The sequence below is a fragment of the Hetaerina americana genome, unplaced genomic scaffold, assembly GCF_022747635.1.
Source record: "Hetaerina americana unplaced genomic scaffold, ioHetAmer1.1.p SCAF_10, whole genome shotgun sequence".
Classification (NCBI taxonomy): domain Eukaryota; kingdom Metazoa; phylum Arthropoda; class Insecta; order Odonata; family Calopterygidae; genus Hetaerina; species Hetaerina americana.
In genome coordinates this window covers 31,778,523-32,066,880 of record NW_027286070.1, presented here as the reverse complement: position 1 = coordinate 32,066,880, position 288,358 = coordinate 31,778,523, and the positions used below count along the sequence as shown (strand labels likewise).

General features: G+C 42.3%; 1 protein-coding gene across 1 annotated transcript; it reads right to left on the bottom strand.

The window, feature by feature from the left end:
• Window positions 1-140,341: 140,341 nt before the first annotated feature.
• Window positions 140,342-258,044, bottom strand: LOC139700301 (protein dachsous-like). The gene is made up of 2 exons (XM_071598941.1): window positions 256,498-258,044; window positions 140,342-140,581 (listed from the first exon to the last, which is right to left on the bottom strand). The coding sequence occupies exons 1-2, from the start codon at window positions 257,857-257,859 to the stop codon at window positions 140,342-140,344; spliced, it is 1,602 nt and encodes a 533-aa protein (XP_071455042.1). The 5' UTR covers window positions 257,860-258,044.
• Between the last annotated feature and the right edge of the window lie 30,314 nt (window positions 258,045-288,358).

The following is a 288,358-nucleotide window of genomic DNA, read 5'->3' as shown; positions in this document are numbered from 1 at the left end:
TGAGCTACGAGTAAACGCCTCTCCATGCGAAATGCAGGCATCCGAGAAGTAAATGTTTACATCAGGCGCTGTCGAGGGATGTCGAGGTCTCGTTCTCGTAAAAATATAAACCGAAGATTAAAATTATAACTAATGACATTCCACCGTAATGCACTGCATAAAAACCATAATCTTAATTCACCGTCACTAAATGTTGGGTGGATGCTTATGTTCTAGATTCTTATCCGCGATTTTTTCCTCATTATCCCCGGCGCTGGTCTATCCGACATTATTCCTTTTCCATATATTTCTTGAATTTTGAAAAAATTAACTAATCTCGACTTCTTACCGAATTCTTGATTTAGCCACCCTGAAAAGGCTAAGCACACGTACTCGGAACAAAGATACTCAAAACGATCGGCTGATTTCACTTTATAGTTAATCTGTTGTTTATTTATAATTCTTACTCATTTTAATTAGGGTATTGAGGTAAATTTTAAAGTCCAAAACATAAGGCTTATTAAAAATGTTAGCCTAGCTAGCGAAAATGTGAATCAAATAGTCATTATTTCCTGTTCTGTGAAATTCTTGGCGAGGCCAAACTCGATAGTTAAATTGAGGACCAATTCTGTATGAAACCTGCATTGGATCTAACATACAAGTTGAGATATCACCCAATTACATAATGTGAGTCTGGCTATGAGCTGCATGTAGTAACATACCTATTATGTATCACAAGTGTACTTCTATTGATAACAAACAGTTAACGGTGCACCATGAAATGCTGTCTTTTTTACTGTGGGAAGGGCACTTACAACACAAGTACTAAGACATTATAATAAGATGTTTCACGAAATTGAACCTTTGCTGCAATAACCCTACGCACAAAAGTAAATAACCGATTTACCTTATTTCAGAAATTCAGATTGATGAACTGAGGATAAAATAAAAATGGCCACTTAACATTTACTTTAGTTAACATTACAAGTTGTAACATATAGAGTTTAGGTTAACCAATATAAATTATGAGATCTGCATTCAGTCACTGTGTCACATGCAAAATAAAGTTTCCGACACGAGAGTAAACCCCTATATTAGCGATTTCCGTGACTAATTTGAATAATTTTCCATAGATAAACGTTGAAATCAGAATAACTCGTCGATAATTAACAGTTTAAATCTTCAAGTTTTAATCAAAATCTGACGCATACCTCCTCGGCGTAAGGTATAATTGGAACAGGTACAATGCGATCATGCGAATCCGAAACCCTAAAAGTAATTAATTTGTACTGCGCGCTAGTAAGAATAGTGTCCGGTTAAGAAAAAGCAACATGTGTTAAGAATTCTACTCGTTTCGCAGAAGATTTTTCCATTTCCCGCATCAGTTCAAATTTTGTCCCCAAGCCGATAATTTGTATGGAAAAACAAGGGATCATTTACATATAATATTGGCTGTGGGAAAGGAATTCATTTGCGATTAAAATGAATGGCTTCCATCTCCAGCCCTTCCAAGTCTCCACACTCCCCACCCCCCAATCCCTTCACTCCTTCGCCCCTCCCAACCATCCCCTGCCTCACCGCGGTAACCTCACCCCAACACTTCCATCTCCTACTCCCGCCCTTTCCCACTTCTGACACTCCGCCCTCCTCCCACTCCTCTCCTCAACGTGCTCCCCCCGAGCGCCGTCCTTCCCAAAACAACTTCTGACGTGAACTGTCCAGGCGTCGTTAGCTGTCGGCCGAACAGAGCCGGCCACGTTTCGCACAGAGGAAGAAGAAGGCTTTCGGGTGTTTCGGAAGCAAAAATCCTGACGTGCCTCTTTTCCGGAGGCGTACAACATGGACAGGGCAGGAAAAACATTTACATATTTTAATTTGTGTGCTCGGTAGAAAAAAAGTTATATATTATGGTAAGATGTTTCTTAATATTCCATTCCTACAAGCACAAATTTTGAGATTTTTACATACAGCAAGCAAAGGTGAAATGTACAGTTTTGCACATTAAAAGCCAAAATTCAATGACAACATGATTATTCCGTACAAATCGAAAAAAGGGCTAAACATGTATAATGTACAGTAACGCACATTTCGCATTGATTACAAAATCTCCCCATTACAATGGGAATCATTCCTTCCATGACCATTCGTGTATAGCATATTCTTAGTCATCCCGTTGGTTTTTGATACAATTTACCATCGAGACCGTTTCAAATAAAATCAAGGTGCCTCTTCGTGAGTCCCATAAGTTTGGGTTATCGCATTCATCTTCAGAAGATATCTCTTCTAAACAAATTCTTTCAGTATCTATCTTAATAGGTACTTTCTTCTCCTGCTCAACTTTTTCATGCCAGCACTTCCTTCTTTATGATCATCTATCATGTTATTATCTGTATTTTAATATTTTGCTTTATTGCTTTCCAAAATTTTCAGCTTTCGCTAATTCACACGTCACCATATTTCAAACAATTGTTTTAATAAATGTTTCACTTCCGTCTATACCGATGTGATTCTAGACCAGTTAGAGTTACTCTGGAAAGATTATTTTGCCTGACAAATTCTTTCCATTCCCTCCAAACTTAAAACAACCTTGGCGTGGTGGAAAGGCATGTAGATTGCACATAAGGATTGTCCCTAAACCTGTGCTGGCGGGATTATTACTACTCCTGGTAGGATGACCCATTCACAATAGGACGAAGGGTATGAGTCAGAACAAAGTTAGTCAGGGCAGCGCCTGTTCCTCAGGTGGCTGCAAAATATGTATGACCCCAGTATGGAGGCCACTTCAACGACGATGGCACATGAAAAATACTGTTGAGGAGGGCAAAGGAAAACCACCTCGATTATTAATTCCATGATTTTTATGATGAACAGTATATAGAAAATGAGTCCTAGCAACTACGGGACTCGGTCCAATCGGCCGTTTGTCGTGCCTGGCAGCAGGAGAGGCAAGGCATTTCACGTAACCCTTGCAAAGCAAAACTGTCAACAACACCACAGAAGATGCCGAAGAAGAAGACCGATTAAGTTAGAATAAGGACCATGTTGAGGACAGGAAAATAAGAGAATATAAAGCGAGAGATGGAGAGAGATGTAGATGTTTTATATCTGTGCGAGATTGGATAGAAGGATAGCGGTGATCACTGGAGTAATATAGAGCGGAGGGGAAGTGCTCCAGCAGCGGGTGGAAATAGTATATAACAAAAAGGTAGGAAGAAGCGTAGTAAACACCGAGCAAATGACTTGAAGAATAACATTATTAGAGGTAAAAGCTGAACTAACTGACTTGGCCTCTGTTCAGTCCTACATGCCACCAAGCAACCATAGAGAAGAAGAAATCGGCATAAAATATATAAGTATCGATATAATAAGTTAGAGGGAATAATTGAGGGTGTTTCTGTAAGAAAATATATTATAGTGGTGACAGATTGGGACGCGACGTTAGTGAGAGGAGAGATCGTAGTCACGTACGGGACTACGGTTTAGGTACAAGGAATAGCCGCAGGGAAAACTAGACTAGTAGGGTACTAGAGCCCTGAGATATGGTTAGTTTAAAGAGGATAGGTGAAATGGGTGCATTGCACGAGAAGGTGAAAGCACTGTCGGGACGTAAGAAGGGAAAATCCGTGCACGCTCTCAAAAATACGCTATGAAAATTATTAATTTGACCCAGGACAGATTCATAAGGGATGGAAAGAATAAATAGAGGATATATTTGGTAAATATATTATCAACAAGAGGTTCGAGCACAGGGAAAAGGATTACTTAAGATATGATAAGTTTGGGTTCAGGAAGGGGAGAGGCACGCATGATGTCATAGTAATAAAGCCATCAATAGAGAGAAACATAGAATAAGATCTGGATGTATTTGCTTATTTTGTAGATATTAAAGAGGCGTTTAATAGAGTAATTGTGTAGAATAAATGAATGTATTGCGGGAAATAGGAGTAGATGGTAGGGATATGTGGCTTATCCGTAACCTGTACATGCGCCAAACTGCTTAGGTACGAGTGTCGGATGGAGCGTCAGGATGGCCTGAGTTGGGAAGATGGGTAATGCAGGGGTATCTATTACCACGCGTGCTTTTCAACGGATATATGGAGGAAATGGTCTAAAAAAAACTGGCGCTAAGAATGAAAGTCGGGGAGGAATCCATAAAATCAGATAGGTTGGAGGGAAATCAAGCTTTAGTTTAGGCCAGCCAAGGGGTTGCAAGCTTTTCTGAAAACAGGGGATAATGAATGTGATAAGTATTGAATCCTAATTGAAGCAAGGATAACAAAGGCTATGAGATTTTGGAGATGGAGGGAGGCTGAGTAAAAAGTTAAAATATGAGGGCAAAACTTGAGCAAGTACCATAGATTAACTGTCACGGAGGTGTTTTGGATATCGGAAGATTTTCGTTAGGCAAAGAAGCTTTCACTAGGTGGAGGGAATTGATGAAAAAGATGTTGAGTAAGGATATTAAAAAAAAACCTTTCCAAAAATGTTAAATATAGCGTGTTTTTATATGGCGCGGATACATGGTCATTGAAACAAGACGGTAGGCATATAATGAAGGATTTTGAGGAGGTTGGAATAGGTGAAATAGGCAGAAAAGAAAACAATCAATGGATTTTTCCGCCGAAGGAGAGGGAATCGTTGATAGAAAACGTACAAGGAGGTAGGATAGATGGATGCACAGCACTTTGATTGGCGATGGTATATCATGGCTGTGACAGAAGGGAGAACGTAAGTCAAGAGAGAAAGGGTTAGGAAAAAAATAGGCATGTCGGACGCAATGAAGGGAGGAAGTATGCGGATTTGAAGAAGTGTTTATTGTAATATAAGACGTCAGATTATTTTTTGTCGTGAGAGGCAAAGAACATTATCGTCATCCAATCCGTGTCCATTCAAAACGTACATTAAACGTAGAATAGTAATAAAATAATTTACTTTTTAATGAATAGAAAAGAACAGCTTCTGACAGGTTGTATCGACTAGCCACAAATTTTGGTGAATGTCATGACAAAAATAACGTGTTTGTCATTCTCGGAGTTGGCATTTCAAAGCAATTCTCCGTCAACAAATTTTTATCCTAAAAAGGTGATCTAATCGCGGCGGGACATTTGTTGCCGAAGGAACTAAATACCTGCTTCCACAGGAATCACGATAAGCTTTATTATTCCAGATTTTATCAAAATCAAGAGGGAAATAAAGAGGCACTCTAGCGGGGTTCTGTACCATGAAAATTCACTCCATCAAGTTAATTCGACACAGAGACACCACGATATATTTGATTGGGTGTCCATTGGTTGCTGCCAGAAATCATGGTGAGACAGAACCTCTCTTGGGTAATTATATCGCAAATTGAGTTTCACGAAATTGGTTAAATCCGTCTTGTCTTCCAAGGACTTTCGAGGGATGTTTCCTCCATTCTTCTCCATACCAATGAGCAAGCAGTCAACTTTCTCACACTTTTAGGCGCGTTTTCGGCATTCCACACGCCATCAAAGGAAGCTCTGGGGCGTGTTAAAATTGAGTCCACACACACATTTACACGCACACATATAGTGGCCGTTTCCAGCGTTCTATCTCTCCTCAACCGATCCAACCAACCAAAAATATCCAGGTCTTCTCACTTGCTCAGAAAGATTGCTCGAGAGCTGCTCCTGTTCTAACAATTTAGAACGATACTCTATCTAAATTTCTCATCTCCCATTTTTCATCAGCCTTAGTTTGGAAGAGAATAATGGAAATAATAATGCTATTAAGAAATTCATATTTCATTTATTACCTTGACAACTTCACTAATCATTTTATCATGGCCTTCTATACATGCATGACAACGTAAAAGAACAAAATGTAGCTAATTCAGAATTCCACGGGAAAACAACTAAAATCCATCGAACGCAATATCAAAATAAATGTCATAATTCTTGAAAAATCGCGAATCCATAAGGCGTCAGTATCCTTATATACAAAAATAATCCGAAAAGCCGCGCCAAAAGGGGAGCATATATATCTCTGACCGAAAGGTTACATTAAAAAACAATCCCAAGAGCACGGAAAGGAACCGAAAGAGAGAAGAGAAAGTCTTTCAATATTCGTGGTAATGGGAATGGAGATATACATAATAATTAACACTCTCAACCCTAGCACCAAAAACGTCTCGACCCGTCAGAAAGCGCACTGAGGTCATCATTCCCTCACTCCTACTTTCGATTATGTTAAGTGACGACGGAAGAAAAGAAGGGAAGACAGAAATAAAATGCAGCCAAAAGGAGGAGCGGCGAAATTGATCAAAAAAGACGCTCACCTACCCGACCGAGGTGAGGAACAAAAGGAAGGAAAAAAAAGAAATAAACGGGGTAGAAATTGGGAAAGATGATTCAAAGCGTAAAAGGGGAAGGGGTGGGAGCGGGGGAGAGGGGTGAAGAGGAAAGAGAGGAGGACTTGGGGAGGGAGAGAAGCACGGGAAGGTTGGGTGGGTGGATGTGAGGGGGGAGTGGGGGAAGGAGTGCTGGGTAGGAGACAATTAGCCATCGTAATCATGCGCCCTCCATCAAAACCCTCATGCATCTGTAATTAACAGGAGCCCACGGGGCAGGACGAAACGACCTTTTTACAATATATACGGCTCCGACCCGAACCTGCGCGCGAGGGAGTATGGGAAAAGAGGAGGAAGTGGGAGGGCGAGGGGGGAGAAGGGCAGATAAGGGGAGGGTTAGGTGGGAGGGCCGAGTCGTGCCGGGAGAGGGTGAGAAGGTGGGAGAGGGGGGGGGAGAGAAATGGTGTCTCGGGAGGACGATGGGACGAACGGAGGAATGGTGGGATCAAACTATTACCTTGGCTTCTGGAATGAGGAGGGGCTCTCTTTTGATGCCCAGGAAATAACCACCGCCATAAACTCCCGAGTACTTATATCGAATTTACATGGAAGCGCCAAAAGAAATAAACGGCGCGCTAGCCGGGGAGTCAAATTATGTTTGGAGAAATGTGTCCACCTCCTTACTCTCCCAACCGAGAGTCCCTGCTTCGGTAATTACAGTTTCACACTTTTCGATGAAGGCAGCGGTGGAAAGCCATAACCCAGCGGATGGAGATTGGCCAAATTCCATAGGAATCATTTTCCAAAAGGAGAGGAATGATCAGCAGATTTCCACGATTGATTGCTGTGCAGTAAAGTTTTCAACTGCTGCCACAGCTGTCCTTCCGACCGACTGTTTACGAAACGCTTTAGGTGAGAAAGTGATCCACTTCGGTATTTGGAAGATTACTGGGAGGAGGATTCAAATGCAACACTGAGATAATTCTCTGTGAGTCATAACGTCTGGTTGGTCTGTTTCAACAGCATCTAACATTGAGCATAAACCGGTGAATTAATGTAACAACAGAACCTGTAATTGTCTTCGACGTTGAAAGACACTAGGTAGGCCATATACCTACTTGTATAATACTTTGATGGGGATATCCAAAATTCGGATATTCTTCACCCCATTTTCCCGGAGATAATTTTTGCATATCTTAATTAAAATCTAATTTAATGGGAAGGACAGAGCTGTTTATCATACCGCCCACGCTGACTCTAAATATTCCCAGAGTAAATCATTTACGTCCCAGTAATTCATTCGACCAAAAACAATAGTTTACACCGACACGGAAGTAGGAACACTTGAAGAGTATAATCTCAGTTCTAAGCATAGGTCGACGGTTAGAATTTCACATGAAGAATGCTATAAAAACTCCGAAATTGACTAATAGTAATACGAAAAACCCAAGCGTAGACACCATGGCATTAGAAAATCACACGCCAAACCATTTATCACACTCGAAACGATAGGATGGTTTCCAAAGCTTTCACTTTAAGATTTACCTTATTTCCACTGCCTCTGTCACCAGGGAGATGGTAATGAGGCACTCATTCAAACGGGGTTAATGAAAGACCACATCCGTAAGGCCCAGTGCATTATCTCCGAGTTGATAAATATTTACTTTTCGATACGAACGTGCTCCTTCGTACGCTCTAACGCATAAATAGTCATGAGGGCTTCCACCCCGACCCTTGCGATCAGGCTTTCGACTTTCCACTCAAAAGATGGCTTTCACCTGACATGATCGTTAACGCATTGAGAGCATGAGCATCTATCCATTTCTCAATCCAAATTCCTGTTTGGCCAGCAGTTGGGAAAGGTTAAAGGCGTACGAGATTGTATAAACTTTACGTAAAATGATGTCATGATATCGATGGTTGGGTTCGAGGTTTATAATTTTTCTCAACGAAAAGCGACCAAATAATTAATATTCACACTTGCATAAATAAATAAAACAAACCGTACGTATTCCTCAAATCGATGGAAACTGCCCGAATACACCAATAGATTCAACCATAAATCAGGAAATTACGATACAGTTAATTCAAGACAGTTATAGAAAATTGAAAGCGTGCAATGATTTCACATTTTGAATAGTAGTACATAGGTTTCAATAATTGGATAGCTTTAATTTCACTTTAAAAAAACAGGCCTTCTTTAAAGATCTTATTAGGGAAGTCAAGCATTGAAGAACTCCATCCTTGCACGTTTCGAAACTGAACCCTAACTGCCCAACGGTAACTCTAAAAATAGCTCAACTTCAGTCTAAAAATTAGTAATTACATTCATGTCCCATCCAATCCCCCAGCGTTCCCTGATACAACACTTTCAAAGAATCCTGTCATGAACAAGGAAATAATAATAATGGGGAAACAAATGAACATTTTCGAAAAGGTATGAACAATTTCGAATGTAGTAAGGGAAGTTCATGGAAACGTAACCATACAGACAGAACGTCCATAGAGGATGCTGTTATAGAATTTAACAGGGCAACCAAGTTCATTCGCATTACTACTACAAAGATCACTTGAGGCTTGTACTATCATTCACCGGAAATAAAATTTTCCTGATGTCTACCGTGCGATTTTTCCTCTGAAGAACCGTTTCTCTGTGCATCTTCCTCTCCATCCTCACGATTGTTTTCTTCAACCATTGAAAGTCTAATAAGTTGACCGCACTTGAATGGTTGCCCAACGAGCTTACATGGTACTTAGACTTTGATTAGTTACAGATATTAATTCACCCACATCGTTAAAAGGTGAATAAAGAAGAAAGTGAGAGTAATAGAATGGCAGTAACATTTGAGTTTAAGTACAATAAAAGGAATCGTCCGAAAATAGATCCAGCGATTAGATCTTTCGACCACCCACGTATTGACCTTAGTGGCATGCTGTTCACAAATACAATGACTGGCGAGGCAGAGAAGGGTCAACAAAGCGCAAGTGGTGATTATATGAATAGGAGATATAGAAAGATCTGTGGGAACAATGAACAAAGTGGCTGTGGGAGGAATGAACAGAATTTTACGATCGAGCAATAAACTTTTACATCTGTCTCTTCACGCCCCTGTTTTCAATTAGCAGCTCTAACCTCATGAGCTCATGACCATAAGCGAATAACTTAAAGTGTCTTATTCGTCATAAATTAATTAGGAAACCAATTCCAAAAGAAACGAAAAACTATGACTTATTAACGAATTACAGGGCAGGAAAGGTACCTCTTCATACCAAATTTCCTCAGTTTGACTCAAAGTAAAAGCTTGACAGAATTTCAACCAATCCTGATATTTTTATCGGAGATTTTCATAAAAAATTCATTTATAAAGTAAACTTCTACAATCTGAATCAAAATTGTTATTACTAGTACGCGGAATTTCAACGATGTCCTCGGAAATAATTCGTTGACGGGAACGAGAAGGCCAGTTGAAACTGCAATTTGTTCAAGGAAGATATTCTTATATTGAAATAAGCTGCGAGGTGAATTTAAACAGAATAGGGCAGATTCATTGAAAAAGAAGAAAACGCGGTGATACAGGAGTACATCATGCTAATCCAGAGGAAGTGAATCACCATTAGACGAGGTCCGACGAGGATGAAGCGAATACGGAAGATGAAAACTGTAGCTAAACAAACTGAACTGAGGATGATAAGTTCTGTGTGACCGGTCTCGATACTGTCATCACTTTGTTTTGGGAATCAAGTCGGCAAGTGGGCTGAGGGCCTTGCAGCGAAGAGGCCGTGCCCAAGCCCCCAACTCTTCGTGCATTCTTCCCCCTCCCCTAACCCGATTCCGCTCACCTTCTCCCCCCCTTCCTCACACGCCCCCTCCCCCGCCCACCCCTCCTCATCGGCGGCGACATACCTTCGCGTGATGGCCATCGGAGGGGAGGATTAGGGGGGGGCTGCGTTGCGTGACGCGTGGTGTGGGGAGGGAAATAGGACTGACGCGTTGGTGGGAGGGGGAGAAAGGAACGAGAAGAGAGGGGAGCGAGAGGAAAGGGGGTGGGGGGGCGCGATGGAATGCCTCCAAATGTTTAATAATTCTCGGCGGCGTCTAATTGCGTCTGCATCCGCAGAGGGCGCTTTTTTTGTGCGGCGCCGATTCCATTAAGCTTTCACGGGTGCGCGTGTGTTTTTATGCTGCGTTTTTTTCTTCTCCTCGGAAACTTCCCCTCCTCGCCCTCCCAAAAACCTCTCCCCCGCCCCTGGTTCCCCGCTCCTGCCCCCCTCCTCTCTTCTTTACCCTCCCTCTCCTTCCGCCTTCGAAATTTCGGGTCTTTATGAAGCGAGGCCCACAACGAGATATTAAGCCCCTCCCTCGTTCTAAGTCCACCCGCCAGCCCCCTCTATCCACCCCCTCCGTCAAGAAATTTTGATCACGTGAAGGACTTGAAACAATGTCAATGATTAATCACGCAAGGATTAATGATATAGGGCAGGAATTCCTTTAACGCCTTCCCGATATCATTTTTGCGAAGTCGTTGTGTGTGTTCGCTTTTATTCCAATCTGAAACTTTACTCCGGTCTCACATAACAGGCTGAACTATAACTTTTATGGTGGGTGTGGTTTTTACTGCGCAGACAATAGAGACCATACCGTTGTTATATGACGGTGGCCATTCAATTCATCATTGCGCCAATTAATTTACATACGATTTACAAACTCAAGAACAGACAATATACATCATCAGGTATTCTGATCATAAACACTGGATTCATGTGATGCTTCAAAGACTATCAACGAGCACTGAATTAAAGCCCAATCCGAAGGACTTGAAATTGGATTTAAAAGAGTGGTTGAGAAAGCATCTTATTGGCATATTGTATTTCTGGTAAACGTTCCATAATATTAATTTTTATTTGGATTGAAGTACTTACGTTCTTGTGGCTTTATATGTTTGGCACGGAATATGAAATCCTTGATCAATGTCAAAACTTACTTACTTACTGAAATGAATTAGGTCGCTTTTAAATCTTATGTAAAAGTTAAAAATAAATAAAACTTCATTAATCCCAAATTGCAATAAGAGTAAAATTATTTATCATAAGCACTTTAATTGAAATTATAATAATTACTATTTCCCGGAAAAATATTTTTTTTAATTTATATCTGCACAAAAATACTAAAAAGGAATTTTCCTTTCACACCGGAGACATTTTTATTTGAAGAGGTCGTTTTATTAATCGAACCTCGCTGGTGTTTTTAAATGATAAACATACGAATACGGAGAAAGTAACATTCTTATTTTTTCAAAACTTTGATTCCACAGTCATAATTAAAAAATAAGAAAATCAAATTAGGATAAGCAGTCAACCAACAGAACTATTATGGAAAAAACATGCATGAAAATACGCAAACGAAAATAAAAAGTATGTGAATGCCTAGGATTTAGTTTCCTTTCCTAACTTAGAGCAATTTTTTATCACGAAAAACTCTGCTTCCTCGATGTAATTACATTTACTGAATGCTTGATAATCCTCACTTTAATAATTACCATACGTGTTCCGCATATTTAGATAAACATTTCATATTTAATCTATAATAGTTAAAAAAGATTTGAGTAAATTGCGATCCAGGAGTGCATGACAAAGAAGGACAATATAAGTGGCGCATTTACTAGAGCTGTTTGGATTGACCTTGGACACATCCGGATAGACCGTATTCGGTACAAACCAAACTAGTGATTAGTTGGGACAGATGTTCGCCTCCGACAAATGGGACGGGGGAGAATATTCAAATATATTAGCACTTCTAGATGGCATAGGGTTATTAAATACGAGGAAGATATTTTCCGAGGCAGATAGAAAATAAGGAGAAATTAAAATTGGAAAATTAAGACTAATCAACAAAAACAGAATTAATATTCTATTATTCATGATAGTCATTTGTGAGGAGCAACTCTTTTCAAAATAAACCGTTGGAAATATTTTGAATATAGATGATATATATATACTACCTTGATCAAAAGGTTCCCGGAATAACCACCGTGTGGCGCTCCCATCGTTCCGATTTGAGTTCTGTATTTTTTGTTAAATTGGTACATCTGTTGTTGATATTCCCTTTAAATCTTAGTGTCATAACTTGACATTTGCAAAAGTTACGGTCGGTTTTCGGTATGTCCATCAGTGCTTCCTGCGATTTTTCCATTACTTCCTCTCGGCTGCTAAAACGCGATCCCCGTAATGGTTTTTTAACTCGATTGAACAGAAAGAAGTCACAGGGAGCCAAATCAGGTGAATTCGGTGGCTGTTGGATGGTATTTGTTGCATTTTTCGTCAAAAAATTACGAATAATGATAGCACTGTGCGACGGTGCGTTATCATGGTGCAAAATCCACGAGTTTTCTGCCCACATTTCTGGTCTCTTTCGGCGAATTGCTTCACGCAAACGTCTCATAACGCCCAAATAATACTCTTTGTTTACTGTCTGGCAAAAATTCATGATGCACTACACCGTTGTAATCCATGAAAACCGTCAGCATTGCCTTCTTTTTTGACTGAAAACGACGTGGTTTTTTTGGTCTCGGCTCATTTGGTGAACGCCATTCACTTGCCTGATGTCTGGATTGCGTGTCGTACTCATAAACCCACGTCTCGTCTCCAGTAATGATCCTTTTGATGAATGTGGGATCGGATTCAGCCTCGCAAATCATGTCTTTTGCGACGTCAACACGGTCTCTTTTTTGCATGAAATTGAGGTACTTTGCTGCTACACGACGGAAACCCAAATCATTAACCACAATGTCTTGGGCGGATCCATAGGCAATGTTCAAGTCCTCCGCTATTTCTCTGATGGTTAATTTGCGGTTATTGACCAACATTTCTTTTACTTTATCAATTTTTTCACCGACTTTCGATGTCGATGGTCTGCCACTGCGTTCATCATCTTCGATTGACTCACGACCACTTCTGAACCGCTCGTGCCACTGGTAAACGACCGTTTTTTTTAGAGAATCGTTGCCGAAACACTTTTCCAACATTTCCAACGTCCGTGCGCCACTAAATCCGTTTTTTACGCAAAATTTAATACAAGTTCGTTGTTGCAAATTTAAATCCATTTCTGAAATTGTAAAAAATCGCCAACACACACAGAGATAGATGTACTCTTGGCTACGTAACTTTTGCAAATGTCAAGTTATGACACTAAGATTTAAAGGGAATATCAACAACAGATGTACCAATTTAACAAAAAAAACAGAAATCAAATCGGAACGATGGGAGCGCCACACGGTGGTTATTCCGGGAACTTTTTGATCAAGGTAGTATGTACCTCTAATCTGATTATAATACCAACTTTGATCGCAAAATGGTTGAATGAAAGGACTGGCAACTTGGCTGAGTGAAAACGTGCGGAAAATAGCAAGCATATTGTGGGAAGTGAATATTTTTTAAATATTCTTTCCAACGTAAAGACTACATTGGCCAAGCGACTGATACAGAAAACAAGATTTAATATTTTTATTAATTAAACAAGTGAAATTACCATTTCAAATTAATACAATGAAATTTTTATTAACGTTATTTCAAAGATGTTTTCACCATTTTCAATAATTAAGTTTAAGAAAATACCATTCAGTCACAATAGGTCGTCCGACGGTTCATAAATTGTAAGTTAATACTAATCGAGGTTCGGATTGTAAGCGATCGCAGACCTAAAATATTAGAAGAACTTGTCTACCTCTTCAGAGAAGATGACGATGAAAATTATCTTAAATGGGAGCGGAGGATATATCAAATTAGATTATGGAGTATATGCATTTCAGCACCAAATGATTCCTGCTTGCAAATCAAAAACACTGTCAAGTCCTGGAGGTTTTTCTGAAATCCAGCACACAATAGCTACTGTCAGAGTTTTTTGGAATAACGCCCCCAGTAAATTCCGATTTCTGCGATCGGAGTCGTAAGTAAAAACCAAGGCACGCTAAGTAAAACACATCAAGCTGGCAGGTGGAGTTAATAGGGAAAGTGGCGGGAATGTCGGGTTGGGGAGCGTTGAATCCAGGAGTGACCCCGCCCAGCGTCTATTGGCCGGAGAGGGAATTCACCAATTTCCTTCACGGGTTTCCCACCCTCCTGGCGCCCACAGCCTGAGAGCACCGCGACCACCCTCCTCCTCGCCCCTTCCCTGCTTCCTCTCCTCCCCGTCTGGCGACCTTACCCCGCTTCCAGCGCGCGGGCCTCCCGTCCCACCTCAGGCCGGAGCCGCCAAAGTCTCACCGAGTGAGATCTCTGGCGCTTTATGACACGAGGGGGACATACGTACTTGGGCGAAGGAGCCGGGATGGAGGACGAAGACGTGGGGGAGAGGTTTGGAAAGGAAAGGGGAAGTGCAGGACGAGGAAAGTCTACGCCATTGAAGACGCCATCAAGGACGAAGAAGAAGAGCCAAGCGGATGGGAAAGAAGAATAGGGGTTCTTCACTCTGTCACCATCCACGCCATCTACACAATTCTTGCTGCGCCGACACCACCCGTGTCGTCTTATCGACCCCCCTACCTCTCCTCTTGCTCACTCCTCCCTTCACCCCTCCGCCTCTCACAATCCCTTTACCTCCTGAGTGCGTTTACATTTCACCCCGCAGGTCGCCGCTAGGGTGGGCGGCAAAGGGATTTGCATCCGCCACCTCGTTTAGAGTTCTACTCAAAACGCCAAACGGTTTATTATCGATCATTAAAATAACAGACTGCATGGAATAATTTTGGTGCTCCTCCACCGCATATATTGCCCGAGTAGCCTGACTAACCTACTATTGACTGAGATCGTTCAACCCCTCTTTTTCCTGCGGAGAAATCCTATTTTATATTTTTCCACTTTGCTCTTCCTTCTATTTAGTAATGTTTGAGATACACTCTTATTCATTTATGTCCACGAATTATCAACGCCCGATTAAAATCCACAGAAACCGAGAAAAAATACTTATTTTTTCCTTTTTATCTAGCAGTCATGACAACAGCAGACAGAAAGTCAAGGTAGACGGATGAAAAATTCCATTTATTCATAAAAAATGAATAAAATAAAGATTTATTCTATTTATAAATCGCTATCCCTGTCAAGCAATCATATGGCGAGCGACGGTTACGAATTTGACATGAGTTTGTGGGAAGAGAACTTCAATGTGCGTTGAAACACAAACCCCTCATAAATCATTCTATAATCACCATACACATTACACAGTTCGTCTTACAATTAAAATAAAAGAATTATTAAGACGGCTCAAAATAAAATTTTACAAATAATTTGGCCAATGCCTATTCTCTTCGAGAAATTCAAGCGGTAAAATATTGTATGAATAAATGTGTTTATTTTACTTCTTACAGCTCCCTGACAGGCATATCATACCTCAAGGTAACATTAGAGTCATTGAGTTAACAAGCATTCGTTGTTTCGAAGCTAATGGACGGAGTGATTTCACGCGACCAATGTCTTATATCCTTTAAAAAAAATAGGATAAATCCTTGCCTTAAGGTATGAACCACATTTACAATATCGGTTAAGTTATACGAATAAAGAAAAGAAAAAGACCACAACGAACGCAAAACATGGGAGCACAAATATTACTTTAAATGACGACGCACTTTGGGTTAACTACGTTGTAGACGTCTCAATTCCAACTATGTGAAGCTGCATCCGTTTTCCTCACACGTTTAATGTGAATTTCGGTATTTCCATGCATACGTGCAATGACTTGTGGGAGGTAGAGAAGATAATGACTCTGATATTATAAATTCAAAGAAGTTGTCCTTTCGTCTTGATCTGTTAAACCTATCGCGTATGCGTGAGGTCCAAAGGCTGGCAAACAAACTTTGATCGTGGCCTGAAGTGAAAGCTTGAGAGTAATCAACATTACTCCGGGTGAAGCACTCACTCAAAACGATAATACAAGTATGTGTATTCGTATGAACCTTGCATATGTTCATACTTGTAAACTGAGCATGTTGGTATACTCCAGCCGAGAGGAATGTTTTCCAACTGATTTAACGAAATGACGAGAACACGCTCGAAATTTTCCGAAATTAATATTTCATTTCACCTGCTTTCGATCCATTGCATCGTTTCCAGTTAGTATATTTGAGGGAAAATATCGCATTTCGAAACTAGTCGAAATAAGATAAAATAAGCGTAAAATTGCAAACCCTTTTTGATTAAAGTGGAAGAATCCCAGCATATCCAACCAAATACCGTATTTAACACATTGAATAGTTCACTAGAAATTTAAGCTCCTCAAATTTCATTGCAAGACATTAAATGCTGAATTAAGAATGGTTATGGCGGCACATGAAACTTATAATGACTGATAAAGAACTTCTCAAGCAAGTTATACCGCAATATACCACAAAGACTTCAATGTGTATATTTTCCTTAACTGTCCATAAAATAATTTTCGGAGAAGAGAATAATCCAAATTTTGCCGGAAATGACCAGTTTTAAGAGCCCTAATTCTTTATAAAAAAGAAGAAAGTCACGATAACACGGGCAGCCTTATGCAGATAGGCACTTTCCTTTGCAGCTTCACAAACCTCGTGGTGCACCTACGTCCTTACTTTGTTAAGGAAATATAGATACACTGGATGAAATATTCCAGAACAAAATGAGGTGAGAAACATTCTTTTAATCAATCTGATCTCTCGAACTGTGCGCTTGCAACAAATGGATCACGGTTCCATGAAAAGGCCTCATTCCGCTGGCACCCTGAACAATTTATGCTTTGCGTATTCTGTTTTATCAACAATCGCCCCAAGACTTTCTCGCCTGCTTGCCTCATTTCATACCTCCTCCATCTTAAGCTCCGAGTGCACATCCCTCTCCCACAAACCACCGCCCTCTCCACCCCGTCGCAAATAACTCTCTCCTGCCTTACCTCTTTACCCTCCCCCTCCCTACCTCCCCTCACCTTCACACACCCAGACACTCATGTCCTTTTCGACCCTGAAGAGAGAATTCCTTTCTTCCCTTCAATTAGTTCCGACGTAAAGACGGTCATGAAGATGTGAAAGACGAGGGAAATGGTGGAAGGTTAAGAAGTGCTTTTATACACTGGTGAAATGCGCTGTCTAATATAGCCCTACTTTATGAAAGAATCCGATTTAAAGGAATTATTCAGACTTTCTTATTTTCACTCCCTGAACGTCCTTAGAGAGTATTTCCCCATGGGGAGCTTTAAAAAGGAATACATGGAAAATTTATGGGCACGTGGAGGGACTTGGTACTATGAATAAATGAGCAAGCGGCCGAGTTCAATTCTTTTTTTTCCAGTCATACCAGATACATATCGTGAAGTTCCTTTTAAGATCAAGACCTCAGCGATGGAATTCCGAAAGATGAGGGGGCTTTCACGAAATGAATGTTTGACGAAACCCGTAAGACAATAAACTCACTCACTTTATCCATTCTGGATATCTACATACTTACTCATGAATATTACATGCATCAGGCCCCTGAATACCGGGACCAAGCCGGCGATATAATTTTGGAAATACTTTCCAGGAACCGGCAAGCGTAAATTTACGTCGTAAAAAACTGGGTTGATAGACGATTTGCTTGGACTCAAATGCACTTATATTGTCATGCAATGACTCCATTCCACGATTTGTAAACCTATAGTAAATACCCAAATGGGCCGTGCTGTGCAAAGTGTATTTGACAGTAATTCGATGTGCCGAAATCCAAGTCTCGTATTTAATAAATATCGTTTCTTAGGTTCAGAGATTTCTTTCCTATATAATGAAAAAATGTCAACAATATACCGTCAAACGCCATTTCTCATATACCTCATTGTTTTTTTCAAATAGTCTCACTGAATATAAGTAATATCAGAAAGTAAGGAGAAAGGCAAATTTAAAAAAAATCTACCTAATGAGAGACATTGAAAGATCAACAAATCATAAAAAAATGATAAAGCGCATTTATAGGCAATAAAATAGCATATTATATGAATGGATCGCCGTGAACACAGTGTTACCTGATGTTAAATATCAAATTCAAATACCTAAATATTTCCTTGCAAAGTTTGATGCGTAGAGTGACTAGAGTCCGGTTGAAAATTAATTTCACTTCATAGTATAAACTAATAAATATTTAATATGAAAGCAAAAAAATTTGAAGCAATAGAAAAATTCCCAAAAAGCATAATTTCCAATATGGAATTTAACAGGTCAAATTTTAATTGCTAAGTTAGAAACTCCAATTGGACTTTATGAATTGAATTTTTTCACTTACTATAACCCTGAATTACTCACAACGAACTCGGAATAAAAACTGAAAACAGAGTTGCAGTTTCATGTAGGATAACTTTAAAAATCCTATATGTAAAACAAATCCATTTTGACTCCTCGATGAATTTTGGCGTTCCGGCAGAGTTATCAAACGGGAGTCGGTTTGGTGTGGTGGATAATTTAGCGTCTTCTCACCCCGAGGGGCTGGGTTCAAGTCCCGGAGGAGTCAGGATTTTTTTCAGTGGTATCCCTAACCCTACTTGTGGTTCTATGTGGGGGGAATTAGTTAGGACGAAGCGTTGGACGCCGTCCGGCGTAAGGGACGTTAAACTGTTGATCCCTTCGTGCCTATCGTTATGAGTAAGCTCATGCCACCAGGTTTTTCTCCACCGTTCCTTCAATGCATTAATTCCCCACCCCTACCGAATCATCCACCTAGCTCCACAATGTAAAATATGAACTTGACTGTCAGCCCCCCCCCATAACAAATACTACGAGTAATCAGAATCTCGATGCTAGTTGAAAATAACATTACTTTCGTAATACCCATCAACCCAATTATGCTATGTGTATTTAGTATACTCTTTAAATATTCACCAAAGTAAGTATGAGTAGTCAATGGCGTTACGATGGTATAAAACACAAAAAGGAGAGGACGAATTTATTTACTGAATACTTTGGCGGCATTACCTTTTTCAACGAAAGGAAGATGATTGGATAACAAATATAAATAAATATATATATTTTTATTTATTTATTCTATACATCATAGCACATGCATCCAAAAATATTCACCACTTCGAAATGGGAACAATTCCGAAACAAGAAGAGAAATTTCGTCAAGAAGCAGATCAGCGCACGTGATTCAATGATGCCTAAAGGCGGCCTTGGAAGTTGCCCCCACGTTGCTTCGCTCATCAACAGCCTCTTCCACAGAAGAGCACTTTTATACTGCCATTTCCAACCCCCCCTCCAATCCTCCCTCACGGACCCCGGCAGCCACCGACTACAAAACCTCTCGGCAAACCGACTCTCCAGGAGGAAGAGGAGGAAGATAAAAAGCCCCATAAGATACGGAGCTCATACCACTGCCACCGAATAAATGCCCACGTGAGACAGATATTGCCCCATTTCAACCCACCCCGACCCCATCCTCTCGCCGTCCGTCCTAAGACAAAACTCGCTCCCCAATCCTCCCCCGAAGAGTCCGACTGCCACCACCACTCCATCCACGGGATGATAGGCTATTGGCGGGGAGCCATTGCGAGCACATCATTCCGACGACTCCATCTTGCCCATCCCATCGCCCACCCTGCCAACGGGTGCCCTCGACTGCGCTGGCGCAACGGCAGCGGTAGCGGTGGAGGGAGGCGTGGAGAGCGGGTGGGTCGTCCATGCTCCTTCTCGCCCTACCGAACCGCTCCTTGCATCCCCATCCCTCTATCTATCTGACAAACTATCCTCTCTTTCTCCCTTCCAACACTCAAATTTCAAACCCCCATCTTTACCACTAGCATTGCATCTCACGTCACTCCCTCCCCGTTACCCACCGAGCCTCACATCTTTATGCATCAGTGTTTTTTTTATTTTTAACCGCTTCATTAGGACTTCTTCGACTGCTTTACTCGCTAGCATCGGTTTGTATTTTATTTTCCCCGGGCACTAACGATGGGTTCCTACCTCTTCCTTGAACCGTCGCAATTTCCTTCTTAATTTTGCAAACATTTTCCCCTTCTAGAATGAAATAAATGATTCCGCCGTGGTCGTACTCGCTAACATTTCCCTCCCCTAATTCCGCCGCGACTGGAACATTTGCACAGCATGGGTGAACATAGCCGGCGTCCCGGGTCCCGTCATCTCCGGTGCGGCATGGCAAGAGGTCGGAGCCGAGGATTGCGAGTGATGGAGGAGAGAATGGAGACAGAGAGGGGAACTGTCTCGCAAGCTCGAGCAATGAAGGCGCAATTTCGAGAACTCTCGTCGCACAGCGAAAATTCCCGCTCGCGTACAAGCTATCGCCATCAAACTGTCAAACAAAATGGAATCACTGAGATAAAAAACAGGACGGGTCGCACAGCGCTGGCTCCAAGATAGCCATAAATGGTTTGCCTGAGATCTTGATACGATATAACGTCATGTGAACCTTACCTGTTGCTTACGCGCCCTTTCGAAAGTATCCTCCGCAAAAAACTACGGAACAAAGAATATATGAAATATCATGATATAATGCATGATATAATTCATTGGGCAGATCCAATTTTGTGCCTGTATCAACGTTCACTGCGTTGGATGTGAATTTTGGGTATTTCTGCGGTCTTAAGGGTTAGATTCGGTAGGAAAGGTGGTATTGTCGTGTCAATCGTACCAAAGAATACCAAAAAATCGGAAATACTGGGAAGTGATCCCAATCCTCAACCTGAAAAGATACTCGATCTAAAACATTTTGAACACATGTATATTAAGTGGAAATTCAAGGAAGGATATTTTATTTCTAAGACTTTAAAATAGGAACAAATTCGACATCCAGCTGTGAGCTATGGGACCGACTGATTATCGTCGAAGGATAAAAATCTAATTAACTTAACCATAATTTTAAACCAGCTGATCTATAAATTGCAGTAGATAATCTCTGGAACTCGTTCCTCGTATTTTATGTCGCTTTTCCAACATTATCACAACGATTGAACACACGAAATGGAATTCTTCAATTAAGCCTTGAGGAGAACAGACTAGGTAACACTGGAAAAACATAGCAATCTAAAACAAAAACGATTACGTAAAATCTTAGCTTAAGAACAGCCCAACGCGGCACTCGCAAAAGATGAGACTAGGTCCTTCAAATCCTCTCGCCTTCACCCACATCTCCATTATTCCCCCGGTTATTTCTACCTCCAACCCCCCCCTCATGAAAACATTAATACTTCAAGTAGAATTTCCCGCTCCACACCCGACTCTCCACCGGTGCAATTCCTTTCCTCGAATGATATTCTGTCCCGAGACGACACACTTGACGTCCTCTTTAAGCGTGCACTATTTTCCCCCTGGGATTAGCATCCCGGTTCTCCTCATCGAAAAGAGTAAGTGAAAAACCAGGGTTTCTTTCATGCGAGATATAGAAAGAGGAGGGTATGATGGAAGCAGTGCGGGGAGGGACACTTGAGGGAGAGAGCATAAAGAAGAGGGGTGGTGGGTGGGCAGGGCATGGTGAGGCCGTGGGCGGGAGGGCCGCGATGGGACGCGGCGTGGTGGGGCACTTGGGATGCCGGACTGCCCTCAGGAATCCCGGGCCGTGGGGAGAATGGTGGGGGGGGGTGTTAGTGGAAATGGGAGAGGGTGATGGGTGGGCTGGGTCGAAAAGGTGATGAGGAGGAGGGGGGACTTCAGACCGAGAAACGCAAGATTGGATTAAAAGAAAAACACGGGGGGTGGATGAGGGGAGGGTGGGGAGGGCTGGGGGGGTAAGCTGAGCGGGAGCCCCAGTGCAACCAGTCTCACACCACGTGACCTGAAGAAGAGACACTTATTCCGCGCTTATCTCTCGCGGAATTACACCGGCTGTCGCAAGCACGCACACGCAGGTCAGGACACTCGGCAGATTGCATATATATTAGTTTTTGAAAAGGACTGAGGAAAATTTTATCAAGTGGCTACTGAAAGGGATGGCTTTTCTTTTATGCGCCTGCATGTTCGTATTTAAATCGACATGCAAAAGAGTCTTTAAGCTTTTCGCGGGGTGAGCCTTGATATAAATACGACTTTTATGCGTGGACGCTAGAGGTGGGCCGCAAAAAATCGATTTCCACCCGATGGGATTTGGTCTAAGAGCAAAAGTCGCCAAATGCTATCGGTATAGCCCTTACACTCATCCCATATCCTCGTCCATAAATTATATGCATAATTTCGTAATATATACATAATTTCATCCCCTGGGTAAATCATCAAAAACACACCAGCTCACGAAGTTAAATTCAACATTTTAGGGATGGATCCCGAATCTCTCCAATGAGACACATGTCCATCAATTTAATTCACGAGCAAAACACGAAAGAATCTTCATCCATCGGGGTACACTGGCATTAAAATCATTTTCACCGAAAGAAGTGGAACTAATCAAATCTCTTTAACTTCAGTCTTGAAATTGCTTTATTTCAAATGAAAGGTGAATGTCCCCTCGGCGCTTCAGGTTTCTTGCATTGAAGTGTCAAAAAAAATTTAAAAGAGCTGAAAACTGTGTTGATTCCACATAAAAAATGTATGGAACTTTTATGAGGAAGTTTTTAAGCATGAAGCAGTTCCATCAAATTGCGCCTAAAGAATTTTCCTGGGTCAAGAACAGTTCCTTAACAGTTCATTTGTGGATTATATCTGTGAATCACATGACACACCTGATGATACATTTACGTCCACATGAATGAGAAAGAATATCTTGTGTACTCATTGAATTCCATAGTGAATATTTCTCAATAAGAATACCTATATTGCCGGAGTTGACTCAGTACTGAGATGAACAAGTGGATTCGCGTTCACATACTTCCGAGACGTTAACATTTTTTTGAAGCTTTCATTAACAAGATAAGACATCAGAGATGACTGATGAGACGACTGGTTCGTATTCCTCAGTGTCATTTTTGTCTAATTGTGCTTTTGAGGATATATCCAAAGGATATTTATCTTTTACATCTTGATTGAGAGCTTTTGTAAATATTCGGCCAAAAGCGAAATACGGCCTGCCGTTATATATATGCATATATAAATATATGCATATATATATATATATATATATATATACTACCTTGATCAAAAAGTTCCCGGAATAACCACCGTGTGGCGCTTCCATCGTTCCGATTTGAGTTCTGTTTTTTTTGTTAAGTTGGTACATCTGTTGTTGATATTCCCTTTAAATCTTAGTGTCATAACTTGACATTTGCAAAAGTTACGTAGCCAAGAGTACATCTATCTCTGTGTGTGTTGGCGATTTTTTTACAATTTCAGAAATGGATTTAAATTTGCAACAACGAACTTGTATTAAATTTTGCGTAAAAAACGGATTTAGTGGCGCACGGACGTTGGAAATGTTGGAAAAGTGTTTCGGCAACGATTCTCTAAAAAAAACGGTCGTTTACCAGTGGCACGAGCGGTTCAGAAGTGGTCGTGAGTCAATCGAAGATGATGAACGCAGTGGCAGACCATCGACATCGAAAGTCGGTGAAAAAATTGATAAAGTAAAAGAAATGTTGGTCAATAACCGCAAATTAACCATCAGAGAAATAGCGGAGGACTTGAACATTGCCTATGGATCCGCCCAAGACATTGTGGTTAATGATTTGGGTTTCCGTCGTGTAGCAGCAAAGTTGGTGCCAAAAGACCTCAATTTCATGCAAAAAAGAGACCGTGTTGACGTCGCAAAAGACATGATTTGCGAGGCTGAATCCGATCCCACATTCATCAAAAGGATCATTACTGGAGACGAGACGTGGGTTTATGAGTACGACACGCAATCCAGACATCAGGCAAGTGAATGGCGTTCACTAAATGAGCCGAGACCAAAAAAACCACGTCGTTTTCAGTCAAAAAAGAAGGCAATGCTGACGGTTTTCATGGATTACAACGGTGTAGTGCATCATGAATTTTTGCCAGAAGGCCAGACAGTAAACAAAGAGTATTATTTGGGCGTTATGAGACGTTTGCGTGAAGCAATTCGCCGAAAGAGACCAGAAATGTGGGCAGAAAACTCGTGGATTTTGCACCATGATAACGCACCGTCGCACAGTGCTATCATTATTCGTAATTTTTTGACGAAAAATGCAACAAATACCATCCAACAGCCACCGAATTCACCTGATTTGGCTCCCTGTGACTTCTTTCTATTCAATCGAGTTAAAAAACCATTACGGGGAACGCGTTTTAGCAGCCGAGAAGAAGTAATGGAAAAATCGCAGGAAGCACTGATGGACATACCGAAAACCGACCGTAACTTTTGCAAATGTCAAGTTATGACACTAAGATTTAAAGGGAATATCAACAACAGATGTACCAATTTAACAAAAAAACAGAACTCAAATCGGAACGATGGGAGCGCCACACGGTGGTTATTCCGGGAACTTTTTGATCAAGGTAGTATATGCATATATACCTTATATATCAAATATGAATGGATTTTGCACCATAGAAGCGCGATGGGAATTGCATCTCATGACTAATGACTCACAAAGCCACGCATTAGAAGTAAAACTGACAAACTAAATAAATTAATATGAAATAGCCAATAATTATATAAATATTATTTACATGGAGTAATTATATTGTACATTTTCTTATAAATCATTGAACACAGACGTCTGCGTACTTATGAGCACAAGTGCCTACCAAAAGATTAAAAGTGACCGGCGTGGAAAGAACAGTGGCACATCCCAATGCCAATTTGCATCCGTCTAAAATCGAAAAAAAAAGTATCAAAGCGATCCCCTTTGCCGTTAATCTGGTGTTCTCGAGTCAATCATCATCAATTTCGGATTGAACGCGAAAATCCGCATCAAACGGTACAAGAGTACAATCTAAGTGGTCATGCTCAACCGAGGGAGGATAGTTAAAGGCGAAGGGGTGATTGTTTTCGCGTCGCTCGGAAACTATTTACGAGGCGACTCGAGGATCTCCCCGCCTCGTGGAGCAATCGGGAAAACGGCGAAAGAGGGGAAAAGCGAAGGAAAGCAAGAACTGGTCGAGTGATGGAAACCGACGAAGGATGCTCTCATTGGCTACGCCGAGGCCAATGCGTGAGACCAAAAAGAATAAGAACTCGAAAACGACGAAATTGCCTCTTTTTTTAACGCTCTCGCTGGGGGTGGAAGGGAGCGGTCAGGGAAGTTCGGAGGGTTAGGCGGGGGGAAAGAGTAAAAGGGGTGAGGGATGGATGGAGGAGAACACGGGGCGGGAAGTGAGAGAGAGTGAGGGGGACAGGCTCTCTCTGATGCCTACCGTGTTACGCGTAGGTGTCATTCAATACCCTGGCACGCTCGTTTCAAGACTCCCCGGCACACCACCGTCCAAGATCCGCCGGGCAAAGTGCTTTCTTTGGCTGGTTGCTGCCATTCGGCGACAGTAAATGCCTCTTTCGCTCCAACACCTGACTCCTTCACTCCCTCTCCAACTCCCACTGCAATCTCCCGCCTCCCTCCCTCGCCCCTAGCTTTATTTTCTACTCACCGTGAAACAGTTAAAGCTTATCTGTGGGATGCCTTAAAAATGTGACGATAGCACCATCTCGTAGTACTCGCTTACCTGCAAACACAAAGAAAAGGAAAGCATTAGAAATTTATGGTGACCATTGACGAAATGAGGAATCCACCAAATTAAAATTATTACACTTGCTATTTACACCTTTAGGTAAAGTTTCATTGACTACATAGTACAAGTGTGTATATTTACGGAAATCGTCTATGACTCAGCCATTATTAGGAATGTTTGTAAGGATATTATAAGTTAGCCTCTATGCATCTCATTCACATCGTCTAAAATTACGTGAAATTTGTCAAAAATTCACTGTTATATTTTCAAATAATGGCCAAAAGAACGTTCATATGCAGGAGAGTAATAATAAAGTGTCTGATAAAATATAGAGATAACAAATGACGGGTATGAATCAATGCGAGAGAAGCTTCCACTCAATTTTCTCCGTTAGTTTTAATTGAGTACAATGCTAATGAAATTATTTGCATTTTGGCGACGGCTTTCGCATGAAAATGTCTTTCTTCAATTACTTTTAAGAGCCCTAAGAACGTGTTACCGCAATTTACAAGAAGACTTTACCAGTAGGTATTCTTTTGGATATATATTTTTTTAATCCGTAAATATTTCAAAATTTTGATGAAATTTCTAAGATAATTAAATACTTATCTAGTTTTAGGCGGGACAATTCAGCAGGAGAGTATTTCCGAAGAAAAAAAAATCTCCTCACTCAGAGAGAATTGAAACCTTCAGTTATTCGCACCCATATCATTAATTTCTATTAATAACGTTATATTTATTGGAGATATAAATATTATGCTCTATGCAATTGTACTTAGCTAATATTTGGTTCTATAGATATCATAACTGCAAAAAAATGAGTAAAAAACTTTTCACACACTCGAGGAATAATAGGGATAGCGATGTCAGTATATTGCAAGAATTTGCGACCAAATCGATAAAGCTTCAAATACATGATGACGTTTTAACATATTTTAATGATAAACCTAAAACAGGTAAACTACTATTTCGATAGATAATCTAATGATCGTTTGTTATAGACATCCACTCTTCCGAAGCTTCATTTCTTTTTCAACGCGGAAAGAAGAAATATATACATGAGGAATATAAACTTTCCCATCTGAATCGAAACAATACTTTGGTTGCAAATGATTAGGTACTATCAGTTTTGAGAGTAATTATCTTATCCAGAAATTTTGGAAGAAACTAAGATGAGTCACAAAGGTCGCGGATTCTATGAATTACCACTTTTGCGTACCCGCTTGATGTCAAAGTATGACTAGTAATCCCGCATTCTGCCAGCCAACTGGAGTGCATTTGAGTTTGCACCTAAAACCCAGTCTATACTATTTTCTGTGTGCCCGATGTGTAATTATGCCTGCCAAAGATCTTGAGTCGAAAAATATTGAATAAGATTGATAATTAAAGTAAAACACAGAGTTCACTCGAATCTTAACGAGTTAAATTACGAGGAAATGATTTCGATGCCGGTGATCAACTCCCGCAAGCAACATTGAACACCACGTCTACTCGCAATAATACTTGTGGGTGTTGCCTGTTGGTTTAATGCTCTCACCTTTCAAACCAAACTCCAGTTCGAAGACTTGACCGTGAGCCATGTGCGAACCAATAAGAACCCAAATCCACGCGATAGAATCAAAGAGCCCCATAATGGAACGAGGATTGAATGGAAACTATAATTAGCACGTTTGAAAATTTAAACCGACGGCTAGAGCAATTCGAATCCATGGGAAAGTATATATTCCGTCACTGCCCCAAGTCGTGAGAGGCGCTGAAATCCGAGGAGGCAAAAAGGTACCAAGTGCTCACGCATCGTGGGGCCATTTGCGATCGCGGCGAGGGCCATCTATCGGGTGTGGAGGAAAGGGGAGAGGTGAAACAATCACTCGGGGACGTGACTTATCGAAACGGCGACCGAAATAAGAGAGCGCAGTCCGTATCGTCAGAGGAAGAGCCAATGAGATTCGGGAATTACTCAGGATATGCATTCGGACGTTCATTGCATTGCAGCTAAGATAATCTCGCATCGCAATTTGATGCAGCGGTTACGACTCTTGGGGGCGATAAATGTAGACGGAGAAGGATCGGGACGGAGAGGGAAAGTGGAGCGGAGGGACTTGAGAGGGGACGGTGGGGTGAGAGTGAGGAAGGCGAAGGGGCAAGGGTTACGCAAATATCGATGGGGAGAAGAACTCTGACCCTAAGCCAGGAAAAAAAGTCGTCCTCAACGGGGACGCCCTCGAGATAAACATGCGATAAGGATCACACATGTGAAACTTATCCAGTAAAACGTAATTTAAATAGCTAAAATGAATAGTTTCTCATTAAAAAAATATTTTAGTCGAGTATATTGCGATATATATTATTTTAACTGACAGTATAAAATGTCTTTCTCATCCAGAGGAAAATTTTCATGCAAAATTCACAAAAACCGCATTCACAAGGGATGCCGAAGAAAGTAAACGCATTCGAAACTGAAGATGGGATAAGGAGCAGGCGACAGAGTTATTATTTCAAGGAAGCTAAGTACTTGGGGAAGTTTATCACGGACTTCTTTCTGAATAAGCCATCATGCGCAAGGTCATATAAAATAGTATTAATTATTTGATTTATATGCCAATGACCACTTATAAAGCAAATAAATAATTTACTTACACGTATTTATTAGAACTTCTGAAGGATTGTGGGTACACCCTGTTTCACAATTTAATTTTTTTTACATACCAAATTTCCATCATAATGAAGGGCGTAAAATCAATCGCCCCAATACTTTAAAATAATCCCGTTAGTTCATGAAAATTACGACTGCCGAAGGCGTGGTTTGAGCACGCGACAAAATTTCCGAGAGAGAAGCTTCAATTTAAAATTCCGACGACCGGATGAGTAAGGAATGACAGACAGCGAGGGAAGCAAATCGACAGCTACATTATTTCTCGCAAGAGTAGTGCTATACTTCACGAGCCTCTCCTTAAGGGAGGTCAACTACATCTCCTGGTCGCGTCGGCGAGTCTTCCTTCGCGTTTTAAGTCGCTCTCTCGCCACCCACGCGATTGGAAAGGAGGGAGGGGGGAAATCCCGCGCCTAAATTCTCTTCCAAGACAGAAATAATGAACGCGACGTGTCTGACGCATTCTCCTGGATCGCTGCCGCGGGCCCACGAGTCCATACCAGTTCCCAGACACCCGTCCCCTTAAAGCCCGCGCCGGGTGTGGGGGTTGGGAGCTGTCATGACACCTCGCTGAGTGGTTTGCACGGCCCGGGGCCCTTGGCCCCCCGTTAGACTGCGAAACGGGCGAAAGCGCTAATTAACATACCTTTATGGAAAACGACACTATTTTAGTAGTGCCCCAATTATGTTCAGCGGATTAAACAACTGTTCGAAGGAGTTAGAGCACAAATTTGAATTCCCTTAATGGTTCACGTCACTCGGTTTACTCGGTTACCTGGAGAACAGGTAAGAATTTCCGGGAATGAAATCAGAAAATTCTCGACAAGCATTAACAAAAAAATTCTTTGAGTATACGAGAAATAAATAGATATCGCATATGGAAACAAAACCTTACGAGGCATGCGATAGAATAAGAGCGACGCAATGGACAGGCCCCGGCCTCGAGCCATCGCAATGCTATAAAAACAGCAACAGACTTAAAATGCTGACTGAGTGGACGCATGACATCTAACCTACGAGTACCCTTCAGAGCAGGGCCGGCAGCAACCCTTTTGTCTCATCCCAAAAAATCCTTTGGGGGATGGAGGGAAAGGGATGGTGGATGAGTGTTTTTAAAGGGCCACGAAAAGCGGGGCTGACAGCGAAATATTAATTAAGGACGTGGGAGGAATGGAAGGTGACGGCGAAGAGGCAGTTGTTTTTAAATGGAGGGGAGAGAATGGGGAGGGAGTGAGCGAGGGGACGTCGAATGGGAACATATAGTTATGAGGAAGGAGAGTCGCACATGATTTGGCACATTTGTGCGCCTAAACAGAGCGGATGGAGAGAGGGAGAGAGAGAGAGAGGGAGAGAGAGAGAGAGGGAGAGAGAGAGAGAGAGAGGAAATTAATTACTGTGCAGAGACATGGGCGTCGGCATTTGGAAAGCAAGTAGGAAAGAGTGGCCGGGGAGATGGTGATGGCGCGGAGGGGAGTGGGGAGCTAAGGTAGAGGCAGTGAGAGATAAGAAATCGGTGTAGTGACAGTGTGGGGAGGGAAGGGGATATTTTGGTGGAAGCGATTTTTCAAAATATACATATCTGCTCTTAACTTGGCATTTCAGGTGCCTTAACCACCACATGTCACCTCGTCTCCCGTCCTCCATCCTTCGAACACGTCTGCCTCTTGATCTCTTCTTTCAATTTTTCCCGGTCACTTCCAATGTCGGTCCATCTCCCAAATAGCCCATCCATCTAGTTAAGGTGATTCTGAAAGCTTCAATAAAGGACGCATGCCATTGAACGTGGCTTCTTTGGATGCTGCTTAAGTCTTTCACAACCATTTGGGGATGTGTAAAAAAAAAAGACGAAAATAAGTCACGTCACGAATTTGTAATCGTTAATTTAATGCGCCAGTAATTTTAACCATCTGAAAAACCAAATATTTCGCACGAAATTCTGAATTCCATGAAACTTTTCCATTTTTCCTGACGTTTTGGAGCATTATGTAAGTTTAGGTATTATTAGAAGCAGCACAAATATGAAATTATATCAAAATCTGAAAATTACGTTCGAGCAGACGTATTTTTGAGTTTCGTTTACAGTGAGTGTACTAATGGCAGGACAAGTCGGTAGCATGAAAAATAAAGAAAATTATGTCAAAGATTAAAATTAACAGCGCACTTCGAGAACACACAATCCGTGGCACTCCCTGTACACCCACGGGGTAATTCACTCCCTTCGATTCAGCGCCTTGAGTGAATATCCGTGGGCAAGCGAAAGTAAATCCGCCAAGCAAAGAAATCTTTGCACCATTCTTGATCAAAGCACGATTCGTTGATACCACCCGTCCGTTAAATTATGCGCCACTTACGTAGGGACGAAATAGGAAGCCAGTAAATGGTAACAGTATTGACAACGCTGGAAACGAAGTCAAAGTAGAAGCGATACGATGAGGTATGCAAGTTATGCGCTTGTTCATAATTAACTGTTTACAGCGGAGAGAACAAATAGGCAATAAATTAGGGACCAATATGCATGTACATTCACATATTTATGGGATTAAATTGCGCTAATGATGACGAAACGGAACGTTTTTTATAGGACGTGTAGTGATTTCACCTTCTAGTTACAGAAGATATGTGAAAACCGAATGAAACGAAAAAGATATTTTTAGTTGAGTAGATCTTTGCGGCACCTTGAATTAAGTAAATTATTTTTTTTTAATTTGTTGTCTCAGGCGTAACTTTATGGAATTTGCATAACATATTGAAATGTAATGAAATAATTGACTTTGTAATTCCACACACTTTGTGTGGAATTACAAAGTCAATTATTTCATTACATTTCAATAAGTAAATTATTATGAGAAAGAAAATATGAGTGAAGTTTTTCGAAAAGTGCAACATATTTCTATTCACGATACGTCAATCGAGTACAGTAGCAGACGCTAACTCACTCAATTAGAGCCCATTCGTTCACACTAATGAATGAAAAATCCACTTAGTATTTGATGTGACAAGAATATTTATGTTACAACAATGCCGACTGTTATTTCATGACAAGTCGAAATTTTAATCCCGAAGGGTATCCACTCGCATTATGATGTGGTACTCACGCTTATCAACGTGAATAGCTCATTTTAGCCAGATGTCCGCCAGATTCAATAATTAATGAATAAAAACCTGTTTTGGAAGAATTTAATACAAAAGGTCAACACATGAACAGGTTGAAAACTGGACTTTCAAAAATTCACATAAGAACGCAATACATTTGTAAATCCAAAGAAGTATAATCAACTAAATTAAAAAATTCCAGATTCTTGAAACTTCATCCGATCTTAAAATTATCTAAATTCAACCTGAATGGAAAGTGTTCATTTCGAAATTTTTAGACGAACGCCTTTGAGCGAATAAGAAGATTTCCATCACCTCCACTTGAAAAATAATCGGTTTTCTGTTTAAATGCCCACTTGAGTACTCTCGATGGCAAAATTTCCTATTCTCATCGATTATTTTTTTTTACTACCGCAAGGTTACTAATCAGACATTAAGGAGGTATATACGGAAAGTTGACCGTAAGTTGTTGGTGCAAAAAAAATCACGTCATCATTTGGGTAGACGTGGGAGTTCGCAAAAGTCTGTGACATCGGTGTAAGTGGACACGGAGAAGTACAAAACGCTGCTCTGATTGTGAGTTGCAGCCAGATCTGTAATCGCCTATAACGCAATTCGAAAAGTAACGATAGTCCATGACGAGGCTCGAAATATTTCCTCAACTTTAATGACGAGACTGGGAAGGAAAAAAGCAAAAAAATTTCATAAACGAAAAAAACGTAGTATAAGTGCGTCTTTTCCAGTGTGATGTCAAATTCTGGGGACGGGGGGACGTCGAAGGAAGGAGGAGCGTCTGACAATCCGTGAATACTCCCGAGGCCGGAAGGAGTGAAAGGGGGAGCTAAGGGAAAATAGCACCAAAATATAAGTGAGTTACATCACTCACGAGGGATAGGAGATAAGGGAGCGTGCTTGTATTTGAACCCGGCTCCTTTGGGCACACCTCCCGGTAACACTACCGAGAGGGAAAAATTGGGGGGACGGCGAGGAGGAGGTAGGGAGAACGTGGGGCAAAGGGGGAGGAGGAGGTGTGTGGAATGAGGGGCGGGTCGGATAGGGGAGGGGAGACAAATGATGAGGGGGGGAGGAGGAGGTAGGGGGAGGGGCCGAAAGGGGTGGCAAAGGAGAAGACGTGGGATGAGAGAGGAGGGACGTGGAAGTTTTTCCTTACGACATACCCAGGACCACCTTCCTCCGCTAAGTTTAATTAACCTCCTCTCCCTCATTTGTTGCTTCCCCTCATTCCCCCCCCCCTCCTCTCCCCGCCCCTGGCCTCGACTCCTCCCGTCTCCCTTCTCTCTATATGGAAAGAGAAGTCGTTGGGATTGAGCGAGGGGGAGAGGACGAGTGGGGTTGGGAAAATGGAGAGTTGGTTTGGGGAGGGGGGGTAGGGAGGGAGTGCGAGCATCCACGAGAGATGGATCCCTGCCGCCGAAGCGTGTGGACTGGGGCCGGCAGAGAAAGAGCGGCTACGAAGAAGAGAGGGAATTACTACTCTAACCACCTCGAACCGCAAAAAGGCCATTACTGATAATGATACGGGACCCAGCACCCGCCAAGTTATATCGTAATGGACTAACTATTCCTTCTTCTTGCCTTCAACAGTATCCGGTCCGAAAATTAACAGCCATTCGGCCGGACGCTATTCGGGGGGAAATCGAAAAATCGATTTATTTCGTGGGGATCTGATTGCCCTTGGATCGGAGGATTGAAGGATCGCTCGCTCGCAAGCCTTTCAATAGATGCTAGTGGCTTCAAGTTCCCGGAATCAAAATGAAAGATGGGCTTAAGTAACTGGCGCCAACATCAGACTGGACCGCGTGGTTCGCCTCCATGGACTTCACAAATCAATACGAGTATATACGCACTTCGGTTTGAAATTGTACCTTTTCCCTATTTCGTTTATTTGGTAGGTAATCATAAGATTTTGAGCATTGCATACGTCCATTTTCCTAAACTCTTTAGTTAATTTCCCTCTTTTAGTGGGGATATATTACAATTGTTTAATTGATCTTACGATTGGTCTCAACATTCAGAATTGGAATAATGATATTCGGATAGTGGCTGCCTTAACCGAAATAGCACAAGACTGTGGAAAAACGAGGAATGGAAATATTCTTTCAACTCCATAAATTAATCAGTAAGTGGCGGTGGTTTTTTTAACATACTCTCTACAAACAAAGAAAACCCGGAAATACGAGTGACTAAATTAATTATCATTGCAGTTACTTTCAGTTAAAGGTTAAGACAGTTTCCATAAACCTTAGACACATACAGATGCAGTTAGAAGCACACCCCGAAAAAAAGACCAAGAAATAAATTCCTTAAGCAAATGAATGAAATAGAACCTGCCGTCAGAGAGCGGTCGATTAAGAGAAATGTGCAGTTCCTTAAAAGCTCTCTTTCCAAATAAAGGCATGGCAACTTAGTAGGGGAGTATTAAATGTGCCAGTGCCATGCTACACACTCCACGTTTGGTATAGACTAGCGGTGTATACTTCACCTGAGAAAAAAAACTGTATCATGAAATCGTAAATAGAGTCCATTCCTATTTGCCAAGTTGAAAAAATATATTAAAGTCCTGACAGATGAACAGCATCGCATTAATGTGTTAAAAGCATATGATAGGTAGGTCACGACTCCGATATATGCAAAATTTTCCGTATGAGATATATTCTTCATGATATACTTTTGGTATCCTATCGCACACACCGATCAGAATGTCCATTAAACAGGTGAGAGAGGTTAAAGCTCATGACTTCATGCGAAATTCAGGGAAAATGGTTGGATCCTTTCTATTTGCCTCATGTGACCCCAGGTTATATCTGACGCCCAGAATGACCCAAATGATCAGGGTTCCACCAAATGTGGTCGAAAGGAACGGCATGGATTGGAGCAGGAGATATCTAGATTAAGATACGGTCAGGATCCAATAATACCACACGATAGGAACTAATAATTCTAGGGTAAACATGCAAGATGAAATTATTCATTCACACCAGTAAAGTGGTATGCTAGGCATGAAATCCATGAGCTTTCTGCGCAACATCAAATTTCTCAACAAATTTTCCTTCCATTTGCGTACTTTAATTATTATTGTTGCTCCTAATATTTGTTATCTAACATTTCTGATACTCCATCCCATTCTTATTTTCAACTCTCCTTATAAAAATCATTATTGCAGCGTCTTTGAACAATACAGGAGTTCTTGTGACCAAATTGTTAAAGGATCACAGGCCCAAATGGAGACTTCATTTATTGAGTAATGAGGCGAGAGTTTGTGCATGCATTATTGCACTGCGCTAAGAGTAAGAGCCTCGTATGCGGAATGACATCAAACAAACAATGCTAAAATAGTTTCGAAGTGGCGGCGCCGCTTCGAGGGAATGCTCCTTAATCGCGTGACTCTCACAAATACCATACGAATGCGGCAGAGAAGAGACCAAAGGAAGGCATCAAACGCTCATTACCGAGGGAGCATTACGGATTCGGCGGCAATGGGTGCGTTGTGTGGGCGGTCGCGCCCCGGTAGAAGCTAAATCCTTCCACGGGAGTCCACAGCCACCGCGAGTTAATGTCAAGGCCTTTTGGGCCCCACAAACCAAAGACCCTCTCTTTTTATGTCCAACCTCCCTCGTAACCCCAGCCTCACCCCCCCCCCCCCCCGCCTTGGCCCAAAGGGTATTTTTCGTTTTCCTTGAAGGTCAAGTGAAACAAGTCGCTTATGAAAATGTTATTTTGGTTGGTTGGACTCGCAATTTTATTTTCATAATCGTCTCTGACGCTCACGGAGTCTAAATGATCTGCTGACATTCGCAGGGACTGATGAATTTTGATTCAAGCTGTTTGATGAAGGAAAAACAAAGGGAGAAGTTGAAGCCGGCATGATAATCAGCCAAGGAAAATAGTGAACATGAAGGATAAGAAAGTAAGAAAATGGGATAGACAATTCGGCGCCGGTACACTTGCACGTAGGGTTCCATATATTTCCTCTTACTACAAGCAAGCCGTTCCCGCGAATAAAATGGAAGGTTCTTGGAATTAATCAATCATCCAAGAAAATGAACGAGTCAAAATTCATATCCTTTTGCACTTGAACTGGAAACGAAATTTTTATCCGTGATACGAACACGTATTTGTTTGAAAAATCAGCATGCGGTATATTTATGACAAATTTCAACGCATACGAAGTAATCTTTCATTATATCGATTGTCAGATATATTCAAATGTAAATTCTTATCAAAAAATATAGAAAAAGTCTAAAGATAGCCTAGTTTACCTAAAAATCAGATTAACGAATGATAGAAGAATGAATAACAATGCGAATAATCTCGAATACCGTAACCCCAATGGTAGGAAAACCACTTGGTGAGAATTGGACACGCGGCTTTTGAATTAGCATACACGTACACCCCTACCTCAGTTCAAAGGCGAGGCTAGCTCAGAAGAGTTGGATCGGCACATCATATTGTGCTACCATTTAATCCACTATTTGTATATTGATGAAACTTATGCAACGATAAGAAAATGAAAACACGGGCATCGGGACTTCCCTCGATGAGTTAGTTCATGGCTCTCCAAATACAACTGAAGTGCCTCAAGGGCCCTATCTGCACCATTTCATAGTGCATATTAATAAAGATTAGACTTTTTTGACTTTCGAGATTAGATCTTTTATTTGGATGTGCCATTTTAACGATGAAATTATAAAATGGAGAAACAGAAAGACACCTTAAAAAGACAAGTATATCACAGCATTTTCAAAGTCTGAAGCCTTAGGAAAGAAGAGGTTCGAAGAGAAAATTTTCCACGATTCATTTTCTAAAAAAATTTGGTGAAGGATTTTGAAGAAGAAATCTCACTCGGATTTCCATCGTGAAATTCATAGAGGCGACAATGGTGGCGAGACTAATAAAGTGGCGACCAGAAGGTAAAATAAAAACAATCAAGAAAGTTACAGATAGGAATACCTGAGCATTATGATGTGGTAAATATTTGTTCAATTCCGCTCCGATAATTCAATACAGGCCGAGTGCACCGCAGGAACGCAACGCGAGCTACAATCGACAAAGGAAAGGGTAACGCTCTCAGCCGTTTAAACATGACGTGTTCCGCGGTCAGCCATTGACCGAGTGCGTGTGCTCCCGCCCCGGTATACTAAAACAATAGACCGAGAGTGAAACGCATGGGGCCCCGCTCGTGAGTAAGTAATGCCATCGATTTATCGAACAGCATCGACGACCTGCAGATACTCGTCTTACACAGCCCGTGAAGCGTACGGGGAACGGAAATATACATCCCCGTGGTGGACAGGACAAAAGCATTAACACTCCTTTTCCTCTCCAAATGGTTAGGCGGCGGGAAAGGGGCGAGCCGAACAGTTCTTGAGCAAACGGAAAGTGTCTTGACCCGAGGGAGTGGGATCGGATGGATTTAAGGGGAGGAAAGGGTGAGAGGGGGGTGGAGGAGAGAAGAATTACGCCGATGGAAGTGAATCGGAAGAATTTTCACGGACGGGGGGTCTAAATGGATAAGAAACAATGAAGAAGGGAAAAGGAGTCGGGTAATTGGTTCAATCACACTCACGCGTCTACCGTAAAGGGTACAATATGTGGCCATCTCAGGGTGGGTGGAGCAAGTCGGAAGGAGGTTCGCAAGGCGTAAGGGGGAAGTTGTGGGGGATAAACGATGCGCCCAGCGGCAGGATACGCGAAAAACGTGGACGATAGAAGGGAAGAGGGGACGAAAAAATATTCCCGGCTTCCACCTGGGCCAATTCATGACATTAAGACAATTGAGATGCATGTAAGAGAATGACTCTTCCTACTTCAGCTTTCAGGGATATGTTTAACTGCTCCATTCGTTACCAGTTTCGGTATCTTTAGGGTGAACACTCTCGAATCTGTCGTAAGAAAAACCACCAAATCAGAACTACCAAACGAGCTCATTATAAATCACAATAGGTAATGAAAACTGAAACTTTGGACGAGTAGCCATGTTTCCAATTGATCAACTATGCATATACAAATGTCCTCGGATCAAAAAATGAAAAAAGAATTCATGAAATTAATCAATGCTGAAAAAAATGAATAGAAAACGAATTTTATTTCGATATACAAGATTAATATGTCAATATCCCGCACTCCCCCTGGCTGGGTAGAAAATGGTGCTTAATCGCATAGGTAAATTTCTAGGCTTGCCCAGGCCTTCGTCAAACCCATGCTTATTATTTGAAACGAATTTCCACCTTTATGCAGAAAATGTTAGCAAAAGAAATGTCTCCCTCAAACAGAATCGTGAGCCCCAATGCGAGCGAACCAAAACCCACCGTGCTGAGCGGCATATCCCTTGGCGCTTATGCTGATTACTTTCCATGCAAATGAGTAACATGGCCCGAAGGTGAAAAAAAATGTGACCTCTCTAGTTAAATAGAGATTGAATGGAGATCAGACACATTCATTAATCGCGTTCCAAAATATTTCACACGAGAGGCTTCTACTTCGAAACCCTAATACTTAAAAGAAATCCAAACAAATATTCTTCACTATAGCAGCAGTCACCTTCGTTACTGGAGTGCTTCCAATCAATAAATTCCTGCACTAATCGAAAGAGCATTAATTACAGAATGGCTCGAACAGGTTCCGCGAGCTACGATCTCAGTTAATAGGTTCGAGATACGAAATGGACGCGATTACTTTGATATTAGTCAAACCTATCTTAATTACATCATTTTTCCCATGGGAAAATCGTAGAATAAGAAGTCAGTCGAAGAGGTCAGGTCTCTCTCTCGGTTGACCAACAATTATCCCTTCACATGAGGTTTTCACCGATATCTTTTATTAATGAACACTTCGAGATTCATAATCGCTGTAAGTACAGACTGCATGCACGAACAGTCACGCGCGATTGGAAATCTATCACGGACGTACCTATGCTTTGGCGGTGAAAAATATGCTTATGTCACGTTTTTTTTCTTTTCGCAACGAAATGGACGACAATAAAGCATCGCAGGTGGATTCCTCTTAATTAAGTAAGCAGTTTAGGGCAAATACGTGGTTAAAATATGGACTTATCGATGAGTACGAACAAAAATCTATCCCTCAACCACAACGCCCGAGCGAATCGACGCGGAGGCAGGCCGACTGCTGCTGTCCGCCTCGGGAAGTTGAAGGGACGATTCCAGGAATTGGCCAACTGCGTGTCGCACGCGAGTAGACGGGACCCCGAGGCTGTTAATGAAGAACACTCCACACACCTCCCCCCTTACACTCCAACCCTCGGCATATTTCGACAACAAATAAAGGTGAATCTAAATGAGGAGGAGTTGGGGGAGAGAGACGATTGAGCCAGCCGACGCCACACTTGGAATTCTGAGGGGTGAGGATGATGACTGCGTGTGATAAAGGTGAAGATTGCCACCGTCCGTAAGTCTGCCCACCACACCTTGGCCACCCGCGGAACGCGCAGATCTTCTCTCTCCGTACGAAAAGCATTCTGGTTTCCGTTATTATTCTCCCCACATTTTTCAAAGGTAGCCTTAAATTTCATGGCATCAATCGAAGAGAATAAATGGCATAGACCGAGAATAATCATTCCAATTCAAAATATTACATGAACTTGAAATAACTTCACTGAAGATATGCCAATCTAAATATTGTAAATTATACGAATATTCAATTAAAATGGTCTTACGGTCACAATGGGTTTTTGATGGATCTGGATACCAAAGACTGCTATACTTCTGAGCCATACCTTAAACAAAAAAATACTCGAAAGTACTGAATTGCAATAAGTTATTCCTCTACTCCATATACTTCTTTCCTGCTTTTATTCCGTTAAAACTATCTATTCCTTACCTACTTCTACCTCCCATAGTTAACATAGTTCCGTCTGTATCAATCTACAACACTACCACTAAATATTCCCTACAGGCAATGCTCAAGCGTAGTTCCCTCCTTTCCTACCCAGAGTACGATTCTCTGCAGTGGAAAAAAGCCCGTGATATCTTATTTTCCTTTCGTTGGTATCGCTTTTAAACGGCAAAAGAAATGTTACGAAAGAGGCAAGCAGAGCTCACCAATAAGATGATATGTGAAAGGCAGTTGAATATGTTTCAGGTTCGAGGACATCACAAAGAAATAAGGTAGTTTAAGATAAATTATTAACAACATACTTAATACTTCAGATATGATTAGCCAATGGGCAAGATGACGAAAATCTTCTGCAATAGAAAGAAACTGAGAGTAAAACCCTTTGTTCGTGGATTTCGAAGTTTAGTGGTTACAGCTATGATGGCAAAATTTTAATAAAAAATTGTGCCAAAAAAATTTCTGGCAAATAATAGTTCTTCCAATGGAAATAGAAATATATTCCAAAAAAAAGGAAAGGAGAGCAACATTTCAGGTGTCATCCTAGTACCCCAGACCATAAGATGTATGGGAGCAATATTTTTGATTTTTTTCGTCCAGGCCTCACGTATTCAATTTACTTCAAGAGTGAATTTTGGAATCACCTTTACAATCTATATTACAGTAGCTATGTCCCAGAAAAAGATGCCCCAGGTATTCCGAACGTGAAAAAATAAATTAGGACCCGGGAAAAACTCCAAGTTAAATATTTGCAACCGAAATTATATTTTTTACGACTCCTCCAGACTAGTGTATATTTGTCAAATTTTGAACGGAATCAAGACAATCAAGGCGATGACTCTGCCCAAGCAGCATGCGAGAACACTCACGCTTAGTGAATTGCAACACAGTTCTCGGGCAGGCACTGATGAAAATGCGGTTTGAGCAGCCTTATAGCAGGATCAACTACGGGAGCAAAACCACCTGATTACATCCACACGGGCGGAGAGTCAAAGTTCACCCTCCTCCTCCCTGGGACGCTGCCCAAAATTTTGGTGAACCGTCCGAGGCGGAAAAATGAAAAAAAAAGAGAAACATGGGCGAAAGGGGAGAAGTTCTGAGGAATCCGGCCTTTAAAATTGCCGCAATTTCCCAGCAGTCGCCTCATTCCCAGGATTAATTACGGGCAGGTGCCCGAATTATGGCTCGGCGCGGCGAGGGTAATCCTGGGCCCGTCAGTCCGCGTCCCCAGGGCCGTCAACCCCCGGACGGACAGACGGAGGGGCGTGATCCCATCGGCCCGCGTGTGACACACTCGGAGCGGGCCGCCCCGGAGGATATCATGCTTCGCATCACGCGAGCGCGCACGAATGGATCTTCCTCGCCGGGAGATGCGGGCGCGACTCCCGTCGGAAACCTCCCTCTACTTCCCCCACCTTACACCCACTCTCCCCCCACCAACCGGGACCGACATAGCGCGGCGGTGGGCCCTCTTGACACCCCCTCATCATCCCCCCATCCCCCATAGTCTCCTCCCCGCCCCCCTCCGCCGCTTTTTTCTCATTTCCCTCCGATAAAAACCTCCCCACGAAATTAAAGTTGAAAATCTCATCAGCGAAAAGCAGTGGAAGATGGGATGGTTGCAATAAAAAACGCGTTAGTTAGGCCTCTTCCCCCCCCCCCTTCCTCGCCCCTGCTCCCTACTCCAACCCACCTTAATCCCCCCTTCTAACCAATTAATTCTTGCATTTTTCTTCCAGCGCCCTCCTTACACTTCTGCTGCCTCTCCGGTGGCCTTCCAAAACCCCCCTCCACTCCCCCGTCTCCATATTCCGTCCCGGACGACTCCTCCCCATCCATCTAACCCCCGCCCCTCGACCAACACACTCCCCGATTCCTCCCATCCCATAAATAGCGAGGGAGCCACGGAGGCTCCACCCCTCGGACGGTCCCGCGATCCAAGAATCCCCCCACCATCCCTCCCCCAACTCTAAGCCTCCCCCCACTCACGTACTCTCCCACCTCACTTCCCCCCTCCCCCTACGCGGGATCCGTACCCCTCACACCCCCCTCCTAAAAAACCTCCTCCCAATCTGCTGTGATATAATTGTACCACTCATCCAGATCAGTCCGTCAGATAGTGCCCCCCTTGTGTGTGTAGATGGCGCAGCGGAGGGCCAACAAACGAAGAGTCCCCCAGCGTCAGGGCCCGCAGGAGAACCAATCAAACTCCATCAGCAATTTCCTCACGGGACGATCACAACAAAACGATTCATTAATTACACTTCGGCAATGCATGCAATCGACCAACCAACGACCAGGTATAACTAAGGCAGGACGGGGCGGGGAGGTCGCAGGAGAGAAGATGGAGAGGGGGTGAAAGAGGGGGGTGACAGGGAGGGAGAGAGGAAAGGGGGGCGCTAGTTTGTGTGTGTACACGTGTGTGTGAGAGAGAGACAGATAGAGAGAAAGAGAGAGGTGGCTTGTGGAATGGCTGCCAGGGTGGAGAGGTGTGGGCAGGTAAGGGGGGAGAGAAGGGGGTGAAGGGGGTAAGTATCCTTGCTACACACCTCCCCCTCCTGCCCCCAACCACTTCCCTGCCCCTCTTCGGCGCTCGACCCCTCCCATTGTCTCCCAAGGTAGAAAATTCACTCCCCTCTCGGATGAATGTCATAAGCAGAAGCATCCCCCAGCCGAAGAAACATATGACCGCCATATTTCCAAGCTGGACAGCTGAGGAAATGAACTCTCTTGGAATAGCAATCTCGGGAGGTGGGGAGGAGGGGCGAAGAGAGGTGAGAGGGAGCAGCGAGAGGAGGAGAAGGGAAGATAAAGAGGGAGGCAGGCGTGAGAGAATGCAAAGGTATAGAGCCGGAGACGGCGAAATTGCGTGCGAATCTCGGGAAAAAATCGGACAAGGGGCATACCAAGGAAGTGAATTTAAAGATTTTTTTTTGTTTTACCTTGTGCATTAATCTGCCTCGTTCATAGATGGCACTGTGAGAGGAAGGGAAAAAATGCCCGGCGTAAAAGCAATGAGTGAGGCGCATTATGTGTAAAGGTTGTGGGAAAAGTGTCCATTGCTTAACTGCCGAGTCCATTAGCGGTTTAAATGAGGCAAATCAATGACAAACGAGCAGAAGTGGCCAAAAACAAATATGGTTTGAAATTGCCAGAACATGGAAAAAAAATCATTTGTATAGCACTTCATTGATTTTGTACAAGCGTCTTTCAACTGAAATATGGGTACACCCGAAATTGTAAATGTTTCCAAGTATTTTCATAGATCATATCGTTTTAGACCCAGGTCTTGGGCGAAACAGCTTTAATAACAAATATCAATGGTGCTTAATCAATCCAGGCTCCTTGTCCACGGAGTGCTAACTACTCTTGAGTGCTTCAGGGAAACGCTCGGAGAATTTTCACATTCAATAAAAATACGCAGAATAAAAAAACAGCCATTTAGAGTGAAAAAATAAACAACTCTCGGACGGTGAAATCGAATTGCCTAGGTTACTGACGATGGGAAAGATTCTTTGAAACTGGTACATTCTTGTATCTGCGTGTAAATTGTGACAGACGTGTACCTACGCCTGAATTCCTTTCAAAATTTCATAAAATATTTTTCATAGATACGTGGAAAATCTTGAGGCTCACCGTTCCCCTTTTCGCTACGAATAAAACATCCTCAGTCCATTATGTTATCACCAAAGTGATGATTGATGACCCTTGGACACACCACAAAAAGAAGCGGTCAATAAAGTTAAAGGCAATATATTTGAATTTACAAAGTGATCTCACAGCTATCTAATCATGATTTCGGCGTATTATACCTAACCGGAAATCGAGCCACCACCATTACTCTTCGTCACCTTACGCGGAAATTTTAGCAAACATACGCAAAAATAAGACATTAAATTTTCAAAGGATTGGAAGGTAAGCATGATGCTTTGAAATTACTGCGTGCATGAGGCCTACTCTAGGGCTAATGTATAAGAAATAATGTTTGTAACTCCATCAAATCTAACTAGGAGGATGCAAAGGATGAAGCGTACGTAGGTAACACTGACTTTACGTGGCCCTTCCTCAAGCTCCAAATAACGTCAGAAGATTGGGGCCTCCTTAGATTACCAACAATGAATTACTCTTTATTTCACTTAATAGAACGTCCCCAAAAGAGGGGGCATTTTTACATAAAGATTTAATCAACTTTGGTGACGGTAGCACCATTCCAATTGCATAGCGTGCAATGTTTATGTGATCCATTCAATAATGAATAAGAATTACTTAATTTTTCCTCACAAACTTTTATTTTTACTAAAAGTAAAAATAAAAGCTTGTGTGGAAAAATTAAGTAATTCTTATTCATTATGAATCGTTTCCACAAAGTGACGGCGGATACTATACAGTGATCCATTCAAATTTAACTGCCAAGTTTTAATTGACTCACATATTTTTTGCATTAACTTTAGCCATTGACCTGAATTCACTGGAGACAGCGAGAGCAATTATGTCACCACGCAAAAACTTCATATTGATTGTCAATCAGAAGTGACGTCCTTCGCTGCAAATTCATGAAATCACATGCATATAAGCTTATGTGAAGCCCTTACGTTGAAACCAGGACGAGTTAATCCGTGGAGAAGATTGATGCTGCAAACATAGCTACATTAATCTTTGCCTATGACTGCTGGTGCTTGCTAAGCGATTGTAAGCCGTGAGGAATGACGGAATGAGTAAAACTGTAGATGAAAATGCACCCAACATCTCTTCAAATGAGAAATTTCCTAGCAACTTCTTACTATTTGAGTAACACCCTAAGGGCACGCATGCATAACTTAAGGGCAAGGAATAGAGAAATCAAGATTATACATCAACAGACAAGCATAGAGACGTTCATCAGAAAATTCGTGCAATAATTGGCAAATTATTTTTTTATTTCAGTAAATAGTAATTGATTCCCAGTTACTATTTCAATTTTATGTACTTCAATACTATTAATTAATTACGATATTGAGAATAATAATAATGATTTACTTGAGATACTTCGTCAAGATATATATGACGATGATGTATGATTCATTCTGGGTTTAGAATGATATCGACAGGAAATGTTATTACCTTTACCGGTCGACAGAATAGCATTTAGTTTAGAAAAGCCTTGTCGATCTCAACTCCATTTTTAAACACCAACTCCACACATCACAGGACATGAAATATCGTCCTTGCGAGAGGCATAGGAGGGACAAGTGAAAACTTAAAGAGGCATAAATTTAACTTGGCATGAGGAAAAACTACTAGATAGATGTGTCTGAATGAGAAATGCAAATAAAATGTAGAAACCCATTTGGCATAATCGTGTACCTAAACTGTACATAATAAATATCTACTTTATACAGAAATAGCCATGCGATATCACTGATTCATATGAAAGTGTAAACATTTATGAAGCATTTGCAACCATACTAAAAACGGGAAACCCAATAAGAAATCGTACAAGTTTTCCAAAGCTTCGAATTGTGAAACGGTGGATTATGTCATCCTCTAAAATGAGCCGATTGCTGATCATACCCACGAGATTCCGCGCGTAAAAAAGACTAGACAAATTTAGGGTAAGGAGGCCATGTCATCGACGCACGATTTAAAAATACTAGTGTTAAAGGACCAGACCGTGGGCAGAAAAAGTAGCGGTGGTAGGTAGGCGAGGCACAACATGGATGACTATGGGCGCACGTGCGTCATTAATCGACATGTTCACCACGACGTCCCGGCAAAAGGATTTTCACGTGTCGTACTTAAAACGGCGCATATACAAATGGATTGGCGCTTAAAGAAAAGAGACGGTGAGCGGGCGCTGCACGGCAGGACGAGGAATGTGCAGGAGTGATGAAGGAATGGGAGAGGCAGGGAGCGGGGGTCGAGACTTGACGTATTTTATTCGCAGGTTTATATTCGAAGCGGAACGAACTCCACCCCTCCAGACGAGCCTCCATGATTTGCTAGTCTGCGCCCCCTTCTTGACTGCACTGGTATAAATGGCGATTATCACTTTTTAAAAAAACACTTTCAAAGGCATCGAAATATTTTTCATAACCACTCACCGGATTCAGCACTATTGGATGAAACTTAGAAACCTAGAATGAATACGGATGAAAATTTCTTTGTCTTTTCAATTTTCGTGAGCGTTTTGGCTGAGGGGATGGAGTAAGTTGCTAGGTTGTTTTCTGGGGGTTCGAGAGCATTTGAAATTTCCCATAGTCATGCATTGCGGAAATATTTTGAGAACACAAACATTGGTCGGTGTTCCTCTTGAGCTAAGTAAGTAACGCTTTCGTTGTCGAACGACATCTAAAGAAGCTCCGGCAGGAGGAACGCCTCGAAAGCTAGACAATATGCACAAGGGAAAAAGGGAGAATAAGCCTACTCAATTCCTCATTTATCACCAAAGTCTCCTACCCTGACAATGGAAAATGATACTTGTACTGTATTCTTTTTTTAGGTACTTTAACGCCAAGTTTTGTACATTTCAGTAAACCCTGCCAAAATCGGAATTCTGGAAAAATTCTTTACATATTAGAATTGCTGGGTCATGACCAAGCGATTCACAATTTCGTCCTTCTGAAAGAAATCGCCAGAGATTCCGTCCAGCGGAAAGAAATTATTCTTCGCAGAATTTCTTTAATGAATAAGTAGGAAAGTTAGGAGTTGGTTAAAGGAGGAAATTAAATTTCTGGTGGATCTATTTTTTATGTCTAGGGGTAAGCGAGTGGAGATCATACATAACCGGCACCCCTTCACTTCTTTTTCTTCAATTACTTTACTCCTTCATTGTAACTAAATATTTTGAAAAAAACTATTTAAACGGAATAAATTTAGTTCCATAAAGGTATGCTATTATATTTCTCCTAGTACCAGATCGCTTAAACCTATGTATGTTTATAATTTGGCTTCTCAATTAAAAATATCATAATATGTGCATGCAATGCATTTTTATATTAAAACATCATTGATTCTAATGTGCGCTCCGCCACGCAAGCAAACTATCGGGCAGGTACAAGAGAAAGGAATCCGAGACTCACTTTCTTCAGTTCAACACAATATAATTTTTACCACAGTCAATGAAAACTTCATGAGAAGTGAAAGCGTGAACGCTCATGTGTATTAATATCTCAAGCGAAAGAGAATAAAATCACTTCGGTTCTAATCTAGAGCATCAGTTCTAACCACCAGGAAACTTCTTGCTCGACGTATATAACTAAGCTGGATGAACACATACCTTACGTCTCCCAAAATGAATCAATCACAAAAGGTATGCAAAAGAATACAAAAATCCTTGACGCCAAGTAATGTTACTCAATTAAAATCGAGATTAGAATTCCCTAATCAATCAAATTTCTGTTTCACAGAAAATCTCAAGAGGACATATCAATTAAACTTCGATTCGCGTAGAAAGGTGAACACTGATTTATAGGGGATATTGAGGGAGAGCGACTTAAATGTTATTGCTAAATTTATCGATGGTCGTTTCCGCGAGCTATTCAAGGTTCAAGTTAATTGTGGAGGACAAAAGAAAAGCGATAAATCCACATTCCTCGATCGAAACGGAGAAAATAAATGGTAACCATGTCTTTCCAGCAAAGGAGACCTCACACACGGCGAATGCGTAGCACACACGCACACTTACGGAAGGCGAATAATCGAAACGGTGGAGTTTCTAAAATCCCTTGCAGCAAAAATTTCCTCACTCTCCAATATTTTTGGCCTCCACCAGGATCGCGAATTCCGCCACATGCCTTCTCATTCTTTTCCCCCTCTCCTGCCCTTCCGGACGCCCTTCACCTGTTTGGGCCTGCCCGCCCTCCAACGGGGACGAGACACCCGAATTTGCGATCGACAATGGCCGAAATGACCGACTCGATTCGATCGGCGGAAATAACACCTCCGAAGCTCCGCACTCTCCCGGCGGCCACGGGGGAGGGGGCGGCGGCGAAGTTATCGAAGAGAAAGTCCCGTCTCTCTTGCCTCCCTTGCCCGACGCCGCCGCCCCGATGGGGCAACAGAACTGCTCCATCCGGGTACGAAACCCGCCCGCAGATCGGCACAAAAGAAACCAAAATGTCAGAGGCGCTTGGAGGCTCCGTTTCGCTCCCGTTGAGCCACGAAACCGCGCTCACAGAAGCGGGAATACTTTCTTCCTCTCGCCAACTCCTGGGAGAGACTGAACTGCTCAAGTCTGCCTGCTGCCGCTGTCGTTAAGGGGTTGATGCCGCTACATATGCTAATGCCGCATACGGTAACGAAACAAGCACTACGTTCATGTTATTGCCCTTTGTTGGTAGTTTTACCATCTACGATAGCCTCCCATTGTAAATGAGGATATCTAACCAGGCACGAGGCATGCGCCATGAGGAATATCCTGGCTACGCGACGGGCTGAATGCATTTGCCAGCACGAGCACATACGAAATGCACATACCTTAAAGGAGATGAACATTTCCTAGATTAGGTTCGTTTATTTATAAACCATTATGACGAATAATATAACTGAGAAACTGTTTATGATGACCAATGAATGTGTCCATCCATTTCCTAATTGAATATCATATTTCGCTTTTTGCAAGGAAAAATAAAGGACATCGACGTATTGATAGCTCATAGAAAATTGCGAATGCATTGGGAGATGAAAGCTGACGAATGTAAAAAGCCAATGGAAATAGAATCATGTGATTTCCAACAAACTGACTGCGTTACCATTACTCCGCTGTTCACAAGGCTTCCATCCTTGGTGCAGAATTTCACCGCGTCATTACCTTGATCTTATGCCGAACTAACTTACTCATAGGCTGAAAATTAGGATACAGAAATATTTTAAAGGGAATTCTACCCCTTAGGTCCATCCTCCACTAACCATTTCGCGCAAAAGGAGAAAGTCATCAACATGCGTCATTTCAAACCTAATCGGCCATCTCCTTGACATTTATAATTCCCAGTAAGAGCGTCGTAAGTTTCGTACTGAGTTTGCGATTGATATTCCACGTTAAAGGTACGTCCCCGCACCAAACGGCGATGGCATTGGCGCTCGGATTCCCCTGCAGAAGAAAACAATAGCTCGAATAACTGATATCAAGTGGGAATCGAGAAAAACGCAGAAAAATGTGCCGCCGGCAATCGCTCGCCATTTCCACCTCCCGCCGCACGGGGCCCGCTGCAAGCAACGGTTTCCAGTGGAACGGGGAGGGATGGGGGAGGGAGCGGGGGGGTTGGACGGACCCTCGGGAGAATGCACGCGTCCCTCGAAAGACAGGATGATGTACGAGGGTTCAGGAAGTAGAGCACAAGTCAACAAACAAGGAGGAGGGAGGCGTACGTAGTATATATGCGCTAGCGGAGAAAACACACTCACGGAGATGCATAAATTAAACCGCGATCGAAGTCGCCTATACGATTCCATGGCACGCTCGAACCGATATCTCTCCGCCGCTATTGCCCCATTGGAATGAATGATCTGGCCCCATTCTTCAGTTTTCAACTTCTTTCCTCCCCAATCACCCTTCCCTCCCCATCCCCGTCCCTTCCCTCCCGTCCCTCGCTCGCAAAGCCGCGCAAGTAATTGAATCGATTTCCCCAACAGTTATTCGCTGTGTATGTTAAGTAGAAGATATCGAAATGCCTCTATCGTCTTGAGGCTAACAGAAACGGAACCACTTTCTCCGCATTCAAACTGACAACGAACCAACGGCACGAGGGTAGGGGTTGCATTTTTAATGGTGAGGGACCAATTGTGCCGGAAACGTAGGTATGCACTCAACGCGACATTAGTACTCGTTAAGTTTTTCCTGCTCAATTGCTTTCACAGCAGATTTTAATATTTGCATATTATAGCCGATGCCGTTGCATTACGAAAATGTTAAAGGATGTTGCCAAGTAAAAATCACGAAGGTATATGAACGCATGACACACGCTAGAATGTAAGCAGCCTGGAGAATTCCTAGTATATCTTAGTTATTATCCTGATGAAACGTTCCCACTCGTCAACAAATATGACTGCACTTGAAGATGATGTCCTAAAAAAATATCTATAGACACACAATTTGACTCGAAAAGGCAAGCCTTTAAGGCGTTTCACTGTTACCAGGGATTCAAACACATAATCCTTGTAATTGCGTTACTAAGACATCCAGCATTTAACATACTACTGAAATTAAAGTAACACACACAGAATGAAGGAAAATTCAAGAACCTTCCACCAAATTCAAGCCCATTGATCAAGGTTAGGCAAGAGACACAGGACAGCAATGGTAACAATGACTGAACAAACTAATTAGTATTTGAATCGGTTGTGAAGGAATCTACGCTTACGACGCACGAATATCTCACGCTTGAACAAGAACTGTCAATTTTAAATGCGGTCGTATTAAGTCGCCGACCTAAATTACGACTTCTAATGATTTCAATTTATTTCTCTAGTCAACAAAGCTAGCTATGGCATATAGATTTTTCTTTCGCTTAATCAATCCCTCTGACTTGATTTGAGATCTAGACTTGACGCCAGACCAGGTGAAGTATGTGTAGCGACAGATATTATATCAGTTCTAAATGTACATTTACTAACTCAATGGGTATTTCCTGGACTTTCTTTTTCAATGACAAATTATGGAAATAGTCATTAATGTTTTAAACATATTCGATGTTTAGCTATAATGAATTTATCTTCAGCGAAACAGTATTAAGATTTTTAAGGTCTTCATTTTCAGTATTTTTTTAAATCGGACAAGATATAATATCTATTATTTTGAAGTGCAGTTCAATAATGACATTGTTTTGAGTGGCCCATTAAAAAGCCCTCGTAACACATGAGCCTTAGTAAAGAGCTGAAATTTAGTAGTATTGATGTAAACGTCATAAAAAATAACCTAGAGCTTCATAGAAAAATGGCTATGGACGTCGTTTAAATTTCATATTGTGCAATGATCATAGCTTATATAAGGTCATACCTCATTCATTGGATATGGATTCTTGTGAAGCTATGAATATTCATTGTATATAAATTGAAAAATACCCAAATCTGGTGACTGAAGGATCTTAAAAAAATTCCATGCGGCCAAAATTCCTTTATACTCAAAAAAGCGAGCGGAGCAGTGAGTGCACTGGACAAATAAAATATCTGTGACGCGAAGCTCGTAGGAAAGATGGAATCCAATTTCGTGTTCAGGATAGCATACGCTTCGTCCGCCCCGTGTTATGAAGGCAGGCAGCCTTGAGACATTCGCCGGGGAATTTCGAGGATAATTACGCGATGAGTAGACAAGAATGATCAACCGTTACATCCTTCCACTATCGAAGCGAGTTAACACAAATCGCTATTACGGCAGAGGAGATTCTCCCCGTCCATCGCACCGGCCGCCACCCAACTCCCAACACTTTTTTCTTCTACCATCTCTCGCGGGAGTGAAAGAGTTTGGAGGGGCAGAGAATAAGTTTCGGAAGGGAAGGAGAGGAGCAGCACTTTTTCCCGTCATTATTTTAAAGCAGTCACAACAATCATTAGAGGGAAAGAAAGAGAAATTGGGATGAGAATCTCCTCCCTCTCTCTCTCTCTCTCTCGGCGTTTTACTGTCGCGTCACTTCATCAAACGAGGTGAGGACTCCCTCCGGAGAGGCAAGGAAAACACTCCCCTCCACGGAAGCCTTCCCTATGACCACCGCCAAGGGACAGAGGTATCGGTCACATTCCTCCAGACGACCACGGAAGGTAGATCCTGGCCGGGGACCAATCACAACACGGGCACGACAAAACCTTCACTTCGGTTCCATGCTCAAACCCAACGTGTACCCCTCACGAAGACCGGTGTTCAAAAATATAACCGAGGCACCGAATCGTAAGCACATATTCCCGCGGGTGCCGCTCGATATCCTCCATCCCCCCTTCCCAGGCCGTCACTCGACAATAAAACGCACGGGAGAGGGAAGAGCACCCTAAGTCCATAAGGCATTCCATGGAAATACGAGGGAAGAGAATGAGGAGGGAGGTGGATGGTGAATAACATACAGGGGGATACCACTAAGAGGCACGGGATGAGGTTGCTGAACTCCTGAAGAAGATGAGTGAAGAGGGTGAGGGGGCGGAGGGAGAGAAGAATGAGGGAGAGGCGAAAGAGGAGGAGGGCATGAGAAGAGGGACGAGATAAAAGTGGCGCTCGAGTGACAGGTGAGGAAATTTTACTCGGCCGTTGATGCAGGAGCGTGATGCGGCGAGGAAGAGAGAGAAGGTGGTAGCCAAGATGGGTGGGTGATGCGGGATGAAGGAAGAGGAGAGGAGGGAGGGTTTCGGGACTGCGGGGGAGTAATGGATGGGGTTCACGGGACGTAGAGGGTGGGAAATGAGTTAATATGGTGCCCGTGAAGGAGGGGGGAGAGAGAGAAGGGAGGTGTGGAGGTTGTGTAGGAGCCGGGAGTGGGGTCGGGGGTGAAATCCGGGGCGTGGGCCCCGTTGGTCGGTTGTTAGCGCAGCAAGGGCGCGCGCACTATGCTCCCAGCGAGGTTGAGAACTCTTCCCATTCCCTCCGCACCCCTTCCTTTCCTTTCCCTCTCTCTCTCTTCCCTCCGAGACGACCTCCGCAGGGCACTCGTAAATGTCCCGGTCAACAATGAATTTTTTCGGGGCCCCGATTATTCACGCGGGAACTCGACGTAGGGCGTGGGCCACAACTCCGACCTGTCATGGACGTAGAACGGTGGGGGTGTATGGTCGGGAGTGGGGCGGGGGTGGAGAGCATAGGGTACGTTGGAGAGACGTAGGGGTGATGATGCGGGGGAAGGGGGGTGAAGGGAGAGTGGATGGGGGTCGTATCCTCGCTTTTTATTTTCTTTTTCTTTCTTTTCATGCTCCTAGAGGGGAAAAAAGGAAGATGTTCGGAGGGATGAAGGGACAAGAGGAGTCGGAGGCAACAGATGGGGGCGGAATGATGATCTAAAAGAAAGAAAATAGAATCTCTGTGGCTCTCTCTGAATGTGTTTTGAAGTTATTGACATCCTGGTCACAAGTACGTGAATGGGCCTTCTGAGGCTCGGGGCTCCCTCCGTCTTCGGCCAAAGTAAATGACGAATGACTTCGGCCATTTCTTCCATTTAATTTCTGAAAATACTCAAATGCTATATTAAACATGTGTATTCCTCACCACATTCCATGTCGCATTAATATGTACCCCCTACGAATATTAATATATACGAAGCAACATGACGGTGGTTTGCTTGGTGCCATGTAGGTGTATGTAGATGAATATTAAACCACCTTCAAAATATTACGGTCCTAAAACAAATCATTTCAGACTAAGACAGGATATTTTCTATCTTCTTTGTAAGAATAATGATACAAATGAAACCATTATACCCTTTGAGCTGGTTTTCAGCCGAATGCGGTGAAATAATCCTTCGAACGGAGCAAGAACGTTCGGAATTATATTAATTTGAAAGGAGGCATATTCCAATACGGCAAAGAAAACAAATACTTTTCTCTCTACTCGTATTGTCTACTATTTTCTTGCTTCTCTAATGTCAGTTTCCTCTACTAAATAGATCTTGAAGAGATATTCATGAGGAATAGAAAATGAGAAGTCTCCCTACTCCTGCAAACCATTGAAAATTAACGTACATCGGCCCTATAGTTCTTAAAATTTATAATAACATTTGATAAAATTACCTAAAAACAAACATATTATAAGAAACGATTGACCAACGCGTTCCCAACTTAAATGATTTAGTATACAGACAAGTATTTCCAGTTTAATTTTGAAATTCTACTTTGGAATAGTTCCGGGAACATGTCTGTTTACCTCACTCCACCAAGGAGCACCGCCACTGGAGACGTAAGAGTGAGAAAGGAATACGTCGGTTGACGGATCAAGATTTCAACATCTCCCAACACAAACCGACAGTCCTGTCATCCCTTCAGGCTTGAATCGATTCTCGAGTGGCCTACACCCTTTTTATATCAAACAGACCACGTGTCCCTTCCCTTCCTGCTTTCTCCACAACCTCCACTCGCTAGTGTAATCCTTCATTTTTCCCTCGCGACCAATTAGCCTTTGCACTCCCGGCGGCGGCCGGGTAGGAATGCGCACGGGGGTTTGGGATGTTCCGGGTTACCTGCCTCATGCCACAACCCCTCCTCCTCCGACCCACCCTAACAGCCGCGCCCTTTCCACCTCCCCCGCACCTATCCGCTCCACCCATCCGGGTCAAAGGAATATCCAATAACTCCCACAGCTGAGGGTTTCGAGAAGCTGGGATTAGACCCCTTTCAATCTCCGAGGTTATATTTCAGACAAGACTAATTCGTTTCATGAGGGAAGAGAATAATTCAACTTCTGGCGCCTAATAATTAACCCTTCCTCACGTGCCACATTATATCGTCACATCAGACCATCCGGTTAAAAGTAACTAATGCACATTACCATGTCAGACTTTGATGGGTACCAGTTCTACCACGAACTCTGAAATTGAGCTGAGATCATGCTAATCATATTTCATAATCAACTCTTTGTGTTACAACTATTTGTATTCCCAATAAAGATTTCATATAATATATCAACTCTCTACATCTGCGAATTTAACGTCTTGTGTTCTATTACACCTTAGTTGCATGTCAATGTGAAGGACTGCAGGGAGTGGCGTACGAGTGGATCTTTGCTCACTTTAGTAAACCCGATGTCCGGTGCCTTAATTGACGATGCCAACTCCCTCGTCCTGCTTCCCTGTGATTTGACTGTAGAAAATAAAACATGTAGATATGCCACTGAGGCATCCGCTCACTGTGTTCGCACGGCAAAGAAGAAGCAGATGATGGCTGACGTAAACTGGGATGGAAGTTAACATATAGGAGATTGAAGGAATACGTCAAAGGATTGCTAATAACGAAAGTATTAATTTAATCATTAGGAGATAGAGATACATGAAAATAATTACTTAAATTCTAAATAATCACTTGTATTTCATGACGAAAACCAAGGGGATTTAATTATGGCGTGGAAATGCTCTTTTTCTGCTGAAAATAATCAGGGATGAATATGGGAAGATTATGGAGTAGACAAAATGGTAACCATTATTCACGGAATATTTAGAATGACTAGTATCTTTATCCCGTTTTCAAAGAACTGAAGTGGTGTTAGTGGAGAGTGGGAAGTTCTTTTGCATCACTAACAATGAATACTACGCCTATTTGATTGAACCGGTCTATAACCGTGGCAATGTCAAGTTGCCAGGTTGATAATATAAGCCAAAAGCTGCGAGTTCCACTCCAACTAAATGGTCGCATCGAAATTATTCAATTACTCCACTGATATCAAGTTTTGGTACGATATCACTTTAGACCTTTTAATCGCACAAACCTCAAATACAATGACTTAAGACATTTTCCTTAAAGGAAGCACCACACATAATATATACATTCAAATTGCTGTCCTGTGTCACTTAATACGCTTTGCGGTTACGGCCCTAACTTAAAACTGATCGAGTGGTCATTCTGACTTTCCAGAGAGTTCGGGAATCATCCATTAGCTACGATCTTGAACTACTTCCAAGTCTAGGAGGCATACAGCCAATTTGCTAAAGTACAAGACTTACGGAATATAAAGGATGTGTTTATATTCATGATTTTTAGTTTGAATAAATTACGAGCTAAGACAATAGTGAGTGCGCTGCGGCAGTTCAGTGAGTCCCACTAAAATATACCGAGCCAGGCGCAGTCACGTCAAGAGCACCGTCGCTCCATTCCGTGAATAACTTGGGGCGTTCGGCAAAAGAAGATTTAAATGCGGAAGTTCTTCATCTAGATCGAGAAACGAAGGCATAACGTTTGCTTCGCAGCTGTAGGGTCGCCGCTGTCAATCGCCCTCCTCTTTCCGATACCGCTGATGATGTTCTTTTAGGAGTCCCGCTTGTTTCCTCGGTTCATCGGAAAAAAAGAAACTTTTTTTTTAAGGATAGCTCTACACCACTGATGCAGTAAATCAGCTCCCGGAAGGCTCGCGCGAGCTCCTGTCGTGCTCTAGGGCAGTGCACGTTGACGTCAGCGGGGAAGCTGATCTTCCTCTTCCTTCGCAAACACGGTGTAAACATAACGCAACCCTTTCGACCTCTTTACATGTAACCGGATTGCAACTATGTCCCTTAGAGTACGTTTGTTGGATACCCCGGCTCTATACCTATTCAGGAGACGGGAAATGTGAGCCTAGCAGGAATGGTGAAGTGTCTGACCACGGTGAGAAATATTAAATCAAAATGATAACACCCATTAACCAGAGATGGAGAGATTTTTGGAAAGCTGCGATCGTATCCGTAAGCTAAAAGAAAACTATCTCAGAACCCACACGCACACAAACGGGTGTGGTCGTGCACCGTCACAGAACATCCTTCATTATTCTCCCACTCGCACTCCATCTACATTTACTCTTCTCCTTCCCCTTCGCACCGCACCATGCACTACCGTCCCTCTTTATCCTAAATTTTAAGAAAAGGGCATATTCTTCGAGTTCAAAGCTGACACGGAATGATTCCAGCAACAATTTACGAAGGCAGGATAAAACGAACCGACATACCTTAATCAAATCGTTTTTTTCTGACAGAATTTGAGGCCACAACAATAAAAAATATAGTTTACGCCACAGCAATCAGTAATTAAAATCTAATGGATAGTGACCTAGCAGGCTCCGATGCACTTAGGCTCCGTGGAGGTTTCCGGGGTGAGATGTAGACGTAAATGAAGGCTGGGTGATATGATTTATCGATGCTATGTTGATATATTTTTCAAGGCGATCTAGTGAAATTGGATGTAGCCAACGTATCGAAACTATGGAAATAGACGACATGATGATGCTCAAGCTTTTGGTACATCACTCAGCTCAACAATCTCCCTCGGAATCCTGGGATCAGACAGAATTCTGATGGCTGAAGACGGGCGGTAGAACAGGACATAAGATTCGGTATATGACAGAAGTTGCTCATAAGAATTTACACATGAATTGCTGGATACACAGAATATTTACAGGGACCTTTTCAGCAACACCTGTAAACTTATTGTTGATTACGTGACCAGAATGGACGACGGTAAATCTCCCACTCAACTTGACCTTCCGAAAACTCGCCGTTCTTCTAAGGTTTTCGAAGTAGTTCGTTGAAAAAGAGTGCGTGAGAATTTCAAGATTTGCTACGTGGGGGGGCACTTCTTTGCCTCAGGATATGTTCATGAGCGAAAGGCAGTGACAACGTTGGACCGCGAAAAATCGCTCCAATTTCAGTGAATCTCACCGGAAGCATCGCCTCGAAAGTTTGCATATGCCGCTAATAAACGCCCTATTTACTGCAAAATATGATAGACTTACATGTATATTCTTTCCTAATCTCAAAGGTCCATACTAAAGGCATTGGATATTGTACAACCTCGCGTCATCTCAAACATGCGTACCGCAAACTCCGTCCCATAAACAATCTCATTTCCCTAATGTCCACCCCAAAGCTGCAAACTCAAAAAAAACCTCTCTCTCTTCCTTGCAGCACTTGACACCCCCACCAAAAGGAATAATACTCCCTTATCACAGTTTCATCTGCCGTGACGTCATACCACCATCTCCCTTTGGACCGCTGTGTATTCGTTACCACCCCATCCCATCACACCGACTTCGCCCCCAGTATCCCTCACCCCCCTGATATATCCCAAAACCCACCTCCAACCAGCGCATACACACGCCACCAACGCAACACCTGTGGCGCCGCAGGTGGTGACTGCGAGAGTAGCATTGCGGGGCGGATAGCGGGGGTGGGGTGGGAGGTTGAACACGAGAAAGAAGGACCAGGGAGGGGGGTGGAGAGAGAGAGAGAGGGAGAAAGCGAGAAAGAGATGATAGATGCCGGGGAGGGGGTTCGTTGAGAGGGGAAGGAACGTGAAATGAAAGTGTGGAGGGAGGTGACTGAGTATTCACAATGAAAACGGTCCGCGGGAGAAGGGGGTTGAATGGAGGGATGAAGTCGAAGATGGAAAAGATGGAAAAGGGTGGAAGGGTGTTTTTTTTTAAAAAAAAAGGATGAATGTCCTTTTTGTGGAACCGTCGGGTAACATGAAGACCGCCATAGCTGTCCAACCCGACAACAGGATTGAGGCTCACACGCAAATCGATCAACAAAAGGGTATTTCGAACGTTGGCGAAAGGAATGTTGTGCGAAATCTCCGAGTGATTGCCCCTCCCCCCGTTGGAGGATTGGTGAGTGCATCGCCGCGACCCTCTTCCGTTCCCCGCCCAAACGTCTGACCCCCGAATCTTCTTTCGCCAATCGAAAGATTAATACTTACGGCCCTTACCCTTGTTATCACAGGGAACCGGGCCTCTGGTCTCTCGTCACACAATGCTTCTTTGCCAAAAATACATAAAACGTACACATATGGATTCAACTGAGGCGTGATACCTTCCTTGAACACTACGCTAACCTTATGACATCATAATTCAACACTTTCTCTCGGATCAAATTTAAGCATTACTTAATTACACCCCATCCGTGACATCGCCATAGTCTGGTGACGATGACAAGTACTCCTATCCAAAAAGCCACGTGTTTGAATCTCACGAATGGGTGGTATATTTCAATCGGAGAGTATTTCTGGGGGGCGCAAGGAAGGAAGAAGGATCTATATTCCCCCACTTATACAAAAGGGACATTAATGTTGAGTGTTGTTCAGGAGGTGTCCTCCGAAGAGTATGAGATCATTTTCGAACCCAAGGGAAGATTGAAAAAGAACATCTTTCGTGATTTTTAATGCTCATAGATTGAAACCATTGTTGCATAATAGCTACATCTCACCAGGCACGTTAGAAGGTAGTTAATTGAGCAAAACTGTGCGATGAACTATGAATATATTTGAAGCATTACATTATACTTGAGATTTCAGTTTTACTCTCCACTAATGGCTAATTCTCAATTCATTATTTGTCGATGGTTAGACACTTAATAGAACTCTTTAACACTGTTGAGTAAAGTTCAGATTTTCTTAAACAATAGTTATATTTTCCAGAATAAATTAATTCATAAATGCCAGGGAGTTCCCATGAAAAACGTAGTACGAAGGATTGAATTGCCTGAGTTTCAACAGACCAACTTATCGCCTCAATGTCAATGATCAATGAAAGGATAATATCAATTAAACGTTCAAAACGAAGTAAATCTATCGAAAGTTTATTTTAAAGGATATCGCTTCGGTGAATTCGTAAAAGATATGCCATCCTTCAACGCATATATTCACATAGATGTTCAAAATCCAGTCGGGGATATCTATAAACAACAGAGAAATTAATGGTATCGCAATATTATACTGTTAATTTAATGGATATATGTATGATTCAAAATAAGCGAGAGCCATCCCATTTTTACATTATGAATAACTCACCCAAGATTTTCCCTAAGCACTGATTATCTTACTGGATTCCTCATTCACATCCTGAATTCCCATCATACAATACATATATTTTAACTCTCTTCTCTCTTGCAGCGGCCTACTTCGGTTAGAATGATACAATTACTATTCACTTTATTTCATGTTATCATCATCACTTAATAATAACAGCCATGGCTGTTTCTCTAAGTGTATACGAGGGTCATCCGGAAAGTAGTACCCGTTCGTGCCGCATGAAGTGCTGACGACGCGAGTAGCCGCTGGACGAGGTCAGATAGCTTCAGTGGCTTGTCTGCCTTCTCTGAGCCAAGTTGCGTGACGCTAGCATTGCCTGTGTTGTTTCTGTGATTGTTTACAATGTTTAAAAAAATTGAGAACGCCGCCAGTTGTGAAGTGAGGGCAGTGATTAAATCCCTCAATGCAAGAAACGTTCGCCCATGTGATATTCATCGCCAATTAAAGGAGGTGTATGGAGACAATGTAATGGACGAGTCGTCTGTTGGGCGGTGGTGTCGCAACTTCAACATGGGGAGGGGGAACACACACGACGATGAGCGTTCGGAGAGACCGTCTGTCATTACAGACCAACTGGTGAGCTCAGTTGACGAATTCGTGAGGAACGATCGGCGCGTCACAATTGATGACATCTGTGAGCATTTTCCCAATGTTTCTCGAACAATTGTTCATGAAATTGTTAAACACCATCTGCATTATGCAAAAATTTGTGCAAGATGGGTCCCTCGCGTATCTCAATGAGCTGGCGGCGAAGGACTATGCAGCAGGAATACAGAAACTTGTCACACGTTATGACAAATGCCTTAATTTGCTTGGAGATTATGTTGAGAAGTAGTTTAAAGTATCCTCTTTCAAATAAAATTTTTTATGTTTGTTAATATTTACTTTTGTGTCTTTATTTCACGAACGGGTACTACTTTCCGGATGACCCTCGTATATCAACTGCATATTATAAAAAACTGTAGAACAACATCAAACGCCAACCATGAGTCAAAGAAATTCGGTTTTACGATGAATAATTAATAAGCACGACCTAACGACTCAAGTTACAACTTGAACACGGCTAACACTACTTTTGAAGGATGAAATTGAAATTTGTAATTTAAAGGGGAAAGAAAAGTATCTTCGACGCCAGTTTAGGATGGTGCAAGTAGCACTTATTAGGAAAGACGACAGTCAGCTAAAGAAATTTGTGCCATCAAAGATAGGTGGTTAATTCCGTGGAGGTAGGGTTTTCCTGGAATACAAGAAAGGCAGAGAGACATCTGGCATCGCCATTAGACTACTCTACTACAAAAGACGCTTATCGCCCCATCCGACAGAAGGCGTACTTGGCTTGAAGTACTCTCTACTCCAAGAGAAGTTTCCGGGTATTTCAAACCTGGCTCCACCGGGATTCTAACCCTAGAGTGGGAAGCCAGTACAATAGTCAGCGCACTAATTCGCAGTGGTTGCTAGCTAAAACTAGGTACAAGACTTATTTTCCGCCCAAATTGAAGAATATATTCGAAAAGAACTCTGCTTCATGGAGGTAAGTTGAAAGTTAGTACCGGAGTCATCGAGGGGAATGATCACTTTGTCTCCAGCGACAAAGCATACTCCTGCGCAGTTCGGCATTCCTACATTCAATCAGGCATGCAGTGTCTTCGTTGGATGATCAAGTCACCATTAATCCTACAATGGCCGTTGCCTTGACACCCCTAGCCATACGCCCCCGTAGGAAGGATAAATCCATTAAAAGAGGTGTCCACAAAAGCCGCTGGGGTTGCACCAAGAGAATGCGCTTTAACCTAATTGCAAAACGAAAATTAAAAAAAAAACAAAACATCCGCGGCGCAAATTTTCCACCCATTCCTCAAAGGTAATCGTCTTTGTGGATGTCACACCGAGACGCGGCGGAGATTCATTTTCGAGAAACAATAGGATTTCAATCCCAATCGACCAATTTCTCTCCTCCTCTCCCCTCCATCCCCCACCCCACACCGCCCCCTCCAATTCCCTCCTCGCCGCCTTTTTTTTAATGAGGGCTCGTTACAAACACGAGCGTCAAGGAATCCGGGAGGAGAGGGAATAGGAAGACGAGAGAGAGAGAGAGAAGAGGGAGGTGGAAATGAAAAGAGAGAGAAGCAAGGCACTGTCAGCGAGGCGACGGTGACCTTGGGGAGGGGGGCTGTATTCAAAATGGCGGCGGCCGACTGAGGGCGAGCGAAGAGCTGGAGAGCATCCTTCCTTCTATCCAGAGAGAGAGAGAGTAGGGGAGGGCAGGGTGGAGGAGGAAGGCAAGGAGGCGGAGGAGTGAAGGGGCGGTGTAGGGGTGACGTCCACCAGATGAAGGAGGGAAGGTGGTGGTAGTGGTCGCCCTCCTCCCCCCCCCCTTCATCCCGGCTTCTTCCGCTGCCGCCGACGCGTCCATATTAATTGGGCGAGGATGGCGACGACGCCGAGGCTCCCGCCACCCCCCCTTCCCCGTCCCCGCCCGCCCTTCCTCTCGCCGCCACGCCCTCTCCCTCCTATCCTCCAAACCGAAGGGTGCTCTCTCCCTCTCTCTTTCTCGCGCGCCCCGCCGTCCGACCCCTGCCCCCCCCCCACCACCAGCACACGCAATGAGGGAAAAAAATGTTTTATCGAAACTGCTCACCCTATTCTGCTCCGGCGGAATTCGTTCGTTAAATTAGTGACAGCGGAATTGCCGACTTCGGTGGTGAATGGGAGTGGGGGAGGGGGTTTGCCAAGGTTCATGAAGTACTCGAGTTCAGGTTATCAGTCACCGAAAGCCACACTCTCGCGACCGCGCTGGTAGATGCATCTGAGGAATCACTAAGGGACATTTAAGGGCTGCGCTGGGCGAAATATCAAAGTTTACCACTTACCAGCAAAGACAGACACATTTTCAAACAATATGCAACATTGTAGGGGCGAGTCTACCTTTAAATGCAACTAAACGCAAGTGCCATCTGTTCTTCGACGAGGTAACAAGCGCTCAACACCTTTCGTGAAGTCCACTTTTTCAATAAAAATTGTTATTTTATTTTCGGAGACGACCCGCGAGAAAATCATTTTCTAAAATTTTGCTAAGTTTTTGCCTCACATAGGTGTTTGTGTGGGTGAATATATACATACATATTCACCAGAACCTTTTTGAGTGTTTTATCGTTTCCGTGGGCCAGCACCTTCTATGAATAGTAATATTTTAATGGAGTTTTTTCCATGTCCCTCATTCAGGCTTATATGGAACTCGATGGTGGTCGGTATCGATTGATTGAAGAATTATCAAAATAAATTACGCCAAAAAACTAAATGAAGACTAAAAGGCTTCCGCCAGTGTAATTTGTGATTTTCCTTTTTGTGGCAATAGTTAGATGCTTCTTTTGCTTCTGTCGGCAACAGAGTTTTGCTACAGAAACTATCCGTTTTATTTGCTTGCAATCAATTTGGCAGTTGGACAAAAACGAGACGGAATTACCTGTCCGAGGGACGAAAATATTATTTTCTGTGCGCTCACTCGAGTGGAAATAATGCTGCCACTACACGATACCTTTATCTTTTTAAGGCATTATTGTTCGTGGTTCACACAAAATGCATACATTGGTTTCGGTTTGTCAGTTTTGCTGTGGGAACCAAATCTCAGCAACCGGATGAGTGGGGAAATTTGGGATAAATTACGTGTGAAAGGCTAAGAGTTCTAGTTCTTCCTCTGTGGCCATTTCTCTCGAATTTTTAGTATATTTTGGGAATATACGAGAGATTCGTACGTAGACAGTGAAAATGTTTGTTAGTACTCGTAAACTAAGCCACAGAAATATTTGTCCATGTATTTGAACATTATTTTGAATCTAAAGAGTAAAAAACTAATTAAGTATTTCGAAAAATGTTAATGAAATAAATTGTGTTCCGAGACATCTTAAGATGATGTTAACATTGGAGACCATTGTGCCATAAAATTAACGAGCAAGTAAAGATTCTTAGGGGATTAAAGGGAACTAGAGCTTAACGCTGGCACCTTAGGAAGTTTACGTCACAAGGCAGATTGAATTGCCCGGTTAAATTAATATAAATTCAAATAGAGAAAGGATAAATAAAGAGCAGTAGATTCCAGGAAAGATTGATACTAGTAGTGAACTCGTTTTGGGAAAAATATCTTAATAATTGCAGCGAAGGAAACAAGAGACTTATGCGAGAGACTGAGGGACTGAGTACATGCGAAGTTTTGGCAGTCATATGGTGAAATTAGAACACACTAATGAACAAAGAGAAACACATTTCCGCGAGTTAAAAATTCTTATGTTGATGTAGTACATTGACTCTAAGATAGACAATGTGGAGTGATCTTAAAATAGTACTTCCATTGAATCATAAACTCACGGCGAGGAGAAAAAAAATTAACAAACGAACGCTTAAAATAAAATGATGTTAACAACGAGGAAACATGTTGGAGTGATACTGTGACCATAAGGCAAGAGTTCTAGCGGTGATATATTCTGGCAAAGGAAAACAAATTCATCGAAAAGTGTTTTTAGAGCCATTAATTACTTTGCAGGCCATTCCTCAATGGTATACTGCATTAACGATCAAGATATTAATCTAATTCCATTTGCAAAGGCGACACCTTGACGTGTCAACCTAAGGAGAGGGAAAATACGAATAATTTCGAGGACTTGTGGCGGCTCCAAAACTTCAGCGCTTCAGTAACAGGAATTAAATGAGTACTCCGATGACGAAGCAAGCTAAGTCTGAAAGGAGCCAAAGAAATATTCTATGACACAAGACTAAACGACTGGTATACAGATTTGTTTCCCAATCCGCTTTCATTCACGTTCCTTGGAGCTTGGGGTTCCAGTATGGACAAATATCCACGCAGTTAAACGGACAAATAAGAACGTATTTATAACACTCCAACCTACACTTCACGATGCCAAGATTTCAATCCAGGAATTTCACCTCACCTGATTTAAATATTTAACTAATTAAATGTATGACGACATGAATCTATAACGGTGGGCGCGAAGTGGCATAAATTATTCCATCCTCCTACTCCTTACTCTGGCCGTTGACGGGGTAGGAGAAAAAAAACTTCCACTTTTACAAACATTAATCTAATTCAATTCATATGTTTTATTCGCTCAACTTGATTTTTTTCACGCGCGATAGGCCCCGTCGGTGTCAAATGGCCTGTCAAATCCCTCGATCGAACTCAAGACCTCCCCCTCGCTCCGATCCGCGACACACAAGATTTCAACCACCTGTGACTCAGTCGTGGCGAATTTTCCAGTCAAAATACGCGAGAAAAAACGCACGCCAGCTTATGAATTACATCCGAATTCCGCTTTTTATACCATCCCCACCAAGAGACCCGGGCCCGCATTCTTTTCCCTCCTGACGAACAACCAAGAGAGAGAGAGAGAAAGAGAGAAAAAAAAGCACAAAGGATGTGCTGCGTTTGGAATTCACGCCTACTCGGGATTATTTCTTTTATTCCTCTTTTCTCTCTCTCTCTCACTCCCTCTCTATACCTCCCTCCCTCTCGTCGAGGCGATTCCTTCCCGCCACCTGCGATGCCCATGCTTTTTTAATGAACCGATTTGTCAAATGAAAAGAGCGACCAAACAACAAGAGGAAAGAACTCTTTTAGTCCTCTGTCTCGACAGCGATCGACCCCCGTCACGTGGTCCGGCGGCACCCTCGCAGTGGACTCCCGAAGATCCCTCGGCTGCATCACCACCCACCCACCCCACGGCCTGTCCCGTAAGCCCACAGGCCCGCTTGGATTGGCTACAGATAGACGGGTCACAGATAGCGAACATTTCAAGTGCCGAAACACATTATTTTTTATTAATGACATTCTACCGCTGAAGATAGTTTTAGGATGGACAAGCAGACTATCAACCGATACATTTCTAAGTCTCAGCTAACGCAGCACAACAGGACACAGCAACACCACAATAGACCCTTCTTCAATTCCGCATACTTTCTTGCCTCCCTTCATTCCGACCAACATACCTATATTCTTTTCCTTCCCATTCCCCACTTGCCTAACATTCTTCCCTCCATCACTGTCCTCAACATTCCATCGCCAATCAAAATACTCTGCATTCAACTTACTTCCTTTCAATTGATTTCTCTCTCTCTATCCATCTTTACCCTTCCCCACCATGTCTAGTACTTCCTCGTTGGTTTTCCTTTCCGCCCATTTTATTTATTTCATTCTTCTCCTCACCCGTCTCCAATGTGCGAATATATTCTTGTTTCAACAACCAAGTTACCGCGCTACACAAAATCGCGCTCCACATAAATTTTTCTTAATATTCTTATCCTTTGATTCTTACCCCATTCTTACCCATCCTTGATAACGGTGATTCATAAAATGTTATTGAAATTTTCTAAATTTAAACTCCAGCATTTAAACAGAAATAATTCTATTACGGATGATCCCATAGGTATTACAATTATGCCCTTTCGGCATTAGCTGATATGTAATAGGATCCACTTCTGAAAATAAAAAGGAAGGGCCTAAATATTTAGACATGGGCCGTGTGACATATAATAGGTAACCGCAGTGCTAAAACCTCTATGGCAAGCCAAAAATTACATCTTAACTCTAAATTATCTAACCAGTACAAATACATATCGAACTAATTCCACATAAAATTACTTAAGACGTATCAAATGGATGCATAGTGATGGATAAAATTCACATTAATAAATATTTAAGACCCTCTAAATCGAATATTAGCTTGCGATCACAATTGAATTTTAAGGAGCACTCTTGACGTACAAGATAATTAATTTTGAATCGCATTTAACCTTCGTAGTCGAGTCAACTTATACTAATATTACATCTATGTACTGTCTGCGTATTATGAACTATATGCCTACTTTCACTACTTATTCCGCATCAGTCGTCGCCATTTCTAACATCATATCCTTTATCATGGATTGTAGATCCCTGCGATCAAAATATTCCGATGGTGGAATAATCGAACATCGCCTGCCGCCCATGACTGCTTCGATACCATCGACGTCCATCCTTAACTCAAGCACGGAGGAGAAGCAAATCAGAGAGAGAGAAAGAGATGAATGATATTGCCTGTATAGGAACGCCGGAACAGGAGAGTATGGGGCGCTCTTAACAATGGTGACACCTGTTGAACGAGGCGTCTTTGACGAGCCCCGCACTTCACTAATCATAAAGCGTTAGCATCCCCGTCACCATTTAAATGGCCACATGATGAAAGAGCGGGATATTGGATTGATACTGGTGGATAGTGCATTGGTCTTCAACCTACAGGCCCCGGGTTCAATTCAAGAGGGTGACAAGATTTTTCAATCGTACACCCTGTCCTCAAAGAGATTACTGGTCCTCAGATCATCACTCACTCCTTTGCATTCCTTCCCTGCGTCGCGTAGTAGTTCAACAGATGTGGAAGCACGAAGCTTACATTTTTGATCTTTTCTTTCACCCAAGGGACCGACCCCGATGGCAGCGGGGTACTGCCTCCGCCCGTCAACCCAGAGATCGTAGATTCGATTTCCGCCTAGGTGGTTTTCCACAACCTACGGCTTGGATGTCTTATTATTATTTCTTAGTCATTATTTACAAGTTTTAAAATGCTAATGTAAAAGCTGAAAAAATTGTTTCCGGATTTCCTCTAAATAAATAAATAATTAATAATCAAGATGCAACATGGTCCACCTCTCTCTATTCTCAAGTAAGTATACGAAAGAGCTGTCATGTATAGATGTAGACTGTACATTTTGTTTTTCCTGATGAAATTAAAGCGGAGCACGTGATGAAAACAACTTTCACTCAATCTGAATTAATAAACGTATAACTAGTATCTGGTCTCATTGCCTGACTAATTTATTGATATCTACTTTTTGATATAATTGATCATGCATTTATTTTTATGACAAAAACGTGTAATATTTATTATTCGGGCAAGAGAGATCCCTGAATTTATTCCGAATGAGAAAGAATAAATACTAAGAAAATATCATTCATTAAATGACACTCAATTGTTCGCCCTGTATTGAAAACATTTCTTACTTAGGTGTGAATAAACCTGAGAAGATTACCTGATCCGATTACCTCAAGGGACCACACTCACGAAAAACGAGACGAGAGTGACTGCATCGTGGTCTCAGTTTCGACAGATAAAAGAAAACTTTGATTTCCGACCGAGGTCGAAGTGCTGGATGTGAGGTTAAGCGTCGGCCGAACGGCCAGGGCAGTAACTGATGCCATAAAAGAAGATGGCACGATTCGAAAGTATCTCACACCTGAGATATTCACTAAGACATGGGAGGTGGGAATGGCGCGGAGAAAATACAAATGGATACGACCCGTTGAAAGGAGTATTGGTTACCGATGACGAACTCAGAGACGCACTTCTCCTGACCCGGTATTTATACTCGTCAAGGCCGTATCAATCAATGGGATCCCTGTGGTGGGATAAAGGCGCTCTGGAGTGCAGCGCGTGTCACCCTAGAGGCGTGCAGAAGCAAGACATATATCAAGGCTTGGATGGGGGAGGGGTACCGATTGGCTATCCTCACGGTCCGACATTCGTGCAGGTTAATGGAAGGGACGAGCGGAGGCAGATTGTGAGAGTCAACTCGAAAGATCTAAATTCCTCAGTAAAGTCCACCATCCCTTCATTATGGGCTACGCAGGCGATCAAAGAGTCGGCGAATTCATCGAAAGTGTACGACCTAAGTCATTCAGGCTGTGGAACGCTGGGAAAATACTAAATGGCTAAATCAAAAAGTCGAGTGGCGAAAGTAATGCGATAAGAACATAGTGTTTTATGACAGGGATGTTCTCAGAATACATTTAGTTATCCAAGAATTTGTTACGCTTAAATAAGATGGTTGGGGTTACATTTGGATAGGAGATAATGTATTAGGACATAATCAATTATCAGATATCAAATTGGTGATCCGAAAGGCCGGGGTAATGAAAATTCCTCCTTGTTTGTCGGAGCCCGAGGAATGAGTTCCCACTGCTTCTAGAATGTCTCAACTTAGGTGATGTTCGAGTAAAAGAATTTGAATTCCGAAGTGATACTACATAAGTGCAGAAAATTATCCCCCTCCCCCAATTTTCGAACAGGAGGTCAACTAGTAAAGAGGGAAAAATCTAAGGAGAGAGAAGACTGAAGAAGTTTGAGAGCGCCCGAGTCCAAAACGACGATGAAAATCAAAACTTGAGTTTTCTAATGGTTCACTAAATATTCAATCAACGATTTTACATGAAGGATGACTAGAGAATTCCTGAAAGGCGCTTGAATGAGCATTTATTGAAGAAGCAATTTGCAAAGCGATTCCACCATGTCACCTGAATCGAAAATTTGCTGGATTTGACAACGTGGCTGGAAGAAGCTCGAAAAAACGAATTACTGATGATGTTAAACTGTTTTTCTACCCACGCCTGGTAAACTAATATTAGCCACTATTCAATAACGCGACGAACCACTCCTCAACGTCCACACGGTGCGCGAAAATATCAGCGCTATAACGTCAAGTAAGATATTTTCTGAGAATATCAGAAGACTGCAATTATTTAACTCCCAATAGCTCGTGTATGTGAAGCGATGAAGAAACTCTAGTTCGCAAGAGGAAGCATTGTAAGTTCTAACGAAATTGCGCTTGTTTTTATGAAAAAATGCAACAAAGAGTTGTTTGAAAAATAAAACGACTACGCTTTGCTCACTTTGATCAATTTACCAATCGATTAAAATCGCGACATGCGCCGATGGTCGACTGAGTTGGTGAATGATGAAGCAATGTCGATATGAGAGAGCAAAAATGGAAACTTCAAACAAGCCTTCATTCATTTTCAGGAAAAAGGAGCAAAGAAATATGAAAAAAAAATCAACTGACGACACCTTACCGAGTTTAATCAATTTACCAATCGATTAAAATCACACCGCACGTCGATGGTCGACTTTTTTTCCGCAACAAAACAAAACTCCAACGCAACCGCAATAAATAGTCGCTATTTGCATTCCTGAGTCGAGAAATGCAATTCTCGGAATGAAAAGGAAGCGTTTAGACCGCGACCATTAAAAACAAACTCCCTCTCATTAATTTTCGCCATTTTCACGGTCGCATGGTCGACGGCCACGGGAAGAAGGAACAGAAAACGCAGGCGACAATCAAGATCAAAGCGATAGCTGATAAATAACAGCGAACGAACACGGAGACGAAAGACGAGAAAGAGGGAGCGAGCGGGGTGCGAAAGGAGAGGGAAGAGGAGAAGAAGAGGAGGGAGAGAGAGAGAGAGGTAGGGAGTATCAAAGGCAGTAAGTTAAAGTCGCGGCAAACATCGATTATCAACACTTCCAGGGGAGGGACTGCAGGCCGTTTATTCCCACTGGGTCAGGCACTCAGCTCCCCACACACACACAGACAGGCACACACACACACACTCGCAAGCACACCTAAAAGAAAGCATCTTCCTCCATCTTGAGAGGGTCGAGAGGGAGTGAGGGATGCGAAGATATCGACTACGAATGTTTTCCTTTAAAAGGAGACAGAGGTTGGAGGAGGGGGAAGAGGAGGTGGGATGAGGAAGGTTGGGAGGGGAAATGAAGAAGGCGATTCAGAGAATACACAGCAAAGGTGTTGACGGCGGACGAGGAGACAAAACTGAATAAATTCAGACAGAGATGATATGTTTTTATAAGTAAGATATGACAACAATCGTTTTCACAGAAAGATTTTAAGGTCGGCTTTTAGTAATCTGTTTCAATTATTGATTTGCGTACACCTTAGTTACTCAATTGGCCATTCGTGTAGATACAGACGTACGTTCACAATTGTATGAGGGATACAAGACCCTATGAATCTACCAGTTACCCAATGCTTAGGATGATATAAGGCATTTACAGTTATTAACTGGCTAAAAGATTTTCAACCAAGTATTCGTGGTACTGACAATGCAATGCAATTAATGAAATTGCACTTACTTGCACAATAACAACCGTTTAAACCTAAATATTTTCAACGGAAGAGAACCATATTTAGTAACAATCAGTAATGATTTTTGACAGTCAAATTGTTTAAATTTGAACTTTTACGGAACAAGAAAGAAAATACTTTACACGAAACTATCGCCAATGCAAATTTAAACCGTGACAGTGTAATAAAATTGTTATGTTCATGTGACAATTTTATTTAGTAATGAAGGTGTGTGAAAAATAATTTTCCTATAATATTTGTTAGACGTAAATAACTGAAAAAATAATTATTTGATATTTCTTAACTATTTATTATATTAAAGGATCTGACATAATAATTTATTAGTACTATGGCGATTTCCGTCGAATAAGTGGTGAAGAGTCAAAGTTTGACATTTATGAATGAATTAAAATGAAGTTGACGATTTAGAAAAGCCTCCATTCGGAGTATCTCACGATAATTTAGCTTTAAAAATTCTAAACAAAAATGCAATTGACGATATTCAGCACAAAATCAATAGAGATTAGTCCATTACAATTAGGCCATAGCAAAACCTTACCTATAGTTAAATAGAGTCGAATTAATTTGTGAAACTGTATCTTTATAAGTCGTTTCCACAAACGAATGTCAATGTTCCACGGAAAGTGCCGGATAAAAAATTGATGTTCAAGGTTCTGTATTTTAGCTCGCTCGATGCCTTATACGATATAATAGACCCTCGCAAGGAGAAACGGATGGATGAGTAACCAACCAAGAGTTAGAGTCAAAATAATGGACTGATGCATGACCCACCGTCATCTGTCGACACTGCAGATCTTGTGGCGGCAAAGAGCGTAAAAGAAGAGGTTTTGTGTATGCTTGCATATAAATATATACATATACGTATGCATGTATGCGTGTATAAATGGTCGGAGGTGGGACGAAGAAATAGAGAGAGAAAGGACGGAAATAGAGTGTTTGTGTGTGTGTGTGAGAAGGACAGAGGCGGCCGGGTCACGAAGACTTAAAGGGGTGTGCGATCGGATGGCCCCGACACTCTCCACTGCGGCAGGGTGAGTAAGGGATGGGAGGGGGAGAGAGGGTGGTGGGAAGGGGACAAATATAGCGTCCACCCTTTCCCCCATCTGGTGGAGGAAGAGGAGGTCGGGGATGGAGGACGGGAGGTTGTGTGAGAGAGCCGAGTTGGGAGGAGAGGTATTTGGCGAGTTGAATGCGAGGACGGTCAAGCGATATCTTTTTACATACACTACATCTCACGCTTTTGCTGTAAAGTCCCGGCGTGTAACCTCCACCACCGCCGACACAGCCTCTCCAGCCGCCCTCTCCACACCGCACACCACTTCCACACCTTTCCAACCCTTCAACTCCACACCACCACCCCCACCCCACACATCCGACCCTCCCCCACACCCACCCATCCGTCTGCCCTCCCCTCCCCAGAGACCGTGCCCCTTCGCGTCTCTTCCCTCGCTCTCCACACAGCCCTCTCCTCTCGTCCCTCCTTCATTATTCTCCCCTCATTCCTCCCTCGTACTTCCCTTTCGTCTCGCCCATTGCTAGCTGGCATAAAATTCCACCATCGTTCATACTTCCTTACTCATGGCTAAGTTCATATCGTTGAGACATCGCAAGCGGAGGGGAGCGCAATTAGCGCAGAATTAAGACACGTCCAACCCCTTATCTTATTTTTACAATATTAGTTGATTAATTTAATTCACTAAAAATAAATAACTTTGGTCCCTTGGTACTTATCGCAAAATGAATGAGTGAAATTAGAAAAATAAGAAAATAATAAAATAGGTATACAAGAAGATATGTTAGCAACAAAATAATATTTTCCAGAGAAAAATGAAGGAGAGAAAGCATTGTGTATAGTGATTTTCGAAGGTGGTGGGCAAGCGAGAGGAAAAATCTAATTCGAAGTACTATAAGGTATACGTTGGTAAAAACACGTACGCCGTGTTGGGTCTAGTCCATAAACGTACTCAGTTGTACAGTACGATGCAAGCAATATATTAATTCAAAGTTGGCTAATGTAGTCAAATCAAAATCAAGTCAAAAGCAAATCAGTAAGACATGGATTATGCCGTTTAAAACGTACTATCTTCAAAACAATTATTCATTGAGTTCAGTGTCTTCTCAAGAAAATAGAAAGGAATTGATGAAATGATTATTATGTTTTAAGACTCAATTGCTCAAAACTATCTAAATCATTGTATCTTTACTCACCTAATAATACTCATTGGCTCATGATTTTCACATAGTTCATATTTTGAGACCAGATGAAACGTCAGCCGGTCAATGCAAAGGAGGAAAGGAGGATTTTTGGGAAATACCACATTCATTCCCACAATTTTCACCACAAGAATTTTGTTCTGATAAACGACGTCGATAGTTTTCTCACCAAATGAAGAAGCACACCATTTTGGCAAGGGAAGGTAAAATCAACTTGCTGAGATATCCCGTATTCCCGAATTTTATGATGATTGAAATTAAATTGGTACATTTCCATGCAAACATTTTTTCACCATCGCCTATCAAACCGTCCTACTGGTTGATAACTGCGTTTTTGGTTTACGTTTGCATTTCATAACTCCGCTCTCATTTAGGGCTGGGTAGTAGTGAAGTAGCAATGCGAGTCGTATGGAATGCGCCAAGGCGACTCTGCTCCCCGCCCCTCCTCCTTACTCCCATTTGCATTCTTCTCCTTTCCAAACGCTTCGCCTTCATATTTCCTCTCTCCCTCTCTCAATCCCTCTCCCTTCGACACCCCGCCTCCTCGCACTCTTCACTCAACAGGACCCGTCGCCCCAATCCGTTCCTTTGAATGGCCTATGACAATGCGATTAATTAGTTGCGTCCGTCTTATAAATCAGGCCGTCACTTCGACTCTCACGGAGAAATACGACTTGTCGGCCCGCGACGAGTCCCAAACCTCCTCCTCCTCCCCCTTACCTTTCCTCCCTCCCCCAATCCCCCACTCCCACAGACCCCCACCTCGTGGCCAAGTCTCCTACCTACTACCCTATCCCGATACCAACTCCCCCTCTCGCAACTACTCTACGCACACATTTTTACAAATAAGTAAATATTCTTGTCGGCGAAGAATCCCTTGGCATTGGTTCCACCCAATGCCAAGGGATTCTTCGTGGTAGCGTCGGAATGCTTTGCTGAGTTTTATTTTCTTTGCATGTCCCTTAAAGACTCATCCAAGCACAGGGTCCCTCTTCCCAGGCAAAAAAAGTTGGAAATAATGTAGACCTCAGGGAAGTATAATCAACCAAGACCATTCTGCGGTAAAATTAGTTGTAAATTAAGGCAGCTATAAAAATTTTCCTCCTGTGTATTTAATACAGTCCCTACAAGCAAAATAGATTTTTTCTTTGTTTCTGGATTTAAAGTGAGGACCAATTTTATACAACGTGAATGAGTATTACTTTATACTTGTCCACGTCATCAAAATAGTTGAGCTTATAAGCAACGTGCGCCAGCTACCACGATATAAGTAATTAATGGGAATGTGAGATTCACTCCGGCAATCTCGACAATATTTGCGCTTGAAATCATGAGTGAGGTATCCAATTAAATCTGATAAAGTGTTCAATAATGAATTTCTAGGAGAAGAAATCCTTACATCTGCAAATAAGGAGGGGTAGAAACAATATTAGCTTGCCAGGTAGTATACCTGGGGGCCAAACTTTCATCAGGCCTAACGTGGAGAATCCACGTTAGGAATATCAACGAAGCTGCTTTAAGGAAACTGGGGTTCATCTAACAGAGTTGGGAAATATTCGAGTGATAAAATTCAAGAAGCGCTCTCATCTCCTATTTATACAATCTCATTTTGAATGGTCTTCGAGTGTTTGGTACCCGTCGCGGGACTTAATTATGGAATTAAACTGGACACGAATAAAAGCTCCCAGTTTCGTGAAGAATCACCATGAACAAACTGGAACCGTCACATTATTATTGAATACCCTTGGCTGGAAGACACTGTACACAAGACCAAGAATACATGCACTACTTAAACTTATAGAACAGTACAAATCATTTGAGTTTAAAATTGACACGAAAGGAATGGCACTAGTGCCGCATTACAGTGATAGGCGAGAAAACAACAGTCGGAAACATGATTTACAGCTACTTGGCTTCTTCTGAATGCCATTAATAACCGATCAACAATTACCTTAATAGCTGGTGACAACATCTTACGCCATACGCCCTCGTGGCGGCTGGCAGGGTAAGATGTAGATAATTTTCCTTCCGGCGAAACCATGTAACATTTCACTGAAGTGAAATCATATCGCCTATGCCAAACAGAAGTCATATCGAGGTGATGGTTTATTATCTCACAATTAAGTGTGTTTCTTCAAAAAAGACTGCGGCCATGGATTAATTGAAACTACAGAAGAAAAGCTAATTCCTATGAAATGGTTATTCAAGGGATTCGGGAGAGGTAAGCATGGCAAAAATATTTTCCTTTCTTTTTTTTAGTTGTTATTCTCTAGCTTGGCATTAAACGATACAATTTCGAAGGTCATTTTTGTCAAGGGCTTATGTACCTCAGCGTCTAGTATATGAAAAATATTCAGCAAACAATAACAAATTTGATTTTTAACGACGTTAGCAGGGAAATTCGTTTGTCAGCCGCGAAGGGTGTTAAGGAGGAGACGCGAATAATATCCCTCCGCATCTCTTCACCGTTTCCGCATCTTTTCTCACGCACCCTACTCTTCCTCCTCCTCCTTCGGCCCACGTCACATTCCCCGTTCGTTTTCTTACCCGTCAAAGACTCCGTCGCCTTCTCCCACACCACCTCACCTCCCCATCCTACCTAACTAATCTCCTTCCCAAACCTCATCCCCCTTACTCAACGTCCGTCCATACCTTTAGTTCCCTCTTATCAGGTACCCAGAAGAAAAAGAACGAAAGGGAAGGATCGTTTCACTCCTCTCGGGTGAAAAAAGGAGCGTTAGGAAAAAAAAGGTCCCACAAGAGTCCGTCACTTCTTTTTCGGAGGGGAAAAAGGCACATCATTAACAGAGATGATTCATTACAAAAGTCGAGGGGCGAAAATGATGTTGCGAGCACCAAGAGGGTGCTCGGGTCCTCCGAGAACATGTTTATTGGTGCCATCGAGTGATACGGTGGACGTAGAGGAGGTGAGGAATTTCGACTATTCCGTTGTTGCAGTAGTGAGAGAGAGTAGAGTGGTCGGATTTAAAAAAAAGAGAGGGATTGTGCGCGCATCCTTTACGCATAATTTACAGCTGAAAAACGAATCTGAATCTCTTTTCAAAGACTTTTAAGCCTTCCGTTAAAGAGTGGGCGCTGAACGGCAAAATATATTTCCCTGAATCGATTCAATTTCCATTCAATCGGTGTCGGCAAACTGTAATTTAATCCCGATAACCCTGCAGTTTAACCACCGGCGCAACACAGGCGCAGTAAGAGGGCATACGTAGACAAAAACAACACTTGACAGCCTTAGAAGATGAACAAAATGTAGCATTAAATATACTATCAATAAGAAAAGTTTATGGAACGGTTCCACCCGTTGCCGCACTGATAGTCATGCAAATCCCTTCATGTGCTACGAGCCCCTCGTGCCTTCGTCATCCATGTTGCAATCATGGGACGATGATGTATGGAAGTACATTTTGGAGGCAAATACCGAACGATGTCCACCGAACATTTTCTACCCAGGTAGTTGTCATAAAACTAGTTTTAATTCGCACCTTTAATGTGTAAAATGACTACCAAATCGCATCACGAGGACTGCGATTTCTCACTCCACAGTGTCATAATCATTAATGTCCTCAGGCACACTCCAATGAAATCAAAATACTCCCCGCGACCAATTTTATTGCCCTCCTCTTATATCCAACTGATACCACCTTCTTATTGCAGCCGCTGTGTGTGCGACCCACCCATCTCTGGTCCCATCCTTCCCCTAGAGTCCCGCTAGGAAAACTCACAATTCCCGACACCACCACCTCGGATCTCCCCCGCCGCCGAAACCCCGGCTTCCCCTCTCGACCCCACCCCTGCGCCACACAACCTCCCCACTGCCGATTCCAAATCCTTTTCACAACTCCCCTCGTCGACACCCACGCAAGTTCAACGACACCCGAAAAGTGAAGGAGGCAAGGAGGAGATGGCCGTGCTCTCTTCCTGCGAGGACGAGGGGAGGGAGTGGACTCTTTGAGTGGAAGTTCGAAGGGAGACCTAGAGGAGTTTCAAAAGGGAGTGGAGGGGCGGTGGTAGCGGAGGTTGAGGGGGTGGCAATGGAATGGAGAGGGTGCGGCAAAGACGGGAGGGTCAATGGGGTTGCACGAAAAGAATGAGTCCGGAGTGGTGCTGACTAATCTTTCCCTTCGTTTCCCAGCAGAAGATTCTTGCCGTCGCGAGGCGATCACGCAGTTAACTTCGAACGAAAATCGGATGATTTTTTAGGAGTATCATTTTTGCGATAAAATTTGCAACTTGATGCTCAGATCACAAATGCCGTGCTGCCGATATTAGAGTATGAGGTATTTAAAATGGCTCATGGTGAAAAAGTATTCCCTTATCATTTTCAACACACATCTTTGGCATTGAAATAGCGCTGAGAATCGCAACTGATCAAATTACTGATAAATAATATAGGTTTATCTAAGATGTGATAGTTTTTCTTTAGAGTTAGACATATTATCTTTTAGTTGCACAGGAGTTTTAAATAAAATATAAATACATTTTTCAAGGCTTTATAAATACTTTAATCATTGCTATTACAAATATGTTACCACATGTCCATGCATGTTTGCTTTCAGGAATAATCTCTGACCAAGTGAAACCTACCACAAAAGAGTAATTTCAGTTGACAATGACATATTTTCTTTAGCAAAAATATTTCTTTGCATCAAATTAAATCATATATTATTTTAAAGTATTTTCTCAGTAATTTAAAATATAATTCATCAATTATATCATTGAAATCTATTAGAAAACGACCCTTGTGAAAAACAATGGAAGAAACAAACTCGAACAGAAGGCATTAGAAAAATTAGAAAATCAAAATGTAATTACGCTTCGTGTCAAATCTATATATACAATAATGAAGAATTAAAAAAATGCACGAATCCACTGAATCTCACATATACTACATAGTCCCCACCATACCATAATCCTCGTAGCTAGAATAAAGTTTCAAGTAAACTTGATTGGCCACGATGATTCGATAATTCACATAAAAAGGCATTTTTACCAAAAAGTAACGTAGAATATCAAAAAAGTAGAATACATTCTTCTAATGTGGTGAATTTCAAATAAGTACGAGTAGTACCTAGACATTCATCTATCAAGGGGGGAATATAAAACCTTGTATTTTATTGAGCCAGATTACTGAATAACTATTCACACAATTTTAATACAATATTTTTAAGACTTCCCTTAATTTAATGAAAGATTAGACAACACTGCTTAAAGTGTTCGGAAGAAATCTGCTCGCTTCTTAATCTTTAAGTCAGATTGGAAATGAATTCATTTGGGATCTGAGATCGCTTCGTAAACGTTCAGTATGATTGTGAGCTGCAAGAAAGAACGTGTGGTAAAATATATCAGATCACCAGTCCTAGTTAACTTGTATGAGTGGAATATACCAGCCGATCGATACATGATGGAGTTTTAACGGCTCCGCACTCAGTCCCGACTCCAGTTATGTGGCCCAAACTCTGTAGGAACGGAGGATAAGCGTGATTTGGGTACATTATGTTTCAATAATTTCCCCAATACTCTATGACGACTTCGGCGCAAATAAGAGATTTTTCGCGGAACCGAGAAGATCTCCGACGCTAGACACCCACCTTTACCACCCACCCAACCGCCCGTACGGCCGGCGAATACCTAAGAGCCCCACCGCCAACCTACCTCTACCTCTTTCCTTCCCGACGTTCCGGCTTCCCACCTCTCTCTCTCTCATCAAGGGACGCCTCCGCACGCCGTGGCATCTCTCGGCCACATCTCTTTTTCTCCCCCACCCATTCCCACGGCGAGGGGGCCGGGGAGGTAGAGCCAGGCTCTCTCCTAATCCCCCTCCTCCACCCTCCCACCCTTCGAAACGCCTCAACTCACCACTTCACAAACGAAAACGAGACAGATACTCAGCTCCACCCTATTAACTCCCATTCCTCCACCTCCTCCCTACCAACTTCCATCCCATCTCCTCCATTGCATCCTACCTCACTCCCACTCTCTCCTTATCACCACCCCCTTCGAGTCTCCCTCCTCCACCTTCCTAGTTAGAGGGGGAGTAAGGAGAAGGAAAGGGGGAAGGAGAGAGAGCGAGAGAGAGATACCGGACGAAGGGACAGTCTCGGGCAGGACAAGCGGGAGGGTTGTGTGGAAGGAAGGGCTTGGATGGGGTTGGAGATGGCATTTTTTGCCCTTAGGAAGGGGCGAAGGGCCGGGGAGGGCCCCCAGGATGGGCAATGATGAGCCCGTCGTTCCTTCCCCTTCCCGTCCCTCTCATTACCACCGGCTTTACACGCTCACCACTTTGCTTCCCCGACCGCGAGATTGCAAGGGGGCTTGCTTTCCCTCCTCGGCTGGGACGAGGGATTCAACTGAAAAGTAAAACTCAATACGCTAAGTCTATCATGTGCCTTCACGTCCTACTGCCATTCTGAAATTAGCGTGATGAACTAAGTAATAATGCCTTATGGACGTGGGATTCAAACCCCTGTCAGAAGCCCCAGATTAACTTTCATACCTAGGGATGAACGTTTGCTGCGAGGCTAAAAGTTGAACTTGTGTCAGCATCAAGAATTAATATGAGGATGTATATTAGAAGGAGATTTATAGCATTGAAAATAATCTATTTGAATATAAAATTTGTATGTTTAACATTTATTTCACGTTTCTTAAACAGTTGGTACTTAAGGAATAATTGATAAAGATAAGACGCCTGAGTAGGAGAACCGCTTTACAAAAAGCAGGAATTCGCCGCTTGATGACTGGAGATAATGAGCATGGAGGTAAAAAGAAAGACTATCTCAGAGAGAGGAAGTGTTAGAAAGGTTTGCGGGGGTAGGAAGTTTAAGGATGTTTTTAAAGACAGGAAGAGGATGGAGAAATAGGAATCTATTACTATAAGTCTCTGCAAATGTGGCATTGTTGCGCTATCGTAGAAGAGAAGGGTAAGCACATTATTGATGTAATAGGCCGAAGGGGCACATGGATCTTCAGGAGCTGAATAATGTTTTGGTAGCACAGAATGAAAAGTTAACAGTGACTGAAGTGCTTCATGGTTTGTGCTAGTTTAAAGACTTGAACCTGCACACAGTCGTTAGGACACCAGTGAAAGACTTATTTGTCAATTATCTCCGAGCAAAAATGAGTAGGTTTTCAACAGAAGATTTACTGTTCTTCAGCATGTGGATCTTAGAACTTTAAAAGTAGAATATAAGCAAAAAATATGTTGAGTATACATTAAGTGTTTAAATTTATTACGATCCATTGAAAGGAGATATCACGGATGTTTATTAGTGAGCTTCATATCATGAAACGGCGAAGTTGGCGCGAAGGATTAATGACAAATGGCAAGTACTTTTGATCCGCACGCGTTTAAAACAATAATAAACTAGGTACCTGCAGAAGCAGCTGCTTCGACCATTTGGCCCAGCGGGAAGAAATATAATTCCAAAGATGTCATCTTAAGTAAGCGGTAAATTAATTCCACGCAATAAATTGTAAATTACTCATATTATGCATATTTTAGCTACGTAAAGGATAGCAAAACATCCGTCGCTCCCTCAAAGAGAGCATTAATGAGATCTTGGCACTTGTTCTCTCACAGACCGACCAATGACTCGGGCAGTAACGTACAGAAACAAATCCTCATCGCTAGCAACGCTGATGCTCATGTGTCATATCCATTTACTTACCCACTACCGATTTCTCTCCATGGAATAATATACAGCTTTGGAGGATTGAAATGCATACACATTTTTTTTATTCGTCAGAGAAAACAGCATGAGCTAATTTTATGCAGCAACATAATTAATCATCTTACATTATTAGCTAGCACAAAGACACTAATATTATTTTAAGGCTGAAAAGATGAATTTCTATTTTCAGATCCTCTTTCGAATAGAATTAGTTATATCTCTGAATGGCATGATTTTCCTTGTACTCAATAAACTTAAATGTTATCCTTTTTCGATAAAGACAAATTCTTTTAAGAAAATAGAAAAGTAAAATTACACCCACATTGCAAGCCTTGTCTAAAAAAAATCTTCTATTCCCAGAAAACCTAAGAAAACTTTCTTCATGTGTTCAAAGGACAAAAAGGTTACCTTGGGCAAAATGTTTTGTATTTGGTATGAAATTTAATAAACACAAGGAATATAAATGATGCCATCTCATTTTGCCATTTGGTAACTTGAATATGCTAGGTTCATTTTTAAGAAGACATATTTGTGACATAACCTCTAGAATCATGAGCAGATATTTGCGACCGCGTGTACTTGGAACTAGTAGAGCATCCCAAAGCAGGAGAATCGGAGAAGGAACCTGAGAGGGAATCATCTTGGCCAAGAAGAGAGCAATTGAGGAGAACACGTTTAAGGTGGGTGAAGTGGATTTAATCAGAAGTGGTATTGAAGGGAGAGAAGTGCGTGGAAATAGAAGGCCCCGGTCCTGTGCTCTAGGGCGAGCGCGTGTCTACATAAGCGAAAATCAGCACTTACTCTACCGCTTGCGGAGATAACAGAAGTCCTGCTTCCTACCAGCCACGTCGAACACGTTTGCAAGCGGCCCCTAACAATGAGAGCTGGCCGCGGACTATCTCGAAGGTCTTCTTCTCCTTCCTCCCCCGCTCTCACCTCTTTAACAAGCTTCAGTTCAGAGGCCATTCTTTCCTTCCTCTCTCACTCACTCAAGACTTTTTCCCCTCTTCTTTCGCGCACAACAAACAAAAAATACCTCTTCTTCCATTCGTCTTGTAATCTTGCAACCCAAAGCCATTGCGGTCTGAGGATTTTCGCTGAAAGTCGAGTCCAAAGTGCAACACAATTAAGCCAGGTGGACGCTGAGTGGCCAACGATGAGCAAAAAGAAAGGCACGCCGCTTTGAAAATGATGGTCTTCCACCCGCGAATGTTATGTACTGCTAAACTTCAATAGCGAATCTTGAGACGCCAGAAGGGAATGTCATTTGAAACTGTCATTTTACACTTGCTTTCGACCTAGCGATAAGATTTATATCCGAACAGCAAATGCGGAATCACTAGTTACTTCCGAGTGTTTCATGATGACAGGAGATTTCGATGCCTGCTCAAAGCTGTCTCGCATAGACTTCAACGAAATGTCTGCGACATCAAAACCCGTAAGCTACACGTTGTCGGTTGGCGTACGGAAGCCGTACACGAGATCATGTCACACAAAATAGCAAAAACAATGCATGTGTGACATCTCAGTAATTGCGCTCATGTTTTCTCATGGCAGAGATACCTTATCACTGGTCAGATTACTCCACCAACTTCCATTGTTAACATAAACGTGCAAATTGATTCAAAATATAAGAATGGATTAAAATGCATGTAAAGTGAATTAAATAATGTTGCTGGCAAATCATTAAATCGCATTTACATAAAAATAGCAAACCCATTAAATTCGTTCATTATTCTAAACAAAGCCCTGATTCATTGGACCATGGTTGGAATCTAGTGATGCATTTTTACACTTGATGAACTATTGCACAGGTTTGAAATTTTCTTGGCGAAAATATTTAATAAACATACCAAATTTTCAAGATAGCTTTCAAATTTAGTACTTTCACCTGACACATGTCTCACTGCATGTTTCTATAAATAGACAAGTTTACGAGAGGGCAGTATTGGTATATATTATCTTTTGGCTTTTCAATACATAAACTATAAGAAAGTATATATCCTAAAGCAGGTGAGTTCGCATGAGAACAATGTCAACTGTAAATTTTAACGAAAAAATAGAGGGTGAGTAGGCCTGTTTTTCCCCAATTCGTGACAAAAGCCGTCCATCCGATAGGACGTCAACCTGTGGACCCCTATACACCTTTTGCTAGAAATAGGCTTATGCTAGCGCCGGGTCTCTCTCCACCCTTCCTCCATTCTCATCCATCTGTAAAGGTGCAAATGAACTCAGCTATCGGTTGCCTCCCTGAATATTACTACTACGACTACTCATGATTTTAAGAAAGTCGAACATTCAAGTAAATATTTAATATTTTTTTTAATGTTCAAATTACGAGTCTAATTTGCATTCTCAAAAGTCGAGCCTAATTTATGGGAGCTAGGTTATTCCAAATTGTTACGTTATTTATAGTCTGCTGGTGTCTATGCAGCTTACAGTGTGAATGTCCGTGATTAATTAACGAACGGCATGAACTATTCTGAATTTGGAGACTCGGCAAGTACGCCTGAAGGTCAAAGTCTATTCGCGCTAACTAATTGAAGCTCGTATGATAAATCCACTACTATTTCTTACTCGTTATTAAGGACCGGCCGTTTAATTAAACGCGGTTTCCTCAATCTTTTTTTTTATTTGCGGAACGCTTCCAAACCTCCCCCTCATCCCTCTTCTGCATACCGTCTCTTATCCTAAAACTCTCCCACACGCTACTTGGAGGCGTCCACATCCCTTCCCCCTCCCCCGCCCGGTACACTCCGCTAATGGACTCAGCGGGAGCAGGGAGGCGGCGGGTGAACCCACCGAGAGAGGATATCCCCGCAATCCTTCTTCCTTCCTCCCTCCCTCCCTGCCCATCCTCCTCCCCACACTCCCCTTCCACCACAAACCCCCATTCCCCCACCCCTCCCCCAATAGAAAGCAAAGCAGCCCCTCCCCCGCCCCTTTACCTCTAACGGCGGCCACCTTTCCCAACTCAATTCCGCCAAACTCTTCTCATGCCCGTTTTCGGGCCACGTTCCACGTATATGTGATGTTTGCGATGGCCATTCTTCGTGAAGTCCCGGCTCGGGGATTTGCGAGGCTTCGTCAAGTCAAATAACCACTGTGCACGGATTCCTCGTTTATTAGTCGCGTTTTCCTGTTGACGGATCCCAAAAGTAAATAACATCAACGAGCCCGAAATGAAAGCACATTGAAGATTTATGCCTACCGCCTTGAATTTATTATCGTACTTATAAACAACTATTTTCCGCCGCTTGGTCTCGGGAAATGATGATTTCATATGAGTTTATCCTCCACCCTAAAAGACCTTCTGTGATTTACCATACGCCAGAATTGGATCATCAAACAAGCAGAGTAGACACGGACTCTACATCTATTAGTGTCTATATTTTTTTTAATTAATTCATTATTTTGATCCGCCACGACGGACCAGAAATGTTTTAAAATGTTTTGATCTTAAAATAAAATTAAAATGAATATTAATAAATGAATGACGAATTGATTGCATTTCCCACTTCATAAATTTTTATACATCTCGATCCCAGTTTCGATGTTACTACGACGTGGTCAAGTTACGCGTTAATTCGATATGATAACACTAATGATGTTTCATGTTTGTTTTGTGAAACATCATTGGAGGACAAATATTGCTGCTGGTAAAATAAAACCATATTATGGGAATCAACATTTGGGGAGGCCCCTCGGGTATGTCTCGGAGCTTTTAAATCCGGAATTGGTCCAGGGCGAGAAAGTAAGGGATTCCACCTTTTTTTTACATTCGGTACGCAATAGATGCACATTGCGAACATAAATGAATGGTCAGTTTTTGATAGGCCCCCCCTGAGGTGGAAAAGACGAGCAGATAGAGAAAGAAGGAGCACTCATCTGAATTTTAATAACAATAATTTTTAATCAAGCATTAATAAATGATGGTAACTAATGGTAATCATTAGCGGTGATGAATATTGTTTTCTCATAGATAAACTCGAAAAAATAAAATTTCTCCTCTGTGCTCCGGTATCACTCCAAAACAAGGCAATGAGAAACACAAACTCATTTATTTAATAATTTTCCTGTATGATTATCTCACATTTGGAATCTGGACTTAGTGTGTGCCATGCTTTACTATCTGTCGACTCGCTGAGAATCTTCTGCTGGATATGCACGAACCTAGCCTACTTTATCCATCAAAACATATTACAAAATAATTAGTACAATAGGGTAGAAGTTATTTTCTCTTGATTTAATTTGCATATCACATTACTTAAATAACAAGGAAAGGGAATCCCCCCCACCCGCCCTGATGTGTGAGTTTCACACGCCGTTGGGCTCAGGATTGGGTGAACGCCACCATCACCTAGCAAACCACCCTTCGGGTTGATTATCGTGTTCATAGTTTTATTGTTAAATTAGCTAGATATTAAGAGATGAAATGCATACGAGTATGCCTCGAAAGCTTAAGATTTGCAAATAAGAATCGAGATACACCTGTTTGCATTCGGCGTTGTAAAATATCACGAAGTTTATTTGTACATTTCAATTCATTGAATGAAATGAAAGATGATAGCTCATTGTAATATGTTATGTCCTTACTTTTATGCTTCTAGCACTAAAACACCCATTCAACCAAATACAGAGCGGATTAGAGTATCAGTTCATTATTTAACACGATTTCATACATAATAGCCTGATCATGAAATTATATATGACCCATGAAACCAATATAATTCATGAATTATTGAAAAAAATTCTCCGGAAAGAACACACGATCGCTAAACAAAAACAATCTCATTAAGAAAGGTATTCAGCAAACTAGCGGAATAATTTTCACCTTCAGACCCAAGAAAATACTGTCACGACGCACGAGCATCCGTCTACACGTGGGAGATCAAAGAGAGAATGAGCCCTTGAGGAAAATTTCTTTCCTCACCACTGAGAGTCTCACATAATGAATAAAGTAGTTTACCTCCTCTAATATAAATTATGCTTGTTTCCCAATGGCTTCTTCATTAAGTGCATTTTCGCAATTTACCCAGCCCATTATAGGAAAAACCGGATGGAATGAGGCAAAAGAAACAATAAGGGGGGAGTATTTCTGCAAAGGACGTGCCCGCTCAAGGGAGGAGAGGAGTGGCGGTTTCTGGATGAAAGGCTGGGCGAGTGGGGAGATGAGACAAGATCGTGGTGGAGGATGGGAGGACGGGAATTGGATGCCATCTATCGGTAAAGGGTGAAAGATGAACGACGCTGGGGTTACGGGAAACACGGCAGGACCTCGAGGAAAAATCGAGAAACAAAATAAAAGGACATGAACGGCATAAGGGAGAAGGAGAATGAATGTGAACGATAAGGAAGTTACAAGAACATACAATGACTATCGAAAATATCATGAAAATGCATACCGCTTGAGGTATGCACACCCACATAAAATGAAACGAATTGATATTAAGTGATATTCATTTCGTGCCTTTTCACGCGGCTATAAATATCAGCACTGATTAAAAGCATAAACGTTGAAAAATGTCGGCAGTAGATAACCTCTGCAACCTGACTGCGGCCAGAGAAAGAGGATTAATTGAGTGCAATCCCCAAAAGGAAATTTAAGTAGTTTGCTATGTCCTCCAAAATTGAGGCAAGAAGTTGACCACGCAATGCTAAGACTCCTGGGAAGGTAAAACTTTATGTCTTGAAAATTAACGAACAAAAAAAAAGAATCGGGATCCTTCTTCTCGAGGATATCCATTTCTCTCCCCCTACTCTTAATATGTCGCTCATACCGCCAGTGTGTTTGGCACGGGGCGAGAAGATATAGTGAGTGACCTTATACCTGCCCAATAAAGTCATAGTCAATTTTTGGATCCAAATCTACTCCCATATGGAGTTATTACTCCCGGCCACCCACACACTCACTCTTCCTTCAAAAGACCCCGAGTCACCAAAAACAGCCCCCGAGCTTTCAAGCAACTCAGGACGGCAATATTAACGAAAAATGTTAAGCAACCCCGGCTGTCGGTGGATTCGAGAAAGCGCTCAAGTTACGGGAATGATTGTGATGTAATGAAGGACGATATAAAACAGGAGAAAGAGAAGGATAGGGAGAAGGGAGGGCTCATAATAATGAAAGGGGTTTGACCGAAAGAAGCATGAGAGGGGCTGTGGGTTGGAGAAGGGGCTTTTAGGGAGGAAAAGAGAGAGAGGTGGGGGCGGGGAAATCGTATACGTTGCGGAGAGGATGCCGGCCGCCGGAGTGGACCAAGGAGGGGGGTGGAAGAAAGGCGGCGGGGAGGAGGACGGCGACGGGGGAGGAGAAGGGCGGGGGAGTGTGGAGGGCCGGGAGGAGGAAAGCCGGTGGATGAGGAGAAAAAAGGAGTTTCGCGACTGTAGCAAAGATGGTATCGGCATCGTAAATTGCCCACAGACAAGGAGCGATAGTCATCGCGTCACCTTCAAATGTCGTCTGACTGTAGGATGGATGCGGTCGAGGTGGCGAGGAAAGGAAAGAGGAACGAAGAGGCGAAAGAAGAAGGGAAGCGGATAAGAGAACAGGAAGAATGGCGAAAAGGGAGGCGAAAGACGGCGTAGAAAGAGAGATCGCACTGTCTTCATTAGTTGAGTCAGAGGGCACTGAAACACTCCCCCCCCTCCTACCATGAGCCCCCGCCTTCCACAACAAAACTAAACCTACCTCGGCTTCGCTACTACATCGCAGGCAATTACAATGTATTGACGTTATTTTTCACGAGCAAAAGGGTATTCGCGGGCAGCGAGTGGTTTTTTTTGTAAATCCGCATTGGGTTTCAGAGTTAATACCCTTGCAAGTGGCCTCGTTTATGCATTTATTTTTACTCCCCGTAGAAGAGAGCGTATGAAAGGGTCCGAAATTCAACGAAAGAAGCCGAAAACGAAAGAATGGAGGCGGGAAATAAAACGAGGACTGGAAAGATGGACGAAAAAGGAAGGGCAAGGAAGACTTGTCAAAAAAACCGGCGGGAAAGAAAGAGATTCGCTACGATTAACGAGGCGAGAAGGGAATGGAATAATGGCGAATGGAGAGAAAACAAAGGAGGCCGTTTGGTAAGACCCCCACCGGTTTTCCGCAGTCAGCAGCTTTTTCTTCCTGTGTTCTTAGCCCAAACTTAAATTACGCCCAAATTTTGACCATTTACATTCGAGGTTCCCAAACTCTTTCTGCTTCAGGCGGCTCTAACAAAGGCATGCGATGTACGCGGAACTCATTAGACCTCGAAGAAAAAGCTAGCGCTGATGCTGCGGCTTCACATACCAACAACAGCACGTGTTTCACGAAAAGCTATCAAAATACTTTCGATAAGACTGAGCAACAATTAGCTTTCTCCGTCCTCGTGTGCAAGAGGGACTGCTGGAAATGTTGTTAAATTTACAACGATGTAAATGTTAACTCAAACAATTCCTTTAAGAGAATAGGAATAGAAGAAAGTGTGACTGTGTTTCAATATACACTACCTAACCGTTAAAATGCTGAGGATAGCACACACTCGCAACAAAATTTCAATTACAGGCATGAAATCTTTTAATTTTGGACGTACTTAAAAATGTGAGGTAAATGAAGAAAGCTTGGTTGCCTCACAAAGTATATTTTATTTGCGACCGGTTTTAGTACAGTGCACATCTTCTGGTGTTGTACGCTTGATTTTAAATTGACTTATTTTTCTCAATTCCACTTTTAAGCAATTCTTTACAGCCAAATGTCTCATTTAAACTAACTTCATTCTCCCGTGCATCAAATTTTAATCTAACAGATAATGCCAACTATGGTATCTAACATGTATCTCCTGGTCAGCATCTGTCTCTACCATCGTCTTCCAAAGAGATGAATAACCGCTTCCATTTACTTAACCACTTGTCTCCATGCTCCCTTGAATTTTTGAACAATTATCACTTGCACGACTAAACTTTTGCCTCCGATTAGTAAAGTGTAACTGCTTGATCGCTACGTCCACAGTGACACCATTTTTAGGAGGTATTTAGGGCCAACAATTCAAAACTCAACGGCTCAAACTCCAAAACTAATTAGCTAAAACTCGCCCGAGGTTTTGAATGATAATATTTCACGTGCACTTTAGCCATGCCCTCGAGGCTTGCATTCATCTTTCCTCCGTCCTCTCTCCGCTCCCTTGGGCCGACGGCGAACCCTCGCCACACCGAGAAAAGCAATCTTTACCTCCTGCGCCGACTTCGGAAGCCCCTTCGCACAATCGCACAACCGGACAATGTTGTCAAAGAGGCAAAAGGAACGTTCATGCTCCCTCTACCACTTCTCTTTCTCTGAATAAAGAAGGAAAAAGAAAATAATTCCATCACCACAAACACACACACCACCACCACGTCACCCTTTGAAGGAGAGAAAATTCCTCCGTGTCCCGTCCAGAGACAAGAGAACAGGAAGAGGGGAATCAAGGGGGCCAGAGAGGAGCATGGAGCGGGATGGCTGGAGGGAAAGTTTTAAAGGGTGTGGGAGGTGGGATGAGAACTAAGGGAGAAGAAACCAACGGAGCAGAAGCAGCAGCAACCGACCGACCCCCTCGTCCACACACCACGATGCAAAACCTCCACCGGCTTGGGGAGAGACAGACTCTCCCGCCTCATCAGAGATAACCTCTTCATGCACACGGGAGTAACTTCGGTCCTCCAACCTCCTCCTCCACCGCCTCTTCCGACCCCATCCTCCTCCGCTAGCCCCTCGCGTCTACCCCACTTCCCTCCACCCTCCGAAACCGTCGCCCAACCCCCCTCCCCCAACCCTACCCCCTCCCCCCCGGAACCCGCAAGAGAGGTAGGAGAGAGCGAGGACGCAGGGGACCGAAATAATAAAAAAGGGGGAAACAAGATCAAAATGTCAAAGGGTTAAAGGAAGAGTAAATACCCCCGAGAGGCCATAAATATGGACAAATTTCCTCCGCAATCTTTATCTCCGCTTCTCTCTTTAAACATACATATGCACACCGCGCATTCCTTTTTAAGAGCCCTTCAGTCCCTTCCGATCCGACACTTTTCTTTTCCCCACCCACCCACCTCCTCCTTCGAACCATCCCCACTCTCCCTTCCTCCACCCACCACACCAATCCAAGGTCTGTGGGATTTTTTTTCAAACATGCTGGCTAACCTCAAAATAAATAACATATACCGCTTCGTCCACCTAAGTCAGAGACTCCGGTGTGCCACAGTACACGAAGCGTCTGATGGAAATCCATTGGGAGCTGCGAATTCGATGACTTTTATAAGGTACGTATCAAGGAGAAATTACCAATGGGGTTGTCCATAGTGTGGGATGCCGTGATGTGGAAATAATAGGATAATAAATGATGCATTTAAAGTGTTTTTCTTTAATTACGGGCCATGAATTGTCTCCCTATAAATACAGGAGAAGATGAAACACGAATCGACACACTAAATATTCTCAGAAAATCGAAATATATGTACAAATGTATCAGAATACCTACAGGATCAGCTCCCCAAGTGAATTCTAGCTGATTGCTAGGTAAGAACTACAAACACCAACGGAATTTTATTAAAAACCGTCATCCACACATCACAACCACAAGGAATAATTCCAGAGAAACTTGTCGGCAATTAGCGAAAGATCATGGATCGGAAAGACATAAATGAGCTGACCGATAAAAACCTTCACGGCCAAGTGAGTCTTCATTTCAACAATACCGATTGATGCATAAATCTAAGCAGCGGCCCATAAACTCTGGCGTGCCTGAGAAAACATTCTTCTCTCCGAAGAGGAGATTCTCACTCTGGTTACGAGGTCTTAATTTATTTTTTTTTAATGTCGCCCGGGTTACTAAAAAAATCTTGGGCGGTCTCCGTCCAAAACTCCTGAAAACACATCAATCTCGGCCGTATCCCTTCCCTACTCCCCCCTTGCCTCCCTTTATATAAAGTTTTATCGACACAGGCTCCACACCTTAACTCCCACCACCCCACCCTCCATCGTTTTGTTCCCTTTCAACCCGGCCCCGGTTTCTCAACGAAATAAATAAAAGCCCCCACGCAGAGGAACGTTTACTGTCGCCACAATTTTCGCCTCGACCGATTGATTAACTCACTCACTCGCTCCGCCTCTTGTGATGCCGTCGTCCCCGGAGATCTCCCCCAACACCCCTCCCGTTCCGAAGATCCTATTGCTCGGGCACGCAAAGCGAACGCTTCGACGGCCGCAACCGAACTAAGTCTTCCGTTTCGCCCATGATGAGGGCTTCGCAGGAGGCGTGACGGTGTAATGGAGCACTCCCCTTCCGAGTGAGTGCGATTTTCTGAACCCAAAATAGTCTCCCGACGCGAAACATCGTAGTTATGAGGAGACATCAGCTTGAGAATCCAAATTTCAAAGAGAATCGTAGATATTGGAGATCGAGAATCTGTCGCCAACGGAAAGCGCTGTAGGATCCAAGTTCATAGATTTTTTAATAAATAGCTTCAATGTTTTTTCAAAAAGAAGTGGTCGTAATTCGTGATTTTTTTCGATCCAGGAATACCTTAATGCCTTTATTACTCGAAAATATTTACAATACTACCAATACTGCATTCTTAGAACATATCGCGCCTGTGAGTCCTGAGAGCAGACTTCGGAAACTTGCATTGAGAACCAGTGATGATGAATGCGGAGGGCATGACATTATTTCATCTATAAATTCCAAACAACGTTAATGTAGAGTGAAAGGAACTTATTGAAGCGTCTCATAATGCGTTTGAATCAAACAACCACGCAGTGGAGGCTGAGGGAGAGTAAAGAGAAAATGCCGGGCCATTGATCGAGTTGGGAGGCAGGAGAGGAAGTCCATCATCGACGTAGGATGAACAGCAGCCTATCGGATCCGAAATAATGCAGATACCCATTACGGAGGAGGAAGTCTCCTTCTCTCCCTCGGCTTAGATACTTATTCCGCCATGCTGAAAGAGGAAAATGGATGGTGCGTGTCCCAATATATTTCACTGTGTTTATTGCGTCGACACCGCGATTGGAAGCGACAGCCATGGATGGAAGGAGGATCGGGAAGTTTAAGAACCGGGAGACGAACTTCTAGTGGGGAGATTGGTGAGGGCATGGGAGGGGGGAGGGGATGGGATGGGATGGGGGAGGGATGGAGAGGGTGGTGGAAATAGGGAATGCGCGGATACATGTTGTACCCCGAAGCCCTCCCGCCGGAATCCCATTCCGTGCGCTGGGGAAACGCCTAGTTGCGTACACGATCAAAAGGGACCGCTCCATCATGTCGCCTCGCCGAACAACATTCGCCATCGATTCCACTCGATTTTTTTCTTTCCACCACCACTGTCGAGGGCCGGTCAAGTATTTCCCTCCTTCCCTTCCGCAAGCCGGAGTCCAAGGCGTTGCCAAAAAGAAATCCGAATTGCAGCTTGCGATGGATTTCAACGCTAAGTATTCTGTTTACGTTTCTTCATTGCTTATCGCTCACGTTTCGTTTGGCGAGTTCGGTCCCCTCAATGTGCGTCGTCACATTTAATTGCGATGGTACTTGGGAGATTTAGCCAATATCAATCATCTCGATGGGTCTATTCCTAGTCCCAAAAGAACTGCAAATTGCATTAAGCGTGAATACAATCCGGAAAATACGATTTTTATTAAGTTACTTCGTCATACATTGGATTATCATACACCTATTGGATAAGCGAATTTTACTGAAGGTGTCAAAGAGGGAAGTGTTCACTGCAGTATACGTAGCTAGCTATTGCTCGCATGCATCGTATACATTTCCCCTCGGTTAGTCGATCACTTCGAAATTTAATAAAATTCGCAAAGTATAAGTACCTACATATTTGATAAATATTATTACAGGAGGCCCAGGTTTTAAGTTTGAGGAAATTAATCATTTCTTTAATTTTATTTCCAGACAATATAAGAGAATAAAACATTAAAGTACGTATTTGTTACCCTAATATGAGGTAAAAAAATACAATACTGTAAAATTTCATGATTGATTCGACACTCCTAATTTCAATTTTTTTTCTGACATGAATGGATAGTAAATGTTTCTATCCTTCAATTTTCTTTTTTAATACCTCACGTATACATACGACGAAAATACATTCTTAAAAATCAGCAGAATGAGATGCCATACAACAAGGCGGCATCCCCGTAATGAATACATTTTTTAATCGTTTCTCCGGCTCTCCAAAGGTCACCTCAGCTATTAGCAAATTCTTTTCCCTTTATTTATTAACTCCTTGGAGCAGCATTAGTTACATTCCACGGGTCTCTGTACACAAGATGAGGAGGATCGGCCGGGAGGGTTTGAAGGCGAGGCGTGGGGTTGGCAGCGAGCGAAAGGGGACCACGTGATGGGCGACTAGCATGCGATGGGTGCATTTTGCGGCCTGCGAATGGGGGAGTCAAAGTGGAGTGGGATTAGGCGAGGAGGCGGGGTGGGGTCGGAGGAAAGGGAGATCCTCTGCGCCAGTCACGCAAGAGGGCGTTGCAAACGGCCAAGGTTAATTAGATGATAAACGCGTCGCGTCTCGCTTTCCAGTCGAAACACACGGGCGACTGACGCACCGAGATGGGCGATTCTTCTCCGAGATGGATCCTCGCCCAATCACGGCGCTCCCCCCCGCACGTCTCCGCTTCGGGTACAAGCCCGCTAATGGACTAAGGGCGGGCGGACAGGGAAGACGAGCAAAAATAAACCATACCTACTTATACACAACTACATCTTGGAAAATCGACTCCGTATTGAGTACACTACGCAAGAAGCCACAGTGTTTCGAGGTTTAAAGGAATATGCATTAGTGCGAAGGTATCCATGAAAGTGGCCGTTAAATTTTGAGGAAGAAAAGATGCCAGACTATATGATAAGATTATTTAGGATTACAATTGGCCACCAGATGGTAACAGCATTAGTGTCATTCCTGATGACCGGAAAATAGGCTAACTAGACATTAGCGCAGCCCACATATTCCACCTTAAGGGTGAGTTGACGGGTGCGATAATTAATCAATTTGTCTCTCTGAATCTTTATTATCATTCATTAGCAGCCACTCACTTCAGAAGCAGTATAGGGGTGAGATCTGCCATGACACTTTTATACCTATGCGAATATTCAATTATATTCATCCACTACAATCGCAAGGGAGAATCAATGGCCTTCGTCATAAATTGCCAAGTTTGCCACCCTCCGCACCTTCCCTTGTCCAAACTTGGTGCGTCGACGATGCGAGATGTCAACTCGGAACGTTTTCGATGCCCAGTTTGGTTCAGTGTACGATCTCGACGATATGCTAGAGCTAATGGGATGTAGCTGAATGCGTGGTGCGTACAAAGCAAGTTGCGTTGCATGTATGATGTTCTCCACACACTTAACTGAGCTGACACACTGGTACACCTGTCAGGTACAATCAATACTAACAGGCTATGCTCTACACCGAAGGCCAGGTAAGTTATTAAGAGGAAAGTATATTCAAAGAATTCAACCTCACGACACTTTACGAACGTTATTTCGAACTTATAAAATTACACTGTCCATTCCATAATCCCTATACAGACGCTAGCGTTGTTTGCGGCTCAATAGAACGATACGGTGTGTATGGTCTATGCAATAGCGGGAAAACTTGACTGATTTAAATAAGCCTGCTTATTCTTTAACCTACTTGAGAAACAACAATACATTAGTCAATCGGTCTTCGTTGGCGTCAACATTTAGATACAATTCTGGGGAAGAAGTAGGAAACAGGAATATTCTCTTCCTTACTTTTTTGCATCAAGCCTTTTTGAAAAAGGTCACTGACAGAGGTGGAGGAAGCTTCGAGGCGGAGGCCTGTACATCTCCGGGATGACCACCGTCCGTAAGTCACGGAGAGAGAGATGGACGAAAATCGTGGAGGCATGGGAGAGAGAGGAAGAGGGAGGAGTGGAAAGGGGAAGTGGGGGAGGGCGCAGGCGGGGGTTGGATGAGGGGAAAGCGGATCACGATGAGGCTGTATGTACCGTTGGCATCTTCATACGGACCCTTTAAAAGGGCGAGGGCCTCGGGCTTTCCGATCAAGCTCCTTCCGCTATGGAAGTCACCGCGATGCTTGCTCAAGTTAATTGCCGTTTTCCAGCATCTCGCGCTGTGGATCGGCCGGTGGAACGCTAAAGTGTTACGGGAATTTGGCGACCCATGCGATCTATCATCGAGGGAAAAGGGATGGGAAGAATTTCCGACCACGCTCGTGAAATTTCCGCCATAAGGTTCAGAGGCTTATCCTGGCATGTGCCAAGCGCAGGATTTTAAAATAAAAAAGTTAGTATTTATTGGATAGATAACTGCATTAATTATACATAAGCTCACGACTATGCACAAGATAGGTCCACTAATTATGACAGTTAATATTACAAAATATTCCGTAGATGCGATAAATGCTACAGTCATGTTCTCTATCATAGGGAAGGTAAAATGGCTGAATTTACGGTATTGCTCAGACTACGTCTGCGGTGGGTTATAATCGCAGCCGAAGCAATTCTCAAAATTCAAATTCTACATCTACAAAATACCCCGCAAGCACCGGCAAGTGCGTGTGGCGGGGGGTGATAGGTAACCACCTGTAAAAGGGAAAAAAACTACATGCAAAATCAACACAGCATCGCATCGCAACAGCATCGTGCCTAAACGTAATAAACAGGTGAAGCCAATGGAATACCTCTGACTCATCCGACTGCGGAGAAGTACTAAACTATGGCAGAGTAAAAATCAGTAACTAACTATGCAAAACATATGTGAATGCACTTTGAGAGCAGCTCTTCTATGCAAAATCAAACAATTGGCAATTCAGAGATTCGCCGTCTACTCGTACCGTAACGAGAAAATAGGTACATGAGGGTACTTCACAAAACCTAATTTGGAGAAACCTGTATTGCCTTACTTTCTTCGGGTGAAAGTTCTTGACTAATAAAGATAATCTTCTGAATTCCACAAACATTCTAATCGATACTATCTACAATGGACTCCAAACACTAGAAACTAAACGACTAGAATAATGCGAACTAACTCCTTCACTATTCCATAACAAATCCCTAACCCTGAAAGGGAAAATTTCATTTCACTCTAGTACGCTGCACATTTAGCGCTATTGAAACTATTTCATATCCGTCACTACCATGAAAAGAGTGGGTGGCAAACTATATAAACAAACATTTCTCACTTTCCATTTCGCGCTGCCTGCCGGCTGTGAGCCTGACCTTCACTCCCGAGTCATCTCATGACATGGATTAGTCATTCAGTAATACGGGCACACGCTTCGAAGCGATATCACGGACACGTCCTCGGAGGCCTGGGTGGCACGCAGCTGGATAAATTTCACCATGCGGGGAGTCGCTGCCATTAGCGGCTTAAACTGCGTGTCACACGAGAGTGTTTGTAATTCTGACGAACACCGGTGTCGAAATACTATCACTGAAAACGATTTGAAAATGATCGCTGATTCAGAAATGGAAAGCATCTGTACTGCAGGAGATCTCCATCATGGAAACGGCAAACCTGCAAAGTGTTGACCCCCAGATGATCATTATTTGGGACCATCGGATCAGGCATCAGCCGCAGAGGCTTACGCGGCATCATTTAGGTTCGATTTCCCCTTAAAGTTAGCCAAAATGAGCTCCTATAAATGATAGAAATATTCAAATGCTGAAGTGAATTTTATCTATATTTCGATGATAAAATGGAAGCCTCCCGAAATTAATGACTTGAAGGATAGAAGGAGACACACCCGATGACTTCAGCCACCGTTGATCATTTCTTTTTCCGATTCAGTGGACTTCACTCACATGTGACAATAGAATAAGTTTCAGCCAAAAACTCCAAAAATAGTGATACTTTTTTCATTTGCCATAAGCGTGTTGCATGTTTATTCAAATCGCTTTTTTAAAGTCACATGAGTTTGTTATAGCATGACAATTATATAAATAAACACAATCACTCATATTCAGATAAAATTCTTCCTTAAATGCGATAGATGCTTACAAAAGAGAAAACAAATGGTCCAAAGACAGTGATTTCGATTAGTTACATCCTATTTCTATTCCGAATAAACTTACTACTTAGAGATAGGTCTATTGTATCTCACAAGGACAAAAAAACAATGGTCCAGTATTGTGTTCATTACTCCTAAATAATTACGTTTCTTGAAAAACCTTGGATAGTTTAAAATTTATTAGTGAGCCAGTGCTTCCACTGACTATGCTTATAAGTCTAATCAGTGACCAAGTTAAGGGCTTGCCGCCCTCGGTGACCGCTGTAGGAGGGAATGAGGTCCAGTTTCCGCCTAGAAGAACTTTCCAAAACCCGTAGGTTGAATCAGGATACGAACATACGTATAACTTCGCCTTCTTCTAAACTGTTACGACGTTGCTTTCTCATGAAAATTAAGAGTCAAAACCATTGCTTGGGCTAAGTTCCAGGTTACGCGAAAAATAAAAATGTGGAATTCAATTTAACGACGAAGGTAAAAAGAGGAGAGTGACCGTAACTTTTCATAGGTGGTAATACGAGAAATATGATTTAAAAAAATAAAGTTCGGCAAAGAATATCTTAATAATGATAATTTTTCACGGAGGCCGACGAAAATATTTCTGGTGCCCATTTTAATCCAGGGAACTGAACTTTTCCGGGATCGAAATTGGTCTCCCATCGCTTCCTTCAAAAAGTGCGTTTGTATAATGTTTTCACAAGCTTTAAATTGAGATGACCTCGGAGACCTGCAACGATATCGGTCTCTTTCGCCGTATTCCCTAAGGATGTTGAGTGGAGGCTTAAATACCCCCGTAGTTAGCCCGACCACGCGGACGAACACCGCTCGGGGAGAGATCGTGGTGGGATGGGCGGGGTTGATTGAGGTGGAGAAGGGCTGGGACGATCGAACGGTAAAACTGTCCGGTGGCCGCGTGGGGCGAGATTTGAGCGGCGGGTGGGGGGCGGGGAGACGGGAGGGAAGACAATCGGAGCGGGGAGGAAAGAGGATCGGGAGGGGTGGCGGGAGAGAGTTAAAGAAGGGTATTTCACGGAAGGGTCCCGCCATCCACTCTCAACTCGCAACAGATTTGCGTGAGCGAGGAAACCTGAACGGTGTATAAACATGCGCCCAATGACGTGATAACGATGATCAATAGTCTCCAGCTCATTCTTCCCCACCGTTTGCCTCTCCTTGCTCCTTCCTTCACCCACCCCTCCCCTCCCGCCCACCTCCCCCACCTTCCTTACCCCTTCACCGCGTAAGAGGGCGAGAGCCCTCGCTTTGCTCAATGGCTTTGTCAGTGGCCTGCTGCTGCCTCGGAGCGAAGCGAGGGGGCGGGCGGGCCGCGGGGGACTCCTAAACGGAGGTTTTGATGCCAAGGGAGGGAGAGAGAGGATCGGCGAATCATCGCCCTTTGGCCCTCCTCCCTCGAGGGCACCTACTGACTGGCCGACGATTTATTCCCAAAGGTCAAGTTCCGCCGTTTAAATGAATTCAACTTTTCCTCGGTTGGAACAGTGGCGGGCTCTCGAGAGGCTAGGTATTCCCTCTTATTTTTTTTTAACCTCTCTTTCCCGTTTGAATGATGACTCCAATCGTTTCGTGGGGATCTGATCTTAATTTTCGGTGGGTTTATCGATGAGAATCGTGCCTAAAAGGCTTCAAGGGGATGGTGCGATAAGGAGGGAAAGATTTACTATTTCCTCACTAGAGTGGGGCCCCGAATAGGCAGGCCGAACTTGCAAATGTTCATTTCATACCAAGCCATAGGTATATAAAGCGAAATAAATGCAGGTGAGGGGACATAAAATGCTTTATAACTAGGTTTTAACTTGTTATGGGTCCTGCTGTTAATGTTAAGGCGTGCATCGTTGTTACTACGTTCCAAAGGATATCAGTTGCATGGGGGTTACTTGCCCATTCCAACAGCCTTAAATCTTAATTCTGGACTAATTTTTATATTATCTTTTGGATGCCTCGGGTCATAATTTATTGGTGAAGTCACCGCACTACAAATTACTAATGGAATATATAACGTATTAGCTCTGATTCGCCATTTTTTAGCTCTTTCAAAACATAATGGATTGGAATATATTAGAAATTAAAAATTCAGCATAACCTGGCGAAGAATATATTTAAAATCTTAGTCCCTTATGCAGGAACGTGCAGACTAACGACTTCCTACTCATGACTCCGTTTCAAATTATTACTAATTGGGACTTTCCCATGGCACACTTGTATTCAAAAGCGAGCAAGAGTACCCAAGCACCATAATGAGATGTAAATAAGATACAAAGGAAATCTTGAACCGAACACAAAGCAATAGAACATCATATGAGTCAAGCCTTGAAAAAAATTAGGCCCATTCTCCTTACTTTGCCCAACGAACGATTATATTCCTTACGAAAGGGCGGCTGTTTTTTTTGCTTTGCCTAGGACGAAGGATTTACATCTAAATGACGGCCGCTGGGTATAGACAAGTACGCTCATAGTTAAAGTCACCGTCAATAATAACTCAGTGGCGAAACGTAATAAATTCTGATCGTGACCATAACCTCCTTAACCTTAACCCTACCCTAAGGTATTACGTCGTTAGTTAAAGGGAATGAGATTGTAAATTTGAAATGAACGTAAGAATTCAGAGAATAAAGAAGAGGTGAATACGTCTGAAGTAAGCCAATAAAATTGTACACATTATTGAATAAATCCTCTCCAATCCTTACTCACGCACAATTCAGAACACACCACACTCCATAAGAGCATAAGAACAGGAAATGTCCTCGATAGTTTACCTGCAAAGAAAAGAAAAGAAACTTTAGGCCAGGATGTCAAAACAAATTAATTTAATGAATTTTAAACCTTAATTGCAATCAAATAATTAAAAAAAATTACCTTACAAAATACACATTATCGAAGAATGGTATCATTCCAAAGTATATATTATCGCACCAAAATATTTTGGTTTTATGTTTCCAACGATAAATTGATTAATTTAAGACATTAGTAATTCATTCTTAAGTCACTAAGGGTGTAAGCTACCTCTTCAATTAATTTATTATCTAAATGAAAAAAATACTACCATCACCTACCAAACCGACCTTCGGGTTGATTACTGCGTCCATGTTTTTTTTATAACATTTAATAAGTTCATGCATTGAAAACATTTGCATCAGTATTTCATTTGACACATTGAATTACATTTTACTAAAAGTTCTGACTACTGCATAAACTTCAAAAGCGTTTCGCACTCTCCAATATTTACTACCAATTTGAACGACAGGCTACGTACAATTAGCAATCTACTTCATGTTTTTATGTATTCTAATAAATATTTCAATTATGTCTACAGCTGACTGACCCTCACAACAGACCGCGTTGAGTTTAAACCTCCATCCACAGACCTTGGAAATCTGACTACTCTCGTGCCTCGGTCACGACGACGTCTCAATCAATCCCGAATATATTACAAATTATGAAAATAAGCGTCCAATCACGATGAAAATATTTCTTCTGGATCCCTCACAACAGGCACCAATATTATGAGCTCCGCAGCATCGTAAATAAGTTTTCAATAATCCATCGACAATAAGTGCTCTCCTCCTCCTCCTACATCTCAATTTCCCTCGCGGGCAAACGGGATAAAATATGCCCATGATGTCACCGTTCCTGTGGCGCCTTATGCGGTCGGTGCGGGGCTCAATTTTGAAACAACTACACTCTCCTCAACACTCCATACCCACCTCACCCTCCAAGAGTGGAGGAAGGTAACAGCACTCGTCGGATACGCACGCATTGAATGTGCGACAGAAACGAAGGCATGCCGCGCTGAGGAAGGACTCTTTCACTCTGGGCGGAATTGTATGCGGGAAAAGTCGTTTTCTCTCACATCCCGGCGGTAGGCGAGGCATTCTGAAAAGGTCGCTTAATAATGCATGACCCTAAGAACTGGCTCGCCACGGAGCTTGGCAATGTAGTGTGAGGTGGGGGGGGGGGTTTAAGGGAGGACACTGCCGCTCAGGTTGGGCGACAGAGGTAAACGGTGTTGCTTGTTTGGGGGAGGGAGGGTGTAGGGTGGATGTGAAGAAATTTGACGTAAAAAGTTTAAAGACGGGAGTTGGGTAAAAGGAGATGGAGAGAAAGGCAATGGAACGGAGAAATCAGCAGCAGAAATTGGCGAGAGGATTTGTCCCGAATTGGGGGCACGGTGCCCTCGAGGGAGTGAGCAAAAACCGATTCTGATCAATACGCCCACACGTACAAAACGCACTCTACTCCATGATACGACGTCGAGCTCTCTAAGCCATTCCCACATCTACCACCCCATCTTCCCACTTTCCATTTTCTAACCATTAATCCCTACTTTTCCCACCCCACGCCACTCTTCCAGGGTCCCCTTCCCCAAGCAGATGATCACAAAGGAGACTGCAATTTACTTTCACTGCAGAGATTCACAATGAAATCTTATGATAGCTCCTGGCGCACGAAGTTGCAAACTACTACCGGTTCTGACTGAATTTCATTTTGAGCGGCGAGTAAATTAACCGCACGAAACACATTTGACAACGGTGGTAGCTTCGATCGTTTAAATGATGCCCTAATGTTTCCCTAGGAAGACTAAATATCTCAAACACGCGCTTAATAATTAAATTATCGAATAAGGAAATTCTTAATCGATGCAAGAACGCAATTAAGGATGCTAACATGAACAAATCGTATTAGAATCAGCCAGGTCTTGAAATGCTTATACATATTTAAGCCAAATGGAAAGAGAAGATGGATTCATTTTGCAGATAGAAGACACAAGATAACGGCCAGGGAGCTTTCTGGTTTTTTGCGGATTACATTTCCTGAATTTATGCGGGTAATCAGCTGCTTAACAATTATCTGAAAAATTTTCATTTTTCATTCCATTAGAGAGAAAAATATATAAAATAAGAGTACGCCGCAACAGAATAACGCCAATGGACTTTTGTTAGCTTAAGGTCAATATGGTAAGTTTTTGTAACACCCAAGTAATGAACCGTTACGATTGCTTACGTAGATGGTCGTCGCGTTGCTATTCAAACGTTAATATTTCTCTCTATAATCATCCTAACGGAATAACACTCAAGTCATAAATACAACTGCTGGCAAGGCATCGTCATCGGGGGAAATATTTTTAAAACCTGGAAGGAGAACTCGACCTAGAGGAAATAAGCTAGATAGTAATTTAACAAAGAGGCGAAATTGAGGAAAAGAAATTTCTAGAGATCATCCGTAGTTCGAAATCTTATAGGATGGTTACGAAGTTGGTCACAATAACGAATAACTTACTACTTCTGAATTTGCACGAGGGACAGACGTAAGAGAGGAGCGGAGACCTTAATGATGGCTATAGATGCTTCAGATCAATCTCTCTATCTCATGACATTCTTTGCACCTAGCCACAGTCATCCCACAAAACTTTCATTTATGAGTATGCCTAACGAACTTGTCCCTGAGCCTTTGCAGCATTTTCTCGGCATCGGTCCATTCAGGAATGTAATGCGCTTTCGATGCAAAGATCCAGCTTGAACTTCTTTCGCACCTAAGTGCTGCGCATTTTACATTTAACTTTTCTATTTAAGAGAGCGCCTATGCCAAATAAGCGAATTGCACAATATTCAGACAGTTCCAATGAAGATGGAATATTTCAGAAAAAAATTGCTACGAAAATACAAATTAATGATATAAGAGTAATGGCGTATTGTTTCTTTCAGATATGATTTCAAAAGAACAATGTTTTTTGAATTCACTGGACTACTTGTCTATTAGTACTTTCGTAAGTGGAGTACTAACTGGCATTACCTAGTGAGTCTTCAAAATTTTATACAGATAAATAGTACGTATGATAGATGCTAAAAATTGTCAGGTGGCATTTAGTATGCAGCACGATGGAATATATGCGCGTTGATTCAGAGCATTAACGACGGGAACAAAGCCACTATTCTCTTTCTATGCATAATTCACAAGTTGCTAGAAAATGGGCGGTAATGCGCCACGGCACGCGTAGGTATATAAATGTTTCAAGGAGATTCTTCGGTATTTTCACAGATGAAATGCAGGTAATAACTACCCTTACCTCGACTTCGAAAACAAAAGGATTAAGAATAGACCACAAAGCAAACACACTAAAAACTGTAAAAATTACCTTTTGAGAGACATAAACGTCTAATAACAGCTTAACGTATTTTAAATTCTATTTAATATGATCAAGTATGAAATATTGAAGCTAATACAGCACTTAAAATGTTCTCACTAATTTCAGCTAATGAACTGTGTACATGCGATAAGCGTGACCGGCCTAAATGACAGAAATCGAATGACAATAGCATTGAGGACTTTTGTTAAAGATACTCGGAAGAATAATTTGTTGCCACAATGGCTACAACTGCTTGACAATAGATGATCATTACGCGGGCAAATAAGTATCATTTGAATAAAATATTACGCGGGCCTTTATTTGAATTCTCTTCATACCTACGTTTTACTATATAAACTTCGCGATTATAATAAAAATAATCTGACACATCCTTGAAGTAAGACGCTTCGCCATTTCAAGTGGAAAAGTACTGAGATCAGTTATTCGAAATTAGCAATTTCGCAAACAATTGGTCACGGAAAATCCGTAGATTTATGAAAGCAGTGGGAAAAATTCCTTGTCTATTTCCAATTTCGCCTCTTCAAAGATGGTTTGTCTTGAACTAAGCAAAGTTTTCACTGGATATGCGGGCATCTCACCCCGTACAGCACTTGAATAATCTGGCATTCGCCGACCAACGAGACTTCGCCTCGGCATTTTCTCACACTCGCGGACCGTCGCGTGTCTAATCTCTCATTCACCCCCCGTCCGCGACCCAGCGCCTCAATGCCGCGCCTCACCCTCCCATTCACATATCCGCAAACACTCCCCTGGGGCAAAGAGGAATAAAAAAATACATAATGCCAACCTCTGTCCATTTATCTCCCACAGCACGGGGGAGTACTAAACCTTCGAACACGGTTCCAAAGCCGGCGACCGTCCACAAGTCGGAGACCCGTTCGTGAACTTTACTTTTCTCCCTCATCCATAACGCGGAGAGCAAGAATGAGGTTGCCGAAGCCATTTGCCTCGTCTACCATCCCCTCTCCCCATCGAACCCGCCCCCTCCCGAGAGGAAAATGTTTTATTTCTCCGTTTGAGCGCGAAACTGTCGCAACGCCCGTCCCATGAAAACCTCGAGATATTCAATAACGTCATCTTTCCGCACGATAACGCCTCCACTGCACGGAATTCTGTTCCTCTGCTTCCCACGTATGATGTCAACTTCTCCCCGTGACACGGCTCCTCCGTCTAGCGAATGTGGAGTCGGAGAAAACGAAATAATACAGATTTGCGCATGTATCCTTATTACTATTTCTCTGTTGACAGAAGACTGAATGGGTTGAAATTTCAATGACACCTGGTCCAGGAATGAAATGCTAGATGGCAAGATCCAAGATCAGTGAATGGCAAATGTATACTTTCCAACTTGTCTTTATTTTATGAAGAGGGGTTGAACCATGGCCAGAGTATTACCAATTCATTTGCAATATCCCTATGGTCTATGCTAAATTAACGTCCCGGTCCTAGTTTACCGTTATCACTCGTTTTTTTATTTCAGATTACTTACTTGCGATGGATGTAGAGACGTTACGTCTAAGCGTGTTAACTAGAAAGTCGCTGGTTTGATTCCCGTCAAGGAGAGATTTCCTTCTACCCCTAAGTATATGATCTCAGTGATTGTCACTGTTATTATTCCTACCTCAAACATCCAGTGTAAGAGCATACTTACGTTTACGTATTAGTTGTCGAAACGTCAAAATTTACAATTGTTCAATCAATCCATAAGTATTGCCGAATTCTACGGGATGAAGTGCGTAGCCGTGACCAAAGAAGTAAATAGCATTTTAGCATAAAGTGGAGACATTATCGTGCATTACAAATTGGAAGGGAAGGTGGCTGCAGTTGACTTCACTCGTGATCTCCAGTCGTAATCTTTTTACTGACAAATTAACTAACACGAAGTTCAGCATTTTTTTAATTCGATGAGCAATTGGATAAAACCCTCTCACGGTTTCGAAATACGCTCGAAATGGCACGTCGGAAAGTGAAAGGGAATCTTACTGGAGCGAAGAGAAGGGAAGGAGAGGAAGAGCCAGTGGGAATGCAGGGATAACAGGGGGAGGGCGGCGACTGGGATCGTGAGCTGAAGGGTATCCAGCGTCGCCTCCGGCGCTCCGGAGGACCTCCAATGCACGAGCCACCGAGGGAATTGAGACAACGGCCGTGGGGCGAATGGGCTAAGGGGGGGGGGGGGTCGGAGGCAAGAGAGCCGACGATTCTCACGCCGCAGGGAGACAAGATGCAAAAACTGATGCGACCACCACATTACTTCCTCAGCACTAGGGTTGCCTTCATTTTTATATTCTACCCCGTGCAACAATTACCTCGTCGTCATCATTACAAATAAGTCGTTAATGACATCTTATCAATTTACCCGAATAAAGATATTACGCTACGTTGGATGAAGACATGCGTAATGAATCCATTGCATTTTCCCCTCATATGCTTGGCCGGGGAAAGAAATAACACAATCTCTTCCCGCAGACTAATTATCTCCGCAATTCCACCCACAAAGTTTTCTCCCTCCATAATGACGCGCCAGGAAACAAAGGAATACCCGCGCTTGTCATTTCCTTTTATAATGACATCTAGAATATTCTTCCCTTCACTTATGCATGAACGAAGCCCTTAAACCCGCTCGCTGTATTCAACAATCATTTTACCTGCGGATATGTTGAAATCATCATTTGCATGTCTTACTTGTAAACAAGCAAAACTTCTACGGCAAGATAAAATAAAAATCCCGGCATTTTCTCTACATTTCCATTTTGTGGAAATCTGTTGCCATAAAATGTTTAGATAAATATTCTAATTGTTAATTATAAGTTCAATTCTATGACAACCTTTCAAGTTTGAATTGTGAAAACCGATTAAATATTTTATGGGCACAATTAGGTGTCTAGTTTGGTTTTGACCGAAGCCGAATTACTTCTACACTTATCAAAAATATTGTAAATAAATTTTCATGCTGATTAAATCAACAGATTTTTAACGAATGAACCAATAACATCCCATACAAACATGTACATAAAAACCAAGCAGGTGAAAATAATGTGAAAAATGGTCAAAACACGTTCAGCGTACCCAAAAACGAGTATTTCCACAAAATATTAAGTATATGATACTTTCTTTCCCAAATACCATGTTTTGGGAATATAAATATAGAGAGGAAAACAATTATATATTATATGTCTCCCTGGTGTTTTTATTGGATGATTTAACATGCATCCAACAGTTGGTACATCAATACTTCTCTAAAGACATATCAAAATATCAAGAATCTAATGAATGTGCACATTAATTTAAAGAAAAGATTGAAAATTTCTGAGTACGATCAAAATCCTGGACAGACGAAAAAAAACTCCAAAGCGTAGTAATGCTTGAACTTACAAATATATACTGATATTTCAACGAACTGAGTATTAACAATATAAAGTTCAACTTTAAGGATATAGTAAGGAATTTAGCATCGAAGTATGAGGCACTATTCCTTCCAAATTCACGTTCTCCCCTAATACGTCCGTCGCTTGTATTTTCCCTAGATAGGGCAGAGAGGCATGACTCATAGTAATTTTGCAAATGTAATTTAATAGGTAAGACATGAATATACAAACTGAAACGGTTAGCCTAAAATATATTTCCGTACACTCATTTCACTCTTTGTCAATGGGAAGTGATAATGAGTTGATCGCACGAGTGGTCTCGTTTTTCAACGATCCGCGGCGTGTTAAGACGATGATTTTTTTAATGCGAGTGACTCCGAAGAGAGGGGATTGGCAATCGGCTATTGACCTAGCGATGGTCTACATTCTCTTTACGTGGAAACTTACTCGAGGAAAAAAATAGGACGCCCATTCGTCGGATCCGCCGTGTCATCTTGTATGTGCATGCCTCTCCCGGTCCCAATCTCGTACCCAAAGCATGTCCCCACCCACGTAAGTACATTCGACGATCCCTTCTACGCACACAAGAGCTTCTCCCTCTCCATCTCTCAGAGAAACCGAATGACTGCGAAATGCCTGCGCATTCACCCCCCTCCCCTTCAGCTGGAGGCGTTCCTTTCGGACGATCTCATCGTATTTTGGGAGGGGGAGGGAGGGGAGAAGGGAAGGGGTTGCTAACCCTATCCACCTGCCACTCTCTTTCCCTCTCATTTAGAATTCCCCAGCGCCTACCATTTAATTTCACCTGCCGAAAAAAGATAGTGCTCGGAACAGGTACGAAATTGGATTAATATTCGACCCGAATGCAATTCACACACAACCCAGCTTTTGCCAAAACTGAGGATCCTCGATGTGAAGTCGTCTCGGCGAGCTTTAGTGGTAACCTATAATTTACTTCCAACGTCTTCAGAATGTTGAAAAGCAATTATTAACTCGTTGAATATAAGTTGAATCTCATCAATGGCAGAAACTATTTGTTATTAGATTATCATATCCCATTTGGGACTAGGGAAATTGTGAGTTACGGCGAGGGTAACATATTTTTTTCGATAGAGGCTTTACGTACCATTTGGCATCATAAGTCGAAATACCTAAAAACAATACCTACATCATAACGGATCACCCATCTCCATAGATGGATTCAAAACCGCTACGCTCAGATAATTGCTGAGAGACTAGAATTGCCTAACTATACCACGAATGGACGTGTGATTTATTCCGACATCTTATTAAAGAGAATAATTTAAGCTTAAGCGTGACAGTCCAAGTGAGCGGTTAATTCGGAGGAGAAGGAAAATTCTGTCCTAAGAGAGTACTGATGAAGCGAATGATTCGTAAACCAATTAACTGATGTTCATCTGTATCGAAGGTACCGTACAACCCGCCACAAAGCCGTGCGGTAAGGAGAGTCACAACACCATCCATTAGCCGTGCAATTGCGCAAATGCTATAAATTATACCAGGTACGTATATTTTCTAATAATAAAAACCAAATGCGGGAAATACGTTGAATAACATTGAGAAATTACAAACAAGAATGCTGTCCCCCGGAACTAGTCCGCTGTCAACCGTTAATCTTGTTTTAATTACGATTTGAGATGGGAAAAACTTTTTCATATTTAAACATTCCAGATCCGGAGTTGGTGCCTTTTTTTTATCCAGGCGGTCAAAGGCATTCCTAAATAATTCAGGGTTATAATCATTTCTCGTGCGACTTCGCACAACCTCTCCGGCAGTGGACTCGAGAGGAGTCAATGCGCACTTGGTCCTTGAACAAATTGAGACTGAAAACTCTTTGCCTCGTGAACCCAACTCCTGAAAGAGAGAGGGAGGCATTCCGATTCACGTCTCTGTCTCCTCACCGCCAACCCGTCAGTGCAAAACCCCGACCATCCACATAAATTCCCTTCGAGATTTAGCCTTCGGGAATTACTCCACGAGTTACCTCTCCCAACACGTTCCTCCGCCTCCTGAATTATGTCCCGCACAAATGGTACGAACACGCATACATGCGTATTAAGTAGGAAGAAGCAGCAAACGAGTAGTGCGCGAGTGAGCACGGGCTTCGAACTGACTTCTTCCCGATTGGGTTTCCCTCCTTCTCCTCTGTGATTGAGAATGTCACCGTCCCCGACTAAACATCCGAAAAAGTGTAGCCCCTTAAACTCCTTTAAGTTTGGTGCCTTTCGGATTAGTTCGTTTTTCTTGTTTCCTTAGAGATACTGGGGATATTATTGGTACTTTTCTGTACAAATTCGACGTTATGCTGAAATAAATTGCATGCATTTCCGTTAAATCCATTTTCCGTGTACAGGTATCACACGACTTTAACATGGTGAATACGACTTCGTTAGCATTTCAATTGATTTGATAATCACTGAAGTGTTAACATGACGTCCTTAGAGTCTAACGTTCGTGCGCCAATTTCTATATTCCCGAGAATATAGTATACGAGAACTATTATGTCGAGAAAAAATTATGCCAATATTATATCCATTATGTCAATTACGCTTTCAACTTTAAATGCAATTATTTAAGATCGCAATGGTTAACACCTAGAATTGACATCGAAATCCACGAGCACTCTACGCGAATGGCAACGTTTTCTAGAAGCTCCTTAAGAAAAATAAACCAACCTTTGGACAGTGGTGTGAACATAATTCAAGACAATAGTGCTAGAAAATATCCTCTGCTATCACTTCATTATTTGGTCCTTTGGTTGACATTGACTTTGGGTGTCCTTTCTGCATCATTTGAAATATGGATCAAGCGGGATTGCAAACTTCCAAACAGTAACGATGCCCCAAACACGCGAAGTGCTCAATCATTTCGGCGGCAAGAATGGAACCCCATAACGACCGAAAATACCCGGGCGGATCATCACCACACCCTAGTGCCCATTATGACACCCGAGATTGTGGTCTCCCGTGATTATTTGGTAGCGGGAGGAGGGAGCGTCGTGTGGTGGAGAGGGAAGAAAGGCGGATCGCGGAAGGGCAATCAAACGAGTGGGAAATGTTTAGATGGCGACAGTCAGCGTACCCCTTCTCTCACCCCCCCCTTCCTCGAACTAGGGGGAGGGGGCTCTGTGTAGCCCCCCTTCCAATTTTTCAGATTCCTCCACAGACATTGGGTCGCCCACGCAAGCGAGCGGCGAACACGAATCGACACATAAAACTTTCAAATGAGCCTCAATGGAGAGGTGGATGAGGAGGATTATGGGAGTTTGCTTGCGTGAGTGTCCCCTTAATAATAATTCTTAAGGGGACTCGCACCGCGGCAAGCGGGGTAATTGGAATAAAGGGAGGATGGGTCGGCGGACCCCGTAATAATATTGGGGCTGTTCGCCTGCCGATTACGTAGGTAGGTTTTAGGGGTAGTGGAAGAGGGCAAAATTTAGTGGGTTTACGGATGCGGGGGGCTGGGAAAGCCCGAAGGAAGAGCACTTTCCCCTATTGCGTATACGGCGAGGGAGAGAATATTTACCTTACCCATAGGCACTTTTATGCACGTACATACTATTCTTCCCTCTCCCCACCACGCCGGCAACATCTCTTTCCCTCCCTTCCTTCACCAGTCTCTCTCCTTCCCCTCTCGGAATATCCCTCCCCACCCTACGCAGGCATCTCTCATGAAATTTACATACAATGCATCAGTGGCGCTTCCAAGGTGAAGTCAAGGAAGGACCCGTGCGTGCAGCTGGCCGCTAAAATCCTTCCTACCACATCACAGCAACCAGCCTTCCCGCACACGACATCTCTCTTTTTTTAATTTAAATAAATAGATATATATAGGTAGTTAGTCACCCTTTTCTCTTACATACGCATCGGTGTATTTGCCTCCTTCACCCCCTCCACGCCCCTCAAGCGGACGCCTACCACCCTTGAACACGCCTTTCCCAATCCATTACTGCTTCGGACGTAACTTCTCCCAAGAGAAAGAGACGAGAAAGGAACGCATTGGCGGTGGCTGGCGGCAGTCAATTATTCCTTTCCTCAAAAGCTTTTACAAGATATTAAGATTAGCGGAGACCGCCGCTTCCCGTGTTTTTTCCCCCCTTTGTTATCTCCCCCTTCGAAGGGCAAAGGCTTTTGTTCCAATTTATGCCATCGCGGACGCGAGATAAAAGGACAACGCTGCCCTGAGCCGATAAGGGGAAGAGATCATCCCGTCTCGCCCAACGGGATCGGCCGCGCAGTGCCGCGAACTGTCTCCCTTCTCGCGAGGGAGGGCGGAAGTGCCCATGAACAGAAGAAGCGGTTGAATTGTTTGATGCGCAAGGGGGGAGGGGACGGAGGAGTCCCCTCCACGTCGCCTGACCCCAGCGACCCAGGGATACGTGCGGAGAAGCGGGCACGCCCCTTTCCAACCCCCCCCCCCAATACCCCAGAGAATACGGAGGATTTCATTCCGGAGATGTCGCGACGGCCTTCTTCCCTTGACGCGGTTTCGGTCGCAATTTTTTTTAGCACACACAACGTACCCCTTAAACTTAATCTCGACGTGATTATTTAACCTTCTTGACAATTATGAATTATAACAATTTCACTCAAGCTGGTAATTCTAAAGAAAAAAAACACATTAACACTCAATTTTTGCATAAGAAAGCACTATGACATTTAGCGGTCTTCCTAGAGGTGATGGCTTTATTCCTGCATTCGAATCCGAATTTATCATACATTTTCAGCATGAAAATTAATTTTTCTATGCAGTTGCGACAGTGGGTATGTACAGTTATGACACCTGGGGTTTCGATACGCTTCTGACTCGGAAAACATGCAATAATAAATAGCCCTTCATGATCACGGAGGAAAACCGAAAAGGTCTGAACAATATAGGGACAGTGGAGGTTGAATTTCAACGCGTTTTACTCTTGCTTATCTTTGCTCGCATGGTAAATGAATGCACTTCTGTTAATGAAATTTCATAAGCATAAATGATATTCATTTTCCTGGCTTAGTCGGAATCAGACGTGGTACAAGATTTGTTACATCTAACAAGACAGCGAACAAAATGAAAGCTATGATGAGGAAGGACTTAACTAATTGCTTAAGGAAATTACTAGGCTATCTACCGTCGTTAAGGAACGCCATCGTTTCCTAACGAACCTGTCACTTTCCTACTTGCAAAAAAATTTTAACGCCTCTAGTTTTCCTTGATTTAATCAAGAGAACAGCATTTTTTAAACAGCTAACGATAGAAAAGGCTCATATCCCGATTTCTTCGTAGTTCAGGCATAGGTAGGGATGAAGTAAGCTTAAGGGGTTGGTAACGAAGACCATTTCAATAGAGATTAGCTATCTCGGTAGCAAATTCCAAGCTGATTGTCTTCCTTGAATTATCTAACCTAAGGTGTAGTGAAAGTCTTCACGAACAATGCCATTGCGTGCGATGTTGGAATGGCACATATCTCGCTACTACGGTATTTCATTCGATGAGACAAATTTTCATTTAAATCTAACACTGTTCCATTGGCATTAGAGAACGACTTAGTTTAGAGAATCACATCTTACGACTTCTTCAGATGGTGTATCTTGTTTCGCTAATTATATTATGGCGTGTTTAGAACGAATGTACTCGCATTGACTATTGAGTTTAAAGTTTATTGTACGCCTCTCGGTTGAGTTACAGAGACGTCCGATCTTTAAGCGGTCAACGCCCATCCAATGACGAAGATAAATCGGTTAGAATGGAATAATGTCACTTTGCTTAAGCAACGCGGATCGCGGGAAATTAATGCAAATGAGTCGACTTTTCTTCGGCTCTTTGTCGCGGCGCTGACATCTGCAGAGCGAGAGTTGAGTGACTTTATTTTTTCCTTCAACTTTCCTCGGACGCGGAGAGCCGCTGGGGATGCCTGCCAAAGGTTTGAGGGCGATCGGCGTCTCCTGGTGGCCGCTACGTACAGTCGTCGAAGAGCGATCGAGCGCAAGCAGCGAGTGCGGCCTTTCACCGCGCTCCCCACGGCTTCCTCCTCCCACCACGACGTGGGGCCCCGCCTACCCAACCCCCCCCTCTCAAACCCCGACCACCATTACGCGCATTACAAATTGAGCTCATGACTCGAGGTGGTGTAATAATTGGGAAATTCGCTTCCCCCTTGCACGAATGCATGCCCGCTGAACTCAAACATCCATCAATCCTCCCCCCCCCCTCCCTCAATCCAACGGCTCCGATGCCGCGTTTCCGATAATTTAACCACCCCTAAACCAACGCAATTAATTCATTGTTTAAGCGGCGTTTTAAGGTGCTGACATTTAAAACTCGTGGCCCGAGGAGGAATGACGAAGGTTTTTCCCGCTGATTGGAGTCCATATGGGATCTCGAATTACTACGGAAAGAAACAAATGGCGGGGAGGGGTTAGGGGAATACAAGAGAATGCAGTTTTTTTCTAGAATCGACAGGGGAATGGGACGAAACGCTTCCCTCTCGCCCTCTCTTGTGCGCCTGCTTTGTGTCCGCTCTCGAGGTCATAAATTTCAGCTAACCGGGGTTTAACGACACCACCGTTAACGAGCAACTGAGAGACTGCATTTAGCAATAATCTGACGAACTGCCAAGTCAATCCATGGCCTGCATACAATAATTATTTAATAAGTTTATGCGTCGCGTGATTTAATGGCGGAATTTATCAGCCTGAGGTTTTTTTTATGGCTCGCGAAGCTTTATAACAAGTTATCGGGTAGACGGGAATGATAAATTAGTGTTTGTTAGTCGCTGGAATAATGCTTTACCGTGGATAGAAAAAGGATGGAAGGCTCAATGCAAACACTAGAGAAAATTTGCAGTTACGGGGACAAGAATTTATTCTCGATGAAATATTTCCCCTACCAATCATTCCCGGGAATTGACTGGAGAGGAAATTTCTCGCTGGAAAATCATCTATGTTAACGTACCTCGCGGAAAGAACTAACGAAAGAAAAACTAAAACCCCGACGATCGTCGACTAGCTATATATGTAACAAATCGATATGCTTGTGTCTTTATAGAAAGAATGAGAAAGCATACAATGAGTGGCTATGTGTTTTCTCATTCCTCTTAAGGTAGATTTATTCTCCCTTAGCCCTAACATACCTTCGCGGACTGGTGACTCTCGAAATGCAGAACGTCGGCGTCTCTTTGCCACAATTTAATCAACGGGTGAAGCAATAAACTATGGGATGAAACCGTGAAAATAAGCCAGATGAGTCTGTTTTTACCCCCACACGCGTTTTCAGATGACTCATTACGAGCGAGAGAAATTGTAGGCATCCGAATGCCGTTGTGCCAATTCCATTCGAAACAAAAGGGAAACAAGACATGTAAAAAATGCCTTGCGCTTCACATAATAACAATCAGCAGGAATGTGACAGACAATTGCATATCACGAGTTTAGAGTTCTTCATGAACACTGTAGGTACACACAATCATTGAGGTCCATCTGGGATACACGGATATTGGTGGCAGAATTCCCCCTGAGGGTCTGGAATTTTATTTCATATAAAAAATAAATACAATCTCAACCGGCAGAACTTAAAGTAAGCATATGTAAGGTTTCATCACAAGAATGTTCAATTGTCGATAAACATGAAAATGAAAGGCGAAACTTAAAACCAAGCCCTTTGCGGGAGACTGCGGTTGATTGTCCGTGGTGCTTTTCTACAGGTCGGTGGATCGTTGGAAGGCTAAAATAGTCACTAGGCATTGGAAGAATTATCGTTGCTCATCTAGACTCACGTGGAAGTAGACGATTCCGGGTAGGATACCAGTATTAACAGCTCCCTCCGGAACCGAGACTAGTGAAACAGAGACGAAACGCAAGGGCCTGCTTCCCTCCACGAATGTGCTCTGTTGGATCAGCGGGGTCGGGCAATGAACGTGCGGCAGCCTCGGACGCATCCGCTTCGCCTTGCCCACTCGGTGGCAGTCCCCCCCCCCCCCCTAAGGTGCCACCGTCAGGGGAAGCGGGTGCCTCTGCACGCGCACTACGCCCGCGGCGGATTTGAGAGCTCTGATGAATCATTTGCCTGTACGCGGGGATTTAAAGCACCATTGCATCAACGCGAGACAGCCTGCGGAAGTGAGTATGCCCTGCCTCGACTAGTAGATGTGCAGCACCTTATGCCCATTTGTAAATATACAATAGCAAGGCCTACGACGACGCATGTAAATTAAATTCGAAAGACGAGAAATTATTTTATGGGCAAAGCAGGAAATATTTCAATGTCCACTCTATCACTTCCAATTTCCGGATATTATTTTAGTTTTATTTAGTATCCTGCGAGCCACCACTAGAGAGTATGGCAGGGGGTGATTACACACCAGACTACCCTCGACCAGAAAAAAACAGCGTGGTCGGACAAACGTTATTTTATTTCCCACATCGCTAGGGGGGGAAAATGACATCTAAAACCAATCTGTACTGCACTTAATCCTTCGAATTCTTTTTATGCCATTCCGACACTTCTAGCAATTTTAAGTGGTCAAGCGATCAACGAAATAAGCACAGATTCAATGTTTGTATACACTTCGCTGTTAGGGGATATCAAAAGGTTCTCTTTAAAAAAAATAGTTATCGCCCTTGATACAACTTAGAACTATTAACCATAACAAATTGATGAAGCAAATTTAATCAGTTATTTAGAGCCACCATCAAGAAGAAAAATCTTAGGACTAAATGCAACTTCACATAAATATGCGCCAATTGAAAAAACTAAAGATATTTACTTTCCATTTAGGGTAAGAAAGTAGCAGTTCACATAACTTATGTTTCTAGTGCCACAGGCTCGAATCCTATCTGAAGTATGCATTTTATACGGTGATTCTGTTACTCGATATAATAGTAAGAAAGAGCATAACCTGTCACAGAACGGGCATAAAGCCAAGACTCCCGAGAGAAAGCTTAACCCACTACAAAGCACACCAGATATTTGGCACAACATAAGCCTTGTGAAGACCTCAAATGTCTTTTTGTCTGCATATGGAGATTAATGGCGGAATATTAACTACGCGTCTACGCATAAACAAGAAAAAGGATAACATTTGTCCGAAAAATTATCAGATCTTATGTAATGATAATCGTATTTAAGTCTCAATCACAGAGAGTGAAGGATATTGTGAGTTTCATTAGATCCGTTTTGTGTTATATCCACATCATCATGATTACAAAAAACTAAAGAGAAATTTGCATTGAAAGAGTTGTACGTACTAGAAAGTCAACTTTCCTTCCATGAAGAATATTTAATCTATTATTTTTACGGTGCGAACTTAAGTGTATATTTAGGATAATCCAAGAAGGAAAACTCCCTTTGGCATATAGATCAATTCGCGTATGTTAATGATAACCGATTACAGTAGAGAAGAGTTATTAGTCATAGAGAAATCATAACATCACAAAGGAAACAGACTGAAAAAATATTTTGCGAAAAAAAGAAAAAAAGTGAAACATGAGCGAAAAAGAAATTGATTGCGATGAACTAAAAATGAAAGGGTAACCTTATACATTCAGATTAATAAGTCGCACTTTCGAATATTTCATGACTTCCGTGGGCAACATACTTTTTTCATCGTGTACTACTGCTATGCGCAGAGTCACTCTAGGTAAATCCGATCTCGCCTAAACCTACTTTCTTGGGTAACCGAGATGACAGTCGGAGTGACAGATATAGAAACGGGTATCAATTGAATGAAGTTCGCGTTTTTTCCCGCTTAAACCTGGGTAATGACAGCAGGAAATAAAGCCAAGAGAACGTTTTTAAAAAATTTCCTTTAATGCATATAGAGATCACACGACCCTTGCACTCTCTCAATTCGAAGGAACGAGTACGAAAAAAAAGATATATGCTGGAGAGAGAGGGATAGGGTGAGAGAGAGAGAGAAAGGGGGAGAAATGGAAAGGGGGAGTGCAATGCCAAGGGAGCGGCCAAGGTGGCACGCCTGACATTTAGAAAGCAAACTCATTTCGCCGAGGAGTGCTGTTATAGTGCAGCTAAGTCTGTCTCACCGGAGCAGAGAGCAAAGCAGGCAGTCGTCCTGGAGAGAGGGTAGACGAAGGTGAGGAGAGGGCAGTGGGAAGGGGGGGGGAGGGGGGGGGAAGCGTGACTGTGATAAAATATCGACGATTTTAAGACTCACGTTTTGTAGCAGAGGCAAACGAATAAGGAAGTGGCTCATTGAGGGATTACGCAAATGCATGTCGCTAGTCGTCCCGTGGCGTCAGTCGAGGGTCCACGCTTCTCATGCACCTCTCCCTGATTCAATTCTGATATTCAGGGACATCTCTTAAGGAGATTAGAGACGCAACAGGTTAAATGTGGTTCAACAAAGGATATCTAGATGCTGAGTGAACTAAGGTTGTGCAAAATGGGTTTCCGCATTAGAAATTGCATTATGAGGACTTAGGTGTTTCGTATTTGCACCAACAGACCACACACACACACCGTAGCTCTCTAATTATTCGGCATTTTTGCACCTTGGCCAATTGATATGATTGAGAGAAATGATTTCTCATTCTGCTTTCCCATACGTAATCGATGGAAGGGAATCATCTGCCACACATAACAATTGCATTTACCCACCAACGTATAAATACGGAATTATATTAAACAAGCCTGATCCATGAAAGTCCTTCAAATCGCGGGGTCACTTATGTTATATTATGTTGAGAAAACAGAACTGAAAGTTAAAAAAGAAACAACTCGTTCCGAACAGATTTATGATCTGAAGTGAACTGAGTGCGCTATTTATACACCTCAAGAATGACCAATTCTACGTGAAAACTACTGACAGTGGAGGATTACCACCCATCAAAATAGACCATTGATCAACCTTTCTTGGAAATAGGAAAAGACCGAGAGAAATACTCCTCCATCAATTGCAGCTGCTGAAGCGAACCGCGTATCCGTAGAGGTGGAAGAAATAAGGAAAAAGACTCGCTGATAAATGGCCCGCATTTTGCTCGGCATTAAGAGGGGGGTTGGCTGGACGGAAGGGTGCAGATGAATGAAATGCGCAAGGAACGGACCCAACGCATCGCACCGCCGGTTTTGCAATTATGTCGCAATATTCAATCCTCGGACGACAGCAAAACCTGACATGCACACTCCCACCAACGTCCTCCTCCCCCCACCCTCTCGCTCTCTCCCCCCCCTCTCTTCTGACCCTTCCCCTCCCTCCGACCTGACCCCACCACCAAACACACCAGGACACTCCCCCGCCCCCTTCCGCGGCGAGTAATTCATAACCATACATCACAGGCGGGCGGACTCATCGCGGGGATTTAGACGCTAAAGCAGCAGCAGCAGCCTTCATAAAGGGTGGCTTAAAAATCCGCATGAAAACACAAACATTAATAACATCCCCCCCTCCGCCCACCACCGGTCTCTTGGGACGAAGGGAGTTGGAGAGAGGTTGGTGGGGAAAGGGGTCTGAACGTCCAGCCGACGACGTGAAAACGAAGGAGGGGGAGTAGGGAAAGAGGGGCATGAGGAGGAGGAGGAATAGTGGCACGGACAGAAGAGTCGCTGCGATGTCGGTCATGTGGGACCCCCCGCTGCAGCGACAAGATACGCGCCGGCGGCGGCCGCCCTGAGTGGGATAAACTTCCCTCTCCCGGACGAGAGGGATGTTGCGGGGGGGGGGAAGGCGGGAGGGTTCGCGTACGCCGGCCGAGACGCGTTCCATCGCAGCCCTCCCCGCTCTCGTCTGCCGCCTCACCCGGGGGACACCCGAGGAAGGCGGGCGCGAGTGGGTGGGTGGGTGTGTTAAAGAGGAGGAGGGAGAACGAGGCAAAATAAATGCCTGCGACCCACACCCACGGATGCGCAAACCCGAACGCGACGGGCAGTCTCCATCGTCGGTGGCGCATGCTCGGAAGTGCTCGCTCCCTTCCTTTTCTCTCCCGCTCGGACCTACCTCCATTACGGAGGCGTTGAGACGGAGACTGTGTGTGTGTATGTGTGTGAGAGAGAGAGGGATTTAATTCGGAGACCTCTGCTTCCCCCAAAAAACTGTTAATTCTCTTCACCCAACCTCTCCCCGGAGCCGCCGTCGCGCTATGAGTCCGCTTCGCAGGTAGGTAGTTTTGAGGGGAGGCGACCGACAGCTAAGGTCATTTGCGCCATAGGGGAAGGACAGGAAAGGATGAAGGGTGGAGAGAAACCCGGCGTCGGCATTAGCCTACTCTTTACGAAAGGCGCCAAGGGGTCCGCGGCTTAACGTCCCGTCCGACGGACGGCGTACTCACTCAAAGTGCCCTCCACAAAGCACCTCAAGTAGGGATCGAGATACCTCTGAAAAATATTCAACACCGCCGGGATTTGAACCCGCGCCCTCAGGGTGGGAAGCCAGTACGTTAGCCCCCGCACCATCTCGATCCCTCGGAGAAAGCACGGGGACAAACTCAGCATTACCAAAGTTTATTTCTCATTCTGATGCTAAACGAGAACCTCTTATGGCATCAATTCATAAGGATTCAAAAGCCTTTTCTGTCTTTATCGAGAGCTTTCTCCGTGTTCTATTGCGAATAACCTTATTGCAATTAATCATATTGATATTTCCATTTTCGACGAAAATCCCAAAGCGATCTCTATTAGGGACAAGTTCAAGGAAATATACCTTCAGTACATTCGCCAAGAAGAGTGTAATAGCAAAAAATAACGTTCAATTCAGAAAAAGCTAACTTGTTGAATTCGTTCCAAAGTATATGTATTCGTTGTCAGGAGAAACTACCCCGAGAACACCTCGACAATACCAGCAGCCGATGAATGAAATAAATATATCGTATCTTAAATTGGTGCTTGAGTTGGAGACAATCAACCTCAATAAATCTTCAGGTTCAGAAGGAATGCTATTGCGTTTCTATGATATCCTAGCGTCATTAATAGTCCCTTATTCGGAAATAATATCTAAGAAGTCATTAGTAGGCGACAAGCCACAAAAAGGTTGGATAGGAGAGGAAAGGGATATTATATCGATGGCTGCGATATTATAGATGCCAATGAGGTTATAAGCAACAAACAACGGAAGCAAATGGACTTCGTCTGAAAATCGCAGTTTTCAAAAGATCCGCGCCAATTTCCAAATTTTGAGACATGATGACTGTTCTGACGATTATTTACCGTGACGTGCAAAACGGGAAGATAACTTATGGAGGAAAAAATTCTACGCGATCAATAATGAGAGAGGTCCTATAAATCGGCGGCGACGACACGTAGGCATGGCAAAACTACAGTTAAAGAGGCGCTGCGGAGACGCGTTCGGGGACACCTATTCGCGCAAGCAAGATCGCCGTCGAGACATTGGTTTAAAACGCGTCTTTAAAATTTTCTTCCGTGTTAATGGCCGTAACGACCATTAGCGTAAAGCAAGCAAGCAAGAGCTATTTACGAATGCAAGCAACAACAAAATTCCTGGAACGAGCCCTGTTCCACGGGGGGAGCCACCACATACATCAAGGTCAAACATATCTCCTCTTCCGAGGATAGAAGAAGAGATAGAAAAGATGGGATGAGGTGGATAGAGGCGAGCTATGTTCGGAAGGAGGAGTGAGAGGAAGGGGGAAGGTGGCAGAGATGGGAGGAGTTGGCGGGGGGATGAAGGGGGTCGAGGGGGTGGGATGAGAGAGAGAGAGAGAGAGGGGGGGCGTGGGGCGTCGCGGATAAGAGAGGCATCCCACCTTCCAGCCGCGGGTCGGCCCCCGTTAAAACAATGCTAGGCCTCCTCCGAGGCACGCAAGTCGCATCTACATGGACAATCTGCCAGCGGAATTTGCTTTAAAACCAAGTTAACTATCGAGGAAGTTGGGGAATGATGCCGGAAAAGGGATGATTTTGCGTTGATGCGGATTATCGCGAATTCCTAATTTTAGTTCGGACCAAAGTGGAAAATATCATTATACCGAGACATATTTTATACCCAAGATGACATATTTTATCGAATGATCACTAATTAGATATAACATACACTTATTTCGATAAATCTATCCTCACATACTTCGTACTACTTTATAAACACAATTAAAAAGCAAATAAAACAACCTAGTAATCACTAACAGCCGCAAGGAAGATCCTAAATGCATCTTTACCTCCGAGAGAACAATGGCAATAGACGGAGTCGGGATATATTTATTTATTTAGCCTTAGTCCGAAAACAACACTTTGGACCTTTACATCTGACTATAAACAGTGATTAACAATGAACACGATTCAAATATGCAAACCCTAGGTGGAGGAAAACCCATCCAGGCTGGAATCGAACCCGCGACTCGGAATCAGAACCAATAGGTGAATATAATTAGCTCTACTCCACCAGCTTGGGGTTTGGATTTTGATCGACCCTGGGAACAGGGAACACACTACTAATTTATAACTAACATGACACAAAATATCCTTAAACCCCACACTATGCACGTATATCACAATAATTCATTATTTACTTCTGCATAATTTCTACCTCCCTGAATTCCATTCGCGTGCCCATTCCCTTCGCCCTTCGACCTTTTGCTCAGATATCCTGATGCCTATTCTCAATGCCTACGCGATTTTTTATTTTTTAATTCCAAACCGAATTACCTAGTAAGAATTCAGATTTATAATTTCTACCGTTTAAACAAGTACTTATAATTTTTTTCACGCGCCTCGTTCAAACATTCATTAAGATTTTCCTTCAGTAAAAGTTACTTATGTTCCCAAAATGACGATGACTACGGCTGCTTTAAAAAGCAAAAAAGAAAATAAACATTTTTTTTTCAAATTGCAGTCTTTAATGTTCGCATAATCACGTTAAGTTTCCTTTCCCAGTAGATTTTTTCCTTTGCTAATCGATCTGCACTTCGCTGGAATTTCCCACCAAATTATCTCTGAGATTCCACAAATGTTCGGGAAAACAATACTTCATCTACGCACCATGGTGAGGGGACGTGGATGGGAACGTGCGCAAGTTAAGAAGTTGGGTGTGTCTGAAAAATAAAGGAGACCAAGCGGATTTAGCAGCTCGCCACCCACCCCGCTCCTTCTTCTTCACCACGAAGATAAGCGTTCCCTTTTTTTTACTTGTAGTCTACAATCACACCTCGTTCGTTTCATAATGTCACTAATACGACTCCCACTGAGCTCTATCCCACAAAACGGTTCAAATAAACGTATTGCTCGAGTAATGGACAACTAACGGGCGGAGCGGCGTATTTTTCTCGGACACTCCAAGATGAATATGGAAGCAAACTCGCATTCGATTCGAACCTAAGTCAGGGAGGATAATTTTCACACTCTAGAGATTCTAGCTTTTGTGCTGGAAGATAAACTTCTATTCTACATTGAGTAAATTGGATCAATTATAATTGTTATGCTCAAACAAACTGAATGCAGTGTTTACAGTTTCCAAATCACTGGAGACTACTTTGCGTTGAGCATTTCAAAAATTTAGTCCACAGATTTAGTCCTCCCAGTAAATAACCTGACATTGGATAATCATTACTTTTGAAAGGTATTTGAAAAAAAATGAAGTCTTCATACGCACAGATTTGTGTAAACATGATAGGTACAAGGAGTACTTCGAAATAGGTAATATGTAAACCGCATTCGGGATAAACGCAAAAATGTATGTAGTTTGTGTATTTAACTCCGTGGGCGTTGCAAAATTTTAGTTACTATGAGTCTCCGTTCACGGTATGGATTCGCCCGACATTTATCCGGACCTCACGCATGGAATATATTATACGGCAATGGTTAACCTAGACTGGAAATTAAGGTTAAGGAGGAATAGAGAGAAGTCGAAGATACAAGGAAGTCGTCTAAATGGTGGCTCATATTCGAGAAGCATGAAAAAGAGTATTTAGGATCTGAGACAACTCTATTACTACTGATAATTGCGTCTTGATATTTTATTAAAACTACGATCTCACAACTTACCAACAAGCGTAGCACGCTGAAATCAGCCTTTACTGAAATTATTGACGTCTTTCGATAAGAGTGACCTTATTTAAAAGGCAATAGCAGGATAAATAGGAAAAGTGAAGGGAGAAAATAAATCCTCTAATTGGCTAAATAACTATGATACAGCGCAAGCAGAAATGAAGAATCAATACAAATGCTTATCTTGCGTTGTAGAATCTTGATGGATGAATGGACAAAAACACTTACGATTGTTTTTGCATGTCAGTTAGAACTGCGCGTTGAATCGATTCATTTGTTTTTTAGACAAATAGACTCGACTGATTCCAGGACATGATCAGAAAAAAACTTACCAGGCTTGCAAGACGTGAACCGTTTCTTCTACTATTTGCTGGCTTTGCGAGGCTTGCATGAAATTTACTTCCTTGATTTGACTGCATCGAGTGCATTTCGTGATTTAAGGAAAGACTAGAAATGACGACTATTAGATGCTAAGGCGAGAGGAAGTAGCAAAGCGATCCAAAGTGATATAAATACATCGGACTCCCGCTGAATATAGTTCCATATCCAATAAGTCAATAAAAACGTAGGACGAAACGTTTCCCAATGATTATGCATCGAGACTCTGACAAATTAAAAAGGACTCACTAGCAGGAGATGGTCTCTCGGCCATTAATTAAAGTTCTGAGAGCAAGTAAATACTGCTAGATTTGGAGTAGGGAGGAGGCGACGAAGAAAATAATATTTGAGGGAAAGAATCCTGAGATGATACCCCAAAATTTAAACTAAGGGTCCAAAAAAATTAAGCAAATGAACGCAATGAACAAATCCACTCGGCACTCTGCAGAGTCGAGCAGAAGGGAAGCCTGTTCTCTCTGCTCGACGCGGCGTGGAGAGCGAATAAGAAACGGGCGGCGTCGCGGCTTGGATGCTCAACATCACACAATGACTACATCCGAGTGCTTCCAACCGATCTCCGATCCCATCGCCGAAGATTTTAGCGCCACTTACAATGCTTTATCCGCGCTCCGATGAGTCATTATTCCGCGAAAGAAATCCTCCCAGGTATTCAGCAAATGCGAACGAGACTTGGATCTGAAACTGAGGAGATTCCGAAGGGAATAATCCGGGAAAGGAATCACAGGTAAGAGGGATGAACGGTTGGTGAAGTTCGAGGGCGGGGAAAAAATATATATTAAGGTGAGATAGATCTTTCACCAATCGTGATCTTTCCGTATCACATATACTCAAGAGAATGAAAAGAGATGATCGGTTGTCGAGGTTGGAGAGGATGCATCATTTTTTTTTGTCGACGGCATGGCCTACTGAACGGCTGGAATTCGCACAAAATCGAGCCGGGACGAGGTTTACTCGCTTCCACGCGTTGTTAACACGTCATATAACACGGTTCGTGCGAGACAATGAACGAAATGGGAATCCGGAGAGCGGTAAAACTTCCCAGCATATGATACAGAACTCAGGATTGTGGAAATAATAATAATAATTGAATGCCTGGGAGCAATGTGGGGATTATACTTGAGCATATTTTCACTCTTCGGGTCCCCCCCCCCTTCTCCCGCAGGGGGGAGGGGTTGGAAGAAAAATTAAAGGACGGAAAAACAAGGAGCCGTTTACTTTGAAGACGTGAAAAGAGGAACAAAACGACGACTCTTTAAGTAAAACGGGGGAGAGTAAGAGAGAGAGAGATAGGTGAAATTTACGAGAGAAAAGAGGGGTTGGCGAAGGGTGTGGGTTGAAGATGTGATAGAAAAAGATTGCGGGTGAAAAAGAAGGAGAGGGAGGAAGAGGGAAGTCCGCAGAGAGGAGGAGTAAGGCGGGTTCGGTGGGGGAGGGGTGAGGGGAAAGGAGGAAAGCGAGTCCCTTTGAAAGAGTCCCTCTCCTCCCTTTGTCTTCAAAGTAGTTTCTCCGACGCCATTGGCGAAGAGTGGTTGAGACTTTGAATGCGACTACGACGATCGAGGAGGCATCCGAGAGAGGGGAGATGATAATCTCTGGAAGGAACGGGAAATAAAGAGAGTCGGAGAGAGGGAGAATAGGGACGAAGAGAGGGATGGAGGAAGGGCGAGAGAAGAAATGGATATGCACGGAGGAGGAGGATGGAGAATGGGGATGGAGAAGGGGATGGAGTTGAGGGTAAGAGGGGCGGAGGAGACTGGGGAGGGGGAATCTCATATGGATAGGAATGTCGCTGAATGCTAATGTAGGTGAACCAAGCGCTTCCCTGCGCGAGGGGTATGGGGTTGGGGGAGGGGGGTTCAGAGGGGATGAGAAGGAAAGGAAAACAAGGAGTGAGAAGAAGAGGGTAGGTGCGGGGAGGGAGTGGGAGGAATGAAGAGGGTTCGGAAGGAAGAGTGGAAAGCGAGAGATGGGAGAGTGCTCCGGGGTGCGACGTTTGGGGAGACGACGCCCGAGGACACTGGTGACGAGGGATGTCGGAGTGGTCGCGAAGGAATACAGCAGCGCGTTCCACGGAACTGGCAAGGGAGTCGAAAATTTCCCGTCCGCAAAGAGCAGGCCCACCTGCACACGTACAATAGGGCGAAGCTATTAGTTGCTGACACGAAAATAATTAAATACGTGAAATTTTACATTTTGCACTATCCAACAGTTCACCGAGTCAGATTTAATTTAACATCTTAAGCTTTGAAATGGGACAAAATGCGGAGAAAATTTCGTGACACGATTTCGCAAATACTCAAAATATTTCAGTCTTGAATCCACACTTCTCGCATCCGACATTTCTCCACAAAGGTCGGATGTCCTGAGAGTTATGCCCGCGAACAATGTTATAAATGCGACAATCGGGCTGACTGCTAGCAAAAAGGTTGTCGACCCTCGTTCCTTGGGCAATGCATTCTCTGAATCACAAATTGCATTAATATAAATACTATTATTTGAGGACCAATAGACAATAAAATCGTTGCATATCGACGAAAGAGATGAGAATTTCACTATACATCATTTGCTCTTAATTATTAATGAATTCGAACCTCACCTTTTGAAATAGTGGAGGAAGGTCGTCATATCTCAGCTTGCCGGATGAAATGAAATAGCCAGAAATCACTTGGCCGAAGCCGTGAGAGTTTATCTCAAGTTTTGCTTCGGCAATGCCCTCGAGAACCCAAATACCGTTGGCAAGAGGGAGTGGGATGAATGCAGCGTAAACGTGGATTCTAAATGCTATAAAATTCAAAGGAGAGGAAGTGATGGTGAAAATAAAATGTTTGGAGAAAAGAGGGGGTGAGGATGACAAAAAGGAGCCGCGTGTGAGGGGAGGAGGGAGACAAGCGCAATCGGTTAGAGTGGAGGAGCAGGGAGAGGAGAGGAAAGGGATAAATAGCCCTGTAATGAATAACACAATAAAAGAGGGAAAGGGCTGCGGAGGGAGAGTAAGTAGGGAGGGAGGGAGAAGTGAGATTGCCAGAGAGAGAGAGAGTTAAAGAGTAAGCGAGTGGGACGGCAGAGGGCGCGCATGCAAAATGAGGCTCTGGCACATACCTCGTTTGATGCCTTGCAATCAATACCATTCCATTGACTTATCACTTACTCCTCGTCGGAGTCGGGAGGGGGGAGGGTGGTGGGTAGGGGGAGGTGGCGGAAGGATTGGAGGATTGCGCGGAGTTTGTTGAACTGGAAGACTTATCTATAATGACAGATGCGGTTCCCAGATGTGGAAGACGCTAAAGTCGTCTTATTTTGCATTCTTCCCACAATGAAGTCATGTAGATAACCACCATCCTCATCCTCCACCCCCCCTTTCCACGATTGCTAAGCGATATTTCCCGAGTATGCGAGAGGAGAAAACTCACCTTTCACGCGTCAGCGATAATCAAAACAGCGCCGTGTGACAAGAATATTTCTCATCAGTCTCTTTGCGGCAAAAATAATTAAAAGCAATTACGGAGCCCGAAGAGATCTATTCCCACAAACCACCGTGCAGTATGAGATCATGTTGGCATCTCTTTAAGAGGAACGCAAAACTCTGGGATCGTAAACCATACAGATGGGAAAACGAAAAACGATGGTTGTGACAGTAACAAATAAATTATGCCTTTCTTCGAGCTATGGTGATCAAGAAAGATTGTATCGGAGTCTCTTTTGGATGGTAGTCGAAGATTTTTTTTTCTCCTGCAATAACAAGGCAAAAGGATCTTTTGGCTCTCTAATTATCATAACTCCTGATGCTTTCAATGTTTTATTAAATATTTTTTGCGTTTGGAACAATAAATTTTTGATTAAATTAGCTCAGAGTCGCCCATTGTGTCTGCAAGAGTGAGAGATATCCAAGGAAGTGGAGAGCATTATACTTTAGCACAGAGTCAAACCCGAGTACAAACGCTTTCACTTCTGAGGATATTTTAGCATCGTGTAATGGGATAAATTTGCTTGTGTAAGATTCACCAACGTCATACGAAGAGAGAGTAATTACGAGCTAACTATTTATTGGTACAATATTGCGTGAACTCTTGATCAAACTGCCGACTCCTCCAGATATGACGAGTTCCCTTTCGTGGTGGTAGCTCTGGTACAAGGCAACACTAAATATATTTAGAGAACTACACTTGGGGCAGTAGCTATCTATCTACAAGTGAAAGGTGGTTTTGCTTCGTTAGATGGACATCGATAAAGGGAAATTACAGCAAAAGGTTAGCTTTTAACAATTAGCATGTGATTAGCATGCTAATGAGGCGGAAATGATCATGCTCCAGCTGACCTCCAATCGAGCAAGACAGTTTATATGCGGAGGTGATACTTTCGCTGCGTGCACGAGGGGTGTACATCAGTGCGCTGGACACCAAACGCAACGTGAATGTGTCCCCCCACTCTCACACGCAGCCGCCTCCCCTCTTAATAAAAGCTCCAAGGCGAGGCAGCAGCGGGAGAAAGAATTCGAGCGAATAGCAAACGATCCGCGTATGTAACCCCCCTCTCCTCTACCACGCTAGCATTTTTACGAACTCGTGAGTACGTGGAGCGAAACTTCAGAAAAAATTTGAACTACGAGGGCAGCGCGCTCACCGGTTGCCCCGGAGGTATCCAATTCGAATCCCCGAATGGTAAATGCATTGTCATGCATGAATTTTTGCGTAAGGTCCGAAATGAACTGAGGCACGACAGCCAGTCTCCAACCAACTCAAATTATAACACCTTAATTGATTTCCCATCAACTGGGTGTTTTCTCTCCCAAGAAATTATCGCGTGGGCTACATGTTTCTTATTAGGGATGAGGAAAGGACATTCCTTCCATTTTTGTGCCGGACATGGGTTGTAGAGAAGCGTTGTAGAAAGCAATACAACTTCTAAGATAGTTGGTAGTGGTGAAACATTCGCCAAGCATATGAATAGCAATAACGCTCGGTGAACTGCTTGGAGAGTTGAGCGAAGAGTTGGCAGCAGGTGCCTCGAGTCCCAACTATTCGTGTTGTTTTGTAAAAAAAAACATGTGTCAGGAAAAAACCACCGAGTAATTCTAAATTTATGCTACGTGTCTCTGCAAGCCGCCATGACATAGCTATCAAGGAAAATGAGATCATGGGAACAGGAAATTTTAATCAAATTAGTCGCTTAGTTAAACACAGTGTATCACCTAACTAGTCTTAACAGGTTCTCATTAGTAAAAGAGATTCAATCCACCATTTGTGATACTGTTGAATATGTTAATACTATAATTTTATACTTGATGCACACACATTAACCAAAGATTTAACCGAAGGTGTGCTGCCTGTTAATGTAGGCTTCTTTAAACCATAATGTGCCAATGAAATGGAGTCAACGGCATCATCGTGGTCCTTTCTTCATTGATCACAGGGAAAGAAACCGGCGCTCCTACCCTGATGCGTGATTTTCACACGCCGCTGGGCTTAGTAATAGGCGAGCTCTACCCCTACTGTGGTTTGGTTCTCAATTGACGAACTGATTTCATTATTTAATTTTAATATAGTCATACAAGTGATATTTTTGTTTATCACTTGTAATGTTTCTCTTCTGTGACCGCGGATGTGGGTGGGAAAAAATTTCTACAGTTGAATTCGTAGTCCTTTAACTTCCAGTAACCTTAGCGCGGAGAGGGAAAGAGGAGATGGGTGAAAGCAAGTGGTCACAAGTGGCCACCCAGCAAGGATGACTGCTTTCAAGACATCACAGTTGCCACAACGGCGGGTCAATGCGTTATATTCCTTGTCCTGTGGTTGAGTGACCTTCGATGGAACCATGATTTTCATCGAAAAGAGATAACTGGTTTTTTTTCCTCTGTGACGCCCCACAGCCACCGCCTTTCTCGCCCCTCGCGGGAGGAAATGCTATGAGAGGGGAGGTAAAGAGGGTGGTTTACGGCAATCTGAGGGCATGGGGACGGGAACTGTTTTTGAACGCTTTGGACGGGTGGGATTCACCTCTGCCCACCTGCCTCACCTTTTCCCCCACTGACCGGCCATCCATTAGTCTTCCCGATTGGAGTCTGCGCAATAAACTATTTCTTCTCCCAATCTCTTTAGCTCATCCATGGGACGGAGGGAGGAACACGATTGGAATAAGGGAAGCGGGAGAAAAGGAAAGATAAAAAAGTGCAGAAAATTAATACTGACGATACCTACCATTGCCAATTTTTTTTCTTCGCTAATAAATAGCTCATTGCTACATCCCCATTTCCATCTACCTATACTCAACCCGATAAATGCCAACAGTGACGTGTGACAGCGTAATTTCTAATCCCGCTCTTTCCTAACGCGAAAAAACTTAAATGCTATCCCAAAAGTTAATAATGTATGGAGAATAATTAAAAAATAGAACGATGAACAATGTTCACAACATCAACGTTCATTTTACGCTCAATATTGTTGACTACATTTCACCACTTTGAATATTGATTACTAAGCGAAGTTGCAAATAAGTATTCTTCTCCACCTCCACGTTTATGGGAAGTAGCAGAAATAATTCATGCTCGGATAAATGTCAATCCGCTTTGTTCAACATTTACACATTTCGATTACATTATTTAATCCCAATGAGGGTAAATTATTTGAAACTTACGAAAATATTTATGGAGTATCCCAATCAAGCGAGACGATGGTTGCCCGCGGGGCGAGAGTCGAAAAGGCATTTTAAGAATATTCCTGGTACGTTGTAAGCACTGCTAACCACGATATTCCATCTTCAGGAACGCTAATTTATTCGAGTTATTCGATTTCGAGTACTACCTACTGCGATACCAAACGCATGGCTGGATTTCAGGAGGAGAGTACAAATTCCACTTTTTTTAAGGGTTCAGTAGAGAAGGGTTTTCAGAAAACCATAGTAAAAGAAGAAAATTCAGGTCCCATTTCCAATAAATTGTGCGTCGATAGAAAACCCCTGTTCAAATCCAATTTTTTGCAACGAAAATATGCGCTACCGAAATTTGGCAACTTCTGAACAATTCTGATGTATTAATACCATGGAAGAGTTAAACAATAAGTATTTCGAGGGCATATCGTTGAAATTTCCACAAGTTAAACAATACTACAAGGTAAAAATAACCTTACCGATGTCAATTCATATTTCTCTCTGATAATTAATCCCTAGCATTGTAATGGATAACCAAGGCGAAAAATGCAATAATGAGAAAGCTTTATAAGGAGTGCTTGGATTGTGAATTGCCCGATGACGGCGTTTCTTAGCGCGTGTGCGGGCTACGGCATTAGCCGTGTTTACACGCCCGTGAGTTTTAGCCCGAGGTATGGAGAAGGTGAAGCCGAGGGCGTTTCGCCTCCGAGTTGGAAGTTATTGGACAAGGGACGCTCGCCCGTAAATTGATTGCCAAAATGCCCCGAGGATTGAGGAGGAGTGGGTCCCACAGCAATTGACCTCCCGACCTGGCCCATACTCACCTCAGCGAAGGACTCGAATCCTACCAGGGAGGTCCTTCACGATTGAAAATTTCCCAATGGGAATGGAATGAGGCGTGATGGTGGAAGATAGGTACTACCTGAGACTGTGTCGTCGATATCCTTAAATCGGGTTCCAAATCGTTCGAGAACTCCATGTGAAACAGTTGATACCCACCCAATTTTTATCGCTCATGATCTAATTCTGATATCCGTTGTCTGACAGTAATTGTGCCATTAGCATTTGATAACTTGAATTTCTACGGGCACGATTTTTCCCGTCCCCTGCTATCCCATTTATTGCTTTCAACAAGAGGTTAGGTTAAGTAAAGCCTCCATAAAACTTTCAAACAAAAAAGATATAAATTTTAATTAAGGAGCACCTGTATGTAGCAATAGGACACAATACGTGTATTCAATTAAGGTATTCTTCGAGCAATTCCTAAACTGTATTCTTTTCCTGCTCTGGCTGTTCACGCCACTCAGTAGATGATGGTAATCATGTACATGAGTGTACCTGGCTACTCGCAACATCCGAAGGTAGTTACTCGCAACACTGAAAAATAAGTTCCAGCACAATACCATTCAGTTTTTCAACTTGAGATGAAATCCATAAAATTCAGTAATAAATATGAAACACATTGTAAAAACACCAGGTGTGGTAAAAACATTGATGGTACAATAGCCTTGACAGGAGGCTGCCAATGGAATCCTCTCGCCAACTATAGATGGAAACTTTGCGACCATATGTTTTTTTGCGAGACAGAGGAAACGAAATGCAAGTTTTCCAAATGTAAAATGTTTTGCGTGCTCAAATAAGCTAATGTACGCAGCATTATCGGAAAACCCTGAGCAATGGAACATGAGATTCGAGACTACATTGGCGAGAACAAAAGAAGAAATAAGGTGGTGGATCGACGAAGCGAATACTTGAGTCAAATTTGCGAAAAACTGTGAGAAGAAGAGATGCATGCTCGATGAGATTGTCGCCCCGTTTTTCCATGGAGGGAAAAGGGCGAGGGGAGGAATGCACGGGTTTAAGGGTGTACGTGTGTGAACTGGGAGGCGAGGGCAAAGTGGGAGGGGGAGGGACGAGTGAGGCGAATCAAAGAGACAGAGCCGACCACAAGTTCACCGACTTTCATAGAGTCCCTAGCGTGAGAATCGGATAGAAGCCGGGGTAAGGAAATGCATGAGAAAGCTGGAAAATTCCAAGGCGCCAATAGAGAAGACAGCCGCTTCCCCCGTACATCGTCCAGGACGAGACCCAAGAATCTCCATCCCCTCCATTAGAAGAAGAAAAGAGTTACCGTAAGCCCACCTGGTGGTTTTTTTTAACGCGACAGCCAATCCCTTAACCGCTCCTATGAAACGATACGTCACACATGGAATCATCAAAAATGTATTAATTAGCAATTTTCCAGTACTTCCCACGTAAACGAAGGTATTTTGGAAGGAAAAGACGAAAGAGGAATGAAGAAATACAATTTATAAGAGGTTTCTTCGACAAAAGCTATAAGTCAATAGATATATTGGCAGAAAAGAGGATACATTATTCCTGATTCAAATCAATCCAAGCATTGCCTATCCATGATAAAGGCCATGAAATCATGGCGTTAACATTCAATCGGAGTAATGGAAAATGTGGCTCATTGATCAATCCAAAAACCAAAGGTTTTCAATTTGGGTAGGATGCAAAATACGGTGGAATGTTCCAAGTACACAATGGAAGAAGCTATTTAAAGAATGTATCAATTTTCTCAAATAAATTATTATATTACATCGCCGTGGAAGGATGACTTGATGTCATAGCAAACCGGGTAATTTTTGAAGATAATTTATTTCCCAATGAGCTTATTTTTTTAAATTGAGTTTTAAAACTAATTCGTTGAATAAAAATAGCTAAATGACTCAAAACCCCTAATTAGGTGACTACCCAGCGTCCGGTTACCCATCACAAAGAAGTTAAAGCCTTCTCGCCGAAAGCTCTATAGATTACTGGCCAATAATATATACATTTTTAAAGATGAGCAGGTGCTGAACACAAATAATATACTAGAAGGAAATACTGACCTTCATCGGGAAAAGTAGGGAACAGAAGATCAAACACTCGATACTAGTATCATAAATTGTAAATAATACACGCAAACGTATCGCTCAAGTTGACTGTGGGAGCGAAATTGAGAAATCAATCTCTGACGGAGTGCATTAACTGCGGTATGTGATTGCACATAGCTTCCACATAAAGCACTGATCACCACACTTCCTCACACACACACACAAACACGCAAAATCATTTGTCATGGGGACGTGAAGAAATTTTACCATATTCCAGTACGGTGCTGCATTCATAAATATGGTCCCGTAGCATTACAGACTTTGTTATCACTTTACAAAATAACTTATGCTAATTTTATCCCGTAAAAATAAGTTGCAGCTTTCTCCAGGGTGTGCTTTTAAAATTAATCAACTCTTGCCATTTTCATGGCAGCGTTTGTGTCTGCTTTTCAAAAGTACCTCGGTCTGAAAAAAACAGATTCCATTGACCTTCGGTAATGTATTCAAGGGGAATTGCTGGAGATATCAATCTTGGACGAAGCCAAGAAGTGGTAATTGTTAATTGCCATTTTTTTTATTGCTACCATATCGCAATAGACGTGTATCCATCATGTCAGAGGCACGCTCGGGAACAAAACCTCTTCCGTCGCCTTCGTTCTCCCGATCGACTCACGGGGAGACGCATATATCTTTCACTTTATCGTATAGCAGTCAATTTTAAAAGCTTACATGCCACCTCGCACGCAAACAATCCTTTTGCTTAATCACAGATTGCGAATAATGTGAACTGCTGAAAACAGAGCATGCAATTTCACTACCGCAAGATGCATTACGCACAAGTGCTTGTGCGGCCCTCTCAAAAGGACCGACCACTGGCCAATAACTGAAGGTTGTAACGCAAAGTGTGAAGCAACATTGAGTTATAAGTATGAACAGACGAAAGATAGCTGGGCGAAGCAAAAGATGCTTCGATAATTCCTCCGAAAAGTTGAGGCCATGAAAGTAATGCTGAAGAAGAAGGTTATGTTACAGGTAGACAACATTGATAAAACCACAGAGAAGAATCTAAATTTTCCAACCACTGTGTTGATTAACAAGTAATGTTTCAAATTCATAAGGACATCTGGATCCATATTATCGCTTTTTTCGATTTTTTTACCATAAAACGCAAAATGAAAAGAATGGAGGCTCAAAATTTTAACAAACTAAATCCTGACGCAAATATAATAGGTGTATGGAAGTCCCCCGATGAAACTGAAAATGGTGACAATGTTTAGGAAACTCTATAGCTGCTGTCAAGTAAACATTATCTGTTCCCTAAACCATTGCCTAAAGACAGAATGCCATAGAAAAATGATAGAGAACAATACTGTGCGCGGGTTTTCAGGCAAAAAATTTGGCTGAACACTGTAATGTACACTCAGTGCTTTTCCCATTCTAAAATATTTTCGAGACGATGTGCGATTGTGAGTTAAAGTCTCCGACTTCGAACTCTCCTCAGTTCCCCCGCCGTTCAAGCATTCCCCGCGCACGCATTTTGCAGGATTAAAATTTCGACGCAGACACATCCACAAAAGAAGAGTGGAGTGGTGGTTTAAACACACACGGACACGAGGAAATCCTACTGAGAGCTCAGTAGTTATCGGGTGCAATTTACAACCAAGGCCAAGGCACCATGTACACCTTCCCTGGTCCCCCGTCGCCGTCCCGAAAGGCCTCTGAACACCTTCAGACGTGGTGGATTTATAGAGACTCTCACCCTCCTCTCGAAAAACGATCCTTCCTCATTCCATCCCGAAAAGGGGAAGAAAAAACTCGAGCGCAGTCCCTCTCATCGCTTCTCGTCAATCTCCCCTTCCATTTTATTCCCTTCCGTCCGTCCCGCTTACGGATATCCCGGCCGTCCAGCGAGGTGGCGCTGCATTGGCAGATCTAGTGGGTGCTAGGGAGGAGACAGCACGGACGGGGGGGGATGGTCGGCGAAGGAGTGGACGAGGAAAGAATAGAAAGGGGGCGGAGGGCGGCGAGTTCACTCGCGGCGGTGGCGACGGAGGCAGGAGGCTCTTCCCGCCGCGGTCAACTTTGACGCACGGCCCGATTATTCGCCGTCATCGAGAGGACCGACACATGGACCTGGGGCGATTGGGAAGCTGTACGTATTGTGTGCGCATGCACAGAATACATCTTCGGAATGTGTCGAGGCCGGTTCGTACATAGAACAAATTTACGAAGCTAATTCACCGCTAAATCTACCCGATAACTAACAGTTATTCGAAATAAAATTGTGTATCAACGCCACTAACTCACACAATAAAATTGAGTGAGCATAAAGTCATCTTTCTCTTTCACTATCCTATCGGTTCAACTTCTTGAGAAGCATACAAAACCGTTTTAGTAATATAAATACTTTTTACAGTGAAGTGCAAAACTATTAACTATTAGGTACACGTCGCATTAGTTTCACTGTAGTTAATGCCGACTGACTCCTATGCTAACAATCCGTCTATTATTCAACTCGCTTTATAAACTGTAAGAAAAAAGGGAAAGGCGTTTCGCAATTAGCGCTAATGCACTAACGTACAACTAACTTTATGTCCAATGAAAAATTGGTTTAATAAATTTATGAACATGGATTCACACAAATTCAAGCATTTAAACACAAATTTTTGGGAATGAAATCTTAAAAAATAGACGCCCAAGTTATATTAGAAGTTCAAACCACCATCCTAATAGGTTGCGGAAAACAAACTAGGAAAAACCGATAAATAGTAGGGAAATTATATCTCCCTACGAAGAAATTGCGACTGGGGTGACCTTAAACAAAACCCATTCATATGAAATACAATGCACGCTATCAAGCCCCACAAGGCATCATACAAACTACTCAATTTTATTAAATATTATTTCAGTGCACTTCTCAGAAATTACTTTCTCTCCTAGCGATGAAAATTCAATAATACAAACCCTGCTAATACCAAAGAGCTGTTCTGTTGGAGTAATAATCAAGTAACTCGCCAAAAACCCATAACCATGACTTATCACATTTTCACACCAATAAGCATCTTGTACATAAACCGGAGGCTTATTTAATTGACGGAAGAAGTGCAGTCGAGGATTTGTGCTTTTACTTGGCCTAAGACTGAATGAATGAAACGAGGAAAATGAATGAAGACGGGACTATTTCTTACTAATTGGGAGGAAAATAGATGAATAATCAGCCGCCAGCGGTGGATGATTGTCTTCTTTTGACAATCCGTAAACTCGGAATTTGCCCACGACCAAGTATCAAAACTACTAAACTAGTTCTAAGTTTTAGGAAATCCCACCTAAAACACTGCATACCACACATGGAAACTGCGTGAAAACATAATTAGAACGTGAAATCGGTAATAAAATCAACAATCCGCCATTAAATAAACCAATCTCGTTTTAAATTGCAGTAAAAATAATGCATTTCCCCATACATGCAAAGGTATACTTACATCATACCTTTGGCCGGTTAATTCAAGGCACCCATCGCATGTAAAAGCCACCAAAAGAGCTGGGGCTAATGATACTCTTGCAGGGTAACAGAACGCTCGTAACCCAGCGGATCCATTAGGTCAATCGTCCCCTTTCAGAACATTTTTCTCAACAATTCAATCAAATCTGCACCCTCATCTTGTACACCTTCAAATTATGATGTCCAAGGCCTTCCTAAAGATAAGGCATAACACGCATTTAGACAAGTATTTTTGCCCGGAAATAAAAAATGGTTCATCCATTTGGGTAAACGGTCACCCCCATCACCAATAGGTAGTTTAGAGATTCGCCCCTGGTTTAGAATCTGGTAATTTCGGAGAAAAGAACTACCGAAAAGTTCTCTTCCGTCACTCTCAACGGAGCGCATTCCTTAGAATTTCTTCCGCATGCCACTCCGAAAATGAATCGCGGCAAAAATCTCACGCTACCGCTTCTAATTTTCCGTCTTCGCTTTCCGGATAACTTAATAAAGAGGTGAGTTAACATATCCGTCAAAAATAAAGCTGAGAATAAATTCCAGCATCTTCCTCATAAGAGATGCTTTCTATTTTAGGATTATTAACGATGTTTTCTAAGAATAATAAACATAAAATTGTGCATCACAATTCGAGTCTGCTTTGAACTGTTATTTATCTGCTATAATTATTTCCCGTGCGGATGCCTTTTCAGCCATGACGGTGAACAAAGGGCAAACTTGTCGAATTACCTCTGTCGGCGTGTGGTTCTTTCGCAGGAACTTTGTCAGCCAATCGTCGCACACTGAGAAAACTGAAACTTGGAGTAAATGACCACACTGATGACGGCGAAGCGAAATATCAATTATCAACACGTTGACAATAGTCGATGATAGTAATTTCTAAAAACGCATTGCCATGATCTATAGCATGAACAAATTCGTCACAACTGGTATGCACAGTTAAACAAAAGTATTGAGCAGGTGGCTCTGAAAATTTCACAAAGTAATTAGAAGGCAGTTTTAGAAGCTAGTCACATCAATGGCCACGAGTACCTTAAAACATAGAGAATTATTTTGAGAAAAGGTTTATGAGAAATGTTGAGAAAAAAGGGTGGAGAAAGAGGATAGAGAGCTATTCCGTGTTTGCACCAGCCTTCATGCTAGTCTAAGTTCACAGTTCGCAACCAAAAAATTCAAAGTGTGACTGTGTATTGAACATTAAACGAACCCCAATATGGCATGACGTGCCTGGAATATCATTGAAATATCAATAACCTGCGCCATTTATACCTTAACTCCTGATGAAATGAGCTATTCATATCCAACCCGTTTATTCATATGACTGACTAGTATTTGAGAAAGTGGTTTAAATTTATTTTCCGAATGGATGCTATTCCGATTTTTTTTTAATATTTAAGGTTATTGACAGATGGTAAATTCCATTATCTGCATGATTTGTTGATTTTGTATGTGGTTTCGTTCTCTTTTACAAGTGGTGACCTAATACCCCCCCCCCAGCCACACAACCTTGTGGCGGCTTTCGGGGTATTATGTAGATGAAAATGAAACATGTACACCAAGTCCATTTATCCTAGCAAAAGGAATCCAATTAGTATGCAGAAATGGGAGTGATCCCTCCAGTGGATGCGTCAATGGTTATGACGGAAGGAGACTCAAGTGGATATGACGGGTGAACTAAGCCGCCGGGGGTTAATATCCACGAGTGGCCTTTTAAAGCCACAGAGAACACTGACGCTATTGTTTATGCGTGATTAAGGCTCGAAACGAGAGCAGTCTTCTCATAAAAGAAGAAAAATAAGGGCTGAAACTTTAAGGACCTAAAAGAAGGGTTGCAACCACCCATGGTCATCATTCCGGTTCAATAAGTTTGCAATCTCATCCGGTACTGCGCGTGAAATTCACACATTCAGGGTAAGGTGGACAGTTCCTTTTCATGTGACGCTCGTGGTTTCCCTGTAATTTCCGGTTACAAGAAAATCACAAAACTAGAATTTTAGCCGGTGAATCAACTAGATACGAACCCGGCTAATCCTGGTTATTAACCTATCTGAGTGCGCCACCCAACAGACTAGCACGTCGCCTAATATTGTGAAAATTAATTTTCCATATGATTGACACGAGTATTCCCGCGAATTCAACTGCCACACAAGGTAAAGGGGTCAACCTCGTCAGTCCACCTACACCTCAACCCCCCCTCGTTTCCCCTGACCCTCTCTCTTCGCTTCGCACCGCCACCTCACCAGAATCCACAGTAATCTCTCCCAGCAAAGCCTCGGGATCCCCGAGGAACAAGGGCGCGGGGCGGCCGGGCGCTCCCACCTTCCCCCTTGCGGTTCCGTCCTCCCCCAGCAACGAGGGTGGTGGGTGTCAACCGCGGCCAGTGGAATGGCCGACACGCCCTTCCCACGCCGGGAGAGAGAGAGAAAGTGAGGGGCAGTGGGGTGACGGACGGAGATGGCGCTGTAGTGATGCAGCGCTTTCAAGGCTACTGCTGCTGCTGCCTTGTTCCTCGGGAGCCTTGCACTATTATGATTCGAGGATTGAGAGATCAGAGTGTGCAGATTGGTCATAAACTCCCCGTTGGGATTAGGTACCCTCCCTGCTGAACGCTTGGTGACTTCCTTCCTCGTTCCGCGGTCGAGGATCGACAAGGAGGCGTGCACCCGCAATGACTGCCAATGCATCACACGGTGGAATGGACAACGTTCTCTAGACTGACGACACACAGAGGTACGCGTTAGAAATGCCGCATCCACGGAGAAAGAAAAAAAAGATAATTTAGTGAAATTCCTCTTCTGCACTTCATCAATCAATTCCGCGGAGGAATTCAGAGAGGGGTGGAACGTCCAGGCACACAGATTCGACTCCAGCTCTTATATATAAATACATGAATATATACTTAAAGACGCATATACACACACATATATATATATATATATATATATATATATATATATATATATATATATAAAATCTTCGAAATGGAACGCTCTTCGGTGACGCACAAATATATAAAAACACAGATGTAGATTTTTAGAATATAGAGACACAAAGAAAGGACACTCACAATTTGTTATTTGACGTTTCGACAGCACGGCTGTCGTCTTCAGAATTCTGAAGACGACAGCCGTGCTGTCGAAACGTCAAATAACAAATTGTGAGTGTCCTTTCTTTGTGTCTCTATATTCTAAAAATCTACATCTGTGTTTATATATATATATATATATATATATATATATATATATATATATATATATATATATATATATATATATATATATATATATATATATACATATAACACTTTTTAAAAGTCTCATGGACGTGAATAATAATGAATAACACTATAATTTTTTTTCCTTTTTACGGTTGGTGACCTAACACCCCCCGCCACACGCCCTTACGGCGGCTTGCGGGGTGTTATGTAGATGTAGATGTAGAATTTGTACGGGTTTTCCTCCAACCGTAACCAAAATTTGGTACGTAACAAAAGATCCGGGATATTTATGGAAAAATATATTTCTGATTTCCGTCAGATTTTCGTGCTATAACCTAAACTTTCTGTCCAGACGATGCAACGTGGCTCACAGAAAATATAAACCATAGGGAGCGTAGATACGTAGAGCGTCAGATGCGAGGGTAAATAGAAGAAAGGCTCACACTAAGGAACAAATGCATGTATGTAGATTTTGAGGAGTAGGACATAAAAGAGGGAAATGCACTCCGGGAGAAATGGAATGGGAAGTATGGATGTGTGCAGTGGAACAATTTTCAGATTAAAGCATGAATTAATGAATGGAAGATTTTGAATGATTTCAACTGACGTAACAAATCATCCACGTCTGGAAGGCTAAATGGGGACGTTAACCAAATATTTAAAAGGCAATGGCAAATTCATATGAGCACTTTCCATGAAATAATAAGCCCTCAAATTTTCTGCTCACTCCACCTAAGCGAACGCGCAGATGTGTTTCAAGGTTCAAACCTTCTAGAAATCTTCAGTCGAAACAAGGAGAGAGCTTCTCCTCGCTTGCACTCTCATACCGGAAGGCGCCCTACCGGCGTCTCCCCAAAAATCATCCGCCAAACCCCCGCACTTCGCATTCCGAGAACATCGTGGATTACCGAGCGACTCTCCAATTGTTCCATTCCGCGAAAGGACACTAATACGCGCACTTAACAACTCTCCTACCGGCAATAGAAACGGGTTTTTCCCACCGTTCAAAACCTTCTCCCACCCCAACTCGAAAGGAAAAAAAGTCACGAGCCGCAAAACATTCATTGATCTCGTTCTCGAGAAAGGAACCACAAGTCGGAGTGGGGGAGGGACTTTGGGCTCTTTGCTCCCCTCTCTCACGTCCACACACAAGGTGTCCTTTGCCTCGGAAGAAAGGGAAGGGATCCCATAGGAATCTCGGACAAGTGGCCGTGTGTGCTTCCATCCCCGGGAGTGGTCACCTGCGAAGCAGGTCTTCCCCCCACTCAAAACCTCTCCCCTGCCCGCCACAAGGCACAAAGGGACAGAGAAAGATACTGCTCACACAATGCGCACCAGTTCACACAAAACACTTGAGCACAGGGACCTCCGTCGCCCCCCCGTGGTCCACAACACGCGATCTTCTCCTCTTTTTCCCATTCCGCGTACTGAGTGGGATGGGAGGAGTGCCATGCACTGGAATGACTCGTTCGCTCTCTTAGCTCCTTCAGCGATCATACCGTTACACTTCCAAAAGCTACGTACAGTATAGTGTTGACCGCGGAATGAATGCTCTCCATATATAAGTGACCTGATAACTAGGGGTTTACGAACGTACTTCCGGTGACGTGCCAATGGCGTTTTCTTTCATAAATGGATTTTGTAATATAATAGGTATAAGGTAGTATATAGGTATACAATTCAAAGTACACGAAAAATCAAAATTGGAAGAAAATAATTAAAATCCATGACTAGTTGCATTAAATTGAGCAATTCAGCTGCGTGTTCACCTAATATTATTCGACAACTATCTTTTCAGAATGCGGGCACTGGCATCCTGAACGCGTTACATAAATGTAGTAAGCACGAAAGATACAGAACAGTCGCGCTTGCTTGTAACACCGAGATAACTACTCGTATTATGGTCCATCATTACACCAGTAAGTTGGCCCACGAGGCTAAAATAAGAGATATGGACCCTTAAATTTAACTACTCTTTCTTACCTCCCACGATGTCAAAATAGTCACTAAATCACATGTGACTACTCCTCCATTTTTAATTCAGAAAGATTCGCTGGTACACACCTTTTATTGCGTGATGTAGATAGCATGAGTAATGCGCATATCTGCACGCGCGTTTATGTATGCGTGCAACTATATATTTATTTATGTGCTAGAGGATACTTATACAAAAAGCCTGGATCGCTAACACCCCATGTCCTGGCGGCAACTGACGAGTTAGTGAATTCATGCAGAAGAGCAAATAGCACACGTGTAGTCACCGGCATTTCTTGCCATTTCAAGAATATAGAAAAGTGAAGAAGGCGGCATCCTTCGCTTTCCCTGTGGTGTGGAGGACCAGTGGGGTGTGTTCGAAGGGCGGAGGGAGGCTAGTCGCGCGGGATATCCGGAGAGAGCCTTGAGAGCAGAGAAGAGAACACGAAGCTTCTAGTCCCCGAGAGCTCACAGAGAACTCGCCGCCTTTTACGATTCCATTGTATCCCCCACTGCTTGATCTCCACTACTCACTCCCTTAGGGAAAAACTCCGAAGAGAACTGTGGGAGAGGCTGGTGCAATCTCGCCCATACCGGAGGCAAGAGGGGCGAAATGGGCCCCTCATCCAGGGCCCTCTCATCGTTTGCCCCACGAAGTCCTTCAGCCTGACCCAGACCACTCAGATGCGGCCTTCGCCCCAGGCGATTTTTCCTCCCCCAATCACCTTCCTAGCAAGTGCAGGCATGCCAGCAATGGAAGGCAGACAGAGCCTCCCATTTCTGGCATGCCTGCACCCTTCCATGGGTTTTTCTATGAGAAAACCCCAACGGTTCCTCCGTTATATTCGCTACTAACCCCCTCAATAAACACCCTCGAGGTCTCCAATATCCATGCCTTTGGCGGAAGGCGGACAAAATCCTTCGGCAAAACACTAGAAGCCAAGGGTGGATTTACGGTACCCCACCAAGTTCCTCGACGATGTGAACCAGCAAAAATGTGTTTTCTTTCTTTGCGATACCGCCTCAAGTAAGTTGTTGCTAAGGAGAGGAACATGCCGGCCAGTCGACCTAAAAATGAACGAAGCGGCTTGAAAAAACAGGGATGCCTAAAACATTTCCATCACCACTCGTTTAAATTAAACGGGTGGAGATGTGTAACTTGCCGGTGATTCTCGGGAGGACGCATCCAATCTCGGGTGGAACTGAATGGATTTTCATTTTAGGAATTTATCTAAGTCTACGTCATACCGTGTGAGACGGAACATGAACATGTTGTAGCGGTGTGACCGTTAATTGCTCCAACACCGTAGCACCTTCCGTAGCGAAAGAGGAAATGACAAATAGCTATCTAATCCATCTATTATGGATGAAAATTTAGAAATATATGGTATATCATGTTTTGCCTGTCATATGATTGTAAAGGAAATTATATTTAACTATGAAACGTATGGGTGAATGGACACCAACAAAATTAATAGAAAATCATTTCGTATTTTTTTTCGACCGGGACAAAAATCGGATTACCTTTCTAAGATACATAATTTCATAAAAATAATAATTAAAGTTACTTCATGCAGGCATTTCTTCATTAAAGTCGGAAATCAAGCTGCTCTAGATTCCCTCTCACGTATGAGCTAACTGCCTGCAGATAAATTAGGTGCTTCCACGCAAAACTGACAATATCGTAAATTATTTTTAGTTGAGAGCCTCCAATTTAAGTACTGTTTCGAACACCCAAGTAATCAATTTAATTACAAACGCGGAAAGTACAAATTATCGCATATGTCCAGTTCGAACATTTGCGTCGCATACGCTCGCACGAGTAATTTTCTCAAATGTATTTCATCTTGAAATAACTCTAACGAACATTTAACGCTGAGGCCTGATAGTTCCTTCCCAATCTCAATTAGAACGGGTTTCGCATACAGGAATCCAATGGGAGCATTTGGCAAAAAAGACACAGTGCAAAGATGGAAGATGGTTGGAGAAGCTGGTGTGGCGGGAGGCGGTTACGTTTTGACGCCCCAGACAGCGCCGAGGCGAGAGGACAGGTTGAAAAAATATAAATAAAACCCAAGAGGGCGTAATAGGGTGTAGATTGGGTTTGAGGTCAAAGGGAGGGAGATATTATTATATCGGAAAGAGGAGGGAAGGAAGGAATGAGCGCCGTGCACGCGGAAGGATCGAGAGAGACGTCTCCGAAAGAGAGTAACAAAAGAATGGCGAAATGGTGGAAGAGGCGAAATTATTTCGAGCTTCCCTCCCGCCTCTCCGAAAGGTTTTTTGCACCCTTTGCCAACTCTATAATCAGACCTTCGAAGAGAATTTCTTCGGAAGGAAGACGAAAGCCAGCAGGAAAGCGAGGGAGAGAGAGAAGGAATACTTGAGATGGAAAGAAGTCTTTCCCTCCGTCCGTCGCCTCCTTTCCATCCATTTCCCTCAAAAATCCCTTCTTCTAACGCATGGCCCCCAGACCCTCCCGACCTCCATTGGGCCCTTCTCCTCCCCCTACACTTCCCACCCCTCTTCGCCCCGAATTCCTCGCTCGCCCTCGCTTCCCCTTTTGCCTTTTCCTTCTTCCATCTACTCCCTGCCCGCATGGCCCTCACACACCCTCCCCCTCCATTCGCTCCTGCCTACGAGACCCTCACCGCTGCCCACTCCATCCCATTTTCCTCGCTCCTACCTGGTCGAAAGTATGCCAGCCACGACAGGGGTGGGCACGAGAGGCTCTTGGGTCGGATCCATGAAGCCTATGTTTTTGGAGTGGCGCGCGACGGCATTATGGGGTAGCTACTTCCCACACATACTATATACATACTCCCCATGTGCATGTGATTATCCTGCATGCAATACTACATACCAAATACACCGTGGTTGAAGTTGAGACATCAGCTACACGATACCACCCAACCCGATCAAAAGCACCAGGAGTATGCAGCCGGAATATCATGATCTTGGTTTAATAAAAGAGTTAGATCGCGTGCAGCGTAGGGCAGCGAGATTTGTCATGGGGTGTATGACAAAGACAGCAGTGTGACAAATTTGCTGAAAGTTTTGGAGTGAGATCTCCTCAAAAATGAATATTAATTTTTAGATTGACTCTCTTACGTAAATGTGAGACCGATCAGCTTTTCGTGGACTCACAACGCATATAAAAAATCCCAAATTACTATGGCAAACATGATCGCTCATTCAAGATTAGAGAGATAGACAATAGAATATGCATGTTTAAGATATCGCTTTTTCCGAAAACACTTGGCAGTAACAGCCATTCACATCAATTAGGGATTGCAAATTATTATGTATAAAACTCTGACCTCATAGACCTATACATGTCGACCTCATAGACCTACACCCCGCCACACGTCCTTGCGGCGGCTTGCGGGGTATTATGTAGCTGTAGATGTACATATAGGTCTATGTATGTAAGTAGGTATGTATGTGTATATATGAATGTGAGTGCGTAATTTTCGTGTATAAATATGCATGTTTGCATCTGAGTGTAAGTCTATTCATACCCATGTATGCGTACTTATATCAGCAGTCGAGACGAAATGTACAAACAAACATATAACTCTTGTTGCATGATTTTACAAGTAACGGTGGAGGTACCACGTGCATCCCTTATGAGTTCGATGTGGTTACCAGTTCATTGCATATCGAAATTTTGTCTGTAGCTGTGTCTCATGAACGGTGTGGGACTTTATCTCTTCGTGTGCTGTGCATGGCTGGCGTGGATAAACCTCCCGTCACACACTTCCCCGATGGCTTGTAGGGTGTTATGTAGATGTACGATAGAAGAGGGCGTTGCGCGGGGTGGGAGGACACCAGTCATATATGCACAACTGTTAGTTCATACGTGCATTTGGATTTATATTAGTTCACATACAAAACGCTCGTACAACTACACACACACACACAAGCCTATATAACATCATGAAATAATAAACTACATCATCATGAATTTTTGTCTCCAAGTTAATATATTCGGGTTCGATTTTGTTATGGTCTCGCGTCGTACGAGGGAAGAACGAGTACCTAATTGAATCTGTTGGCAACGGTATCTATTTCTCTTATTTTATTTCGGAGGCCGAAGCTACTAATACAATTTTGAGTCATAATAATGTCCTCGTTGTGTTCAGCAAACTAGGGTGCTATGTTACTTTCTAAAAGCCTTATCCTGTCTGATCTCTTCTGGACTCGAGGGTCTCCCAAACCTATTCTTCCAACATACCCGCCCTGTTTACTCTCTTCTCGCAACATTTTTTAAAAACAAATCTAACGGATTTTCTCTAAATTTGGCCGACCGTTAAAAGGCTTGTTGAACGAATGCCAGGCGTATACATAATGCCATGCTAGCCACCGGCAAGAAGTGTGAGGGTTGGACGCGATGAGTATTGGTCAATTAACGTGAGCGAAAGACGGACGACAAATTGTAGAAACCCAAAATTTTCGGAACGATGAGTTCAGTTAGAGGAGATATATAGCTTGTATTCACCGAGTCGAAGTAAAGTTTAGGCTAGATTATATACCGGCCGATTTCCATGTCCTTAAAAGTCAAATATTATTTAAAATGAAAACTAACCGCAAAGGGACCGACTTTGGGATCGTGTGAGATTAGATGACACTACGATTGTTCAATCTAATGGAAACGATACACGAAGATGACTTAGTGATAAATCAACATAAATACCCCGTGGTCCACAAAAAAGAGTGCGTGGCATGGGGTGCATGCACTTAGTGGAAAGAGATGAGGGAGAGGAATAGGGTTCAATGGGTAAGGGCAAAGTAAAAAATATCCAGTTAAATTACCTGAAAAGGAGATGCATGGCGGTGCACATACATACATAAATACAAATGTTTTCACCAAACTTATTTTTAAACAACGGAACGGAAGATTTTCAGTACCACTCATGCAAACACTGAAGTAATTCACAGATGCTCATGTGGTTCAATTCTCATGTGACCCCACCAGTCGCTCCGTATGTGTTCCATTTCAACTTAGCTCGATGAATAGTGTCAACGGCCGCCCCTCTGACACGTGAGTTCTCCACCCGAACGGATCGCGAACGCCTCGCTCATTTTGATGGAAACCTGGCAACAGTGCAAACGCGAAAGGGAGAGTAAAGGGGGGAGGGGTATAGAAATTCGATTCACGCCATCATTGGAGGAATGTTCCTGAAGTTGACGGATTCCGATAGTTTCCTGATACTCTTCATCGACTTCTAAGACCTTAGTGTGGACGGCGATCCCAGGTATTCGAACCGTTTTCCTCACCTCGGCATTCCCCCGCCAACGCCTGGTATCAAAACTTGATTCAAATGGATGGCTAATCTCGTTCCACGAACTCGTTATACGGCGTTTTCCTCAAATAAATGAATACTCAAAATTGATGAATATCACCTATATAATTTAGATTCAAATTCAGCTGGAATAAGTTATCGAAATACATCTACATAAATACACAGCGATGCACCAAAATGGTGTCTGGCAGGGGGTGCAAGCACCAGGAGGGATGGGTAAGGGATAAGGGATGATATTGTAAAGAAAGGGAAAAGGGAAAAAATATTCACTAAACAACATCAAATAGTTTTCAAATGTATATACTAACTGGAGGGATACTAATTTCAATTAAGGTGTTAATTTCCCCGAGTAAAATAATTGATAGGCAAGCTATATGGAATTCCTATCCACAATTTAGTAAATATTTTCACAAATAATTGAGAGAACAATTCTAATTTAAGAAAGACTAAGGATTTGACGAAACGAATATGCAAAAGCCTTTACATTATTTTTAGCATTCAAGATTTCATTCATAAGTCTACAGCTATGTATTGATAGAAATGAGCTCTTACGGCTAGTAATATATAATAAATTTGAAACTCCAATAGCCGTAAACAGTTTACCTTTCTAAACAAAGTGAAAATGAAATTAATTGGCTAGCGCCACAAGTCAAAAAGGGGTAAAGGTAAAAAAGGATAATGAGGTAGGTAAAAGGGGTAAAAGGTAAAAAAGGAGAGGATAAGAAATCCTCTCCTCATTATCCTTTTTTACCTTTACCCCTTTTTGACTTGTGGCGCTAGCCAATTAATTTCATTTTCACTTTGTTTAGAAAGGTAAACTGTTTACGGCTATTGGAGTTTCAAATTTATTATCTACAGCTATGGCCTAAAAGAACCGCGGATTAAAGTCGATCAAACTCATTATTTTTCAAACAGACTGCAATCAATGATTAAAATATCTGAATGCGCTCAAAGCAACAGTTCTTGAGACTTGGTGTACAGTTACTATAAGCCAAAAAATATAAAAGCTAATAACTTGACGTTATTTCTCTTGCCTTATTTATATTTATTTCACTATTACATGACTTAAAATGTAAATATGTCACAATAACTAAACGAATAAATGCATTATATAAGAATTATATTCCATTCCTCACATAGGGAAGGAATCGGGAGGAAAAGAGTTCTTGCGTGGTTTTGAAATGCTTTCTAACTAAAATCACATTGAATAAGTACTGAGATACACTCAAAACTCTGCAGTAATGACATTCATACAATACCCCATAAGACGCCTAAAGAGCACTTTACGCGCATTAGAAGGTCTTAGGGCACCAGCCTTTTAGGTGCAAATATTCATTTATGCGTAGATATAAATACATATGTGCACATGCATAACCTCATGTAAACTTACACACACATGCCATTCTAAGGTAATAATAGTTAAAAATTAATCACATTAAGTAGATGGCTTTATTTGCAAAGAATCGAAGACAATAATTTTAAAGAATTAATATTTAAAATACAGAACCTTGAAGAATTCTGCATGTCCGGGTTTTCACCGCGTTGTTGTTTGAAGCCGACAACAGTTTCGCCGAAGTTTCATCCGGCGTCTTCAGGTCGAAGAGTCCATCTTCGACCTGAAGACGCCGGATGAAACTTCGGCGAAACTGTTGTCGGCTTCAAACAACAACGCGGTGAAAACCCGGACATGCAGAATTCTTCAAGCCACCGCCGCGAAAATCTACGCAGCCAAATACAGAACCTTGTTCGTAGTCATATGAACATCCCTAATACTCAGACTTAAGTAAACGTCTAGTTATGTGAATTTCCCTTAGGGAACCTTTTCCTCATTAATTGCTTAAGTCTGGAAATAAATTTCATGGATACGAAATTTTTGAGTATTAAGTGCTGATTGAGTAATAACTGTAGGCTTACTGTAACAAAGACCGCACTTTCGATCCTGCACCATTTCCTTCAATCTTTCCCAAAATTTCGACCACAAGTCCAGAACTCGGGGGAAGGAGTGAACAGGCGAAGAAGGGCTCGAAAGGGGTGAACGCGGAGAGGGGGGCGAAGTTGGCCGAGGAAGAAGCGAATGAGGAGGACGAGGAACATAGGTGGATGTTGACGAGGGGAAGAAGGCGAGGGAGGGAATGGAATCCTGTTGGAGGCCCCTGATGATTGCAAACAATGGCAGTGTATCCGAGAGTGATAAATCGAGCGAGGAAGAAAGAGAGGGGTTGGTTCGTCGGGTGGATGGCTCGCTCGCTCCAAGCGGGAGGCGAGGCGCGTCGGCCGAAGTGGAAGAAGGAAGGGAGAGAGAGAGGGAGAGAGAGAAAAGGGGTAGGATGGACTCTTCCCAGTCGGCGTCTGCCGAAGTCCCTCCCACCTACTCCCCGTGCAGACACAAAACAAAACGAGGAAAGAATGGGATGACCGATCAACGCGGTTCCTCCATAATATTTTTTTTAAAGTATCGTTCCTCATTTTCGTGTGGAATCCAATAATGTCACGTATTTATATTCAAGAATTAATGCATGTGCTATTTTTTCTTGTGCAATCGTGAGTATTATGAGACCGATTTCAGTCTTAATGCTAATTTCATTCGTCTTAATTATGATTCTCACCGAAGATTCCATTCATAACAAACATGTCCTGCCAGAAAAAAACACCACGAAAGTCAGTGATAAGATAGCGATTTGCTAATTTTACTTAAGCATGGAATGCACCTGCTGTTATGGGTTTACTATAAATTAATAAAAGCTATTTCCATTTGGAAAAATAAAATGTGAATAATAGTGCTATTTGTTCCATTTCAATGGGATTGGCTTACTGGTTAAGAGACTTAATTAGTCCGTCTGTCCAATAACTTTTTCTTGCCTTTAGAAACTACGTTCAACAGAACTATGTGGTATAAAATAATATCCACTGACCCAGATATACTTAATTAAATCTTGTTTCTATCCCCTCTAAACAAGTTTCGATTCATTTGTCGAAATATTCATCTCAAAACTACAGGACAGAGAGAGCTATGATATTTAGCTCCACAAAGACGGTAAGATTAAAGACTTCAAGTCATTACCATTAGCGTGATAACATCAATATGAGTAAGCCAACGAATAAGAGCCATTGGGAAAGCATAGATGCAAAATGAATCCCAACCAGTAGCACAGCCGTAGCAATTGGATGAAAATATGAGTGTGCGCATTTATAATACTTGACAGCAGTAAGCGAGGCAAGATGCAAGAGATACGGTGGTTAAAGGCTACAAGAAATATGTAGTCAATAGGTATCACATTCCGGCATAGATACCCCGATAAAACCAGGAAAAAATTATTATTATACATAACTGCTTTTGCATACTAAAATTCATCGTGGCGAAAGACAACTTACTTCCCTTTACAATCTTGAGAAAACCTTTCAAGCCATTCATCCTCCCCAACACGCCGCCTAGACTTCCTAGAAACTACTATTTATGGACTCGAAAAACAGCAGCTTCTCGAGAGGCTTAGTGGACTGAATTATTAACGGAATACCCGTATTGGAAATTCAACGTATGCTTATAACCGAATGAACACAACTTTTAATATAGATGATTTAATGGCAGTGAAAACTCATCGCCCACGTAAATGCGATTCAGCACTTTCCGCGCAATAAACAAGCGATTTCACGCACTATTTGACATTTTCTTCCATTGAATCGATAGAATTAATCGCAGAAATATAGTCACACTCGCTTCGAGCGTCAGATGAGAGCAGAGATAACGCTCTCATTTTATTATTTATGTGCATAACTTTAGTTTCTATGCTCTACTTCTGAGACTGGCGAAAGAACACCGAAACTTAACGGACGAGACGTGCCAAATCATCAGCGCATTAGCCGGCCACGCTTTGATACTACAACACGCTCCGATCGCTCGCACTGCTTGATATTAGAGGGAGGGCTTGGTGAAAGGGAGGAGGGAAATGGGTGAGAGAGCGGCAGGCCGCTTAGAGTGGGAGAACGCGGCTTTCGAAGAGCCGGCCGTCTGGGAGGCCACTCACCGACCTCCGAAGCCTCCGTTCGCCCCTCCTCATAGCACTTGAGCTTTAAGGTATATTAAGTCAACCACTGCAAGCCAGTCAAAACAAATCTCGGTGATGAGACGACTCTGGTCACGGCAGGAAGTATGAAATAGTTTAGAGGGAATAGAAGAAAGGAAGTTTACAGCTACCCGTGGGTTGAGAACATGAGCTAGCATAGGAACGTTGCATTGTAGTTTTCCAGTGGGAAACGAAGACATATAAATATAAAGACTATGCAATGGTATCAATTGGGTGAGATTTCCGCTGTCTTTTGGGTGCTGATATGTACGAAGATATGCTGACGGAATTTTCCTGAGTGCTCAACAGAGACTGCGAGAGAAGTGACTCTGTGGATCAAAATGTTGAACTCAAAAATACGTGAGGTTAAAAAAATTTAATATATTCCATTATGATTCACATCGCGTTCTCAACTCGGAGATACTTTCCACGAATTTACGTTCCGAGTTAAATGTTATTATATTGTCACATGTGTTACAAAAAGCTCTGAGAAACAAGTTTGACTGGTTTCAGCTTCCATCCCGTTCCTTTATGAGTTCATAATGATGTTCGGATCTCAATGCGAAGATTCAATAACCTGCCCCGTGTACATGAAGATGGCCAATAGACCACGGTTGATTAAACACTGTGCAAAGACTGTGACTAAATGCATTACCTAAGAGTGTTCACGGGGGCCATTGTGGAGATGAATATTTTAGAACGAGAGCGGGGGGGGGGGAGCATTCGCTGACGACTCGACCCAAGTCTTTGGCGAAGCGGAGAGCTACTCTTTGGTGAACTTTCCACCCACAAACTTGCCCCCCCCCCCCGAACGGAACCCGATCGTCGCCGAAGGGGCCACTTCCCCTTCCTTCTCCTCTCCGATCACTGATTAGGCCCACCCTGCTACCTCACTCGTACTCCTCCCCGCACGACCGAATCGAGTGGTCCTGAAAGACGACTAGGTGGCATTTACACAGTCCGATTACCAGCAGACCAACCTTTGACACGGATTTATTAGGTGCACGATGGTAATCTTGTTGTCAAGAAGGGTTAAATAAACGCGCATTGTCCATCAGATCTCCCCATCTCCGAGAGTTCGCCTATTACATTAATGCGAGAGGGGGGTGTCGCCGCCTTTCTATCCCCTTATCCCCGCCACTCGACGCTCTGCCCATTGTGTACGCGCACTCTCCTCCTCGAGGAGAAGCACACTTGCCCCCTTCGCCAACCTTCCCCGCATCCCCATCCTTCCCATCCCTCCCCCACACCCCTCCCATCCGAACCCCAAGTTCCACATTACTCCCAAGCCATCCAACCTGCTCCTTATTACCATTCCTCCCCGCCTCGCCATCTGTTTACCAATCTAGGGAGATATGTCAATGGATTCAGAGAGTTAAAAGCTATGGAACTGCGGAGGAATACGCTCTTTTAATTTATCCTTCGGAACTTCAACCGTGAGTAAGAGCATGTGACTTCCCAACCGTCGTATAATTTCGCGGAGATAAATGATTAATGCGTGACATGGATTTAACGCGTACTACGTTAGAGCGGGCTGGGATTCAGGAAACGAGAGCGTTTGACGAGATTAGAAACAGAAGGCAACAACTCGAACAACTTCGGTGATGGGTCACCATCATCATTTCCTTTCATCCAAAATTTTATGTTTTAAGGTTTTTTTTAATTCTTCGAGGTATGCGTTGACGAGCAGCTTTTTTGGCATATTCCAGATAATATTTTAGGTTGTGGGTCACTTCTCTTATATAAACTGGTATTTGCATGAGAGGCAAGCGACTTTACAATCACCTGATTACTGTTGTTTAAAAATATTAATGATTACCGAATGAAAACACTGGATTATATAATCCCAAATTACGATGGGTCGAACCGAGAAATTATCCCTCAACTCTTTAAAATGATCTCATTAACAAAGACATGTGTAATTTTCTTTTAAACTCAATCTATTATCTTGAATTAGCATGGTTATCATGGGTACAAAACGCTATTTAGAACGCAACACATTGCAGGCCAGTATTCTCGTCAAATCTAAAAATTAACCTCAGTATGATGTTAAGTGGCTCAACTTGGCGAGACCTCATTACGGCAAAGAGGTCGATGAATAAACCACCACTACAGAGATGATCGACCATCAATATTCGACCTCCAATTTTTTATTCACAAGCCGTGAATACGACACAACGGTGCTTATCAAGCATACAAAAATCTTCTTGTTGACGTTTTCAATACAAGGAACGATAAAGATTCAGAATTGTCGGACAATAAAATAACTTGGAAGATCACACGCGTCTATTGTTGACAATCGGTGAGGCATCGCGGTGAATTGAGAGTGAAAGGATTAAAAAGCTTAGCAGTTTTAAAGCGAGCGACTGCTGGCTGAAAGGAAAGATAGCAGGTAAGGTGGGGTTAGGGGGAGAGGAGTGGAAGTGTAGACGGGGAATTGTGGGAAGAAGAGAGAGAGTGAGAGAGATAGAAAGAGAGTGGGGATGGGAAACGGTACCAATAGGTGGGAGGAAAGGGGAAAGAGGGGGAAGGGCAGAAGTGGGGGCAGAGGGTTTCCAGGTAACATCACCCGAGGGCGTTGGAGTGAGACGGTGGAAACACACACAAAGGGAAGCCCTCCTTCCCCTCCTCCCGCCCTGTGTCCCTTCCCTCCACAGTCAATCCTCCGCAGCACTTCAAATTATAGCTCGTCCACCAACCCGTGGGGGGAGTGGGGGAGCAGTGGGAGGAGGAGGGTGGAAAAAGAAATATCAAGCAGGCCTTTTTCAATCAAGGCCCCCACATCTCCCCCATTCCACTTTCCACTCTGGACCTCTTCCTCTCGTCGCCGCCAAGGCACGGAGGGAAGAGAGGAGAAGAAGCGATCTCGGGAGAGCCAGCGGGGCAACGGGCGCCGCCGTGTCATATCGCAGCCGCCAGCTTCGCGGGAGACAATTGCACGAGATAAATGGTCGGGTGAGGAATGGGGGTGTCTTCGCGTCCACGGGCGGCGGCGAGCAGAGACAACGACCGAGGGCATCTCGATGATAAATTAAAGTGGGGCTGGGAGGGGGGACGGGATTCGTGGTGAATCGGTGAAGAGAAGTCGTATGTGAGGGAGGAGATTTCAACAGGCGAGGTGAGCCGAACGCGGGAAGAGACTTCAGTGATATCTCCGCTGGAAGTGATATCAAAGGACAAAATACTGTTTATCAGTACTCTTTTTAGAATGGCTCAAACCATGTTGAATAATAAGATAGGTACTGGGATACCTATGGCAAGAAAACTAAATGCTGATATATTGGTAACAGTATCCTCGCCAGGATACTAAAAAGGTACACCACTTTCATGAAAAATAAATCTAGGAATTTTAAGTATCGAAGCTGTCTGCACCTCTCTAATTGATATTATTGGTGGATACAATTTTTAAAACGATGCCAAGCCTTAGAAACTAATATTACAACTTCAAATAGGGGTCTACAATTACTTGTGGTGAAAATTTATTTGAAAGAATTTGTAGGTATTCGGGCTGACCTACTTAGGCTAGTCAGTAAAATCTGTGACAATTTTCGCATTCAGGAGGGTGTAAATATTGGGTTCCACCTACCATAATAACCTTCATCTTGCAATGATTAATAAAAATACACACTGGTTGACTCCCACACTTTTGCACGATACCGACAATGGTTGTCATACAGGTAGGTCGTCCTTTCCGCTGAGTGAATTTAAACACCCTGAAATTGATGTTAATTGCCAAAACCATGGCTGGTGTAGTAAAATTTTGTAAAAATGAACTATTGTGGGTATTATTAATTAGCGTGAGATAAACATTCGATATGTTTATAAAGCGACACATCCTAAGCTCAACTATATGCTATAGCAACGTTTAACAGAAGTAGAAAGCCTTGAGTAGCCTCAGAGAAGTTTAGATTTTCATCGACGTACGGGGCTAAATTAATTATAAAATACTGCTGGCAAAGTGACCGAAACACCAATTCAATTGTATTATATCTCCTGTGTATCTCATCAACAGTTGCGGTATTTTCCGATTTTGTGAGCTGGTCACTGTCGGAATAGTCGATAACGTAGGAGTCGTTTCAGGAGAGCTGTAACTTGGAGATTCCTTCGACGAGACCAGTCCCAAGGCAGACCAGCTCGCCCCCAAGAGGGGAAGAAGACGGGATATTGGAGGGGAAAGATTATGCATGAGGATGGTGGAAGGGGTAGGAGAGGAGGAGACTCTTGCGGGGAGCCACTACGAATGAAAAAGCGGGGAGTAAACTTTGTGGAAAATGTAAAAATGACTACAGGTGACAAAATTATGTAATATCACCGAGGGGAAATCCGCCGACTACAATGGTAATTATATACGCCTAGCACTGGTCGTACATGTGGTTAAAAAACTATGATAAAATCTCTAAACATTCCAGAGGATAATAGGTTTAGATTCCTCGAAATTAAACTATTTCTAAAAATTTTAAGTTCGGAGCCATCGCAATACATTTAATAAGTCTTTCGATGAAAAAGGTCCAAATTTAATATGCTTCAACGCTTGTCCATATAATTGCAAGCTCGATTCCTTGAATTTGAGCAAATTTGTCCCAGTTGTTTATAGCAGCAATTTATGCGATATTATCTACAACAATTACGTAAAAGTTACATCCAAAATTTATGAATAAAATAAAAGCCCCAGTGTGAATAAAAACCTGATACATTCCATAGCAAATCACTAACCGCCTGGAGGAAGAATTTGTCCTTCAAATGTCCCCCGAAAGCATTCGCTCAATATACTTGAATTGGAACGTGATTCATTTCTCCCCAACCATCGCCATGTATCAAATAATTACGATTAATTAAGTAATTTTGGAATTTTTAATACCGTTTAATGACAGAAAAATGCCTTGACCGCTGAGCGCTCATTGCACTTCACAATTAAAACAACAACCTAGATGAGATTCAAGTAGAGCAAAATGGTGCAATAAATTAATTCCTTTTAAACAAACAACGTGGAAGATACCTCGAAAAATACACGAAGCGAAAGACATTTGAGGAACTAATGACAGAAAATAGTCTCAGAGGCGCAATAAAAAGCGGCAAGGAGGAAGACTGGAATTGACATTAACGGGCAATTTGCGCGAATAAAACGAGTGAGGAAATTGGTTCCATATAAATATTATTAATTTTTTCCAGCGTCCAACCTCGCCCTCCCTCCGCCTTCCTCACTCTCTCTCGCCCATTATACAGTTTTTAATGGACTAAGCGGGATTAGAGTGAGTGGAAAGGAAAGAGGCCGGGGAATGAGAGAGCGGGGAGGGAAGGGGATCCCGGAGATGGGGGAGATGAGGTGGCAGATAAGAGATTGGCGAAAAAGTATCGCATTCATAAGGTCACAACATGCTCAAGATCTACTTTAACTCCGTAATTAAAGCTGAGACAAAATCAGGTAAAGTCTATAGTTTAGTAATGGATAGGTGAACACACAAATTCTCGCGGCAATATTCTAAAATGCTGCCAATATTTGTCTGCCATTTTCCTGGATCCCTGAAAGAGTGATCGTAAAATAAAATGCCCGATATCACATTAAATGAAAAAGACCGCCTGTCTATATTGCGGCAATATCCTTGAATGACAAATTAATGCCCCTTAAACAGGTTATGAAATAAATTAAAATAGTGATAATAATACGATGTTTCTATTCTAAGACTTCACCCTGAAGACGATGGCAGAGTCAGCCTTCGAAAGGTCGGTATACGGCAACCTGACGCGGTGGGAAACCCGAGAGAACTTCTTGAATGGCAGAACTTAATTTCCAACATGGTAGAGAGAGTTTACACGTGGATCAAGTGTCATCTATGCCCATTCTATGATCTAAATTTAGTTTTCTTAGCACAACGCACCTTCAAAACTGGTAACTTTACACCGAGGATGGCTTAACGAGCGCGGTACACAGCTGAAACCGAAAGTCTATGTGGGATATTGTATAATTTTCTCAATTTGGACCAAGAAACCAACAACAAATGGACCAAAATTGGCATTATGCTTTTCGTAACGCTAATAATTTGCAAACAAATGAACCAACAGGGTGAATTGAAACGAATGGAAGAAAAAATGTAAGTTACTGAAAGCGATCGAAAGTTATCGAAAAATAGGTTACCACAATGAGAATTAGAAACGGAAGCCATATAGAGGCTAAAATTAAGAAAGGTGTTAGACAAGGATGCAAACTCTCACCTGCAATGTTCAACATGCACCTGAAGGAGACAACAAGAGAAGCACAAGGCATCGGAACAAAAGGAATTAGGATCAATAAAGAAGAGATATTCATGCTACGCTTTGCCTAGATATTGCAATGATAGCAAAAAACCAGGAGGATCTTCAAAGTTCACTAAAAGTATTGGATCAAGTTCTAAAAAATATCCAACATGAACATTATTAAGACGAAGACTAAAATCCTAGAATGTAGAAGAGAGAAACGTAATACCGTAGTCACACTGAAAGGACAAAAATTAGAGCAAGTGGATTCCTTCACCTGTCTCGGAAGTAACATCTCATGGGACGGAAGAGGTACTACAGACATCAAGCGAAGAAAAGCTCAAGCTAAGAGAGCATTCACGATGTAAATATAACTGCTGCAGTCAAAGAAGGTACACACGAGGCCTAAAGACGAGGAAACAATATGTGAAAACATTCGTATGGAGCGTGTAACTCAATGAGTCAGAGGCAAGGACCATCGGAAAAGTAGACCAGAAAAGACTAGAAGCCTACGAGACCTGGTGCTGGAAGAGGATGCTTAAGATCGAATGGACTGATAAAATAAGAAATGAAGATGTATGTATACAGAAGAAGAGACGAAGAACGGACCTTATAGAAAACCACAGAGAAAAGAAGAACCAGATGGATTGGCCGCACCCTGAGGCACAAGGGATTCCTGAAGAATATAATAGAAGGAAAAATAGAGGGAAAAGTCCCAAGAGGAAGGCCCAAGGAATAAATACACGGGAACAAAGAAGAAAGTACATCGCAAAATACACCACGATGTTGGTCAATTAGCATCAGACAGGGAAGGATGGAGGGCAGCCATCAACCAATGGTGGGATTGAACAACAAAGATGACGCCCAAATGTACTTTTCGACGAGATGACCAAAGTATCGTACACAGTCAAACATTCAACCATGAATTATTTTGGACAAGAGTTGCTCATAACTGACGAGAAACTGCCGATAAAGTGAAATCCATTATTTTTCACGTTCATAGGAATTTTATTTTAAGAGTTCTCAAATAATTTAGGTGCCCGCTGTCTCTGCAGTTCGACAATCACCAAAACTGCCCTTTACCCCGGTGTTCCAAAACGACTTCGGCGCCCTCCAATGAACTCATTTTAGGAAAAATGCCTCCTAAGCCAGTCGGCTGGCCCCTTATAATAAAACGCCACCCCTCTCTTCCCTTAAGGACCACACTTTCACGTCCTTCCTATCAAAGCCATCAAAGAACCTACCACTCCCTCCAGGCGCATTTATTGCCCCTTCGAAGAGAGAAGTTAGGGAGGAAGAGGCCTTCGACACCAGGGCAACCGAAACCCCTCCACTCGTATCGCCCTGCTTCAACCAGTAGCCGGCTGGGAGGATTTGGGTGAATAGGAAGTGGAAGGAAGTTACGGGAGTCCTCCATCTCTCTTTGGTGTCTGGCGAAGACACCTACGAATGAGGGAAGAGAATTCCTGTCTCACGCAGCGGTGGATCAATGGAGTACTGGAGCATCGATCGACCCTCTCCCAAGGGTCTAAATTTGTCAAATTTCTCCCCACTCTCCAATTGAATGGAAGAAGTGGAAAAATAAAGAAAATGAGACGAGACGGTTATCCTTAATGCTTAATCCTAATATCCTTAATTATTCATTCAATTCTTGTTGTTCAGGCCGATATGGGCATGTAATTCTTTATCAGCTTTTATATGGACAGTATAATTAAGCTCTCCTGTAAACCCTTGACAATTTCGTTATTAACTTTAGACGTTATTAACTATAGACGATGTGATAACGTAAGATGGCGTTTGTCTTCAGAGGCAAAATTTCTTAGTTATTTTCTTCTTTAAATACAACAGAGGAAATCAGATTGTCTGGGATGATAGCAGGAATATAAATATATATAAATATATATGAATATATAAAAATATATAAAAATATATATAAATATATATAAATATATATAAATATATATAAATATATATAAATATATATAAATATATATAAATATATATAAATATATATAAATATATATAAATATATATAAATATATATAAATATATATAAATATATATAAATATATATAAATATATATAAATATATATAAATATATATAAATATATATAAATAAATAAAAAATATATTCTCGGGGTAATAAATGGCCTGAAATTATGAAGAATCATGGAGTCGCAACTTAAAATATTTAAGATGCATACGCAAGTCTCCCACGTACATTGTTTAATACCTAGTTTATCTCAAATTTCCATTTAAACCATTACTTCAGACAAATGAGATAGTCACTCTTGGACAAGATAAGAGCAGAAGGGAGCATAAAAATTTGTGAATGCTTCCTGGCCAATACAGTCGGTTACGCTCACTTCCTAAAATTCTCTCAGTCCTTCACCCTGTCAATCAATTAAAACTTTCTCAATAAGGGTTCCTTCCGATTATCGAACAAAATATTTGATACATCATCAATGCACTCTGTGAATGAAAAAATGAGCGAGGCTTAATAAATAAAGAAGGATATTGGAAGATAAAATTATCGGTCAAATGGAAATAGCGAAGTCCGTTACGAAGGAACTTTAGTGTGTTAATGGTGATCATGACTGTTGCATTTTCTGTGTTAGCTTTGAAAAATCTAAAAAAAAAGAATTTTCCTTTACAGGGGTGGCACGGCATCTACTGTAAACAGAAAGCACATATCTTCATTGATATATTCGTCGATCGTGAAATACAACCTTGGTTACAGGAAAACTTTAGTGCTTATCACTGTATTTTCATCATAAAACTTTCATTTTGCTCGCAAAATAATTTCAAATATCACTAAAAAATAACAATGCATCCACAATCAACCCATGAGAACTTACGGAAACGAAGATTGTCAAAAGATTAAACAAAAACAAGATCTTTCGGTTTGATGGAGTTACTGACTGTTCGGAGCTGTCATACGAGTATTTAATAGTGCGTCAAAAACTTTATTTATAAATGACTTATAGGTTCTCGATGGCAGGAAATGTTTCATGCTCTCAGATAATCGATAAATGGATCATGGAGAAGAGCAGAAACATCTTGACTCATCTAAGCATTAACCCACTTAATGGTCCATTTGCTTAAATAAAGAGAAATACCAAATTGAAAAAAAAATGCGAAAATGTATATGTATATATCCATCCTCTTCCACAAGGTATCCACTGTTAAACCAGGGGGAACCAAAAAAATGGCTTAGCCGACGCAAATTTAATATTGTAATCGGTGGCATCTTTCAACTACGCCTAACTTCTCGGATTCATCAAGGTCATTACAGAAATCGATACACGTAATAAACTCTTCCGCGACGAGGGAAAAAGAACGGTCAAGAAAAGGAAAGATTGGAATTCCGACTATCTCACCAGCAAAGATACAAGCATGCTACGCATGGGACCCATGTATGGGAGAAGGAAAACGGGGAGGCGGAGATATTTATGCATACATAGAAATGTCATCGACCTCTCTCTCTCTCTCGGGCAGAGACGATGCAGAGAAGGGCGAATCCCACCGAAACCGCTGAGAATCGACTGCCGCTAAAAAGCTCCTTCTTCTCCCATGGGACCGTTTCAAAACCGCACGAGATTAAGGAAACGCCCAAGGCGACCTGCCCATCAGTTGACTTGGATGAAATCTCCGAGCGGAACTGACGTCTTGTGAGACCGGGTGACACGAAAAAGGAATGAAAGAAACGGGTGGTGGTTGGAGAAGAATTATTCCGTGGACTGACACTAACGGGGAAAAGATTTAATTCAAGTTCTGAGATTGTGAAATATTGGAGTTATATCTCTCGTCTATTTCTTTTGTGGATAAACCAGCGAAGTTCTCAATGCTGGAAAAAGACTATCGCGTCTCAGTAAATAAAAATTTAATTTTTATGAAGATGCGAACAACTGAAGAGGCAGTAAATTGAAACATGGGGATACCAGAAAGGCACCATTAATTCAGGCCTGTTGCAAAAATTGCGATTTAAATTTGGCACTTGAAAGAACTTTCCAAACATATTAGACAAACAATGGCGGAACGTTGCTCAAAACTTCTTTTGAGGAACTAAAGTATAAAGAAAGCAGGGTTATAATGATATTGTGAGACAAGGCTGAGGTGCAAGGCGATGGGAACACTCCTAAATCTTTTTTTCAATTCTTGGCACGTAATTATGCTAGAATTGATGGATTCCTGGTCAAAACTAATGCATCGAGAGGTTGAAATATTGGCTTAAAACAAAATAAATACCAGGATGCCAACGGAGACGAGTTGTTCTTGAAATAGGTGAAGAAACATTTCAAAACATACTCGGATATTAAAATGAATACCAAAAATGTTCCAAACAATTCAAAATTAACTAATTCTTCTCCAAACATAATAATTTCAATCAGTAAAGCGTTTCTATCCTTTGTTCAAAACAATATTGGGGGAGAAGACTGCGGTGATTTTGATGAAAACATTCCTTATAGTCCTCTTTTGAAGACAGCAATATATGAATGGGAGAATTCCGCTAATGATCCGAAGAATGCTTAGAAGAAATGTTATTTTATCTAAGTAAGTACCTCCTCGTTGATACACTGAAAATGAAATGTACTACTTACATTATCATTTCATTGTGTACTACTTACATCCAATAATTATGGCTAATCGTAATAGATTCCGCAAACGTAAATATCAAAAAATCCCAGCGTTACGTCAAAGCCGGTAGCGAAAAATACACAGTATCCAAACGTCTTGTGAATTCGATAGGCACCAAGCAGATTAGAAAAGAATCATCCAGTCTCTCTTAAGACCACCCAGCAGGATGATTATTTCTATACTGATCCTCGGGAGAAAATTCAGAATTAAAAAATTAAATTGCTACCTAGAAAAGGTTTAAGTTTCGCACGTACGCACGTTGTGAGGCATTCCGCGAAATGATTGTTTCAACGTAAGTGCTTAAGTGTGAATTGAAACAGTATATGATATTTGTCTTTGAGGATGTCGATAATCTAAAATAAAGAACGATGGCAGATGACAATAGTGAGGAGACGATTATGACTTCTTTGATAAAATATTTGATTTGGCCCCCCACTGGCAATCTCTAGAAACCCTGCGAAATTCCGCTTGTTTGTGACTGACCTTTAGACACAAGACAATCAAACGTAAAATTGTACTTATTGCGGTTTTCAATCTAGAATATCGATTTTAAAGTATTTATCGGCTTCAATCGCCCCTTTTCAAGATGCGATTTAGAGTGTATACTGATATAAGTAATCGTTTTAGTAATGTAACCATCATCGTGTAAAACGGCCTTCGGAAAGGGAAGAGGACAGGCTGTAAAAAAAAACTCATCACACTCAGACTCGGGGCTTCAGCGTGCACTTCTTCGAACGATCACTGGCTCCTCCCAAGGTCTTTGTTGAAAAAGGAATGGGGAAGTAAACCTCAATAAAAAATCACCAATCTCTTCCACGGCGGGATAAGAGGAGCGCGCTGAGATGTAAGAGTGGAATTTCTCCCTGGCGGAGGACACGAAAGGGCCCGTCGGAAGTGGGCCCACTCACCCAAATTTTCCCTTCCGCTCTCACCCGGGCATCGACGCATCATAAACGGCAGTCATTTCGGGGATTAGGGGGGGTGGGGGCGGAGGAGGAGAGAGGGCGGCTACGGGTTAGTCTCCGTGAGTCTCCTTTCGGGTCGACTGCCCTTCCTCAAGAAGCCGAGAAGGCTTCCGATCACCCGTCCCGACCCAAAACATCCCTCCCCATTCCCCCGATTCCTCTATACCCCAGTACCGAGGGAGTTTAGAAGAGGGAATGCTGGGGGGTGGGGAGGTAGGATTTCAAAAAATAAGACGACACCCTCATAACGTGTGCCCGGCAACCATTTACACCTTGGCGCTAAACTATAGAGTGACTTCTATGTCGGCGTTTTCCGACGCTGAGGATGTGCTCCTAGCAATCCCGTCATCCCCCCCTATCGACCCCCATTCTCTCATCCCAGCTTCCACGTCCCTCCCACGACCATCGTCCGCCGCCCCTCCCGCGCCTCCGGGTGGAGGGTAAGGGAGCCTTGAAGAGCAGCCGCTTCTTCCCCAGCGGAGAATTCAAAATGTGTACCGCCATCATCAAGGTGGCATTGGTGGTTGTTTGCATCTCTCCGTAAACATTAACGCCCGTTGGAATAGGTGATGATGGCCCATACCTGGAAGCGATAAACTACTCCGAGCGTGTCTTTAGTTCGCGGGTGCTTCCCTCCCCGCTTTCCTCCTCTTGCCTCCCCCCCACCCCCGACGATTCACCCTTTGAACAAAAGGAATGGACTTTAAGACAGTTAAAAACGCCACCAGAATTGGTTGAAAGAAAATACTATATGATTACATAGCACCGTCAACTCCCCAGGTAAACACTGGAAGCATTCTTTAACTCCCGGAATGAGAGAACGCGTTAATTTTCCCATTCCGTAAAAATCACGTTCGGGAGTGCGCTCAGATGAACATATGAAACTTGCGCGAGGAAGGGGGGGGGGGGGTTTAACCCAGTGGAAACAAAAGGGACCCTTGAGAAAATAACTCCCGTCAACCCGTTTCTCTTCTCCACAGCTGAAATGTGGATACAGCGGTCTGTACAGAAAACTAAAAATGCTAACACTCCGTATTGATCATGCCTGAAAAATCTCTTAGCATGAAATAGATATCAGTAGGTCATGTAATAAACGAATGCAATACCTACGAATAATACCAAAACAATAGGGAAGTCGGGAGGCAACCAGGATATAGTAATACATTTCATGATTTGATAAATGAGGCTAAATCTACAAAGTACACCGCAAGGGCGTGTGGCGGGGGGTGTTAGGTCACACCTCGTAATTGAGAATAAAACTATTAAGAATAAATGAATGATTGCTCCCTGAACTCCAAAATCTCAGGGTAGTAGGTTTCACATCTATTTCATGGATTTTGTGCGAGCAACTGTAACCACTCCCCACAGAATAAGGAAACAGGAAATACTTGTGACAACTGTTCTCATATATTTGTAAGAAAAACGAAAATTTATCGTTCAGGTACTCGCTTATTCCAAGAAAACGATAAATGCACGAAAACGATAGCCGGTAACATCGACGAGCATTATCGCAATTTCGAAACTATTGCGAGATGTACGAATCAGCATTAGTGTGAGTACTCCCGGCATAATAGAATGTATGTCAAGCCTTCTTAATCCTTCGGAACTCCATTCTGTTAATGAACAACGGGTGTCTTCAATCCAATGAACCGAACCCACTGGAAATCCCATCTCCGTTATCGTTGCGCAAACAATCATTGTTCCCGCTGAGAGAATCCGAACTGAGCCTGGCGAATGGGGATACGTCCGGCTGCTTATGAAAACATGGAGCGTAGGTGCCCCATAAGAAACTCGCGCACACTTCGGAAAATATAAAACCCGCTGCAACAGTGAAGAGGAATTTTATCGCGCGATCTTGTCATAAAAGAGAGAGAATGGAATGGAGGTCAGGTCGGTGAAGGAGATTGAGGGGAGGGCAGGCTTTGGTTAGGGCGAAGCAATCCGGAGGGAGGCGACAGGGGTTACGGAGAAGAAAGGGCGAAGGAAGAAGGAGGTTGGGTGGAGACGGACAGCATGGTGACGAGAGTGTCTCGAGGGCGATGTCCGATGGAGCAGGCGACGGAGGCTGACAGGAGAGAAGAGGGCGAGCATAAATAAACGCGCGCACCAACCCGGCTCCGTGGCACTAGCGATGCCAACGCGAGCGTGGGCCAATCAGTTAACGCACTCTATTCGTGAACTGGACATAAATGAGGGGCGATAGTGAGCCTCTTTTGATGTTTTGGTGCCTACAAAATCGGCGCCGTCACTGGTACAGACGGGGAAGTAGGGCAGATGAAACGGATAGAAATAAGTTTTCATGTAACCGGAATGAAAGGCGCCGACTCGCCGGGGAAGGTTGCCCCATGCTCTTATTTAGACATACAAACTAAGGTCATAGCAAGTCGTCAAAGAGATGCAACTGATCTGCCACCCACCCCCCCCTAATGGTATTTTACGATACCATATGACTGGAATATCTTGAACGTAATGACAATGGGCACACTTTAAATACCGATTTCAATTTCCTACGTACATTTTTGGATCAAGGGAAATAATTTTTCCTTCGTGCAATTCGTGACCAAACCAGTTATAATCATGATTTAGCGATCATGACGAGAAATCAAACTTTCTAAATGCCATTATTCACAATAAATATTTCTCCAATGATTGACGACCTTACTGCACAACACCCTCTGCCGAGTGCCAAACTGAGGGTTTGCAGAGTAAGATGTAGAATAGAAAAATTTGCAACAACGACATGCAGCATCGATCCAACACGGAAGATGCCCACAGATTTGTGATAGAGTGATTCACGAATAGATTAAAAAAATGTTCACGGAAAGTTAAAAAAATTCAACAATAAGGTAAAAGTGAAATTCAGATTCCGAGTGGTAGCATTGGGATGAGAGGATATAATATTAACTTTCAGCTATTTAAAATCAAATAGAGCTCACATGCAAGTGAACTGAGACTCGCCAGTAATCAGTCACTGTATATCCTATTTTCTCTCTTTTTCCCTGTGAGCATTGGAAAGCACTCATACTAACAAGGGAATATTCAATCATTGCATACACACAAATAAGGGAACTTTCAATGGGGGAATAGCAAAATCTTTTTACTTTCCATCGATACTACCTCTATGGTTTAAGGCTCCATCCCCCTTGTGAACTGGAAACACTGAAAACTTGAGCTAACTTTTCTCATTACGATGCTCACCTGGCCAACACCAATGGCTCCCACAAAGGAAAAAAATAACTCTTTAAATTCACAGGACGACCCCCAAAAAACTCCCGACTGGAAGGGTGGCTGGCTCTACCTACATTCATGCACCGCGAGAGAAAAGGAGGGGTAGGGGAGGAAAGAACGTGCATTCGGAAACGGGTTTAAGAGGGGAGAGGGCTTCTGGACTGGGAAAAGAATTTGCGTCTGGGATGAGGGAAAGGAGTGTGGGAGAGGGACTCTGTGAGGGGAGGGAGAGGAGGGTGTGCTGCCGGGAGTGAGAATTAGGGGCCCTCAGATCCACGATGGCGTCATAAAACCTGAGTTTCAAAGAAGTGAGAGGGACAGAGAGAGTGGGTAGGCTCTTGTGTTTGTGTGTGTGTGTGTCTGTGTGTGAAGCTGCGATGCAAATAGGTCCTCCCGCCCTTTGATGCGATATAGAGTAAGGTCAGGGAGGACGGAGAGCACTGCAACCCTCCTCCACCCAATGCTCTCCTTCCCCGCACAAACCCTCGATGTTACGTCACTACCGATTATCATCTGTCAAACGAATAAAGCGCTCTCTTGTCCATTAACCCGAGACAACCTCCCAGAGATGGGAAACGATATCCCACCCATGAGGAATCCGGAATCGAGGGTAACGACAATGCCGTGGCGCCTCCGAGCCTGGGAAGCTTTGAGGCCAACCTTTGGCTTCCAAAGTAAGCTGAGAAATACCGCAGAGCTTGAGCTCTGCGACAGTCGCTGAATATCGCATATCTCAGTCTACCGTACAGTTTTCTAGTATAAAGAAGTCTTTCCATACACTGCCCAACGCTTTCCTTTTTCATCGGCTACACCGTAAAACCGCACGCCAATATTGAACGACTTCTTTATGCGTGAGATAAATAGCATTGAAATACGACGGGAGGGGCACACAACTTTCAGATTCAGGTCAATACTACTTAAAATGCATTCTCCTGGCACTACAACGAATTATTTTACTTGAACTGGTGATTCATGGACGTTCTTTAGTTTGATGCTGTGAGCTACGTGGATAACATTTTGAGATCTCAATAGATAGAATTTTTTTTCTCTTTTTTTGCGTCAAGGGAAGTTAGGTTTTTCATCATGTATACCCCAACTCTTCATGATTATTAAAATTTTTAGAAAAGGCCGAATATAGAGTGATTAAAAATATGGAGTAGTAAATCTTTTTCAAAGTTAATATACCTATTATACTACCTTGATCAAAAAGTTCCCGGAATAACCACCGTGTGGCGCTCCCATCGTTCCGATTTGAGTTCTGTTTTTTTTTTGTTAAATTGGTACATCTGTTGTTGATATTCCCTTTAAATCTTAGTGTCATAACTTGACATTTGCAAAAGTTACGTAGCCAAGAGTACATCTATCTCTGTGTGTGTTGGCGATTTTTTACAATTTCAGAAATGGATTTAAATTTGCAACAACGAACTTGTATTAAATTTTGCGTAAAAAACGGATTTAGTGGCGCACGGACGTTGGAAATGTTGGAAAAGTGTTTCGGCAACGATTCTCTAAAAAAAACGGTCGTTTACCGGTGGCACGAGCGGTTCAGAAGTGGTCGTGAGTCAATCGAAGATGATGAACGCAGTGGCAGACCATCGACATCGAAAGTCGGTGAAAAAATTGATAAAGTGAAAGAAATGTTGGTCAATAACCGCAAATTAACCATCAGAGAAATAGCGGAGGACTTGAACATTGCCTATGGATCCGCCCAAGACATTGTGGTTAATGATTTGGGTTTCCGTCGTGTAGCAGCAAAGTTGGTTCCAAAAGACCTCAATTTCATGCAAAAAAGAGACCGTGTTGACGTCGCAAGAGACATGATTTGCGAGGCTGAATCCGATCCCACATTCATCAAAAGGATCATTACTGGAGACGAGACGTGGGTTTATGAGTACGACACGCAATCCAGACATCAGGCAAGTGAATGGCGTTCACCAAATGAGCCGAGACCAAAAAAACCACGTCGTTTTCAGTCAAAAAAGAAGGCAATGCTGACGGTTTTCATGGATTACAACGGTGTAGTGCATCATGAATTTTTGCCAGAAGGCCAGACAGTAAACAAAGAGTATTATTTGGGCGTTATGAGACGTTTGCGTGAAGCAATTCGCCGAAAGAGACCAGAAATGTGGGCAGAAAACTCGTGGATTTTGCACCATGATAACGCACCGTCGCACAGTGCTATCATTATTCGTAATTTTTTGACGAAAAATGCAACAAATACCATCCAACAGCCACCGAATTCACCTGATTTGGCTCCCTGTGACTTCTTTCTGTTCAATCGAGTTAAAAAACCATTACGGGGAACGCGTTTTAGCAGCCGAGAGGAAGTAATGGAAAAATCGCAGGAAGCACTGATGGACATACCGAAAACCGACCGTAACTTTTGCAAATGTCAAGTTATGACACTAAGATTTAAAGGGAATATCAACAACAGATGTACCAATTTAACAAAAAAAACAGAACTCAAATCGGAACGATGGGAGCGCCACACGGTGGTTATTCCGGGAACTTTTTGATCAAGGTAGTATTAGGGAAGGCTGGCAACGTTTATGACAGTCCTGAATAAGATCTCTCGCCAACACATGTCAAATCAAAATTGCACATTATGCACAGTATGAAATAAGGTATATATTTTAAAATGAATACTTTCTCTTGGGGTGAGGAAAGACGTATTACAAATAAATATAAAACTAATAGGATAATGAATATATTAAAACACAAGGCAAAAAAAATTTTCGATATCATCTGGCCTATAAATTTGGTTGAATGCAGGTAACCATTTTGATATCCAAGGCTAATCCTTTTACACCTCACCGGTTTATTTCACGTCGCTGTATGAATAATTGGCATACTTGTCTCATAATATTTCTAGTGAGACCATCCCTACTAATTTCACCTTCATTAAGCCACTTAATTCTATTGTACTCGACCAAGGTTCGCTCAATCTGGTTTAGTAATTACAACTGTATCTAGTCCAACAGTTGCCTATCGTGTGATAAGCTTATAGATGAGAGATTTTGTCTCATTAATCACCGTTTGTTGATTTAACTGTGAATTGGTTGGTGAGAGGATGCAGTTCAGTAAAACAGAGCTAAATAAAACAATATTTAAGTGCAGCCACAAGAATGTAAGCTCAAGTACATGGCAGGAATAGGTATCGTAATTAGAGAAATGACCACTCTCACAACCAATCCGATGTCCCTCCTACGCCTTGAACTTTAGCAAGATAATTTTCTTGGGTGCTGTATTGAGATAAAAAATTAAATAGCTGAGTGCCTGGCCTACTAGTACATACCTACAGGATTGCAAACAATATATCATTTTCCAGTTTGAATTAACTGACGTGAAGAAAGAGACGATAGAGTATCTACCACATGCCATGGAGAACCAGGGTGGGGAAGGAATTCCATGGGCGAGGAGGTTGATGAAGAGGTCCCCTTCTCGGAGGGTTGGGGAAGGCAGGGGAGGAAGTGGGGTAGAGAGGCCGCGGAGCCCCGCGGGGAAATTCATCCGTCGGGTTTATTATTGCTTGCAGTAGTACCCATCCACGCACGAAGGGACGACGTACTGCGGCGAATGAGGGTGCCCGTGGTGGGTTGTGAGGATGGGGAGGATACGGAAGGGAGAGAGGAGCGGAGGAGTTGGAGAGGGGGGCGGCGAAGGAAAGCGCCCGGAACGTCGGATCGCAGGCTTTTTTTTACGAGCGAAATACACCGCGCGATCGGCGCGCATTTTTACGGCCGCCTCTCCACGGACGGGAATTATAAAATTCTCGGCGGCGAGGCAAGGAAGGGTTCCTTCTTCCTCGGCATCTTCGGAGATAGGTCTTTTTTTTACGCGCTTCGCCCGAGCTGGAGAGAAGACTCCAGGTGACCAAGCTGTCCGTCCATCCTTGCCCTTCACCTGGCTCCAAACGGCTCCCTAGAAGATATGTGCTCACGAAAATGGAAAAAGGGGAAGGGCGAAAAAGTTAGGACAAATCGTGAAATGGTAACTATTTCTTGCATGTCTTTTTGGTGTTGAAACTGAAGAAAATTCTCTCAATTTCAGATCACATTTGAAAATTCTATACCGTAGTCCGATGACCATAATATAAAACGGTGGTTAGAAGTGACCTTTAATGATGGAAAAACCAATAGCATGCCACACATGCACTGATAACTTGAATCGAATCTGGGCAGGGAAGTACAGTCATTTACTCTTATCTAGCAAATAAGCTTTATAAACTCTTTCTGTGGTCTCGCATAGTACGTCCGGGGAGCGTTTACTTAAATCTCTACCCGCCCATAAGCGTGTTCTCTTTATGTTATCCATGTGGTCTAATCTGAAGAGGGGTGTAATTTAATTCCCTTGGTGTCATGAGCAAAATCAAGTGCCTCGCACCTTTCTAAAAGACAGTCTGGCTTACTCTCTTCGTGACTTGAGGTACTCGCATCCTAGTTTCTCCAGTGACCCTGTAACACTTACTTTCCCCTCGAAGCAATTTCTGAAATACCCAGAGAATCTCCTTTGAAGTTTCTCCAATTCCGTAATTAGCATTCTCCCCGATCAATCCCAAATAATTGCCGTGTTTTTTTTGACAAAATTTTGGGTAACAACAAATTAGAATAACTTTTTCATTACCATCAACCAATAGCGAATCACTACGAAATAGCACTTGTCTCATGTCTCATGTTTATATCAGCACTTTATGCAGAAACATCATCAAGAATATTCGTTAAATGAAAGGCATTACGATACAGAATGCCAATAGTGACGCCTTGAAAGGTAATACTTATAGTATATCTTATTTTTTTACCGCTGAAGTCTTCAGAAATACTAGCAGTTCATTAATTTCAAAGTAATATTTAGATGATAAAGGGAGGAGAAGACAAAGTAGAATGTTTAAAATTCAGACAAATTTCATCCTTCGTCTGTCTCTCTCAGTCCATTCGTGAGATTTGCTATTCACAGACATAAGTGAAGGAATACCGATAAACTGAAACCAATAGACACTTTACATTAAGTATGTGCATACATAAATGCTTGAAAAAATATATAAGACCCTCTCTCAGCACATTAACGGGCATGACTCGATGGAAATAATGAAATCAGCTGCGCCGTCTCATAAGGTTTCCCAGAGTCCCGTACGGACCGACCGAGAGATGTGGGGATGTTGGGACTGCAGATCGCGTCGGAACATTTATTTCAACGCCGCCGACAGCCCCGTGGCAAGTCCACGGAATACGACGCTCGCGGTCCGCGTGGGCAGCCGTTGGTGTATTTATGGAATCGAATCGCCTCCTCCGGGTTAACAGATTCAATTGCTCGTCGGTGCGGACGTGGGGCGAACCCTAAAAACTAGTCTCGTGGAGCAACTGCACGGAGGGTGTCGGGGGATGAGGAAGAAAGCATTTCGCTTCTTGCAGCTTGCACCACCACACCGACCGCAGCGTTTTACAGAGGCGTGGCCGCTTTCACTCTGCCCCGTACCCACTCGTCGCTACTTGATCTCCGTTCTCGTGCCACTGAGATTGCAAGTGGAAACGGCAGGTGACGGATTTCTGAGGTTGATAATATAACCACCAACACCCCTCCCCGTTGATGATGACGAGGAGTAACCAGAAGGGTTGTTCAATTTGGCGCGTATGGCCGTCCAAGTTCGCTTTCATTAAATGGCTCTCCCCCAACTCACAATAGGTTACATCCAGCTCGGTTGAGGACGAAAAATTAGACCAAATCCAGAGCATTTATATATTAATAAGTCTTCGCAGGTATTGAAACGTGCGGAGACTAGATGCTCTGCATGATTACCACCCACTTTACGACCAACTTAATTAGATTAATCATGTAAGTGCACTTGCAATGGATAGGTCACAGAGTTGGATTATTTCAGAATCAATATTTTAGAAAGCTTTGTGCTATCAGGAGCTTTCAAAGAAAAAAATCTAGGTAATTTTATTCGAATCCTCCTATGATGCTGTTACAAATTTAATAAAAATGATCACGAACCTTTCTGTGGCCATTTGGAGCGCGTCAGTGCGCAGTGCCTAGATCCAATGAAAACGTACCTTTACTCGGTAGATTACTGCAGATAATAATCAAGAAAGTGTGAGATATTCAGTACAAGTAACCAAATAATCGACATTTCTCCGAGACGCATTCAATATAATGCACTGCTATGTCTTAAATATCGTACATCTACAAGTAAATGCGTCAAGAGAGCGTCAAGCATTCCCCGTCCTTAGAGCTTTCGCGCCTACGGAAATAACTGAGTATAAGAGCTCCACTGGGTTAAACACTGCACAGATGAGAAAATGTGCGAGGGTGAGGACATATCCCAGATGGACCCGTCACACCATCAGGAGATAGCAACATCGGTGGATAGCTGAAAAATGATTCGCTAAGAATGTTTTCAGAGTTTCCCTTTCTCCGCTGGGCGAGGGCACGAAGGGCGGCTGTACGTGTGTGTGTGTGTGTGTGTAGGCCAGCACCGAAGGCAGGGATGAAAACATGGATGATGTCTTGTAACCCGCCCCTCCGCGACAGACAAGCCAGTAAAAACATTTTTATGAAACCGGGTCCTTAAAACGAAAGCTTCCGGCTGGGGAGGTGGGCAGTGGCTCTTTAAAAGACTGCTCGAGAAACATTATAGCCCGACAATGAGAGTGAGGAATTTAGCACAAGACCCTCCTTCCCTTCCTAGTGTATAATACGACCGAGTTCATTTTTGACACCCCCCACCTTACCTCGCTTCCTTCCCATATACATTTCACCAGAAATGTTACGATGTTTTCGTGGAGGGAGTCATTCAGCATGTCGAGAAAAAGAGGTAAACATGCATTTAAGAAAATTTGCAAACTTTCACCCGAGATAAAATATAGCCCGGATTATAAAATACTGCTATGGAAGCGAAAAGGTAGGTATAACAAGAATAAGGGACATCTTTTACCGTAAATGACATATACGACTTTTTATTACAAATGACGGAGATTTACGCGCGACGAGAAACAACGTTCTGACACGAAACGGACTTGATACAAAAGTGACATACTCGCCTTTCAGGGACGGCGGCAGCTGTGTATTTTATATTAAATAGCAGACCTGCGGTACGCCGAGCGACCAAATAAGGAGCATGAACCTTCTTTAACTTACAACTCCACCCAGAATGCTATTGAATCGAATTTCACAACTGAATGACTTTCCTGGAAAGACTTCTAACGTCAAGACACGTCAGTACATTCATCATTCACGTTCCCCGGATGCACGTTCTCCTTGAGATATTCAAATTCTAGGCAAGACAGCATGGAGACTCAAACAATTCATAATGACGCAGAGTCAATGGCAAGTCTTCAAAAACGGCTACAGAAAGTATTCATTGAGTACATTTTTCCTCGTCGAATTCGTCCTTGCCTAAGAACTATCATCACATCAAACCAGCTCAGACGGCCCCGCCTTCTAGTTCTGTCATAGAATTAATAGACAACGTCATAATTCTGGTTCGGCGTAATGCTAATAGTACAAATAAATGATATCAACCTTGAAAATAAACCAGTACTGATTCTAATAATAGAACATGGTAAAGTAAAACGAAATGTATAATAATACAACATGGTAAAGTAATACATTTTTTCTGAGAGAAAAAAGGAAGATAATTCAATTCCTATGAGCATTTCCATGTTAAATCAAAGTTATTATCTATATAGATCCTAAATAAATGTAGGACTACGATCCACACCTTCTTTCGCCGTCTATGTGAAATGATATTAAAAATGTCAAACATGTTCATAGCTGATGTCTTTAAGACTATCATTTCATTTTTATCATTAGGAATCATTTAATTAGTTACGCTATCCATGCAATATACAAGACTGAATATAGATGTTAGTGGTGAGCAGCAAATACGTACATAAAATACTTAATGATTAAATGCAAAATTATACCGGACAGAAAATTTAGAAGAAGATTAATTCGTGCCATTTACTTCGACTCAGTGCACTAAACTAAACAGTTAGGTTGCACTTTCGAATAGAAAAATCTCTTAAGACGCATTAAAAATGAGCAACGAAAAAAAAACGCGCCCCATTAACTACGCCATTTGAATTCGCAAGCGAAGGAAAAGGCGCTCTGGCACGCCGTCATTCGGCCCGAGATGCAGTTTAACGCTCCGGGGAATGGCCTGGGGGAGTGGGGCGGAGAGGGCGTGGCGCGGAGGGGCTGGCGAGGAGGTGGGAGAGGCGGAGGAACTGACTCCTCGCCCCGAGAAAGAAGGGCTCACAAAAGGTGCGTACGTTTGTTTGCGTGCGCGTGTGACCTGATTTCTTTTCAGCCTCGCGGATGTTCGTCCGGTTTCGATAATACGGGTTGAGCAGGAGTTTCAATGCCCCCCTCCCTTTCCATTAAGGGGGAGAAAAAGAGGGATAGAGAGAGAGAGAGATGGAGATGGAAGCAGAAAGAAGCAACAGGAAGGGATGGTTCGACCCCAGTCCAACCACAGAAGAAATCCCGCGACACGGTGGCATCACCGTGTCAACGGGTCAGTGACGGGTGGAAGTGTATGGGGTTCCTTCATGCAAGGCAACCAGTGTCGGCAGAACACGTAAGTATGGTGGGGTCTGATTTTCGGAAGCTTCAGAGTGTTCACTCTATTGGATGCAAGCAGAATTTGCATTCATTTTTTGATAAAATTAATTTTTTCATCCGATTAATTGCACATCATCTAACATTCAGTCGATTATTTGCCTAACTACTCCGCACACATTTTCCCCCTTTAAAGCGCATCTCCATTACCTATCACTATCTCCTACTAATACTCTTCCGGTCCTCTCCCAATTTCTTCGAAGACTTACTTTTATCCCCGACGTAATATAAAATGTCATTTGTTTCCATCTCTGGCCAGCTTATGTTTTCCTTTATTCTCGGCCGCCGCTTTTCAAAAGAATTGAACCTATGATCCCCTTTCATCAAGATCAGGTTTTGAGATCATAACACATTTCGTCCACATAAAAGACTCTCGATTTAACTTTTCCCTATGTCTTTAGTGAATTCCTTTTACTATTCCGTTTCAACCATCTTTTACCTTTATCTAAACCCACTTTATTCTGCGAAATCATGGCGACCTTGACTTGAAAATTTTATACGACTCCATTGACCATGCAAATGAACACCCCGTAACTAATTTTCATCACAAAGAGCGACTCGTTTCGAAAGCAGAACTGGAACAATTGAAGTCGAAAAAAGTGCATGGGAAATTTTGATGAGAATATTATAGCAATAAGAAAGTTACTATTGTTTTCATCGTTAATTGGAGTGCAAATATGAAACTAGCCGTGTTAATGTTCAAGTAAACTAAAGAAATTTCTCCAGATGCTGTGAGTCAATGCGACCTGGTACGTGCAGGTGGGTAGGTAATGTTCGCGTGGGTTTGGTACAGAATGGAAACAGACTTGAAACCCGCTTCGGACATAAATGATAAGTAAGGAGTGATGTGGGGCTATAATCTTCTAATACAACCGCCATCGGAACAACAAAAGAAAGCTTACGCCCGAAAACACCGTTACTTACGTGAGATGAAATTAGAATGAAAACACTTCGAACACGGCAGCAGATCTGTTATAATAATTGATGATTTTTCACTCCAAATTGAAATGAATTTACGATTCGGAACTCATATAAATCATTACGAATTACCCTTGCCGTTCACTCAAAACTATATCCAAAAGGAGATTATGATAACTGTAGGTGATTCATGGAACTTAATATAAAACAAATTACTTCACATTTTCTATTTGTTATTTAGTTACCGTGGGATCAGAGTGGGTGGAGCATTCGCTCAATCACAGGAAGGTTTTGCATCCAAATACGGGAACGGATTCCAGGCACTAAAAAGGGTAAGGTTTTCTGGTATCAAGATTCTCTGATACCTTCTAGGGGTACAGGGAAAGAAATTGGGCTCTTACCGTGTGAATTTCAAACCAAATAACAGCTTGCATTATTCATATGATAAGATGAGTGACAGTTACGCCACGAGGGTGCAAACGTGGACTAGAAGATGAAAGGATCACAAATCAACCTCGGGGATAACAACTGATGTCATGGTGCCGGAATTATAAAAAAATATCACCCAAAATATCAAATTGATGCGGGTTATATTTCGCTACGTAATTATGTTCCGAGTAATATTTTCAAATGCAAAAATGTATCCGCTCCGATTCGACGAACAGAATATCTGCACGAGCCTACGGTGCAGTCGGTATCCTTTTTTCTCGCGGGATACGCGGCCTCTTTGACAGGTGCGCCTGAAAATGAGTCGGGGGTGGGGGGGGGGGACGAAACAGCATTCCCTTGTTTCTCGAAGAGAAACTCGGCCGCTGAAGAGAGAGAGAGAGAGAGAAGAAAAAAACTTATGAGAAGAGAGCTCTCGATCGTCGGAACGATGAATGAACGCGACTCCTGACGTCCGCATGTCAAGTCGCCAGTGAGAGAAAGAGAGAGAGGGAGGGAGGGAGCTGTCGGGGGACGAAGTGTGCGTGGTTGGGGGAAGTAGTGCGAAGGGTAGCGGGTTGGGAATTGGGAGTGGGGCGGGGGAAGGGAAGAGAAAGATAGAGAGAGAGAAAGAGGAAATGAATGCGACGATCGGACTTCTGCACTGGCACACTCGCATGTGTAAAGAGCGTCCGTCGCGATCGGCGGCGGAAAACTGTTCGAATATGGGGTAGGCCATGTGCGGCGGGCGTCCGGGGCTATTTTTTTCTCTCTCTCTTTCTCTCCATTGAACTCGATCCGTTGAACGCGGGGAATGAGAGGAAAGGGTTTCTCTTTCTCCAAAAAAAAATACATCCCCGATCCCCAAGCGGCCAATATAAGGGAAAATGCTATTTCAAGTCAAGACCAGCCCAGGTTGAAGGTAGTGGGGATACTCCCCGACTTTTCTCCTTCACGTTCATTCAAAGGGAAAAAAATCCGCGGGCGTGAGGCGGTCTATAACTAAGTGACAACGCGCTCGGAGCCTAAGCCGGTCTAACCGAAGCTCCTTTCATTCCCTTATTTTCTCTCCATTGGATTTTACCCGGCCGTGCACCCTACTTCTATTTAGCAGTAAGTGCCACTATGTCTCCTGCCACACTTCATTACGGAATTCATAATGAGATAGAAAGGGGATAACCATTTCGGCAATCCATCTCTTTTCTGAAATAAAATTCAAATAAGATTTGAAAAATGGGAAGATTTTGTGTATGTTTAAAACAGGAAATATTACCCACTGCAATTTCTTCGCTCAGGGAAACTACCTACAAATCTTCTCTCCTTTTGAGGATGCTCTACAGGTTATTAAATTAATATTTAACGAATATCACATATTGATTACATGCAGATATCATATTTATACATTATTAGCACATTAGAATGAAAACATTTGTTCATCAATACCAGCATTCCGTTTTAAAGTATTCGAGTGAAAATTTCACATGAAATAAAAGACGCCAAATAAGATGAGTGACTCATGGATATTTTTTCCCTGGCTATCATAATTTTTCTTAAAGAAAATAATTAAATGTTTCTCACAATTGAGACACGCTTCAAACTAATTAAGTGTCATCTCTTCCATTACTGTTTATATTCCCTTTTACTAATTAAAATATACACTTTAAAAAATGGCAACATCTTCATGTTTCATTCATAACTTACTCCCTCCACCCAGAATGAAACCTGAATTCACCTTGAAAAGAGCATGTAGGGGCAAGAGGATACAAAACTTTGTCGAACAATTACATTTCCCATCTCCAAAAGATAGATTAGCTGCTTTTATAACTTGTTCCTTCAAATCAAAAAATTGGAGGAAACACTTTTGTTCAATAAAAATATGCCCAGGCTTCCGTAATTTGGAACATAACTTTCCCGTGATTCTTACTAGGATGCGTGCGATGAAATATTGTAAAAAGGTCGCTGCTTCACTAACCTTCCTACGCACGAATTAATAAGCATAATTCTAAACGCGACCTACATACATTACGCGCTAGATAGATAACCTCTATGCCGCCCGAGCGTCGATCCCTAACCAGCGAGCCCGGAGTCATTCTTCTCCTGCGACCTCAACTGCACTCCAAAGTCCATTTATAATGGTTGAAAATAGACCACCACTAGTCAGCGCAACTCGGGAGTAAATCTTCGTTAGATAGCACTATTTACCTTCCTAATATTACCACTTTCCTCTGTCACGCATTTATTTCATCCGTAGATTATCTTGCGTTGTCTCTGTGAAACACTTTCTGACTCCCGGAATGAAAAATTAGCGCTTCCCACGGAAAGAGGAGGAAGTGGATGACGACTGAGTACACATATGCTGCCGGAAATGATATCTCTGCAGACGTCAACCTTGGACACATCCCGTCGAAATCGATATATCGGAAAGATACCCATATGAATACACTCCGTAAGACGTCGTGTCGTCCTCCCCCCCCCCAAACTTCATCCAGATTTTAATCGGAAGGATGAATTATCGAAATGTTTATTCTAATGCATTTCCTCCACCACTTAATGCAGTTAAACGTACTTTTTTATGAAAAGGGAAATAAAATGAGACCAACTCTGTATTACTTGATCCCCTATTCAATCAACCAGCAAATATTTAAATAACATTTTTTGGTAGCCACTGAGCAAAAAATCACGGTAATAAACTAGTCGTTCCGAGCCTTGCGGCGTGTAAAATTAACACATCAGGTATAGGGACCAGTTTATTTCACAGCGATGCGTTTAGTTTCCCATGAAGATCTGTTACCCAAAAAATCATACACCTTGAGCATAATCGGGTATCTCAAAAGTCGCCGGGAATTGAAACCGGGTCATCCAATCAATGGCCGAACGGCCAACTCACTAGGCCACCACGAATAGAAGAAAAGCCACTTTAGCTGGCATGGCACAGGGAATGGAAAAGGTCACTTTCAAATCACATTCATAATAGAAATTATCCTCGTGACACGCGCTTACAATTCGTATCATTTTGAGAAGGCCAACTTATTGGTGCACTCCCATTCTTAAATATGTGCCAACACACGAGGAAATTATTAAAGAGAAGTACGATTATAAAAAAAACTTTTCACGTCATCATAAAAAGTTAAATTTTTCCTCGAGTTCGACGAAAATAAGGAAAAAAAATCGAGGTGATAATGCTGGGTAAAGGACGGCGTTATTGTACGGTTAGAGAATAACAAACATACATGTCACACTTTCGATCAGTGACATTGTAACAAATTCGAAGAGCTTGTACATATTAAAAAAAAATCACCGCTGAATATTGTATTCGTGGTAGATGTTTAATGATGTGGGTGAACCGAAAAACGCTGAGGGATCCACTATTTTTTCTCCATTTTTAACTTCTGATACAATGTAAAAAGAGTCGCGGCGGAATAAGAAAAAAATAGGGGCGGCTTCGTGGGAGGGATTCAGTTCTTCCCATGTGGCGGCCGGATTCCGATTCATCATTTCGGCCCATCCTCCCCGTGCTTCCCTTCAGCGTGGTCACTACTGTCGACGAAAAGTTTACGAGTGCTGGCGAATGGAAGGAGAGGATGTGCAAAGCGAAATGATGCGGATACTCAAAAGGAAATAATAAATTCTAATCATATTTTATTCAATAATTCGTTTCATTGAAGCTGACTCAGATAGAAAGATTAGAGAATCTGTCGTTATAGATAAAAATAAATCGACCACCATAACACTGAGGCCCAAACTTCCTGCCTCTTTCATTCCATACAACATGTCTAGGAATTGTTCTCCTGCCTCCACCTCCTTTACTCATCGTTTTAGAGGCAGAATGTTCACCCTAAGTAGTTCACCAAACCTCGTTTACCCAAAATCCTCGAAGGGAGAATGCTAGGTAAACAAAGTAAAAGCAGGAAAAGAATAAGCCTGTCGGACGAAATGTAGGGAGATCAGAAGCGTTTGGAGCGAAGGATGCCTCATTTTAATGCAGAATTTAGAGTATCTGGAGTCCTGTTGGGTAGGTGTACCTTCGAAATGTAGCATAAGTTAGGCATTGCATCATTTAAAAAGGAACTATGCTTGAGTTTTTAATCGAAAGAGTTGTATTATCGATCCGGTTTCGACGTACTACTATTTCCTAAATTCTGTAGGTAGTAAATGGCGAGGAGAGAATTAGGGTGTATTGAAGACTTTTGCTATGCTGACATTCATTAACTTTCGGGCGTTTCCGCTCCTCGAAGTGAAGTAAAACTGTCGCGTCTCAAGTTCTCAACAGACACTTAATACTATCTTAGGAGTAACGAACATTTTCCTCTTTCTCAAATTATAGCCATGCGGGTTAACGGCTACAGACTTGGGGAAATTATAGCGGGAGTACCTACTTCCTACATCATTCTCTCACGAGAATGTCTCCACATCAACGTGTCTGAGTCCCTGATGCGGGAATGCAAAAAAATCGATTTTCGCGTGAATCGAATCGGAATAGCCTGTCCACGTATTGTGGTGGGGACAGCTCCCACGCCGAAGACGAAAAGTAAGCGGTGGCGGGGACGGCGCCTCGCTCCACCCGCCTCCTCCTACTCCCCCTCGCCCCCACACGGCTCCTTTCCCTTCCGCGCGAGCTCTCTCCAGGAAGGGCGAGGGGAGGAGTGGGAGCCGCGGAGGAGGGTTGGCGGTGAGAACATTAATAAAATCCTCCCCCAGATTAAGGAGATTAACGCAGTTTGACTTGGCATAAGGTCGGGACTGTCGCGCTGGGGATGAGTGGGAGAGGCGAATAACAATATTAATCTTCCCTCGTGCATCCCCCCCCCCGCCCCAACAGGACTCGGCGAGCGATTACTCAAATCTTTGTGATGCGAATGAAGGGGTATATCAATAACGCCGTTTTCTTTAATTCTCCAACTGTCGGGGAAATAAATGAGTGATTTAGATAGCCGACGCCTGGGCGGTCATGTCCTCTGCTACGCGCCGTCGAAGACGCTGACTGATCTGACACCTCAAAAGACTCTGCAAAACTCAACTGCATCGGGTCACTTTTACCCCATATTAGCTCAAAACACCGGTTGCAAATCGCGCAACCCATTTGTTTCCCACGTGTACACTTACAAAAATTTACTAACCTCGACGTGACGACAAATGTTATTTACCAAGTGTTTAATCGCGGCCCCGGAGCGAGGAATAATTCCATGTCCAACAAGAGCATAAGAAAGCTTTTAGATGTACGATCCAATAAAATGAGTAAATGAGCTATTTCCCAACAACGCATAATCATCGGGAATCGATTAATACGATTTCCTTACGGAAATGGAAAGATATTAAACTGTATGCCAAACGAATTAAGACACGCCTATCAATCGAAAAAGCGGCGAGGGAATTTTGTTCTTGGCACCCATAAAAATTTATGCTCTAGCTGAGGAATCATTATTTGCCGTAAAGTTGAATTTTCTTATTAAATCACTGGCGATCGATTTTTTGCCGTTGATATTACGGTAACAGAAGTAAATAAGTTCTGCGCTTTTATCTCCGTGGAGGAGAAAGAACCCTTCAGCTCCTCTACATACGTCCAGGCTTGAGAGCCATAATTTTATCCATAGTTGCGTTACATGCCGGAGGATGTCGGTCAAGCCGATCGAATTAATTTATAAACCGCCCCGCGAGCGCCAGTCCGGAGTGCCAATAAAGACGTCGATCCGTTTATTTTTCCGCGTACGCGAATCAACCGTGTGTTCGAGGCGACGTGGACATAACCCCGGCTGAGCGAGGATTAAACCGTACAATGGATCGTATTTCAGCGACACGTCAAAGCGACCTCAATCCCCTTTCATCAATTTAGCGAAAAACCCAATGACTCGGGTCGTAACGCACCGTGGCCGTCGCCGATCCGTCGCGATCTCAATAAACCAAAGCAAATGCGAAATCCCTTCGATTCGGGAAAGAGGAAAGGTCTGCAGTCAGCGCGTGGCGCGGCGGGTGAGCCCTTGGAGCGGACGACGGCGAGGAAAAGGGCTTTCGGATGGGAGACTCCGGGGGATGGGATGGAATGAAAAGGGCGAGGGTTCACGCTTGGGTGCAGACGGTGCGAGCAAATGAAGGGAGGATGAGGAGGGAGGGTGGGACGAAGAGAGTCGAGCGATCGTAGATGTGGGGGGGGGAGGCGGGAGGAGGAGGCACGGGGGGCAATGGGGTGGTTGCGCATAGGCATCCCCCTCCCCTTTGCTCTTTCACCGCGCCACACGAAGTCTTCATCTTGACCGAGATCGGAGGCGCGCAGCCTACATTTTCTCGCCCGGGAAAGCGTTATTCACGCGCCCTCTCTCCCCCTCTCCGCCGACTCCATCATCAATTCGAGAATCACCCGAGACTTAGCACTCCCAGCTTCCTAGTTCGGGGCCTTTTGGGGATCCGAGGTGCGATTTGATGAGTCTTGCCTCCGCCCCCATGTCCTCCTCCCACTCACTGAGAGGGGAACGGCACGAGTGAATCGTATATTTCCATTGACATTCTTGAAACCTTCAACGCTCTCACGTTAGAATTTACTCTTTCACCGATGCGGGTAAGTCATTAATAATCTGAAAGTGGTGAGCGATCATTATCAATGACAAAGGTTTCCTGAATTTAAAAATCGCGTATTCTTCTTTTGTTATTGTACATTTTTGAAATCTTACAAAAGTATAATAGCAGTAATTTAAATAATAAAGTAACCCTTCCCATTTTCTATTTGCCGAAACTTAATCTTTACGAATATTAATTTCATAAATTAATGATGTACCATTGTTCTGCTCCAGGAAGACTCCTTTTTAATAGAACAATCGAATGTCGCAAAACATATTCAGAATCGATGCAATGACCTGTCATAAAGAGGGAAAAGGGATCGCGCTCAAGACCACTATCACTAATAGCAAATAACTATAGTTCATGAGGTGCAAAGGTTCAAGGCGTCGGCGTTTCAGGGATGAGAGATTTCTCTCGCCCGAGTGAAAGGAGTACGGTGCGGGGCAAGGGTTGGGTGACGCTGAGTTGATGGAGCCTATCGTGTGGACGGCTGGGGCAGCGAGCGCTTCGGAGGAAAAGGAACATTGAAAACGGGACATTTCGTGGGATTTTAAGAGGACTTCCAAATCACTTCCGACCCAAAAGATAATTAAAAGAAGTATGGGCTCCCTAGGAAATAAGCCCAACAATCACTAAGCTTGACCAGATAAATGTTTTTCAAATGCAGTCGAAAATTCTATGAATTTTGTGGATTTTGTCCTTCTGTTTAATGATAAACGTGACACGAAATACGACCCATGCAAATCACTAACTGATTGATAAACTGGGTACACCTCACCCCAAACTAATCTTTAAGGTACAAGTAATTCGCATTAGGGACGCAAGGTCCTTTCCCACTGCCAATAGTCGGTGCTCATGAAGTCCTAGTGACCGGCAAATCTCACATCTTGGATTTTCCAGTGCTCTACTCGCTAAGTTAGCCCGTTCCGAGCTAATTATGAGCGTAAAATACTATTGAATTCAAACTTATCAAAAGGATAACTACAAAAAGGGCGTCAGCGTAATGTAGCGAGAGAAGTGTGACCATAATGTTCCGTTTCTCGTCCCTTGTTGGAAGATGAATTAAAATTTCATGAGCAAGTGGGGAAAATCGTTGCATAAAGATAGAATTACAAAACGCATTTAGGCAACGGCATGATCTCGTGCTAACTAAGACATCGCATCGATGTTCTCCACGCCAACGAAAGGCGTTTAATGAATTTATCCATGCTAACCGCAAAAATAAGGGTTTTGCGCTGCGCACCATGATTCACGACTTCCTCCTTGACGCGGGCCTGACCTACAAAAACAACCCCGGCACGATTCGCGTGACCTCAGAGATACACTATTAGCCTCGTTCATGGAACGCTTCACTTCCCGAGCTTTGACTAAACTACGAGTACTTCGATTTAAGGTCCCCGCGAAGCATACCACATGGATAATTACAAAGGGTGAAAATACTCTCCCTCTCCTTAAAGTTTAGCAATCGACATCATCATTTATGATGTGAGATGCTAGCGGTGAATATATTTTTACGCTCACAGTTTAAGTAAAGATTATCGTAAGAATGTCCAAGGCAAGAAATCTTTTATTGCGACGACAAAATGATCAAACCTACACCGAATTCACGTTCTAAATAATCTTGAATTAACATAGTTAACTTCCGTTTGGTGCATTATAAAAACTAAACGACTCACCCCATGGCACATTGACCGGCATTCAAATGGAAGATGAAAGGAAACGCCGCTTACCTGCAAGGAGATAAAAATACATTAATTCCTCAATACACAATTAAAACAACAAAACTAAGAGAAGAGTATATTTCAGTCAAGAATTACAAGCAATGTTAGGAGATAATCACTGATTTAAATTTCCGCTATTGGTCACCCAAACAGTTCAAGTAGAAAAGAAATAAAGAATGTACGAGTTTAACCAAGGAGGCTGATAAAAATGTAACGGTGCTTAAGATGACATATTATGCCAGGCACATTAGGCCTAATATTTTCACATTCTATTTGTAATACTGTTGAACAGACCGTGAGTTAAAAATCAAAAATCGTCGTGATAGAAACAAAAGAACTATCTTGTCCCGGGAAAGAATTTTCATTGGGAATAAGAGAGTGAATATAACGGTTCCCATGATCACTTCGAGATGAGTTCGGAAATTTACGGCAGTCGGTAATATTAAGGGAGGGGCAAAAACAAGTAATCAGCAGGTGGATGACATTAACAAATGTTATCCATTAATCGCGCGTTATAAAAAGACCTTGTCATTATCATTTTGTCGTAGTCTTTCTCTACTTCTCATTTTTTTCCCCTACCAATAGGAGAGCGGGACGAGCTAGTTATTCAGAACCGATCCACTGCTCGTGATTTGGTCACACAATAATATCCTGGGAGACCCTCGCTAGGGGAGGATCTAGCCACTTGAAGATGATCTCAGAATTGTGGCAAAAGTACCCTTATTTCAAGGATGCTTACTCCTTCCTCTCTGAATCCCCCTCCCGTATCAGATATGCCATGCATGGTCCCTCCAGCAAAGGCCCCACCGTCAATCTCTCTCTTTCTCTCTTTCCCTATCCATCTCTCCCCAGGCAGCACCTAAAGAGTTCGCGGCCATCACGAGTCGAGGGCCTTTTGGTGGACCATTCACTGAGAAAACCGATCCTCGATGCCGACGGTCGAAGCACCTCTCATATGGATGCACATTCGCGCAGATTTAATGCACGCCATTGGGATTTTGTCGCGTGGACGCGACGCGATAGGATTCAAGGAAATTGAAACAAAAATAAATTCAGAAAAGGGACCTTAGCTGTTATGCAAATCTATTAACTGACCTAAGCGACGTTTGGTATTTTCCCAGTATCGTGGATTAACGTGTCGAACGATGACCACACCCGATTTCTATGTCCTTCACATGAAAAAGATAACTTTGAAACGGATCATTGCGTTGTAGGGCACTTGCTCAATGTGGAAAGACCAAAAGTGTTAATTGGAATTTCTTAGAGATGTTGATGTGGGGAAAATTGAAGAAAATTAATTGGAATTGGAGCTGTCTTATAATTATCAAAGCCTCTAGGAGGAAATACTGGGAAGTGGTATTTCATTACCTTTCCTTAGGAAGGAAGTTGGGACGAATCAAGAGGGAAATGTCAGGTTTGGTATTGTATTAATTCTAGAATATAGGAATCTGGGCTAGGAATTAAATCTGGGAAAGGTATCAAAGGATAACACTAGGCATTGGCACTGAAGTTTTAGCGACGCTACGTAGTCAAGTACTGAATGCATGCTTAGTCATTTATAGTAATGATTTTCACATGTCTCTCATCGAAGAAATCACCAAATAATAGCACCTATCCACTAGAAAATGTTTTTTATCACCGAATAGGATTCCATGCACCACACAAGTATCATCTTCGGGTACAGAAAGAGTGTAAATACCAACCGAAATACGTTTTAACCGGGAAGAAAGGACGTAGGGGGAAGATTGTGGCAGGATGAGGGGAGGGAAGGGTTGGGATCAGATAAAGAAATAGGCGAATTTCTGAGTGAAACAAAAGATTCACGAATATCAAATTTTTTGGCGTCTAAAGATGACGATGTAGTACTTGGAAACCTGATGGTAATACATAATTTTCACGTAGTTGAAAAGTCCTATTATTCGGTCCCATTCCACCTATTAGGAAAAGGGAATAATAACAACATCAGTTGCCCGATGATGTCGACTATTCGACGAAACCGGTCGTTTTTTTTTAAATTAAAATCAGTGGAGCTTACAAATTCGTTATTGTTCACTTCTCATCATGAAATTCCATCAAGTTGAGCTGAAAACCATAGAATCTACCATATCACGTCAGACGCTACGCTATTTGTTTCCGTGATTTGTCGCGATTTTTGAGTATCGTGATTTAAGTACTAAAATGAGCATCGTGTAAAATGTCCTTAAGTGTGTTTAGTTGGTAATGGGGGGGATTAAGAGGTGCAGCAGTGCTAACATAAGACCCCCATAGAACCAGACGCGGGAGACTTACCAGTTTTTCAACTGAGTCAATCAATACCCTAAACACTGAACGTAGAGTACCGATAATAGTCTTAAAATAAAAGACGTAAATAAAAAATAAATAAAATTTTACAACACATCTGTGAAAGAATATTTCAACAAAGTCTTATATGTCAGATTCCACAACCTAGTGAGAGAGGATCCCCTTTGGAGACTCTTTGAGCCCTCCTTTCCTTTCTTCCTCCTTGCCCCTTCCAACATAGCTATACGAATCGTTATAACGGGAGGGAGGAAAAAATAGGGGTTATTTGATGAACTTTGATCCGGGAAGGAGGCTGAGTGGTACTCACGCCCTCCATAGATAGCGGACGCGATACTACGGCGGTGCGAAATTGCAGCCGCGGTCCCGGCCTGCCCGCTCGCTCCCTCTCCCAGCCTTGCCATCCTCCCTTTCTCCGACCCCAACAGCTCTGCTCTCCAAGCTCTCAGCACGATCCAAGGTGAATTAACTCCATCACGAATTAAGCCCGACCGATATGTTCCCTCACAAATTTAGCACCGAAAGCTTCAACCCCCGCCCAGTCATATCGAGGTTAGGCTATCGTAAAATACGTTTTTCAAGATTCTGGAATGAGCAGATGCTGTTCCTCCTCGGACTCTCAGTCCCTTGTGGAAAACACCCTCTCACTCGGGTGAGATGGCGTCTTGGCTTGACGTATTCTACGCTCCATCGTTAACTACGTTTCTGTAGAGGCATTCGCAATCATAGATGATTGCACCAATCCCTGCCAAAACTTGATTAAATTTCTCTATAGCTACATAATATCATAACAGTCGACGGAAGGACGAGTTGAGGGGGTGCTAGGGCTCCGAACATTTATGAATAAATATTCACTTTTCCATTAATATAAAAATATACTTGCACATACTCATGCATAAATACGAAGTCTCCCAAATGAATCTATTCCAAGTCCCCTTATCTAAAATGTATTCACCACCCTTAGGCAAAGCTGCTAAAACTTCGTAGAGAATAAAAGCCTTTACCTAAAAAATAAAACGGATATCTGCTCCATTTTGATTGAATTTAGCAAGGTAATCACTACTACTCTACAACCTTTGTATATCATCAGTTTTCATTTACGTCTTTACTGATATAAGGGTCATGATATCGAAGATTGGTAGGATCAGAATGAAAAAAATTGCAAGAAAATAGGTTAAAACTGGGCTTAAAACACTGAGAAACTGTTTACATGAATTCGTAAAAAAATATCACAATGAATCGTCTACCCTCTGGGTCACATCAACAACGGATTTGAATATGATTCTGAAGCAAAATTAAAGATAAGGGCAGTTTAGGTAGACCTCTTACAGCCTCTTAGCTTGAGTTGACACACACAGCTGAACTATCAAAAGCGTAGAGTGAATCCATAGTAATGTGTTTAGTGGCCCCTTGGAATGGCGAAATCAAACTACGTGAACTGATTCTAGCTATTCCAGAAACATTCACCTTCATCACACATCAGTGAAAGGTACATGGTGTATACTATATATATAAGTAATGCATAAAATCATTTTAATTGAAGAAATGAAGATTGAAGTCTTTTAAAAATCTTAAAATAAAACACGATGGGGCTCCGATAATGAGAGATGGGGTGTCATAATTTGTTCATAAACAAGAATATTTAGCTGGAATCAATCCTAGATACATACAATACAAGAAAATAATTCTAAACGTCCGCCTTCCATTTGCGAGGGTAGGGCAAGCAAATGGCGAGAACTTTGACGACTATCGTCTTTTCGCCACGTAAAAAAATCTATCAAGGAAGCTAATATTGTCAACAAATTACCAATGCATTTAAGTTCAAACTGTGTAATATACTATTATATCTATGGTCGGTCAGCAGGAGCCACGCCGGTTCGAAGGGCATCGTTTTTGAACGCCGAATTCGTCATTTACACTCGTATAGCTGCGTTCAGGGGATCGGACACCTGGAAGCCCCTTGGCGGACCCACGCTCGAGTGCGGGAGGGTGGTCCCCCCCACTCCCCACACACCAGCAGCGGAGAGCCGCTGAATTTCCGCCCAAATTTGCCCCCACCCACATGGGCGCCACGCCGGGCGACTGCGGCGAATCCTCCTCGCCTTCCAACTTCGCAAAATTCCCACGCCTCCTTCACCTTGCGGCCGACGCGACCGGAGGGCGGGAGAGGCAGAGAGGAAGGACCCCGGGGGCGACCGGCGGAGTTTTCGGCGCGGACGACCTGTGGCCAGACGACTCATGACCACCCCCGTAACAACTGTTATTTATTTTTTTAAGCCCCATCACGAATCTCGGTTGTATTCACCGTCATTCCTTGGACGCGTACCGTTCATAACCTCACGAAACTAAATGACTCCAATAATATCTGGGAATGAGGCAGTTCCAAGGGAAGAATACTGGTGTGAGAGAAAAACTGCAAGAGGAATAAAAAAAATGAAAAACTTCCCTCAAGAACACAAATCAGCCTTGCACCAAGCATCTAAAGCATTTCAACATCTTAATTACCCAATGGTGAGGCAACGCAGTGCTTATACTGTTAAATCATTATTTTTGTGGCGGCCCTCATCAAGTGGTCCTTGGACAAAAAACTTTCATGGGAAAATCATATTGTATCCTTGAAATTAAACTCAGACACAACTATTATAACAAGAATAATTATTCTACCATTTCTAAAAACTACGCTTGAAAGAATCATTCTTTAAGCTCTCTCATAATTCTCTCCCGTATTCAACCTAAACACCTAATTCGGGCACGCTGTCATCCTTCTCCTGAGTAGGTACACATGGGGGCACTGAAAATTCCTTCTTTCAGGTGGTAAAAATATTCCCAAGGTAAACTTTTCTAGCAAAAACTCACCTCCAAACCCCTTCCATCCAGCTGAAATGAAAAATAACAGCACATGGGGTTCTATCCTTATGTTGCAGCGATAGAATTCTTGGGACTAATTCATGTCATTTTCTCTTTCATGCAACAAAAAAAACCAAAATCGCTTTTTAAATCCTAAAGTTCTTTGCAAAACATCATAAGATGAGAGGAATCACTTGAGAGGAATTAACAACAGAAAATCAAAGAGCAGCCAACAAGCAAGATTCTCTTCACACGAACGGTGATGAATAACTTCATTACCCTAAGAGCAAAAGTGGTTGGAGTGTTTGGAACAGCTTCACTAATGTTAGAGGACAAGATGTTAGATATTCTTGACGCGTGTCGTTTGACGGCTGACAAAGACAATCACCAAACGACCACGAGCCCGTGGCCGCAAGAGTTGAGGCGACGTGAAAAGACCCCAAAAGATAAATATTTATCCCACAAAAAGTGAATTCCCTGGGTGCAAGGTATCCCATATCCCTCTGTGACGCCTCCGGAGATTGTGGCAACGGCGGCCGAGGCTATTCGGGATCATCCCACGCTCCCTCGTGCGGTGTAGTAAGCAGGGGAGAGTGAGAGGGGGGAGGAGTGGGAAGGGGGGGTAGATGGACGGGGAGGGGGAAAGGCGGGGACCGGTTCGAGTACGAGACGAGAAGGAAGAGTGGATTCGTAGGAAGGAAGCCAGTCATCGCAGTTCAAAATTTAACCGCGCAGCAGCAATTGCGGGTCGTAGGAGCACATGAACGTACTCGTGTTTGCCCGCGTGCAACACGTTATGATCCTCGAAGACTCCTGTGTATAATCGAATCCCCTTTCCCTTTCCGCTAATTCAACGAAGCCGCCCTCCAAACGCTCATCCTCCACGTACGCCATGAGGGGGTACGTTTTTTAAATTTTACCTCCGGAGTGTGAGCCATATTCACCCCGGCATCCGCTGTCGAAAAAAGACTACCGCCAATAACCGAGCGTTGGTCCAGTTTTGGGAATGCGCCGCGGAAACCACATCATTACACTGAACTACAACTCCCATGAGCTCGCCCCAGAGAGTACCTATGAGTTTTTACTGGCATTCAAAACGAATAGAAATGAAACTAAGAAGAAGAAAAGTTAAGACCTTTATCACAGAAGTAGCTAAACGTCCTGTTGGAGCAATTCTCAATCCTGCGATCAAATTTATGAAAAAGGTATTTCTTTCGGCTCAAAAACTCCTTTCCGAGACACCAAGTGGAATTTCGACAATACAACCAATGATACAAACGAAGATGAATCCGAAAAATACATACCCAGCAAGGAGGAAAGATAAAACGCATCCTATAAACGAATGAGAGGACTTAACGCAAGTCACGAAATAACACCAAAATGCCACTGGCACACTGTCGACGAAACTCACTTGTTTCCTACTCGTGAAAAAAAAAGTTCCTTCTCCACCCTCGATCTGTCTCCATCTCACCTCATTTTACACTCTCCCACAAACCGAGGCTTATGGACCACTCCGTGAAGTAATTCACTTCGACTTTCTTACACAGGCGAGTAAAGAAAATAATGAAAAAAAAACACGAAAATCATTCTGTGAGAGGGCGAGTGGGAGGAGAGGGGTTGCGTGGGGCGGGGGGAGGGGGCGAAGGGAAACGAGGGGAAGGTAAGGAGGGAGGGAGTAGAGCAGGTAGCACCTGTGGCTCCCATAGCAGCACCCCATCCCACCCGAGGAGAAAAAAAAATGGGAAAAAATAGAATGGGAGACGGAGGAAAAGCCCCCTCGTTCCGCTGCGGGCGCATAAAAATCGGCCCGGGCAGGCCGAGAGTCATTACGTCGGCGGGCCGCTTGCGTGCCGAGGCGTCGGGATCCCCGTGCGTGAGTGACCGCTCTCGCGTGATAGGGCGACGAGCTGCAGTGCGCTGTCCCCCTCCTCCCCTCTCCTCTTCGGTCCGCCTCCTCCCCCTGCCCCCCCACACACACTCACGCCTTCGTCCATGCGTTGCACCCTCTCCAATCGACGTCTCCTCGCGCGCGGTGAGACAGCGAGCCATCGCACCGAGTATGGAAGCAAGGCCGCACACAAAAGAGGGCTGTGGTGGAGTGAAGGGGGGCTCATCATCCTCTGGACGCCGGTGGATCCGCCATTCTCACTGTCGGCGAGTGACCGAGGGAGTCCTGCCGAGGAATTCCAACGCTCGGGACACACGCCCGAATTGTCGAGCATTGAAGTTTCCCACCTTGTTCCATCACTGGCGATGACTATACTGTTTACATCAATGTGACTCTTCAGCAGATGCGTCCGACAGCGAAAAATAGAAGGCGATCTGTCCCCATAGTTCTCCCCTTCGAGCAATCGAATGAATCAGGAGCTTATGGACTACTCAGATATGAGCATATCCAATATTCTTACTCAAAAGTGTAAAAAACAGCTAAATTCAGTTGCCGCAAGAGAACGGCTGATCAATTTTTAATTAAACTCATCTTTGGAAAAGATTTCTGTAACCGAGTTACATAATTGCCATGGATTACTTCACTAATAGCTAAAATATTAAAGGGTTTTTATATTCTAACAAATGTATACCTTCCAATAATATTGTGACCTTTCCTGGATGAAGCAGAATGGCTCACTTCAATTGACAAACACGTAGCTTAACATTCTAAAATGTCCATCACCTGGTGTGAAGACAACGGACTTGATCAGTCGTTTACAATTCTGAAAATCCTTCGTTTATGGAAGTCCTGAAACTATTCGAGTGTTCCGCTCAGTGATTCATATCACAACATGTATAAAAGAAGAGCAGAGGGGCATGAGATTTAAATTATCATAATTACGCATTTAGTGAATATGAATATATATGTGATACAATCGAGACCAGTATTCATTCATACTTATGATGGATTGTTGTTACCAGAACGCAAGGCTACAGAAAAATACGTACTCCAAGGATTAAGACACATGCGAGCGGTTCCCGACGCATCGACGAACCGGCGAGCGACGGAACGGACGCATCTCATGCATAAAAAGTACACCCATTGATACAGATTTAATGGCACAAATATCACAATGGAACAAGCTAATTCAGTCATGGACATTGCTCCTAGAGAGCAGCATTAAAGAAGCGCCTTTTGTTGGCATCGCAGATTAACCATGCCACTTTGCCTGTATTAGGGTGGGGGGAAAGAAATTCGATTAGTGAGTGAATCGACGTCCGGGTGTGGGGGGGGGGTAAGGGGTGAGAGAGATGGAGTGGGGTAAAGATTAGGCTGGCGTGTCCGGAAGACGAAGAAGTGAAGAAACGCACGCTACACACACACAAGATTTTTTTTTGAAATTGAGATTGAGAGGAAGGAGGGTATTTTTGGGAACAATTTTTGAGGGATCTTGTCAAGACCTGGATTGGGTTAAGAGAAAATGAAAGGGACCTCTTACGAGGAAAAATTAACCCCCGAACGAACGAACCCACTCACACACACGTGATTCCATTTTTTTATACACAGCACTCATCCACCGCTGTCCCATTCTCATTTCTCGCAGGGAAAGGAAAAGAGGCTTAAATTATATGAATTTGTGCGTGGAAGAAGAATGTCTATAACGACCTCGGCGGAAGGAATGAATATATTTTGATTTTTATGATAAATAGGAGGAAATAGTAGGAAGAATTCTAGGTCCTTTGGAAGATTGAACGCTTAATGCGACCGTAACCACATTCGTCTACGGCACATTGGTAGGGGGTAGTAATACAAAATCCTCTCAATTAGTCGCTTCATTTTCCCCAATGGTTGGATATAAAGAGATTTTTTTGGAAAAATGGCTGGCGCGGGTCGCATTCACACTAACGACACACATAATTATGGATAGGTTTTCATTAGATAATTCTGTAAATCATTCGTGAGCACTAGGTAAAGAAGCAGAGATTATTTCCTAAAAAAAATCATAGTTACAGATTTTATTTCCAAACTTCTGTCAAAATAATATAAATTTAAATTTTTAGCGTAAAGCAAATACACAGCTTGATGAGCCCAAAAAAAAATAAATTACTTTATTTAAAACCACCATGCACTAATTAACGCGCCATGGTAACTATTGTGAGTTGTAAGTAAGTACAAAATGGGCTAAATCGAAGTCAAGTGTATTTCCCTACCAGAAAATTCATTTTTTCAAAAGTATTTGTATTTCAGTATTCAATTTTTAAGTATTCTTAAACATCTTGTATTTGTCAACCCCCCCCAACTTATGTTTGTAAATGGTATTAAGGATGTAAACTACAACTGGACTATTTTATTAGAGTAATGAGATAACTACATGTCCTGTGTAAGCCATACTTTCAATGAAAACATCTTAATGAAAAGAAACTATAACCGGGGAATCAATTGCTTCGCCTCTCCACTCAACGGAAGCGATTAAAATCAACATGGGAACTCCAAATGGAGAGACGAAGGCACCTGGGGCGGTGCGTGCTGCATTTGTTTTCGTGTCTTCCTCGGCTCATTCCATCTCACCCGCGTGGAAGCGACCATTAGGCCGACCATTTGCGCTCGTTTGAACAATGAAACCGACGCATTATCACTCACTTTTCCGTCCGAATAAGGCGGACACGTCGCACTTAACCCTCACCGAGAGCGCAAGACTCACGGTACAAAAGAATTCATTTCACTCCACCATTCGTCTAGTTTTCCTCAAACAACGCACGCTAGGGGCCCCAGAGGCGAATGCTGTTTGTTTGAAGCGCTCTCCAGCGTCTCGAGTCGCAAGGACATAAAAGTGATGGCGCCAGACCTGTCGCTCAGGAGAAATAAAGTCTCATTCGTGGAGGGAGGTACAACACGGACTCTCTCCTGTCGAAGACGAATGGACCACGGAACCAAAAAAAAATTAAAGACAGCCCCATATTTACTGAAAGTGAAAATCTGAAGGGAAAAACGGCGAGAGTTGAACGAAAAAATGCAGAACGGCGGCGTAATAGCAGCGATAAACACACGGATATGGGATTCGATCGAGCAGGGACGGGTGCGGTGTGGGCAAGGGATGGCGGGGGGGAGAGGGGGTGTGGCCGGCGAGAAAATCCGGCCCGCGGTCGCATAACCGCCGCGCTACATGCACGTAAACACTCCTGAGGACGTGCTCGTGCAAGGTTGAAGTATGCGGCCACATCCCGTGGGCGTTTCTCTTCCCAGAAACTTTTCCGATCGCCCGGTGGAAACCGAAAAATCCCATTGATGTTACGGAAGAATCTGAGAACTGTCCAGGAAAGCAGCCCATTATGTCAAAATATCCACTCAAAATTACGATGCACTCACATTCGGCTTCGTAAGTGAAATTTGTTCCTCGTGGTATTATTTAGAAGGAAGAATACCAACGGAGAACTCTAGGAACAAAAGAGTTACATATAATAAAAATTGAGCAAAATCCTTGGCGCCTAGTTGTTATAGGTGCACGACAACTGGAAACACCTCTCATAGTGGGACAAGATGTGTAGTTGGTGCAATTGAAGGGAATATGGGAAAGGCGATGGGGTAGGATAAAATACATTCCGAATGAACGGCCCTTTAAAAAAGACAGAAATGGGTTCGCAGTTTATGTTTAATCCGATGAACAGTTTAGTGTCGTTGATAGGAAACTGACATCACGGGGTTGCAAATGAAGATATTGGGAAAAGAATACCAGAATAGCATTGAAAATGATTTTCTTATGGATAGAACAAAACAGAAAAATTTTCCACTTAGACTTGTTTTTTGAACGAACGACCTAGGTTTCGTAACAGCGTAACATCTTCAGGTGTGAAGACATTACGCTGCAACGAAGTTTCATCTGAAGATGTTACGCTGTAACGAAACCTAGGTCGTAATAAAAAAAATTCTATATGGAAAAGCAAAGGGTGTTCTCTCATCATGAAGGATTTCCACGATGTTACGCCTGAAACTGTGTCGCAGAAAATGATCCCAAACCTGATGAATAGAAGAATGAACTCGGGTCTGTTGGAATAGGAATCCAAATTACACCATCCATTTATTCAAACCTCTTGAATCGGATGCTAGTTTAGTTATAAAACCGTCAGAACAGGGCTCACACACGTGCGATAGGAGTGTTCCAACGGAATTGGTTCATTATTTAAGTATCATAGCAATAACTAACATTCGAAGCGGAGACATTGGGCAGGAAGGAGACGAGGAAGAATCGTGGGAAGCCGGAGAGAGAAAGAGAGACAGACTCGGAGAGAGGGTTGTGCCGGGAGACTTATGGGTTCCCGTCTCGAAGAGATCGAAAAACCACAAGCGTGTGAGAAAGAGAGAGGGAGTGGAAGTGGAGGAGAGAGCGGAGGAGGGAGTGGAAGAAGATGACGATCGAGTATATTCTCCTCCTTCACCTTTTCTTCATTTCTCAGCGAATCCCCCGCCGCGCGCCTCTTGGGACAGAAGGGGGGAAGGGGTTGGGGGAACGGGTAGGGAAATGGAGGGGAGTGGGAAAGGAGATGGGGGAGGGAGAAAAACGAGAGTCTGTCTGGAAACCGCATTCGAGTGCTGGGATGAGGTCGCTACCACCGCGCTCGGCGCCCCGGGCTGGGAGCTGCACAAAAACAATTGCCAGACGAAAAAGCAAAAACAATCGCGAGAGAGAGGAGGATGTTTTTCTGACCCTTTGGGAATCTCGAGGAGGAGTGGAATGGGAAGCTAGGTGGAAGAGGGACGGTAGGGCGTAATAACAATAATCTCTCCAAACGCCTCGGGGAGCAAGGGATTGGAGCGGGAGGCAGAGAGGGGAATGCAGAGGGTGTGGATACGGGGAGCCGCCGTCGGCGTTCGGTCGTGCGGATGGACAGAAGGGAGTCCCGAAGACGGTGAACCGGAAAAAGAGACGTATCACACCGAAGGAATCTCATTTGTTTGATTTCCGTTGTGGAGAGCGTCCGGAATAGATCGCGTAAGAAACTACGGAGGCGGCATGGAGTCGTGTGGGTTGGTGTGGGGAATTCGGGGGGAGTCTCCTCTGGACGATGACCGATCGCGTCGAGCAGAGGCAACTCCTCCTTGGCGTCAGTAAACTCGGCCCGAGTCCGCCATGCATTCTTGGTTGTCATATTATCAATATTCTTCTACCAACGTTTGGTATCACACTTCCAGTCACATGGTCCTGTGGTGGACTTCCAAGCTATTACATTTATGAAGACAGAATTGTTTGTTTATTTATGTGCTTTATTTATTGAAACGGATCTATAAATTTACCAGAATTTCTCAATCAGTGAACAAGAAAGACGAAAAGTGAAGGATTTAGTACTCAAATTCTCTGAGGTCAACCGCGATAACTAAGTCACTTCGCCCATTCTATGTTTTTTTTAAATAATGAGCAACAGATATATTAAATTAATTTGGAGAAAATGCTTTTTTCAATAATATTGATAAACTCCTTCCATTTTCTCACTACCTTCTTAGTACACATAATAATGTTCTATAAGATATGCTTTACTAACATTTACATATTCCAGAAACTGATCTAACCGGTAGACCATTCTGGAACTGAAGTTTTTGCACAGTATATTTTTTCCTTTATTTTAGGGTATGAAACAAAGTTTTTCCAATAAAAGCTAAGTAAAATATAAACTTGGTATGGTTTCCATATTAAATCAAGCACTATGAGGACAATTCAATTGAAATCACCGGACCATTAACATTAAAAATTCGCTAATATAAGTTACGGAAAGGGTAAGCATTCAGAAAAGCTGGTATTCCTACAATCCTATTTCTTCATAAAATTTGAAAGTAAAAATTAAAAGGACTTCACAACCCCAACAAAGGATTTTTAACATGAAGTTTACGATATTTTGAAATCGCCTTCGCTTATTATGGCGAAAGTAATCATCACTCTAGTCTAAGGACTTTTGTCTGTTAAATTAAATGGGGTGTGTAAACAGTAGGAATTAATACTCTGGGGTAATTATTCACTCTTTCCACTTGACCAAATCACCTGGATCATGAGTGCCCTCCACCATCAAACAGAATCAAACTACTAGGCATTTGTAGTCGCAATATATATATATAGTTTCATTTCATACCGACTGACAAGAAAGTGAGATCTGGAAATTACTCGACCCAAGTTATCAGCGAGAATAAAATCTCAATATGCTTTTATTCGCCGAAGACGAATAGTATTATCGTATCAGAATCGGACTCAACCACAGAGGGTGGAAAAAAATGCATGCTTCGTCTGACTCGCATTCCAAAGGGATCTTAAAGATAAGAATCGCGGGAAAATCGGAAAAAGCGGTGACAACCACCCGGCCGAAAACGTCGGCCCAAGGGTGTTCCTGTCCGCGAGACTTAAAGGAGACAAGGCAAAAGATCAACAAACAATGGGATCGGTGCTCTCGCGTAGAAATCCTGGCGGATTTGCGATTTTTTTTTAATTTTTCGATTCACGCATATTCTTCTGTTAGCTAAAATCTCACGTCAGCAGACGGGCGGGCGGGCAATTACACCCAGCCGAGCGGATTACTATCTCGCTATAGGAATTTCTCTTGCGTGAATGCCACACGGAATGCATTTTCCGTGAAAACGAGATGTTTCCCTTCACGACATCCAAGAATTCATTTTGTTTTATTACATTTAAATTGACTAATACAACTTCATCATTGTTTCGTGAGAAACTGACTCATTGAAGCATTATTTGTAAAAGGCGAGAAAACATTATTTGAATAGTCAACGGTTCACACATTTCAAATGAACTTATCCATGAGACTGACGAGGAGTTTAGAACGATTTAATTCTGACATAGTATTTCTTCTGAAAAGAAAAGACTCGTTCGTGAAATTATTCAGATTGAAATCGACTTTCCTGTTAGGCAGGGGACATAAATAAAATTTTAAACTCCAGAGGAAACGATTGAAGCTGATAAAATACAATACCATAGTCGAAAGCAATTGCTTGTCGGAATATTTATGCAACAAAAAAAATAAGTGGCCTACCTCCTGTTCCTCCGCCGTTTGCCCTCGAAAATTAATAATTTTCACGCCTTTGCTACAGCGATAGGGCCATTTTATCCTCAGCTTGTTGACGATTACAAATGCGAATCCCACGTAAAGAACTTCATCAAAATCGAGAGGAAATCCATTTCCCCAGCCGTGCCCCATCGTGCGTCTCGATAACCCAATTTGCGACAAGTATGCGTGGCGGATCTGAGATGTGAGCCACACCCCAATCGCTCGATCAATGATGACACTTATTATTTACACCGCGCATTCTTAATTAGGCAAGCGGTGGGCGTGACGGCTAGCCGGCGAATGGCGCACCCGGGAACACCGAATAGAATCGTGCATGCATACGGAACGGGGGTCTCCCGAGCCAATCCGGACGGCCGATTCAGATTTGATTCGTCCGAAATTCGATTATTTGAACGCGTTTCAAGAGAAATGTCCATTTGTATTTATTTTAACACGAGCAGTCCGGGTGATCAATCTCCACTTGGTTTTGATTCGCCACGCTTCCGATTCGATTCGGTCGGTTTCAGTTCCGGTTGGATGTCATACCGATTCACGGCACCGGCTTATACAGCTGTAAGTTTGGGTACCTACGCTTTCGGAAAGGAGTATTGCGACATTTACCCGCCCACACGACCGCGCTCCCTCTTGATAAAAAGATATTAGCCTATTAGCAACCTTCGCACCTTTCAAAAAACCATCTTTCTGAATCCCTTCTCCGATGCGGCCCTGAACAACGACGAAGAAACAGAATTTTTTCAATCCGATTTCCACTGTTGATGGTAAAGATTCGATTCGATTCTAAACCGATGATGAAACAGGTATCGATTCGTTCCTTCGTATCGCTAATCTAACCAATTCTCCTGCTTTCCTTTTTTTCCCCGATAACTACTCTCCTCCTATTTGGAACCAGGTATGAATGGCTTTTCTATTATCGATCCGGATTGCATGTTCTCCCCATAAGAAACGATAAACAGCGCTCAAACTGTTCTCAAGATCGCCGCCCAACGCGTTATATTCCGATGGTGAACCGTCGTTGTAAAATCCCATAAAGAAACGAAATGCGGACGAATTATCCACCGCAGTGGAAGACATTTATGGGGACTGTAAGAGTGAGATAGGAAGAGCGATCCGCCCACTACGAAGATTTCGAACGGACGACGAGGTGTTTTCCATTGGATACCATTTCCATTGCACCGCTTACTCCATAGAGAATATCCACCTGTACTTACGAGATCACGCGAGACGCTATAAGAGGTAGGTCAAAAGAACGTCCATCGCCCATCCATTGCCCTTTTCTGTAAGTTGCTTTCATCATTAACTTTAACTATTATCGTTGAGCATAGGACATTTACAAAACCGGGCCCCAGGTCGGCATAGGCTCGGGTTTCAACAGAAGGTTTAAAAGTCTAATTAGATTAATACAAATAGCTGTTAGGAAAGAATGTATCAAGTAGTAATGGAAAGCTGCCGGCATTTACCAAAATCATGAGCCCACGAGCAAAAATGAACTCAAACGGAGGGAATCTAAATCACAAAAAACGAGCAAATACATTGGACAATAATATGTATAATTCATTTAAAACATTCCTTTAAGTTTTGGTTTCAATGATGATTTTCATTCATTCAAAAATGTAATTACCCTTTTCATTGATAACACAATTTAACTAATATTTCTTTCGTTTTTTGGTTCCAATAAATCTAGTAAAAAATGAAACGGGTCGTAATAAAAAAAAAGTTCGCGCGGTGAAATAATTACTCCTGGAATAAAAGCAGGTGGCAGTGGTTTCTGTCGGATGGCGAATTTTCCAACCGGTGTCCCTATCACACGTAAGAATCGGTAGAGTCGTTCACGCCTTCGCCAAGATCCTTTCCTTTGGCACTTCTCGTCGCCGGCATTGACTTCAATGATGAGACCCGGCCTGGTTGAAAGCCCACCGCAGTCACTCGAGGCAATTCAGGGCAAGGCACAGTCCTCGAAGACAAGCCTCTTCCCGATGTCCGCAAACCACCAAGTCTCCCGATGCTGCTTGATCTTAACCAATGCGTACTTAAACCCGTCCATATGCGGTATGCCGGTTCGATATGAAGTCACCTCTTTGAGCGGCACGGGTAAGACCGGTAGGTGATCCCGGGTAATAGCCGATATATTTTCGCCGCAATTGCATAAACCACTCCGTTACGGAGAGGGAAACACTCTGAAGTGGCGTATATTCACATAAATTACTCCTCTCCGCTCCTCTTACATACCACTTGCTCTCTTACCTTCGCTGTAATACGTTTCGACAATAAAATAAAATGACTACGTTTTCGCAGTAGAAATCCTTGATTACAAACTGCGCTGTTTACTCAAATGTCACCATTAGAGTAATGTCATATAACCCGAGGTCTTTTTAGACGCAAGACCGTTTTCAAAAGTCTCACGGTATTACTAACTCCGGTGGAGTCAGTTAACACGCGGAGAAACTAGGACGCGGTTGGAACACTTTCACTGTCAGATTCATTGAGGGGATGTATGCTTAGTAGATTAAAAACTGAGATATGAACTTAGGAGAAAATTAAAATTTGGTTAGCTGACCTAAGTATCGAGATTATAAATTGGGACAATGCAATATTTAAATTGCGTGGATAGGACGCGGATGCTTTCTTTATGGACTCAACTGAGTCTCGCAAGTTAGTTAAGGGAAGTTAAGCGCAGAAATCAACACTCATTCCATATACTATACACAGAATTTAGTTAATAACAGCTTTTATGAGCAATTCCGAAAGAATAGCGTTAGAAAATACAATTATCATGATGCATGAATTTCTATTTCCTGAAAGTTTTTATCCCCTCGTAGGAAATCAATTTCAATGAAAATTAAAAGTTTCCTTTCGAGTTGTTAAGAATTCCAGCGCGAAAAACGAATGAATAGCAATAGCATTAAGGATAGCAAGATACTTGATTTACATGCAAATATTTTTTCCACCCAGATTCCTCGAGCGATAAGACCCATCATCGCAATCGATGGATATTAAATATTCAATTCAGACAATGCAGCGATGTTGATCTCAACATCGATATGCATCTCACGACTAGCCGCCCGGTGGCCCATTCAAATAGCGCAGAGATGTCACCAATCGCCATCGCGTGGCCAAAGGTCAAAGTCAGCGGCAGACTTCTCGCTACATCGAGTGGTCTAAGAAGGGGATGGAAAGGGGTAACACCCACTCAAAATCCAATGTCTCGTCCTTCGAGGCGAATTTCGAAAAAATGAACAAAATAAAAATAAAGTAAAGGGGGTCTACGTTGTCGACGCCCTCTCGATTCGTTTCGAGACCTCGCCGTCGTGGAGGGAGGAGGCCGTAAAAAAAGAAGCCAAAAAAGGAGATAAATTAAAGATGGTCTCCCAAAAATAGCGGCGAGGGCGGAGAACTGAAGTGCCGTGAGGATGGGAATAGGGACCCACGTCGGAAGATTGTCCACCCGTGCTATAAGGAAACAGCGTGGGGAGATCGGGATGGGGTGAGGGGGTACCTAGCGACGACGACCGTTGGATGCGGCCGAACGGACGAAACCCGATCGAGCCGGCTAAAAGGTAATCCACAGATTTCAGGCGAAATTTTGGGAGGAAAGATGGGAACTGATAGTCTTCCCTTACACCTCGTTCACTCTTCTCGGGCGAATTTTCGTTTTTTTTCCACGAGCAACAAGAGTCCAAATGCCCTCACTTTTCGGAGCACACATTTTCTGTTCCTTGAGAGGCGAATCCGAGAGCAACATTCATAAATCTATCCACGTTAACAAAAAAAATAATTACCTCCATGCCGTTTAAAACTAATGCTTTCGTAAAAACCTCTGGGTCAGATGACGCACATGTTGATACCCGTACGAAGGACTCGCAAAGGAAAAAAAATAAAGGATGCTTTAACCTGCTTCGCATATTTTGTATCTCGGGTTACGAAAATTTGCTGACTTCGTGTCATCGAACGCCAACCGTTCATTCTTGTCTATCTTTCTCGATGCTGAGGGTGAAACGGAGCCTTTACACGTCTCAAAATGCAAATTTCACCCAATTACGATAAATAATTAACGAAAAATAGGGGGCAACAATAATAATACTCGTAATAATAAAAAGTGTGACATATTTCCTCCGATATAAATCAACCTTTTAAAGTTCTAGGTTTCATTCACATAACTTTTTCTTGAAGCTACCGAATGGCTTATCGACACATAGATATAGAGGTTAGCCGCGTCACGATGAGTGGATTCGATGGACGAACGGTCGTAAACAATCGGTAGGTGGATTTAGAGGTAGGTGTATGAGGCCGTCGTTGGTTAAGATAGCCTAAAAATGTTAAGAAAAACCTACCTTGCTGACCACTTTGGTCACGAGGGAGGACTGGAGAACCCAAATTGCAAGCAGCGTTAGGACTGATGACCTTTTGTGATGATGATGAGTATATTACGTCCTTGAAAGAGAGACACCGACGCGAGCGAATGGAAAAATATCCATTTAAATCAAGCTACCGCACCTAATAGATGTGCCGCACAATTCTCGGTACGCATTAGCACTTTAATTCTGTACAACCAGTGATTTATAAAAAGTCATAAAATATTATCATAAAAGTGAGTCCATCCGTAGGTATTTCACTTTGATCCTCTCACGCAAAAAAAATTTTTTTGCAGCTCAAATAAAAGCTTTTGACGTCTGTGCGATTTAGCAATTATCATAGCAAATACAAACATCATGCGGATGTATCGAAATAACAGTTTAGCAACACGCGTGGTTTATGATTATCTTGATGACTAACATGCCTTGTGTCATATTCCATAAATGCAGGACGAATTAATGTTTGCATACAGGAATGAAATGGATTTGAAGTCGGTGGATAAATTTTCAAGGCAGCCAAAGCCATTTATATTGCGATGCACTCTGGAGAGGAATTATTTCTTCGAAGGGAGAAAATTCTTTGAGTATTATTAATGCTCTTCATTGCTTACTCCTCCGACTCTGCAGTAGAAATGACCCTCGTCATACCAAAACAAGAAATGCGTAAATAGCAACCTGTCATGCATCACAGGCCTCGATCAAAGCAGCAATATGAATCAATAATTTTACAGTCACATTAATTTTCTCGAAGACCAATATCCTTAGAGTTTAAACCTCAAGAGAGATTAAAGCGTTATCATTCAAATCTTATCCTTTAAAAATACAAACTGGAGGTAAAAACGGCAGTAAACTTTGGGAGATCAGATCCAATTCGGGATCGCTCTCATGACTTCGACTGCTTGTGAATCCGCAGATATTATACACTTATTATATGCTACACTTTAGAAAAATACATCATTAGACATTTTTATTTAGAAAAATTGCATTGATTTATTTATTAGACAATTAAATTACTTATTATATGTGCACATGTTCATTGTACACTTATGAAACAAATTTATTGTCCATAGCAACAATGTTTTTCATATTTTAGGTATTAGAAAAAAAATTTATTAGAAAAATAAAATTTGCAGGAATACATTATGAAAAAGAATTAGAAAAAAGTACACTTGAGGAAAATACGTTATTAGAAATTACAGTTTAGAAAAATTGATCGGGAAGGAAACGGTTTCGCCACGAAGATTTGTCCATGGATTATCTCGGTAGTTCTCTCCTGAAGAACCGTTTCCTGACCAGTATCTCGAATACTGGTAATAAATTTGCAGGAAATGCGTTCCCATCAGAAAAAAAACTTTGAGCACACAACACTATCAAGTATTGCGAAACAAGAAACTATCTTAGTACTTGAATAGTAATATAATAAAAATTTCGACGACCGTAAAACATCAATTTAAAAATTTCACGTGGAAGAGAAGAGAAGATTTCATTTGGCTAAGTGCCTGAGAGATTGTATAGGGAAAATCAAGTGGCACCGGATTTCTGTCCTATGTTGCAACATTATGAATTACAACGCCATGCTCTTAAATTTCATATTTTATTTCATGGTTGGTTATGGTAATATTTTTATGCCACTATGCGAATATGACGACTCTCTTGAACTCTTTTGAGCCTGCGGAATGCTAAGCGCATGCCCTATCCTTCGCCCTTGGGAGACAAATGTCAACTTTTTAACGATTAGATGGGATAGAATTTTACCACAGAACAATTTAGTGTTTCGGCATTCACAAAGGATACACAATACTCTAATCTCACATTCTTTTTGAGGGAACTGTTAACGGAAAAGCTCATAAATAGAAAGCTATCCTTATTCAGGGTTAAAAACTTAAAAAACGAAAAATATCTAGCGCATGAGAACGGGTCATAAAAAAGAGTTTATAGAATGGAATCTCGGCTTTACTAACAGTTGAGGGCTTTCAAAGGAGTTTCTCAACTTGCAAGATGCCGTCAGGAGTTGATTTACGCCTAAAGCAAATTACAAGGAAATCTGGAGCAATGGAAGAGGAGGGGCTTGAAATTATCAAGAAATTTTAAATAACATGCGGGGATAGCGAACACGTCCATTCTATGATGGATGTACGTATGAAAAAAAGGAAAATGATATACCCCAATTTATGCACTTGATTAGTATTGGAGGTCTCTTGGGGAAACTTAGCCCTTTTCATACATCCCTACTTATAATATTTTTTGCAATATTCGTATGTCCATTTACTTCGTTCTGTATTAGAACTGCTAACTAGAGTTCCATTTACCCACATTTAAAACACTGATCTAAATATTCAAATCAAACAATGCCCACTGAAGAAAGATATGAGTGAAGCAATTATATGCTAAATTCAAGAATATTTACTTCTTAATTGAAATATATTCCTCGTATTTTCTGAATTTGTATATGTTCCCAGAGAATTATATAAACTCTAAAACAGAATTGAATATACCATATTTTAATTCTGTTAACTTTTTTTGATGCTATAATTAAATGATTTCGATGCTTTCTGAAGTCATACCGCAAACGTATCGATTGGTCGAAGTTAAAACCGAAAAGGTCCACACAACCATAGGAAAACTGTGTGATTTTAAGACACTAATTTGATTATGTATATAATGAGAGAGAAAACTTACCGATGAGTTCCTTGAAATGATTTTAAAGAACGGGCTACATAGGGGAAGCGTAAAACAGGATGGTACCAGGGTACAACTCCAACCTTGTTAAGCTCTAGCATATAGGCTGAATTTATCGAGGTTGGTTTAAAAATCAGAAAACAAATTAAAATAATTTTAATCAACGCTGTTGAAAATATCGCCGTAACATCAGTAGTTGATGTACATCAAGAGCACTCAGATTGTTTTAATAATGTTTGAAATATTAAACATTCCAGTGGACACGCCTTCTTCTCCGACCTGAAAAGAGCTATCGTCACGAGGATTTCTAGTAATCTTGATTGAAACTAATAAAAAAATCATAAGAGTGAATTTACACATCAGTACTTCGTAGCTGAAAATTAGAAAAAAATTAGTTTCGAGTGATAACTTGAAAAAAATCGGTTTGACCCATTAATCTTCAACAGCCTATCTTTAAATCAACGTGTTAAACATTAGTTATCACATGGTAATCTAACATACAAATTTAAAAATCATCCATGTACCCTCCCCCATCTTTGTGAAGTCAATGCAGAGTGGTTTCAATTATCTCTTTTCAACATCCTCTCATCTCGAGAATGCAAAAGACTGAAGTGAACGCTAGGAACACATTCTTTCGCGCGTATCGATGTGAATGCTAATCTCAACCTAGAGTGAAAATCAGTTGTCCTAAAGAATGGTTGGGGGAGAAAGCTGTAACTTCAAATCATGAACATTTTTAATTCTCCTGCATCCATTCATCCCCGTAAAAGAGCATGGAGACAACTTCTGAAAATAAAGAGAGATCACAGAAGACCTAGAAGGAAAGTTGACTATGTGGAAATCACCACATGCGATCGATTCCGAGCCTAAATTGACTGAACAATTACGGCATAGATCCGGTCATTCACACCTATTCCGGAACATATTCCCTGGCGAGTCTTATTCCCTGCAGGATCTAAGAATAGGATGATTATGAAGTCTCACGCGACGGCAACGGCTGTAAATAATACGCATTTCGTGCTGGTTCAGCGTAATTCAGGAATTTCGAGAAGACCTGACATAATTCGGATGATCAAGAGGCCGAAACACAGGGGAAGCAAGCCTGTTCCGAGAATGAATCACGAGGGGAACAAATAGCGAGGATCTCCGAGCTACGCGACTAATTGCAACGGAGGAAGGACGACATCCAAACGGAACCCGCAACATGACGAAACGCATTTTACGACGAGAGAGTAGCGGCGCGGGACTGAGAAAGCATTCCCAAGGCGCCCATGGAATGGGGATCGAGAAAACGAGCCGTAGAGCGCGTAATTTTCATTATTATTATTATTATTTGAAGTCGCGGGTTTCACGACTGGTTTCCAATTTTTTTGCGCCAATTGCTCACTGCAACAACTTGATTGCGGGCAATAAAACAATTGGCGAAAAGAATTACCCCTGAGAATTCCAGAATAAAAAACTTAAGGGGAGAGAAGAGATACTGGAGGATGAAAGGGGGATAGGGGAATCGGGGAAAGGTACAGGGCGGGGAGGGTGGAGGAAGGCAAGGCAAGGGGACGAAGACGGTGACAGACTGCGTGACACTCACCCCCCTCCGACCACTCCGCTAGGAAAGTTCGCAAGCTTCATTTGTGCCTATAAGCCTCGCTTTTCTTGCTTGCCGGAAAAGAACGTTATACGCTGAAAAAATATTGGCGAAATAGCGATGAAAGACAATTATAACTTCTTTTTGCCAACTTAATCTTAGGCCACTATTCAGCCCCCGCACTTCAACTAAAGGGCATTTCTTCCTAATACCCTCCCATTTAACGTTCGATTAAATGACTAGTTTCGTTCTGAAAGCAATTTATACCAAACAAATTTAATGTAAACAATCAAAGATTGTGAGAGAGCAAGAGGTGGATCCCAACAACAAGAGAACAGGCGATGATAAAAACGTAAGCTTCCGTAAAAAAATTCCAAACTTTTTTTTAATTTTGATTGAATTTAAAACTGTTCCCCCTTCCAATACCGAATTCATACTACATTATCGAGGAATCGGAAAATTTAGGGAAAATTGTTAATAAATATGACCATCAGAGTTATTCCCTAAACAGAATATTAAACATGAGAGTTATTGGTTTTAAATTCCCTCCTCACGTTCCATCTATTACCCACTTTACTTATCTGAGGTTAATGGCAGAAGAGATTCTTGATTGTCAATTTCACCCGAAAATTAGAAACAATTGACCATCTAATTACCACTTACGCCTTCGCGAGTATAACAACTTTAAAAAACCAGAAAGCATCAAACCTGAAGTAAATCCTTTATCATCCACATTACTCCAGTTAAATTCCTATTACACTAAGGAATGAAAGTTTTGAATATCAAGTAAGAACTAAACTTTCTCTTAGTTATACAAGACCAAGGGCCTGAAAACAAATAATCCAATGGCATTCACTCAGCTGAGAGCTGGAATGTCAGCGTGTTGATTACTATTTCGTTGGAGCAGATGTTCTTTTCTTGAGGCAAAAGTAATTTTTACAACCAGATGAGGTAAACTGAATGTTCCAGCAGTCCATTCGCATGCCAGCAATGCCCGAAGCATCGAGTGACCACAGAGATGGGATCCACGAAACTAGTTTCGTGGAGAGTAAATACAATTGTGAACACACAACGCACATCGGAAATTATTTTCATCTCAAGGTGATATAAAACAAGAACGTAGAGTCATTTCCCGTTTCTGGGGGGGGAGAATCGCCAAGTTTTCCACCCCGCAATGAGCACCACTCGTGCCGAGCCATTTTCTCGTCCTCCCTTAGCACCCCTCCCCCTATCCCCTTCGCCAGTAATTACGAGTCCCGGAGAAGGGACACTATATCTCGAGACGTTATTGCTTCGCTGAAATTTAAAATGCCGGTGGTATCTTCGTACGTACCTCTCGGACGTGAGTAGACCGCAATAAATTCCTATCCCTATTATTTTCTGGGATATTAGCTCCCAAATGAAACAACCACTTGCTCAAAACACCGCCAGTAGTGGACTTTCTGGCATTGGCTCCCTATGCTCGATGAATCTCATTGATTCTAAGACCTTCTCAAAGGTCATAAAGTGAGATGAAACGACTTAATATGGGAGGAAGTGTAATAACGAATAACTTAAACCCAACTGGGAAGCAGATGGTAACTTACTGCCAAAACAGCATTCCTCATTCAATTTCAATGACTAATGGTTTCAGTAAAACCTTATCCACCTGGGTAACCTTCAGTGCCAAATATAATATGAATTATACACTTAATCTTTTCTTGATTCCAGTTTAAGTGACACAAACACGGGATTATAGCGGACCGTTGGGTAAAGCGTTTGATCACTGACCTGAAGGTTCTCGGTTTCAATTTCGAATTATACCCTTAAAAACCCTATCTAAAAATCCAAGAGTTGCGATTTTTTATTTTACTCAGAGTTCATATAAAATTGAATGAGGAACAAAGAAAGGAACTAACTCCATCAAATTGAATTTTTTATTCACGGGCCTTAAAAGGTTATTATACGGTGATCTCTTATGTCACCCTCGAGTTGATTACTAAGGATGATAAATTCACTATTTAAATGAAATGACACGCGAAACGCACATCGTTCAATGAAATGTTGCCAAATGTTACAGTTTTCTTTTCAGGGGGTAGCTTTATAATATTATTGTGCAATTTTTTTGTGATAAAAGGTCTTCAACCGTTCGATGACCTAAGCGCATATATTATTTTTTTCACGGGAGCACTTTGTCACAAGCAGTTTTCCTTAATGCTTAATACTCCCTGATACTTCAGAGATAGCCATAGTTCTACTTCCTTTGAAACAGACCACTCCCGAACCACCCGCCGTCCGAACTACTGCAATTATCTACCTAAAAGAGGTAGGGTGCTGGGTATTCCTCAAACGCCTCCGCTTTCAGAGCTACCAACTACTTCCAACGTCTCGCGATATTCCCACCAGAAAACCCACTGCATCTTCCCTCCAAAAAAATTAAGGAGAGGAGAAGGAAAAAAAAAGATTTCCTTCCAAGAAATGCTCGAGTACACGATACCCTTATTCACTACACCCACTTAAATTCGATCCGGCATTTTTGCCCGTTTCCCACCGAAAAATCAACCCCAACATCTTAAAATAAAAGTGGAGACCACCGCCTAAACCTATCCCCGTATTCATTTTATCCATGCACGCGCATATTTTTTTTGCTCGACCCTACGTACACATCCACCCCCGCAAGATGGGTGACTGATACGCCTATTAAAACGCTCCGGCGAATGCTTTTTAAGCACATCCTGTCCGGGAGGGAGCCAATTAATCTCCCACGGTCCCGAAAATGGCGGACTCCCTCCGCCCGACGCGACTCTCCACCTCCGTGGGGACGACCCAAAGGGACAAAAAACGAGGACATTTATTTTGAAGTGCCAAACTCCCCACTCACACGGAGATCTCCCCACCATCCTGCCTCCGTCCCTCCACCACCACCCTCCTCCTCCATCAAACCACAACCCCTCACCCACACACCTCTCTTACGCCATCATCCTCCTAGGAGGGGCTTCGATCTCCAAACAATGTGGGGACGACAGGAAAAAGTTGAGAGACTCGATCGCCTCCCCTCATCCTCCCAACCTAAACTGCTTTCCCGTCCTCGTCTCCCAAAACACCTCCTCGCCCCCTATCAGCCGGGGAAAAAAACGAAACGCGAGACATCAAATGTAAAATCAAATTCCTCCCATTCGCACCAACTACCTACACATCCAGTTGAAATGAGAATGCCATCACACCCCCCATTGGAGCCCCTCCCAACCTCTACCATCCGCCCCGCGAGAGGAATTGGAGATGCTCGGAAAATGTACCTGTAATTAGTGAGAAGTCTTCACAATCAATAATAGTACAGAGTCTGAGCTAGCACAGAAAACAACTTTTATTCATGCAAATTTCATGATGACATGTTTACGTTTAATACGAATTAGCATCAATACTGAGGCATAATTTTTCGATATTTCCAAAACTCAGTATCCCAATAAGACTACCCTTTATACACTAAGGGTGATAAAAGAATAACGAACCGACATTTTAATTTAAAATACAAGAAAATTCGTGGCTACTACGGTAGAATTATATATGGCATGGCACAACAGATTTAACACAGCCGGTCTCTTAAGTACTTGGACTTTGCCCGGAATACTGAAAATAAGTTATTTAAAAATCGATTGGGCCCCAGTGTGTAGGAAATTCATCAGAGAAGATAGTGTAGTACACAAAAACAAAATTCAGTAGCGAAACGTTTTATTCTTATTCACTCTTTACGTTGTTTGGAAAAAATTATGTCTTGATAAAACTCAGTTGATTCCGGAAATTACCAGGGACTTAAGAGTATGAAGACGATTTTCTTAATTGTCTAGATGATAGATGCACCTGATTCAAATGTTGCTTAAAATTCAAAATAGTGCATTCCAAACTATTTTCTGAGGCCATTGATACAATTGATCTAGTGAGTCACTTTCGTATTGGTGTTTACTGTAAATTGCGGGATGACAGCTCTGCTTAGTCTCCGACGATTTTGCCGGCTGAAAGCTTCAGTAGCACGCGGCAGTATCTTGCGAATTAGAGTATTTTTTCCCATCCAAAAAACCGCACCTTTCCTGCTCTAGCAGCAGCCGCCCTTTGACCTCTGCGGCTCCATCGTCCGTCCGTAAGAGAAACAACTCCCCCAGAACCTTTCCACCATCCCTCCTCCCCAACTCCACCCAACATGGAGGGGCGCTCCTTGCTTCGTGGTTTGTCTCGGTGACCACCGCTGCGTGGGACACGGTCACGTCTGCCGGCCAGGCCCGGCTGTTATAGGTTTCCCTTCCCCCAACACCTCTCTCGCGATCTTGCTCACTTGCCAAACCTCGCGGCTGCCGCCTTCCTAGAGGACGACTACTCTCCCGGCGCAGCCAACTATACATTTTCCTCCCTTAATCGTCCTCCGAAATGCAGGGCATCACCTGTTCACCATACCCAGTGAAATACAATAAATAATGAAAATACTTCGCAAATTCGAAGAAAATCATATTCGCGGAGAGAATTTTCGCGCTAATTGCATTATTTATTCGCATTCCTATTCTCTTTATTAAACTCCAAAAATGAACAACGCCATTACACGGTAGTTGGTTAGTAAACAATTACTACAACCCTCCAACCATATTACTATATTTATTATTAATAACTTATTTTATTGCAATAAAATCTGGGAGATGTTAAAAAGATTTGAACGTTATTAAATTTTAATAGACACATATGAAGGTTGAAGTCATGACTGAAGTTTTAGACATATGCGCATGTACACTCGAACTACCAAAAATTGAACTTAAGCTATTTATCGGCTTTTTGACAGAAATAAATTTGATTTCAGTGGGAGTACTTGACATCTTACTAACCAAATTTATTCTTTCACTCAAGGACACCGTTTTTCCCCACACTTAAAATACTCTTTCCCTCAATAACGAAAAAATTTCCATTACAGAACTACCAATTGAATGTATGTAAGAAACAAAAAATGAACTACAATTTAAGAAGTTTAAAAAAAAACTATCTTCAGTTACAACACACGCAAAAAGTTTTTTTAGTGATTTCCATACCTTTTTTTCGGGCTTAATTTTCCTATTGAAGAGAAGCCAACATACATACGTACAACAAATACTTCCAAGCTTGTATGAATTAACTAGCCCTTTGGATGTACATAGAAAGAAGGACTTGACCCAGTAAAAATATGCCTCGAATTTTGCGTATGACAAGAGGGCGATGAAAAGCGAAGACAAAACGATGGCCCTCGCCGCTCTAGGGACAGGTTTTAGGGCGCAGCAACAATTTACGGCCGTCAATACGTCGGGACAAGATGTACATTCCTGATGTTCTTCGCAGCACGGTGAACAAACGACTGGTACTATAAGGACACATATTATATTTCTCCACATTTTCCTTTGGGAAATTTTTTCTCCAACGCACTTTACGAGGCAAAAAGCACCGCTGGAGCACCTACGATATATATATATATATATATATATATATATATATATATATATATACGCGCATGACGCAGTTCTCAAACACACCCATGTCGAAAAACCTTGGGGAGGCAAAATTTTTTTCTCAAGATGCTCCTTGCAAATACTTTCCTGCAAAACCATTTATCCTCACCTTGCATTGAGGTCGCAATTTACCGGATTAACTTTTCCGAGAAAAATACTCGTGGCTACGGGCACGGGTTTTCAATGAGATTTTGGTAACCAAAGTAAGGCCGCCTCGCCCGCCTTTGAACCAAAGGTGCTCGAGAGAGACCATAAATTCGAATGATGTGAATAACAGGGATGTCGGGAATAATATTACCACAGGCAGAGAAAGAATAACTGCGACGTAATAAATAATTAAGCTAAAATACCAAAGCAAGATGCTGAAAAGCATTGGAAATATGTGTTTTCGAAGAATGTAGAGGGATAAATTATTCTCACCTTTAAGGATCAGGTATACGAGTACTTACCTTCTACCTATTACAACGCGCATGTATTCTTACTTGGGCAAGTGACCTAGTTAACGGATATTGCCTAAAATAAAATAAACCTATAGGAAGATTAAATGAGAGCACATAGCTAAAATGAGCTAAAAACAAATGACCAACCAGATAGGAAAAACATAATGCCGTCGTCACTGACACTACATTAATTTCATTTCAAATGCTATATACCTTATTCTTAACATGCATCAGCTGCTATTCAACTTCATGAATGGAAAAAAGGCACACGATGTGGATTATCCTGACAATTTTATCAAAATCAGTCAAAGGATTCCGATATTGAGATGGTTAATGGAAATAAAAGCAATCGAGATGCTTTTGGATCGTATTCGTTTAATCAAAATGATTTCCACGAAACAAAATAATTATTCACCAGCATATAATTATGCTTTTAAGTCATTCGATTTTAAATTTTATATCCTATTTAATTCATTTTTTCCGGATGGAAATGTCACAAATGGGATTCAAGAGGTAAGTAATATTGATTTAATTACGGAGCGCAGCATTAAAATGAGAAATCATAACCGCGGACATAAAAGCAATGTAGGCTACGCGGGTACCGTAGTAAAAGTCGGGAAAACGCTGAAGGTAACATCACTGTATTCCTTGACCCATTGGGGTCGAATATCACCAGGAATAGTTCATGAGGGTTACCAAAGACAATTTATCCACCTGAATTTTTAATTAACATATATTTTATTACTTGAAAATCAAGCCTTTCAGGCATGTCATTTCGAAGCATGTTGTCCGTGGAAATGACAGGTTATGCAGAAATAAAAATTATCACATAATTGCTGAGCATGGAGTGCGCGAAGAATATAAATGCATTCATTTCGACTCGAGTTATCATGAAATTATATTCATAAGCGTTACGAAATAACGTTTCCATTCGCAAACTTAAGAATACATCGAGATCTACTCTCAAATCCAAGGCATATTAACTCCCGTCACACTATCACTCCGAAACTTTATCCTCCCTACCATCAAAGGCAATTGTGTAATGACGCAATACTTTACCTTAGTCGATTCCGACAGAGAGTTTAAAGGAAATTGAGCCAACGCAAACTGAAGAAATTAATTACCAGAAGGAGCGTAACTGAGGAGCTTCGGAGATAGGCGTTTCCGCTTGCTTTGCAGAGAAAAGGCTGCACCGCGTTATGAAAGGGTAGATGAACACCAATTTGAGTTAAATGACGAGGATATTGCACGAATTAAGGCCTACACACTCAGTCACAGCAAGCTATATGCATTATGATCAGTTGGCTCTCGGTTCGATTACACGGGGAAAACAGAAAGAAACAACTGATCGCTGGAAACCTCGTGACCAAAACGATCCACCGATCAAGCATGTGGTTACAGCAATTCCCTACAGCTGGGGTTTCAAAAAAAAATAAAGAGCAACTATCCAGGCCACCCACAGATTCACGAATCCCCCCTTCTAACGTCACCTTGGAGTCGGATGCACGTGTTCTTACACAACTGCGAGCAACGGCAAGGGAACATTATGCATATGCACATGGGAGTGGACTGCGACTGTCTTTCATCCTCCCTGACCTCCTCACTCCCATTCATATCCGAGGACGCTTGTTGCAGGGAGAACACGCTTGTATGGGTGCCAGGGGAGGGTTGCTTGGTGGGGGGAGTGGGGACAAGGAGGGTGGGCTGCAGAAGGAAGGAAGGTCAGAGATGAAAGAGAGAGGGGGGTGAGACAACGTTGACGAAGACGGGCGTGTGGAGCCTGAAGGTACTGATTCCAACCTCATCCACACTCTCTCTCTCTCACCACTCCAATTCCAATGAAACTATGTACCCAGGTGTTACCGAGGTGGTCACAGCCTATTCTTAACCCACTGAAGGGAGTTGTTTTTTTTTCAAGAGTCGACCATGTCGAAGGCAGGGATAAGTTCTGCTCCGTGAGTGTGGTGACCTGCTGAGATATCATTAAGTTAACAATGCCAGCCGTCTCCGTAGCGTGTCTAGTGGTGCAGGAGTGTGCCTTGAATGATACTGAAATGTGACTGCTCCATTCATTTACTGTATCAAGAGTAAGGCGGCTATGTACGAACCTTACTTAGCTCACTATTAGCTCGTGCAAAGAAAGCAAACCTTTATAAAAATACTCATACAGTCACAAAAACTAAACCCTTTTTCTTTCCAACGATATGATATAGCTGGGCTGAAAAAAGTCTGCGAGTCATTTATTTATTAGCAAACGCCCTGGGATAACCGTTCAATAATATTTTGGGAGTTTATTAATATGATCCAAGTAAGTTGAAAATATAGAATAAATACTATAGTTAAGGGTAAATTGAATTATTAAATTCTCTTAAGAATTATTAAAAGCTAATTACAAATGTAGTCATGGTGGATAATATAAAAGCCACCCATCGATATCTTCCTTGTATGTGCGTTTTATATCCATTAAAATGGGCCAAATAAAATATTATAACGATGAACCAGGTGCGCCATATGTTTTCCGCATTAACTGCATCAAACTAGGTGACATTTTAATGAGAGTGACACAAACGTTTTCTCCTATTGGTCGGCTATTTCAGTCTAACAAAAAACTGGAAAGATATAAAAAAAATCGGTCAGGACGTGTGTTCAATTAAGACCATTCCAACTGTCATTTATGTTTTCAAGTGATATGCAGTCCTATATAGTCCATAGTCCATATGAAATCCTCGTGAGATAGTCCTGGGGTACCATACAAATCACGAGGTAAATGACTACTGTCGACTAACGCCCACGGGTGAGCAAACCATGGTGATGATCAGTAAACACAAAATATCAACTTAAATCTCGTCTGGTATATGATCTATATGGTTCCATTAGCTGATTCCTAGTTTAGCAATGCTCTTAAATAGCAAACGCCTAAGAAAAATGCGAATGACAAACGTCTTGTCCTGAGTGCAAAGACGGAATGCACCCTAGTTTCCGCCGGTGAGTTCTCTGCCAAATTCCGTATGGTTTGTCTGGTTGACGTTCAAATAAAAACTGGGAGAAATTGCGAGGCACATTGCGAGGACTGAAAGCCACCGCTGAGCTGCATAGCCCGCCTTCTTGGTCTCCGTTTGTTGACACCGTGCGTGCCTGCTGCAGTATGTAAGGCAAGTTTTCAACGCTTGAACGTTTGGAAAGGGACCTGAAGGGGATGAGAACGTGTGCCTCTCACTATTTGTTGCTAGATGAGGAGGGAGAGAGAGAGAGAGAGTGGCGGAGAGTGTGGATACGAGGGGGATGGAGAGTGATACGTTTTGTGAAACCAGTCTCGCAGTGTAAGAGATGAATAAGCGCTGAATTAAGTGAACTCGTAAATAATAAGTTGCGGAGGAAGTGGGGAAGACGGAACGCGGGCTGCATTTTTTTTCTCCTTGGCAACGCCGGAGAAAAACTGTGGAATTAGTCCAGCGAACACTTGGTCATTGTAGAATGAAGGAACTCAAGCCGCCAATGCTCACTGCTGCGCAAAGAGAAATTTAATTAATGGGAGATTTTCCTTTCGATGAACGCAACTGGAATTAAAGTCTGCTCCATAAACACGGGAGATATTTTTACATTCCCAACTGAGGATTTATGCCTCGGAGAGAGAAAAAAAAATGCACCATTTAACTGCTTTGAGAAAGTGCGGACGTTAACGCAAGCCTTTTTTTATGAGATATAAAATCTAGCTTTGGCTAAATGACGATAGTGACCGCTAATCCACATTTATCATTATATCTTCATCATGAAATCCAACATTACTACAGAATCACCAAACCAATCAGGATAGGGTGAAAATAGACGGTCGAAGGAAATAGTACACAATGAATGTTGATAAAAACAGAATCGAGAAATACTTGCGTAGTGCACCATAATTATTTCTCATGGACTAATCAAAATTGCATTTAATTTTCCGCAACCTTTCTGATTAGGTGGACATGATCCACCTGAAGACCACCTAAGAATCAAGAATACTTACTAATGCATTGGTATAAACCCCTTATACACATTACGAACGCTTAATTCAATGGTAATTGAAAGAAATAAATGTCATCGTCTCTCATTAAATGACGAGGGTATCCATTTTATATCTCTGTTAAAGGAGACGCCCAGAAAATTCTACAGAATCGAAAATAAGAAACCGAAAAAAAGATGAACGAATACCGAGAATTTAGTTATCGAGTACCCAATTGGCATTTTGAATAGAAGATCTTCCCAGCCATTAATATTATCTCTCCAATTTACACATTGGAATAGCCGCGAATAAGAAAGTGTTTTTGCCAAATGGCACAGCGGATAAGCAGAAGTACCGCGGCGTTGTTAAACATTCACTTGTTGGAGGAACTGGCTGGGGCTTTGCACTAATTAAATCAATTCAATATCTGATTTGAAATAATTATTTCAAACTCTTTCTCGGATGAATAAAGCGAAACTAATTTCCCGGCATCGCTGCCTTTATATCTGTTCCGAGACGTAAAACGATAAGAAAGGGATATTAAAAGGAATCACAAAAAAAGTGTCTTTGGAATATGTGTGCGGAAGAGATAGACTACCTAGATATTCCAAAGGTAAAAAAATGGCTCCGGGTTTATGGGGAAAATTTCCAAGCGGAAATACGGTGCGAACGAAGATAAGGAGAACATATCGAGGAGAGCGCAACAGGACAGTCCTTGACGCAAGCAGCAGCACCTGAGAGATCTATCAAGAGGCGCGGAGGCGTCTTGGGAGGGACAACCAAGAGACAGCGACTGGGTGAGTGCTTGCTCACGGGTGCGGCCCTTAATGGTGTGGGAAGATTTGCGACGCACTAACCTCCAATCTATCGCTAACCTGATTTCATTGCCTCACCCTCTCTCTCTCTCTCGAGTCGCGCGGCCTCACCTTCCGGTTTCCTCATCACGAAATGAGTGCGGCTGGACAGGGAGAGCTCGACGAGTGGGACGATGCCCTCCTCCAACGCCGGCGGTACTTAGTGGCATCGCACCCTCGGATCTCCTCCAGCAATCGTGACGCTTTGCCTTCGATTCCTTTGAAGAGGAAATGCGATCCCTCTGGCGGGGGAGGTCGAGTATTCCCTTCCGACTCTCACGGTGACACTTTTAGAATTCAGGACTAATTTATCTGATTCTACGGAAAAAGATGCCCGTAGAAGATTTCAGACGCAGAGGGGCTAAAACAGGGGTGATAGTAAACTTTCTGATACCCTGGCACCTACGCGCAACAGCAACTCTGAGGAAGTTTACACAACTACCTCGGTCGGCTTACGTGTAAACATGAAAGTGTCGTTTTATTTTTCAGGTAATTTTTCAGTGCCAGAATTGGGCTTTGGTTCTTTAAAAAAAATGATATGACATCATAACAATAGATCATTAAGAAAGCATTAAACATATAAATTATCTGTAACCCTTGACAGCATTCCGTTTTCGAAGGACGAATTTCATTGTCCGCATGTGCATTTCTATAAATTTTGCATTCATGTTTTTTAAACAGATACGCTAAAAGTTTGATGGAATAAAACTTATGATCATTAATTGACTCATATTTTACAGAGCTGGATATCATCAGACATGATTATATCCTCCCTTAGCCCACCCATGGAACCAGCCCTTCGCCTTCGTAAAAGGCTAACCATCAACGCCAGTATTTACAGTAAAACTACAAAAGAATAATTTTCTTTAATAATTTAAATTTAAATTCTTTTTAAAAATTTAATTTAAATTAAATTAAAAATAAATTTAGTTTTCTGCATCTTTCCTAAATTGACTGCTAATCTAAGCTCTTCACTTCAAGAAAATGCGAAGCGCTTCACAAGGTAGATTGCAACACAACTCCAAAAATAGCAAAGTACATTTCACATCTCGGAGCAAAATACCGCCTTCATGATCTCCTGCATCATGGGCTTATGATGCGGGCAATTCGATATAATCATCAATAGTCTACAGTTGAGGATTGGTATAATGTTATATTTTTTTATAACCAATACACATCAACTCTTTTGGATGACAAAGCATTTAACAGAATGGGATAAAACGGTTCACGTCATTAAATGATACAAAAACAAAAACCAAGCCAAACAATTACTAAACCAAACCCATTCCAGGAAATTCCTTATTTTGAAACCACGAGTTATGACTTTAATCGGGCTGTACCGAGAGCATATATTCCTGAAGTACTTTAACGAACAAAGTGATATCAATCAGATAATAAGCTAAAAATGTAGGCAATAAATTAAGTGTTTTTATACTGAACAATTTACTGTGAATAAATAACTTTTATTTCATTAAGTAAACTGACTTGAATGCACAATAAGACCCGGAATTGGAAAGGGAATAGTTCATGCGAATAGCTCAACAGTGTATCTCAAAATGCAAAATTAAAAATGTCCGTAGAGTAATTTAACAGCCTTCATTTTTTCTTCGTAATAAATGTAAACTTTAAAATACCATTAACTGTAAGTGAGTATTTATGAAATAAATATAGACAACGCTTAATGGCAGTCAAAAAGAAGACAATGTTCTGGTGTTTATGCCGAATAAAACTGCCTCGTACGACGGTCGTACGCACTCACGAATTTATAATTTTTCATTGGTAAATAAATAAAATTCATCACGAAAATGCAATTTTATGAAAATGAAACGGAACTCGATACAAATGGATAAAGATAATTTACACCCAGACTTAAACATACATCCTAATTTTTACGACTGAAAACTAAAAACAGCCTTATGAGTATAAACTAATTTTCTGCAGAGCTATCAGAGTAAAATATATTCCATTTTGTAAAATATATCGACGTAGTTTTCGCTTTGACTTGCAATGATAAGCCGAGAGTAATTTTATTTGAATATTGGATTACGTTCTGACAAGATGGACATAGTGTATTTCTGACACAAATTTATAAGTCAGGCACCATAGCCCAGCAGTCTATTTACTATATTTTCTGTTATTATGAGAAGCTAAGGTTTTCTATTCATTTCTTCACCAATTCAAACGTTTCAGTTTCTACATCATACACGCGTGAATCTTTCCACTTTCTAAATCTTTCTAACAACATTCTTAACGAATAGGTAGCTCCCTTTATCTCGGTTTCGTTTCATTCCTAAATCATCTTTTGTTGTGGTAAACTCTGGATGAGCTAAGCATCTGATGCACGCTGCATTGCTTTGACCTAGTGCCCAGCCTTTGTTTCGGAAACGAGCTGATCACAAAGCCTAAACGTTACCAAGATGCTTCACGCAGAAATGGCCCTTTATCTTTTGCTGTGGCTACGAAAAGGGGCCCACTCCGAGATCCGTGGCTCGGTGATTACAGCGGGGCACAACACATTAAAGGCGTTTCCATTGAGGCCGATAGGCCATCCCACATACCGCGGCCGTGTACCTGCGAGAGACGCTTTGCGGAATCCCGTCCTACGCATTATTAAAAGCACCAACGTCACGAAACGCCCGTCAAGGTAGCGTAAAAGAGGTGGATCCGGGGAAAGGTGCAGAGGGCGAAAGAAAACCCGAGAGAGACGTCGGTTACCGGAAAGGATTTCAAGACTTCATTTTGCTCAACGCTGTTGGAGGTAAAAAATGAATGTGTTCAAAAACTTGCACGAGTATCGATCAGGTGGCTGTGGCTAACAATACTTCGACTGCAAATCAAGAATAGACTCATGCTACCAACTTAAAATCCATCATGCATAAGAAACTATGTCTATAATATGCTGACACAAAGAGTTACGGAATAGGCAATCACTTTTAAAAAAATGGAGTTTACATAAAATTATCCCCCCAGTCAGGTAGTTTGCCCACTCGGTAAAGTTTCAAGCTCTTTCCGACATCAACACAAAACCAAAAACAACAGCTAATTCATAATGTGGCGTACTGCCAGCCTTAATTTTTTTCATCGTTTTCTTAGTTACATCCGTTACAACGTAAGCACAATTGGAATCGCATTGATGTCACGACTAGCAAACTGCCTTCTTTCATCTACGGGTAAGATTATGGTTCAACCAGCGTGAATATTACTACCATTCTATTCCCTATTAGTCAATACTTCTTCATCTGTATGAGAAATCGGGGCTTTGGATTTGATCTTCAACCCTGGACAATCCGACTCTAAGATTAGGTCACTTTACCCCTCTGCACCATTTGGCCTCTAAGAACTCCTAACTTCAACACACTCATTTCAACGCATCCCAAGTGATGCAATTCATTTCAGTCGTTATAAACTGCATATAGTGTTTTATTACATAATTGCATCTAGAGCTACCCCGCACTGGTCCATAAAATTAGGACATTGAACAGTTACCTCATTTAAAGAAGCTAATCTTAATTTTTTTCAAAGACAAAAAGCACTGCACATTTACTTGTAACCTCTAACAAAGCAATTTTTTGGGAACAGTAAACTATATAGATCTCAAGGCAAATGTGAAACTGCAATCTGCAACCTAATAACCCGATGCAAAATCAACAGATAATTGCTCTTTATTAATTTAATTTAAGATTGACATCCAATATCTGTAATCTTCTGATAAATGATTTACTTGATGATGTTTTCTCGGGTCTTTCACCGGGTCAGGGCCCGGTAGAAGACCCAAAATAACTGCATCAAGCAAATACGCCAGGAAAGCACCAGGTCTTACTTCAATTGATGAACTGCTGAAATTATTTGCCAAAAAACACAAGTGTGAGCAAAAACATTGAATGGTACAATAGATTAGATCAAAACAAACCTACCGAGTAAATTATTTTTCAGTTACTGTTTTCCCTTATCCAAATTTTACCAGGTTACTGTAAAAAACCCTTTTTTTCCAGCATAATACATTATTTCAAAACTGAAAAAAATGTCTCCAGAAGGGCCCATTATATTACAAAAAAATGAGTACCCCCTAAAGGATTCCGTAAAACGAAGATGATTGGCAGCGCTAACGATGACGATCCATTACATCATGCAATGGGCTAAGGTCCTGGATGAGACGTATAATAATGGCACTGAAACACCTAAAGCATCTCAAACAACTTACGAAGGTCATTGGGGAACGGAGGGAAGAGAATGAAAGTAAAGTCAGGGGCAAATGTGAAAACAGGAGGGATAAGCGTGACCACGGAGAAGGAAGTGGGATTAGGATCCAGACGGAGTCGTGCAATACGCATTCATTAGGCACTAACGGTTTAGGAAACCCTTGAACTAACAGCAATGACGGAAGGAAGGAGAAGAGGACGGGGGAGATTGAAGAGGAGGAGGAGAAGAAGAAGAAGCAGAAAACGCGGTCCTGGCATCCGCGCGCTCTCACGACAAATCACCGTAGTTTTCTCGTGCCTGTCCGCCGTCACAGTCGCCCCCCCCCCCTCCAACTCCTCCATTTCAATTGGCTCGCGAGGTAAAAACCGCGGGACTTGCTTCGCACAAGATTAAAAAAAACTCCATCGGAAGATCGTCGCTTCCGGGGGCAGCTGTGTGGAGAGAGAGAGAGAGCATCGGAAGCTTCGCAACGTTTCACACGGAGGACGAAGAGGTTTCCCAGAGAATGGTTTTCAAATTGCTTACACCCATCCTCATTTACAAGTATGCAAGGTTGGAGTGCAGCCCTAATTGTTATGGGCGAGCTCAGCGAGATATCAATTCGATCAAAAGATTTACCCGATAAATATTAAGCAACTCGAATGGCAGGGATGAGATGTCACCCTACCGAGGTGTGATGATAAAATGACAATAATAATGCTAGTAGGCTCACCACTGGATTTTTGGCACTATCATTTGAATGGGGAATTGCGTTATGAAATGCCATTACATCTGCCGATTGAGAGTGGGTAGTTTACATTCATGTGTGTGCGTATGTGATCATCTACTTCCTTCCACTGACCAAAGTGGTCTTGCCACTGAAAATTCAACTCTCGTGTGAGTTTATCTTTTTTTGTACTCCTATGTTTTTTTGTTCACTGGTATGTGTCAGGCAACGGTTAAATATCGCTTCGCGAGCTCTTCCATACACTCAAACGTACACATAGAGTACACTGATGGAAGCAGCCATTCGGCGATACAAATGAAGACTTTATTACAAGACACGTAGCAGGAACGCACGGAAAAAACAACAACAAGGAAGACATTTTATTTTGTGCTGTTTTTTCTGTTGCTGTTACATCCTCTTCCTCAAGTCATCACTTATATATTTGTAAGATATCCAAGGCTAAAGTAATTCTTAAGTATGTCAAGTGGTTAGGTTAATAGGTAAAATGGTGACATATTTCTCTCACATTCAATTAATCCAGTTACGAGAGGTCACTGTTTATGCAGCCTCGACATATTCGATCGGTACCGAACGGATATTTCCGCGGAGTCCCCCAGGACACGGAATCGACGAGCAAAATGGTGTAAACGAACTACGGATGAAACTCGTCGAGAAAAGGCAGAGGATAGCGAGAGATGAGGAGAGGAGATGGAGGAAGGGAAGAAAGGGGAAGACGGGGAGGTCCATTGGTTAGATAAGAAGACGAGTTTTGTGCTGTCCCATGCTGTCAACACGGGAATTGATTCGCATCGATCAAGGTTATGGTGTTTCCCCCTCCGCCTCCTCCCATCCGCCACCAGCGGTGGGAGCGTATGCGAGGGGTCGGGAATCAATGGGGGTTCGAGTGGGTGGGAGGGGCATATGCTCCGTGGAAGAGGAGGTGGGGGAGTCAGGGGATTAATATGGACGTGGAGATGGGGAGGTTGGAGTGTTCAGGGGAGGGGGGGGAGAGGGAAAGAATAAAACTAATGTGGTGGAATGCGCTATGAAACTCTCGGGAGAAGAGCCAAAGGGTAATGCCCCATGCGTTTTATTCCCTATGACCGCAACACTATATACCGCTTTAAGTCGCTTCAAGGAAAACAGTAATTGGCGGGAAGCTCAGCATGTCATTTTTCGTTTAAATGCTTTCTAATGAAAATAAATCTTATAGAAATAGTACGTCGCGCGACGTCTCAGTGACGGCGTTTTATTTTACCACGAAACCCTTACGCCTTAGCGTGTACTGTCGTGAGATAAAATGGATATAAACTCTGACATTAAAAATTAAATAACTTCACGTTATTTTCTGATGGGTGTGATACGTGAGTTATGAACTAAGCGGCATTAATAACTTTACGAAATCGGCTATTTGGATCGTTATAATCGAGTAAATAATTTTATAGGTCATATTTCTTATAGCAAAAGCAGAATCATTTTCTTGAACCTATCGCCATGATTCTTCCATACAGTAAAAACCTATGCACACATACTTAATATTAGCATTCAAGTGAGTCGTTATAAACTGAATGGAACCAGATAAACACATCTTATTGATGAAGCCAAGCCTAAGCTATTGTCTCTAAGAGGGTGGCATTTTTCCAACTACTTTCATTTTCCAGAGACGAAAAAAACTCCAAGAGCTACTGATACCGTTACCTCTGATGAATAACGTCTTAAATGACCCGAAGCAACGAGAAAATGTTGATTGTGAAACTTGTAAAGTGTGATTACCTTCTGCGTTACTGACTTCTGATTTGCTGCTTTCTTACAGTGATCCTTAATGCGGTATGGGGTAAAGGTATTACAAAGCTCAAAAATGATGAAGTACAAAGACTTTTACTGTCATGAGAAACCTTTAAGTTTCAAAATGAAACTTAGGAATATTTATCCCCGATGCAAAATTTTTAACTAATTTAGCAAAGCAGCAGTTAGACCAACTCAAAGAATGAAAGAACATCCTAAAATGGCTCAAAAAATACATATTCGGCAAAATCAGAGCTCACGGTTTCTCAAGGTTACAAAATATTGTTGGTGATCTTTCTCACCTGTTCGTTCCCCTGCACCGTTTCACATCTCCATTTGCTAATAACCAAAATTAGCGAAGGTAATTTGATCAAAGGTTTTCATTAGAAATATATACATCCACCTACTACAAAATAGCTAACTGCTGACGTTCATTGAGAAGAAGAAAGGACGGGGAATGCTAATGTTAGATATCTAAGCTATTTTTAATTCATGGAGTAATCATTCGAAGAACGGAAAGAGACACAAAGAGGAATCGCCAATGAAATGCAAAAGAGAAGGGACGAAAGGAGGCGTGGGTAATTAATCACAGCGACGAAAGTTCGTAGGGTTGAGTACGTGATCAGATTAGAAGACGAATTTGATATCCTACATGCGAGGAGGAAGAACACAATAAAATCTTGGCGTTCAGCAAAGTTAATAAACGATCAACAATAAAACTCCCTTCACTTTCTGTTATCCTGAAAAATACTAATTCCTGAACCTAGACATTTGACTTTCCGATACATAGATCGACGCAAGCATAAAAATAAGAGTCACACACGATACGCTGGCAATTCATTTGAGGGAGCTTTTCAAATCAATCCCTCACCACATGAATGCAAAAACCATGACGCCACCCTCGACGGTATGTTTGTACTAAATACAGTCTCCTGCTTATTGTGCGCGGCGAAGGCTGTAGTGTCTTTCAATTCCACTCACGGGTTTGGCACGTTAGAAGGCAAGTTTATCGAGACAACTGGAAATTAACTTTGAAAATATACGAATGTTAGCGGACTCAAGGTTAGCGCACGAATCGGAGAATCTAAAATACATAAGATTATATAAATGATAATTACCTAAGTGAATGGCATTAAGAAAATACACGCACATAAAGATCTAAGGTAATAGCCATCCAAAAGGGAGATGTGAACTCAGAACTATGGACCTCTGCAGTGTTTCTTAGGACGAATGAGTGATTCTGCAACCGTGAAGGTCAGAATGGCTTGTGATGAACTTGGGATCGTTTATCAGAGGATTCAGTACCGAGGTGAAAGAATAAACAGGCATACAATAAAGTAAGAAACTAAAGTCGATGCTTGACAGTCGGCACTGAAAGGACTCATGGGGCCTTGCGACTAACATGCATCCTAAGTAATAAACATGCATTACCCGCTTAACCGTGAAGTATAAGAAGTATCAATGAATAATACAACAGAATGGGGTGAAGCTTACCTCTGACCGATTATGGCATGCACTGCTCTTGATAATGAACGCAAGGGAGACCCACAAATTGAATATAAATACATATATAATACATCGCTTTCATTAGAAAATACCGTATTTTCGGTCGGATGTCTCAGATAACGTCACGAATACATAAAACCAAGAAAATGTACGCAGCGCTAGTACGCATGCAAATGATGAATCCGAACCAACCAGGAGGGTCTCAGGAGGAAAGTCAATAAACAAATAATCCAGGCGAGTAAAAAAAGCCATCAAGGCCTCAGTATTAAGTGAGGAAGAATGGATATTTTCAATCAACCAATATTTGGATTATAATGTGGACAATGATCTCCAATCAGGCAAACACTGTTCTGGCCCGCTGCCATTACATTTCCAGGAGAAGAGTAATAAGACAATGACGACGGGTCAAGGTCTGATATACTTTGGTATTTCGGAGTAATCGACTGGAATATTTCTTAGTTCTCACGCCACCCTTGAGTAATAACCCTCAGCTACACGCCGCTCTAAGGCTGCTAAGTAGCTCTTATTTCTACTACCAAGCAGTGAAGTTCTGTTTACATAAGCCCAAAGGAAAGCGCACAGTAGATCACAAGACCCAGCGCCATCAACCTGTCTGACCTTGCAGGTAAAAAACTCCGAAAGCGCAGCTGCATGTCGTTTCCAGGGGACCGCGGGTGCAAGGTGCGACGAAAGAAAAGAACTACGAATGGACGGCGGGAAGACAGGGGGCGGGTGCGGTGGAGGACAGAAGACAGCAGACGTCCTGCCTCACCAAACCACTTGAACCCGTGGCTGAATGAAACAAGCCGGGCGCACAAAACATCCCCGGCAGCAGAGGGCGGCCATCAACAGGCACGTCACGTCGGCGACGACGCGGACGCCACCCAGCGGCGACGACACACGGCAGTCGTCGTCGGCGGCGGAGAGAGAATCGGCGAGGCGCCGGGGGAGGGAGGCGCCGCAAATATCAATTAGAGAGGGGCGCTGCTGCATAGGGGGTCGGAAGGATTTATCCCCTCGCACGCCACCACCCCAACCCTACCCTACACACCACCGTTCCCCATTCCGAAAGGGCGGCACATAATGGCGTCCGTTCACTGTGTGAACGGCGGCGTTGAAATCTCCCGTGGAGAATCGGAGTCCGAGCGTCATCGATTCGCCTCTCCACCCGTCTCCCTACAGCAAGTGGAAGGAAGACAATCTCACATCGCCTTGGCCTACAGGCAACTGAATATTTGCAAAAATCCCCTCTTTTTGCTAAGGCGAGGTCCTTCGTTCTCCCCGTTCCGACTGATAAGAATGCATATGATGCATCTCCATTCTCACGGGGGAATATGTCCTCAAAAATAAAATGAACCTATGAAGAGAACTGAACAGAATTTAATCAGGCGATAATATCATGTTGTGCATAAAAATTAGAGGGAACTTAAAGTATTCAGCGGAATTACTTTTACGTCAGGAACGGCAAGCATTTACAGCAGTATAACTTGGCATTTCCTATGAGCATTTCATTAGAAAAATTAACACTTTCGATTAATACTTGCCGTTAATGAATTAAGAGATCATTTATGGGGAAAATATTTATATGAAGTGAATTAGCCCCTGCTCTCCCTCTATACCTCTCTTTTCTCCATTTTCAAAACTTAAATCAAAACATGAGATGTATATATTAAAATTTAAACTAATGTCAGAAGAAAAATTGGCGCGTCAAAACCAAAAAAACATTGTGTAAAAAGGAAGAAGGAATAACACAACAAAAAATAATTTTCTGTGCCTGTAACCAGGGGTAAAAGGCATTAAATTTGACTTTAAAAGATTTTCAAACTAGGGAAATTTCAAATAGAAACATTTTTCAATTAACTTTTGAAGGTTCCATGTTTTAGCCTTAGGAATACAGCTTGCGTAATTTATTCTAATATTAGAATAAAAATGAAACGCGCTACGTTCATTACAGCTTCCCAGCAAACTAAACCGCTTACCACAGTTCGTCCCTTCAGTTGAAAATGTATACATAAGGCATATAATTGAGATTTCACTTTTAAATTTTCACTTGGATTATTATACTTATGTGTACTATTATGTTTGTTTTTTTACAAATATTAAGACACAAGCATAATAATTTTCAAATGAACGTTGGCTTGAGCCGCGACTAAATACTGGCAAACCCCAAATTCTGCCTATGTTCACGTCGCTACTAAGACTATTTTTCCGACGAATTTTTCAATTCGCCCATACAGCGAAGATCCGCAATAGTTATAAAGTGATAAGAGGTAACATAAATCCAATCCAATTTTGTTCATGAAATTATATCACCCCAAAAATTCCTTGGTGACATTCATTTTGCAGAATTACCGATTTTCTATTCTCCCTTCTTAACCAGCAGCTTTTATTTTTTTGCATGTATTGCGGATTTGTGTATGTTACTCGCAGAACTCGTTATATTATTTGTTTGATTATTCAGTAGGATGTATGCTTATTACTTTATTGAGCGTTAACTATGCTCATTGACCAATTGTACACAAATCAACTTTTAAATCCATTCTCACCTATTGAATTGAGATGGGAAGGGAAACTCTGGAAATGCATTCCATGAAGTGTGAGTTTAAAAAATATATCATGGCATGTGCCACGGCAATGCATGCTCCAGGGACATCATTACAAACAGTATCATTAAATGGGTGGGTTTAGCAGCGGCTCGCTCCCTAACCATGTCGACCGATCCCCACGCCAGTCGCATTCAGATTACACCTCAATCAGCTCGGGCAAACCGGGAAAAAATTACACACTCCACCACCGAGGCATAATCTAAGATATCCTCCGTTGCACTAATTTCTACCTGATGACTTTTTTTACCTTAAAAATTAAGAGATAATAAACAAATATGAAATATATTTTTAAAAACTCTTTCAACTCTGACGGCACGACAAGACTAAGTCCATTCGTCCTCTCACCGATTCCCGCGCATTTTTAGCCTAGACCAAAATCATAGGAACGAATATTGCCCTAGTAGTCGTGATCCGGTGGGAACAGAACGGAAGAGAAATTTGTTCCTGGTTGCGAAAGATCTCGCCTCCCGCGAGACGACATCTCTCAACGCCTCGGCGGGGCGTGCCAACAGATCACCTAGAAGTTAAAACAGCTGACATACGAGCAGATCACGACGAAGGAACGACCCGACAACCTGTTGAAGCATTCTGGTGCGCCGCTGCGGGGGCACCGGGGTGTGAGGGTGGTGGAGGAGGGTGGACAGGGGAGGGCGGACAGGGAAGGGTGGACAGGGGAGGGTAGAGGTTGAGAAGCAAAACAAAAGAAGTGCGCACTGCGGAGCGAGTGGGGAGAGAAGTACAAGGAGCACGAACCGGGAGAGGGTGGTGGCGGAGGAGAACATTTTTCGAGTGTGGAAAGAAAAAGACGAGGCAAGATGGAAAAGAGCGTCTCTTTTTTTTTTGAGTTAAGGGTCGCCGGAGAAGCAGTGGCGGACGCGACCGGCTTCCAACCACGTGCAACGCCGATGCACTCCGTGACGGAGTGCCAAGCATCCCCGTAGTGCACGAGACGCGGTCGGATTCTGTCCCTTTGGCGGGAGGAGGAGTGGGGAAGCGCGACGGTGGTTCACCGGGCAAAGGGACATGGCTTCCCGTTCTTACCTCACGTCTACATTTGCTCTACCCCCGTCATCTTGAGACCCACATTCCCTGCTTTAAAACTCAAGGCTACCCGCGTAACACGCAATCCATCATTCTGGCATCGGAGATCCTCAAATCCAGTAGATAAAAATCAGATAAATTTTTCCACAAAAATAAAAATGCGTCCCTCTTCGTTTATAGTTGTTTCTACCCACGAAGTTGACATGTCATCCATTTAATACCGTCCTTTCAATTAATTACAGGTAAGATACCCCCTTATAATTTCCTACTAATTATTGTTGATTTTTAAAATATCAGGATGAACTTCACGCTTTAAGATATTTACATCAACTAATCAATCAACTCAATAAATCGCAGAATAATCCAGACAAGTGCAAATTCTTTTAATAGCAATTGGAAGACAAGCCAAAACGCAATTAACATAGTACTTATTTTTTGAGATTCTCTTCATTTAGGAATTTCTATGAGAGACGAGCGAAGATTACATCATGAGAAAAAATATATGACACTATTGATTGACAATCTTTGTTAAATCCGTTCAGCCGATATCAAAATTTTTCTACTATTCGTACATTATATGATTCTACCACGCGTAGAGAATACACGAAAACACTGTCCCAGCCCCGTTCCTATCACTATCCATATTGCATTTCTTCTCTTTAATACGACCATCGAGCAATCATAATTCGTTATCGTTCGGCGTCAAAATTCAAAGGGCTCACACTCGTACGTCGTAACTCCCTGATTTCTCAACGGCTACTCCAATACATATAAAACGAAATTTGTTTTTATGTGTGGTTTTAGTATACTATAATACGAGTATGAGTATACTATTTTATAAAGGTAAAATATCAAACATGGGTGAATAAAAGAGCTACGATTAAACTATTTATTCACAAATAGAACTATGTTAACGCCTTTCTTCGAGAAGATAGCAAACGAAAATTGAAAAAGCTAAGAAAGATGAGGGGAGGAAACCACTAAATAAAGGCTCAACTGTGAAGGAAAGAGTTCATACCATTCCCTTAAGAAGACTTTTACTCTCAAATTTTGTTAATAAACTGAAGTTCGTAATGAATAATTCAACGGTGAAATCGCATGCTTTTTCTGCAAGCGAATAGGCAAACTGTTTATTACATGGGACGGTGTGTGAAACTGCGAACAACATCACTCATGTAATAACCTTAAGAATAAATTCTTTCATTGCTAATTTTTTTAAGCTAACTCCGCAAGCACAGCGCGTTTGCACAAAAAGTGTTGATTACCCTTCATGATGCCCTCTGATTCATGCAATTCATGACCGTTATAAATAATTAAATCATCACAATAGTATCATTAGTTCGGAAGTATGTCAAGAGTTTGACCGCGGTTGTTCTATTTAATATAACAAATAAAATTTTCACTAAAACAAGGTAACTGTGACATAATTTTTCACATTATTATTTTATTTATGTCTATGTCTCCTGGTTGCTGCCTACGAACGTGGAAGATAGTCGCGACGGTCTGGCCATAGCGTTTATATCAACAAAATGAAACGAAAAACTTGTAAGCCCTCTCGAAAATGAATAGAATATTGGAGTATTTAATGACAAAGATAACCGGGAAAGGTGAATGACTAGAAAAAATCAAGAATTTCAATGAAAAAGGAGAAAATGAAGGACAAGTAACGTAATCAAAACCGAAAAATCTGAGGGAATCGAGCTGTCGACACGTACACGTATGTGAGATTGGTCAGAACACATAACCCCATACACACCCACCACTCCGTCTTCGAAAAAGAAAACACGAAATTCATCCTCATGAAAGTTTTTTGCTCATATCTCGCAGTAGGGGTCGATTACGTTTGAGACCTTCTAAAGTTTCATAATTCGCAGCCCAAGAGAGTAACAATGGACACGATGAAAACTTAACTTTCGGTGGGGTGGGACTTGAATCTCGATTGCCCTAAACTGATAAGAATGTGCAAATTATAGAAAAATTAATTGATATGACGAAGCATGAATGTGCTCATAAATAAGCCTGTCTTTCTCTCGAAAGTTTCCCTCGTAAAACGGAAATCGCTCCAGTTAATCCCCTTCCTGACCCCTTCCTCAACCCGCACCTGGACGACCACCACAAACCCGCCTCCCTCCTAATGACAGCCTTCTCCCTTGAGAGCTGTCACCTCACGTGCCCGCCAAACCATGGGCCGTCCACGAATGATATACGTATGCTGCATTCATGTTATACAAAGGTATATACATATATGTACCATTTATGTTTTATTTCTCTGTATGATTTAACGGCGATTTTAATATGTACTTTCTATACGAACAAAATATACACCTTTTATATACTATATATATATAGTATATATATATATATATATATATATATATATATATATATATATATATATATATATATATTTTTTTTTTTTTTTTTTCAAGAAACACTCACTTGAAAACTTTGATACTACGGTGGACCCAGCCTAGAAACACCAAACCCGAAGTATAAAAGGTATCAAATTATTGTTCCCTCTTGTATGTATCTATGTTTGATTATGTATTTCATTCACCTATAATACAACAATGGTGTATTTTCTTCGAACACACATACACACACACAAACCAACACCATAAACCACAGTTATCAACCGGATGGTTTGTCTAATAGATTAGGGTAGAGCTCATACTAAACCCAACGGCGTGTGAAATTCATGCTTCAGGGTAGGGGGGCCAGTTCCTGCCCCTGTGCTCCCGAGGGTTTTCCAAAAAGATCTGATACCAGAGAAATCACACAGATTGGATGATTGGGCAAGGGAGCTCTGAGGTGTGCCCTGGAATTAAAACCAAAACTACTTCTTGGACAAAAACTTCCCCATTTTTTTTGTGTGCATATATATGTATATATATGTATAGGTGTGCATATGTATGTATATATATATATGTATATATATGTATATATATATAAATAAATAAATATATATATATACATATATACATATACACACACACACTACAGGCGCTTCCCCGTGGAAGGAAGCGGGAGGGGAATGCGTCGTTGCGGGCGTGAGGAGGAAGCGGTGGAATCGGGGGAGTGGAGAGGAGAAAGGAGAGAGGAAGAGAGAGAGTGGAGCGGTTCATTGTTTGTATTGAGGCATATCCATCCTCCTCCTGGTCTTGGGAAACCGCGGGAACTCGGTCCCACGAGATGGGAATACTTGGATATAGGCGGCGGGGAGGGGAAGTGAAGGAATGCGGAGAGGTTTTCGAGCGTTGAGGGAAGAGGAGGGTGGGTAGGGGAGGATAGGGAACGGGAGGGGAAGAGAGGAAGGGGAATCTGAGAGGGAGGAAGTTATGGAAAATATCCTAAGATGGCGCCCCATTCACGCTCCCATGAATACATAATTCAATTCAAATTGCCGTGTATGAACTTTAAACGGCTATCATCCCGGGAGATCAGGTTTCCAACCGAATGTAGGGGGAGATTCCCCCCCCCACTCCCGAATCCTTCACTAACCCCCCTCGTCCGGCTCCCCCTTCGAAAACCACGGCCGCTACCAAAACACAAAAGTGGTGACGACGAAGGGTGCCTACCGCTTCTGTTTTCGTCTGTGTTCGTGCTGGAGTGTGGGCGGGTGAAAGGGAAGAGAGTCGGCGGGATTCCGCCACCCACAAGATTTAAACGGAAGAGAAGTCTCGTCCGTTTCCTCGGAGAAGGAAGGGGTCGAGGCTCGACAAGAATCAACGCTCGTTGCTCACGAACACGTGAATGACCCGTTTTCACGTGTCAAGAGTCCTGTGGGTCCACCATGGTTTTACACAGAATTAAAAATTAAAATCAATTTTCTCTCGAGCTCACTCCAAGGATGCGCCCCTATAGTGGCATGCGTTGTGAAGGGCATGCTTCTCCGCAGGGAGCCCAAAACGTCAGTCTATGTCAGATGTCAGTGTATCTCACAACGATTATGCAACAGGCCACATATAAGTAATTATGAAAATAGCTTAAAACCACCAAAATCAAGGAATTTCACCTCTATAATCTCGCCAATCCATGCATCTAATTATGCCATGTCTTCAAAATTCAAACGCCGTGGGCAAAAACGACTAATACGGTATATCAATGAATGGCGTAATGATATTATGAATTGAGTTAAAATGTTGAACATGGAAATGAAAAAATTGCGTCAAAGCTGAGAGTGCGAAACACAGCGAAAATGAATTGCTTGATATTTAAATGCAAAACCATATACATAAAACATAGGGGTAATTGTTTTCGATTAGATGGAGATGATATTCTTCCTAGAGAGTTTAGCACATTGACAGTTCCAGGTTTGATACGTTTAGAACTCCAGTATCAAGCCACCTTTAAATGAAATCATATTGCTATGAATATTATTTGTTTCATCAACCAGTGGAAAATATTACTAGCTTAGACGTGTCAGCAAAGATGATATAACATAAACTGAAATAACAATATACTAGTAGGATTACCTCCAAAGAGTACTGAATGTTTTTACGGACAAAAATGAAGATAATTAATCATTAATGCCCTCTATTCAATGCGATGCTCAACAATAACAATCAAGAGATTGAAGGGCATTCTTTTACGAACGAATAATTTTACAATGCGAAACAGTGCGCTTCCTTAATCTGCCGCTGAGTCAAGTTCCTATGATATCAATTAAAACTCATTCCATGAAAATGGGTTTTTACCATTGTATAGTGCTTGTACGCAAGTAAGGGAAGGATATCAACGTATTCACCATTTAAGTTTCGTTTTAAGCATTCCTAAAGATAAAGTGTAACGAATCCTGTGCCATCACTTCTCGTTTTAGCTCTTAATTTTTCTATGAAAGGCACTTAGCTTAATTTTCCTCAGAGATAAAGTCAACTCACCTCGATAACAATGGCCCAAACGAATTAGCACGAAGCACATCACTCTCGCTCGATGACTAAACTAGAGATCGCGAGTTAAAAGCCGACGGCGGGGGAGAACGAAGATGAATTAAATTTTTAATTTCGTTACTTTCTGCTCGCCTACGCAAAAAGAACAGAGGCTCTACGACTCTATGAGGCAAGTAAAAAGCTCAAGCGTTTTCAATTAGACGTAACAAATTCGTAATCCCGTACGTGGTTGTACGTTAAAATACCTCCCCCTCCCCTTGCACCTCCTTTCAGAAATAGAATGGTTACCAAACAAATAAGACGAATAATGAATTTCCTGGGTGCCTCCTTTTTGACAAAATGACATCCGGGGAATAAAAAATTCGCGATATAAATCACTCGAGTTTGCGAGATGACACGGGGACAATGAAGCCTCAGTCCGGTGGCTCAATTGCGAGGGGTTTTCCGAGAAAAATGTACTGAGTTGGGTGCTGGACGGACGGAGGAGGCGTGAGACGGGAAGGCACCGGTGGGGTGGTGCGGGTGAGGGAACTCTACCCCACGGGTGGGAATGGGTGGGAATAAGCGGGAGGGAAGGAAAAGGGAATAGGCAACAAAGATGCATATTATATTAGCTTTACTTGCGAAGCTGCTACGTAATGCCCGTGATGAATGGGTGGCCATCAGGAAGCAGGGGAGAGTCATGGGCCGAAATGGTGAAGCATTTGTCTTGATCCGACAATGAGCGCCGTATTAAACGGATCGCATTCGACGTTTTTGCGGGTCTCCTCTTGAATTTCAATGGGCTTAGAAGATGTGTCTCTTATTTAACGGGGGTTATGGGCCTCATTAGGTATCCTCGCCGTACGTGGCACCAAACGACGTGTCAATTACTAGGCAAACCTTTGATCGAATGGATGTATTACCGCAGTAGTCGACTTGTGGGTGTATTTCAATCCAGTAAGCAAGTTTTCGGTAGCTACCCTCTCAACATTTTACCGAGAAAAAAGTAATAAATCAATACGCAATAATGGCACCCTTACCAAGATTGGGATAAAAACATTTTCAATGAAAAAAGAAGGGCACACATCAAATCTGAACGTAATAAAATCTGTGAAAGATCTTTTTCGATTATATTCCCTCTGTAAGATTTTCAGAGAACGCGTATTGTGAAAATTCCTAGCAATATGTTATGCGGATGATGGAAACATTTCCCACCCCCAATTGTCGCGAACGAGGCAGCATAATCACCTTTCCGGAGTTTGTTAACTTTTCCTCAATTCCGCATTATCCATAGTCAGGTAGCAGTTATGCCACCGAGGAAAAGTCAAGTGCGGGGCGCAAAAAAAAAAGACGGCAGCAATATCTTGAGAGAAGCTATCGCTGAATTAAATCTTGGCGCCCGACAAGGAAGCATAAACTTCATTTTGAGTGCGACATCACAATAGCCCATGGGCGCGTAGCGATGGGATAAGGGACTGGAGAGAATGGAAGAGAGAGAAGGGAAGAAAAAACGTATTTAATAAATAAATACTCCCGTCTCTTTTTTTTAAGCAACTCCCACCTTTCGCGCTTGTGAGCACTCCGGACGACAAATTAAAAAAAAAGCCAAAGCCGCGCTTCCCTTGCGCGCGGCGCACGAAGAGTTTTTGCCTCCCATTCCATCCCCCGCACCTCGGCGGCTCAACACGCCGCCGCGAGAATTGGACGCGTGGGAGGAATGGTGGAGTGTGGGGGAAGGGGTTTGAATGGAGAAGCGGATGGTTTAAAACCTTCTCGCTCTCTCGCAAACACAAGTCCGCACAAAGTCATCGCTGCTCTGTATGAGAAAATACCGACGCTAAAACCTTATAAACACACACACTACGAAACGGAAAGAGCGGAGGGCATCCGCGCAAACCACGCCGACCAACTAAAGGTGCCATTTATCGTCGACTCCTCACTCAGATATGCATTAAAAACTCTACCTGGAGAATGGGGTGGTGGTGGTATGCATGTGTGTTTGTGTGTGGTGTGGATAGGGGATGAAGGGTGAGTTTCCCCCTCGGTGCGACCTCTCTTGGGGGCTGATCGCTACAGGTCCCCCACTAACACCTCCTACGATCCCCTAAGCGCCCTCCGTGGACAACGTGCGAGGGGGTGAGAAGGAAGCGGGAGGGAGGGAGGGAAAGGCGGAGTGCATACGCGAGCCGGGGTTGGGGGGAGGAGAACGTTGAAATGCACATGCACCTTCCTACCCACCTCCCCAGCTTTTTGTTGCATTCCACCGAGGGGGGAATGCACAGCAACACCACTTGCTTGCACTCAATCAACCCCATTCTATTCGCTATGATGGGCGACGGAGAGGGTTGGAGAAGAGAGAGGGTGAGGCGACGTGCGAAAAAAAATGCGCGCGGAGAATACAGACACCCACAAACGCGTTACAAAAAAAGGAGAGCCTCGCACTATTTTACGAGTTCCCGCGGGAGAGAGGGTAATTAAGTGTCAAGGGGAGGCGACTGGGAGGGAATGAGGAGTGCGTGTGAAAGTTGGAAGGATGGGAGTACGAAAGGGCCAAGCATCAGAGAGGGCAGAGGGATGGAGATTCCCTGGCACCCTCGTCGTTTCGATCCGTGAACAGAATATCACTGAAATTTGATAAATGCACGTGTGCACTCCGATGCCTGCAAAAACGTTTGTATGCTTCTAAAATACCATCTACCTCATGGATCTCGCTTGGCATATCAATGATCTTTCCTCCCTGCCACGGAAATCGGTAAGAAGCTTTCAAAAATTCAATGCAAAAAAATTACAAACTTTAATTGAGCCAAAATTTCAATTACGTAATTATAAACATTCAGCTGTGTTTATATGATCTTTATATCCGTTCTTCCTTTTCTCGCGGATATGAGGAATCTCTCTCTTCTTTCCAAATATCATATCGTAAAGGATACAGAAAACATTAGGTTGATCTTCAGAGTGATAAAAAAAGAGGCGGCGATTGCTCACGGGATCAGGAAGTGTGATCGAGGCGCGCATATGAGAGCAATATTTAAAGAGCCTTGAAGAATCTATTCACTACCGCCGCAACGCACACAAGGGAGGTTTGCAGAACTATCGCAGTCGTAGAGAGGTAGAATATGACTCAATATGACTGACTTAGTAAGAAAGAAACAATCCAAACGAAATACGAGACATAATTGCATTCAAGCAAGAATTTATTTATCGCACCGCCGTACACAAACTAGGGTGTACAAATAATTCGCAGAAACTTGAGCATAACATACTACAGACTACCTGTATGCCAGATGAAAATTCAGTCATTCGTAAATACTTATAGACATTGCCATTTATATTAATTTAAAATGCTTAGTTTTCCAATTATTATGCATCTGTGGAGTTCCGAGATTCACGTGCCGCATGGGTGAAATAAAATAAGTATCTGCCCAGAAAAACATTAGAATAAGATATTTTATTGAAGGAAAGGGATGAACAAAAGGACTTAAGAGATGTATTGTGCCTACAATTACGTAAGATGCCCAAGAAAACTATGGAACCAATAACTTGAACGCAAATGAAGACATCGTTTCCGCATTTCTTGATGCTTGAATTATTTCCTAATCTCTATTCCAAAATTATCAAAAAAGGAAATGCACAACCTAACAGGTACGCAGATACGGAAGAATTTATTCATTTACGGCTTTTTTGTTATTCTTTTATTTTACTTTGCGCTCACACATTCTCATAATTTCAAACGAAGATCTAATTCTCTCCAAACAACAGCAAATCATCAGAAATGAGATGCGGATACTGGGAGGTGAGGGAATATTATACAGACAATCCTTTTCTCTCTTTTATTTCATTGCTTTTTGATCCTCTTTCCTTAGGCCTTCCTCCCTCTCCCCACCGGCTCTTTTCCTTCTTTCACTCTCCACCGCACCAAACAGCCCGTGACATTCCATTGGACCCTACGTCAACCACCTTGCAGACAGAAGATCCCTCCTCCCTCACTCCCAAGGCCCGTCCGCTACCCCCTCCCGCTTCCCCTCCCCTGCCTCACACCCTTTCGTCTTCCACCCAGCGGTCATTCCCACACCCCCACTACCGCTAAACACTATCAAAATTCCATTTTGACGCCCAGAGTCAATGTATCTAAAGCATGGTAGTCCAACGATAAACTCAAAATGATGCCAGTCACGAAAGTGAACACAGACACGAACAGCCTAAACATGTGGGTATTTTTTATGTGCATATAAGAACAGACATACCCAAAAAGATGCATATAAATGCATGCATATGTATGCATTAAATCACTGGTCTCGAGTAAAAAATAGTAATACGTGAAAGACAATTTTCTTAAAACACAATCGGTGTTCCAAAGACATTCTATAGACACACTTCTCACCTAATATTAAATCGCCAGACAAGTTTCCATCAGAATGGTAGGTGAGAATACATGTATCTATCTTACATGAGCAACTGGCACCGGCAAATGAATGAGGAAAAAGGAACGAAAGAAGTTTTTTTTGTCTTTCACACCGTTCGTCAAAATATGCCATTCTTTTAATGCCCATCTAAGCACAGTGTATGAATCAACTTCCCAAGCGTTTATACTCGTGTTTATTTTGCCATGGGAACGAGGTGCTAAACGAGGCGTCGTTTTTCGGAAAAAAGGAAGGAGGGGAGTCATGCCCATGATGTGGGTCCTAAACGAGGAGATGTGTCGAAGACCGTCGCCCTCCTGCCCTTCGCTGAGGGGCTTTTTAGCAAGTTCCTCCCAATCGGCCGTGGGGTGCGAATGAAGAAAAAACTTACTAAGGACGAGGCGTCCGCTCCAACCTTACGAATAACAAGGAGGATGGATAGTCTCTTGAATTGAAAAGGTTTGAACCCGAATCGCTGAACATCCCATATCAAAATCCGATGCACGCTCTTTAAGAAATATTCCCTAGATTTCACTATCCTTCTATTTTTCATGCATATGGTACTGTACAGCCACATATTACATTTAACATGGAAACTACTTTCAGGTCAGAAGAGACTTAGTAACAGTCAAGGACTCACTGATATAACTCAAGGCAGAATACCAGCTAATCTGAAGATCAAATCGAAGCGTAAACAAACCTGAGACACCAATTTTTTTGTGGTCCACGTCCAAAATAATATTTTTGGTCCATTTGAACAAGGTTTTATCGATGAAAATTTAGCAGAAAAAACTAGATAGAAAAGTCTAAAGAGAGAAGTACATGATTCAGCATAATAAAACAGTGAAGAAAAGGACGCAACCAATTATTTGTATATTTACTGAGAGCTTAAAATAAAATAGAACTCCCTCGACAAATCATTCTTCATATTGTTAATTTCTGATTATAATTAATGAGAAAATATGGCATTCAACGCGGACGTAACCACTGAACACAAGAAAAACATTCATCGACCAAAATAGAATGATTGCGTACTTTTATTTCTGGGTGTGATTCCCTTAAAATATTATCAACACAAAATTGCAATCCAGTTTCTCAATTGCCTAGAAACTGTAGGCTACAATGAATGTTCAAATAGACCAAAATAAAATAAAGTCAATGTCAATTTGCGAAAGGAAAACGGTGCCTGCTGAAATATTGCAGACTATTCCACCAACGGAATGAGCTGGAAACCACACAATTTAACCCATACGTGGAATCACGGACATTTTTTAATATTTGACATTTACTATCATTCAAGGTACGAACATAAGGATTGATTTAGCACCTACTCTAATCTCTTCTCTCGACGAAGCTTAATGTTAAACGGTTTACGAGTCTCCAAGACCCTCGTTTGATTGCTCCTTTAACACCTTGGCGAATGAGAGGGACTAGTTAAATGCACTTATCCAATAATATTAACCCATTAATCTATTGGCGTACGTTTGACTAAACCCGATAGTTAAATCCTGTCGATTAATAGCTTTCCCTGACGACACAAAACGTAATCGTTTCATTTATACTGTCGAGATCTTGCGCCAGAGGAGATCCAAAAACATTGCAAAAGTCTGACTGAAATTAAATTGAACCGAACAGAAAAAATCAAACATCGCCACTTCAACCCTTTTAGCATCATTCAGAAACATTTTGTCGCAAGGTTTTCCGTACCACACCAAATTATTCATTGGATAAATAAGTCACGTTTCACTGTATAGCACTAGAATAAACTGCGCAATCCAAAATCCAAAGGCTACGTATAATATTAAAACTAAAAATATTTTGCTACACAAAGGAAAACCTTTTTGAAGCACAGGAGGAATGACTCCTTTTGCAATTTCACTCTATAACGGGGTTGATAATTCGATTGCTCATGCAGAGCTGGGTTGGTGCGATTTGCTCGCTGCTGGAATCAGCAAATCGATTATCTTCAAGCGTATCTTTTACGCACATCCATCACCCTAGCACAACCCAAGGCAGTGCGACTGATACGACGATGGATAATTGCATCAAAGCAACAAATCTGTTAAAGTGCAATCGTAATAAAGCTTACGCATACTAATTGGAGCGATACGGCAAAAAAAATTACGCACTAGGTATGTCAATGAATTGATTTATTTATTTATTCAGCCCTCCGTGGAAAACTCATTAGGAAAACTTAAATTAAACAACAATGATAAGCAAAATAGGCTCACTATCCGCTAAGCGTTCGTTTATTTAAAACAAATCGCAATTAAATTTTAATTAACTATAAACCCCCTCTGGGGATTCTAAATACGACCAATAACTTCGCTAATGCGAAGTAATTAGGAGAGATTAAACTGCATTTAATGCTCGCTTGAAGCCCATGAGTCCACGAGATCAACACGAATGCGTAATGCTTGCGTTTATGGATGCTATTGTGAGCTCGCCAAAACCTGTGACACGAGATTAGAATGTTTAAGTGCGTATTTAACCGTTAGCCTCGATTTGGCTCAAGAACGTTAGAAATATCCTAGAAGTTGCTGGCACGAAGCTGACGACTGTCAGACGTCTAATTGCATAGCATAGTGACTTCAAAAGACGAAGAAATATGAGAAAAACTTTGATGTAAGACAATAAGAGATAAAGAATAAAATAATTACCATTGTAGGAAAATAGCAAACATCGCCTCAGGAAAGAGGAGTCTTTTCCGAAAGCCAGACAATTTAATTCAAGCGACCCAGGCAAAAAATATCTTATTTTTAAATGACTCTGAAAGCATTCCAGCTTGGACGAAGTGCAATTCAATTTCGTACACTGACGTACTATATGTACTGGTACAATGCATTTATGATGAATCTTGATAAATACATTAACATGGATAAGCTATCAGTCATACTCGAAAAAAATCCATTTTAACCAATTTTTAGCAGCAACCACCAAAATTACACGATAAATGAGGTGAGCCTTTGGGCAACTGCGTACCATTACTGAAGAGTATTACTTAGCTTGGTGCAGTAAATATAGAAACAGTCCTGTTAGTATAGTAGTGTTGAGAAGGGTTCGTTAAGCTTATGACACCTGTGAGAAATGTCTCAAAGAACGAAATTACACTCCACTTTACTCCGATAGAATTAAACATATTCCAATTTACACCCAAGATGAAGAGTAAAAGTAAATGAATGCATTGGAGAAGTCCGGGCATTCCCATTTTCATTCACCACATTCCTCCCCCCTGACCTTCCTGCCTAAAAAAATAAAATCAAATAACGCCCAGCAGATATTCAAGAGAACGCCGCCGGAGATCTTGGTGTTACGCCGAATTTAAGAGAGGGAGAGAGAGGTAGAGCAGAAGAGGTTGAGGATGGCACCGGTGGTCGCAAGAGGCCGCAGCCACAGAGAGGGTCAGAGAAACCCGGGAATGGGGAGGAGGAGAAGCGGGATGACACTGCATTCTCGTTAGCGCGTTACGACGAGCACTTTTGGTGGGGCGGGAGGGGCATGAACTGAACCTCCTCCTCGGCATCGCCGAAATGAGGGAGTGCGGAGGCGAAAAAGCCGAAAGAGCAGCTCCTCCTCACGCACACAAGGGAGCAACACCACGACCGTGAGCACGCACACACACACAACCACGCACACCTAACCTCCCCAGCCACCCAAGCAATTCGGCTCCGTCCGAGAAAAGAAGCGACCATCCCATTTCTGATAACCTTTTTTTTCGATGATTAATGGAGAAAAAAAACTCCCAACTGTAATACACGCCGTTCAGACCAAAACTCAACCACCATTAAGAGAGACTCTCTATCCTCCTCCTCGCCCTCCTACTATCCCACCCCCCTCCTGCCCGACCTCCATCCCCTCCCCCACACTTCCCCCTTCATCACCATCCCTCCCGTAGGCAATTTCCCACCCCTATCTCAGTCCTTCCCCCACCCTTTCACTCTCCCCTCCCGAACCCTTTCCCTCCTCCACTATACGTTCCCTCCACCCCCTCCCTCCGCAGCAGACTCCTCACACCCTCCCCTCTCTGCCCCTCCCCCGGACTCTGACCGCAACCGGTCCACTAGCAATCTGGATTTCGACCGGGGAGGGGTAAAGGGGGAAGGGACGGCGGGAGATGGAAGAGGGAGTTGCGGAGGAGATATAGAGGGAGAGAGAGACGGTAGACTCCTGCGGGAGGAGAGGAGGCGGGTCGGCGACAGGGTGAGGGGAGGGAGGGGAGGGAGGAGAGGGTGGATGAAAGAGGTGAGGCGGGGAGAGGGGCTGAGAGGAGGGGATATTTGCATACGCTGGTTACATACCTCATGGGGACTCTGCTCCCGAAAGTGGAGAGAGGCCGGAAGGAGTGAGGAAGAGGCGAGGATGCCAGAAGAGAGGAAGAAATGCGAGTGGAAGGCAGAAGACCAGCGCACTTTCCCCTTTCCTTCCATTCCAAATGCCATTATCCTCCACGGTACCGTGTAGGAACCCACTCATTGTTCGACTCTAATTCGCACCTGATCTCCCCAATGACCACTAGCCGATTAAACACCCCACTAACTGGTATTATTAAAAGAGTTGACAATATCCAGAGCGTCTCACTTCGGAACACATGCAACATAACACGACGACTTCGCTCACCTCCTTTTGCACTATCTTCCATGGGCACTTCGTCTACCCAACCGACCGTCACGACTTGACTCCGCTTTACACACAGACGAGGATGGGAAGAGCCTGCGAGGTCATCGCATCATCACAGCACGATGATCCAAGCAGCGCTCAAGTTTGGTTCGCGAATACGAGAAGAAAGTGAAAAAGTTGCTGAAGTAAAGGGCACAGAACACATAAAGAGAGTGCAAATGGAAGAACAATATTATCCGTGAGCTGGAGTGCAAATGCTCGCCAATGTTGTCCGTGGATATTATTATCGAACTCAAAATTTTACTCATAAAGTCATCCCTTTAAGGAAGTATCACCGATTGATGAAGGCGTATCATGTGTACCAAGGCTATTGTAGTACTGATTGCGGGTAAAACAGTAATCACTTCGCAAAATTATTAAGGGCTCGTAGATTTATGGGTTGAACTGCATTATGAGCTGTTTCCAGTAGGAAATGATAAAATGCGACGAGTTGGAGTTCATTTTATACTGTCAGGAAAATATAATATACGAAAACTGATGAATCAACCTCTACATAGAGACCTTGTTTTCAAAATAGGATGCTGTGCCTTGAGGGTAGCCGTAGACAGAGCAAACGACCACAGCAAGAGTGCAAGTACTCACTGTTTAATGGGTAAGGGTGGATAATACCTCTAACGATGACAGGGCTGTTTTTCCATCACTTGCACCGAAGTTGCACCTCTGAGGGTAGGTACGAACGATATAATTATTTATGTTGTATAACCCACCTCAGTTTCATTGCAGCGGAATATGATAAAGAGATATGCGTGGGCGTCATTAATTTTCAAAGGAGAACTGTATACATAATAGGCGCTGACTTGGCTACTTTTTAACGCGAGGTACCTGCTCGGTTGAGCAGGTACCGCGAGGGTGTAAAAGGTAAGAATGTGATTGGGCGCGAGAGTGCTAACATGAGAAGATTTGGGCAAGTGGGAGCCCGGCCCAAGATAACAGGCACCCGTGCTTGTATGTGAAGGTAAAACGTTCTGTTGGGAGGGTGGCTGAAAATGAAAGTCAAGTGCATCCGGCGAATGCATATGTCCTATTCGGGCCCGTCAAAAACGAAACATATGCCTTGATGAGAAATATGACTCTGACATTTGAGGTTTCGTCCTTGACGGTGCACTCACACACTCCACCCGAGGAGAAAACGAATGGAATGATTTGGAGACGGATGGGAAATGAAGCCGAAGGAATGCTGAAGAGATGACGGCAGCGGGGTGTAGAGATTGACATTCGGAGAAACTGCGGTCTCCACATCCCTTTCATCGGTCAATCTCTAGCATTCATATCGGCACTACGGTCGAAGGAAATGAGCGGGGAGAATAGTTTGGAGGGAATACACACTGCTACGGAAATATAATGATGAGACAATCAAAATAAAAATATGAACACAAATATATAGTGAACATGCCGCTTGTCTTAGTTATCGACACGTCAACATTCTAAATGTTCTAACGAACGTACAAAAATTAACTCGTGGTGCTTTGTGTTGACAAATGCAATCTCACTTTCACAAATCCATCGCGGGCCGCCAACTGCCCTGTTCATACATTTCCGGGAGGAGCTGATTTCATTAAGGACTAGGGAGCCCCTGAGCCAGACCTAAAATAGTTAGGAGAGAGTTAAAGGCCAAGAAACAAAGCAAAAAATAGGTTGCCTATAAGCTGACGAGGACAACAGTCAACGTGCCCCCAAACGCATTGCAGATGTGGTAAGCGAGTTAGGGTGAAATCAGGATCGTGGGGTGCCCTGTCATTGCACGATAAACCAGCAATAGAGGGCGGCATGGAGGAGTCGATGGAGAGGGAGATGGTAGGATGGCGACGAAGAGAGACTTCGGCGGGGGGGGCGGTGAGAGGCAGGGAGGGAATGTTGGGGGGAGGCGAAGGAAGTCACCTCTCAGGGCCGACGTCCGAAGTACAACGGTCCCCGCGACCGACTCCGTTCCAAACCACCTTCTATTATGCACAAGCGGGTGCAGGGGTCTCCGTCCGGCGTTCGCAACGCTTTATTATGGAATGTTTAAATGGCTCTCAATCTTTTACGATCCTCGTTTAATTTTGGTGATCGGCTAGACAGTCCATCCTCTTTCTCTTCTCTTCAAGTTTCATTGAGATGCGCTCGGTCCATGATTGTGAAAAAATTCGACGTGAGTTTTTCATTTGAGCCCCCATTTTTGTTTCCACTCATTCTTAGTTGGGCACAATCCGACCACTCCGCCTTCGCAAATGGAAAACGTCGCATCTAGGTTTGAGGTGGATTGTAGTCGTTATCCAGCCATAAAAATGTGAAATTGTGTGTCTTGTCAGCGTTATCATACTGTTCATTAAGCATCCCCTCCAATCTTCACACACGCAACATTAGTAGAACCTTGGTACACCACCGCACTAGCGACGCGATGATTGAAATCCGTCGAATACATAAGTGAATGCATAAATATCTAATAACGCAAAACCGAAAAGAGACATCAGGGATAAAAATACTACTGAGCTCCTCTCGTAAAAAAACCTGGGTCCTGTGGGTAACAAGAAGTAATACGTTTTTTCGGGAGAAATATTTTTGGAGAAATTTTCGGGAGACGAGGATCAATTTTCCACAATGCAAGAGGGCCTTACACTGAATCAATATCGTACACAAATCACATTGGACAATAAATAAATAGTAATACGGACAGGAAATGCAAAATTCCCAAAATTGTACACCTTTTTCAAGCGAGAAAAATACATGCACACTGGGACTTACTTCTGTTCAAATATCAATGGACCATGAAAATATAAATTATATTGTCAATCTCACACTTATCCTAGGAAAATCGTCGTGATTAGAAAGAAAATGAACCACGCCGCATAAATATTTCCAACCACACAATACCCATTAATCTACAGAATTGGTGAAATTAAATGTTAGTGTAAATGGGGGTGGTGGTAAATATTTATTTTTTTAAGGCAAGACAATGTATGAGGATTGTGACCTTAGCTTCAGAAAACGCCTCTAAGCCTAACTTAAAAGCTGAAGTTTATCTCCACCCTACACATTATTGTAATTTTTCTAGACATAATACACAATATTGGCATCATGATGACCAATTTCAAATGATTTCAATCTTCCGTACCCCCCAAAAATTGGGTCTTTTATCAATCACAGAATCTTAGCTCCGTAGAAAATACCAGGGCAACACCAAGTATGCTGATTTCGCACACCTCAAAAATTGTCACTAAAAAGATACTGGCAGCCTACTGGAGATTGCTCCTCACTACTTCACACTCTTTAACCTTACAAATGGATTAAATTTTAGTTGGTGATAGTGGCACTATAACCCGGCATGTACACGAATGATATCGCCCTTATGTAACACAGTTTACATGCAACATAAATCACAGGTTTGAACAGTGATTGGAATTTGAATACTCTGATAAGAATTTCATTCTACGCTGTGGAGCAGTAACAAGGTTGAAGGTGATCACTAGCAGACGACTGCTAGCGCAAAAGTAAATTACTGTCAAAACAACACTCAAGGGAATTTAAATAAGCTAATACGAGAAAAAGCAGAGACAGTACTCTCGAGAGAAAGGTTTTGTTTACTGAGCACATGTCCATGTATTCCTGAGAATAAATGTGAGAAACCCTTTGATAATTAAGAAACGGAATTTTTTTTATTAAATGCTAGTCTTGACTTTCGCTCTGAGATGATTTCAGTTCTGTAAGTAAGAAGCTCATGGCACATAAAAAAGCGTTATGACAAACACACGCTAAATAGTGTCCGAGGATCTTGCTCATAATACACTTCGGCGGCATTTTAAGGCAGATGTAGAGAAATACACTGGGAGAGGAATGTGTACAGACGGGTTGGAAGCTGGCGATTTCCGATTGAAAACGTCAAAACTGAAAGTGGATAATACGAGTTTCAATTTTTCTTAATCTGCGAGATATTATTAAAACACAAAACTTAAAGAGAGAGAATAATTCTAGAGACGAGAGAGAAGAACCAAACTGAAATGCACGAAAGAAAAGAAATACAGGGTACATTCAAAGGGAATCATCCTAGCGGTGACCACGGCGGTGTCTTGGAGGGGGCTTGACCACGGTGTCGCATGCACCAAGGACAGCCTAAAATGGAGGAGAAAGGGCTCCAATAATGCTAAATCCTGGTTTCGAGTCGGAACTTGAGGGAAAAGGACGGGAGGGAATGGCGCGGTGGAAGAAGAAAAGGAAAAAAAAGAGGTGGAGGGTACTCTCCGATGGCGCGGAGGTGGCGGGCGCCGTTGACGCTATCTTCGGCAAGCAGGACCTCATGTCCCGACAAATGAGAGAAGGGCAGACCCTTTCCGAAGGGACATTTAAAACGAGGCGACATTACACACATCCCCAATAACATGGTCAATCGGACTTGCAGCCAAATGTTCCGGAAAACCAATACGGATCACTGCCTAAATGGTCATCCCTTGAGATTCAGGAAATAGGGTTCATGTTCAACGTTAGTTGTTACTCAAAGAGCTACTCAAAAGTTTGGAGACTTAAGCACATTTTCCTGAACGACGAGCTCAAGCAATGAAAGTTTGTTTCCTTCTCAGTTAACATAGATTTGGTTTCATCACATTGTCATGTCTATAACATCGTTGTCACTTTTCAGCTACCTGAGTGATTACTCCTGGGGATTTCGTTCGAGAATTGAATAAACACCTCGTCAAAATATTACATTAAAAACTTAATACGGTATCGTATATTCCTTTCGTTTTAATTATATTCTGAGACAATGGTCAATAGCATGGCTCTTGTGCAACAAAAACTCAATGATAAGGAATAACTTTTACATATAATTAGCCGGGACACTCCTTTATTCAAACAGTTGATTTCTCCTATTATCGGAAACGTTGACTGGATTTCAGCCACTATAATTATTACTCACACCAATAGATGCCCCAAAAAACCATATTTATGTGAACTACTCTGAGAGAAAAAAATTCTCTAACGTCATGCGTAGTGAAATAAATTGGCTAATTCCCGTAATCAATGGGAATCGATATTTATAACGTTACTATATCCAGAAAATGTGAAACCAGGAGCAAGCTTTGTTACTGCACTCACATCAGCTGTTACGGAAAAAAATAGATTCTGATATTAAACTCAACCCGCATAGGAAATCTCACTGCAAACAAGGCTAGAGCACGTTCACTAAAATAAACACAAGAGCTCCAAAAATTTTAACTTTTCTTTCCACTCATGTTTCTCACACGGGTTTAATTCTTTGTTCTTAAGTGGACCGCCTTTTCACTCGGGTGCGATCTTTCTTGAATCGAATCGAATTAATCTAGAGGAAAATTACGACGGGTGTCGTGTGGAATGAAATGGCGGAGCCCCGCGGACGGCTGAAGGGATGGAAGCAACTGTGTTAAGTTGTTATCGCTCTAAGTCATCTTGCTGCGACTCATCGTAGGAACACATCACGGGTAACACCTTCCTGTCCCCCCGGGGACGTGCGTGGGAGGGGGAGGGGACGAGAGGGGTGGGCGAGCGAGCGGGTAAAGAACGGGCGGGGTCGAGCAATGGGACAAGCGGACCGAGCGGCATTTCCATTACTGTTGAGCATTTTGGGTGGAGTCGAACCGGGATGCTCCCCTCGGGAGACGAGAACGGGGAGCGTTAGGAGGAGGGGGAGGTGAATGGGAGAGAAAAAGAATGGGCACACTTCTCGGTACTCAAGGTGGTGGAGGAGGGAGGAGGATAGGTCTTTTAACGTCGCTCGAAACATTCCCGAGGGAGGGATCCAACAAGTGTAGGCTATCACGGAGTACACACGTGGACCCCCGCGATTACGTCCGTCAGAGGGAAAGAAAAAAGAACAGCGGAGGGAGGAGTGGGGGAGACGATGGTACACGCGTGCACGGGTCGGATGCCCACTCTCTTCCCTGGTCCACACGGGAACCGAACTTCGTCCACCCTTCTCTCCTCCTGCCTTAAAGTGGGGTCGCGTCCCATGTCCCTCTCCGTCTCTCTCTCCTTTTACCATGTATCTCCCCGCTTCGTACCACCCTCAAAGCAGCGACGCCATTTCGAGAGAAGACTCCGTCGTTTTCCATTGGTGAAGTGCGAGCAGTGGTTCGTTTTTTCCGAAAATCTCGTGCGGGCGTCAATAAAATGACCCACCGCCAAATGACTGTGGCTTTCTAAATATGTTTAATAATTAGTCGTCATGGGCCATCGGTGCGATGGCACGGTTCTTGCACCCCTATTGTGGGGGAATCAAAAGAAAAAATAGAGTAAACCTAAGCAGTAGCACCGATGTAGTCTCAGTGACAAGGGCACTAATTTTCAACACAAAGAGTTCAGCATCAAATTCCGGGGTTGCAGAGGTTTCATCCAATTGCTATAGATTCCAGGACATACTTGGATGTCTTGTGACAATAACTAAAATAAAAGAGTGTCGTACCCCGTCCAATTAAATTGTGATGAACACCTCCTGCTCTGAGTGCCTTTGGGTGAGAATAAAAATATCCAACAGTGAACAGAGAAAATGTTCGGGTAATAGCCGACCCCTCGATGTCTTTGGGCGAGAGTTAGATCAGCCCGACAAAGGATCCCGGTCCTCCTTTGCCTAAAACCCTAATTAACAGTGGAAAAGAACGTAGCAGTTGAATGTATTCTCGGGGAAATGCGTCAAATAGCACAGTATAATAGAAAAGGAACTGGGATACCTCAGCATTTTCTTTGAAATGGGCCTCTAAAATATTTCGGCCTGCTCTAAAAGAATACGTTTTATCATCCCTGGTCTCAAGGCGTTGTATTAATAATGCTCAGTTTATTACATTGAGTTTCTTTTATATTTATTTTCCTAGTGATTAACTCAGTAACCTCCGTGTGATAAACTGAAATCCTTACGGGCAAAATACGAAATCTAGCTTACTATACCGCTTCCATGAATTATAAAAAGTCCATATACGTAACTTCCACTCCTCATGGATTATAATGAACGTCATTCCTATTTGTATGTATTAAGCCTGGAGTCATATGGCAGAAAAAAACAGAATGGATGACTCTTTACAGTGCGCGAAAGGCTGTATTCAGATTGCTGTTCACTTCATTCGGTCCGAGGGCTTACGTTAGGGCATTACTTCTTACACAAAAGGGGGATGGAGAAATTGAAAAATTAAAGGAATACAAGCCATCTCTGTGACCTACGGTGACGTTTACCAGGAACATTTTGTTTTCCAAAAGTCACTTTGCGTACGCATTACCAATGTAATATAAACTTTATCATATTTAGAAATGTAATTATAACGAAATAAAGTTTTGAAAGGAGAACCTAAATGTTGGTAGAAAAATAAAGTGCGTCATTGGTGTCCATTACAAGTAAGCTCAGGACATCAATTAGCAAATGGCAAGGCATGAGCATGGATGTAGCTATTCTAGACAGGTAAATTGCCCTTTCGATTTCTCCTGATTCGGCGCCGTCTCCTTAATTCTCTGGGAAGGTGGGAATTTTAGCGAGAATAACTAACCATCACTTAGAATTTTGCATGTGTTTTATCTTGCATTACTCCAAGGAAATACGCTGTATTTAATACATCGTAAACAATTTGAACATAAGTCCTACCACGTTCCCTCAACTATCTCTTTAAAAGCATCTAACAAGTATGATAGATTTTTCATGGTTGCCACGCCCAAAATCTCAGATTTTCCTCACATTTCACATTCAATTGAAATAATATTTAATTTATCTGATTCGTTTCAGTTCAAAGTTTTACCCAGGCTTGTTAAGACCATAAATACAAAACGACCGACGGGAAAAAACATATCATCGGCAAGTCAAGTTAAAAATAAATATTTTTTTGAAAGAGACGGATTTAAACATCTGATTAAAGTGCAAAAAAGCTGCCAATCCGAACATTTACCATGCATGATGATTTTAGTCAAATGAAATAGAATAGAGAGAAACTCGTAAGACTACTTTCTGATTTACAAACGTTTCATTTACATGCACTGCATCATAATACAAATTTCATAATCCGTTGTACAGACAAAGAATCGTTTAGGTTCTACAGAAATGCCGAATAGCATTTGGCCGAAAAGCGAGGAAACCTAAGGACCCACGTCTTTAAAGTGTAGATTATATAGTCATAAAGAGGTGCTTATCTTTTTAATTACAATAAAAATTCATATTCCGATTAAGCACATTTCTAAGCTGTCCATAAAAGGAGTTCAAAGTGAAATGTTGGCACCAAAAAACATTGTTACGAAACATTGACCATTTTCTATAAATATGAAAGAAATAAGATGATACCCGAACATTTCACACATTCCTCGAATCAGATTGGCAGGCATGTGATTGTCGCATCGGTGATAAAGTAATGTTGCAAAAGTGAACGCAGGTAATGAAATATATGAGATTTGCAGAGAAAGAAAAAATACACCCCCCAACCTCTCTCTTTATATGAACTTAATCTTACCATTACCTTCTAAGAGGTTGCAATTGGACGAATTCTTCGAGCCCAGGGGAGACATTGAATGTTAAAGTTCAATTAAGTAAACTTATTTTGACAAACTGAACATAGATAAGACCATCAAACGAACACTTGCAGGAGAATAATGTGGATGAAATGCAAAATCCTAAATCTTGATACTGATACGAGCAGATAAAATAAGCGATAAAACGTTTGCACATATTAAGATGCGGGCATTCATCAAATCTAGCATTAGGTAGATTATATACGATGTACGAGTATATTACTGCACCGCGATCGATTCAATATAATTCATCATAAATGTTCACAAAATTACTTGTACTAGACGCATGTAATATCAATGGCAAAACTTGTTGAAAAATGCAGAATTTCGAAACCAAATGGACATTTCCACGCCCATATCTCAGAGGATGAGGTAGGTCTTCAGTAAAATGCTGAGTATGCAACGCTCCTATTACACCCTACAACCTAGAAAACAACGGACAACGCTGGGACCAGTTTGGAGAACAACAAGTCCTTTCGTTTGGGTGAACTTTGGGAAACCACATGCCATCGTTGCCCTAACAGGTTGGGCACAGCACCTGTTGCATGTGTGCATGGCACCGCTCCTTAGCGACGTCCCTTTTTCGTTCACTCCGCAGTGTTGTTTCCTTGCCCCTAAATTCCCATGGCTCTCCCGACGCAGGAGGCTGCGAAAAACTTTTTGAGAATCAAACACTCCCATTTATATCAAACGAAATAAGGAATGAAAAATTAATATACCTCCAAGTGCCTGACAACTGACAAATCGGTCAACTGGTCGATCATTTTCTGCATCAATGAAATTAAAATACATCCGGGTTATCGGTGAGCACTAAATTATAGAATTTATACTAACCGCCCCTTCCTGGTCTATTTCCGTCAAAGAAGTGGAGTTCACTGGCCGATAGGTTGCTCAACTGCAATTCAATATGCTTTAATGATATTTACTTTAGTTTAAAATTTTAAACATAAGCAATAAAAACAACTTTCGATAAAATTATGAGGCCATCGTCAAACATTCCCCATCAATGCTTTTCAACTATCCTGAATCGCCTCCTACGCTTGGAAGTATCCAAGACCAGCTCCTGAATTAAGCAAAATACATAATAATAACAGCAGCCTTCGAAACTAGCGGCCTCAACTTTTTCCTGGTCACCGTCTCTGCTTTCAGCCACCGACACCCTCGAAAGATGCCCTCTCAAGGGGGTAGGAACAGGTGAATAGGAGCAATGGATCCCAGGGAGAGAGAAGAGGTAGTGTAAGACTAAAGGTCTGGCCAGGAGAGCGACGGAGAAGCGGCTCTCTCGGCGGCCCGTGTGCGCGCCAAGTATTTTGTGGTGGAGCGGCACTATGCTAATCAGCCGGTCGCTTAGCGGGTTCAAGGTTGCTGACCAAAAGTTCACACCCACGACACTCACACCCTTTTACAAATGTCCGTTTCGAAGTACGTAGCAAAGGGGTGAGAGGAAGGGACGATGGGAAAGAGTACGCTGAAAGGAGAAGCGTGCGGCTCATGCATTTATTCGTCTCCCCCTCTTTCGACCTCCCCCCCGTATGACACGCCCCACCGCACTACGCGTCCTCGCATAAATGCGACCTGTTTAACACGTAAATTTTGACTACGCCCCTTGATGGTGTGGAGCGTTTAACGAACAAAAGACAGATTATTAGTGAAGGGGAAATGAGCTAGACTTCATTATCTGAGTCCACAGTTGGAGGTGAAGTATTAGGAAAAAATTACGAGTTCCCTCTTAGAACATGCAAAGGGTGAGAATAGGGCGTGATATATCGTGAGAACAATGGAACTAAATAATTCCAATATATTGATTTGAGAAATCAGTGAAAAATTTCCATACACAGATAAAGGCACGACTGGACTTAATGAACTGCTTCAAGAAATAGTTAAATATTAAATAATAAAGCAGCATGTACAACAAGGTTTAAGTAATGTAACACCAAAGTGAAAATGAAAGTTATAATGCGAGAGTAAAAAATACATTTTCGAGGAAAGAATTGGATATTAGGCAAAGAGGGCAGGTAGATACGTACATCATAATTTTCATTGGGAGATAGTGGTGATCAATACCATTTAAGGTAATCTACCAATTAAAGAGTTTTTGAGCGGATCTTGACAACAATTACGTATTACCTATCTCGTGGATTTCCTCCAGTTTGCTTAAAATTATTTATAAGCATATTAACTCGTCTCCTTTTTTCTGCGTCCCTATTATTTAAACATTTATTATGACTATGAGTATATCCGACTATTTTTCAATATTCCCTCCATCAACTTTTTCTGCCTTCTTCAAATTTCACCGAGCTCCTCCCCCTCTTCTCCCACAATACTTTAAAAATTAGTCAATAGTCTCCCCCCATTTGCGAACTTGTCTTCCTAACTCTTCCTCACGATCATGAGTCTCTAATCTACCCTCTACGTCCATTATGTAAATCATTTTGGAAGCATAATGTCTGATTTCAAAGACTTCATTCGCCAGCTGGTAATTGTGGCCCATAAAATTGTACACTAATTAAAAAATATGGCATCATAAAAAACGTTGCAGTACCTCACTCAGCCAATGAACATTCTTATTTACTTTTACATGTTAATGTCATAGACTTGCTTTAATACTCAAAAGAGTAAATATAGGGAAAATGCGGAATATAAGGGTAAATATTTAATTATAAATTCAAAATAGTTTACTTGAAGGGAAATATTTAATTATAAATTCAAAATAGTTTACCTAAAGGGAAACGCATCACAACTTGGTCATCATCAATCCTATCATTAGCATTTACATTACGCAAGCATTAAATGAAAACAATTATGACAGTTCTATCTTCCATGAGGAAATAGAGCTCACCTGTAAGTCAGAAAAATGTTTTTAAAAAACTATCATCGCGGGTGGAGCAATAAAAAGTCAAATGTAAATGCACGGAAGGATAAAGAGCTCATTTATTTCTCTCATTCTTACCGTACCGGTGCACTTTCTTGCGGCACTCAAGTGATGCAACCTCTCAAAAAATACTATCGCCATTGTCCTCCTTAGAAATGCCCCGTTATTTTTGTGTCTTCATTGTCATCTCTCCGGAGAATAATCATTTTATAAGCCAAAGGAAGATTAATCGCTGTCATGAATGGCTACAAAATTGACGTTCTCTGGCTGAGGATATCTTGATAGGTTATAACATCCTTGACATACCAAAGGAGGACCCAGGCTCCCAAAAGGCAATGAACCCTATTTTATTTTCCCATCCCCACATATTTTTGCCCTACGAACGATCAAAACCTTCAGATCTTAAACTCAGAAAACACGCCAACTACTAGAGTGACATTCCCTCGCGCAGCAATCACATTTTTATAGAAAGGACGATTAGTGATAAAGACACTACAGCAAGAAATATTAGTCTAATAATTAAGAACAGAAACTTAAAATCCAGCAATGTCGAAAAGTCAAATCCTACTCTTTTTAATCCTACGAATCCCAGTTTCCAACAGTTTGACATCCAGTAATGTACATATGTAAATAATTATAAACTTGGGGATCGAGATGGTGAGGTGGCTATCGTACTGGCTTCCTAACCAGAGGGCCCGGGTTCAAATCCTGGTGGTGTTGTATATTTTTCAGTGGTATCTCGACCCCTACTTTAGTTGCTTTGTGGAGGGCACTTGGAGTGAGTACGCCGTCCGTCGGATGGGACGTTAAGCCACGGACCCCTTGGCGCCTTCGTAAAGAGTCTCTCCACCCTTTATCCTTTCCTGTCCATCTCTAATGGCGCAAACGACCTCAGCTGTCGGTCGCCTCCCCTCAAAACTACTACTAATTACAAACTTAATGCTGTCAACCCAAACGAAGTGCTTCGTCAAATGAGTTCACTCGAAGGGAGTAGGTGAAGATAGGTCAAGAACCCACTAAAACTAGAAAGACGCCAATAACCATTTCCACACCACAGTAAGGGTTAGTTATGATGATCATTAGCTATTAATGGGAAATGAAGATCATTCATCAACGCAATTTTTACTAAAAGACAAGCGTTAACCAATGTCGTCTTACTTTTGTAGATATCCTCGGCGACTACAAAGGAAACTCAATCTGCCAAGTGCTTTTACTTGCTAAGGATAAAGCAATCGCGCGTAAGGTCGATGATATGAAACAATAACCAATAATAGAAACAAGTTTTAAGTGATCATAAAAACATTTTGCATGGTACAGTGCGCGTGGCAAACACGCCTTGACCTCTTAGTAATGGTTCACACTTACTAAGCAAAATGAAGACGTATAGCTAATTGAGATGGAGAAAGTCAGCACTATGCTCGGATGGCGTCCAATGAATGGATTGTCTCAAGGCTACCTTCCAAAAGCGTACACGTTTACATACTCCTACTCCTTTACTATTAAGAATGAGTACGGTGCTCCCAGCAGTGATTTTATGGAGTAATTGCACCCATCAAAATCCTCAATGTTGAGAAGTGCGGTCTTCTAAACATCAGAAACGAAACTATTTTCATTTGCCCAAAGTCCTGCAGCTGACATATTGCTCATATGAGCACATTATTTAAGTCTCAAGACAACAAGGTACTAGAAAGAAAACATTAAATGAAAAAAATGCCTTTTAAAGTATTTATACAAAAAACCGTTTTCTTTCAACTCTTAACTTTTGATAATTGGAAGCTGAATTGACTAAATATATGAATTGGAAAAAAATCAATTCTAACGTTAACAAAATGCACGCTTTTTCAATGTACACTTCCGTGTTCTTTCGAAAATCCATTATTATTTATTAGAACGTGAACATGGTGAATAAAGTGAAGCAGTATCTGGCTAAGGAAACATTCGCAGACTCGACGGTCCTCGTAACGAAAAAAAGTGCAGGTATCCTGCGAGCATTCTTGTTATTACAACCGTTATTTTACGTAAAAATACCCGTGGAATTATGAAGTTACTATATTCGTTGAATTTCAGGTCGCATCATCAATTATTTTTCAACACCGAGACCGATAACTGCCTCGTGCCACGACATCTGGTAGCGTGGAGCGTTATAATCCGGAATCCTTTTATGGACAATGCAATGCAGTCAATTAACTCTGAAATGGTATTTTATAACAACAGGAATGGTTTGAAATATATCTACGTAGCTCCATAGAGAAAGCACACATACTTTCAACAATATCATTCACATTACAAAGTTAGAAATTTTCAACACATATTATGCCTTCCTTTTGCTAAGTCTCTAGAAAAGGCCATCTCTTTAGCTAGCGAGTACAACAATATTTTTAAAATGTTAATTACTTATGAAATCCAATTACTACCGCGTCAAAAGATCGATGCCGTTGAGTAAATATGAGCTTGAAGCGAAAAGACCATTCCATTTCCTTTTTAATAACAGGTAGCGTTGTACTCATGTCTTGGAAAAATAAAGAGAAGACAATGGAACCAGATGATAGTCAAAATGAAATAATTATCCGAAGGAAACGTCCGGGAACACAAAAAATCTAATTAACGCTTAATCGGGACTCATGAAGTAACACTTATTCAACAATGGCAGCTTTAATCGCTATTTAGGTTTGTCTATTCGAAACATATTTCTTTCATTCAGTCCTGAGTTGAAAACCAAAATATATAGGTGCCCGCAATATGTTTACATATTTCGATAAAGAGCATAAGCCTAGAGTCCAAGTTGCTTCTGTAGACCCAACAGTTCAACATTAATATCAGGTTACTGCACAAATATATTTCAGATAAGTTGGGATTTAAAATCGGCATTTCATGAAAAACTGCCATAAAAAGAAGGGAGGAGGAAGATTACAGTTTGAAGACAAAGTTCAATTCATTTCTACAGATTCAAGAAACTTTCTCTGCAACTTCGACAAAAACACGAAAATAATAGGTAATTTGCGTTAGGTAACGACTATTTCTAATTGAAATGGCAATGTTTCATCAATACGCAGCGAACAATTTTTATTAGTCATTAATGAATATCATTCTCACGCAGCCCATATTACTTGAGTCAGGAATATTACACATTGTATAGTTTAAGGAAAAATGCAAGATTGTACTGGTCCATATAAGATGATTTATACGTTTTCTACCAATCCTACTAAACTGAGATCTTACAGCAATTAGTTCACTAAGAGGTAATGTTGGCACCAATAGCTCCGGGAGAAAACAGAAGAAAAAAGGGATCGACGTATAAAATGGATGTGAAAACTTACCTTTAAGATGCAGTGTCCAACAGGTTCGCTCTCCGCCACTGACACGTTGTAGAAGCTTTGATCGAAGATAGGCTCGTTGTCGTTGACATCGTGGATTGTGACGAGGACGGTTGCAGATGAAGAGAGAGGAGGCGAGCCGCTGTCCATGGCAACTACAACCACCTGGGGCACTGGATCCGTCTCGCAGTCTACGGGAGCTCTCGTCGTGATGAGCCCTGTGTCTTCGTCCACCTGGAACCAGGCAGAGTGGGTCTCGAGGGTCTCCCGGATGGAATAGGTCACTGCCGAATTATTACCTTCATCCCTATCCACTGCCGTCACACGGAACACTGACGTTCCCGGGTCAGCCACTTCCAAGACATTCGCGTAATAAATGGCACGGTCGAATTCGGGGGCATTGTCGTTTACGTCGGTTACCCTGAGGTGGAACGTCCGAGCGGCGTGCAAGGGGGGACTGCCCTGATCGGTGGCCACCACACTGAGGGTGTAGTTAGGAGTCCTTTCCCTGTCGAGGGGAAGGGAAACTATCACAAGGTAGATAATGTTGTCCCTCGTGGCCAGACCGAAGTGACCCTCGCCGCCTTCCAGGGTAACGTTCACATTCGCGTACTCTTCCTTTGAGTCCGGGTCGTTCACGGATATCCGGGCCACGAACTCCCCGGGTTGAGCGCTCTCGGAAATCTTGGGTGTCGCGTCGTCACTGAGGAAGATTACGTTTATCGTCGGCTGGTTGTCGTTGACGTCCGTCACCCTTATAGACACAAAGGCTGTGGTCTCCAGGGGCTGCGCGCCGTTGTCTCGCGCGACGACCACCAACTCGTGGACCTCCTTCGTTTCAAAGTCCAGCGGCCTGTTCACCGCGACTTCGCCAGTCTCCGCGTCTATCCTGAACATACTTTCCCTGTCGCTCTGCCTCCTGTTGATCGAATAGGAAACTCGCCCGTTCTCCCCAGCGTCCGTATCTGTGGCATACACCCTTAAAACACTCGTGCCAATGGTCGCATTCTCGGCCACCGTCGCGAAATACCTGCTCTGGTTGAATATCGGTTGATTGTCGTTTACGTCCTGGATGGTCACGTTAACAGTCATGACGCCCCTAAGAGGCGGGGTGCCTCCATCCAGGGCTTCTACCACAAGACTGTATGACGGCGAGGTTTCCCTGTCGAGGAAGCCGTTGATTTGGAGATCAAGGTATAATACTCCGTCCCTTTCGCGATGGGAGGAAAGTCTGAAAGCGTTGTTCACGTTACCCGAAACTATTGTGTACCTCTGGGTGTTGTAAATACCCAGATCCAGATCCTTAGCCGGTTGCAGCGTCCTTTTAACATCCCTAGGTGTGTTTTCGGGGAACTCTATGTGCATGAAGGGAGTGGGAAAGGATGGCGCATTGTCGTTCTCGTCTAATACTCGCAGCACAACTCGTATGCTATCACCATTAAACGGGATGGCCACCAGGGAGTACACGCTGCGTACCTCACGGTCCAGGACCACTTTTGTGCGTATTTCTCCGGTATTTTGGTCGATCGCTAGGTCCGCGTCCACGGAACTTCCCGGTTTCGGTACGATGAGGTATGGAGGAGGCGGCAGCCTCTCCGAACCACCGTCAGACTCCCCTATCCTTCCTACCACGGTGCTCACGGGTACACCTTCCGAAACTTCGAAAGTCCGCACATACTCACCCCGCGCGGCACCCACGAGCACCAGCACCAGGGCCAGCATATGCGGCCACCACGCGCCGCCGTGGGGCCACATGTTGAGTCCAGCCCCGATCCGGCGGGTCACAGACGCCGGCCCGCTGAGTCCTTCCGCACGCCTCCCATGGCGAGCCGACTGTCCTCGACCACCCTCCCTGGCCACTAGTGCATAACAACGGGTGCCCTCGCGGGCCACTGGGAGGCTGCTGCTTCCTGGTGAGGAAATGCAAAAAGTATTAGGCATCGATGTGCTTACTTTATCGAAAATCAGACGCATAAGTACAATATGAAATAGATCGACTAGTCCATTGATTTACATAGTTATTGTGCCGGTCAGATATAACCAATACCAAAAAAAGAGACTAGAAAAATAAAAATTCGAATCGTACGTGTACTCGTCCCGACTATGCTAGTTGATTCGATTTAAAAGACCCCATTACCTCCTTAAACGTAGGTGCCCTTATTAAAAATGTATAGCTGCTACACCAAGGACATCTTTTTATGAAACGCGAAAGATTTTAGATGATACTGGCAATAATAAGAGCTCGCACAACGAAACCGTTGAGCACTTAGTATATAATTCAAATGTTTATCTCGGGAGAGTGGGATTTAAGTGGAAATATTCATTTAAACATTAAATGCTTGTTGTCATAACTGGCTGACACCTGACCGATCCGGGTTTTGAATTCAGTCAACTGGTTACATTAAAAGACTCAATGTCAAACAAATATCTACAACAGCCTTAATTATTAAAATATAGTTATTTTGAATGAATTGCGAATAATTTTACAATGTGTTACACATGCTATTATAAAATATTTCACGACACAGCCAGGCATCTAAAGCAAATCAAATATTAAACACAAATGAAATACAGACAAAAAGGAATGCAAATACATCTTGTTATCATTAAAATTTGGACTACTCTGGATAAAACAAATATAGGGTATGAATAATGATTATAGAATATATAACAAATACCATTCAATCTCGCATGCCTATTCCGTACTGTCCTCCGTGGTAACAAAAAGTTATCCCAAGAATTGACGATCTCAGTATCTCAAGAATTTTAAATTTACTCAGCAGATAGAAACAAATCTCCTTGGCCAACACGATAAGTCCTACTTTCATCGAATAACTATGTTACGCTAATTCCTCACTTCAGTATCTTTTATAATGCTCCACTATCTATGAGTTAACGAAATATGCTGAGTTTCCGTTTGAAGTGGGCTACAGTCATTCAAAGAAAAACGTTTGAGCGTTCGGTTAAGGTTATTCTGAGTTTTATGAAAAAACAATACAACTTCACTCAACTGATTTGAAACAGTACTATGAAATTCAAATAAAATAGGAATTATAATTAAAATTCATCAATTGTTTGCCTTATGCTTTCGACTTCGAAAGTCATAAGTAAAGAACGCAAATCGATTAAACCCTCACAAGTTGATGTGTTTTCCAGTACAGAGCAACAAAACACGCCACGCTTATTAAAAATAAGAAATTTTTTTATATTACTGCTAGGTTCACCTTGAAACTGTCCAAAACGTCAAGGAAGTGGTGAGCAGCAATGGTAAGTTGCTAATAAATAAGGTGAGCAACAACGGGTACACCCATAATAAATAAATACGAAAATATTTTATACATCTTACTCATCTCATTCGGTTGAATTAAAAAATTATATTCGTGTATATATAAACCCTAACTCTACACTACCATTTCTTAAAACGGTAAATGGAAATATTTTTCTCGTTTCGAATATGCACTCTGACGGTTTTAACTATCTCGGAGTCACAATTAATTGTCGCAAAACATGATACAATTATGTTGCACAGCTAAACGACGCAACACCAGCCCAGTGTCAAATCCAAAAATTAATATCACCCTCACGCAGATAAAATTGAGTGTGAATATTCAATCTATAACTGCGATGTCCTGAGAAAGCCCACGACAGGCTGACATGAGATGCTGCAATGCAGCGGTCGTCAACCGGTGAACCAGCGACAGATTTTTTTCTCAGAATTTATCCTTTACAAGCAGCAACAAATAACTCAATAATAATTTCGTTGGGATAAAAGTATTGGAATGGCCACTTTATATTAATAAAATGCATCTTCAATGACCTTCATTTCATAGTTTGTGCCTTTCTAAAAAAAACCCGTGGCAGGGTGGCCTGTGGGATTCAAAATTGTAAGTTTAGCAGCTCGTGAGGCCGCAATGGTTGGCGAAGGCTGTTGCAGTGCATATACACACCTATTTCTAAAATTTAGTAGATCGCTCAGAATATATAGTTCCCCAGTTAACATTTATTATTAATATAATTATTACTTTCCAGTGAATGACAACTAATTATAAAATTATAGTTCAGTAAGGAGAAGTAATAAATGTTTTTATTCACACCATTTATTGCAGAAAAATTTAATGTTATGTCACATGGGTGTTTCTCAATCTTGATGGTAGTCCGCTTAACGTTCTTTGACATTGTTTTCTCAAAATGGAAGCAAGAGCGTTAATTTCCATTCACTTAGAGCATCCTCCTGACTGAAGCCAACTTCCTTTGTAACAATCTCTCCTCCAAATATATTAAACCATCTGTATGTGGTATGGGTAATACCAGATATCCTTCAACCATTTGTTGCATTACATATGCCTTGGCTAACGATTTATTTAGCTGAAGCAAAATTTCATTCGAGCATCGCGGCTTACCTCAATCATTACCATAGGTAAACCTAACATATTTCAAATTGCAACAAATGCCGCTGACGCAAGACCCAAGCCATATAGATTAAAGTCGAAATACATTTACATTACACATTAATCAAACAACAAAAAACAAAATAGATTGCCCCTCTTTTTTAAACGGGCCTGGTATAGGACGTAACTCCATATTACGAGGTCAGCAGACATTGTGGGGAAATGAGTCGCACCTTTCACTTGTAATTCCGTTGAAAAGTAATAATTATAATGACATAAAATTTCAACCTGGACCTGAAACACTCAGTTTATTTCTTAGCCTCCAATCTTCGATTAATATTCAATGAGAATATAGTGCTTTCCTGGTTAGGAATCGTCGTACCTTTCCACACACCAAAGTGGTTTTCAGGTTAGAATGTGGCTGATAATATTAACTTGAAAATTTAATTGCATGTAGTTAGGTCATAGGAAACTCCAAACTGCATCACATTAAACCCTCACGATTGCTTCCCTAACTTTCTCTAATTTATTGGGAATACTGCGGCGCATTCCCGGTAAACGATCCAATTTAAATCCTTTATTTACTCCTACGGTGGTGTAGTTACATATATACATCAGGATATTCCTACGATGCCATAATTCTGTGCCCAAAAAGGCCGTAATGTTCCTTGAAAAAACAATGGCAACGAACTATACCTCCAGCTTGTAATGCTACGGTTAAGACGAGTGAGTGCTTTGCGCCGCCTCCGTTCCTTCCCCTTTGCCAAGCGCGAACCGGGTCCATAAATAAGAATTAATTTTTAAAGGATCGTGCGAGACCATAGATTATTATGAAAATTGCACCGGTGCACTAAGATGGAGGACGGCCGACCACCGAGAAGAATAGTGGTAAGGAAATATATTCCCGGGGTCGGAATCGAGAGGAAGCAAAGAGGGCCGCCTCCTTGCCATTGCGGCGCCCAGGCCGTGCGTTAAGGGGTCGAGCCGACGGGACCGTCCCCGGCGTCACCGCCGGGAGGAGCCGCTTCCCTCTTGCCTCAGGGAGGATTAGAGGAGGGAAGAAGGGATATGGTTATTTTCGAGGAAGGTTGGTTTCTCGAGGGCGAGAGAGGCATCGAGGGGAGGGCGATGGAAGCAAAATTTCTTTTGAGGTGAGGTGAACGAGCGGCGAGTTCTAGGAGACACACACGAGGCGGTAATCGCATGGATCGCAGGGTGCGGGACAGGGACCGCGAGGTGGGTCTCGTGCATCGAAGTCGACGGGGCAAACTAAACACAACTCCCCCCGACCGGGAGAAAGAGATTTCGCCTCATTTTTGGGTTCCGGAGGGGGAAATAACAACGGCCCCGGCGACCATTCCCTATTATCCTCCTCCTCTCCTTGCCCTTCTCTCGCACATCTCATCCCTGCTTCTCCACTCCATCCTTCCTCAGTGTTTTTCTCAAAAAAATCCCCTTTCACCCTCGCCTCATCAGCCCCGGGACTCGCAAACCACCCACCCATCCATCCACCCCTCTTTCTCCCCCTTCCACACTTGGAAACCCATCGGTCGAGAGGCAACCGACCCACGACCCTCGGAAACTAGCGTTTCGAACATTTTCCAGGCCCTGGAGGCCTCTTGTGGAGAAAAAAATTCTTTTGGAGGAAAAGGTGAACTCTCTTAGGGTAAAATGGGAGAGGGATCGCCAACTTCTAAGAAATTACGAAGTGCTATGAGGCATGGTGAGGCAAAAAATGTCGGTCCGCAAAGGGATCGAGATGAGAGGGTAGCAAGGCGCATGGAACAAAGCATCGCTTTGTTTCTGCTAAGACTTTTGGAATCAGCCTGTGCCCTTTAAGGTCTCGGGTTCGAATTTGACTGTAGGAAATGTTTTGTGTGGTGCAAAGATTCAGGCTAAAGGAATATAAATGCAAAAAAACCAAAGGAATGCCTCCCAGCATTCTACCGCCACCGGACGGAGTACTTTTACTGGTTTCTAGAAACTAATTTGAACCGGGCATGTACTATATAAATACATGAGTATCATCTACTATACAATCAGGATGATGAATTCTGCTAAGCATTATCTAGACTTGAGTATGTGTGACGGCACAAGAGGTGCAAACAATCACTGAATTTTGGGGAGAGATTATGGGGCAGTATCGTCGAACGAAAACGATTCAATATCTGTATCGATGAGTATGGCCAAAATAAAAAAAAACAGAGATTTCATTTTACAAAAATTCTATTTTATCAAAACAAAATTCGATGGTCCCCCTTCAGCCTTTCATTAGCCCAATCCCCTGAGTGTGCTCTAAGGGATGAAGAAGAAAAAATCACCCCGGTAGAGAGGTAAACGAGGAACACCGACGCTAACCAGAGCCGGCCCGTCGTGATGCAAAGCATACGCCAGACAGGAGCTATTTGGTGGGGGCGGCGGGAGTGAGAAGAGGAAGAAGGAAGGCGTGCGAGGAAGGACCAGTGGGACTATGGCGTGGGAATCCGGGAGCCGAGATGATGAACCGAGTTTTCGGGGATGGGAGGCAGCAGTAGGCGGGGATAGGAGTATGCCGAGATGAAGTGAAGAGGACAAGCCGAAGATGCACATCTGTGGAGGGCGCGGCGGACAAAGGGATTTACGCCGAGCTCAAGTCGGTGGGTACTCTCCTCTCCCGAGCACAACTTTCAATCGAAGGAATGAATAGCAGCCACTCGGCTCCATGAGAATGGAAAAGAAAGCGAGAAACTCCCCCACGCATTCGCCGCACCCGCCCACGAAAACCGAATCCTTCATAAGGTTGGAACGAACCTTATTTCCGCCCGAGTGCCGCGAGTGCACTGCAGGTAGACGACAGTGACCGAGCCGCACTAGCCCAACAGGCTTAAACTTCGTGGTGAGGGATAATCCTTTTGGGTGTGGGAGAGGGGCTAAAGAGGATGGATGGATACCCTGGGATAAATTGGGTGGGCCTATGCGTATCCTTAGCCTCGTTTCCCTGCACACCCTTGGGCGAAGGCAAGTAAGCGGTTTTCAAAGTGAGAAGGAGGAGCAAGGTAGAACGGAGAACGAGAGGCGAGCGAGCAGGTGCAGATAGCGGGGAGCAGGCGGAAGGTGCACGAAGGCGGAGGTAGGGCGGCGAATGGATCCCGGAGGAAGGTGTGCGGTGCCCGGCCAGCCGGTTACGGAGGTGCCCTGACTCCCTTCCCCTGCTTTTAAATACACCCACTGCTCTCGGAAAGCAGTCTTTTCTACCCTACCCCTCACAGGTTCCTTAACGAGCACGGTGCTTCGAGAGGTAGTTGTTTATCGACTGATTGCGTTGCCATGGTGAGGGCGATCTGTGACTTCCACGAGGTATGGCCGACCCGCTTTCTTTCTCCAGACAAGCGCTCCTCCCGACATCACGGCTCGCGACCCACGGGCCAGGAGGAAAAGATGAGTTGGGAGTCTGTTATGTGAAATAATGAGCTGAGCAGAGACGAATGTGGAAGCGGGTGAATAAATACGGAGATCGTACATGAATGTCATGGGATTGACTCAATTGCCAAGTCCATTCACGAATCTCCCTTCATTCATTTTGTCAAACTTTGCGCAAGATTTAATTCATGATTGCGAAGATTGAGAAATGCCCCAAATACAGTCTATATCTCTACCGGTCTCGCGGATTTTGGTCTTTAACTCTTCTATTAAAAAAAAGGAAAGTTATCCGGCAGAAAAGGCGGTACCCATGGACCTTCAGAAATATTTACGTATTATAATGAGAAAAATACTATAGTTAAGTTGAAATTGGGTTCTTTCAAATTAAAAGTTACTGATTTTCACCATTTTTAAACTTGTGGTCCATTCAAATAAAATAAGGAGCTATAATAATATAGACCGAGTAGAGTGTAATGCTTTTTCCTCTCCCCTGAAGGTAACCGGTCATGGTAGGTTTAACTTCTTAACGCATCTACGTGGATTTTTCACGCAAATCATGAAATTTGGACAGAAAAAGGGGAGAGGCATTAAGAGAGGCAAAGAATATCATTATCAGGTTGGCAAATTCACGATTAAAAATATGGTTTCCTTCTATTACACGATCCTAATAGCTAAATCTCATCCATAAGCCGCGATTAAAAGGTTAACCAAAGACAAGAGAATGAGTACAAGTGAATATGGTGGAACTGAATGAATTAAATCCCTCATCACGTACACCCAGGCCATAAGTAAACTGTCTATAGTCGTCACTAACAAATCCTTTCGATGATACTGTGAAAACGGATACCATAGGCCGCCATCTCCGTTCATTTTCATCCTGTAAGCGTGTTCTTCCCGACACGTGGGTGAAGTGAATGCATTCAGAGAGAGAGAGAGATAGGTAATTCATTTATAAGGGTCGGAATACTTTGGCGAGCAGAGTGGAACAAAGGAGCGTCGTTAAAGCATCCTCCTTTCATTCTCCCTGCCACCTCTTTTTACTCCCTCCTCTTCCCTGGCCTACGGGAGAAGAGCAAGAGAGAGAGAGAGAGTAAGGAGAAGGAGGAGCCCAATGAAGGAGAAGACGACGAAGAGATGGGCTCAAAAAGTGATCCAAGGGTGGAAATACGAGTTGGGAGCAAGTTTCCCTCCAACGCGCTCGGCAACCGCGGCCGCATGCATGAATTAGTTTCGGAAAGAATTTATGTAGAAAAAAACTAAGCAGACGTTTTCAGGGAGGCAGAGGAGGGAGGGGGAAGAAGAAGATAAAAGGTAGGAGAGGGGCGCCGGAGGAAAGGGGGTTAAAAATAAGGGGTGGTGTTCGAGGGAGGATGCATGAGCGTGCTCGTGTGTGCTGGCGAGGGAAATAGAGCAGGATATGAGTACATAATACGATACGCATACCTCGGCGTATGCCGATCACACGCGTGAACACGCACGCAAGCGTTGTGTCATGTGTACTCGAGTTATAAGCAGAGTACGAGTTTTGTGAAAAAAATACATCGGGCTATGTACAGTAATCCCACCCCTTAAGTAACACCACCGTGGAATGTCTCTCTTGCTTGAAATGAATTAAAACGCGTCTAAAATCACACTCGCGGAGGGCGATTCGCCATCCGCGAGCACCACGCACGTTTCCCCGCACTTCCATGTGTATGCACGTTAATAACTGAAGGATATCGACGAAGGGGAGAGAGACTAGATTCAAGTAAAGAGACGAAGAAGGAGGTAATAATTTTTTCATGAGTGTTCTAAGGGCGTCACATTTCTACACAGTTTTCACCTCTTTCACATTCACTTAAAAAGATAAACTCACCTTTAAAAAATGATATTCCGATACGGTAACTCTTCCCTGGCAAATCACACGAAAATCCAGAGCGCATGTAAGAGCACTAAAGAAGCACAGGTGGAAAAGTAAAAAAAAAATATGTATAATACCTATTTCTGTGACTACAAAATATGATCGATTCTTCGAAAGAACCAACGTGCACTGCTAATCCTTCCTTTGATTTCCTTAGGGCACAATTAATTCCTAGATTTCACCCACACATTCACCCACGATATATGCATACATCATTATTATATGCATACGTTCAATCACTTCCATCTCGGCGCACTCTCATCTTCAAAAACGCGTCCATGGTGATTCCTCCTATTTCTAAATTCCTTCGACACTCACTCGAGGAACGAGAATTTTTTTAAACAGACGATTAAACTATCCCAATCGTCAGAGAGAGCGAGAGGAGGGCAACCTCCCTCCAGGCGGTGATGAGCTCTATGTACGAAGCGGTGAGGACTCGCGGATTCCCGAAATCGGTTAAAGACGTACGAGGATCGGCCCCTCGTCGTGAATTCGGCGGCCCACGTTTAGGTTAGAATCCACCCGAAGCCCATACCGACGAATCGAGGCGCACTATATATTTTTTTCTCGGCTCCTCCTGGCCGCGTAGGATCGGTCCGGATGGGAAAGGTGTGTGCGTGTTATGTGTGGAGACGAAAGAGGTGTATTGTATGCAGGGAAGCGACGGGCAAAAGAAAAACACAAGCACTTCCGAAGGCCTCCAGCCGAGGCGGCCTTATACGTCCACGGCAGCGAAGCACGCTAAGAGTAAAAACCACTGCCACTTCAAACACACGACACAAACGAGCACAAGCACACACCTGTACAACACGTAGGCCGCCGGCCGCGGAACCTTGGGACAGTACACTCCTCCTCAACGCGGGACCCTGACTGACTGCGGGTCAGCCGAGGAGAGGGCAGCGCCGAGCAGCGTGCCTGCGAGTGCTCCGAAGGGAGGATTCGGAACCGGTTCCGAAAGAGCCCGAACTCCTGAAGGCGAGGTCAGACTGCGGACGGAGGGGAAAGGAGAGGGGCGACGGAGAGCAAAGTTTTGAAAGCTCGGAATGGAGCCTACAAAGGAAGGAAGAGGAAAATGGTAATATCAAGCAATAAGCAGTGAGATCGACAGAGTTGCTCTCTTTTTGGTCACTCAGCCATTTGCGACCAAACTTTTTAGCGCTACTATACGATTCACCCAAAGGAAAGTACGGGCAAGTAACATAGGGGAGCTGCCGTCGCCGTCAACTCTCCGCTTCCGGAGCATCCCTTTCGGAGCCCACGGGTCACGTGACCAATGTCCCCCAATGAACCAGCAAATACTTCGAGCTCTCAGCCGAGCACTTGCTGTTTCTCCTATGAGAAATGAAATATATTAAATGGGGACGTGTTTAAAGCTATCGTCATCGAGAGCAGTAGTCCTGCGTCTACAAGGAGCATTATTTGGGCGCTTTTGGTGCCCGTGAATATTCAGAACATCGACCATGTTATGCGGAAACGAGACGAAAATACAGCAGAAGGTGGAAGGGGTTGTGGTGGATGGGCAGACGCGGGAGGAAAGGGGGTGGGGGGAGAGGAAGGGTTCAGGAATGAGGGGGGTGGTTGGTCCACTGCTCTGGGGGTGGGGAGAATCGCAGAAAACGCCTCCGGACTTGAGAGAGGAATAAAAGGGGCAACAAAGGGAGCAAACAGAGGTCGCTGGGGCGGAGAGAGTGGGGACGGGCCGGAGGAGCTAGAAACGGTCCCGCTGAGTGTAGGGGACAATTGAAAGAGCCAACAATCTGGAGATGCACTCACTCCCGGTATCTAGCTCGTGCTTACATAACGAGGATGCCCGAGGTGAGAGAGAGGACCTCTCGATGATCTCTCTATGGCCGAAAGAAGTTATGGATGTTCCGACGGTGCACCCGACGGCGATTAGGATTAAACAGTGTAACGTGAAAAATTATCGTAAGAATGACCTATTGAATTACCAAATCCTTCTGAGAGGGCAAACTTCAACTATTTACGGAAAAATTCATGGAGACCTCTACGAGTTTCGTGTTGGATTTGAATGGCTTCTTGGAGATTTAAAACCCGAGTGCCAACTGCATGATTTATTGAGAATTACGAGCAGTTTCTTGGAGACTTCAACGCCTGAAATAAACATGGGAATTCACCCTTAAATTAATAAAATCTTGTTTATTCTGGATTCTAAGCCAATGTGCTGCTTTAAAACATTAAAAACACCCATTATGAGTCAACAACAAATATAATTATTTAGTTATTAAACAATGAAATTTATTGTAAAGACTTGCAAATCAAGGCAAAATTTGAAATACATGACTTGATTCAGGAACATACCGAGAAAGGGATTAACTAGTTGTATGATTAAACGGAAAATAATACCTTCGGAATACTTACCGGTTCTAAAAGTATATTTCTGTGTACATTTGAAGTAAGTGAAGCAAAATTTCATTTACAGGTGGGAGCATAATTTAAACCTATTCTTAAGATATACTCGTATAAAATATTTTACACAAGTATATATTCAAGCATGAGAAGTAACAAGGTGAACATGAAAGCATGTATTGAGAATGTTCGTACGAAATTCATTGATGAATTATTTTTGGAGAAAATAATACCACTATTAGAAAATCTTATGGCAATTAATACGCCAAAATCAAACTATATAAAATCGATTTCATCGCGGAATAAGAACAAACGCGTGGATATTCTTAGTTTTCTATCACTATTTTAAATAATCTATTTCTAAACATGATTCTCCCACATCTTTCGGCGGTGTAAATTTTGTTCAATTCTCAACATATTCTTATTTTTCCTCAAAGATGAATTCTAATTAGAATTTCAGGTAAAGTTTTCAGACTTTCAATACATATTGTTATTATTTTAGTATGACCGCTATAAGCCAAAATTACATCAAATCTTTCCAGATCTAGCTAATTAACACATGAGCCATTGCCATTTGTAATGAATTAGTCACGGTAAGCTAAAAATGACAATTTAACTAGCACATATATACAAACACACTCTTGTATATGGTTAATTCCAGCCGAGGGGAAAATCGCACGTTTGAATTTTGAGAAATAAAACAATGCAACTGGTATTTTGTTGAATTAGTATTTCCTGCTAATCCATATTCAGAAATAAATGTAAAACCAGGTGATAAATTGCGTATAACACTATTTGTATAATTAAACTCATTTACTTAAAATATACATGCGTAATATTTTGAACAAGATCCGGCAATTAGAAAAAAACTAAGTCCCACAAAAATGCACCTTTTCTTATATTAGCAGCAACCGTTTGAGTCAACGATATTCTAATGCTGTGTTGAATCCCTGGCAAAATTAATATTTATGTGAAGATAGGGAACAATACACGAAGGCAGGGGTTAGGTTAAGAAAAGAATAACAGCTAGAAAGAAAGGAATCTGACGAGGTAATTCATCAATATTCTTGCAAATGTATGCAGTAAGGTTTGTCCGTTTCAGAGTTTGCCACCTTCTTCAGAGGTAGCACTCATATTTTTTTATCTTATCGTTTTCCATACTGTACTCAAAACTCTTCAATCTGGCTTCAGATTTAGGGGTTGGGTTCAAATGATATAAATATGCTCGGGTCAAACTAAAAAAAATAAAGGCATATTTTCACATCCATGACACAAGTTACACTTGCCGAAAATATTCTAAAAGTTCGCTACAAGTGCCTTAAAAAAATATTTGTTAGTTCATCTCTTCTCAGTCAAGAAAATTCAAGTGGCACACAGTTCTAAAACTTTTCCCCGTAACCGAAATAATTTTTTGACACGAATATAGCTAAAATCCTGGAAAAACTTCAATATAATTAACCATAGGAGGATATTTAATACACTCATCTGCGAAGAAAAGCATTTAAATTTTCGGCTATCAGCACCATTTCTGCCTAATTTGATAAATTGATATGAACACGTTGTTGAGTTCATAGTCTTGAAAAAGGAATGGGCGAAAAGCGTCGCGTTATCATGGTGTCTTTAAACATAGACGCTGTGGCCCTTTGAAGACAAGCATCTAATTAGTATTTTACTAAATATTAATGATCGTACTTTAAGTATATCTAATTGGCCTTTTAAAGGCTAACTAGAACACTAACCGAGATTAAACTGAATCTTCCCCAGAAACAGTACGAGTATGTTACACCATGAAATTAAGCTCTGTTTCTCAAATTCATTTCCTTACTAGTCCTCCCTAGTTCCTAGCCTAGTGGAAGACGGTAGAGTTTCTTTTAAAGTAGTATAAATGCTTCGCTTTCTTACATAGACTATCCACATTATTAGCATTAGAAGTAATTTATCTGTCAAGGTTTGTTTTTGGTTGATCAAATTTTAAAGATTTGCCACATTTCTAAGCCACAGTTGAATAGCTCTAAAAGTAGTACAAAAAGCCATCATTCAAACTCACATATTTCCTGCCTACCTTCATTTCGCCCATAATGGCCATTCTTTTCACCATTCACATATTAGTTCTATACATTTAATAATAAATATATATATATACACACACGAAAACGTATACATACACTTAGGATGCTTTTTATGAAACATTCAATATATTTCCTACACTGTACCTAAGACGGAGGAGCCATATCTTTTCTTCAGTAATGTAATTTCACAAGTCCCTTTTCTTTTAATTTTTAAAGTCATGTGGGAATACGGAAAAAAATACGCTCTGCAATAATTACTGCGAGAATAAGCATTCACTAATACAAGGCAATGATAAAATTTCTTAATAATAAAGAAATAATAATGATCCATGCAAAGCAACTGTGGATGACTGAGGTTGGCCTTTCTCCGGCTGCGAATGCCGGCTGAAGCAGCCGTGGAACCACCTTGAAATCTCAGCTCGTGCGACGAGCGCCGCCATCTCTTGGATTCAGTTTGAAGTTCCTCCTCCTTGGAATGCCTGTGATTCAAGGTAAACGTCCCTGTATTTGAGATTTTCTGTTCTATCCTAACCATTCTTGATATTTTTTAACGCATCGCGTCTTCAGCAGAACTGAAACCTCAAATTAACTTCATCATTTTTCCTCCAATTCTACATCATGACAACAAAAATTCTTATTGATTTAGTGATTTTTCTAGACCCAGTTAAACTTTCAATATACCCTTAATATGAGTATGATAAGGATTAACCATAAAAATACGCCTCCTTCAGTATGACCAAATTGCCCAATGACCAATATATTCAATCATATTTCCCGAAACGAGGGAGTGGAATACTTTTTCGCATCAAGTTTTCAAATTCCTCAGTGAATCGGGGCACGTCCCAAAAAGCCATTATAATCTTCCACAAGGTAGCATTTATGGCCCATAAACTTCGTGAATTTCTAATTGTTACCGCCTTACAAACCACAGTGTCTTTCAGTAAATGAGAACTATTCTATGCATATTTAATGAATATTTATAAGAGAACGGGAATGAATCCGTCGGAGTGGCTGATGGGAAATTTTCTCGCTCAATGAAAAGGTATCCAGCTCGAACCCCATCACATACGTAGATTAAATACTTTTTATCAAAGAGCAGGCATTTTTTGGCCTCAAAAATGAGTTTCACTCCAAAAAAACAAATTTTTTTGGCGGTTTCTAAGGTGTTAGGAATAATATCAAAGCTTTTATTTTCAACGAAATGAGTTCACGAAAATTGATAAAAACTGTACATTTCACTAAAACTTGAAATACCTGAAGTTGTCACAAATGTTATGAAACATTTTTTGCCGCATTACAGCTCTCCTCATATCTAAATTTTAAGTATCCTCACATTTAAATATCTAGATTTAATCAGCCCAGAAGCCCTGAAGACGATGACCGAGTCGGACATCGAAACGTCGCCCGATATGGATGATATAACCCGGTGGAGGGCCCGTGAGGAATTTACGCAGCTGATACGCCGGGAAAACACCAAATCTTTTATTAGATTTAATCAATCCTCAAAATAAGACTTCAAAAAGTAGAACCTGAAACAATTGTATTTAGAAGTTCAATTTTACATTAAGAGCAAATAAAAACTAACATAAAATGACTAAAGAGTTTTAAAAAATAAAAACAGTGTGGTTATAAAAAATATAACACGCTTTGCATTGCGTTCAAATACAGAATATTATGCGAATTGCAGATGAACGCGCAAATTCTCTCACTTTGTGCAAAGAGAAAAGCGGACGAATCTAACGGGAGACTGTAAAACCATTAAAGATGAAATTAAGAGAGGAAGTATAATAAGTATTATAAATAAAAGCGATATCTGAAACCATTCTTCTAGAGTATCGACATTATACGTGGTGCCTTCAAAGTTCAAAGATCTCATACTTTTCCTAACAAACTACTAATACCAGAAATTTTAAACTTTTTTTTGCTGCTCAACATTACATATTTGAAGACGAACATATTTTTCATAACGTCAATGCCATAATTCCATGGCCGCTGAGAAAGCATCTGGGTGGGTCTATAATGACCACCGGAAAAATGCTGATGTTCCGTGACGTCTTGGATTCTTTGTCAAACGACGTTCGACCTTCTTCAAACTATCGCACCCATGAACACATATTTTTCAAATCCAGAGCACCTTCAACACAGGTCTCCCTTAATTGAATATAAATTTAAATGGATGTTAAACCGCGAGCGTTAAGAACACGGATGATTACTTGCTGTTCTTGCAGACGCCATTTTGAGTGCGAAAAACGCTTCCTTCTCCAGTAGCAGCTCTACATACGCTGCTCCTGCACGATGTAGGAATCCATATCGTGCATTTCTGAAGAGTATTCTTATATATTTTAAGCAAACCACATTTTTCTATCTACCCCTGGTTTCGTGAAAAAATGAACGAGAAGGCACCTCGAAAATATTCACGGAACCCATGAAAACTGTAAAATATATGCTAGACAAATTACCTGAATTACAGTATTTCTCAAAGGATTAACTAAGCAAACCCAAAAGCGAAAGCAAGGAAGACCTGTGTTCGGAATAAATAATCAAAGAGCTTTCTCTTGCTTAGCGAGAAAGTAGATACTGTACTTTACTTAGAAAACGTAGTCCGTAAGTCGGTAGCAGGATATTCAGAAACCCGAAAATTTTATTGAGTTCATATTTCTTCTATTTATCAATGTTGAAAGATAAAAAATCCGGAAAATAAATCATAACAATATCATTTATTCCCCCGATATCATGTAAAATTTCAGAGTCTATGATTTCTTGTTATGTGATTTGATGCCCTTTCTCAAAGGTGTCACACCTCTTAATAACTAGACATATACGTATTATGCCAAAATATTTATACAAAGCAGATCATAATAGATATTGTTCGGTCCTGATATTTATGACATTTTAAGATCAGATGAAAGGGATGCCTGAATAGTGGAGTCAGCATTTTTAGATTCCAAGAAATTTAAACGCTTAACTCAGAGTTAATTGATGCTTTAATGTTATGAGATTACAGATAAAGTGATTTACTGGTTAAAGGAATTTTTAAGTAATCGATCTTACGCAAAGGTATCCTATGACGGCATGAGCTCAAACAAGGCAAAAGTAATAATAACAGTAGGAATGCAAAAAAACGAAGTAAACATGAGCATTGCATTATTTTTTAAGACACACAGGCACAAGGATACAATTTAAGATACCTTCTCCAATGGATCACTCTCGTGAGATTTAGAGGATGCCTCTGACTGATATAATTGGCAAAGCAATTGACAAAGCTGGGTTAATAGTGAATATTAATAAAGGCACATTAAAATGATTGAGAAATGCGGCACTGCATACTGGATTGAATTCAGGCAATCAGAACAAGTAAATTAAATCGCAGAAAATTTTAATAGCGCAACTGGATAAAATATAAATTTGAATTGCCAGGGTTTCCAATCACTTTGACAAGATTAAAATGAATGCTAAAGAACCGCTGAGGAAACGATAAGGGGAGCACCTCAAGTCGCTTTGTAAGCCATCACGCAACCATGGTGGCTTACAACGAGTAAATGTGAGTGAAGTCACAAGCCCTCACATTAATCGGTAAGTTACTTGTTTAGAGTAACATATCATTTTGAAAAATTTCAGATTACCGTCCATGATACTTCCCACTGCTGCAAGGATTGAGCGAAAGAAAACTGATTCCTTCTAATATGCGCTCTTCCCTCAGACGATTCACGATAAGAATAAAACCAAGGTTATGAGCTCCAACAATTGTAAGCAAAAAGCAATGTTCTCACCTTCCAATTCTTTTTCAATTACTTCAGGTTTATCCACAACTCCATAATTAAAGTAGAATGTCTCACCCTCTGCTAATCGCAGGATCAACCTAGGTATAATTTTTATATGGTATTTAGACCTTTTTATTGAAATAATGAGTGTTTTCATCTCATATTTCCAGAATATCTGCATGCAACTATATATTTGTTTTTTTTACTCGCCAGGACTAAAATTATTGAAAAATTTATGATAATAATTATACAGTTGGCCTTAGAAGCATCCAGGAGTGAAGTAGATGGTATACTTGTTTCAAAATGAACAGTAATAAATTAACCAAAGGTTCAGAGGCCAAATCTTTATCTACTGCAAATAATAATAACCAATACAGAAGAAAAGCGAAACATATGAAAAAAATCAAGCCATAAATGACCAATGTTTCCAGAGATGTAGATATTCCAGTACCTACAGAAGATTGATGCTAAATTTTAAATGGACGAATCACCCGACTGAATTGTATAGACTTAGTATAAGGTTGGTGTTTTACAAGGTTTAAAATGTATTTTGCGCCGATGATGGAAAGATTTTTTATCAAATCGCAATAATTCATTATTGGTCAAAAGTGGACGAGTAAATAACTAATGCTCTATTTAGTGCTCCACTGGTTTACCCCCGCACAAAAGGTCAACATTACTTTTGGGACAATATTTTCTATTAGGCAGATGATAGGGTTTTTTCACCCGCAGACAATTGAAAATAAAGGTAACCCACACATATGTGCTTCAGTGGAATACGATACTGATGGGACTCGTCGCCACCCTCCCCTTCATGAGAAACGCAGCAAGAAACGCCGTAGACAAAGAACTAGATTCATGACTTCCCTCCGCTCGGCATTCATCGGATCAAATTGGATTTGTACGTCCACTCCAGCAATTGGTCATCTCACTCCCGAGGACGTCTTGAAACACGGGGACACACGATCCCATTTTCGCCCGATTACAGCCCACCTCGTCTCCTGGTGCCCGTTCCCATCACTCCGGCCGACGCCCCACACCGCACTCCAGCCGACCCCTCATCCCTCTCCATCCCGCCTCCACCCACCCACATACACATACATACACACCCACGCCTCCACCCCGCTTTTCAAATCTGATAAAATCCTCTCCTTCCATCCCGCGACTCCCGGCCGCAAACGGAGAAAGGGTTTATGGGGCGTACTCCCACCGGTCGCCCCTCCCTGCCCCTACTCCCACCCCACAAGACACCCTCACCGCCCGGGCGTGTTCGCCACATTCCCTCCCGGAGAGACGTGAACATCTCCCGGGGATACGAAGCGGCACTGCTCCCCCGACAACCTTCGCTTCCTTTAACCATCCCCCCTTCACCTCCGCCGCCGTCGGCCGTTCAGAATCCGTTTTATATAGAAAAGGGAGGGGGGTTGGGGAAATAGAAGAGGGGTCCGCGCGCGATTCCAACAGCACGCAAACGCGGCGACCGAACCACGGTGCACACGCCCGCTTGGCAAACGCACCATAACGTCTTGCGCGCGCTCGCGTGTGCGCATGTGTATGTGTGTGCTCGCGCGAGATGCACCATTGTTCCATTGTGAGACTAATCTCTCTCCGAGATGCATAATTCTTAGAATGCGTTGCCTCTCATGGGAGTTAGGATGGAGGAGGGGCTCCATTTTAGTCCTTCATAAATCTGGATCTTTCCATTCCTTCCCCACCCTCGCTTCACTTCCATTCCCTGTCCCTCTCCACCGGGGAAAGAAGGAGGACGAAGGCTCAGGGGACAGAGGGTATCGGGGAAACATCAAGCCTTGCGCAATGGGTTTCTCACCTCCTGAGGCCCAGGGACGCGGGAGTGGTTGCGGACATACGCGCGGACGAGGGCCCTGTGGTGGGGAGAGTAGGTAGGAAGCGGTGGAGCGCAAGTTTCCTCGCCCTTACCTCCCCGGAGGAAGAACGCGGTCGGATTCATGAGTAGTGACCCCATGCTTAATTTCCCGTTCCTCCTCGTGTCGCAGGGAAACGTTTAACAGTTTTGGACGCAGAAGCAGCGGGCCTGGACCACAAATGATCGTCGCAATTGCTAAACATGACTTCAGTGCTCAAATGGGGAAATCCATTGAGTTCTCAAATGTAGTGGCAAGTGCGAAAGACGGAACAAGTAGGAGAGAGGAAACTATTGGGGAAAATGTATCCATCGACGCTAAACCACGAATACATTCCCAAAACTGAGTGGCGCTTTTAATTGAACATGTAATAATTTTGATGCGTTACCAAAATTAAAGATGCGAACAAGAGAACAATGGATATAATATTTTGTCTCATGAGTGCAATGATAGTTCAAGCCAGTTCGTACTGCCAACAAGAATCCCAAATTCACAATGCAACATTACTATATCTCTCAAGAGGAATTTAGAAGTACAACCTACTACTTTCTTCAAAATATGTTGGCACTATTGATGCCACATAATCCCAAAGCTAGCAATTAAAACAGTGATTTGTTAATATTGCTTTACTGCGGTGCCTTCACTACATTGCGTTCTACATCTATCTTTCTCTGAACAGACGCCCACAGAAAGTTTAGTGGCGCTCAATTTTGGGAATCCTCTCGGTTATGCGCGCCTGCTCATGTAATTTTAGGAAGGAAGAAAACATGGGAAGACTAGATGAAATACGAGGGTGTGGAAACCCTAGGCTACTCGCCTAAAGAGTAGGCGACCCGCAAACCCTAGCAGTATTGCACCCTCGGAATGCGTGCGAGTATCGAAACAATGCGCAATGTATCACCACAACCTCAGTTTCGAGTAAAGTTAAATTCAATAGCCCTCCTTTTCTCCCCCGTTTCATGAGTTGTCAAAAGAAGTTTTCCATTTCGTTAATATTTTTCGGGGCGCTCCAAAATAGCACATTAACTTTTCATAGCCAATTTACCCCCATATTTGAAGATCGAAGTATGTTCACATGATTCATTGCACTCCAGGGTGCTCACTAAAATCTTTCTTTCGATTATTATTTTAATCATTTTGATTGAATTTTTTCTGGACGCTCTTTTTTAATGTTGCTGGATAAAGAGAGATAGATGGAGTGAGTGAGAGATAGAGAACTTCGGCTGATCACGTGAATCAGCTAAGTACCTACTGGCTTCATCTCGATTTATCTAGTGTGGCTCTATTGGCCGTGGTGCGAAGGTGAAGGGGCTGGAAGGGGCAATGGGTAAAGGCACCGGTAGGTTTGTAGGTGATTTTCGATAGTTAGCCGGTAGCACTGAAACTTTTTAATACGTTTTAGTAAACTATCTACTGTAAGAAAGGGATCATGTTAATCGGTTACCATGAAAAAGGCAGAAAAATTACAGGCAAATATTACTCCAATCTTATAGACCAGCTGGATGCCTAAATTAACGAGAAGAGACCTGACTTGAAGAAGAAAAAATCACCTTTCACCAGGACAACGCATCTGCTCACAAAGGTGCGTTGGCGATGGGAAAACTACGTTATTTTGGGTACGATTTGCTCGGCCACTCCCCCTATTCTCCTGATTTAGCAACCTCATACTTCCATCTGTTCCCAAACTTGAAGAACTTTGTTTCTGGGACGCGCTTCGCGCCCGATGAAGAGGTTGAGGGGGCCGTAGATGGATATTTTTACAGCCATCCAGACTCACTTCCGGGAAGGAATAATGATGTTGAAGAAACGCTGGACCAAGTTTGTTGAAGTCAAGGGTGATTATGTAGCAATATAAAATTATTTTCTAATTGAAATTTGCAGTTTTTCATTGTCAGGCCGATAACGTTTCAGCTTACCCTCATACAGTTCAGTTATCTAATAATTAATATCCCTTTCCATGGCTTTTGAGAATAACTCGCATTTTGCATAAGCTTGTAAGAATATGTACAACGAAAAAACTGAACTCCAAGTGATTCTCCCGTATAAATCAAATAAATCAGTGCATTAACATCATATTTAGAATACAGAAAGTTTTCAAGCTCAATGACTGAGATTATGAAGGAATAAATATAGCCTCCCGGTGAAGTCAAACAGATAATAAAACATAAAAACGGATGGGTAGCTTAGTATTTCCTAACTCATTTAAGCCAAAGATGAAAAGAGGGATTGGAGTTGAGGCGAGTGGTCTTTCACCCACACTCTGGCACCAATTGGACGCTCTCGATCGTACCAATCAAGGAAGAGGATCACTGATATACTGTAAAAGGATGTCCCGATGAATCAAAATTCAAAGTACGAATTCTTCAGGTTGTCTATAGTATGAACTGCGTTGTTGTTTCCCAACTCGACCTAAATTCATCGATTTCGTTCGACCAGTCCTTCTGCCATAATACTGAAACGCTAACACTTTTGCCGAAAGTTTCTCGAAAAATAGATTGAGTCAGCGATTTCCCAAATTTGTCATTAGAATAACAATTTATAGAAGTACATAGAATATCCAATTTGTCCGAGTGTCAATTGGTCAGGAGTCAGAGATAGATTAAAATCAAATTTTTGTATATTGTCAACTTATGATTCTGGAACGTCAGAAAAAATCAGAAATGTTACCATACAAGTTTAGTAACCTAATAAAATGACCCAATGGTATCTTTATTTTACTTTTGCTATTCTAGACAGTTGCTCGCTAAAAAAAAAAGACACGAAGGGGCGATAACTTATTTTGCCTCGTTTTTGCTTCAATAATTCGGGGGAATAGTCAGGGACACTGAGAAGCATAAACATTCAGAATTCTCAACTTTCCAGCGCTAATATATATGTAAATTAACCGATAGACCTGATTTTCCTTTAAATTAACAAAAATTAATGGGATTCGGTTAATCGACATTCCAATGACCGAGGCTGAATAATAGATTGTGACCAGATAGCATGGCCGTGGCCGATATTCGGTGATTTTCTACGGAATTGGCACACGGTTCATGGTCCGTCACGATAAAAGATAGTCAGAAAGCCAAGATTTTTGGTAAGCGAGGATTTAAGTTGCCAGATACCACAAACGATGCTCGAGGGTGCGAAAATATGAAAATGTTTATGCCGCTTGAATATTTTTCGGGTTAGCATATATTTTAAAAACTCGAACAATAACTGAGACAGAGGGGACGATGGGAAATTGATATTTTATAATGATTTCGTAAAAATAAAGTAACAAAATATTAGATAAGGGAAGTAATAAGATCTGAAAAATCATAAATAATACATTCTTGAATAATATTAGCCAAGGATGAAGCTTAAAGAATGTGCTAAGGACGAAAGCTGAACGAAAGGGGTTCCCGCATATATCTACTGGCCATGAGGATTAACCAACTAGCCTCATTCTTTCGTATTATTGACTGTCATGCCTAAAGGTAGTAGTGCTGATTTTCCAAAGAATCTCAAATTAAGTACTTATATTGGACACAATGATTTGCAATACACCTGAAATATTTATTTATACAGCCAAAGAAATTTTATGCATACTCTTTTGTAGAAACTTAAAGCTGACCTATTGAACTTAACACCAATTAAAGTCACAAAGTTAACTGCAATACGTGAATTCATGATGGGGTGAGGAGAGACGCCCGAGGAAGTCACAAGCAAGAAGACTAGGCAAATTAATTACGCACACGCAGCGCCCATTAGCTCCACATATTTACTATGTGATAGAAAAAAACAAAACCGTTTTTAGAATAGGCTGAAATTGTGCATAGAACGATTTCAGTGTTCAACAGATCATTGATTAGGAGTGGGAATTCGATAGAGAAACCCATTTAACTTTTAAAGGGCTGTTAAAATGTTTTCGATAGAACAAAGAGGATTTTACTAAGGATTATGATGGAGAAAATAAAATGAAACCACATTTGATATTCAATATGCCATGTAAACACTTAAATATCAGAAATTGATATGGAACCACTAACAAAGAATTTAGAAAAGAGGCTTATGACAAGGAAGCCATCAATCACCAATCTTCTTCAGTAAATGCACACATATATGAATTAGTGAGTCATTGTAAATCAAACCTATATAAGATCACATTTGGAGTATAAACCGAAGTAACTCACAAATGCTATCAGTAATATTTTATTCTCTAGAAACCAAATCAGAATCTTAGAAATATGATTGACTTTGAGGTCCACCTCATGAGACGAAGAAGACTAAGATTCCACTTTTTTGCTGAAAACGACTCAGTGCCAACTTAAACAAAAATAGGCAGCTATCTAAATGAAATGATATGCACACATATACGGTAAGGATTCAACACACACTCAGGTGACACAATTAAATAAAAATTAATATTCAAAGAGAATAAAGCACGATTAAAAAGATATGCATGTGAAAAATAATATTTGATCGGTGCGGGTTCCTACAGGTTAAATATTGATTGTAATCTACATTCACCTAATGGCTGCAATGTTAGGCTCTCTTAGAATCGAATGAATCCTTTTCTTTGTTTTGTGAAGAATGTTTGGGGTCATAACCTACATGCCACGTGCATTCATACATTCAAATACTTTACGACACCTAAAAAGTATTACATTTTAGAGTTCCATTTTTAAGTGTATTGTAAGTCAAATTTTCAATTTCAAGTGGAAGCCTTACAAAGACAAATTCATTTAGGTTCACTCTGTTTCAAGATTTTTAATATTCATCTCTAAATTTAGTGTACGAAAGGTGAATTATTTCTATGGCAAATTCTTCCACTGCGAGTGAAGTTGGAGCATTTGTTATAAATGAAGTATGAGCCCGACAGCGCAAAAGTTAGTCTCATTGGGAAAAAAATGGATAGACATGACAAGAACAATTATCAGCTATATTTTTACATGAAAAAGGACTGCTTGTTAAATAGAATAAAACTTAAATGAAAGATAAATGATCTTATGCATGGTTCATGGCAATGTTTTATGTTGTGAATGAGAATTATCTTTGTTACGCAGTTCACAAAAATTAGTGAGAAATCACGGTTTTCCTCCATCACCAATATGAAAATGATTGCAAAAGATGCCATTATAGATTATGTAATTTCATTAGTTTTCAGCGAAAGTTAAATTTACCTAGATAAGAATAAATGCTGTGGTTGTGGGGCATTTCATGAATATTTGTGGAAACAAGCGGAGAGATGAGGTGGAGAATTCGTTTTTAATGAAAAGAACGATAATTTGATGCACTGATTATATACAAATGTGAAAAGAGTGTGCTGGGCCGATTTGGTCATATTAAGAGAACGGATGAGAGTCGAATCACCGAACATGTTTATGAGAAAAGAATTTGAGCGTAAGGGGTTGACCGAGTAAGTCATGAGGGAATGTAGTCGATGATATTTTTAAGACGACGAATAATAATAGCGTCTGAATGAGAAGAAAATATATGCAACTAGATTAAAATGTAACAGAGTCGAAAGAAGTAAGGACAGGCCAGTGTGAAAGACATTAGTGAAGGGAAGTGAGTTTCATGCAATAACCTGAAATCACCCTTTTACACTTTGCCTAACAAGAAAGGAAACTGCGTGAAGGGCATTTACATATGGTATGGACCATAATCAAAGCAATGCGCATGATTTTATTGTAACGCGACTATCCTAGGCAGCGCAGTAAAGCCGATTGGAAAATGTGGTGGGGGGTCTACCCTTCCAACGCAGCCGGTCGCCAGTTTGCTCCCAGCAGTTTAAGCGGAAAGGTGTGCATCCGCGTGAAGTGTGGTTTTCGGCTTTGTGACAGGGCACGATGGAGCGTTGTTTTGCGTTGGATATGGGTATTGCGATTACAATACCCCCAGCCACAAGTCCTTCATCGTTACCAACATACTGGCCCGGAGTAGGGTTGGTCCCCCAGCCCCCTTATACTCCCGACTTGGCTTCGTGCGACTTTTTTTATTTCCCTGACTGAAGAGGCAGCTGAAAGGAAAGCATTGGGAGACCGTAGAAAGCATCCAAAAGCATGTTACAACGTTCCTGAGAGACATTCCCTTCGGGGTGTTTCAGGGTGCCTACCAGGCGTGACAGACATGTCTCCGTAATTGTATTGATGTAGGGGGAGAGTATTTTGAAATATTTTTAGCATTTTTACAAGTAAGATCGATAGATCAATTTTCCGAAAGATTGCACATTACTTTATAGTGAACCCTGTATGTATGATTACACTTTTAGTAATTTTAGGACTTTTAGGAAGATAGAAAATATATTTAGCTCCTGCATTACTTCGTATTAATTTCATTTTTACAGCACCTACAATACTATTGCACCCCGAGGCGATGGCCGACTTAGTCGTCCTTCTCCACTTCGCAATCGGCACGGTAGGGTTGATGAAAACAACAGGCAATGCCCACAAATGAAATTCTGGAGATCAAGAGTTCAAAATCAGTTAGGAAACCTTTGCTTAAAAATGAGTGGCTAAGTTCGTGTGCACCATCTGTCACTCACTTATACAAAAATCAAATATAGAAATCTATTTGTTTGCCACTTCAAAGATGAATTGTCATATGCAAGCAAAGCTCATAAGAAAGGTTGAAAACGCAATTCCAGTGCTTTGAGGAACCTAATCGCTAGGAGGGGAAATTAGCATATTGAAATTACTTTCGCATCTGTGAGAACCTTGGAGCACTATGAAGAACGGCACCAATTCCTGTAAAAACACCACCAGGAGGAATGGTACCACTTCCTTGAGTCCACATACCCTTTTCTTCGGAATCGTCGGAACGTCTCCAGGCTGATCAGCGATGTTTCTGACGTCCCCCGCCGTGTCACCACTCTAAAACTGCCTCAGGAGCATCTTCACCACTTCATGTGCCGCGGAGGCTCACCAAATCTCCTCGTACGATCAGCCTAATAAGAAACCAGTCGAGCTGGTTCTGCACTCCAGTAACAATATGCCCAAACTTATCCATTGACTGTTTTAATCTGGGTACAACTGCTTCTCCTGCCCCTGCAACCCCCGTGCATTATTAAACCCATGCATCATGTACCGGCACAAAAATGATCACGGAGGGATTATGCTTCAACTCCCAACAACGAGTGACCATTTCTCACCAATTATGAATTGTCTGGGACCTCCACTACTGCTATAGGCACTCATAAACATTATAACGGTAAACATTAACGTGATAACTGGAGTGAAACGTAAAATAGCGACCACTCATTCGCCTGCACTAATTCGGTGGGAAAGTGGAACACGAAGGTATTTGCGTCAAAATTTCCGAAATTTGAAGATTTTGAAGAAGAGAGAGCACTTAAAAGTTTGACACTTTCGTAGAGCATATTTTTAATTTGCATATTGAGAATTGCACTACTATGCCAAATAGAGTGCAGTCACCTTGGCTTTCCCTGTAGCCTTTCCTTTTTTTTGCTGTTATTACCAATGATAATACTCTTTCTAGTTCTGCTTTGTAAATAATTATTACTATAATGATCTTCTAACCGTTAGTCAGGAAAAATTACCAGGACTACCAAAATAATTTACCAAGGTGTTGAAAATCAATTATTTGGATTGAAAATGATGTTTTCCGTGATAATGCAGTACATGTAGATAGTGTTAATTCTTCCTTTTCAAAAATTAAAATTCTCAAATCACATACATGCTCTGATTATAGTTTCTCGTCTTCTCTCGTGTTTCCTTCTATTAAAATTTCCCTAGGTTGTTTTACCTCTCAGTCGTCTTTGCGCTGGTAAGGTCAGCGCTATTCTGCTGGCCATAATCATCCACTTTTTTCTGTTAAAAGCATTCCCTGGCTTTATTGCTGCATTCAGCCGCATTTGATGAGGGCAGGAAAATCACGCCACGAATGCATTTTTCTACGATTACGAATTACATCCATTTTTACCGGCCCTCACATTAGTCACTTTTTCCTCAAGCCTCTGGTTTAAAAACCAAATTCAATGGGCACATTTAATAAAGCCTCCTTTGGCTGCTCGTGATTCTTATTCGTATGAATATGTCCAATCGCTTCTTTTGCTTAATGCGTTTTTAAGTTTCGCTGCGTTAAAGTTAACACTACACTGTTCATGCTATAATTCATGGGATTCAACTCAGCCAGATATGCACCCAAGTTGAGTGCTAGTTGCCCATTGTCCCATTATGGTCAACCTATTTCACGTATTTTTACTCAGTCTTACGCGTTGACGATTTATTTTCAACGCTTATGATGAAGCTGCATTCCCTACCGGATACACAGGCACTAAAGATTGCATTTAATGCTTTTTTTATCAACCGAGTTACACAAAAACACATAAAAATCTGGGCATAACTACAATAATAAGTTATCGCCATTGACAAAAAGCGCAGTACTTGGTGGAATCATAAAAAAGAATAAAAAGTCAATCGTGTGAATGCAAAAGCCAGCGATGAAACTTTAAAATTTCTTGCGTTGTCGTCCGTGAGAATTACATCAATTTCCACTGACCCTCCTACGCCGGGTGGAACGCTTTAAACTGTCACGTAATTGAAAGGCGTCCTTACTCTTGCCTCCCACTTCTTGTGGCGTTTCAAAATAATCGGTACTTCACGATAGTCGAGAGACAGCGAGGCAAAAAAGAAGACCGCTCTCGGTACGCGGAGGGTATAATGCTTTTAAAGACGGACTCACGAATTTACTCACCGCTAAAGATACAGGCATCAGATAGAGAATCCTGTTCCCTCCCTCGTCCCGTAGGAAGAGAGCGCCTGACGGCAGCGGCACTCGGGGGGTATTTTATTGTGCGGCGAGGCAAACTCGCATGCGAAGATGAAGGAGAAGGCTTTTAAGGCCGGAGAAGAGAGCGGGGACGAGGAGTGCCGTCGCCTTGCAACGCGCGGGGGGAGGAGAACGAGTGAAGTGGGACGACGAGACGCCCGCCCTCAAGGGTGAAGAGGCCACAGTTCGAGCCCCGATCGCGGGAGAAAGTCCCCGCTTTGTGTGGCCAGTTTGCCCGCCTCGTTGTGCAGGGTACCCGAAACCGTGGAAGTACCCAGCGGAAAAGAACCTTTTTTTCCGTGCGGTAATTGTTTGACGTGAAATGTGAGCGACTGATTAGAGCTAGGGCGTTAGAACCAAATTTCTTGGACATAAAATTTTTGCCTGAAGTCCAAAAATAGGACAGATTGGTATAATAAAGATGAGGCATATTCGGTAATATTAATATTTAAGTCCGTTTATCGCCACAGAATCCTTTCATCGTGACAAAGGATTTAGGAATGATCACTAATATAATTCCGTGTTTCAAAAAAGATTATAATTACACCATCCACTCGATCGACATGCACATTCAAGTTAGGGTATTATTGCAAACAAAGGCTTTCGCTAATATATTCCAACGTAAATACATGTAAAAATAGCATGAGACTAATGTGTGTATATTAACTTTAACGGTATTTCGCGCAAAATGCAAGTTTTTCCATTGTGGCAACCTCAATTAAGCTAGATTGGACGATATTTATAACTTATGGGTCGCCAGTACTTTCTTAGTGGTGCTTTAACTGTTACATCGGTTTCATGTGCCAAGAGCCCGGGGCTGGATTATTTGTAGTGGCTGTTTTATTTTCAGTGGTATTCCGGTTTCCTACTTGGCGTTCGTGTGACGAACTCCTGCATTGCAGCGCATCATCCATCATAGTGGATTCCCGACGGTGGACGCCGTTTTCACCGATCGCAAGCTGAGTCGGGTTTTCCTCCTCCTTCTCCCCCTCCCTTGTCCGAAAATTTTATCTGATTTAATATTCCAGGTAAGCATTAAAACATGGTTAGGAAATACTACTTCTGAGAGTAACCAGTGTGGTTACTTCCCTTATAAGCTGAATAAAATTGTGAAAAAACGCCTCCAACTTCAATGAAAATCTCCCTTTGTTTTAGTGGTCCTTAGGTGAGGAAGCTTGAAAAGGGTCTTTTTTGCCAAAAAATGGACTTATTTGTGCAAAATTAAGCGAGATTGGAATAAAACCATACGAAGATGAATCACGGAATCTATATTAAGTTTAATTGAGACGGGGATAGAAAAAGTCTCAACAAATAGATGTAAAAACATTGTGCGAACAAACTTACTATGTCAGGTGTCTGCTTGAAACGCCAAGCAATTATTTCCAACTTCTAATGAGTGTGCCTGAATTAAAATTTGTGATTAAATAATATATTGTACCAAGAAAATAAATATTCGATGTTCATAGTGTTCTACTAAGGAAGTTAAACGCTTAGGGTAGGCTTCGGATGGACACACAGACTAACCACTACATCAGTTCTAAGCCTCAACCAAAGTGGCACCGTATATTGCAGCAAAAAGTTTCTTCAAGTCCGAAAACTTTCTGCCGCCCTTCATTCATTCGTCTAACAAACCTAACGTAACCTCACCTAACGTCCTATTCTTTTCCTTTTGCAACCTCACCTACCAAGCTACCTTCTCTATATCACGGACCTCAACATTCTATCGCTAAAAAAGGCACTGCACCCATATTTCAGGCTTCCTTTGTGTATCCCCCTTATATATATAGGAGGGATATTCAATAAGAAGTGATCATGCATTTTAATTTACATAATGTATTGTGCAAAAATTTAACTTTGCCATATTGCTAACATAATGCATATCTATATGCGGTACATATTTCATTGATTTGACTCTGATATTCCATCAGTGGCATCCGTTGAAAGTTGATACGTTCAATTCGGTTACGGCAGCCATGAAGATAACACGTGACGAGCAATACGATACGTGGAAATGTTGCTTTCGCCCGAACAAATCTTCAGCTAAGACTTATGTAATGCCACAGAATGATTATAAAGAGTCATTTTGTCACTATGGCATAGCGAGAAGATGCTTTAAAATGTTTAAAGAGGTTTGAAAACAATATCAAAGGCAGGTGGAACTGGAGCTTCCGTCACTGCTCCAACGGAAGTTAACTTCAACATCGCTACTGTCATTGTGAGAAAATGTTGACGAATGATGGTAAGAGACCAATTAGAAATATTTTAATTTCATTGGGTATCGTTTACCAATTACTTACAGAAAAGTTGCACATGATACGTGTTTTTGCGCGATGGGTTCCGAGACTGCTCACACCCGAACAAAAGCACGTTTGCATGCATATTAACCGCAGTTGAAGTTTATGCTTGCGGAAAATGAGTTTTTTTCCGAAGATTTTAACTTCAGATGAAACTTGGCTACATCATTTTTATTCTGAGAGCAAACAGCAAATCTCTGCGTGGAAATCTCCGCCATCACCAACACAAAAAAAAGTAAAGGTGGCTCCTGCTGGGAAAATTATGGCCATATCACTTTTCAATATTTATGGATTCATGTCTCATGCATGTCGTACCAATAAACACTATTGTAAATAGTGCATAATGTAGAGATGTGCCTAAATTTACCCAAGCTCATATGAATCTTAAAAGGCAACATTTCAAAGTAACAGGCTGGATGTTGCACCACGATAATGTATGGCCGAGCACCACCAATGTTGTTGCTGAATATATTGCGAAATTCAATGCGAAGTGTACTCCACATCCTCTCTATATCATCACGTGACTTTTTACTCTTCTCGAATTCAAATGATCAGCTTCATAGAAAGCGTTTTTCATCACCAGAGGCAGTAGTGAAGGTCACCGAGGCGATTTTGAAGGATCTATCAACAAATGGCTTACAGCATTTCCTTAAAGACTGTAAAAATGGCTGAACGAGTGTATTTTAACCAATGAAATTTATTTTCAGATCAACCATAAAAATTTGGAGGGTACATTGATGTATAAGCCAATATAATGATCATTCTTTATAGTCAGCCCTCGTATAGACGCACAGCAGTACCATAAGCATGTAACTTTTGCATGAATACCATAAACCATTCGTTTCATAGAATCTTTATAATTTATGTTCATATATTCTCTGAGGAAATAAATGACTCATGACAAAGTTTCAAAGAGTACACGACGTATGTAAAATAATATAATTGAAGGAACTCCCACACAATAACTATGAATAAACTTTTTTAATTCTGACACTTGGAGCTATTAAAGATAAACAGGTGCCTACAAAAATTGAAATAATCCTACA

Coding starts and splice junctions, on each gene's coding strand:
- LOC139700301 (XM_071598941.1), bottom strand. CDS start 257,859: ATGCACATAGAGTTCCCCGAAAACACACCTAGGGATGTTAAAAGGACG. Junction 140,582..256,497: donor TTGGACACTGCATCTTAAAG/GTAAGTTTTCAC, acceptor TGCACTTGCTAG/GAAGGTGATTGGGGGAGGAA.